Raw genomic sequence first — 288,358 nt, forward strand, 5'->3', positions numbered from 1 at the left:
GTGCGATATAGTACTGGAGGGGGGGCGGTATAGGACTGCAATAATGGCTGGGAGGGGATGGTAGAGGCGGATAACATGGGCCTCAAAGGAGGTAAAGTAAAGAGAAGGGGGAGGGGTAAGGACACGGAAGGTGCAGGATGGGGAGAGGAGAAGGCCCACCCCTCCCCCAGGCCTGTTATCTGGTCTTGGGGTATGGCTGAGGTGTAGACCCCCGTAGGATAGGGCTGCAGCTGCAGGCAGGTCAGAGGGGGTGAGCCAGGTCTCAGTAAGGGCAAGAAAGGTGAGGGTTTTTGAGATAAAGAGGTCATGGATAGTTGTAAGCTTGTTGCGGATAGATCTGGCATTCCAGAGAGCGCCAGATAGAGGGAGAAATTGTCTGAGTATGGGGCGGATGGGAATGAGATTGGGGCGAGAATGTTCGTGGGTATGGGGAGGGTGGGAGGTGCGGCGGGGAGAGGGGCTAGGTGGGTAAATTTGGTTGTGGTGGGTGAGGTGGGAAGTATGAGGAGGGGAACGGGGGGGTTGGGAGACCGGAGTGGGCCTGGGGTTAGGATGTGTGGTGAGCAGTGGACAAGGGACCAGGGGGAGGAGCAGATGGAGCCAGAACATGAGGCACCAATAGGGCGGGTGATTAAGGGAAAGAGGAGGAGGTATGAGGGGGGTACGCATAATGATGTGTTGGGGATACATACTGTTGCACTGGGAGTGGTGGTGAAAATAGGTAGGGAAAATGGTGTAGCAGAGGTTGGAGGATACTTGGTGGTGGGCTTACCTAGGGCAATGGAGCAACGTTTAGTCGTTTATCAGTGCAGTTTGTTTTTATTTGGTGGGGTGGCGTGTAGGCTGTGCAGTTCAGAATTAAGGGCAGAGATGATCTAGTTAGACAGCAATAGTGAGCAGCAGTACAGGTAAGTTACAACAAAGTTAATGTTACCTTGATGTGGTGCTTATTTCTGTTGAATTACTGTTGAATTCTGGTAAATTCGTTTGTGCCCTTTGAAAACTGCCCTTAGAAAGCGAACCGACTTGTCGAACCGACAAGGTGCTGTTTGCTGCGTTATGTGCAAAATCTAAATTGTGATGTAACTAAATACTGCTTTTTATATATCACTAGCTGATTGCCCGGCGTTGCCCGGGTATGTATTTGGCTGGTGTTGGCTCCGCCTAATTTTTCTAACCCTAACACACAATTACTCACTGACCAAGTTTGTGAGCTTTGCAGTCTTTGGTATCAATAATCTGCATTGAAATGAAACAAATCTGATTGGGTGTGAGTGGCTCCACCCCCTTTTCTGAATTTGAACCCCAGTCACCCAATAACCAACTGTACCAGGTTTGAGGCCTGTGCCATTAACAGTTCAAGAATGGTACCAATTAAATATTCCCCTTGAAAAGCAACAGGTGAAGTTTGATTCACTTTTGTAGGCTCCACCCACTTTTCTGAATATTAATCCCAGTCACCCAGTGACCAACTGTGCAAAGTTTAAAGACCCTGCCATTAACAGAATGGCTGCAGTTTACATTTTCCCAGTGAAATTTGTATTTGTCTCCACCCACTGATGACCCGGCGTTGCCTGGGTATGTATTTGACTGGTGTTGGCTCCGCCCACTTTCTAACCCTAACACACAAACACTCAATGACCAAGTTTGTGAGCTTTGGGGTCCTTGGCATCAATCATTTGTATATTCCCATAGAAATTAAACAAATCAGATAGGTTGTTTGTGGCTTCACCCCTCTATAGCATTTGAACCCCAGTCACCCAATGACCAACTGTAGCAGGTTTGAGGCATCTGCTATTAACAGTGTAAAAATGGCAGCAATTTAAATATTCCACTTGAAAATCAACAGGTGAATTTTGATTGGCTATTATAGGCTCCACCCACTTCCCTAAATATTAATCTCAGTCACTCAGTGACCATCTGGGCAAAGATTGGGAACCCTGAAATAAACAGTGTAAGAAGGGCTGCAGTTTACACTTTCCCAGTGAAATTTGTTTTTGGCTCCACCCACTTTTTGTAACCTGGACACAAAGTCACTACTCAATGCCCAAGTTTGTGAGTTTTTGGGTCCTTGGCATCAATAATTTGTATTTTCCCACGAAATGAAACAAATCTGATTCACTGTTTGTGGCTCTGTCCCCTTTTCTGAATTTGAACCTCAGTGACCCAATGACCAACTGTACCAGGTTTGAGGCTTGTGCCATTAACAGTGCAAGAATGGCAGCAATTGTAATATTCTCCTTGAAAAGTGACGTGATTTTTGATTGGCATTTTTAGGCTCCACCCACTTTTCTGAATATTAATCCCAGTCACCCTGTAACCAGCTATGCTAAGATTGAGAACCCTGCCATTAACAGTGAAGAAGGGCTGCAGTTTACAATTTCCCCGAAAAATCTGTTTTTAACTCCACCCACTTTTTGTAACCTTGACACACAGTCACTACTCAATGACCAAGTTTGTGAGCTTTTGGGTTCCCGGCATCAAAATTGTGCTAATGGAAGCAGTTTATCCAGCAAAGAAATCTGGCTGTTTTTGGCTCCGCCTCTTTACTGAATTTGAACCCCAAACACTTAACGACCGACTGTAGCAGGTTTGAGGCCTCTGCTATTAACAGTGTAAGAATGGCTGCAGTTTCAATATTCCCCTTGAAAATCGATAAGTGAATTTTGATTGGCTCTTGTAGGCTCCACCTACTTTTCCGAATATTAATCCTAGTCTCCCAGTGAGCAACTGTGTGAAGTTTGAGAACCCTGCCATTAACAGTGTAAGAAAAGCTGCAGTTTACATTTCCCCATGTACAAAGTTAGTTGTTTTTGGCTCCGCCCACTATTTCTAATCTTGTCATACAGTCACTTAATGACCAAGTTTATGAGCTTTGGGGTCTTTGGCATCAATAAGTTGCATTTTACCTTTGAAATTAAACAAATCTGATTGGCTGTTTTTGGCCCGCTCCCTTCAGAATTTAAACTCCAGTCTCCCAGTGACTGACTGTAGCAGATGTTAGGCCTCTGCCATTAAGAGTGCATGAATGGCAGCAATGTAAATATTCCCCTTGAAAATCAAAAGGTGAATTTTGATTGGCTGCTGTAGGCTCCACCCACTTTTCTGAATATTAGTCCCAGTCACCCAGTGGCCAACTGTGTCACGTTTGAGAACCCTGCCAATAACAGAATGGCTGAAATCAATCTAACAAATCTGATTGTCTGTTTGTGGCTCCACCCCTTTAGTGAATTTGGACCCCAGTCACCCAATGACTGACTGTATCAGGTTTGAGGCCTCTGCCACTAACAGTGTAAGAATGGTAGCAATGTGAATATTCCCCTTTGAAAATCAATAGGTACATTTTGATTGGCTGTTGTAGGCTCCACCCACATTTCTGAATATTCATCCTAGTCACCCAGTGGCCAATTGTGTAAAGTTTGGGAACCCTGCAATGTAAAAAAATGAAGTTGTTGGCACCGCCCACTTTTTCTAACCTTGACATACAGTCACTCAATTATCAAGTTTATCAGTTTTGGAATCCTTGGTATCAATACTTTGTATATTCCCATTGAAAAATAAACTAATCTGGCTGTTTGTGGCTCCGCCCCCTTCCTGAATTTTGACCCTAGTCACCCAGTGACCAACTCTACCAGGTTTGAGGCATCTGCTTTTACCAGTATAAGAGAATGGTAGCAGATGAGATATTCCCTTTGAAAATCAAAAGGTGAATTTTTATTGGCTGTTGTAGGCTCCACCCACCTTCCAAAATCTTAATCTGTCACCCAATGACCAACTGTGCAAAGTTTGAGAACCCTGCCATTAACGGTGTAAGAATGGCTGCAGTTTATATTTTCCCAGTAAAAGTTTTTTTGGCTCCACCCACTTTTTGTAACCTTGACACACAGTCACTCAATGACCAAGTTTGTGAGCTTTCAGGTTCCTGGAATCAAAAATGTGTGAATGGAAGCAGTTTATCCACCAAGGAAATCTGATTGGCTGTATGTGGCCACGTCCGTTTAGTGAATTTTAACCCCAGTCACCCAATGACCCACTGTAGCAAGTTTGAAGCCTCTGCCATTAACAGAGTGAGAATAGCAGCAGTTTAAATATTCCCCTTGAAAATCAATAGGTGAATTTTGATTGGCTGTTCTAGGCTCCACCCATTTTCTTGAATCTTAATCACATTCACCCAGTGACCAAGTGTGGCAAGTTTGAGAACCCTGCGATTAACAGTGTAAGAATGGCTGCAGTTTACATTTTCCCATTTAAAATGAACGGCTGAAATTTGATTGGCTGTTTTATGCTCCGCCCACTTTTCCTGGATTTGTAACCTCGGTCACCAAGTGACCAACTGTGCCAAGTGTGGGGGCTCTGGCTTGATTACTGTGAGAATGGCAGGCTTTTACATTTTTTCCATTGACTTGAATGGGTGGAATCTGATTTGCTGTTTGTAGCTCCGCCCAGGTGTGCAGGGGGGCCGCGAGACCCCCAGAACATATCATCCCAGGTAGTAAGGGATCTGTGTACCAAGTTTCGTTCAAATCGGTCAAGCCGTTTTCGCGTGATCGCGGCACATACACACACACACACACATACACACACACACACACACACACACACACATACATCCGATTTTATATATATAGATTAAAGCGGACCCAAACCAAACATTTTTTTTTATTAAAAATATTTAGTTGCACCACTCTAACACATACAAAGATAAATAAACACTCCTTCAAACCTATGAGCATTTCAGTGCATGCTTTTCACCCATCTCTTTGCATAACTAAGGTTATCCTGGGGGCAGCCATTAGCATTTCCTCCTTTGCCGGACACCATCTACTCCATCAGTTTGCCGGATTTTGTCCCGGCAATTTGAAAGGAAGGGAGGGGTTCCTGCAATAAATGTAAAATATTTTATATTTGTCATCATGCAGCTGAAAAAAGGCTGCTATTTATTATTATAATTTAGAAAATAGATTTTATTTCTGAAATCTTGTATTTTTAATTTGGGTCCACTTTAAGCAGCTTCCACTACTCTTTATTGATGTGTCATCCTTTAATTTACATTGCATCTTATATTATTTTAGGTACCACAAGGCCGCTGTTCTGAACCTTGTCCAATAGGGACCAGAAAAACACTGAGGGAAGGATACCACATGTGTTGCTATGACTGTGTGCAATGTTCAGATGGAGAAATATCAGTCATTTTGGGTATATGTCTGCATTTATATCTAACTAATATTATAAATGTGAAAGTTTGAATGTTTGGATGTCTGTTACGCAATCACTCAACAATGGCTGAACTGATTTAAATGAAATTTGTCGCACACATAGTACATTGCCTGGAATGACATATAGGATAATTTTTATCCCCATAACCACAAAGTGTTGTTTCATTTCAATGCAAATTATTGATGCTAAAGACCACGAAGCTCACAAACTAGGTCATTGAGTAATTGTGTGTTAGGTTTAGAAAAAGTGGGTGCAGTCAACACCAGCCAAATGCATACCCGGGCAATGCTGGGCCATCATCTAGTGTATCATAAGCTGACAGACAAACCATCACACCTCACACCTCATGTATACCAGTTTCAGTCCATCCAAAGCATTTACATAATTCCATAATTTACAGCCAAGCAATAAGATATAATTAGATTTGTTCTGACAGGGGTGACAGGGATACAATCCTTTAAGTCTCAAATCAAGAAGGATAACATCATCTCTAGGACCCAACTCCTGAAATACAAGCAAAAAAAGAAAGAGAGCCGTATCCCACTGATGGCCACCTCCAACCCACACCTGGAATCTTAATAAAGATTGAAAAAAAACGTAATCCTTTTTTTTTACACAAGGACCAGAGAATGAGAAAGATATTCCCTGACCCTCTATTCCTGTCTTATTGACAGCCACCCAGTCCTAAACAGGTAAATGACAGGCGTTCTTTGAATAGGCCAGGACAGAATGGAACATTCCACTGTGGACAGAAAAGGCATTTGACCTGTAAACACATCCATTCCTCTGACAGGATACCAATACCAGGTACACTACAAGGATACAAAGAACAAGGGCCCTTTTCCTGTGATTCTTCTAATCTGGTATACTCCACAAGTTGGGCAAGCACCATCAACGACAACACCTTAATAGGATAGATATAAGAGTGTGCAGAAAGGAACTAAACCAAGATCATGTAAAAGTCAAAAGAACAGACGTTCCCTCCAAGGACCACACCACTCCAAAAGTATTGTTGCAAAATCATCTTTATTCAAAAGGAAATAAAAACACTTAAAAACAAGTAACACGGATGGCCATGTTAAGGAACTTGTACAAAAATATGTTAATCAATGACAATAAATAGCCAAATGGTTAAGTTCCAAACACCAGAGACTCACAATTCATGTATAAATAAAGGAATAAATGGCTACAGGGAATCAAAAAATGAAGACAATTCCCTGTAGACAATTCCCTGTACACCAACAACTGCAGATCCACAGCAGACTCAGTCAAGGTTGTCAAATTCGCTGATGACACCACCATCATTGGTCTTGTGACCAAAAATGATGAGCATGACTATCGACAACAAGTCAATAGCATTTGTTGATGGTGCAAGGAAAACAAGCTAGTCCTCAACACAACCAAAACCGTTGAGATGGTTATTGACTTCAGGAAGCAGGCCCCCACCCCACCCCCAATCTTCATTGACGGCACGGAGGTTGGAAAGGTATCTAGTGTCCGCCTCCTGGGAACTCAGATCTCCAGCGACCTGGGCTGGAACACTCACACGAGCACCACACAGAGGAAGGCCCAACAAAGACTCTTCTTCCTTCGTCAACTGAGGAAGTTCGGGATGGAACAGGAGCTTATGACAAACTTCTACTCTGCCACTAAAGAATCTGTCATCTGCACCTCCATTCTGGTGTGGTATGCTGGTTCCTCAAACAGAGACAAATACAAGCTTCAGAGGGTCATCAGGTCGGCGGAGAGAATCATTGGGAAACCACTCCCTTCGTTTGACCTCCTCTACAACTCCAGACTGCGCTCCAGAGCACAAAGGATCGCAAATGACCGCTCACACCCAGGCCACCGCTACTTTAACGTGCTCCCATCTGGCAGAAGGCTACGGTCCATTTCCTTCAAGACAGCTAGGCACATGAACACCTTCTTCCCTGCTGCCATTAAACTCTTGAATTCCATTCACTGGCTCCCCCCCCCCCCCGCAGGCCGGTAGTCAGTCCATATCTGTCCGACGTGTCCTGCTTTCTGGCCACCTTTCCCCCAATTCAGTGCCTCCCTTGCTTAAGCTACACCTACCACTGTACTATTGCTTCTCACTGTAACTGGCTGTTGCTGCTGTTGTTGTTAGAATGTGGCGGTCAGTTGTCATGATTAGATATGTAACTGTTGCCTTCTCATTGTTGTTGTTTTGTTTTTGTGTTTTTTTCTGCTGAGTTCTCTGTCTGAGCCAAACCCAATTCCGGGCATGACCCAGTCATGCTTGGCGAAATAAACTTGATTCTGATTCTGATTAATAATGAACAACCTGGACAAGATACAGTACTCTGTACAATAAAGTGCATATATTATATTGTGCAAAAAAGGGCAAACATAGATAAACAATTCATGTGTACAAAGGGTCCATAACGGAGTAAATAAAGTGACGTGCAAAATCGCATGAAGAAAAGGTGCAAAGTAGTGCAAGGAAAGTGTAAAGGGAGAACAGAATGCTTACCAGCAGGAAAAATCAGTCAAGGAGTACTGTGGGACATGGTTACCAACCGAAGGTCCGTCGCGATTCGCCGCTCAACGCTATGGCGGCTTCCTCTGGGCATACATAAACGCAAGTGTTCTCGGCTATTTAAACTAAAGGACAAGGAGGATGGGAATAAGGGGGAAGTATATATCATCAGTGTGCGCGGCCACGCACAATAGGGGAAGAGTACTGCAGCACTGTATAGCGCTACGTCACTTCCCCTTCCAAGGCACTAAAGGATGTTGGGAAATGTAGTTGCTGCCTGGTATGAAACGGAAATAAAACAAGGAGTAAGAATAAAAGAAGAAATGCACGGCTAAAGAAGCCAGAGTAAAGATATATCATTATGCCATACATCCTACTAATATTATAAACTAGCTGATTGCCCGGCGTTGCCCGGGTATGTATTTGGCTGGTGTTGGCTCCGCCTAATTTTTCTAACCCTAACACACAATTACTCACTGACCAAGTTTGTGAGCTTTGCAGTCTTTGGTATCAATAATCTGCATTGAAATGAAACAAATCTGATTGGGTGTGAGTGGCTCCACCCCCTTTTCTGAATTTGAACCCCAGTCACCCAATAACCAACTGTACCAGGTTTGAGGCCTGTGCCATTAACAGTTCAAGAATGGTACCAATTAAATATTCCCCTTGAAAAGCAACAGGTGAAGTTTGATTCACTTTTGTAGGCTCCACCCACTTTTCTGAATATTAATCCCAGTCACCCAGTGACCAACTGTGCAAAGTTTAAAGACCCTGCCATTAACAGAATGGCTGCAGTTTACATTTTCCCAGTGAAATTTGTATTTGTCTCCACCCACTGATGACCCGGCGTTGCCTGGGTATGTATTTGACTGGTGTTGGCTCCGCCCACTTTCTAACCCTAACACACAAACACTCAATGACCAAGTTTGTGAGCTTTGGGGTCCTTGGCATCAATCATTTGTATATTCCCATAGAAATTAAACAAATCAGATAGGTTGTTTGTGGCTTCACCCCTCTATAGCATTTGAACCCCAGTCACCCAATGACCAACTGTAGCAGGTTTGAGGCATCTGCTATTAACAGTGTAAAAATGGCAGCAATTTAAATATTCCACTTGAAAATCAACAGGTGAATTTTGATTGGCTATTATAGGCTCCACCCACTTCCCTAAATATTAATCTCAGTCACTCAGTGACCATCTGGGCAAAGATTGGGAACCCTGAAATAAACAGTGTAAGAAGGGCTGCAGTTTACACTTTCCCAGTGAAATTTGTTTTTGGCTCCACCCACTTTTTGTAACCTGGACACAAAGTCACTACTCAATGCCCAAGTTTGTGAGTTTTTGGGTCCTTGGCATCAATAATTTGTATTTTCCCACGAAATGAAACAAATCTGATTCACTGTTTGTGGCTCTGTCCCCTTTTCTGAATTTGAACCTCAGTGACCCAATGACCAACTGTACCAGGTTTGAGGCTTGTGCCATTAACAGTGCAAGAATGGCAGCAATTGTAATATTCTCCTTGAAAAGTGACGTGATTTTTGATTGGCATTTTTAGGCTCCACCCACTTTTCTGAATATTAATCCCAGTCACCCTGTAACCAGCTATGCTAAGATTGAGAACCCTGCCATTAACAGTGAAGAAGGGCTGCAGTTTACAATTTCCCCGAAAAATCTGTTTTTAACTCCACCCACTTTTTGTAACCTTGACACACAGTCACTACTCAATGACCAAGTTTGTGAGCTTTTGGGTTCCCGGCATCAAAATTGTGCTAATGGAAGCAGTTTATCCAGCAAAGAAATCTGGCTGTTTTTGGCTCCGCCTCTTTACTGAATTTGAACCCCAAACACTTAACGACCGACTGTAGCAGGTTTGAGGCCTCTGCTATTAACAGTGTAAGAATGGCTGCAGTTTCAATATTCCCCTTGAAAATCGATAAGTGAATTTTGATTGGCTCTTGTAGGCTCCACCTACTTTTCCGAATATTAATCCTAGTCTCCCAGTGAGCAACTGTGTGAAGTTTGAGAACCCTGCCATTAACAGTGTAAGAAAAGCTGCAGTTTACATTTCCCCATGTACAAAGTTAGTTGTTTTTGGCTCCGCCCACTATTTCTAATCTTGTCATACAGTCACTTAATGACCAAGTTTATGAGCTTTGGGGTCTTTGGCATCAATAAGTTGCATTTTACCTTTGAAATTAAACAAATCTGATTGGCTGTTTTTGGCCCGCTCCCTTCAGAATTTAAACTCCAGTCTCCCAGTGACTGACTGTAGCAGATGTTAGGCCTCTGCCATTAAGAGTGCATGAATGGCAGCAATGTAAATATTCCCCTTGAAAATCAAAAGGTGAATTTTGATTGGCTGCTGTAGGCTCCACCCACTTTTCTGAATATTAGTCCCAGTCACCCAGTGGCCAACTGTGTCACGTTTGAGAACCCTGCCAATAACAGAATGGCTGAAATCAATCTAACAAATCTGATTGTCTGTTTGTGGCTCCACCCCTTTAGTGAATTTGGACCCCAGTCACCCAATGACTGACTGTATCAGGTTTGAGGCCTCTGCCACTAACAGTGTAAGAATGGTAGCAATGTGAATATTCCCCTTTGAAAATCAATAGGTACATTTTGATTGGCTGTTGTAGGCTCCACCCACATTTCTGAATATTCATCCTAGTCACCCAGTGGCCAATTGTGTAAAGTTTGGGAACCCTGCAATGTAAAAAAATGAAGTTGTTGGCACCGCCCACTTTTTCTAACCTTGACATACAGTCACTCAATTATCAAGTTTATCAGTTTTGGAATCCTTGGTATCAATACTTTGTATATTCCCATTGAAAAATAAACTAATCTGGCTGTTTGTGGCTCCGCCCCCTTCCTGAATTTTGACCCTAGTCACCCAGTGACCAACTCTACCAGGTTTGAGGCATCTGCTTTTACCAGTATAAGAGAATGGTAGCAGATGAGATATTCCCTTTGAAAATCAAAAGGTGAATTTTTATTGGCTGTTGTAGGCTCCACCCACCTTCCAAAATCTTAATCTGTCACCCAATGACCAACTGTGCAAAGTTTGAGAACCCTGCCATTAACGGTGTAAGAATGGCTGCAGTTTATATTTTCCCAGTAAAAGTTTTTTTGGCTCCACCCACTTTTTGTAACCTTGACACACAGTCACTCAATGACCAAGTTTGTGAGCTTTCAGGTTCCTGGAATCAAAAATGTGTGAATGGAAGCAGTTTATCCACCAAGGAAATCTGATTGGCTGTATGTGGCCACGTCCGTTTAGTGAATTTTAACCCCAGTCACCCAATGACCCACTGTAGCAAGTTTGAAGCCTCTGCCATTAACAGAGTGAGAATAGCAGCAGTTTAAATATTCCCCTTGAAAATCAATAGGTGAATTTTGATTGGCTGTTCTAGGCTCCACCCATTTTCTTGAATCTTAATCACATTCACCCAGTGACCAAGTGTGGCAAGTTTGAGAACCCTGCGATTAACAGTGTAAGAATGGCTGCAGTTTACATTTTCCCATTTAAAATGAACGGCTGAAATTTGATTGGCTGTTTTATGCTCCGCCCACTTTTCCTGGATTTGTAACCTCGGTCACCAAGTGACCAACTGTGCCAAGTGTGGGGGCTCTGGCTTGATTACTGTGAGAATGGCAGGCTTTTACATTTTTTCCATTGACTTGAATGGGTGGAATCTGATTTGCTGTTTGTAGCTCCGCCCAGGTGTGCAGGGGGGCCGCGAGACCCCCAGAACATATCATCCCAGGTAGTAAGGGATCTGTGTACCAAGTTTCGTTCAAATCGGTCAAGCCGTTTTCGCGTGATCGCGGCACATACACACACACACACACACACACACACACACACACATACATCCGATTTTATACATATAGATTGGAAAGTTCGGATGTTTGGATGTTTGTTACTCGATCAGGCAAAAATGGCTGAACGGATTTGAATGAAATTTGGCACACATATAGTACACTACCTGGAATATAGTATAGGACACTTTTTATTCCCATAACCAAAAAGTGGGCGGAGACAAACACAACTTTCACTGGGAAATTGTAAACTGCAGCCATTCTTACACTATTAATGGTGTCTCAAACTTTGCACAGTTGGTTACTGGGTGACTGGAATTAATATTCAGAGCAGTATGTGGAGCCTATAAAAGCCAATCAAAATTCACCTATTGATTTTCAAGGGGAATATTTGCATTGCTGCCATTCTTGCACTGTTAATGGCACAAGCCTCAAACTAGGTACAGTTCATCATTGGGTGACTGGGGTTCAAATTAAGAAAAGAGGTGGAGCCACAAACAGCCAATCAGATTTGTTTAATTTCAATGTAAATTATTAATTTCTCCAAGCTCACAAACTTGGTCATTGAGTAATTTATTAATTGTGTGTTAGGGTTAGAAAAAGTGGGAGGAGCCAACACCAGCCAGATACATAATAGGGCAACGCGGGGTCATAAGTGGGCGGAGACAAATACAAATTTCACTGGAAAACTGTATACTGCAGCCATTCTTACACTATTAATGGTAGGGTTCTCAAACTTTGCACAGTTGGTCGCTGGGTGACTAGAATTAATAATCAGAAAAGTAGGTGGAGCCTTCCAAATCCAATCAAAATTCACCTATTGATTTTCAAGGGAAATATTTAATTGTTGTCATTCTTGCACTGTTAATGGCACAAGCCTCAAACCTGGTACAGTTGGTATTTGGGTGACTGGGGTTCAAATTAAGAAAAGGGGGTGGAACCACAAAAATCCAATCAGATTTGTTTCATTTCAATTAAAATAATTGATGACAAAGTCTGCAAAGTTTACAAACTTGGTCATTAAATAATTGTGTGTTAGGGTTAGAAAAAGGGGTCGTAGTGAACACCAGACAAATACATAACCGGGCAACGCTGGGTCGTCAGTGGGTGGAGACAAATATACATTTCACTGGGAAAATGTAAACTGCAGCTATTCTTACACTGTTAATGATAGGGTTCTCCAACTTCTCCAACTGGTCATTGGGTGACTAGTGTTAAAAATTCAGAAAACGGGTGGAGCCACAAACAGCCAATCAGATTTGTTTAATTTCAATGCAAATTATTCAATATTATTAATAATTCCATTCCAATCTGTACACAGATAATCAAACTGATTGGGCATTCTATCGACAGCCAACTGCAATTTATGAGGACACATACAATTAGTAAACAAGTATTACAGCAAGAGATCTGAGCAGATTAACCACAAAATTATATGTAGTAGAACATAAAAAAACCCAGTAAAGTGCTCCAAAAAAGGAAATTCACAGTAATAATGTGCGGTAGTAAGTACCCCACATAACCAAGGGATGGTACACACAGAGAACTACTCACTCAATCCTCTGTATAGATAAGTATAGGAGTAACAGAATATAATAAGAGAATAAGAACAAAAAAATGGGCTACTCACCCGACCAACTGTGTAAAGAGGGCCACAAAACATTATAGTGATAAAACACACATCACCAACCAGCAATAAATAAGACATAAGTACCCACAGGAAACCTCTCACCAAAGGTCCCATAGGTACCACACCAACGTGACTAATGTAGGAAGCCTACAAAAGAGAAGTCCTCATTCAGACCCACCGGAGATCTTGAACCGAGATCATAGATGCACCCTGTTTCATGTCTCAAGAGTGATGCTACTACGTTCTTCTAATCTGGTATATCCAATCATATGCACTAAATGCCCAGAACGGATTTATGTGGGAGAAACAGGACAAACTCTATATGAGTTTATGAACCAACACAGGTTCACTATTACCAGGAAAAAAAAAATCCTACCAATATTATAAATGGGAAAGTTCGGATGTTTGGATTTTTGTTACTCGATCACGCAAACATGGCTGAACGTACAGTATTTGAGTGAAGTTTGGCACACACATAGTACATTACCTGCAATAAAGTATAGGATACTTTTTATTCCCATAACCAAAAAGTGGGCAGAGACAAATACAAATTTCACTAGGAAATGTAAACTGCAGCCATTCTTACACTATTAATTGTAGGGTTCTCAAACTTTGCACAATTGGTCACTCGGTGACTGGGATTAATATTCTGAAAAGTGGGTGGAGCCTACAAAATCCAATCACAATTCACCTATTGATTTTTTAAGGGGAATATGTAATTGCTGTCATCTTGCACTGTTATTGGCACAAGCCTCAAACCTGGTACGGTTAGTCATTGGGTGACTGGGGTTTAAATTCAGAAAAGTGAGTGAAGCCACATACAGCCAATCAGATTTGTTTCATTTCAATGCAAATTGTTCATGCCAAAGACCACAAATCTCACAAACTTGGTCATTGAGTAATTGTGTGTTACGGTTAGAAAAACTGGGCACAGCCAACACCAGCCAAGTACATTCCCAGTAAACCTCAGGTCATCAGTGGGCAGAGGCAAATACACATTTCACTGGAAAAAATGTAAACTGCATCCATACTTACACTGTTAATGGTAGGGTTCTCAAACTTTGCACAGTTGGTTACTGGGTGACTGGGATTAATATTCAGAAAAGTGGGTGGAGGCTACACAAGCAAATCAAAACTCAGCTATTGATTTTCAAGGGGAATATTTTATTGCTGCGATTCTTGCACTGTTAATGGCACAAGCTTCAGATCTGGTACAGTTGGTCATTGGGTGACTGGGGTTCAAATTCAGAAAAGGGGGTGGAGCCACAAACAGCCAATCCGATTTGTTTAATTTCAATGCAAATTATTCGTGCCAAAGACCAGCAATCTGACAAACGTAGTCATTGAGTAATTGTGTGTTAGGATTAGAAAAAGTGTCCACTGCCAACACCAGCCAAATACATACCCAGGAAACGTCAGGACCTCAGTGGGTGGAGAAAAATACAAATTCACTGGCAGAATGTAAATTGCAGCCATTCTTACACTGTCAATGGTAGAGTTCTCAATCTTTGCACAATTGGTCACTGGGTGGCTGGGATTAATATTCAGAAAAGTGGGTGGAGCCTACAAAAGACAATCAAAATTCACCTATTGATTTTCAAGGGCAAATATTGCATTACTGCCATTCTTGCACTGTTAATGGCACAAGCCTCAAACCTGGAGCAATTGGCCTTTTGGTGACTGGGCTTCACATTCAGAAAAGGAGGTGGAGCCACAAACAGCCAATTAGATTTATTTAATTTCAACGCAAATCATTGATGCCGAAGACCATAATGCTCACAAACTAGGTCATGGAGTAATTGTGTGTTAGGATTATAAAAAGTGGGAGGAGACAACACTAGCCAAATACATACCCAGGCAATGCCGGGCGATCAGCTAGTAATAATAATAAATAATAATAACACTATACAGATATCTCAGTGCCTACTCAATTCTGCTTAAATGGACACAGTTTAAGCAATCTTCTTGTCACTGTATTAATGGGTGGCTTCAAATCACATAAAGAATGGCTAACAAAATGTATACATTGGTTCAAAACAGTAGATGAAGGTTTAAACAAGGATTGTAATTTCTTGTGCTGGTATAATGAGTGCTGCAATTCTTTTTATTTCTTATGCTAGTAAGATGGGTATTTAATACCACAACTCTTTTTTTCTTGTGCTGGTAAGATCAGTTTTGAATGCCATAATTATTTCTAGCTTATAACAAATATTGTATGTACTCTGCCTAAGTTGACTTTTGAACTGACTGGTTTTACAATGTCTCCTCATCATCTCCTCATTCCCAAAACATACAAAATATACAGATAAGTTAATTGGCTTCCCCCTAAATTGGCCCTAGACTACGATACATACATGACTACACAATACATACATAGACATATGACTATGGTCAGGATAAGATTGTGAACTCCTCTGAGGAACTGTTGTTAAACGGACTCCAAGCTTTGAATAAAAACGAAATTGGTACTCACCTGGGGCTTTCTGCAGCCCACCGTAGGTCGGGAGGTCCCACGGCGTCCATCCGGCTCTTCTCCCGGGGCCTGGTCAGAAATGGCTGCCCGGCGGCTCCCGGCGACACTGGGCCCGAGTGTCGGGTTCCTTCTTCCTCATACGTCATGTCTGACATCGCCACACTGGCCGCCTCACCTCGATTAAACCACACGCATGCGCAGTCAGTGTTGCCAACCTTTCACGTTATTTTTTACTGACAAATACCTAAAAATTTACTGACAAAAGATTTTTTTTACTGAGAGAATCTCCTGCGCCGAAAAATGGGCGTGGTCATGCAACAGAATGTGGGCGTGGTCATGGGTGGGGCCAAATATACATGATTTTAGTATTGCTGTAAAAGGTCTGCCAGGGAAGTTTGAGCTCTGCCATAGTGTTCCCCCCCCCCCCCCTTCCCCTAAAATACATGTAATCTTACAGCATTTCACCAAAAATCCACGTAATCTGGCAGAGGTTCTTCCAAAATACAGACAATATGGCAGTGGTTCCCAAAAAATAGATGTAATCTGGCAGCAGCGATTCCCCCAACATAACATAATCTGGCAGCAGTTCCCCAAAATACATTTAATCTGACAGCAGTGGTTCCCCAAAAATAGGTAGCCCCAGGTCTATAGATATCTCCAGAATAGGTGGCCAGGGGTATAGATGTCTCCAGAACAGGTAGCCAGGGGTATATGTGCCCAGTATATGTAGGCAGGGGTACAGGGCCGGTTCTAGACTGGCACATATGAGGGGGCAGTCAAATGGGTAGGGGGCAACATGTTCGAGGAAATTTGCCGTGGCGACGAAAGTGGCAAGTAAATGCACATAAAGTAAATGCCCATAATGAGAGACAGCGTTTCACCAGTAATTGCACATTAGAGACAGCCTTTCACCAGTAAATGCACGTAATGACAGACAGCTTTTCACTAGTAAATGCACGTAATGAGAGACACTTTTTCACCAGTAAATGCACATAATGAGAGACAACTTTTCACCAGTAAATGCACGTAAAGAGAGACAGCTTTTCACCAGTAAATGCACGTAATGAGAGACAGCTTTTCACCAGAAAATGCACATAATAAGAGACAGCTTTTCACCAGTAAATGCACATAATAAGAGACAGCTTTTCACCAGAAAATGCACATAATAAGAGACAGCTTTTCACCAGTACATGCACATAATAAGAGACAGCTTTTCACCAGTATATGCACATAATAAGAGACAGTGTTTCACCAGTAAATGTACATAATAAGAGACAGCTTTTCACCAGTAAATGCACATAATAAGAGACAGCTTTTCACCAGTAAATGCACATAATAAGAGACAGCTTTTTACCAGTAAATGCACATAATGACAAACAGCCAGCGTCCTCAGTATATGTAGCCAGGGATGTATGTGCGCAGTATATGTAGCCAGAGGTATATGTCCCCAGTATATGTAGGCAGGGGTATATGTGCCCAGTATATGTAGCCAGAGGTATATGTCCCCAGAATATGTTGGCAGGGTATATGTGCCCAGTATATGTAGCCACAGGTATATGTCCCAGTATATGTAGTCAGGGTTATATGTGCCCAGTATATGTAGCCAGGGGTATATGTGCCCAGTATATGTAGGCAGGGTATATGTGCCCAGTATATGTAGGCAGGGTATATGTGCCCAGTATATGTAGCCACAGGTATATGTAGCCAGGATTATATGTGCTCAGTATATGTAGCCAGGGGTATATGTGCCCAGTATATGTAGCCACAGGTATATGTCCTAGTATATGTAGTCAGGGTTATATGTGCCCAGTATATGTAGCCAGAGGTATATGTGCCCACAATAGGTAGCCAGGGGTATATGTGCCCAGTATATGTAGCCAGGGTTATATGTCCCCAGTATATGTAGGCAGGGTATATGTGCCCAGTATATGTAGCCACAGGTATATGTCCCAGTATATGTAGTCAGGGTTATATGTGCCCAGTATATGTAGCCAGGGGTATATGTGCCCAGTATATGTAGGCAGGGTATATGTCCCAGTATATGTAGTCAGGGTAATATGTGCCCAGTAATGTAGCCAGATGTATATGTGCCCACAATAGGTAGCCAGGGGGTATATGTGCCCAGTATATATAGCCAGGGTTATATGTCCCCAGTATATGTAGGCAGGATATATGTGCCCAGTATATGTAGCCACAGGTCTCATTAGAGTACCTAAAAAGGAAGCATATGTAGCCACAGGTATATGTCCCAGTATATGTAGCCAGGGTTATATGTCCCCAGTATATGTAGGCAGGGTATATGTCCCAGTATATGTAGTCAGGGTAATATGTGCCCAGTATATGTAGCCAGAGGTATATGTGCCCACAATAGGCAGCCAGGTGACCCCCCCCCCCCCCCAGCAGGAGGACAGCAGCGCAGTGGAGGGAGAGCTGTGGCATCAGCGGTGGAGAAGGGGGGCAATATACCCCCCTTCTCTCACCTTAGTGCTCTCCCTCCCTTGCTGACTGTTCCCTCCTGATCTAAGTGCTGAGTGGCTGGCAGGCGGCAGCGAGCGGAACTTACCTGCGTCTCGTCGCCGGCGCGGGATGATTTGCCGCTACTCTGGTCTGGTCCAGACCAGAGCAGCAGAACTTTCAGCTCAGGAGCGAGACGGAAGGTAAGTCCCACTCGCTGCCAGCCACTCAGTCAGCATTAGATCAGGAGGGGACAGTCAGCGAGGGAGGGGGAGCACTAAGGTGAGAGAAAGGGGAGGGTGGATTGCCCCCCTTCTCCATTGCTGCCCACAGCTCTTCCTCCACTGCGCTGCTGTCCTCCTGCAACAGGGCGGGCTAACTGGCCGCCCTTACGGACGCTGCTGAATTCCTTACGGAATTCACGGGCAGCTCACTTTGTATCAAAATTTACGGGCTGCCCGTAAATTTACGGGTGGTTGGCAACACTGTGCGCAGTAATGTCACGCCGGCCACCCTGATGACGCGAGGCAGCCGGTGTGGTGACGTCAGATATGATGTATGAGGGAGAAGGAGCCTGACACTTGGGCCCAGTGTCGCCGGGAGCCGCCGGGCAGCCATTTCTGAGCAGTGGATCTGACCATAATCCACTAGTCACCCGGATTATGTGGTATGTGATGTTTAAGAATACAAGTGTTCTTATCTAGTTGTCATAAATTACCAAGCATCCCTTGAAGACCCTCCTGATGTTGCAATTAAGGCATCTAATGACATTTATTTATGCCTGCTAAACAATGTATCTCTTTTTTATGTCCAGTGTGTATAAGCTGCCTGTTCTATCTTGTCAGCAGCATAAAGGAATTGAGTCGGATGAAAACTTACTAGCCGAAAACTTGCTTCTTTTCTTCTAAGTTAGCCAATAAATGATATGATTCTGATTCAAAAATTCTTGCTTTTACTGATGGCTAATGTTGTACAATACTCTACTGCTTGCATACTACAAGTGACTCTGTTTGTGATGTGAGTGCAGATAGGGCTTGCCCACTCCCCCAGCCAAATATAGGTAGCTTGATAGCCAGATTCCTGTCCAGTATAGTTGTTTTAGTCCCCTTCCCGCCCCACAGAGTTGCAAGTGGATCCAAGAGATGCCTCACTCACATATCCAGGATCAAGTCTCCCATATCACAGTTTCATCTCCTCTGTCATTTAGTGTCTGGTCTACTTGAATCCAGCTGGTGCCTCTCGTAATATCATAAGATGCACCAGCAGGAACCATGGAGACTGGACACTAGATGGTAGAGGAAAGGAAACTGTGAGATGTGGCACTGGATCCTGAATACGTGAGTGAAGCATCTCTTCATTCTACTTGCAATCCTGCAGAGCAGGAGGGGGGAAGCCGTGGACCTATACTTAAGCTGAAACACCCAAACTGGGGGGGTGAAGGGCCAGGGCACATATACTGGGTGAGTGGGAAGGATGGCATAGCACATATAGTGGGCACTGGGCAGGTAGGCGGAGGGCTGAAGCACTTACACTGAGCAGTAGGAAGCCAGAACACCTAATCCATGTGGAAGGGAGGGGCTTAGAACCTATTCTGGAAAAGAGGGGGGCCAGAGCACCTATACTGAGTGGGAGGGGTTTGGAGCACTTATACTGGGTGTGAAGGAGGGGCTATGCTAATAATATGCAATTATGTTCATGGAATTAACTAACATTTTAAACACAATTTCACATAGATAAGTTATGTGTTGTCAGTCACCAAATGCACTGAAGACCATAATTGTGAGAACACACTAATATAATAATAATAATAATAATAATAATAATAATAATAATGAGGAGGAGGAGGAGATTTTGTCAAATTATAAGTCATAACAAAATTATTCCAATTACCATTACAAGCAAATTATTTACAGTGTGTGTGCGTGCGTGCGCGTGTGTGTGTGTGTGTGTGAGTGCGTGTGTGTGTGTGTCATGTTTGTGTGTATGTGATTAAATCATCGTTTTTTTTGTGTTTGTTTTTTTAGACAGTGAGAGTTGCCAGACTTGTCCTGATGATGATTGGCCAAATGAAGCAAAAAATGTTTGTGTTCCGAAACCTCAGGAATTTCTATCCTTTCAAGACAACGTGGCCTTATTGTTTATTGTAATTTCCCCAGTATTTTCTGTGATATCTGTCTTCATAACTGGACTATTTTTTGTTTTCCGGAACACACCCATAGTCACTGCTAACAATCGTAGCCTCAGTTTTGTTATTCTCCTGTGCCTTGTGCTGAGTATGTCAAGCATATTTATTTTTCTTAGTCGTCCAGTGGATATAACCTGCTTGCTACGCCAAGTGTTTTTTGGGATCTCCTTCACTATTGTTCTATCATCAGTCTTGGCCAAAACTATCATGGTTTGCATTGCTTTTAAAGCCACCAAACCCGGATCCGTCTGGAGGAAGTGTTTGGGAGTCAAACTGCCTATTACAGTGGTGTTAGTCTGCTCATCTGCTCAGGTGATCACTGGCATTACTTGGTTGTCAGTTTCTCCTCCATTTCTAGAGTATGATTTTCACTCTTTTCCTGGGAAGATCATCATTCAGTGTAATGAAGGCTCGGTTCTGGCTTTTTATATTATGTTGGGTTACATGGGACTTCTGGCTGCAGTGAGCTTTGTTCTGGCCTTCATGGTGAGGACATTACCTGACATATTTAATGAGGCCAAATACATCACCTTCAGCATGCTGGTGTTCTGCAGCGTGTGGATTGCTGCCATCCCGGCCTACCTGAGCAGTAAGGGGAAACAAATGGTCATTGTGGAGATATTTGCTATACTGGCCTCAAGTATTGGAATACTGGGCTGCATATTCTTCCCTAAATGCTACAATATTTTGCTGAGGCATGAAATGAATGACAGAAGGCATTTATTATATAAGCACTCTTTGTAGGTTAAGAAATTGCTCTTTACTATGTTCTTTAAAAATAAAAATAAAAAGAGAGAGAGAGAGAGAATGCATTTGAAGTGTATCTGAGCTGACTTGTAAGGTTATGAGAATCTGCCCCCCAAAAAACAGATTCATGAAATTTTCACAATTCTCAGGTTCATGAAACCACATGTTCTCAATGCTTCACAAATCCACAGGCAAATGCATGACTAACTTTGATTTCAGGAAAAAAAAAGGTGCATTTGACAGAGAATTAGGTAATGTGTACAATATCAACCTTTATGATAATAGTCATTCACAGTTATGTTCAAATGTACGTAATATTAACCTTTCTGATAACGGTAGTAAAGCAGAATTAGATGCAAATGTGCCCAATATCAACCTTTAGAGCAGTAATGCTGGATTAAGTGTAAATGGGCACAATATTAATCATTACAGTGACACTAGTCATGGAGAATTATACATAACTATGTACATTGCAATGTTGCGTGCAAATTTTTGCCTAAGACATTTTTGCTTCGATAATGCCATTTTTTTATTTTGAGAACATTTTTTGTGAAAAATCATTATCTTTACCACAAAACCGCAAAAAATCTTTAGTATTGGCATGTAAACGCCCCCCAAAAAGTTAATTTTTTAGAGCAAAAAAATTGAAAAATTACAAAATAATTTTTGGTGGCATTTTCGCTCAAAAGTCAAATGTAACATTATTTTTGCCAAAGTTATTGCGAAAAGCATTTTTACTCATCACTGGTACATGTTTAACCTTCTATCTATAATAACAATAGAAGAGAAAACAAAAAGATAGAAAGCACTGGCAGTAACTGAATGTCTGTGTACAGCCAACGATACATTCACTATTATTGTCCCTGTACACTTTGTCCCTGTACACTCAGGGCTCATTCACATTATAAGCGTTTCGCTTATTTTTAAGTACTGGCGCTTTTAAAAATGGCCTTAAAAGTGCTTGTGCAAGGTTAGCTTATGTGAGTGTTCTCACCTAAGCAATGAGCTTTCTATCCAATCGCAAACGTGGCTCCTGCACCATTTCCAGAGCGTTTGCGATTCAATAGAAAAAATAGCAAGACCGCTGAGGGCCCATTTCCACTATCGCGAATTCGCATGCGTTTGCCGCATGCAAATTCGCATAGCCAATACAAGTGGATGGGACTGTTTCCACTTGTCAGGATTTCTGAGCGTTTTCGTCCGCGTCAAAAATTTGCATGGCAGAGCCATCAGAATTTGCATACCGCATATCGCTATGCCAGTATATGCGAATTTTCACGGGAATTCGCATGGAATTAATTGAAAAGCACACAGGCACTGCCATGGTTAAATTTGTGCGGCGATTCGCACCGCACAAGTGGAAATGGGCCCTAAGCGCTTGAAAAAGCACTCTGAGAAGCAATTTTCTGAGCGCTTTAATGGATACATACATTGTGTTTATTCATTTCCAGGTCAAAGAGTTCACTTCCTGATTGAAGTCAGAAAGTGAACAAAACATCACTACACAAAAGTGCTTAGAAAAGTGTTTTTCTACGCGAAAATCACCCTGAAAGCACTGTTGATTTATAATGTGAACAAGGCCTCACTGTAACTCCAGTACAACTCTCTCCTTGTAACCCTCTCTCCCTAAGCCTGAGGGAAAGGTGGAAGTAGAATGAGAAAACAATCCACTCTGTCCATTAGAATGAGATGAGGATGCCATGATTTCTATTGGTTAAAAGCAGCATGCTCTGTATAGCCTGATTCATTTGCAAAGATACCTGGGAACACTTTATTGGATGTAGATAAGGAAACAGGCAACTCCACTCAAAAAAAAAAAGCCTCATGGCAACATTTTCACACAGAATTTGTCACGCAATGATAATAATGCACACAACGGCTATATTGTGGTTGAACACGTGTTAATTGTGCATAGTGGTGCAAACACACCTTATAAGTTAGTAATGAATGTTAATTAGTTGCATGTGGTAATGTTTTTGTAAGTACAGTGCCTAACATGCATGCTGCAAAACATATTACAAGTGATGGACGAACTTCACAAAAATCAGTGAGCGAACGTCCTGCAAACAATTCTGCAACTGTTCGTGGACCAGCAAACATAGACTTCAATGGGCAGGCAAAATCTAACACCTAAAGGAGCTATTTCTGGCCACAAAACTGATTAAGCTTTTAGCACCTAAAAACAAGAAGAAAAACATACCTCAGAGAGGTCTGCAGCAGCTCCTGCATGAAATTCACTCAGGCACGGGATTACCACCCTGTTCTGGGGCCTTCCATTCCAAGCTGGACTCGGGATTGCCTCTAAGGAGGTTAAAGGGTCCTAATTAGTGATGAGAAGAAATTATGCCTACTCAGGGGATGCGCACACACACAAGCGGGGGGTGGGGGGCGTAACGAGCACATAAGAGCGGGGAGAGGGTGCGACAGGAGGCGGATCACAGGGGGAGACAGGGCACATACGGGCGGCAAAATGTTATATAGTACTAGCTGGTGGCCCGGTGTTGCCCGGGTATGTATTTGGCCAGTGTTGGCTCCGTCCACTTTTCCTAACCATAACCCACTTTTCCTAATTACTCAATGACCAAGTTTGTGAGCTTTGCGGTCTTTGGCATCAATAATTTGCATTGAGATTAAACAAATCTGATTAGCTGTTTGTGACTCCACCCCTTTGTGTGAATTTGAACCCCAGTCACCCAATGACCAACTGTACGAGGTTTAAGGCTTGTGCCATTAACAGTGCAAGAATGGTAGCAATTACATATTCCCCTTGAAAATCTGTAGGTGAATTTTGATTGGCTTTTGTAAGCCCCACCCACTTTTCTGAATATTCATACGAGTCACCCAGTGACCAATTGTGAAAAGTTTGAGAACCCTACCATTACCAGTGTAAGAATTGCTACAGTTTACATTTTCTCAGTGAAATTTGTGTTTGTCTCCGCCTGCTGATGACCCGGCATTGCCCGAATATGTATTTCGCTGGTTTTGGGATGGCTGTGCCCACTTTTCCTAACCCTAACACACAATTAATCAATTACTCAATGACCAAGTTTGTGAGCTCTGCAGTCTTTGGCATCAATAACCTGCATTAAAATGAAACAAATTAGATTGGCTGTTTGTGGCTCCACCCTCTTTTATAAATTGAAACCCCAGTCACCCAATGATCAACTATAGCAGGTTTGAGGCTTGTGCCATTAACAGTGCAAGAATGGCAGCAATGAAATATTCCCCTGACAAATCAATAGGTAATTTTTGATTGGCTTTTGTAGGCTCCACCCACTTTTCTGAATATTAATCCCAGTCGCCCAGTAACCAACTGTGCAAAGTTTGAGAACCCTACAATTAAACAAACACAGACAAACACAGAACACTTATATTGCGCTTTTCTCCTGGCGGACTGGGCAAATGTAAACTGCAGCCATTCTTACACTGTTAATGGTAGGGTTCTCAAACTTTGCACAATTGGTCACTGGGTGACTGGGATTAATATTTAGAAAAGTGCTTGGAGCCTACAAAAGCCAATCAAAATTCACCTATTTATTTTGAAAGGGATTATTTCATTGCTGCCATTCTTGCACTGTTAAAGGCACAAGCCTCAGACCAGGTACAGTTGGTCCTTGGGTGACGGGGGTTCAAATTAAGAAAAGGGGGTGGAGCCACAAACAGCCAATCAGATTTGTTTCATTTCAATGCAAACTATTGATGCCAAACACCACAAAGCTCACAAACTTGGTCATTGAGTAATTGAGTAATTGTGTGTTAGGGTTAGGAAAAGGGAGCGGAGCCAGCACCAGCCAAATATATAACCGGGTCATCAGTGGGTGGAAACAAATACAAATTTCATTGAGAAAATGTAAACTGCAGCCATTCTAACACTGTTAATGGTAGGGTTCTCAAACTTTGCACAGTTGGTCACTGGGTGGCTGGGATTAATATTCTGAAAAGTGAGTGAAGTCTACAAAAACCAATCAAAATTCACTTATAGATTTTCAAGGGGAATATTTAATTGCTGCCATTCTTGCACTGTTAATGGCACAAACCTTAAAGAGAAACTCCAACCAAGAATTGAACTTTATCCCAATCAGTAGCTGATACCCCCTTTTACATGAGAAATAGAATGCTTTTCACAAAAAGACCATCAGGGGGCGCTGTGTGACTGATTTTGTGCTGAAACCCCTCCCACAAGAAGCTCTGAGTACCGCGGTACTCTGGGCAAACTGCCACAATGTAACAATGTTCACAGACAGGAAATGGCTGTTTACAGCTGTCTGTAACAGCCAGAACAGCTAGAAACAGCTACATAACCTGCCCACAGTAACAATGTCACCATGTAATACATGTCAGAATGTGAATCTGGGAGAGGAAAGATTTTACAATAAGCAAACACTGACTAAATCATTTATACATAATAATTGTAAAAATGAAGCACTTTTTTATTACATTATTTTCACTGGAGTTCCTCTTTAAACCTGGTACAGTTGTTAATTGGGTGACTGGGGTTCAAACTCAGAAAAGGGGTAGAGCCACAAGCAGCCAATCAGATTTGTTTCATTTCAATGCAAATTATTGATGCCAAAGACCGCAGAGCTCACAAACTTGGTCATTGAGAAATTGATTAATTGTGTGTTAGGGTTAGAAAAAGTGGGCGCAGCCAACACCAGCCAAATACATAACCAGGCAAAACTGGGTTATCAGTGGGCGGAGACAAAATACAAATTTCACTTGAAAAATGTAAACTGCAGCCATTCCTACACTGTTAATGTTAGGGTTCTTCAACTTTGCACAGTTGGCCACTGGGTGACTAGGAGTAATATTGAGAAAAGTGGGTGGAGCCCAAACAAAACCAATCAAAATTAACCTATTGATTTTCAAAGGGAATATGTAACTGCTGCCATCCTTGAACTGTTAACCACCCTGGCGTTCTATTAAGATCGCCAGGGCGGCTGCGGGAGGGTTTTTTTTAAATAAAAAAAAAACTATTTCATGCAGCCAACTAAAAGTTGGCTGCATGAAAGCCCACTAGATGGCGCTCCGGAGGCGTTCTTCCGATCGCCTCCGGCAGCCAGAAGTAACACGGAAGGCCGCAATGAGCAGCCTTCCGTGTTTGGCTTCTCCTGTCGCCATGGCGACGAGCGGAGTGACGTCATGGACGTCAGCCGCACTGGCGAACTCAGGGGGCTATTCCGGGTGTCTGGAACCTCCCCCCTGCACTGAGCTGTGTATTCAGCCAGGGAAGCCCGCATAATATAAACAGCCTCATTCTCCCTCCCTTCTTACTTCTGGTGCCTCCCTCCAGCTAATAGAATGAGAGAGGCAGCCAAGCTTCCCTCACAACCCTCACAAGAAGATGCAGCCTGCAGTGAGAGAATGTTGATTATGGAGTCCTGGACTCTCCACAGCACAGAAGTGTCAGACATGATGAAATTAGAGTGCAGGCAAGCTGGTAAATATGCACAGCATGATGCAGAGCTTGCCTGGACTCAGGGTCTGTGGGCAAACATCTGTCTGGTCTCTCCCCATTGTTATAATGACTGCATGTGTGGGTAAGGTGTGGATAACAAGCTGAAAAGTTTTTGACAGTCCCTAGACTCCAGGAGGGCTTCTTTCTGACTTGTGTGAGAGACTGACAGGTACAGGAGTCAGATTACAGGCAAGTAGCCTGTGTGATGTGGGACTTCAATACAGATAAGTTCTCTGCTCCATCTCAGGCTATTCTCAATTTCTCCACTCCTCTCTCTGGGCTAGTGCAACGCCAAAATGACAATAGCAATCGCTAGCAATTTGTGAGTGTGATTTTGTGAAGTGATTTTCAGAGCAATTTTTGAATGAATTGCTCAAAAACATGCTACATGCAGTATACCTGCGATTTTGAAAAAATCACAACGCTGCTGTGGGAACACCCACATAGGTTAACATTAGCCAAGCGCTTTTCAAATCACTGTTGATTTGAAAAACGCTTAGAAGCACTCTTGGAGTGCACCAGCCTCCTTCATTCACCTTTGTTTCCCTCTTCCCCTAGAGCTGACTGTGTGTTCTTGTCTTACAGGAAAGCTAAATAAAAGTGCAATCCTGGTGAGGCAAAATATTATTATTTAGTATTTATGTAGCGCCGACATCTTCCGCAGATGCATATATCCCTGCATCATATGGGTATCGCTTGCGCTATGTGAAACTATGTAGCATATTCCACTGAATTGTCCAAACTAAGTCTATCTCCCGTTCCTCTCTTGGGGAGTTGTTCCAGCGCTGTACCCCGTTCACATTTGCTGCTACCAGAAGCCCTCAGAAACACTAGTGTCCTTGAGTACTTCCAAAGATAGGCAGCTCCGTAATACGCCAGCGCACTTTTGTGCATGGGCAGTATGGAGCCACCTGTATTCGGAAGCACTCAGGACATACGTGCTTCTGGACCTTTCAGGAACCCCCCCCTTAAAAATCCTGCGTTTGCCCCTGAGCCGACGTCCTGACGTCAGCCGCCTCCGATCCAGCCCTTAGCGCTGGCCGGAACTATTTGTTCCGGCTGCGCAGGGCTCAGGCGGCTGGGGGGACCCTCTTTCGCCGCTGCTCGTGGCGGATTGCCGCAGAGCGGCGGCGATCGGGCAGCACACGCGGCTGGCAAAGTGCCGGCTGCGTGTGCTGCTCTTTATTTGAGCAAAATCGGCCCAGCAGGGCCTGAGCGGCAGCCATCGGCGGTGATGGACGAGCTGAGCTCGTCCATACCGCTAAGATGGTTAATGGCATAAGCCTCAAACCTGGTACAGTTGGACATTGGGTGACTTGGGGTTCAAACTAAGAAAGGGGGGTGGAGCCACAAACAGCCAATAAGATTGGCTACATTCCAATGCAAATTATTGATGCCAAACACTATAAAGCTCATAAACTTGGTCTTTGAGTAATTGAGTAATTGTTTGTTAGGGTTAGGAAAAGGGGGCAGAGCCAACACCAGCCAAATACATAACCGGGCAATGTTGAATCATCAGTGGGCTTAGACAAATAAAAAAATTCACTGAGAAAATGTAAACTGCAGCCATGCTTACACTGTTAATGGTAGGGTTCTTAAACTTTGAACAGTTAGTCACTGGGTGACCGGGATTAATATTCAGAAAAGTGGGTGGAGCCTACAAAATCCAAACAAAATTCACCTATTGATTTTCAAAGGGAATATTTCATTGCTGACATTCTTGCACTGCTAATGGCTCAAACCTCAAACCTAGTACAGTTGGCCATTGGGTGGCTGGGGTTCAAACTCAGAGAAGGGGGTGGAGCCACAAACAGCCAATCAGATTTGTTTCATTTCACTGCAAAATATTGATGTCAAAGACTGCAAAGCTCACAAACTTGATCATTGAGGAATTGAGTAATTGTGTGTTAGGGTTAGAAAAAGTGGGGGAAGCCAACACCAGCCAAATACATAACCGGGCAACACCAGGTCATCAGTGGGAGGAGACAATTACAAATGAGAACCCTAGCATTAACAGTGTAATTGCCTTTTTGCAATACTACACTTTATTTAATGATTCATATTACTGCATTTTATACTTTATTATTGCACCAGTCACCCTGGCATACTTTGCAACGTACCATACCATACACTGCATAATATTGCCTCCTTTGAGGTCCTCAATTCTATACACTGCACACAAGGCCTATGCAATTTATTTGTTACCATTTGCACTTTACACAGTGTACGAGACATGTTTTCTTAGAAGATTGTGTATACAAGAAAATTCTTCCTTGCATATTATGTGGCTCACTACAGTACTGTATTCTGTGCCTTTGTCTACAGTTTGTCCCCTATCTACTGCCTGATGAAGCGGGCCTTGTCCTGTGAAACGCATTGCATCTATTGGGGTACCAATAACGTATTTATTTATTTATGTCAGGCAGTTGTCTAGTCTGCTTTTGGAGGTAAGGCCACCGCTGCCTCCCAGCATATTTTTAAACATTTAGTGTTTGCTTTTATCCTGCTGGTGCCTCTGTTTACATACAAGTTTATAGTGTCCACCCTTGGTGGAAGGGGGATCCAACCCTATCTGTCTTCCTTTCTACAGAGAGCAACATTTTAACCCTGAGTGAGGACAGGTCTATTCTCCTCACCTGCATTTACAGTGGTTACCTTAGCGGGGACCCTTGTTTGTGAGTAAAAACTTCTTACATTACATTGCTTCTAACTTAGCCATCTCTGCACCTGCTCCCAGAGGCTCCCAGAGGGTGATCAGGACATTGTTGCCCATCAGCCTCTCAATACCCTGAGTCACCAATTCCAGCAGCGCTTGCCAGTGGCAGTGCTTCATGCTGCTGCTGCTGCTGAGGCAGGTATGCCCTCCCTTGCAGAGGAAACAGGATCAGAGGAGGTTTCTGGTTTCCCCTGACCCCACAGGGTAGCACCACCAACTGTGCCGCTGCTGCTGCGCCGGCTGCTGCTACTGAGGCCACACCCTCTTCCGCTATGGTGACCTAGTTGCAGGTGAAGGACAGGTAGCTGTCCTGTCCCCATCGGCTGCTCCAATAGTACATAGTCACATGGACCCAGTTGCCCGTGGAGAAAGCGAAGTGCACAGGTCACATTCTGCACTACAAACTGGTGCAGTGCTGGGATCACTGTCCTGGAGAAGTAGTGCCGGTTGGGGATACGCCACTCTGATATCCCATAATGCAAGAGTGCGCGCATGCCACTCCCCTCCTCCACAAGCGAGTATGGAAGGAGCTGGGAGCACATGGCACAGGCCAGCATCCTGTTCAGCTTTCAGATAAGCTTGCTACTGGGAAGCAGAGCTTTTATCACACCAGAAAATATGTCTTGGGTGAACATCTGCTGCTGGGCTGAATGAAAAGCTATGAATGATGTTAAGGAGGCCAATAAGGAGGCAATGGAGGTCTGGCTGCCATCACCAGCAACAATTTCTGGGGGAGGGGGGCTGTGGAGGGAGCATTGGGGGGTTGGATTTGTTTCCTCACTCCTGCTGCTGGGTGAACTGGAGGAAGGGTTAATAAAATGAATTCCTATATTTGTATAGTGCTTTTCTCCTGTCAGACTCAACGTGCTTGTGCAGGAGGCTGCACCAGGGGCGTAACAATAGGGGATGCAACCCCTGCACATGCGGGGGGGGGGGGCGACCTTCTGGGGCCCTCTCAGAGCTGTTTTAGGGGCAGGAGGGGGTCACAGCATGAGGGGAGAGTTTAGCCACACATCGGCGGGGAGGGGGGACAGTCCCTCCATTCCTCGTCACCACTGGCTCTCCCCTCAGCACTCCCCTCCAGCATCAATCACAGTGGCAGCAGAGCGGGCAGGAACACATACCTTCCTGCGTTCCACCGTCGAAGCTTCATCTCTGTAAGTGTATGATGCTACTTCCTGTTTAAACAGGAAGTAGCGTGAGGCACTTAGTGATCGGACCTCTGTGGTGGAACACAGAGGTATGTGTTCCTGCCCGCTCTGCTGCCACTGTGATTGATGCTGGAGGGGAGTGCTGAGTCCGAGGTGAGGGAGGGGGGTCTGTCCCCCCTCCCCGCCAATGTGTGGCTAAGCTCTCCCTTACTGCCCCCAAAATGGCCCTGAGTGGAAGGGGGCATCCAAATTTCTGCAGGGGGGCCTGTGGATCTTTAGTTACGCCCCTGGACAGTGCTGGAGGGGGGTCCATGGCAAAATTCCCCCCAAAAATGACGTATTTTATGCAGAGTTGTGTTTTAATTTCTAAATGGCAGAAATCACAGTACATTCCTTAGTTTGTAGAATGAAGTGCTTTAGTATGTCCAGTGTGCTCACACGGTTATAAGGTAGTGTAACGGTCGTGCCTGGTTCACACTGACAGATGAAACACCACATTTAATACACCGCTAAAAAAGCGCAAAGAGTTTTAGTGATAACGCCAGGTGAGCAAGTCATTGTTTTTAGTAGTTGACACCTGCAGGATATCAATGTTAGTCCTCTCAGTGGCAATCTTTGTGTAGTGCTGTGTAGTGGCCTCCGTGTTTGTGCGCATGTTTGCAGGAGTGCAGGCGATAGTAGTAGTGGATACTAGATGCCAGTAGTAGTGGTTGAATGGTTATTGGGTTATGGTCGGTGCACTACAAGGACAAGCACACCTATCTGCAACATCCAACATGTACACTGGACACACAGAACTACAATATAACAATAGCAAGAAAAATAAAAACAGCCTTTAGAAGGGCGATTGGGTTATGGTCAGTGCACTACTAGGACCAGCAGACCTGTCTCCAACAGCTAATGTGTGCACTGGACAAACAGAACTGCAATATGACAATAGCAGGAAAAAGAAAAAAAAACACCCTTTGGATGAACTGCTGTAGCACTAAGCACTGACTGCACCTGTCTGCAGCAGCTAAAGTGCTCTGCGTCAACAGACTGAACAGCAATATCACAATAACAAAACACAGCTCTTAGAAGGGCTCTTGGGGTTATGTTGATGGTGAATTGGTTCTGTAGCAGCAAGAAACTGCACCGGGGACACAGAATACAGGCCTAACTACCACTTTCCCTAGCAGCAGCACAGCTTTGTCCCTAAAATGCTTCACACAGCACACAGACAGAATGTTAAATGACTGCTATGCTGGCATTTTTTTAGGGGGAGGGGGGTCCAGGAAGGAGGGATAGCTGATTGGCTGCTATGTGCCTGCTCACTTTGGGTTTAGGGGTCACATTTTGGCTCCATGATGATGTATAGGGGGTGGGTCCAACACGCCATGTGTTCACCTGCCGACGTGTGTGTAAACACTGTTGTTTGCTGGGAACTGTCCACCGGTGGACAGTTCAGGACATTTCTACCCTCTGGCTGGTGGTTGGGTGGTGATGGCTTCAGAAGAAGGCTGTGGCTACTGGGTTCAACACCCACTGCTGGCTGTGGCCCTGTCCCCAGATGCCATGGTATTGTGCCCCACCCTCTGGCATCTTGCCTCTTCTGCCTCCGCCTCCTCCAAGATGTCATTGGAATTGTGCGGAACATAAGCAGATTTGCCCACTCATCCTCCAACTCCTCCTCCTCCTCTCACCCACCTCCCTTTTCACTGCAACATTGTCTACATGCCCCTTCCCTTCCTTAAAAAAAGTGAAGAATCTTCAGTGCATCCTGCACATCCCCAAACTGCCCACCAGGCCCCAGGAACACCTGTGCTTACTCCAAAGCCTCTCGCACCAAGCTCGCTGAAGCTGGGCTGAAGTCCAGGAGACTTTCATCCAGGGAGATGGGGACTGTTGGGATAGACGTCACTTGGGGTTGTTGGCTGCTGATGCTGGTAGGAGGAAGAGTAGTCATGGTGGAGGACTGTGTGGAACTGCTTCCCTGATGCAGCTGTGACATCAACTCCATAACTGCCTCCACCTGCCTCACCTCAATGGCCCGATGACCCTTGTATTGTATTGCCTGTATATTTCTGAACTAAATCATCCAGATGTAAACAAAATAAACACATTCTGTAACACTCCCCTCAAAACATGACAAAAAGCATTACCATATTTTTTGGACTAAAAGACGCTCCGGACCATAAGATGCACCTAGGTTTAGAGGACAAAAACCAGGGGGAAAAATATATATATTTAAAACCTGGTGCATCCAAGGTGAAGGGGCATCTTGTGGATTATGCCCCCTTTATACCTCATGCCCCTTGTACCTCTTTTGTCACCCTGTGTCCTCCTTTGTCCCCATGTGTCCACCTCTGTCCTCCTTATGTCCTCCTCCATGCTCCTTTGTGTCCTCCTCTATGCCCCTTTGTGTCTCCCTAGTGTCCTCCTCTATGCCCCCTTGTGTCCCCCTGTGTCTTCCTCTATGCCCCTCTGTGTCCTCTCTTTGTCCCCCTGTGTCCTCAGTTTGGGCACAGTACAGGGAATCCCTGACATTGTGGTAGTTTGGAGGATTGTATTGGCAGGTGTTTACAAGTCAGGAACTCCCTGCATTTGGTGTGACGATACTACCTGGTCCGCACGCCCGTGATGTCTCTGCTTCTTCCGGCTTGCATTCCATGCTCTCCTCTTCTGCCGGGCACATGCGTTCCAAGCAGCGCATAGGTCCATCCTATGCGATCAGGCCGCGCGCGTCCTGGAAGTGACATCATGTTGGGTTCTTAAGGGAGTCAAGGACGCCGCGCCGTGCCTGTTATAGCGATTGCTGGGCTTGTTAGGCGTCTGTCTGACTCTGCATTATTGTTATTATATTATCTTGTGTTTTCTGTGTATGATCTGATCTGTATTTTGACTACCCGATTGCCAACCCCTTGTAGCCTGTATTGGTATCCTGTGTACCGACCTGGTCTGCCTACTGACAATGTGACTGCCTAATCCTCATAACCTGTATTGATATCTGTTTACCGACCCGATCTGCCTACTGACAATCCGACTGCCTAATCCTCATAGCCTGTATTGATATCCTGTGTACCGACCCGGTCTGCCAGCTGACTATCCGATTGTCTAGTCTCTGTGTGTGTGTGTGTGTTCTAGTAAGCACTCTCCTCCTTTGCCATCTGCCCGTCTCGCTACATTGTTACTGTGATCAAGCATTGTACAGTTTAAACAATTGATACCAATAAAGTTGCACACTATCAGGGGGGTTCCTTCAGGGGTTATCTGTTACTTTGTATCGTTACGGCCTACCAGCCGTTACATTATAACAGGCCATAAACAGTTTTATATCACATCATGGAGGAGCTGCAGTGTCAGATCGATAATCTGACAGAGGCAGTGAAGGGTTTAGCAGACATGGTTACTCCTTTGACTCAAGCTCAGGCTGTAGCCAATGCAACCAATTCTGAACCAGTGGATTACGCTCCGCCAGCACCTCCAGTTGTACCCGCAGAATCCCTTTTTCCTGTGGCAGAGCCTAAACTTCCTCTCCCAGAGAAGTTTTCAGGGGATCGTAGTTCTTTCAGTATTTCATGAACTCATGTATGATGTACTTTTTTGTCAGATCTAGAGCGTCTGGAACTGAAACACAAAGGATGGCTTTAGTGATCTCCTTGTTGCATGGTGATTCACAGGCGTGGGCCTTTAGTCTCCCTCAGGGACATCCAGCTCTATCCTCGGTTGAGGGATTCTTTAAAGCCATGAGTATTTTTTATTCAGATCCTGATGTCACCTCTACTGCCTCACATAAGACCAGGGGTCTGAAATAGGGTAATAACACAGCTGAAGTCTATGCCTCAAAATTTAGAAGGTGGTCAGTGGCCTCCCGTTGGAATGATCCTGCTTTATTAGATCAATTTATTTTTGGGTTGAATAAGACAGACAAGGATCATTTGATCAATTACCCACCACCTCTATCACTTGATGAAGCTATTACCCTTGCTATCAGGGTAGACCGACGTCTTCGGCAAAGGTGCTCAGAACGTCCCGGGTCGGGGAATCTTAGTTGTAAGGTCACTCATACTGTTTGCTCCCCAGGGACAACAGAAGAGCCCATGCAAATCGGGTCCTCCAAATTATCTCCCGATGAGAAAACTCGTAGAAAAACTCAGGGTTTGTGTCTATATTGCGGAGCATCAGGTCATTTGGTTCACACTTGTCCCGAGAAGAAATCGGGAAAACTCCAGTGCCTAGGTGGATTTGAGGAAGTCCACCTGGGTGGGCAAGCAACTTCTCTGAAGGGGCAAAGTTTTCTTTTGCCCTTTTGTCTGGATTGGAAGGATAAGGGAATAACGGGTCAGGCATTCATTGATAGCGGAGCAGCAGAGAATTTCTTAGATATCTCCCTGGCTAAACAGTTAAATATTCTCACTCTCCCTTTAGCTAATCCTATCAGAATCACTGCCATTGACGACTCTTTTCTTAAGTAAGCCCATCCTATGTCAGTACCTCCTTAGTTACATCTCAAGATCAAAGCTTTACACTCAGAAAAAAATTACATTTTTTTTATTACAAATGCCTTCTGCTCCATTAGTATTAGGCTTGCCGTGGTTAAGACAACACAATCCAGTCTTAGATTGACAGTCAGGACAACTAGTCAGCTGGTCTGGGTTCTGTCAAAAGAATTGCTTAACTACTTTGCCCCTCCTCAGTGTACAGGTATCGGCCCAGCAAATACCGGGAGCACATCAGTCTTTTTCCGATATCTTTTCACCTCATGCAGCAGATGAACTGCCCCCGCATCAACCATACTATTGTCCAGTTGAATTATTGCCAGGGACGATGCCCCCGCAAGGCCGCTTGTACAATCTGTCAGCACCAGAAAGAGCAGCTATGAAAGATTACATTAAGGAGAATTTAAAAAAAGGGTTCAAATCCGTCCATCTAATTCTCCTGCTGGGGCCGGATTCTTTTTTGTGGAGAAGAAGGATGGCAGTTTTAGGCCCTGTATTGACTATAGGGGTCTAAATAAAATAACCATAAAAAATCAATATCCTCTTCCCTTAATTGATGATCTGTTTGGGCAGATTACTGGTGCTCGGGTGTTTACCAAATTGGATCTTAGAGGGGCTTACAGCCTTATCCGAATCCGCCAAGGAGACGAATGGAAAACTTAGTTTAATACGCATGACGGGAATTACGAATATTTGGTGATGCCCTTTGGGCTCTGCAATGCCCCTGCAGTTTTCCAGGAATTTGTCAATTACATTTTTAGAGATTTTTGGGGGAAATTTGTCATCGTCTATTTAGATGATATTTTAATCTATTCTCCTTCTCTCTCTGAACACCACACTTATGTTCGGGCAGTGCTGCAGAAATTAAGGGAGCATCATCTTTTTGCCAAGCTAGAGAAATGCACATTTGAAACCCATCAGGTACCATTTCTGGGATGTGTGATTTCCGATTCAGGCTTAATGATGGATCCAGCTAAAGTGTCTGCAGTTCTGAATTGGCCTCAACCCACGGACCTTAAGGCCCTGCAAAGGTTCCTAGGGTTTGCCAATTGTTATAGAAAATGTATTGAGGGATTCTCTATCAAAGGGGCACCGTTAACTGATATGACCAAGAACGGAGCTGATCCCACTCAATGGTCCAGCCAGCCCCTCTTGGCCTTCAAAGAGTTGTTACTTTGTATCGTTACGTCCTACCAGCCGTTACATTTGGACTATAAGATGCAGTGACTTTTTTTACCCACTTTTGGGGGAGAAAAGGTGAGTCTTATAGTCCAAAAAAATACAGTATTTCTCTAATTACCACAGTCATCGTTATTATTATTTATTTATATAGTGTCATTATCCATTATGACAATGGCACAATGGATGGGACCTAGAGGACATTGAAGGGCCTCAAACATTTGGGGGGTGGGGGAGATGCTTTAGATAACAACTTAAGTACCAGCAGTCTCTGCCTCCTTAAGTACCAGAAACAACTGGTAGCAGAAACTGCCGGATACCGACGAATCACCGCACATCCCCGTCACAACCACCGTCCATGCCACACTACAGGAACCTCAGGCCACCCTCTCTGCCATCTCTTATGATGGCAAAGCTCTGTATGTAAAATTGGCTGCCATGCTGGTGTTTCTATTGGGGAGGGTGTGGTCCAGGAGGGAGGGATAGCTGATTGGCTGCCATGTTCCTGCTCAGCTTGGGGTGAGGGGTCACTTTTTGGCTCCATGATGATGTAACATTGGGAGATGATTAAACATTTGGGGGGTGGGGGAGATGCTTTAGATAACCACTTAAGTACCAGCAGTCTCTGCCTCCTTAAGGACCAGAAATCACTGGTAGCAGAAACTGCTGGATACCGACGAATCGCCGCACATACCCATCACAACCACCGTCCATGCCACACTACAGGAACCTCAGGCCACCCACTCTGCCATCTCTTATGATGGCAAAGCTCTGTGAGCCGGTATGGAGCCGCTTTCATTGGCTCCTGACCGTGTGATCAATGTAAGCCAATGGGAGTTGCTTAAATTAAGGACAAGGTCAGGAGCCAATGAAATCGGCTCCTGAGCAGCTCACAGGGCTCTGCCGTCATAGAGCTGCGGTAGGCAGACAGCGGCAAGATCATCGGGAGTGGTGGAAACGGTGAGAACGCAGGGCGGCGGTGAGGTGAAATCTATGCTCTGGCAGGTATTAGGGTATCAAAACAGGGTGTGGATTTCAATCACCGCTGTCCGTAAGCGGTTAAGTAACAATTTACTATTTCCCCCGGTTTAGGTGTGCTTTAATAATTATCTCCTGTATAAAATGAAATGACAACTATATTTAAAAATTAACATATATATATAATAGAGTAAGTGCCTCAACCTTCAAGCAAGAAGAAGAAGTAGCGCCCTGCCCCCAGGGCCGGTCCAAGCAAGAAGAAGGGGCTGGTCCAAGCAAGAAGAAGTAGTGCCATATCAAACCAAGGGCGAAGAGGGCTCATTTGCATATTCAGTAGCAGTGCATTGTGGGTAAACACAAATGTTCACTTATAGCTGAATTCTTGCAGATTTGTTTCTGTTTTAAGAAGGCAAATTACACCAAGCTTTGTTTTTTTTTAGTAGGAGGGCTGTTTGGTCCCTTTTATCCCCCTATACATTCTTAGTAGTTTGGGTCACCCCGAGCTGCTGGGTTACTCTGTTGTACTGGTCCAAGCCCTATCTCATAAAGCCATATCAATCCATGCTATGTACTGATGAGGACCAAAAGTCTGAAATAGGCTGTCACATGTGGGTTTGATATGACTGTGTAAAATTTAAAGATATATTCTATATGCTAAAGCCACTCATGGCAAACCGTTACACATTGTTGCAAATGGCAGTGTTCTCACTGCCGCATTTGTGGTTAGCGATAATCGCAAACACGTTTCATGCAGCAGTTTGCTGGTGATTTGTGTTTAGCGATTGTGATTAGCGTGAAAACCACGCTAAACGTGAATGCTCCAAAACCGCCGCAGTGTCCAGTGATTTTTCCGCGTTAATTGCGGGAAAATCACTCCCGCAAAGGTTTGCGATTATAGGTGTGGACGGGCCCGTAACAATATGAGTAATCTGCTACCCGAAAACGCTCCTAAAACCGCTAGGCATGTTTAGAAAACGTCTCTAAACATGCCTAGAATTGCTCTGAAAATCTGCTTCAAAAAACGCTAGCATTTTGCAGATCTGCTAGCGTTTTTGGTGTGCACTGGGCCTGATAGTCGGTGTGTGAGTAGTAGTACACATTCCCAGCAATGATATTTGGTGTGTGAGTAGTAGTACACATTGCCAGCAGTGATATTTGGTGTGTGAGTAGTAGTACACATTGCCAGCAGTGATATTTGGTGTGTGAGTGGTAGTACACATTGCCAGCAGTGATATTTGGCGTGTGAGACAAGGAGTTAACTTTGTAACCAAGAGCTGCTGCCTGTGGTGCCTGTAACCTGATCCCTCAGTGAGCTCAGCTGGGAGGAGTTGCCTCTCTCACTCCATCCCTAACTCTTCGCTGCGCTTCCTGTTTCTTCCACTGTGATCCGAATCGTTCACTGTGATGATCCGGACGACACTAATACACCAGCGGTTCTAGATGCTTGCTTGACTTACCAAGAGTGAAGAGGGATAATTTGCATATTTAGTAGCAGTGCATTGTGGGTAACCAGATTTGCTTCTGTTTTAAGAAGGCAAATTACACCAAGCTTTGTTTTTTTTTTTTTTTTTTTTAGTAGGAGGTCTTTTTGGTCCCTTTTATACCCTATACATTCCGAGAGGTTTGGGTGACCCTGAGCTGCTTGGTTACTCTGTTGTACTGGTCCAAGCCCTATTCCATACAGCGACATCAATCTCTGCCAAGTACTGATGAGAACTGAAAGTGTACATGTGGCTGTCTATATGTGGGGTTGATATGACTGTTTAAAATGTAAAGCTATATGCTTGCTATGCACCTGCGGTTCTGGATGCTTGCTTGGCTTACCAAGGGTGAAAAGGGATAATTTGCATATTTGGTAGCAGTGCATTGTGGGTAACCACAAATGTTCACTTACAGCTGAATTATTGCAGATTTCCTTCTGTTTTAAGAAGGCAAATTACTCCAATACAGTGGGTAGCATTGCAGGAAGTGACGACAGTGGAACGCACGCTGGAACGTGGAAAAGGCGAGTCATCCCTGCCCGCTGCCTCTTACTAATAGTGGCGGCTGCTGCTGAGCTTAAGCACGAGGAGGAGCGCACATGGGGGACCCAGTTGAGGGAGGGGGGTCCTGCTGAGCTTAAGCTGCAGGGAGAATGCACATGGGGACCCAGATGAGGGGGGTCCTGCTGAGCTTAAGCTGCAGGGGGAGCGCACATGGGGACCCAGGTGAGGGGGGGGTCCGACCCCCCTGCCCGCCGCTGCGCCCAATACCCCCTTCCTGCCCTCTACCCCCTTATGCGGTGTATGCTACGCCGCGGGTCGGCTAGTTTTATTTAAAATCCATCTTTAAAAATTGTACCTTAACAGAAGTAAGTAAAATGTACAGTGATTTTGTTCAACATCCTATAAGGGTTGTTTTTATTTTTTTTATTTATTTATTTCATTTTAGTTTTTCACTGTAAATTTATCTCCTTTGTCTTCATGCTATGAGTGTCCCATTCTACATGATATAATCCCCTCTGCAGACAGGCAGAGGCTGTCACTGGCACTCCTATCAGCAGACTGCAGCACACATTGCTCATGGTCTGTGCAGTGGTATCAGAAAAGCATCGGGACAAAGATACTGATATCTGATATGACCTGAGATGATTCAAGAATTTCAAGACTTCTCCAGCAATTTGCTTTCTGCATTATTGCGGATGCTGATCCTGTGTGTCTCTCCGGCCACATCTAAGCTGCAGAGCTCTGCTGAGCAGTGTCATCTCACCATGAAGGATTACACATTTGAGTATAAATATTCCCAGGATGGAGATATCATTATTGGGGGGATTTTCACTGTAAACACTGGTGTGTCAGAGTGGTACAGGGGCAAACCTATTGATTCTACATTCTTTAATCTGATGTGTTCTGCGTAAGTCATACTTGTTTCAGATGTGTTTTATATTTCTAGGAAGCAAAATCAGTAAAAGTTCTTGTGATAAATGAATCAAGATTGCACACGATCATTACAGAAAACAAATATTCTTCTTTACAACTCAGAGTCCTTTAACCACTTAACGACCTCCTAACGCCGATGGGCATCGGCAGGTCATTAGTGGTTTTGCATGAAAACGGCCTTTCCATGTCAGTTCACGGAGGGTGTCTCCGTGAACAGTCTGCGAGCCGCGATCCACAGGAGAAATGTAAACACGCAGGGAAGAAATCCCCGCTGTTTATATCATACGGTGCAGCTCAGTGATCAGCGATCCCCGGCCTCTGATTGGCCAGGGATCGCCGGCATCTGATAGGCTAAAGCCTATCAGAGGCGGCGCAGGACGGATCGCCATCCTGCACCGCCCAGGGGACGGAGGGGAGGGAGAGAGACAGAGTGAGGGCAAAAAACGCTGCAGAGGGGGGCTTTGAGGACCCCCCCCCCCCGCTAGGCCAAAGCAGCTGGGGGCGATCAGACCCCCCCAGCAGGACATTTGCCTAGTGGGGGAAAAAAGGAGGGAAGTCTGGTCGCCCTGGCTGTCTGCTGATCTGTGCTGTGGGCTGCAGAGCCCACGCTGCACAGATCAGCACATAATAGGCTGATCCTTAAAGCGGTCTAACACCCAGCATTACAACTTTGCTTTAAAAGTTTGCTTACAGCTTAGAAACTGTTATGCCAGATTTTTTTTGAGCAGAAATTCACTGAATGGGTTAAACATGACATTTTAGTGCTGTATTCAGCTAGGATTCCGCATCTGTGCTTAGGTTTAGTTACAAATGTATCTTTGTTTGGAATGCAAATAGATCTCTGAAAAGCCTGTCTGGGAAGCCCTCTTTGTTCTCTCAGAGAGGTGTTTGTTTATTACATTGTAAATAGATACATTTGTAACTAAAGGCTCGTACACACGCCGTACTAAAGGCAATGACGGGTCCGTCGTCACCCCCCGCTGGGCGGGTTTTCAGCAGACAGTACAGTGTGTGTACAGTCTGTCGGCGGACTGATAAGGCTGTTTCTGAACGATCCGCCGGGCGGATCGTTCAGAAACAGCCATATCAGCCCGACGACAGACTGTACACACGCTGTACTGTCTGCTGAAAACCCGCCCAGTGGGAGGTGACGACGGACCCGTCGTTGCCTTTAGTATGGCGTGTGTACGAGCCTTAAACCTCAGCACGAAGAAGGATTTCTAGCTAAATGCAACACTAAAATGTCATGTATAATCCATTCAGTGAATTTCTGCTAAAAAAAAAAATCTGGCATAATAGTTTCTAAGCTGTAAGCAATCTTTTAAACCAAAGTTGAAATGCTGGGTGTTAGACCACTTTAAGTGGTTGAAGAAGTTGATAAGTTGGTAAAAAAAAATGCTAGGCTTCCTCCACCTCCTTGCAGCCATCCTGTGCCCTTGCCGCAGCTCTGCTCCCAGTCGTGGCTGGGGGGTCCCTCCCTCCAATGCAGATGCCGGCCTTGCCAGGTCTGCATCTAATGTGCCTGCGCAAGAGCTGCTTGTGGATGCGCTAATGTCATCTGGAGGGTTGCCCCGTGCAGTACACTCCAGATGTCGTCAGTGTGACTGCGAGCGGCTCTCGTGCAGGCGCAGTAGACCTAGCAAGGTCGGCATTTGCACCTTAGGGCAGGGCTTCTCAACCCTGTCCTCAAGTACCACCAACAGTGCATATTTTGCAGAAAACCACAAACATGCACAGGTGAGGTAATTAGTGTCTCAGCATAGCTGATTAACTACATCTGTGGATTTGCACAAAACATGCACTGTTGGTGGTACTTGAGGGCAGGGTTGAAAAGCCCTGCTGTAGGGGACCCGTGGGCCACTGGCTGGGAGTGGAGCTGCGGCAAGGGGACAGAATGGCTGCAAGGGGCTGGAGGAAGCCCCAAGTAAGTACATTTTTTTTACCACCTTGGACATTCCCTTTAAAGGACAACTATCCATTAGAGTAACTTTTTAAATGCTGTATGTTAGGGTGCACATTACCACAAGTACTAGGAGCAGTTTGCTCCTCACATAGCTCTGCTTCTGTGCTATAAAATCATCCCAATGCCTCCAGATACAAAAAAGGTGTCCGCTCTGCAGGACAGGACCATTTTCCTGCATAGGTGGGTTAATATCAACTCCTCATGGTATGGTCTAGTAATCACCTAGTCCTAGCTGAAAGAGTCTGATTTAGGTGGTGGTAAGGGGTTAAGTTATTTAGCAATGTGTGTTTATTATCTTTATTTACCTGACTGCTCACAAAGCCATTATCAGTATGTATTATATGTACCAATGTTTTCCTCTCTCCCAGCATGGATAGCACAGAGTAGACAGACCTTTGGAAGATACATACTGCGGAGACAGAAGTGTAACATCACAAGCAGCAGTGTGCAGTGGTGTATACAGTCCCTGACTGCTAGTTATATTACAGAAATATTACAGCACTTCTAGCTACTAGTTACCTCCTCTGATCAGCTTGGTTTCCTCCTCAGACTCTCCAGCACGCTGTGAGGAGAACTCAGTGCACATATTTTTGAGCTGTGTTAGGCGTGAAGGATGATTTTGAGACCGGTTTCACATGCATATCGGCACTAGCGTTGTGGTGTGGCGTACCCCTTGCACCACACTGCCAAAAGCAGGCCTTCAGAGAATACCATGTTAGTACACTGTATTCCCTTTCTGGCATTTGGCCAAGCAGGAAGTGATGCCCACTTCCTGCTTCGTGTATGTGGAAGTGCACGGAATCTTATTGTAAAAATACGCGTCCGCGCATCGTAACATTTTCACACCGCAGGCAGCAACATCTTTAAAATCCCTGCATCGCCATAGACTAACAGGACTTCCGGTCCAACGCAGGGCAATGCAGGTAACCATGGTAACATAGTTATGGACCCGCATCAGATAGAGAACTTCTGTTGCACCGCATTGCTATGCAGGTAATGTGAGCTTCCCCATAGACGTTCATTACCCATCTTTAGCAGTGCGGTAAATCGCCACAACGCAACACCCCAGTGTGAAAGGCCCCTAGAGCAGAGAGAGATAGAGAACTGTGGGAAAAAAATGCCAGTGGTAATTAATACAATAGAATAAGCTTTATTCACCCCCACTTGGAATTTTTTGTGGTACAATCGCAATTGGCATAGTGCAGTTAGAGATGCAAACTGTTCTGCCGGCAAATAGTTCACAGTGAACAAGGGATGTTCAAAATTAGCGTCCAACCCTATTTTTTTTTTTTAGTTTTTATTTGCATTTGTAGTTTTCCTATAGACTTTAATGAAAGGCAAGCGGCCGCCAACTTTAGCGGTTAATAGCAAACCCCCTTATGTGCTAGTAAGTAACAGCAAATGTTCAGGGTATGTGAAGGGGGACAGTGGGTACAACAGGAAAAAGAAAAAAACTTTGCCACCCTGTGGAAATGGGTAAGGGGTACTTTGTACCACTATACTCATCTCTCTGGGAGGAGGGTGGGCATCTAGGGGTCCCCGTCTTAAAGGGGACTCCTAGATGCCACCATGAAGCCCCCCCCCCCAGAAGCTGGTGGCTCCCCCCTCCTCCTGGGGCACCGGAGGTGGGGAAGAGTTCCTTGTCCATGAATTGGACAAGGGCTTGGCCGCCCCCCCCCCCCCATACCATGGACCATGCGGGCTAGTATAGCTTAGGGCGTGAACCCCCACTCGGCCGGGGCTCCGCATACCAAATAATGCATTAAGTAGGGCTGGCATTAGGTCTCTCCCTAATCCTTCTCCCTCCCCCCCCCAAGCTAATAGTGATCCTCTGGGGCCTCTGTAGAGTATTGGCAATAGAGAGCATTCACCTGTCTTCATCTTTGCTGGTGGCCATTCTGTGTGGTATAACTATACACATGCTGCTGGGTCATGGAGAGGGGGCACCAGCAAGGATGAAGATCACACAGCTTGATGGAGTAGTGCACCAGCCAGAGAGAGCAGTGTGCCCTGCTGTGACTACTCTGCATGGGTCCCATTGATTACTATTAGCTTTGGGTGAGACAGCTTGGGGAGAAACTCCAGAAGATGCTCCTGTACTCTGGAGATGACCCTGTTTTAGAATATAGTTTTTCAGGATTTCCTCCTCTAAACCTGGTTGTGTCTTTTGGTCAAGCGTGTCTAATGGAGCTAAAAATACAGTAGTATCCCTTCCCCAGATTTAAAGTGGATCCGAGATTAACTTTTACTCATTGCATAATTGTGTTCCTTTCATATAGTTTATAGGGCATTCCTCAAGCCAAATACTTTTTTGTTTTGTTTAATTACTCTAATTCCCTATAAACAGCTTCTCCAGTTCCTTGGCACTCTCAGACCCATGAAGCAAGGGCTTATGGGATCATCTCAGTCTGGGCAGGAGGAGGTGTTACCAACAAGATATTTCAGAGGCAGAGGGGAGGAGAGAGGAGGAGAGGGAGTGAAGTTTTCACAGGCTGAGGGCTGGCATGCAGATCAGCTTACCTGTTTACAATAATCACATGGCTGCCCTCATTGTATCACAGGAAGAAATAAATGTGTAAACTATCTAAACTTTAGCTAAGATATATAGACAAGTTACTTGTAATAGTTAGTTTTTCATCTCGGATCTGCTTTAATATAATAGTCATTTGGTCTCTACATGTCCTTGGAATTGGAATCCTTGGAAGAGTATGATGTTGCATTTTATCTGTGCCTATGTTGTATTACTTGTATTGACATCTATTGTGTATTCTGTTCCTAAAATCCAACCTATGGCTGTACAATATTTGATCCCTTTGGGTCCTTTTTAAGTGTCTTTCATTAAAATATGTCGTTTATTGTGTCCACTTTTTGGTTCAACCTTAAAATCCCAAGGACCTATATTTTTGTCACTTTTCCTATACATGGAATGAACATATTTTTACAGATGTTTACAACTCATTGTAGGACTTATAGTAGTCTTCATAAAATATGCCAGTGATTTGTATTTTCTTTACATCCTGTAGAATCATACAACTAATATGACAGTATGATATTTTTTAGTGTCAGCAGGAAAGAATACAGATATCTCCTTGCATTTATATTTGCCATTGATGAGATAAACAGGAACCCGGATATGCTGCCCAACATTACTCTGGGGTATCATGTGTATGATTCCTGTGGAAATGTGAATAAAGCTATAAAAGATGTTCTGCAGATCCTGTCTGGACACAAGATGACAGCTCCTAATTACTCCTGTATGGAACATGGAACAGTGGCTGGATTTATTGGTGATCTTCAATCTGCTACAACTCTACGCATAGCACAGTTACTGAGTGTATATAAATATACACTGGTAGGTGCGTGCAATCTGGCATCTATAGCAAGTGTTAGACTCTCCGACACAGGGGTTCCTCCAGAGCTGAATAACTGAGTCTTATAGCTGCACTGAACAAAGTGACACAATGTAACTCATTTACATAGGATTGCAAAATGAATATCTCTAATTATAAAATACAAGTGTGCCTGCGTCCTGTCCCTCTGTCAGTGCTTTTACACTACTGTGCCTGCTCTGCACCGACACAGCCGTTGGGACAGGATGCAGGACGGGGCAGGAGGCCACCAGCTGAGCAAGCGGGCGGGTAGATGCGCATGTGCGCACGGTGGGCAGGTGCGCGCGATGGGCAGGCGGCAGTTAAAGACCTACAGCTCATTTTAAAAAAGGATTAAGTCAGCTAGTACAGTATAATATGGGCCAGTTAGGAAACAGTAATGCTAAAATTGCACACCAGAACCTTTGCCCATGGCCTTAAGTCACTGCGCTTTGGGAACACTCATTCATGTTTGCTAAAACTATTCAGTTGGTGGCATGTAGTAATGGATATCGAACGTTTGCAGCAGATCCCTTTCACTTTAATGGCAGGCAAAATTTGAAAACCTTCAGGGCATATTTTCAGCCACAATCCTTTTTAAAAAGGCACCAAAATTGTATAAAAAGTCATTTAAAAAGTTGTCCAAAAACTTGGACAGTGGCATGACAGAGGGGCATCAATGGCAACATTTCCCCCTACAAAAAAATATATATAGTTTATGCAGAGGCTTCTTTTGAAAATGTAAACATAAAAAAACATAAAAGTTTCTGATTGTGCAGTTTGAACCTAACACTACACTACAAACTCAACAGTGATGTAAAAACCTTTGGGCTTGATTCACTAAACCGTAATAACTCATATCACGTCCGTTTTCACTTTTTAGCGTTTGCGTGCAATCACGAATTTTCATGCGCAATTGTGATTTTTCAAGCAAAAACACACATTTTTGAGCAAAACCAATACCGGGCAAATTCAGGCGCGCTCGATTGAATTTGTCTACCAGTGTCGTCTGGATGGTATGTGTAGGATGGCAGCTAATGGCCTGCAGGGTAGGGTTACCCTCACATGTTTTTCTGTAGGTCTTGGTGGGGATGGTTTTAGTGTCCACATCGCCCATAAGCGTAAGGTCTGGATAATCAATGGAATGTCACTGCCAAATATGTGTAAATTGTTAGTTGCATGCGTTGTCATTCAGGCATGTCATAAAAGTGTCCACCAAAGTGGGATCCCCCCTCCGGATGACCAAAATGTCATCTATAAATCTCCCGTACCACACAACACAATTCTGAAAGCGTCCCCCACCCCAAAGATGTGGAACTCCTCCCACCAACCCATATAGAGATTTGCCAAGGATGGGAAAAATGTGGCTCCCATGGAAGCTCCACACCTCTTGAGTTAGAAGACGCCATTGAATATTAAATAGTTGTGGGTCAGGAGATATTATACCACAGCACAGATAAATACATGGAGATCAGAGGAATAATCTGAGTACCTCTCAAGATGACATTGAAGAGCAGTCAATGCTAGATGGTGTGGTATGCAAGAATATAGGGCCTTCACATCAATAGTGGGCCAACTATATTCAGTCTCCCACCTCACACCCTCTAAACTAGCTAGTAAGTGTTTGGAGTCTTTTAGGCAACCAGGCAATCTTCTGACTAAAGGTTGTTACATAGAGTCAACCCAGTCGCTCAAGCACTCCCCCAAAGATCCAACACCCGCAACAATGGGCCTTCCCTCTGGGGGAGCACCCGGCTTGTGGATTTTGGGGAGATGATGGAACACAGGGACGGTAGGGTGTAAAACCCCTAAATAGCCTGCAAGTCTGTGCTCCAGCACCCCAAGACTCTCACCATAGCTAAGAAGGCCAAGAAGTTGTTTCTGATACTCTTGTGTGGGATTCTCAGGTAATCTGATATAGGTGATGGAGTCCTCAACCTGTCCTAGGGCCTCTGCCCTGTAATCAGATCTATTTAAAATGACCACCACCCACCCTTATCTGCGTTACATATAATGATGTCTTTGTTATTTTGTAAACTCTTTATGGCCAAACTTTCAGCTCTGGTTAAATTAGACTTCTGTTGTGTTGACTGTGCACCAGCTAATTTTAACAGTTCCTGCTCAATTAGATCCTGAAAGATCTCGACTGGAGATGTCCTGGCAGACAATGGATAGAAATCAGGATTTCTAACCTTTACAGTCTGTACATCATCTACCGAGACAAGACCTGCGCAATCGGACGCCAAGAAATCGAGGGTCCACTTAGCACATGTGTCCTGAAACTTCTCAATATCAGGTATCTCAGCCCAAGAACAATTGCCTGTCTGACAAATTTCCTTGTCTGATCTGAAGTGTTTTTTGTTTTAAAATATGGATCTAATTAATTTGTTGACCTCTAATAGGGTGTCAAAAACATTAAGATGGTATGTGGGAGAAAAAGACAAGCCCTTGGACAGCAAGGCTAACTCAATCTCTGTAAAAGTGTAATCAGACAAATTAACAACATTGACCGACGTATTATGAGAATGGGACTTAGTATTACCTCTGCAACAATGTTTCACTCCCGCCCCTTCTCATTTTTCATCTCTTTTGCCTCTCTTTGGGTTCCTCTTGTGTCTTTTGAAGTAAGTAGCCCTGCTCTGCACATTGTTTTGGAGGTGAAGATATTGCATTCTTGGCCTGTTGGACATTAGGAGGTATGTTAGGTGATGTAGGATTTGGACCAGCAACAAGGGCTCTATCTAAACTACTGGAGGTTTGTTTATGAGGACTCCTATCCTGCAAAAAGCTGACCTTCCTCCTATTCCTAGATCGTGATCGACGTGGGGTCATGCCTGGTGACCTGGGAGCGGCCTCCCATCTAGTCCACTCATATACTACATTAAGTTTGTAGTCATTGGTGTCCCATAGATACTTCACCCTCTTGGTTTCAGTAATCAATGCTTCCAATTTAGATATATTATCACTTTTTTTTTTGTGTGTGTAATTTATCATACTGTTGTAATGCATTTGTAACGATCGGTATAACACCGAGAGGATCTGATTACCGGTGATCTGCAGTATCACCGAGAATACAGATATATACCTGATTATTGATGATCTGCAGTATCACCGATAATCAGATATATCTCTAACCTCTGGACACCCAAGTAGTATGAGTGTTTGGTGCAACAGTAATAATTTGAGGAGAGCACCCGTATAGAAGGTGCTAGGCAGTACGAGATACTGCTTAGAGATCTGGTTCCTTCCAAAGGTCTGATGCTCCCCAAGGGGCGGAGCCAGGCTGAGAGTGGGAAGGACCAGAGAGTGAGTGACACCAAAGGTGAAGTGTCACTGACAGGTCTGTGAACTGTGAAGATAGTTCTCGAGGTCGGGCAAGCCAGGTCGACAACACACAGACAGATAAGGTACATAGACAGGAGACTGATTCGGTAGTCCTAAAACGAGCAGGGTTTGGCAACAGAGTATCAGATATAGCGAAGTACCGAATCAGTGAACAGAAGAGTGGTCAGGAAAGCAGAAGGTCATAACAAATAATCGACAATGCCTAAACTTGGGTGTGAGCTCCTAGATCATCAACCCCCCTGGAACTGGTCTAGAATATAACACAGATGTTAACAGGATTCCTAGGCTAAGGTTTGAGCTCCTTGGTCATCAACACCTTGGAAACTGGTATAACAAATAACTTAGATAGTAACAGTTAATAACAGGATTCCTAGACTAAGGTGTGAGCTCCTTGGTCATCAACACCTTGGAAACTGGTCTAGCAAATAACACAGGTACTGACAAAAGGTCTGAGTGCTACCACGTAGTGATCGCAACGGCAGACAACCAGCAAATGCCCAGCCACCAGTATATATAGTTCAGCGCTCTCCAGCGCCTCCCCGAAGCACTGTACCAATGGCAACCGTTTCTGGCGTCAGCTGACCAGCCTGGTCAGCTGATGCCCCACTGACTGACATTAAGCTCTTTCTCCCAGCGCGCGCGCGCTTCCACCTAAACCTATGTGGACTACAGCTCCCAGCCATACCAGAACTCTGTTGTGAAATGCCCGCTGCCATGCCACCAGCGCATGCGGCGGTTCCTTCGCGTTCAGGCAGACACAAAGACGAGTGAGCAGCTGCATCAGCCGCCGCACTGGACGCGGAACCCGCCGCCCTGCTAGAGGTGCATGCAGCGGTGCTTCCGCGTTTTCTTACAGCATTGTGCTTAGATAAATTATAGCTTAATTCCGTTATTTTCAGCTTAATATCCACAAGCTTATTCTCCTAATCGTACTAATATTATAAACTAGCTGGACGCCCGGCGTTGCCCGGGTATGTATTTGGTTTGGTCAGTGTTGGCCCCGCCCCCTTTTATTAACCCTAACACACAATTACTTAATTTCTTAATGACCAAGTTTGTAAGCTTTGCGGTCTTTTTCATCAATAATTTGCATTGAAATAAAATAAATCTGATTGGCTGTGGCTCCACCCCTTTTCTGAATTTGAACCCAAATCACCCAATGGCCAAGCGTACCAGGTACAGGTGATTAACAGTGCAAGAGGCTTTTGCCATTAACAGTGCAAGAATGGCAGCAATTAAATATTCCCATTAAAAATCCATAGGTGGATTTTGATTGGCTTTTGTGTGCTCCACCCACCTTTCTGAATATTAATCCCAGTCACCCAGTGACCAACTGTGCAGAGTTTGAGAACCCTACCATTAACAGTGTTAGAATGGCTGCAGTTTACATTTTCCCAATGAAATTTGTATTTTTCTCCAAGCACTGATTTCCTGACATTGTTCGGGTATGTATTTGGCTGGTGTTGGCCTACTTTTTCTAACCCTAACACACAATTACTCAATGACCAAGTATGTGCGCTTTGCGGTCTTTGGCATCAATAATTTGCATTGAGATTAAACAAATCTGATTGGCTGTTTGTGGCCCTACCCCTTTGTCTAAATTTGAACCACAGTCACCCAATGACCAACTGTACCAGGTTTAAGGCTTGTGCCATTTAAGCCCCATCTACATGATATGATCCTTTGTGCGATTCGATTACGATTCGATTAAATCCAACATGTCCGATCGGGATTTGATTCGAATCAATTCGATTTGCCATTGTTCTGCAATAACAAATCGAATTGAAATGAATCGAATCCCTATCAGACATGTCGGATTTAATTGAAACGTAAATAGAATCGCAATCGAATCGCACAAAGAATCCTATCGTGTAGATTGGGCTTAACAGTGCAAGAATGGCAGCAATAAAATATTCCCCTGAAAAATCAAAAGGTAATTTTTGATTGGCTTTTGTAGGCTCCACCCACTTTTCTGAATATTAATCCCAGTCACCCAGTAATTAACTGTGCAAAGTATAAGAACCCCGAAAATTAATAGGGTAATAATGGCTGCTGTTTACATTTTCGCAGTAAAATTTGTATTTGTCTCCGCCCACTTATGACTCTGTGTTGCCCGCTTATGTATTTGGCTGGTGTTGGCTGTGCCCACTTTTCTAACCCTCACACACAATTAATCAATTACTCAATGACCAAGTTTGTGAGCTTTGCGCTGTTTGGCATCAATAATTTGCATTGGAATGAAACAAATCTAATTGGCTATTTGTGGCTCCACCCCCTTTCTGAAATTGTACCCCAGTCACCCAATGATCAACTGTACCAGGTTTGAGGCTTGTGCCATTAACAGTGCAAGAATGGCAGCAATGTAAATATTCCCATTGAAAATCAATAGGTGAATAATGATTGGCTTTTGTAGGTTCCTCCCACCTTTCTGAATATTAATCCCAGTCACCCAATGACCAACTGTGCAAAGTTTGAGAACACTACCATTAACAGTGTAAGCATGGCTGCAGTTTACATTTCCCAGTGAAATTTGTATTTGTCTCCGCCCCCTTTTTGGTTATGGGAATAAAAAGAATCCTATACTTTATTCCAGGTAATGTACTATGTGTGTGCCAAATTTCATTCAAATCCGTTCAGCCATTTTTGCGTGATCGAGTAACAAACCTCCAAACATCCGAACTTTCCCATTTATTATATTAGTAGGATTTATTTATTTTTTTTGCAGCAGGAGTTGTTGCGTAAGCCATGGTGTCCCACCGTGGTCATTACAAGTGTGACTTGGAACAGCAGGAGTTGTCGCATAAGCCATGGGGTTCCACCGCGGTCATTACAAGTGTGACTTTGAGCAGCAGGAGTTGTCGTAGGCCATGGGACCTAGAGGTGATTTCACAGCAGTCATCATTATAATTTCTTGGGGAGCAGCAGGAGAAGTTGTAGAGGCCATGGGACCTAGAGGTGGTTTCACAGCAGTCATTATAATTTTTTGGGAGCAGCAGGAGAAGTTGTAGCGGCCATGGGACCTAGAGGTGGTTTCACAGCAGTCAGTCATTATAATTTTTTGGGAGCAGCAGGAGAAGTTGAAGGCCATGGGACCTAGAGGTGGTTTCACAGCAGTCATAATTGTTTTTGGAGCAGCAGGAGAAGTTGTAGACCATGGGATCTAGAGGTGGTTTCACAGCAGTCATCATTATAATTTTTTTGGGAGCAGCAGGAGAAGTTGTAGGCCATGGAACTTAGAGGTAGAGATGTAGCGAACGGTTCGCCGGCGAACGGTTCCAGGCGAACTTTTGTGGTTCGCGTTCACCTGGACCAGGCAAACTTTTGCTGAAGTTCGATTCACCCCATAATGCACTATGAGGGTCAACTTTGACCCCCTGCATCACAGTCAGCAGGCACATTGTAGCCATTCAGGCTACACTAAGCCCTGGAGCCTCACCCCCCCCCCCCTAATATAAGGCAGCCTCCGGCGGCCATTACAGTCACTCGTCTGCCTGCTATTAGACAGACTAGGGCGAGCTGCTGCAGATTGTTCTCCTAGGGACAGATTAGTTAGGTTCTTGGCTGCTTAGCTTGCTCCTGGCTGATTATTATTGCTTTTAAAGCACCCCTCAACAGCTCTTTTCAGAGCTAATCCTGTACTTTTTTTTTCTGTGTGTCAAACTGACACTTTTTTTGCATGCACAGCCTTGCTAATTCATAGTGTGTGTGTCACTGCCAGCAGTCCAGCACATTCAGTGACTACCTGTGTGTGTGACAGGGAGCTGCACATTGTACTCCCAGTAATGCATATACCCAGTACCTGTTGTGTTTACTTAACCCACCTCATCACTGCATATACCTAGCTTTGTGATGAATGAACCCACCTCACTGCATCTAACTACCTGTAGTGTTGAGTGAACCCAGCTCACTGCATCTAACTACCTTTACTGTTCAGTGAACCCAACTCACAGCATATAACTAACTACCTGTTGTGTACTGTGAACCCACCTCACTGCATATAACTACCTGTTGTGTTGAGTGAACCCACCTCACTGCATATAACTACCTTTATTGCTCAGTGAACCCACCTCACTGCATATAACTACCTTTATTGTTCAGTGAACCCACCTCACTGCATACAACTACCTTTATTTTTCAGTGAACCTACCTTACTGCATCTAACTACCTGTTGTATTGAGTGAACCCACCTCACTGCATATAACTACCTGTTGTGTTGAGTGAACCCACCTCACTGCATATAACTACCTTTATTGCTCAGTGAACCCACCTCACTGCATATAACTACCTGTTGTGTTGAGTGAACCCACCTCACTGCATCTAACTACCTTTATTGTTCAGTGAACCCACCTCACTGCATACAACTACCTTTATTGTTCAGTGAACCCACCTTACTGCATCTAACTACCTGTTGTATTGAGTGAACCCACCTCACTGCATATAACTACCTGTTGTGTTCAGTGAACCCAGCTCGCTGCATCTAACTACCTTTACTGTTCAGTGAACCTACCTCACTGCATATAACTAACTACCTGTTGTGTTCTTTGTACCCACCTCACTGCATATAGGTAGTTACCTGTTGTGTTGAGTGAACCCACCTCACTGCATATAACTACCTGTTGTGTTGAGTGAACCCAGCTCACTGCATCTAATTACCTTTATTGTTCAGTGAACCCCCCTCACTGCATATAACTACCTGTTGTGTTGAGTGCATATAACTACCTGTTGTGTTCAGTGAACCCAGCTCACTGCATATAACTACCTTTATTGTTCAGTGAACCCCCCTCACTGCATATAACTATCTGTTGTGTTCAGTGAACCCAGCTCACTGCATCTAACTACCTTTACTGTTCAGTGAACCCACCTCACTGCATATAACTAACTACCTGTTGTGTTCTGTGAACCCACCTCACTACAACATGTAGTTACCTGTTGTGTTGAGTGAACCCACCCCACTGCATATAACTACCTGTTGTGTTGAGTGAACCCAGCTCACTGCATCTAACTACCTTTATTGTTCAGTGAACCTACCTCACTGCATATAACTACCTGTTGTGTTGAGTGAACCCACCTCACTGCATATAACTACCTTTATTATTTAGTGAACCCACGTCACTGCATCTAACTACCTTTATTGTTCAGTGAACCTACCTCACTGCATCTAACTACCTGTTGTGTTGAGTGAACCCACCTCACTGCATATAACTATCTGTTGTGTTCAGTGAACCCAGCTCACTGCATCTAACTACCTTTACTGTTCAGTGAACCCACCTCACTGCATATAACTAACTACCTGTTGTGTTCTGTGAACCCACCTCACTGCATATAGGTAGTTACCTGTTGTGTTGAGTGAACCCACCTCACTGCATCTAACTACCTTTATTGTTCAGTGAACCCACCTCACTGCATCTAACTACCTGTTGTGTTGATTGAACCCACCTCACTGCATATAACTACCTGTTGTGTTGAGTGAACCCAGCTCACTGCATCTAACTACCTTTATTGTTCAGTGAACCTACCTCACTGCATATCTACCTGTTGTGTTGAGTGAACCCACCTCACTGCATATAACTACCTTTATTGTTTAGTGAACCCACCTTACTGCATATAACTACCTTTATTGTTGTAACGATCGGTGAAGCACAGAGAGGATCTGATTACCGGTGATCTGCAGTATCACTGGGAATACAGATGTATACCAGATTATAAGTGATCTGCAGTATCACCGATAATCCGATATACCAGCTAACCTCTGTTCACCTGAGTAGAGTGTAGTGTTTTGGTGTAACAGTAACAATTTGAGGACAAAGCCTCAGCGCAGTCAGGAGTACTGCACGTATTCCTTCCGCAGGCCTGGACTCTCCAAGACGGGAGGAGTCAGGCTGACAGTAGGAAGGATTGTCTGAAAGTAACCCTCTGGAGGAGGAGTCACTAACAGAACAGGGAACCGCCTCTAACAGTAAGGTCGGTTCTCGAGGTCGGGCAAGCCAGGTCGTATACACACGGACAGATAAAGTACAAGATCAGGAGGCATAGGCGGAGTCTAAGTACAGGCAGGGGTCGGCAACAGGGTATCAGATATATCGAGGCACAAGATCAGAAGACAGAAGCAGGGTCTTAGGATGAGCCGGGGTTCGGCAACAGAGTATCAGAAATATCGAGGTACAAGATCAGAGTTCAGGAGGATAGTCAGGCAGGCAAAAGGTCAAAACAGATAATCACAATCAAAGTAGTACTTTAAGCTATCAACAGAATCTAGCTAAGTGTAGGATTACAGCTCCAGCTGATCCCGGCACACTTGCGGATCTGACTAAGAATCTGGGTGCTCCCACGTATGTGATCGCAATGCCAGACAACCAGCAACTGAACAGCTTGCAGTATATATACACAGGTATCCTCTCCAGCACCTCCCTAAGTGCTGGACCAATGGGGAGCGGAGCCAGAGTCAGCTGACCAGCCTGGTCAGCTGACTCACTTCTGCCTGTCATATATGCTCTGCCTCAGCGCGCGCGCTCGCGCGGGCGTCACTCTTTAGGCTGGTGGACTATGAGTCCCAGCCACACCAACACTCTCCCTGGCGTCCGCCATGGGAGCCGCCGTACTGCATGCGGCGGCCTTTCCGCCTTCACCGCCACTCACGCGGCGTGCGGCGGCTCCTCCATGCGGCGCCGCCATGCCTGATGCGGAAGCAGCCGCCCCGCTCTGAGAGCGAGCGCGCATTATTACAGTACCCCCCCCCCTCCGAGGAGTGGACTCCGGACAACTCCTACCAGGCTTCTCGGGATGAAAGGCGTGAAACTCCTTCCTTAATTTGTTTGCATGCATGCAGTTCTCAGGTACCCATTGCCTCTCCTCAATGCCATACCCTTCCCAATGCACTAAATATTGTACCGAGTTCTGTACAAAGCGTGAGTCTAAAATTTTCTCCACCTCGTACTCAGGTTGGTCCTCCACCATCACTGGGGGAGGAGGAGTAAGACCCACATGAACCGCAGGTTTGAGTAAGGACACGTGAAACGACCTTACGCCCCGCATGCTGGCAGGAAGATCAATGGCGTAAGTGACGTTGTTGATTCTTTTAGTCACGGAAAATGGACCCACAAATCTGGGGCCCAGTTTGGCAGATGGCTGCTTCAAGGTCAAGTGACGTGTGGACACCCAGACTAAATCCCCTGGCTGAAACTTCCATTCCACGGACCGTCTCTTGTCCGCTTGACCCTTCTGACTCTGGAATGCCTTCTGCAAGTTCCCCTTAACAATTCCCCAATTGTCCCTGAGTGACCTCTGCCAATCCTTCAGTGCTGGAAATGGAGAAGAGACAACTGGAAAAGGGGAGAATTTGGGCGACCTCCCTGTCACAATCTGGAACGGAGAGAAACCAGAAGAAGAACTCTTCAAATTATTTTGTGCAAATTCCGCGAAAGGCAGAAACTTTACCCAGTCACTCTGTGCCTCCGCAACGTAACATCTTAGGAATTGCTCCAAAGACTGATTAATTCGCTCAGTCTGCCCATTAGTCTGTGGGTGGTAGCCTGACGAGAAGGACAATTTCATGCCCATTTGGTGGCAAAATGCCCTCCAGAATCCAGACACGAATTGGACTCCCCTATCTGACACAATGTCTTCCGGAATGCCACGCAGCCGGAAGACGTGAATGATGAACAATTCGGCCAGTTCTTGAGCCGAGGGGAGTCCTTTCAGGGGCACAAAATGGGCCATTTTGCTAAAACGGTCGACTACCACCCAAATGACCGACATACCTTTAGACCTGGGCAATTCCCCCACAAAATCCATGGACAGGTGGGTCCATGGCTCACTCGGGGTGGGCAAAGGCTGCAACCTTCCTACGGGTGCCACCCGGGAGGGTTTACTCCTGGCACACACCGCACACTCCCTGACATACTCCTTGCAATCCGTTGCCAAAGAAGGCCACCAAGCACACCTGGCAATCAGATCCTGCGTTCTGGCAGCTCCAGGATGACCAGCATTCTTATGGGTGTGAAACAGTTGCAGAACTTGTAAACGAAATGGTAGTGGGATAAACATGACCCCCTCAGGTTTTCCCTCAGGAACATCCTGCTGAAAGGGACCCAAAACCTCTGTCCAATCCTCCCAGGTCTCCGTGGCTGCTAACACTAGTCTCTGCGGGATGATGGACTCAGGAGCGGGGGGGCCTGTGCTGTCTCTGGTTCGAAACATCTGGAGAGGGCATCTGCCTTGATGTTTTTGCTGCCTGGAGTGTACGTGATTATAAACCTGAACCTCGTAAAAAATAAAGACCAACGGGCTTGACGGGGACTTAGTCTCTTAGCCCCCTCGATGTATTCCAAGTTCTTGTGGTCAGTGTAAACTGTGATCGTGTGTTCTGCCCCCTCTAACCAATGGCGCCATTCCTCGAACGCCAATTTAATGGCCAGAAGTTCCCGGTTGCCTATATTGTAATCTCTTTCTGCGGGTGAAAACCTACGGGAAAAGTAAGCGCACAGATGTAATCTGCCCTGCAACCCTGACCGTTGAGACAGCACCGCCCCCACCCCAACCTCCGAGGCATCAACCTCCACAATAAAGGGAAAGGACGTGTCCACATGCCTCAAAATAGGCGCTGAGCAAAATAATTTCTTCAAGTGAGAAAAGGCTGCCACGGCCTCAGGGGACCAGTGGTTAGTATCTACCCCCTTTTTCGTGAGACTGGTAATGGGGGCAACTATCGTGGAGTACCCCTTAATGAACCTCTTGTAGTAGTTCGCAAAACCTAAAAATCTCTGTAGGGCCTTCAACCCCACTGGCTGTGGCCATTCCAACACGGCTGTGACCTTGGCAGGATCCATTGACAGGCCCGAGGTGGAAATTACATACCCTAGGAACGTGACAGTGGTCACCTCGAAAATACATTTTCCACTTTAGCATAAAGCATATTTTGTCTTAATTTGTTCAACACAAACTTAACATGGACCCTGTGCTCGGAGAGGTTATTGGAATAGATAAGTATATCATCAAGGTATACCAGCACGAATCTACCCAATACCTCCCTGAATACCTCATTGATCAATTCCTGGAAGACGGCTGGCGCATTGCACAACCCGAAGGGCATCACTAAGTACTCGTAATGCCTGTCGGGTGTGTTGAAGGCCGTCTTCCATTCATCGCCCTTTCTAATGCGGATCAGGTTGTATGCACCCCTCAGATCCAATTTAGAGAAGATCTTTGCGTTGGTGACCTGCATGAATAAGTCATCTATCAATGGTAACGGATAGCGATTTTTCACTGTGATTTTATTGAGACCACGGTAATCGATACAAGGTCGAAGACCTCCGTCTTTTTTCTTAACAAAAAGAAACCGGCCCCAGCAGGTGACTGGGAGGGCCGAATGAAGCCCTTGGCCAAGTTGTCACGAATGTACTCCTGCATAGCCATCTTCTCTGGTCCGGACAAGTTATACAGGTGACCCCTAGGGGGCATACAACCAGCACGGAGATCAATGGGGCAATCGAAAGGGCGATGAGGAGGTAACTGATCAGCAGCCTTGGGACAAAATACATCTGAAAATTCAGAATATTCCTCGGGGACACCCTCCACGTGAATCTTGGTCTGACCTAATGTCACTTTCCCTAGACACTGCTGGGAACAAAAGTCCAACCAACTGGTTAATTGTCCTGCAGCCCAATTAATCTGAGGCGAATGGAGCTGCAGTCAGGGCATACCTAGGACAATTGTGGAGGTAGACATGTGTAACACAAAAAAACTTAAACCCTCCTTGTGCAAGACCCCAATAATGACCTCCACCTCTGGTGTCTGAGACAGTGGACAGTCCCTTTGTAGTGGGGAGTCGTCCACAGCAGTAACCTGGATAGGTGGTTTCACTGGGGCAAGTGGAATGCCCAACTTCTCTGCAAACTCTAAACTCATAAAGTTAGCCGTGGAGCCTGAGTCAACAAAGGCCTCCGTGGCTTCAGATTTGTCCCCCATTTAATCGTACACGGAAGGAGCAAACGTTTTTCTCTTAGGGGTGTGAGTTGGGCGCCCAGGGTGTCACCCCTTACAACTCCTAGGCGGTAGCGTTTCCCGGTTTATTCTTATCCGGCTTAATGGGGCAGTCTCGTACCCTATGCCCCCTTTCATCACAGTACAAACATAACTGTTCCATCATTCTTCTTCTTCTTTCCACTTGGGTTAGTTTAGACCGACCGATCTGCATCGGTTCAGGTGGAGGCATGACGGGAGATGATGAGACCGAAGGCGACGGTGATACCAGGGGTGCTGCGGGAGGTGCTGCGTAAGATGTTACCCTGACCCGATGACTGCCCCTAGTCTGTCTTTGATGACGTAGCCTACGGTCGATTCGAATGGCCGATGAGATGGCCTCATCGACTGTTTTGGGCTCGGGTTGGCTTAACATTAGATCGGAGACCTCATCCGACAGCCCAAACAGGAAATAATCCAACAAAGCATAGGTATCAAACCTGGCCGTAACTGACCACCGACGAAAATTCTGCCGCGTAATCTTCGACCGAGCCTTTGCCTTGCTGCAAAAGTTTGAGCTTCCGCTCAGAGGTTGCAGCAAAGTCTGGGTCGTCGTATATTACTGCCATGGCTTGAAAGAATTACTCTACCGAGGTCAGAGCTGTATCTGTGGGGGGCAGATTGTATGCCCAGGACTGGGAGTCACCAGTCAACAAAGTTTTAATAAATATGACCCGTTGGATCTCAGTTCCCGAGCATCGGGGTCTCAACTCGAAATATGATAACACTCTACTCTTAAAATTCCAAAAGTCAGACTTGTGGCCGGAAAATTTATCAGGTATGGGCATACGAATGTCATCACTAGGAGGGGATCGCACTGAATCAACTGACGTCTGGAGGGTTCACACAGAGCCTGATAGAGCATCAATTAAAGCTTTGTGCTGGCCCAGTGCTTGATGAATGCTATCCACCGAAGTGGCAAGCACAGTCAGAGGGTCAGTGCGTGCGTCCATCTGTTTTTTGGTCTGGCGTTCTGTAACGATCGGTGAAGCACAGAGAGGATCTGATTACCGGTGATCTGCAGTATCACTGGGAATACAGATGTATACCAGATTATAAGTGATCTGCAGTATCACCGATAATCCGATATACCAGCTAACCTCTGTTCACCTGAGTAGAGTGTAGTGTTTTGGTGTAACAGTAACAATTTGAGGACAAAGCCTTAGCGCAGTCAGGAGTACTGCACGTATTCCTTCCGCAGGCCTGGACTCTCCAAGATGGGAGGAGTCAGGCTGACAGTAGGAAGGATTGTCTGAAAGCCTGGTCAGCTGACTCACTTCTGCCTGTCATATATGCTCTGCCTCAGCGCGCGCGCGCGTGCGTCACTCTTAAGGCTGGTGGAATATGACTCCCAGCCACACCAGCACTCTCCTTGGCGTCCGCCGCGGGAGCCGCCGCACTGCATGCGGCGGCCTTTCCGCCTTCACCGCCACTCACGCGGCGCGCGGCGGCTCCTCCATGCGGCGCCGCCATGCCTGATGCGGAAGCAGCCGCCCCGCTCTAAGAGCGAGCGGCTGCACTTCCGCGCATTATTACAATTGTTCAGTGAACCCACCTGTCACGGAACAGCCGTGAGAAATGAGAACGCCATTGGTTTATTGCACCGATTGCCCTTGATTGTAGTCGGGCCAGCAATTAGAGACTGACATTCCTGTTTTTTTTAAATAGGCAGTTTTTTTCCCCCTGTTAGCAGCTGGCAGGAAGACTGGCCCTGTGACTTGCTGATTAAGCCAGAGGGGTAACATCTAGATGTTAATTAGCCAGCAAAGAGCTCACTTTGCCCTTTTGGGAGAAGACAGGATGAGCTCACAGCAGGGGGCTATTCAAAAATCTGCTCTGCCCAGACCGGCCGGAGCCATATAAGACCCAATAAGAAAGCATGGAGTTTAGGATTTTGAGCATGTTTAACGAGACACTGAAGCAAAAAAAAAAATGATGATATTATGATTTGTATGTGTAGTACAGCTAAGAAAAAAAACATTAAGATCAGATACATCAGTCTAATTGTTTCCAGTGCAGAGAGAGTTGAGAAACTCCAGTTGTTATCTCTATGCAAAAAAGCTATTAAGCTCTCCGACTAACTTAGTCGTGGAGAGGGCTGTTATCTGACTTTTATTATCTCAACTGTAATTGAACTGTTTACTTTTCCTCTGCTAGAGGAGAGTTGATTACTTTACAGACTGCTCTGAAAGACTCATTTTGAATGCAGAGTGTTGTGTAATCGGCACATATTATAGAGTGATGCAATGTTAGAAAAAACACTATATACCTGAAAATAAAAATATGAGAATATTTTCTTTGCTGCTAATCTTCTAGTAATTATTCATAGTACACAACCAATTCATTATATCATATATTTTTTTTTTGCTTCAGTGTCTCTTTAAGCAATACCGTTCAGGTGAGAAATGTGAAAGTTACATCATTCTGCTGGTCCGGATCTTGTGAGTATTTTGATATTAAATTTGGGCCACTGGCATAACCAGAACTCTGGGAATCCCACCACTGCCACCACTGTCACAGGAGCCCTGGTGGTCAGACCGCAAAAATGCGCAGGAACCGTTGGGAATTAGCCGCAAACAAACCAGAAGAGAGCCTGTGAGATACGGGTAATTACAACTCACACACGATTCAGGGTATAACTGCCACCACCACGGTTAGGGGCCCGTGGACCCGACTCCCTTTTTGATCCTGCGAATAAAAACGGTTAAAACACGCTGTATTCTGTCTAGCCAGAAACGACCAATAGTAGCGTCTCTCCAGAGACTTGGGATCAGTTCCTGTGTACGGCTGAAAAGCAGGGTAGCGGAACAGTGAATGACTTGGAGGAAGTCTTTTATTCACAGCAATATAAATAATTAATATATACAGACAATTATTAAAATCAACAATTATTAAAACAGTAATAGCCAGTATGAAATAAAAAGGGAGAAAATACTTAGGGTTTGTGGAAATATGTCCTTTTGTGGGAAAATCATCAAGTCCAAGCAAACGGTTTCAAGAAAACCAGGAATGTCAGTCTCTAATTGCTGGCCCGACTACAATCAAGGGCAATCGGCGCAATAAACCGATGGCGTTCTCGTTTCTCACGGCTGTTCCGTGACACCACCTCACTGCATCTAACTACCTGTTGTGTTGAGTGAACCCACCTCACTGCATATAACTATCTGTTGTGTTCAGCGAACCCAGCTCACTGCATCTAACTACCTTTACTGTTCAGTGAACCCACCTCACTGCATATAACTAACTACCTGTTATGTTCTGTGAACCCACCTCACTGCATATAACTTCCTGTTGTGTTGAGTGAACCCACCTCGCTGCATATAACTACCTTTTGTGTTGAATGAACTCAGCTCACTGCATCTAACTACCTTTATTGTTCAGTGAATCCACCTCACTGCATATAACTACATTTACTGTTCAGTGAACCCACCTCACTGCATCTAACTACCTGTTGTGTTCAGTGAACCCAGCTCACTGCATCTAACTACCTTTATTGTTCACTGAACCCAGCTCACTGCATCTAACTAACTTCCTGTTGTGTTGAGTTAACCCACCTCACTGCATCTAACTACCTGTTGTGTTCAGTGAACCCAGCTCACTGCATCTAACTACCTTTATTGTTCACTGAACCCAGCTCACTGCATCTAACTAACTACCTGTTGTGTTGAGTTAACCCACCTCACTGCATATAACTACCTGTTGTGTTCAGTGAACCCAGCTCACTGCATCAAACTAACTTTACTGTTCAGTGAACCGACCTCACTGCATATAACTAGCTACCTGTTGTGTTCTGTGAACCCACCTCACTGCATATAGGTAGTTACCTGTTGTGTTGAGTGAACCCACCTCACTGCATCAAACTACCTTTATTGTTCAGTGAACCCACCTCACTGCATATAACTACCTGTTGTGTTGAGTGAACCCACCTCACTGCATATAACTACCTTTATTGTTCAGTGAACCCACCTCACTGCATCTAACTACCTGTTGTGTTGAGTGAACCCACCTTACTGCATATAACTACCTGTTGTGTTCAGTGAACCCAGCTAACTGCATCTAACTACCTTTACTGTTCAGTGAACCCACCTCACTGCATATAACTAACTACCTGTTGTGTTCTGTGAACCCACCTCACTGCATATAACTACCTGTTGTGTTGAGTAAACCCACCTCACTGCATATAACTACCTGTTGTGTTGAGTGAACCCAGCTCACTGCATCAAACTACCTTTATTGTTCAGTGAACCCACCTCACTGCATATAACTACCTTTATTGTTCAGTGAACCCACCTCACTGCATATAACTACCCGTTGTGTTGAGTGAACCCAGCTCACTGCATCTAACTACCTTTATTGTTCAGTGAACCCACCTCACTGCATATAACTAACTTTACTGTTAAGTGAACCCACCTCACTGCATCTAACTACCTGTTGTGTTCAGTGAACCCAGCTCACTGCATCTAACTACCTTTATTGTTCAGTGAACCCAGCTCACTGCATCTAACTACCTTTACTGTTCAGTGAACCCACCTCACTGCATATAACTAACTACCTGCTGTGTTCTGTTAACCCACCTCACTGCATATAACTACCTGTTGTGTTGAGTGAACCCAGCTCACTGCATCTAACTACCTTTATTGTTCAGTGAACCGACCTCACTGCATATAACTAACTACCTGTTGTGTTCTGTGAACCCACCTCACTGCATATAACTACCTGTTGTGTTGAGTGAACCCACCTCACTGCATATAACTACCTGTTGTGTTGAGTGAACCCACCTCACTGCATATAACTACCTGTTGTGTTCAGTGAACCCAGCTCACTGCATCAAACTACCTTTGTTGTTCAGTTAACCCACCTCACTGCATATAACTACCTGTTGTGTTGAGTGCACCCACCTCACTGCATATAACTACCTTTATTGTTCAGTAAACCCACCTCACTGCATATAACTACCTGTTGTGTTGAGTGAAACCAGCTCACTGCATCTAACTACCTTTATTGCTCAGTGAACCCACCTCACTGCATATAACTAACTTTACTGTTAAGTGAACCCACCTCACTGCATATAACTAACTACCTGTTGTGTTGAGTGAGTGAACCCACCTCACTGCATATAACTACCTGTTGTGTTCAGTGAACCCAGCTCACTGCATCAAACTACCTTTACTGTTCAGTGAACCGACCTCACTGCATATAACTAACTACCTGTTGTGTTCTTTGTACCCACCTCACTGCATATAGGTAGTTACCTGTTGTGTTGAGTGAACCCACCTCACTGCATCAAACTACCTTTATTGTTCAGTGAACCCACCTCACTGCATATAACTACCTGTTGTGTTGAGTGAACCCACCTCACTGCATATAACTACCTTTATTGTTCAGTGAACCCACCTCACTGCATATAACTACCTTTATTGTTCAGTGAACTCACCTCACTGCATCTAACTACCTGTTGTGTTGAGTGAACCCACCTCACTGCATATAACTACCTGTTGTGTTCAGTGAACCCAGCTCACTGCATCCAACTACCTTTACTGTTCAGTGAACCCACCTCACTGCATATAACTAACTACCTGTTGTGTTCTGTGAACCCACCTCACTGCATATAACTACCTGTTGTGTTGAGTGAACCCACCTCACTGCATATAACTACCTGTTGTGTTGAGTGAACCCAGCTCACTGCATCAAACTACCTTTATTGTTCAGTGAACCCACCTCACTGCATATAACTACCTTTATTGTTCAGTGAACCCACCTCACTGCATATAACTACCCGTTGTGTTGAGTGAACCCAGCTCACTGCATCTAACTACCTTTATTGTTCAGTGAACCCACCTCACTGCATATAACTAACTTTACTGTTAAGTGAACCCACCTCACTGCATCTAACTATCTGTTGTGTTCAGTGAACCCAGCTCACTGCATCTAACTACCTTTATTGTTCAGTGAACCCAGCTCACTGCATCTAACTACCTTTACTGTTCAGTGAACCCACCTCACTGCATATAACTACCTTTATTGTTCAGTGAACCCACCTCACTGCATATAACTTCCTTTACTGCTCAGTGAACACACCTCACTGCATAAAACTACCTTTACTGTTTAGTGAACCCACCTCACTGCATCTAACTACCTGTTGTGTTCAGTGATCCCAGCTCACTGCATCTAACTACCTTTATTGTTCAGTGAACCCAGCTCACTGCATCTAACTACCTTTACTATTCAGTGAACCCACCTCACTGCATATAACTAACTACCTGTTGTGTTCTGTGAACCCACCTCACTGCATATAACTACCTGTTGTGTTGAGTGAACCCACTTCACTGCATCTAACTACCTTTATTGTTCAGTGAACCCACCTCACTGCATATAACTACCTTTACTGTTCAGTGAACCCACCTCACTGCAACTAACTACCTGTTGTGTTCAGTGAACCCAGCCCACTGCATCTAACTACCTTTATTGTTCAGTGAACCCAGCTCACTGCATCTAACTACCTGTTGTGTTGAGTGAACCCACCTCACTGCATATAACTACCTGTTGTGTTGAGTGAACCCAGCTCACTGCATATACCTAGCATCCCCCCGAGATGGACAAATTGGACAAACCAGGTAGAGGAAGAGGTAGAGGCAGACCCAGAGAAAGGCCACCAGGCACCGACAGGTCTGTGCGAGGTGGTGTTGCTGTGATTTCGTGCGGACCTGGCCCAAAATACAATGCTCAGAAGAAGGCACGTGTCAGCACTTCCCAAAATTGTGAGGACGCACTTGAGTATTTAACACAGAACACTTCATCTCCCGCAGCCACCAGCGCTACAACAAGCACCACATCCGCTGCATTTGACACTTCGCAGGAGTTATTTGGTGGTGGTGAAATCACTGATTCACAGCCACTACTGCAACAACAAGAAGAAGGTGCAGGTACACCACCTCATACGTCTGAGTTAGGTGGCGATAGTATGGACGTAACGTGTGAGGAGGGGATGATGAACCACCTGAAGGTGGTGCAGTCAGGAGGTGTCTGAGGAAAGTGAAGCTGGGCAGGAGGATTATGATTACGGTTATACAGATGCCACGTATGTTCCCAGTAGAAGAGATGACCAGGGGGACAGTTAAGAGGGGGAGTCAGAGAGGAGTAGGAGGAGACGACTCCATGATAGAAGCAGTGGGAGCTCGTCCTCAGAAACAGCTGGGGGCAGTGTCAGGCACCATGTATCGCCAGCTATGGACAGCCAGTCAACATGCCCTTCAACGTCAGCTGCTGATGCCACCGTGGCGTTATCACCCCAGGGGGGCCCAGCAGTTTGGAAATTTTTTAACATGTGTGTATCAGATCGGAGCAAAGCCATCTGTTCTCTCTGCCAGCAAAAATTGAGCTGTGGAAAGGCCAACTCTCACGTAGGGACAAGTGCCTTACGAAGGCACCTAGAGAAAAGCCACAAACAGCCAAAAGACAAGCCACCCTCCTTCTCCTCTTGCTCCTTCAGGTGCATCGTCTTTATCCGCTTTCTCCCTTGAACCTTCACAGCCACCCTCCTGAACACCGCCTCTTTCCTTGAGCGGTTCCTTCTCCTCTGCCCACAGCAGTACCCAGCTGTCCGTAAAGGAAGTATTTGAGCGTAAGAAGCAAATGTCTGCCAGTCACCCTCTTGCCCGGCGTCTGACAGCTGGCGTGGCGGAACTATTAGCTCGCCAGCTATTACCATACAAGCTGATGGAGTCAGAGGCTTTCTGCAAGTTTGTGGCCATTGGTACACCGCAGTGGAAGATACCAGGCCGCAATTATTTTTCACGAAAGGCCATACCCAAACTGTACCATGCAGTTGAGAGGCAAGTGGTGTCATCTATTGCGAAGAGCGTTGGGTCAAGGGTCCACCTGACCACGGATGCCTGGTCTGCCAAGCACGGGCAGGGTCGCTACATTACGTACACAGCCCATTGGGTCAACCTGGTGACCGATGACAGCAAGTAGAGATGTCGCGAACCTCCGATTTTCGGTTTGCGATTCCTGTTCGCGAACCTTCGCAAAAAGTTTGGTTCGCAAAAAAGTTTGCGAACCGCAATTCACTTCAATGGGGAGGCGAACTTTAAAATTTAGAACATTTTCTACTGGCTGAAATATTGATAAAAAGCATGTTTCAAGCCTTCTGAATCCCTCCTCCCTCCACCCTTTCTACTCTTCTACCCTTCTACCTATTCCCTCCTACCAGAGGGAGGAGGATCTCATCTGCCAGATTATTCCAGTATTTCAAAAAACAGCTTACATACCGTGACTGGGATATGAACCCAGGTCTCAGTGTATGGTAGGTAACTAACATATCCATTATACCACCAACACTACTAGCTGAAAGTAGCTAAAAGTAGCTGAAAGTAGCTGAAAGTAGCTGAAAGTAGCTGACAGTAGCTGAAATTAGCGTAGCATGTACCATTTATGCTCAATGCAAGAGAAAAATTAGACAAGACAAATAACATTTATATCACACTTTTCTCCGGGCAGACTCAAAGCACCAGAGCTGCAGCCACTAGGGCACACTCTATAGGCAGTAGCAGTGTTAGGAAGACTTGTCTAAGGTCTCCTACTGAATAGGTGCTGGCTTACTGAACAGACAGAGACAAGATTCAAATCCTGGTCTCCTGTGTCAGAGGCAGAGCCCTTAACCATTACACCATGCAGTCACTGCTTACAGATATGTAGCCAGACATGGCCTTGTCTTTTGTGTTCAACAGTTGTCAAGAGAAAAATTAGACAAGATAGCAGTGCTAGGAAGACTTACCTAAAGTCTCCTACTGAATGGGTGCTGGCTTACTGAACAGACAGAGACGAGATTCAAACCCTGGTCTCCTGTGTCAGAGGCAGAGCCCTAAACCATTACACCGTGTAGCCACTGCTTAAGGCTATGTAGCCAGACATGGCCTTGTCTTTTGTGTTCAACAGTTGTCAAGAGACAAATTAGACAAGATAGCACTGTTAGGAAGACTTGCCTAAGGTCTCCTACTGAATAGGTGCTGGCTTACTGAACAGACAGAGACAAGATTAAAACCCTGGTCTCCTGTGTCAGCGGCAGAGCCCTTAACCATTAGACCATGCAGCCACTGCTTACGAATATGTAGCAAGACATAGCCTTGTCTTTTGTGTTCAACAGTTGTCAAGTGAAAAATTAGACAAGATAACAGTGTTAGGAAGATTTGCCTAAGGTCTCCTACTGAATAGGTTCTGGCTTACTGAACAGACAGAGATGAGACTCAAACCCTGGTCTCCTGTGTCAGAGGCAGAGCCCTTAAACATTACACTATGCAGCCACTGCTTATGGATATGTAGCCAGGCATGGCCTTGTCTTTTGTGTTCAACAGTTGTCAAGAGAAAAATTAGACAAGATAGCAGTGTTAGGAAAACTTGCCTAAGGTCTCCTACTGAATAGGTGCTGGCTTACTGAACAGACAGAGACGAGATTTGAACTCTGGTCTCCTGTGTCAGAGGCAGAGCCCTTAACCATTACACCATTACACCATGCAGCCACTGCTTACAGATATGTAGCCAGGCATGGCCTTGTCTTTTGTGTTCAACAGTTGTCCAAAGAGAACCCCAGATAGCCAGGTAGATTCATCTCTCTCTCTCTCTCTCTCTCTCTCTCTCTCTCTCTCTCTCTCTCTCTCTCTCTCTCTCTCTCTCTCTCTCTCTCTCTCTCTCTCTCTCTCTCTCTCTCTCTCTCTCTCTCTCTCTTTCTCTCTCTCTCTCACTCTCTGTAAAGATGGTCACCCCTTTCCGCGGAATTGTATTTTGAGCATAAATGGATTGAGCATGCTAGGATGGCTTCAGCATGTAGTGTTGGTGAGAGAGAGAGAGAGAGAGAGATGAATCTACCTGGCTATCTGGGGTTCTCTTTGGACAACTGTTGAACACAAAAGACAAGGCCATGCCTGGCTACATATCCGTAAGCAGTGGCTGCATGGTGTAATGGTTAAGGGCTCTGCCTCTGACACAGGAGACCAGGGTTTGAATCTTGTCTCTATCTGTTCAGTAAGCCAGCACCTATTCAGTAGGAGACCTTAGGCAAGTCTTTCTAACACTGCTACTGCCTATAGAGTGTGCCCTAGTGGCTGCAACTCTGGTGCTTTGAGTCTGCCAGGAGAAAAGTGTGATATGAATGTTATTTGTCTTGTCTAATTTTTCTCTTGCATTGAGCATAAATGTACATGCTGGGCTAGTTTCAGGTAGTTTCAGCTAGTTTCAGCTAGTTTCAGCTGCTCTTAGCTAGTAGTGTTGGTGGTATAATGGATACTAGCCGACCCGTGGCGTAGCATACGCCGCATAAGAGGGTAGAGGGCAGGAAGGCGGTATTGGGCACAGCGGCGGGGAGGGGGGTTTGACCCCCCCTCAACTGGGTCCCCCATGTGTGCTCTACCTCCAGCTTAAGCTCAGCAGGAACCCCCCCACCTGGGTCCCCCATGTGCGCTCTCCCTCCAGCTTAAGCTCAGTAGCAGCCGCCACTATTAGTAAGAGGCAGCGGGCGGGGATGACTCACCTCTTCCGTGTTCCATCGTGCGTTCCACTGTCGTCACTTTCTGCAATGCCGCACACTGTATTGGTGTAATTTGCCTTTTTAAAACAGAAGGAAATCTGCAATAATTCAGCTATAAGTGAACATTTGTGATTCCCCACAATGCACTGCTACTAAATATGCAATTTACCCCTTTTCCTCCTTGGTAAGCCAAGCAAGCATCCAGAGCTGCTGGTGTATAACAAACATATAGCTTTAAATTTTACACCGTCATATCAAACCCACATGTGACAGCCTGTTTCAGACTTTTGGTCCTCATCAGTACATAGCAGGGATTGATAAGGCTGTATGAGATAGGGCTTGGACCAGTACAACAGAGTAACCAAGCAGCTCAGGGTGACCCAAACCACTCGGAATGTATAGGGGGATAAAAGGGACCAAAAAGCCCTCCTACTAAAAAAAGCAAAGCTTGGTGTAATTTGCCTTTCTAAAACAGAAGGAAATATGCAATAATTCAGCTATAAGTGAACATTTGTGGTTACCCACAATGCACCACTACTAATTATGTAAATAATTCCTTTTCACCCTTAGTAAGCCAAGCAAGCATCCAGAACTACTGGTGTACAGCAAGTCTATAGCTTTAAATTTTACACAGCCATATCAAACCCACATGTGACAGTCTGTTTCAGACACATGGGCCTCGATTCATCAACACTTAGCAAATTTGTTAACAACAGTTTGGTAAAATACCGAATTTGTTAACTTCATTTCAGGATTCATCAAAGTTATCTACAGCTGTTAGCGAACATTCGGTAACGATTCGCTAAAACGGAATAAAGTGCAATTCATGAAAAAGAAAGTGGGCGTGGTTTAGCGTTACATTTAGGATTAGTTATCTCCTTCACTGCTCTGTCGTTATTCCTGTCAGATCATTGCTGACAGAGAAGATGGAGCCATTTGAAGTGGTTATGTATCAGCTGAGAGTGATTCAAAGGCGCAGAAGGGCAAGAATAAGGTCTGCAACCATATAAATTTGTAAGAGAATAGATTTATTTGCTATAACACGACATCTGCATTTCTCTTTAATCATCTTGTAAGAGAACACAGGCAGTGTCAGGGTTAACTAATTTGCTAGCTGCACTATATTTTTTTTTAGAAAAGGCTCCAATCAAATTGTGGGATTGTCCCAAGCCACTCCCAGAATCCTGGTCCAGGTGTTAAGCCCTATTCAGAATGTTGCTACGTAGTGTTCAAAGGACTGCCTTTTACCCACAATTCCATGGGAATCTTATGGCCTTGTGTTAAATTACCGCTGTAAAATGGAAATATCGACACATTACCGAATGGTTACCGAATTGTTATCGAATTCACACCGAATGAGGAAAAACCTTGATGAATACAACTAGAAATCGCTAAACTTCGAATTCAGTAATTTAACAAACTGGAAAAAGTTATCTCAAAGACAATGATGAATCGAGGCCTTGGTCCTCATCTGTACATGGCAGGGATTGATAAGGCTGTATGAGATAGGGCTTGGACCAGTACAACAGAGTAACCAAGCAGCTCAGGGTGACCCAAACCACTACTAAAAAAAGCAAAGCTTGGTGTAATTTGCCTTCCTAAAACAGAAAAAAATCTGCAATAATTCAGCTATAAGTGAACATTGCAAGGAAATGAACAGCGCTACTTAAAAACAGATGAGTGCCTAGCTGCAAAAGAGTGCAAGCCCCACTTATAATTAAGTAGCGCTGTTCATTTCCTTGCTATGTACTAATTTAATTCATTTTTGGTGAGCCGCTCCCACTTAACAGCTTTGCTTTTGGTGTATATGCAGAGCCTCTGTTTGGGTTCAAGGTGCACTTGCAGTCTCTGGGGGGCTCAGCGCATCTCTGATCAGAGGCCATTCGGCGGCAGCCTGGTGATGCATTGATCCCTCTTTTTGCGCTATAAGTGAACATTTGTGATTACCCACAATGCACCGCTACTAAATATGCAATTTATTCCGTTTTACCCTTGGAAATTCAAGCAAGCCTATAGCATTAAATTTTACTCAGTCATATCAAACTCACATGTGACAGCCTATTTCAGACTTTTGGCCCTCATCAGTACATAGCAGGGATTGATACGGCTGTATGAGATAGGGCTTGGACCAGTACAACAGAGTAACCAAGCAGCTCAGGGTGACCCTAACTACTAAAAATGTATAGGAGATTAAAAGAGACCAAAAAGCCCTCCTACTAAAAAAAGCAATGCTTGGTGTAATTTTCCTTCTTAAAACAGAAGCAAATCTGCAATAATTCAGCTATAAGTGAACATTAAATTATTGCTTATGGAGTGCGCTACCCTTTCCCAAAAATTCAATGTCTGCAAACAGTTCTCTTTGAGTGCATCCTCCAATGTCCACCATTTAAATCCAGAAGCTCCAAGCGAATCCTCCAGTTATTGGCACAGTTCACATGCAAAAAAAGGAAAGAAAGACACACGATCATAGTACGATCCGTTAATTCAACCGTATGGGGGCCAGCACCCTATGTGGTCCAATGGTGCAGCTTCTACTATGGAGTCACCCCTACTTCCGTGATAAATGACCAACAAATGGCACGCTCACCTTGCTGCAAGGCTGCCCAGCCCTACATACAGCAACCACACTTTAGAGAGTTGACCAAGTTCTTTTCATCGATTTATGATGCATCCAATCTCAAACAAAACAGTGAGATACTATCATAGTGCAATCCTGCTTATACAACGGCTGGATACATAAAGCACCAACACCTATAAATGTCCTGCTCACCCTTTTAGCACACTGCCCACACTCACAGACAGCTGTATTCGTTTCAATGGGTGTGCAGTCTCAGCCTCAGTACTCTGGGTTATGGTCCACCTCCACAACTTGATAGCAGGGTAGGGGCATATATCTATAAACTGAAAGGCTTCCAATAGTGTAAAATCCAAGATTTATTGTATAAAAGTTAAGAGTTATACTCACAAACATCAAAGTAAAAAGCGCATGTATGATTAAAACACTCAGAGGACGTCTCCTCCTGCTGCTGGTCGCTTCCCTTCCAGACTCCGCCCACAAGCAATAATTTAACTGATGAGATGTTCATGTGGCGTCTAATTTGAGTTGCAGCAAGCCTTTGCATAGAGGGGAGGGTGAGAGGAGGGGAGCGCAATTGATAAAAAATACATATAAGTGAACATTGGTGGTTACCCACAATGCACTGCTACTGAATATGCAAATTATCCCTCTTTGCCCTTGGTTTGATATGACACTACTTCTTCTTCTTGCTTGGACCAGCCCCTTCTTCTTACTTGGACCGGCCCTGGGGGCAGGGCGCTATTTCTTCTTGCTTGAAGGTTGAGGCACTTACTCTATTATATATATATAGATGTTAGTTACCTACCATACACTGAGACCTGGGTTCAAATCCCAGTCACGGTATGTAAGCTGGTTTTTGAAATACTGGAATTTCCTGGCGGATGAGACCCTTCTCCCTCCGGTAGGAGGGAATACACAAAAGAATAGGAGGGGCCCACAAGAGGCTAATTAAAATCTCCCTAGCAGAGTGTGTAGCAGCTGTCCCTTAACCAATTAGTATAGGCAGACAAGTGAGTCAAATGGCTCAAGGACCTTGCCTTGTATAAGGGGGGGTGGGGCTCCACCAGTGAGTGCAGTCTGATTGGCAACAATGTGCCTGCTGACTGTGATGTAGAGGGTCAAAGTTTTGCTCAATAGAGCATTATGGGGTGAATCGAACTTCCGGGAAAGATCGCCTTTGGTAGGCGAACGCGAAGCACCAAAGTTCGCCTGGAACCGTTCGCTGGTGAACCGTTCGGGACATCTCTAGCAGCAAGCAGGGAGTACGTGGCTGCGCAGTGGACCGACTTGTCACACCTCCGCGGCTTGCAGGCAGGCCTCCAGCCACCTCCTCTCTGCCTGCTACATTCTCTTTCCTCCTCCTCCTCCTCCTCCTCCTCCTCCTCCTCCTCCTCCTCCTCCTCCTCCTCCTCCTCCTCCTCCTCCTCCTCCTCCTCCTCCTCCTCCTCCTCCTCCTCCTCCTCCTCCTCCTCCTCCTCCTCCTCCTCCTCCTCCTCCTCCTCCTCCTCCTCCTCCTCCTCCAGCTACACAGCCCCCACACCCCAGGGCCTATGCTGCATGCCAGGTACGACGGTGTCACGCAGTGTTAGACATGTCTTGCCTCAAAGCGGAGAGTCACACAGGAGCAGCTCTCCTGGCTGCTCTTAACAAACAGGTGGAGCAATGGCTGACCCCGCACAAGCTTGAGATCGGCAACGTGGTATGTGACAACAGCAGCAATCTCATTTCCGCATTGAATTTGGGAAAGCTGAACCATGTACCCTGCATGGCACATGTGCTAAATTTGGTCGTGCAAAGGTTTGTGTCCAAGTACCCAGGCTTAGAGGACATCCTGAAGCAGGCCAGGAAGTTGTGTGGGCATTTCAGGCGGTCTTACACGGCCATGGCACGCTTTGCAGACGTTCAGCGTAGAAACAACTTGCCGGTGAGACGCCTGATTTGTGATAGCCCGACTCGCTGGAATTCCACCCTGCTGATGTTCTCTCGCCTGCTAGACCAGGAGAAAGCCGTCACCCAGTACCTGTATCATTACAGTACAAGGACACAATCTGGTAAGATGGGGATGTTGTGGCCCAACAACTGGACACTGATGCGAAATGCATGCAGGGTCATGGAGCCCTTTGAGGAGGTGACCAAACTGGTGAGTCGCGCTGAGGGCACCATCAGTGACTTGATCCCCTACGCTTACTTCCTGGAGTGTGCCGTGCATAGAGTGGTGGATACAGCTGTGGAGGAGCGTGAACGAGAACAGTTACGGCAGCAGGAGTCGTGGGAGTGATTTACATCCTAATCAGATGTTTCCACAACACCTGCGGCAGCACAGAGGGGCGAGGAGGAGGAGGAAGAAGAGGAGTAAGACTCTGATGATGATGATGAGGACGGTATTTCTGTGAAGGAGGAAGAGGCGGCGGAAGAAGAACAACCGCGGCAGCCGTCACAGGAGGCTTCTGCTGCTCCACGTTCCTGTGGTATTGTTCGTGGCGGGGGAGGAAGTGGAGTTGCGTCCCATCACTGAGGAAGAGCAAGAGGAGATGGAGAGTACGTCTGCATCCAGCTTTGTGCAGATGGCCTCTTTCATGTTGTCCAGCCTGTTGAGGGACCCCCGTATCAAAAAACTCAAGGCGAATGACCTGTACTGGGTGGCCATGCTACTAGACCCTCGGTATAGGCACAAAGTGGCGGACCTGTTACCAACTCAACACAAGGCGGAAAGGATGCAGCACTTGCAAAACAAGCTGTCGAGGATGCTTTACAATGCGTTTAAGGGTGATGTGGCTGCACAACGCAATCAAGGTACCACTGGCAGTAACCCTCCTCCTCCCAAGTCCACGCAGGCAAAGACAGGATGCTCCAGCGATCTCAGGGTGATGTCGGACATGCGGACATTCTTTAGTCCAACTCCTCGCCATAGTCCTTCAGGATCCACCCTCCACCAACTCCTGGACCGGCAGGTAACCGACTACCTGGCCTTGAGTGTTGATGTAGACACTGCTAACAGCGACGATGAACCCTTGGACTACTGGTTGCGCAGGCTTGACCTGTGGCCAGAGCTGTCCCAATTTGCCATACAACTTCTCTCTTGCCCTGCCGCAAGCGTCCTGTCAGAAAGGACCTTCAGTGCAGCTGGAGGCATTGTCACTGAGAAGAGAAGTCGCCTTAGTCACGACAGTGTTCAGTACCTGACCTTTATCAAAATGAATGAGGCATGGATCACGGAGGGCTACTGCATGACCGAAGACTAAGTCAGTCCCCACAAACAGCATCTCTGCCTGCAGGCCACTTGCCTTCTCCGCCACCACCCACAGGGTTCTGGACTCTAGGCGGATTCCTGAATTTTTAAGGCTGCTGCTAGCAGCGGCCGCTACACTAATTTTTCTGGTGCGTGTACATGCCTGCCTAACTGCGGGCGGCTGCAACAACAAAAAACAAAAGGCATGTACATGTGTCCATCCCCCTTCGTGATCATTACCTTGCCGCGGTGAAGGGGCTTGCATATCACAATGAAGCAATGACCGCCGGCTATTTGAGTGTCTCGGGTGGGGGTGGGACGCAAAAGATAATAAGGTCGTTGCTTCATTGTGGTCAGACCAAATTTGATCAGCTGGACAGTCACTGTTGTTCTATCATTGAGCTACCACAGCCCGGCGACCATATGGGCTTGAAAACCGCCACGGCCTATACTCTCGCCACGGTGTGCACCAGTCCAGCACGGCCGTCACTACACAAACAGCTGTTTGCAGTGCGTTACACAGTGAGTTTAGTGTGTCAGTGTGAAGCAGAACTCTAGTTACACTCCCTGATTGATGTATACACATGCAAGATGTTTTAAAGTACTTTAGGCCTGCAATTTAGCATTCAATGTGATTTCTGCCCTTAAACCGCTGCTTTGCGTCACATCCAGATTTTTCCCCGGGACTTTGGGCATGTATCCCACTCCGCCATGCCCCCCCTCCAGGTGTTAGACCCCTTGAAACATCTTTTCCATCACTTTTGTGGCCAGCATAGTTTTTTCTATTTTTCAAAGTTCGCATCCCCATTGAAGTCTATTGCGGTTCGCGAACTTTTCCGCGAACCGAACCTTCCGTGAAGGTTCGCGAACCGAAAATTGGAGGTTTGCGACATCACTACTTAGAGGTGGTTTCACAGCAGTCACTATAATTTTTTGGGGAGCAGCAGGAGAAGTTGTAGGCCATGGGACCTAGATGTGGTTTCACAGCAGTCATTATAATTTTTTTTGGAGCAGCAGGAGAAGTTGTAGTCAGGCATGCTCAGATGTACCAAAATTAGATTCGGGTACATTCAAATTCAGGCCCGAAGGACATTCGGATTCACCCACAAAATTCAGTTTGGATTTGGTTCGGGTGTCGGTAACAAAATTCAGTAAAAATTTATGTTCGGGAATTCGGATGCATTTTTTTAAAAGGGAAATCACATTTAAATCGGTGTAATTAAAAAACAAAACAAAAAAAGTGACGTATGGCAGCAGTCAATGTATTCTGTGGAACCTGGCGGTGGGAAAACAGACAGCAGGAGGATAAATACAGCAGCAGGAGGAGTGATGTGTGGCAGCAGGCAATGTATTGTGTGGACCCTGACGGTGGGACCACAGGCAGCAGGAGGATAAATACAGCAGTAGCAGGAGGAGGAGTGACATGTGGCAGCAGGCAATTTATTATGTGGACCCTGGTAGTGGGACCACAGACAGCAGAAGAATAAATACAGCAGGAGGAGGAGTGACGTGTGGCAGCAGGCAATGTATTGTGTGGACCCTGGCAGTGGGACCACAGACGGCAGGAGGATGAAAATCAGCGCGGCGTAATATGTTGGCGCTTTATAAATACAATAAATCCTACTGATATAATAAATGGGAAAGTTCGGATGTTTGGATGTTTGGATGTTCGTTAGTCGAACACGCTAAAATGGCTGAACGGATTTGAATGAAATTTGGCACACACATAGTACATTACCTGGAATAAAGTATAGGATCTATATATATAATAGAGTAAGTGCCTCAACCTTCAAGCAAGAAGAAGAAGTAGCGCCCTGCCCCCAGGGCCGGTCCAAGCAAGAAGAAGGGGCTGGTGCAAGCAAGAAGAAGAAGTAGTGTCATATCAAACCAAGGGCAAAGAGGGATACTTTGCATATTTAGTAGCAGTGCATTGTGGGTAACCACAAATGTTCACTTATAGCTGAATTATTGCAGATTTGCTTCTGTTTTAAGAAGGAAAATTACTCTAAGCTTTGCTTTTTTTTTAGTAGGAGGGATTTTTGGTCTCTTTTATCCTCCTATTCATGCTTAGTAGTTTGGGTCACCCTGAGCTGCTTGGTTACTCTGTTGTACTGGTCCAAGCCCTAGCTCATACAGCCTTATCAATCTCTGCCATGTACAGATGAGGACTAAGTGACTGAAATATGCTGTCTCATGTGGGTTTGATAGGACTGTGTAAAATTTAAAGCTATAGGCTTGCTTGACTTATCAAATCAAAAGAATAATTTGCATATTTAATAGCAGTGCATTGTGGGTACTCACAAATGTTCACTTATAGCTGATTTATTGCAGATTTTCTTCTGTTTTAAGTAGGCAAATTACACCAAGCTTTGATTTTTTTTTAGTAGAAGGTCTTTTTGGTCCTTTTTATCCCCCTATACATTCCGAGTGGTTTGGGTCACCCTGAGCTGCTTGGTTACTCTGTTGTACTGGTCCAAGCCCTATCTCATACAGCCACATCAATCCCTGCCATGTAGAGATGAGGACCTAAAGTCTGAAACAGGCTGTCACATGTGGGTTTGATATGGCTGTGTAAAATTTAAAGCTATAGGCTTGCTATACACCAGTGGTTCTGGATGCTTGCTTGGCTTACTAAGGGTGAAAAGGAATTATTTGCATATTTAGTAGCAGTGCATTGAGGGTAACCACAAATGTTCACTTATAGCTGAATTATTGCATATTTCCTTTTGTTTTAGGAAGGCAAATTACACCACGTTTTGCTTTTTTTTAGTAGGAGGTCTTTTTGGTCCCTTTTATCCCCCTATACATTCCGAGTGGTTTGGGTCACCCTGAGCTGCTTGGTTACTCTGTTGTACTGGTCCAAGCCCTATCTCATACAGCTGTATCAAACCCTGCTATGTACTGTTGAGGACCAAAAGTCTGAAACAGACTGTCTACATGTGGGTTTGATATGACTGTGTAAAATTTAAAGCTATATGTTTGCTATACACCAGCGGCTTTGGATGCTTGCTTGGCTTACCAAGGGGGAAAAGGAGTAATTTGCATATTTAGTAGCAGTGCATTGCGGGGAACCACAAATGTTCAATTATAGCTGAATTATTGCAGATTTCCTTCTGTTTTAAAAAGGCAAATTACACCAATACAGTGTGCGGCATTGCAGGAAGTGACGACAGTGGAACGCATGCTGGAACGTGGAAGTGGTGAGTCATCCCCGCTCTCTGCCTCTTACTCATAGTGTCGGCTGCTACTGTGCTTAAGCAGGAGGGGGAGCGCACATGGGGGACCCAGGTGAGGGGGGGGTTCCTGCTGAGCTTAAGCTGGAGGTAGAGGACACATGGGGGACCCAGGTGAGGTGGGGTCCAATCCCCTCTCCCCGCCGCTGTGCCCAATACCCCCTTCCTGCCCTCTACCCTCTTATGTGGCGTATGCTACGCCACAGGTCGGCTAGTACTTTTTATTCCCATACCCAAAAAGTGGGCAGAGACAAATACAAATTTCACTGGGAAAATGTAATCTGCAGCCATTCTTACACTGTTAATGGTGGGGTTCTCAAACGTTGCACAGTTGGTTACTGGGTGACTGGGATTAATGTTCAGAAAAGTGGGTGGAGCCTACAAACGCCAATCAAAATTCACCCATTGATTTTTAAGTTGGATATTTAATTGCTGCCATTCTTGCACTGTTAATAGCACAAGCCTCAAACCTGGTACAGTTGATCATTGGGTGACTAGGGTTCAATTTCAGAAAGGGGGTGGAACCACAAACAGACAATTAGATTTGTTTCATTTCAATGCAAATTATTGATGCCAAACACCGCAAAGCTCACAAACTTGGTTATTGAGTAATTGTGTTTTAGGGTTAGAAATAGTAGGCGGAGCCAACACCAGCCAAAAACATACCTGAACAATGTTAGGAAATAAGTGGGTGGAGAAAAATACAAATTGCATTGTGCAAATGTAAACTGCAGCCATTCTTACACTGTTAACCACTTCCCGACCGCCCCATGCACAGAGGCGGCCGGGAAGTGGACCCCGCAAGGACCGCCGCATGCACAGAGGCGGCGGTCCTTTTACGGGCATGGGCGGCGCGATCGCGTCATTCGTGACGCGATCGGACACCGGGGACTGGCTCCGCCCCCCTTGCGCTGTAACCCGCCGGCCATTCGGAAGCGCCGGCGGGTTACTAGCACCCGGATCGCCGCATACAAAGTGTATAATACACCTTGTAATGTTTACAAAGTGTATTATACAGGCTGCCTCCTGCCCTGGTGGTCCCAGTGCCTGAGGGACCACCAGGGCAGGCTGCAGCCACCCTATGTCGCACCCAAGCACACTGATTCCCCCCCCTGCCCCCTGATCGCCCACAGCACCCCTCAGACCCCCCCTTCCCACCCCCCAGACCCCTGTTTGCACCCAATCACCCCCGTAATTACCCATCAATCACTCCCTGTCACGATCTGTCAAAGCTATTTTTTTATTAGGTCCCTAACTGCACCCTGGGGACTCCTGATCACCCCCCCACCCCTCAGATTCTCCCCAGACCCCCCCCCCTGTGTACTGTATGCATCTATCCCCCCTGATCACCTGTCAATCACCTGTCAATCACCTGTCAATCACCCATCAATCACCCAACAATCACCCCCTGTCACTGCCGCCCATTAATCAGCCCCTAGCCTGCCCCTTGTGGGCAATCTGATCACCCACCCACACCAATAGATCGCCCGCAGATCCGACGTCAGTTCACCTCCCAAGTGCAGTGTTTACATCTGTTCTCTACCCTAAACACCCACTAATTACCCATCAATCACCCATCAATCACCCCCTATCACCACCTGTCACTGTTACCCATCAGATCAGACCCTAATCTGCCCCTTGCGGGCACCCAATCACCCGCCTACACGCTCAGATTGCCCTCAGACCCCCCCTTATCTATTCACCAGTGCAATATTTACATCTGTGCTTCCCTGTAATAACCCACTGATCGCCTGTCAATCACCTGTCAATCACCCATCAATCACCCCCTGTCACTGCCACCCATCAATCTGCCCCTGTCACTGCCACCCATTAATCAGCCCCTAACCTGCCCCTTTCGGGCAATATGAGCACCCACCCACACCAATAGATCGCCCGCAGATCCGACGTCAGACCATCTCCCAAGTGCAGTGTTTACATCTGTTCTCTACCCTAAACACCCACTAATTACCGATCAATCACCCATCAATCACCCCCTATCACCAGTAGTGTTGGGCGAACAGTGTTCGCCACTGTTCGGGTTCTGCAGAACATCACCCTGTTCGGGTGATGTTCGAGTTCGGCCGAACACCTAATGGTGTTCGGCCAAACCGTTCGGCCACATGGCCAAACTAAGAGCGCATGGCCGAACGTTCCCCGAACGTTCGGCTAGCGCTGTGATTGGCTGAACGGGTCACGTGGTTCGGACCCGAACGCGCTCTGATTGGCCGAACTGTCACATGGTTCGGGTAAATAAATACCCGAACCACGTCATATCTCCGCCATTTGTCTGTGGGTTTAGTTTTGGGTAGGCAGGCAGGGTAGTTCGCGCTCCAGCCACGCTAGCCAGGGTCCCCCCAGTCATTGTGTCGCTGCTGGGAACAGTAGTACACCGCTCACCCACACTATATAGCATTGTGTTTACTGCCACTCTGTGTGTCTGCTGGGAACAGTAGTACACCGCTCGCTCAGCCACACTATATAGCATTCGGTTTACTGCCACTCTGTGTACCTCGCTCAGCCACACTATATAGCATTGTGTTTACTGCCACTCTGTGTCTGCTGGGAATAGTAGTACACCGCTCGCTCAGCCACACTATATAGCATTCTGTTTACTGACACTCTGTGTACCTCGCTCAGCCACACTATATAGCATTCTGTTTACTGCCACTCTGTGTCTGCTGGGAATAGTAGTACACTGCTCGCTCAGCCACACTATATAGCATTCTGTTTACTGCCACTCTGTGTACCTCGCTCAGCCACACTATATAGCATTGTGTTTACTGCCACTTTGTGTCTGCTGGGAATAGTACACCGCTCGCTCAGCCACACTATATAGCATTGTGTTTACTGCCACTCTGTGTACCTCGCTCAGCCACACTATATAGCATTCTGTTTACTGCCACTCTGTGTCTGCTGGGAATAGTAGTACACCGCTCGCTCAGCCACACTATATAGCATTCTGTTTACTGCCACTCTGTGTACCTCGCTCAGCCACATTATATAGCATTGCGTTTACTGCCACTCTGTGTCTGCTGGGAATAGTAGTACACCGCTCGCTCAGCCACACTATATAGCATTCTGTTTACTGCCACTCTGTGTACCTCGCTCAGCCACACTATATAGCATTCTGTTTACTGCCACTTTGTGTCTGCTGGGAATAGTAGTACACCGCTCGCTCAGCCACACTATATAGCATTGTGTTTACTGCCACTCTGTGTACCTCGCTCAGGCACACTATATAGCATTGTGTTTACTGCCACTCTGTGTCTGCTGGGAACAGTACTACACCGCTCGCTCAGCCACACTATATAGCATTCTGTTTACTGCCACTCTGTGTCTGCTGGGAATAGTAGTACACCGCTCGCTCAGCCACACTTTATAGCATTCTGTTTACTGCCACTCTGTGTACCTCGCTCAGCCACACTATATAGCATTGTGTTTACTGCCACTCTGTGTCTGCTGGGAACAGTACTACACCGCTCCCTCAGCCACACTATATAGCATTGTGTTTACTGCCACTTTGTGTCTGATGGGAATAGTAGTACACCGCTCGCTCAGCCACACTATATTGCATTGTGTTTACTGCCACTCTGTTTACCTCGCTCAGCCACACTATATAGCATTGTGTTTACTGCCACTCTGTGTCTGCTGGGAACAGTAGTACACTGCTCGCTCAGCCACACTATATAGCATTGTGTTTACTGCCACTCTGTGTACACCGCTCACCCAGCACACTATATAGCATTGTGTTTACTACTACTCTGTGTCTGCTGGGAACAGTAGTACACCGCTCGCTCAGCCACACTATATAACATTGTGTTTACTGCCACTCTGTGTACCTTGCTCAGCCACACTATATAGCATAGTGTTTACTGCCACTCTGTGTCTGCTGGGAACAGTAGTACACCGCTCACCCGCCACTGTATAGCATTGTGCTCTGTGTCGCTGCTGGGAATAGTGGTACACCGCTCACCCACCACTGTATAGCATTGTGCTCTGTGTCGCTGCTGGGAATAGTGGTACACCACTCACCCACCACTGTATAGCATTTCTGTACTGCCACTGTACTGCTGCCAGTCAGCGTGTACTTTAAGGATAAGTGAAATGAGGAAGAAATCCGGTGAAAGAGGGAGGGGCAAGGGAAGAGGTGTTTCCCCTGACGGTTCACGTACAGGCCACAGGGGAGCACCCAAGAAAACCCACTCAATACCGCCCATGTTGTCCAGGACAACAACCCTCACAAATCCAAAAGAACAGGACCAGATAATTACTTGGATGACCTCTCAAGCGTCCAGCAGTGGGTTAAGCAGCACCAGCACATCACGCACGAGGTCCGAGTCCTCAGCCAGTTACAAGGAGCCAGTGGGCACAAAGCTGACACAACCGGCAGCGACACCACGCACACAACTGCCAGATAACCAGTCCGATGAATTACCTCAGGACTCAATGGGGTATTCGCAGGAGCTATTCCCAGCCCAACAAACTTCCACCTTTCAAAGGTCAATGGAGGAACAGCCAGAAATGTTGTGCCCGGATTCACAACCATTAACTGTGGGAAATGCACCGCGCACTGAAATACAAGGCGAGTCCGAGGAGGACTCGGAAACCCAAATCCCTGAGCAAGTTGGGCAGGAGGGGTTGCAATTGCAGGAGGTCGGCCGACAAGATCTGGAAGACGACGTTGGAGTGAGCTGCGCAGAGGTTGTTCTGGGGAGCTCTACTCCACGGCGGCGGCCCCCCACAATGACATATGATGAGTTTGAGGAGATGGAAGAGGAGGGTATGGACAATGTGGACATAGACCCAGATTTTGTTTGTGAACGAGAACATCGCCGTCGTAGCAGCAGCACAGATGAGTCTGTTGAAGAACCCACTGCTGCACGAGTTCGCCTTGTGCCACAAGGTAGGCGGCGTGCAATTTCAGGCACCACAAGCGTGGAAGTTCAAGTGAGAGGCAAAAGAGGCGCAAACAGAAATCGCCAGCAAGGCAGGTGCTCCAAAGTCTGGGCTTTCTTTGAAGACTGCACTGAGGATGGTACTATGGCGATTTGCAAGGTGTGCAAGACCCGCCTGAGCAGGGGGAAAAGTATTAACAACCTCTCCACCACCAGCATGAGCCGCCACATGCTATCCAAACATCCCACTCTGTGGGCAAACACGGCAGGACAGGGTACCAGCAACACTGCCTCCCTTGGGGTCACCAGACTCACCACCAGACCCGCCTCAGCAGCAGCAGTAGCCCAGCCATTGCGTGGTTCACAACATTCACAAACATCAGACGCTGACACTGTCACTTTCCGGAGTAGTGCTCTTGAGGTCTCCCAGTGTTCATCAAACACAACAACCAACAGCCCTTCAGTGTGCAGCCCTACGATTCAGTTGTCTGTCTCGGAGATGTTTGATCGCAAGAGGAAATTGCCAGCAAATGACCCCCGGGCCGTGGCAGTAACAGCCAGCATAGCCAAGCTTCTGGCCTGCGAAATGCTGCCATATCGAGTGGTGGAGACAAACAGCTTCAAGGGCATGATGTCAGTGGCCATCCCACGTTACGTGGTTCCCAGCCGCTACCACTTTGCGCGCTCTGCAGTGCCTGAGTTGCATGAGTACGTGGTCAGCAAAATAACCCAAAGCTTGAAGAATGCCGTTGCCTGCAAGGTTCACCTCACCACTGACACCTGGACGAGTGCGTTCGGCCAGGGTCGATACATCTCCCTTACCGCGCACTGGGTGGACCTTGTGGAGCCTGGCAGAGATTCCTCACCTGCTACGGCGCGGGTGTTGCCCACACCGCAAACAGCTGCACCGCCGTCCCTCCCACTGCACCTACCTACCTCTCTGACTCCTTCTCCTCCAACACATCTCAAAGCTGTACCTCATCCGGAAACGCTAACCCAGCACTAGCAGCAGTAGGATCGTGGAAGCAGTGCAGCACAGCTGTTGGCATGCGTCAGCAAGCGTTGCTGAAGCTGATCTGCCTTGGGGATAAGCAGCACACAGGGGAGGAAATTTGGAGGGGAATAAAGGAACAGACGGATTTGTGGCTTGCACCGCTGGACCTGAAACCGGGCATGGTTGTGTGTGATAATGGGAGTAATCTTATTCGCTCTTTAAGGTTGGCTAAGCTGACACACATCCCTTGCCTGGCGCACGTGATGAACCTAGTAGTTCAGCGGTTCCTGAGGACATACCCAGGCGTGGCCGATCTTCTGTTGAAGGTGCGACGAGTGGCCAAACATTGTAGAAATTCCAGTACTGCTTCGGGGGCACTCGCCAAGATGCAGAAGCGCTTCAATCTCCCCCACCATCGCTTGCTGTGTAATGTCCCTACGCGCTGGAATTCTACGCTGCACATGCTGGCCCGCTTTTGCGAGCAGAAGAGTGCAGTGGTCCAGTACATGATGGCGCAGTACCGAGGCGCATCCGGACAGCTGCCAAGCTTCTGTGGATCCGATTGGGCCAACATGTTGGACCTCTGCCAAGTCCTTCAAAATTTTGAGCAATCCATGTTGCTTGTTAGCAGTGAAAACTCTTCAGTCAGCATTACCATACCACTGCTGTGTTTACTGAAGAGGTCAGTGTTGAAAATCAAGGAAACAGCTGTCATGATGCAACTGGGGGAATCTGAAGGAGAAAACGATCAGCGTGATGGTACCAACATCAGGCCATCCGCCTCAGGAAACGCTGGCCCCAGCAGCTATGATGAAGAAGAGGAGGAGGAACAGCTGGAGTTGGAGCAGGAATTTCATGCCACCACTGACGAGGGCCAGAGCGGTGCATGTTGGACTTCCACAATTTAGCGCGAATGGTCAGCAGAAGCAGACCAGGAAGAAGGTGACGACTATGATGCATCACAACAACTATCACAATGCTCACAAGAGGATGATGAGGATTCTGGCAGGACTCTGGCACACATGGCTCAATTCATGCTAGACTGCATTGAACGCGACCCACGCATTGTGCGCATTCTGGACAACACCAATTACTGGGTTTATACACTTCTGGATCCACGGTACAAACACAATGTTCCAAAACTGCTTGAAGAAAGAGTCAGACAGGTCAAAATGGAAGAATACCAGCAGGCCCTTGTGTAGACTTTAGAGAGGAGATTGACATCCTCCCCCTCCTCTGGCCAGTTGTACGCCGACAGACTGACTTCCGCAAACCCAGGACGACCAGGAGGGCAGCAAACAACACAAGCCGCAGCTAGTGCCCAAAAGGGAATGGTATCGGCAGTGTCCTTGGAGTGGGAAAATTTTCTGACACCCATGCAGCAGCAGCCCACAGAACAGCAAGCGTGCAGATCCACCTCCAACACCGATCGCCTGGAGAAGATGGTCAAGGACTACATGTCAGATGGCGTAGCTGTGTTGAACAATCCATCTGCACCCTTCAACTATTGGGTATCGAAGCTAGACACCTGGCACGAACTGGCAATGTACGCAATAGAGGTGCTGGCTTGCCCGGCAGCCAGCGTTATGTCGGTACGCTGTTTCAGTGCTGCCGGAGGCATCGTCACAGATCGGCGTATCCGCCTCTCCACAGAAAATGCAGACCGTCTGACTCAAATTAAAATGAATCAATCCTGGATTGGAAACGACTATGCAACACTCCCGGACCCCAACCAAGTAACATGAACAATGACCATCTGTGATGGGTTAGCGTTGCCGGTCCCTGTTTATGGAACCTCTCATCTTTATTACATTTATGACTGCATGGCGGTAAAAAGCATGCTATCCGCACGCTTCTTGTCCTCCTGCAAGGCCTGGGTTGTTGTGTCTCAAAGCGTGGCCTTCTCCTCCTGCGCCTCCTCCTGTTCCATCACGTCTGCTGCTGCTGGGTTAGCGTTGCCGGTCCCTGTTTATGGAACCTCTCATCTTTATTACATTTATGACTGCATGGCGGTAAAAAGCATGCTATCCGCACGCTTCTTGTCCTCATGCAAGGCCTGGGTTGTTGTGTCTCAAAGCGTGGCCTTCTCCTCCTGCGCCTCCTCCTGTTCCATCACGTGTGCTGCTGCTGCTGCTGGGTTAGCGTTGCCGGTCCCTGTTTATGGAACCTCTCATCTTTATTACATTTATGACTGCATGGCGGTAAAAAGCATGCTATCCGCACGCTTCTTGTCCTCCTGCAAGGCCTGGGTTGTTGTGTCTCAAAGCGTGGCCTTCTCCTTCTGCGCCTCCTCCTGTTCCATCACGTCTGCTGCTGCTGGGTTAGCGTTGCCGGTCCCTGTTTATGGAACCTCTCATCTTTATTACATTTATGACTGCATGGCGGTAAAAAGCATGCTATCCGCACGCTTCTTGTCCTCATGCAAGGCCTGGGTTGTTGTGTCTCAAAGCGTGGCCTTGTCCTCCTGCGCCTCCTCCTGTTACATCATGTGTGCTGCTGCTGGGTTAGCGTTTCCGGTCCCTGTTTATGGAACCTCTTATCTTTATTACATTTATGACTGCATGGCGGTACAAAGCATGCTATCCGCACGCTTCTTGTCCTCATTCAAGGCCTGGGTTGTTGTGTCTCAAAGCGTGGCCTTCTCCTCCTGCGCCTCCTCCTGTTCCATCACGTGTGCTGCTGCTGCTGCTGCTGGGTTAGCGTTGCCGCTCCCTGTTTATGGAACCTCTCATCTTTATTACATTTATGACTGCATGGCGGTAAAAAGCATGCTATCCGCACGCTTCTTGTCCTCCTGCAAGGCCTGGGTTGTTGTGTCTCAAAGCGTGACCTTCTCCTCCTGCGCCTCCTCCTGTTCCATCACGTCTGCTGCTGCTGGGTTAGCGTTGCCGGTCCCTGTTTATGGAACCTCTCATCTTTATTACATTTATGACTGCATGGCGGTAAAAAGCATGCTATCCGCACGCTTCTTGTCCTCATGCAAGGCCTGGGTTGTTGTGTCTCAAAGCGTGGCCTTCTCCTCCTGCGCCTCCTCCTGTTACATCACGTGTGCTGCTGCTGCTGCTGGGTTCGCGTTGCCGGTCCCTGTTTATGGAACCTCTCATCTTTATTACATTTATGACTGCATGGCGGTAAAAAGCATGCTATCCGCACGCTTCTTGTCCTCCTGCAAGGCCTGGGTTGTTGTGTCTCAAAGCGTGGCCTTCTCCTTCTGCGCCTCCTCCTGTTCCATCACGTCTGCTGCTGCTGGGTTAGCGTTGCCGGTCCCTGTTTATGGAACCTCTCATCTTTATTACATTTATGACTGCATGGCGGTAAAAAGCATGCTATCCGCACGCTTCTTGTCCTCATGCAAGGCCTGGGTTGTTGTGTCTCAAAGCGTGGCCTTCTCCTCCTGCGCCTCCTCCTGTTACATCACGTGTGCTGCTGCTGGGTTAGCGTTTCCGGTCCCTGTTTATGGAACCTCTTATCTTTATTACATTTATGACTGCATGGCGGTACAAAGCATGCTATCCGCACGCTTCTTGTCCTCATGCAAGGCCTGGGTTGTTGTGTCTCAAAGCGTGGCCTTCTCCTCCTGCGCCTCCTCCTGTTCCATCACGTGTGCTGCTGCTGCTGCTGGGTTAGCGTTGCCGGTCCCTGTTTATGGAACCTCTCATCTTTATTACATTTATGACTGCATGGCGGTAAAAAGCATGCTATCCGCACGCTTCTTGTCCTCATGCAAGGCCTGGGTTGTTGTGTCTCAAAGCGTGGCCTTCTCCTCCTGCGCCTCCTCCTGTTCCATCACGTCTGCTGCTGCTGGGTTAGCGTTGCCGGTCCCTGTTTATGGAACCTCTCATCTTTATTACATTTATGACTGCATGGCGGTAAAAAGCATGCTATCCGCACGATTCTTGTCCTCATGCAAGGCCTGGGTTGTTGTGTCTCAAAGCGTGGCCTTCTCCACCTGCGCCTCCTCCTGTTACATCACGTGTGCTGCTGCTGGGTTAGCGTTTCCGGTCCCTGTTTATGGAACCTCTTATCTTTATTACATTTATGACTGCATGGCGGTACAAAGCATGCTATCCGCACGCTTCTTGTCCTTATGCAAGGCCTGGGTTGTTGTGTCTCAAAAAGCGTGGCCTTATCCTTCTGCGCCTCCTCCTGTTCCATCACGTGTGCTGCTGCTGGTGCTGGGTTAGCGTTACCGGTCCCTTTTCCTGAAACCTCTTCTCTGTATTACATTTATGACTGCATGGCGACAAAAAGCATGTTACCTGTGCAAAGAAACATGACATTTTCCACATTTAAAAGACGGTTTTTCCTTTGAAACTTTACAATCAATTTTCTCAAAAACTATAAGCTCTTTTTCAAATATTTTTTTCCTCTTGTACCCACTCCCAAGGTGCACATACCCTGCAAATTTGGGGTATGTAGCATGTAAGGAAGCTTTACAAAGCACGAAAGTTCGGGTCCCCATTGACTTCCATTATGTTCGGAGTTCGGCGCGAACACCCGAACATCGCGGCGATGTTCGGCGAACGTTTGCGAACCCGAACATCTAGGTGTTCGCCCAACACTAATCACCACCTGTCACTGTTACCCATCAGATAAGACCCTAATCTGCCCCTTGCGGGCACCCAATCACCCGCCTACACGCTCAGAATGCCCTCAGACCCCCCCTTATCAATTCACCAGTGCAATATTTACATCTGTGCTTCCCTGTAATAACCCACTGATCACCTGTCAATCACCTTTCAATCACCCATCAATCACCCCCTGTCACTGCCACCCATCAATCACCCCCTGTCACTGCCACCCATCAATCAGCCCCTAACCTGCCCCTTGCGGGCAATCTGGTCACCCACCCACACCAATAGATCGCCCGCAGACCCGACGTCAGATCACCTTCCAAGTGCAGTGTTTACATTTGTTCTCTACCCTAAACACCCACTAATTACCCATCAATCACCCCCTGTCACTGCTACCCATCAGATTTGACCCCTATCTGCCCCTAGGGCACTCAATCACCCGCCCACACCCTCAGACCCCAGCCCTGATCACCTCGCCAGTGCATTGATTGCATCTATTCCCCACCTCTAATCACACCTTGAGACACCCATCAATCACCTCCAGTCACCCCCTAGCACACCTACCCATCAGATCAGGCCCTAATTTGCCCAGTGTGGGCTCCTGATCACTCAGCCAAACCCTCAGATCCCCCTCAAAACCCCCTTCTGATCACCTCCCCAGTGCATTGATTCAGAGCCGGGACAAGGTCCTCTAGCACCCGAGGCTGAGACACCAAAGTGCGCCCCTCCATCCCAGCCACCCCAGCCATCACACACTAATTGCTATTAGACTAAGAGGCGCCACAGGGCCCACAACCCCCCCAACACCTTAATATCTAGTTATCTGGCTTGCAGTCACTGCCATGTATCCCCTTTTCTTATTTCTTTCTGCTTCAAACACAATTAGGACTGACAGTTGAATGAATTCTGCGCCCCCTCCTACACTGCGCCCTGAGGCTGGAGCCTCTCCAGCCTATGCCTCGGCCCGGCCCTGCATTGATTGCATCTATTTTCCCCTCTAACCACCCCCTGAGACACCCATCAATCACCTCCTGTCACCCCCCTAGCACTCCTATCCATCAGATCAGGCCCAATACAACCTGTCATCTAAAAGGCCACCCTGCTTATGACCGGTTCCACAAAATTCTCCCCCTCATATACAGATGCTTATACCCCTGAACAGTCATTTTGAGACATTTGGTTTCCAGATTACTCACGGTTTTGGGCCCGTAAAATGCCAGGGCGGTATAGGAACGCCACAAGTGACCCAATTTTAGAAAAAAGACACCCCAAGGTATTCTGTTAGGTGTATAATGAGTTCATAGAAGATTTTATTTTTTGTCAAAAGTTAGCGGAAATTGATTTTTATTGTTTTTTTTTTTCACAAAGTGTAATTTTTCACTAACTTGTGACAAAAAATAAAATCTTCTATGAACTCACCATACACCTAACGGAATACCTTGGGGTGTCTTCTTTCTAAAATTGGGTCACTTGTGGGGTTCCTATACTGCCCTGGCGTTTTAGGGGCCCTAAACTGTGAGGAGTAGTCTAGAAAACAAATGCCTCAAAATGACCTGTGAATAGGACGTTGGGCCCCTTAGCGCACCTAGGCTGCAAAAAAGTGTCACACATGTGGTACCGCCGTACTCAGGAAAAGTAGTATAATGTGTTTTGGGGTGTATTTTTACACATACCCATGCTGGGTGGGAGAAATCTCTCTGTAAATAGACAATTGTGTGTAAAAAAAATCAAACAATTGTCATTTACAGAGATATTTCTCCCACCCAGCATGGGTATGTGTAAAAATACAACCCAAAACACATTATACTACTTTTCCTGAGTACGGCAGTACCACATGTGTGGCACTTTTTTACACCCTAAGTACGCTAAGGGGCCCAAAGTCCAATAAGTACCTTTAGGATTTCACAGGTCATTTTGCGACATTTTGTTTCAAGACTACTCCTCGCGGTTTAGGGCCCCTAAAATGCCAGGGCAGTATAGGAACCCCCACAAATGACCCCATTCTAGAAAAAAGACACCCCAAGGTATTCCATTAGGAGTATGGTGAGTTCATAGAAGATTTTATTTTTTGTCACAAGTTAGCGGAAAATGACACTTTGTGAAAAAAAAACAATTAAAATCAATTTCCGCTAACTTGTGACAAAAAAATAAAAACTTCTATGAACTCGCCATACTCCTAACAGAATACCTTGGGGTGTCTTCTTTCTAAAATGGGGTCATTAGTGGGGTTCCTATACTGCCCTGGCATTTTAGGGGCCCTAAACCGTGAGGAGTAGTCTTGAAACAAAAATGACCTGTGAAATCCTAAAGGTACTCATTGGACTTTGGGCCCCTTAGCGCAGTTAGGGTGCAAAAAAGTGCCACACATAAGGTATTGCTGTACTCAGGAGAAGTAGTATAATGTGTTTTGGGGTATATTTTTACACATACCCATGCTGAGTGGGAGAAATCTCTCTGTAAATGGACAATTGTGTGTAAAAAAAATCAAACAATTGTCATTTACAGAGATATTTCTCCCACCCAGCATGGGTATGTGTAAAAATACACCCCAAAACACATTATACTACTTCTCTTGAGTACGGCGGTACCACATGTGTGGCACTTTTTCCCACCCCAAGTGCACTAAGGGGCCCAAAGTCCAATGAGTACCTATTGGATTTCACAGGTCATTTTGCGACATTTGGTTCAAAGACTACTCCTCACGGTTTAGGGCCCCTAAAATGCCAGGGCAGTATAGGAACCCCACAAATGACCCCATTCTAGAAAGAAGACACCCAAAGGTATTCCGTTAGGCGTATGGTGAGTTCATAGAAGATTTTATTTTTTGTCACAAGTTAGCGGAAAATGACACTTTGTGAAAAAGAACAATTAAAATCAATTTCCGCTAACTTGTGACAAAAAAAAACTTCTATGAACTCGCTATACTCCTAACGGAATACCTTGGGGTGTCTTCTTTCTAAAATGGGGTCATTAGTAGGGTTCCTATACTGCCCTGGCATTTTAGGGGCCCTAAATCGTGAGGAGTAGTCTTGAAACAAAAATGACCTGTGGAATCCTAAAGGTACTCATTGGACTTTGGGCCCCTTAGCGCAGTTAGGGTGCAAAAAAGTGCCACACATGTGGTATTGCTGTACTCAGGAGAAGTAGTATAATGTGTTTTGGAAAAAAGTTAAGGATAAACCTCTAATTCCTCCAATTATCAATTCTAGTTAGGAATTGACCAAGCTGAGGCCCTTAGTTCAAGGGGCAGTGCAACCGTACTGAGACATAATTATAAAAAAAGGGAAATAAGTGGTTTAAGGCACTGTAGATAATCAATTGCTTTATTAATAGGAAAAATTCGATGAGAAAAGGTAGTTTCTTAGCATGCAAAAAGTACAAAATTACAGTAAAATTATTAAAAAGCCTCAGCCTATCAGAGCTGTCACTAGAATAATGGCTGCTATTCAGAGTACAGTGGCCACTGTATACACTCAGACCATACTGTTCTCACACAACTCACACACATGCTACCTAAGCCGGCCAGTTTCACTAAAGGGGATATGAAGCCTCCAAGAAGTGTTCTCATACAGTCCTTGATATTTCCCACGGATTTATGGAGTATAATCTGCGTGAGCAAATGGAAGGAAACACTAACTCCTGAGAGCACAGGTAAAGCACATGTCCACGTACAGAGCTATGGGCAGATTACAGCAGCACACTTGTTGCTAAGCTCACAGTTCAAGATGCATTGTCACAAAGACAGCGTATAGCAATAGCCAAGCAGCACATGGGGCACATCTGAGGAGCGGGGGAGGCCAGCTGTAACAGACAGTGTACACCGATATGTAGCATATGCAGGAATAAAACAGGAAGGCTCTCACCCAAACCGCTCTCAAACCGAGATGTCCCCGAGTAGCAATGTCCATATATCTCCGTTATCTGTGGACCTCAAGGCAAACCCATATGGATCCAGGATGTGTGCAAGCGGATTCCAGCCAGTTCAGTCGGCGATTCAAATAACGCCAAGCACGGCATTCCATGTGTGTTGCAGTTTAGTCAGCCGCCATGACAGCACGTAGGCCACGCCCCCCTACGCGTTTCACGTCAAGGGCAGACGTTTCTTCAGGGTGTGGCTTGTTTGACAGCGTTGAAGCCCTGTATTTAAATCGTCACTGGGGGCGGCTCTCAGCAACCTCACCAGCCCACAGTGAATCATTACGCCCTCTCAGAAATCCGAGCATCAAAGCAACAGAGTTCATAAAAAGCAGCAGGCCAAATTAGCCCCTGAATGCCTCATTCCACGGAACAGTCAGTGTTAGAGAAAAAGGGTACCTCCTACATCATTCACAGCACATGAAATCAAATGGCAACTTATATCAGACACACAACATGTCAAGTTTGCTAACAGATATTACAAATAGCAGCCATTACTAACAACAAAAGTAAATATAAACTGGGTACTAACACAATTGAATGTTCCAAATCTCAAAACACAGATTAAAGCCACTGGTCAAAAATTATTATCAGTAGGCATGAGAGGGTAAAGCACCAACACCTATTCATGTACCATAGACCTGGCATCTCAGGAACGGAGACAAGTCAAGTTCAGCATTCAAACCGCAGGGAGTTACTGTGTCAAGCTTATAAATCCACATTGCCTCTTTACAATACAGAATATCATCAAAATCTCCCCTGCGTGCCGAGATGCCAAGTCTATAGATACCCTTAACAAGGGTCCCTCTTAGTTTGTTATCATGGGCCTCCCTGTAATGGTTAGCTACAGATGTATTGGCCTCTCCTCCCTCAATATCTCTAAAATGTCTCAAGATTCTTTCTTTTAGGGGTCTAATAGTCTTTCCAATATACTTAAGCCCACATGGACATTGAAGCATATAGACCACTCGTTCTGTAGTGCAGTTTATAAAAGAGTTAATTGTAAATTTGTTTACACCCGAGCTATCATGAAACACTTTTGTCTTGTCCACATAGGGACACATCTTACAACCCGGGCACCTGTACATCCCAGATGGCGTAAATTTGTTCAACCATGTAGCTCGTGATCGAACAAACTCTCCATGCACCAACTGATCCTTTAAATTTGTTGCTCGTCTTGCCGTGAGTAGGGGGCGAGGGCCGACTATCTCACCAATTTCACTGGAGGACGTTAGGATGGGCCAGAAACGGGTCAGCAGACCCCGTAAATCATCCCAATGGTCACCATATTTGGTAACCAATCGCAGGTACTGATTAGGGGTACCATCAACTCTATTGGCAATAATTTCTTTTGAGTTTCCATTGTCAACATTGTTTCCCAACAGGCCAGTTCTATCCCGTGCCCATGCCCTCCTCAAAGCACTTCGCAATAATCTATGAGAATATCCCCTTGCCCGGAACCGCCTGTACATCTCCAAGGATTCACGCCTAAAATCTTCATCACACGAACAATTCCGGCGCAGGCGAATAAATTGACCGTACGGGATACCTCGAATTAAGGATCCAGGATGATGGCTGGTGGCGTGGAGCAGGGTATTACCCGCAGTGGGTTTCCTATAAGAGGAGGTGGTCAATCCATCACCCCTTATTCTTATAAGTAAATCAAGGAATGGAAGACTCTCATCACTTACAGAATAAGTGAGCCTGATATTCCTCTGATTAATATTCAGCTCCATAATAAAAGAATCAAGTTCTTCTCGTGACCCCGTCCACACCACCAGCACATCATCAATAAAACGGATCCATAGGGCGACGTGCGCCCGGAACCGCACATTCAGGGACACCACCTCGTGTTCCCAGAGCCCCAAATGAAGGCACGCATATGCTGGGGCACACGCCGCCCCCATCGAGGTACCCCGCACTTGTTGATAAAAGCGCCCATCAAAGGTAAAACAATTAAATTCCAAAATTAACCTCATTGCTTGAGCAATGAAGTCATTGTGCTCATGTGCATGAGGAAAGTGTTTCATGAGATAGTAGGAGATCGCTCGGAGTCCCTCTCCATGTGGGATAGACGTATACAAAGCCTCTACGTCGATGGCCACTAAGAGGGACCCCTGTGGGACTGATAGATCACTTACAATCCGTAGAACGTCACGCGAATCCTGGACAAACGATGGGAGATCACGCATGAGAGGCTGGAGTTTTCTATCAATGAATCTACCAAGTCTCTCTGTAGGCCCAGCGATACTGGAGACAATGGGCCTCCCAGGTGGTTCTGTTGCAGACTTGTGAAGTTTCGGTAGCGTATACAAAAAAGGAATGTTATAGGTGACAACCCGAAGGTACTCCCATTCTTCTTTGGTGATGACCCGTAAATGGAGTCCATCATCAAGAAGTGAGTTCACCCTTTCAACAATTTCAGGGAAAGGATTCCCTGAAAGCTTACGGTAAGTAGAAACATCACCTAATTGTCTCGCCACTTCCTTCACATAGTCTTTTTCATCCTGGAGAACCACATTGCCCCCCTTATCACTGGGCCTAATAATTGTACCTGGTGCCTCCCTCAGCTCACCCAGTGCTTTTCGCTCTTCAGGGGTCAAATTTGAAGATCGGCCCCTGGGATTGAAGTTGAATCTCCTCAATTCCCTCTCAATAGTCTCCATAAAAACAAAAACTGACCTGTTGGTTGACAATGGAGGCATATAGACAGACTTTTTTTTGAGGGTAGTGGTACTCATTGGACTTTGGGCCCCTTAGCGCAGTTAGGGTGCAAAAAAGTGCCACACATGTGGTATTGCTGTACTCAGGAGAAGTAGTATAATGTGTTTTGGGGTATATTTTTACACATACCCATGCTGAGTGGGAGAAATCTCTCTGTAAATGGACAATTGTGTGTAAAAGAAAATCAAACAATTGTCATTTACAGAGATATTTCTCCCACCCAGCATGGGTATGTGTAAAAATACACCCCAAAACACATTATACTACTTCTCCTGAGTACGGCAATACCACGTGTGGCACTTTTTTGCAGCCTAACTGCGCTAAGGGGCCCAAAGTCCAATGAGCACCACTACCCTCAAAAAAAAGTCTGTCTATATGCCTCCATTGTCAACCAACAGGTCAGTTTTTGTTTTTATGGAGACTATTGAGAGGGAATTGAGGAGTCCAATGAGCACCTTTAGGCTTTACAGGGGTGCTTACAATTTAGCACCCCAAAATGTCAGGACAGTAAACACACCCCACAAATGACCCCATTTTGGAAAGTAGACACTTCAAGGTATTCAAAGAGGGGCATGGTGAGTCCGTGGCAGATTTCATTTTTTTTTTTGTCGCAAGTTAGAAGAAATGGAAACTTTTTTTTTTTTTTGGTTTTGTCACAAAGTGTCATTTTCCGCCTACTTGTGACAAAAAATAATATATTCTATGAACTCACTATGCCTCTCAGTGAATACTTTGGGATGTCTTCATTCCAAAATGGGGTCATTTGGGGGGTATTTATACTATCCTGGAATTCTAGCCCCTTATGAAACATGACAGGGGGTCAGAAAAGTCAGAGATGCTGGAAAATGGAAAAATTCACTTTTTGCACCATAGTTTGTAAACGCTATAACTTTTACCCAAACCAATAAATATAAGCTGAATGGGTTTTTTTTTATCAAAAACATATTGTCCACATTTTTCGCGCTGCATGTATACAGAAATTTTACTTTATTTGAAAAATGTCAGCACAGAAAGTTAAAAAAATCATTTTTTTGACAAAATTCATGTCTTTTTTGATGAATATAATAAAAAGTTAAAATCGCAGCAGCAATCAAATAGCACCAAAAGAAAGCTTTATTAGTGACAAGAAAAGGAGCCAAAATTCATTTAGGTGGTAGGTTGTATGAGCGAGCAATAAACCGTGAAAGCTGCAGTGGTCTGAATGGAGAAAAAGGCTCTGGTCCTTAAGGGGGGGGTAAAGCCCGCGGTCCTCAAGTGGTTAATGGTAGGGTTCTCAAACTTTGCACAGTTGGTCACTGGGTGACTGGGATTACTATTGAGAAAAGTGGGTGGAGCCTATAAAAGCCAATCAAAATCCACCTATTGATTTTTAAGGGGAATATTTATTTGCTGCCATTCTTGCACTGTTAATCACCTGTACCTGGTACAGTTGGCCATTGGGTGATTGGGGTTCGAATTCAGAAAAGGGGTGGAGCCACATCCAATCAGATTAATTTTATTTCATTGCAAATTATTGATGCCAAAGACCACAAAGCTCACAAACTTGGTCATTAAGTAATTGTGTGTTAGGGTTAGGAAAAGTGGGCAGAGCCAACACTAGCCAAATATATACCCGGGCAATGCCGGACGTCTAGCTAGTACATAAATAAATCCTACTAATATATTAAATGGGAAAGTTTGGATGTTTGGATGTTTGTTACTCGATCACGCAAAAATGGCTGAACGGATTTCAATGAAATTTGGCACACACGTAGTACATTACCTGGAATAAAGTATAGGATACTTTTTATTCCCATAACCAAAAAGGGGGAGGAGACAAATACAAATTTCACTGGAAAATGTAAACTGCAGCCATTCTTACACTGTTAATGGTAGGGTAATCCAACTTTGCACAGTTGGTCGCTGGGTGACTGGGATTAATATTCAGAAAGGTGGGTGGAGTCTATAAAAGCCAATCAAAATTAACCTATTGATTTTCAAGGGGAATATTTACATTGCTGCCATTCTTGCACGGTTAATGGCACAAGCCTCAAACCTGGTACAGTTGATCATTGGGTGACTAGGGTTCAATTTCAGAAAGGGGGTGGAGCCACAAACAGCCAATTAGATTTGTTTCATTTCAATGCAAATTGTTGATGCTAAACACTGCAAAGATCACAAACTTGGTAATTGATTAATTGTGTGTTAGGGTTACAAAAGTAGACACAGCCAACACCAGCCAAATACATAAAAGGGCAACGCCGGGTCATAAGTGGGTGGAGACAAATACAAATTTTACTGGGTAAATGTAAACAGCAGCCATTCTTACACTGTTAATGGTAGAGTTCTCAAACTTTGCACAGTTGGTTACTGGGTGACTGGGATTAATATTCAGAAAAGTGGGTGGAGTCTATAAAAGCCAATCAAAATTAACCTATTGATTTTTAAGGGGAATATTTCATTGCTGCCATTCTTGGACTGTTAATGGCACAAGCTTCAAACCTGGTACAGTTGATCATTGGGTGACTGGGCTTTAAATTTATAAAAGGAGGTGGAGCCACAAACAGCCAATATGATTTGTTTCATTTTAATGCAGGTTATTGATGCCAAAGACCGCAAAGCTCACAAACTTGGTCATTGAGTAATTGATTAATTGTGTGTTAGGGTTAGGAAAAGTGGGCGCAGCCAGCACCTGCAAAATACATAATCGGGCAATGCCGGGTCATCAGTAGGCGGAGACAAATGCAAATTTCACTGAGAAAATGTAAACTGCAGCAATTCTTACACTTTTAATGGTAGGGTTCTCAAACTTTGCACAATTGGTCACTGGGTGACTGGGATTAATATTCAGAGAAGTGGTGGAGCCTACAAAAGCCAATCAAAATTCACCTATTGATTTTCAAGGGGAATATGTAATTGCTGCCATTCTTGCACTGTTAATGGCACAAGCCTTAAACCTGGTACAGTTGGTCATTGGGTGACTGGGGTTCAAATTCAGACAAAGGGGTGGAGCCACAAACAGCCAATCAGATTTGTTTAGTCTAAATGCAAATTATTGATGCCAAAGACTGAAAAGCGTACAAACTTGGTTATTGAGTAACTGTGTTAGGGTTAGAAATAGTAGGCGGAGCCAACACCAGCCAAAGACATACCTGAACAATGTTAGGAAATAAGTGGGTGGAGAAAAATACAAATTTCACTGCGCAAATGTAAACTGCAGCCATTCGTACACTGTTAATGGTAGGGTTCTCAAACTTTGCACAGTTGGTCACTGGGTGACTGGGATTAATATTCAGAAAAGTGGGTGGAGCCTACAACAGCCAATCAAAATCCACCTATTAATTTTAAGGGGAATATTTAATTTCTGCCAGTCTTGCACTGTTAATCACCTGTACCTGGTACAGTTGGCCATTGGGTGATTGGGGTTCAAATTCAGAAAAGGGGTGGAGCCACATCTAAACAGCTTAATTTTATTTTCATTGCAAATTATTGATGCCAAAGACCGCAAAGCTCACATACTTGGTCATTAAGTAATTGTGTGTTAGGATTAGGAAAAGTGGGCAGAGCCAACAGTAGCCAAATACAACCCGGGCAACGCCGGGCGTCCAGCTAGTTCATAAATAAATAAATACAGCAGCAGCAGTAGGAGGAGGGGGAGGAGTGATGTGTGGCACTGGCAGCAGGCAATGTATTGTTTTGTGGACCCTGGCGTTGGGACCACAGACAGCAGAAGGATGAAGTCAGCGCGGCATAATATGTTGGCACTTTATAAATACAATAAATGCATAAATAAATTCATAAATAAATAAATACAGCAGCAGGAGGAGGAGTGACATATGGCAGCAGGCAATGTATTGTGTTGTGGACCCTGGCGTTGGGACCACAGACATCAGGAGGATGAAAATCAGCGGCGTAATATGTTGGCGCTTTATAAATACAATGAATACATAAATAAATTCATAAATAAATAAATACAGCAGCAGCAGGAGGAGGAGGAGTGACGTATGGCAGCAGGCAATGTATTGTGTTGTGTTGTGGACCCTGGGGTTGGGACCACAGACAGCAGGAGGATGAAAATCAGCATGGCGTAATATGTTGGCGTTTTATAAATACAATAAATACATAAATAAATTCATAAATTCATAAATAAATAAAGCAGCAGCAGCAGGAGGGGGAGGAGTGACGTATGGCAGCAGGCAATGTCTTGTAATTCCCAGGCACCTCATGTCCTCCTCTTGCCGACAACAGGTGCCAGGAACGTGCCTTCAAACCAGGCCTGGTTAATCTTCAAAAATGTCAGTCTGTCCACACCCTCTGGGGACAGACAAGAGCGCTTCTCGGTGACCACACCACCGGCCGCACTGAAGCACATCTCGGACAGCACGCTGGAAGGGGGCAAGACAATACTTCCAGGGCGTACTGCGCCAGCTCCCTCCAGATGTGCAACCGCACCACCCAGTACTCCATGGGGTCCCCAGACTCTGCACTGCCTATGTCAAGCCCACTGAAGGACCCCATGTAGTCGGCCACCATCTGGGTCATGCACTGGCTGTGACTTTCAGAGAAGGTGGCTGCTGCTGAGGTGCTCCACTCTCGGCTGCTCTACCGTCATGTACAACACCTGCGTCAATGACAGCAGGTCTCCTGGGCGCCTGACGCTGCTGCTGGCTGCAGGCACCGGCTGCTGTGCTTGCTGCTGGACAGGGACAGAGGGGGTGGAAGGCAGGGGGAAGGCTTCCTCCAGTCGCCGAACAAGGATCTCCTGCAACTCCCTTGTTCGTTGCTCACGGTCTCTAGCAGGCAGAAACTGATCCCACCTCCCCCTCAGCCATGGGTCCAGGATCATGCTGATGCAGGCGTCCTCCCTCGCTTCCATTTGCTTGACCCTGGGGTCTGTGCGCAGGCAGCGCAGCATGTGCGCTGCCATGGGGAACAGGGTGGACCGTCCAAGAGAGACATCAGGGTCAGCATTCTCCTCCTCCTCTGGCCCCTGAGCCTCTTCCTCCTCTCGCCACCCTCGCACCACTGCTGCTGCGCTCCGATGTTCCCCCCAGCAGCAATGTTCAGCACCTCCAACTCCTCCTCATCCTCCTCCAGGGACTCAAATACCTGCGCAGCAGTGGACTGCACAGGCAGCTACTGTTCCAGCTGCTTCAAGGCCTCCTCTCCCAAATCCACCAAATCGCCAAGTGCCCTGTCCAGCAGACAAACAAAGGGCACCCACTGGCAGAGGGATGCTCGTTGTTCGCTCACCAGGTTGGTTCCCTGCAGGAAGGAAGCCAACACCAAGCAGACCTGCTGCATCTGTTCCCACTGTGCCTTGGTGAGTAGCTGGAGTTTGGTGGTGCTGCCGGTGCCAGTGACAGTGGCATCATAGATGTAGCATTGGACAGCCCTACTCTGCTCAACCAGCCACTCCAACATCGCCAGGGTGGAGTTCCAGCGAGTTGGCACATCTATGATGAGGCGGTGTCGTGGCAGGCCCTCGAGCTGCTGGATTCCTGCCAGTTTTGCTGCGGCAGCAGATAAGCGGCGGAAAGTGTGCACAATTTTCCGAGTCGCTTCTAACAGCTCCCCCATCCCCTGGTAGGTGCGCATGCACTTTTGCACCACCAGGTTCAGGACGTGGGCCAAGCAAGGGACGTGGACCAAGTCTCCTCTGCTGATGGCATCCAGCAGGTTGGCGGCATTGTCGGACACCACCAATCCGACAGTGAGGCCTCTGGGGGTCAGCCACATCTTCTCCTGCTCCCTGAGGTACCGGAGCATGTTGGCTGCCGTCAAGCTGTTTTTGCCCAGGCTTTTCATCTCCAGCAGCGCTTGACAGTGGCGGGCCTTCACGCTGCTGTTCAGACGGGATCGCTTGGCGGCGGGAGCTGCTGCTTCTCCCCTGACCCCGTGTGGTGGCACCAAATACTGGGTGACTGGTGCCCCTGCTGCCGCTGATATGCCCGAGGGTGGACCTGCTGCTTCCTCGCTCGGGCTTTCCATCAGGCTGACCCAGTGGGCCGTAAAGGAATCCATGGTGACTTGGATCCGCGCACTCACAGCGTGATCGAGTGCGCGGCCCACGTTCGCCATGGCAAAGCAGTGCAGTGCTGGGATCGCCCTGCAGGAGAAGTAGTGGCAGCTGGGGACTTGCCACTCCAGGATCCCAAGCTGCAGCAGCGCTCTCATGTCACTCCCCTCCTGCACAAAGGAATATGGCAGGGGCTGGGAGCACATGGCCCGGGCAAGCAACCCGTTCAGCACCCGGATGCGCCTGTGGGCGGGAGGCAGCACCTTGGTCACACTGGGGAATGACTTGCTGAGCAGGATCTGGCGGAGTTTGCCTGCACGGGAGGATGAGGAGGCCACTGTGGAGGGAGCTGATGAGGCCACTGAGGACTGGCTGCCCGGGGGGGGGGGGGGGGGGGATAGTGAGTTGTTGTTGCTGCTGCTGCTGCTGCTGCTGCTGTGCTCCTGCTGCTGCTGCTGCTGCTGGATGGGCAGGATGGTTGGATGCTGCTGCTGAAATCTGTGCAGTGGCTGTCTGGGTTTGACCACTGCCTGCGCCACTCACCGTCAGCTTCTCCAACTCCCTAAACTCCTTCAAATCTTTGCTCTGTAAGTGGGTCTGCAGGCACGAGGTACTCAACTTGAGTAGATCGCGACCTCTGCTGAGACTGACACCGCAACTGTTGCAAATTGCACGGGTCACGTCCACTGGGCACTTGGTGAAGTACCGCCAGAGTGGGGACTTCAACCTGCTGTTTGAGCTTGAGGGCTGGGGGGTTTTGGTGCCCTTGGAGGATTGTGCCTTTTTTGGTTTGGTTGGAGGTTTGCTGCGGGTGATGGTAGCGGCTGAAGCAGCAGGCTGTGGCTTCTGCCTTCCACGCCCCCTGTGCTGGCCGCCTTGCTGCTGCCACATCTCTGCGCCAGAGACGCCTCCTCCTCCGATGACGAGCTGCCTTCAACCAACTGTGCTGGTGGTACTGGTGGCACATATGAAGGATCCAGCAAGTCATTATCATCATCATCCCCAAACATCTCCTGTGAGCCCACCTCAACCAACTCCTCTATCCCAACATCCCCTGCATAACGCCTCTCCTCCTCAGCGCCAACAACAAACTGCTCCACCTCTAACTCCTCCTCCTCCTTGCATGTCCCCGTCATGTCCACCTCAAACTGCTCCAAAACATCCCTGTAAATGCTCACAGTCTCTGGGGAGAAGAGCAAGCTCAGTGAGGGCAGGCTGGTCGATGGGGTCACCGTTACCATGGCCTCAAGTGGTGGTGGAGGCCTACTGCGGACCGGAGTGCTGGTGGTGGTGGCACTGGTCTCGTTGGGGCTGGAGGCCTGGCTGGAAACGGTGGCTTGCTGCTCCGCCATCATTTCCACCACAGCCTGTGCCTGACTCTCCAGAATGGGCCGGGGGCGACGACCCGTCTCAAAGTTGGGCGCAACGCGCTGCTGCTGTGCCTCTGCTCCCTCCTCCACAGCTCTGCGGTCAGTGGCTGGCGGCGGACCAGTCCCAGACCTGCTGCTGCTGCTGGCAGAGGCTCCTGCAACGGCGCTGCCTCTCCTGCTGGTGCCTCGTCCTCTACCTCTGCCAGTCATTGTGCAATATACAAGTACGGTACAAAAAAATGTAGAAGAGGGCGGGAAAGGGTGTAAACTTTAATAAAGTCTGTGTTGGTGGTGACTTGGTGGTGACTGCTGGTGGTGGTGACTGGTGTTGAGTGACAACAAAAAATGAAAGTTTTTTTTTAATTTTTATTTAAATAGTAGTATTAAACAGTGATGCTCAAATACCCCTTTTCAAAATTCGAGTTAGGTCGAATTCGAATAGTAAATTATTCGAGATCAGTCGAATATTCGAGTCGAATAATTTTTACTATTCGATTCTACCTCGGAATTCGAGCTCACTATTCGAGTCGGTATTCGAGCTCATTATTCGAGCTGACTATTCGAAATGGCCTTAAATAGCTTCCAACACTTGTTTTGAGGGTGAATGATGCAAGAAACCTCTTTTTTTCCAAGTAACAACAGCAAGTGATTATGTGGGGATGTTCCTTTAAAAAAAAAAAGTTGAAAAGAGAAGTTGTGTCCAGAAATGTGTTCAGTACTGTATATATTTCTTCTTCTTCTTCTTTATCTTCTATATCTTCTTCTTCTTCTTCTTCTATATCTTCTTCTTCTATATCTTCTTCTTCTATATCTTCTTCTATATCTTCTTCTTTTATATTGTCTTCTTCTTCTTCTTCTTCATCTTCTTCATCATCATCTTCTTCTTCTTCATCTTCTTTTTCTTCATCTTCTTCATCTTCTTCTTCATCTTCTTCTTCATCTTCTTCATCTTCTTCTTCATCTTCTTCATCTTCTTCTTCTTCATCTTCTTCATCTTCTTCATCTTCTTCATCTTCATCTTCGTCATCTTCTTCTTCTTCTTCATCTTCTTCATCATCTTCTTCTTCATCTTCTTCATCTTCTTCATCTTCTTCTTCATCTTCTTCATCTTCTTCATCTTCATCTTCTTCTTCTTCATCTTCTTCTTCTTCTTCATCATCTTCTTCTTCTTCATCTTCTTCATCTTCTTCATCTTCTTCTTCTTCTTCATCTTATTCTTCTTCATCTTCTTCATCTTCTTCTTCATCTTCTTCATCTTCTTCATCTTCTTCTTCATCTTCTTCATCTTCTTCATCTTCATCTTCTTCTTCTTCATCTTCTTCTTCTTCATCATCTTCTTCTTCTTCATCTTCTTCATCTTCTTCATCTTCATCTTCTTCATCTTCTTCATCTTCTTCTTCTTCATCATCTTCATCTTCTTCTTCTTCATCTTCTTCTTCTTCATCTTCTTCATCTTCTTCATCTTCATCATCTTCTTCATCTTCTTCTTCTTCATCATCTTCATCTTTTTCTTCTTCATCTTCTTCTTCTTCATCTTCTTCTTCTTCATCTTCTTCATCTTCTTCATCTTCATCTTCTTCATCTTCTTCATCTTCTTCATCTTCTTCTTCTTCATCTTCTTCTTCTTCATCTTCATCTTCTCAAATTTTTTTTTTTAAAGAAATGCAGCTATTTTTGAGCGTAACAAATAGCTGGTGGCGCACGCATGTTGGAAGCGCCATTGTATGTGCTCCCTGAGTCCCTGGCAGTGGAAACACACAGACAGCAGGAGGTAAATTCAGCAGCAGGAGGAGGAGGATGAGTGTGTGGCAGCAGGCAGTCAATGAGGCAGGCAGCGTGACATAATAGCCCTGGTACCTAGCGGTGATACCAGGGCTGTAAATAAACACAGCAGGCAGGAGGTCCCAGACAGCGGTCGTGCAGCCCACATTGTGTCCAATACACAACTGGGACAACACAGTTTTCAATCCGGGCACCTCAGAAAAATTAAACCTTTTTTTTTTTTTTATGGTTTTGTAGTTTTGGTTTTACAACCAATTACACAGATATAGCTATTTTGTGACGTAATAGCTGGTGGCAGAGTGGCAGCAGAAGGTAAATCTGTGTACCCTGGCGTTGGGAAACACAGACAGACAGACAGCAGCAGCAGGAGGAATGGAGGAGTATTGTGAGCAGCTATTGTTTGACGTAATAGCTGGTGGCAGAGTGGCAGCAGAAGCTAATTCTGTGTACCCTGGCAGTGGGAAACACAGACAGACAGCAGCATCAGCAGGAGGAATGGAGGAGTAGTGTGAGTGTGGCAGCAGGCAGGCAGCGTGACCTAATAGCCCTGGTACCTAGCGGTGATACCAGGGCTGTAAATAAACACAGCAGGCAGGAGGTCCCAGACAGCGGTCGTGCAGCCCACATTGTGTCCAATACACAACTGGGACAACACAGTTTTCAACCCGGGCACCTCAGAAAAATTAAACCTTTTTTTTTTTTTTTTTATGGTTTTGTAGTTTTGGTTTTACAACCAATTACACAGATATAGCTATTTTTTGACGTAATAGCTGGTGGCAGAGTGGCAGCAGAAGGTAAATCTGTGTACCCTGGCGTTGGGAAACACACACAGACAGACAGACAGCAGCAGCAGCAGCAGGAGGAATGGAGGAGTAATGTGAGCAGCTATTGTTTGACGTAATAGCTGGTGGCAGAGTGGCAGCAGAAGCTAATTCTGTGTACCCTGGCAGTGGGAAACACAGACAGACAGCAGCATCAGCAGGAGGAATGGAGGAGTAGTGTGAGTGTGGCAGCAGACAGGCAGCGTGACCTAATAGCCCTGGTACCTAGCGGTGATACCAGGGCTTTAAATAAACACAGCAGGCAGGAGGTCCCAGACAGCGGTCGTGCAGCCCACATTGTGTCCAATACACAACTGGGACAACACAGTTTTCAACCCGGGCACCTCAGAAAAATTAAACCTTTTTTTTTTTTTATGGTTTTGTAGTTTTGGTTTTACAACCAATTACACAGATATAGCTATTTTTTGACGTAATAGCTGGTGGCAGAGTGGCAGCAGAAGGTAAATCTGTGTACCCTGGCGTTGGGAAACACAGACAGACAGACAGCAGCAGCAGCAGCAGGAGGAATGGAGGAGTAATGTGAGCAGCTATTGTTTGACATAATAGCTGGTGGCAGAGTGGCAGCAGAAGCTAATTCTGTGTACCCTGGCAGTGGGAAACACAGACAGACAGCAGCATCAGCAGGAGGAATGGAGGAGTAGTGTGAGTGTGGCAGCAGGCAGGCAGCGTGACATAATAGCCCTGGTACCTAGCGGTGATACCAGGCCGTAAATGAACACAACAGGAGGTCCCAGACAGCGGTCGTGCAGCCCACATCGTGTCCAATACACAACTGGGACAACACAGTTTTCAACCCGGGCACCTCAGAAAAATTAAACCTTTTTTTTTTTTTTTTTTATGGTTTTTTGGTTTTGTTTGTAAAACAAATTACACAGATATAGCTATTTTTTGACGTAATAGCTGGTGGCAGAGTGGCAGCAGAAGCTAATTCTGTGTACCCTGGCAGTGGGAAACACAGACAGACAGCAGCATCAGCAGGAGGAATGGAGGAGTAGTGTGAGTGTGGCAGCAGGCAGGCAGCGTAACATAATAGCCCTGGTACCTAGTGGTGATACCAGGCCGTAAATGAACACAACAGGAGGTCCCAGACAGCGGTCGTGCAGCCCACATCGTGTCCAATACACAACTGGGACAACACAGTTTTCAACCCGGGCACCTCAGAAAAATTAAACCTTTTTTTTTTTTTATGGTTTTTTGGTTTTGTTTGTAAAACAAATTACACAGATATATAGCTATTGTTTGACGTAATAGCTGGTGGCAGAGTGGCAGCAGAAGGTAAATCTGTGTACCCTGGCAGTGGGAAACACAGACAGACAGCAGAAGGGCAGTACACAGCAGCCCACTGTAGGTGTAAAATGTGTGGCTGCAGGCGACGTAATAGTCAAAGTGAACCAGGCTGGCTTAGTGAGCAGGAGCCAGGAGGTGGTAAAGGGTGGTAAGGCACATTAACAATGGTTCTTAGCCAGTTCATGTCCCCCTCTCGCCGACAACAGGGGCCAGGAACTCGCCTTCCACCCACGCCTGGTTCATCTTGAGAAACGTCAGTCTGTCCACAGACTTGTGAGACAGACGTGAGCGTTTCTCGGTGACCACACCACCAGCTGCACTGAAGCAGCGCTCGGACAGCACGCTGGAAGGGGGGCAGGACAGCACTTCCAGGGCGTACTGCGCCAGCTCGCTCCAGATCTCCAGGCGCTTGACCCAATACTCCATGGGATCAACAGGGGCATCGCTGTCAAGCCCGCTGTAGGACCCCATGTAGTCAGCCACCATGCGGGTCAGGCGCTGGCTGTGACCGGTGGAGGATTCTGCTGCATGCACCTCCTCTCTAGTCACTGCTGCCGGAGCCTCTACAGTCCTGTAGAGCTCGTGGCTGAGAGACAGCAGGTCTGTGGGGCGCTTGCTGCTGGATGCAGGCACCTGCTGCTGCCTCTGTGCTGGCTGCTGGACAGTGGGGGTGGAAGGCTGGGGGAAGGCTTCCTCCAAGCGCTCAACAAGGGCCTGCTGCAAGCTCCTTATTTGTTGCGCTGGGTCTCCTCCTGCAGGCGGCAGGAACTGGCTCAACTTTCCCTTGAGGCGTGGGTCCAACATCATGCTGATCCAGATGTCCTCCCTCTGCTTCATCTGGATCACCCTGGGGTCTCTGCGCAGGCACGTCAGCATGTGCGCTGCCATTGGGAAGAGGCGGGCCACGTCTGCTGGCACATCGACGGCAGTGCTGCTGTCCTCATCCTCCTCCTCTGCCTCGTCAGCCTCATCCTCTCTCCACCCCCGCACCAACTCAGCTGCACTGTGCTGCTCCCCCTCATCAGCAGCAAGGTCAGGGACCTCCACCAAGTCCTCCTCCTCCTCCCCCTCAGAGGTGGACTGTGCAGCTGCTTGCCGCTCCTGCTGGTCCAAGGCTGCCGCTCCCTGTTCCAGCAAAGCATCAAGGGCCCTGTTCAGCAGACAAACCAGGGGCACCCACTCGCAGACCATAGCATGGTCCCTGCTCACCATGTTAGTGGCCTGCAGAAAGGGAGCCAGCACTAAGCACACCTGCTGCATGTGCCTCCAGTCATCATCGGGGACGATGGACGGGATGTTGCTGGTCTTGTCCCTTCTCTGAGCGGCGGAAACAGTGGCCAGGGCAAGGTACTGGTTGACAGCGTGCTTCTGTTCAACCAGACGCTCCAACATCGCCAGGGTGGAGTTTCAGCGAGTCGGAACGTCAAGGATCAGCCGATGGCGTGGCAGATCCAGCTCCTTTTGCACGTCTTCCAGGCTCGCACAGGCTGCAGCCGAGCGCCGGAAGTGACGCACAACGTTCCTTGCCGTTTCCAGCAGTTCGCCCATCCCCTGGTAGGTGCGCAAGAACTTCTGCACTACCAGGTTCAGCACGTGGGCAAGACAGGGGATGTGGGTCAGGTTTCCCCTGTCTATTGCGGCAACAAGATTGGCCCCATTGTCGGCCACCACCTCTCCGACTCTGAGGCCTCTGGGGGTCAGCCAAATCCTCTCCTGCTCCTGGAGTTTGGCCAACACATGGGTTGCCGTCAGCTTGGTCTTCCCAAGGCTGACCAAGTGCAGCAGCGCTTGGCAGTGGCGGGCCTTCACGCTGCTGCTGAGGCGGGGGGGTTGGCCAGGTGTGCCGGAGGATGGCAGAGGATCGGAGGAACCTGCTGCAGTTCCCCTGACCCTGCGGGGTGGCACCACCCACTGTGTTGCTGCTGCTGCTGTGCCCGCTGCTGCTCTCCCATCCTCACCCCCTTCCACCAAGCTGACCCAGTGGACAGTGAAGGACAGGTAGCGGCCTGTCCCGAAGCGGCTGCTCCAGGAGTCCATGGTGATGTGGACCCTTTCACCAACCGCGTGCTCCAGCCCTCGCTCCACATTGGCCATCACAAAGTGGTGCAGTGCAGGAATGGCCTTGCGGGAGAAAAAGTGTCTGCTGGGGAGCTGCCAGTCTGGGGCTGCGCAAGCAAGCAGCGCACGAATGTCGCTCCCCTCCTGCACGAGCGTGTACGGCAGGAGTTGGGAGCACATGGCCCGTGCCAGCAAGCCGTTCAGCTGCCGCACGCGACGGCTGCTGGGAGGCAGAGCCCTAACCACCCCCTGGAAGGACTCGCTCAAAAGGCTCTGGCGTGGCCTTTTGCTGGCACGGGAATCAGCAGACACAGCGGAGGAGGCCACTGAGGACTGGCTGCCAGAACAGGCCTCAGTGTCGGCGGCAGGAGTTGCAGAGGGGGGAGGAGCAGTGCGTTTCCGCACTCCTGCTGGTGCTGCTGGAGGAGCAGGAGGGCGGGTGGCTGCTGTTGCTGCTGCTGCTGAAGGCTGTGCAGTGATGGGTGTGGTGCCACTGCCAGCACCAGATGCCTTCAGCCTCTGGAACTCCTCATGCTGGTGGAAATGTTTCGCAGCAAGGTGGTTGATGAGCGAGCTGGTGCTGAAATTTAAGGGGTCTGCAACTCTGCTCAACTTCCGCTGACAGTGGTTGCAAGTGGCGTACTTGCTGTACACAGTGGGCATGGTGAAATATCGCCAGATTGGTGACAGAAACATCCCCCTACGGCATGGAAGCGCTGCTGCCTGTCTCCCTGTGGTGGTTGGGGGGGGGGGGGCTTGGGTGCGGCTGGTGGTGGTACTGGCAGATGCTGCTGCTGCTGAGCCTGAGACACCAGCAGGCTGTGGGACCTGCCTACTGCTGCTGCCAATGCTTGCAATGATGCGCCTCCTTGCAAGGCCCACAAGAGCATCCTCCTCCTCCTCCTCAGAGCTGCTGAGGATGACATCCCCTGGAGGTGGTGGCACCCAGTCTCTGTCTGTCACCGGGTCATCATCATCCTCCCCCTCCTGAAACATGTCCTGCTGGGATGAGGACCCCCCAAACTCCTCTCCTGATGCATGGATGGGCTGCTTGACTGTCGCCACAGTCTTGCTGTCCAATCCCTCATCCCCCAAAGTGCCCATCAGCATCTCCTCCTCAAAATCGCCAACAACAGCAGACAATTGACTCATGATGCCTGGGGTCAAAAGACTGCTGAATGACAGGTCGCCAACTGACGGTGAACTGGCCTCCTCCCCAGGCCCTGCTGGGCGGCTGCTGCGAACAGGGGTGGTGGTGAGGGTGGAGGCCTCGGATGCAGAGCTGATGGCGGGCTACTCATCCTCCGTCATGAGTTGCACCACAGTGTCTGCATGCTTTTCCTCAATGGGACGTTTCCGACCCGGCTGGAGGAAAATCGGAGCAGGTGCTACACGCTGCTGCTGCTGTGTCTCTGCAGCGTGAGTTGCAGATGCTCCTGCTGGGCGGCGCCCAAGGCGTCCACGGCCAGTGGCTATGGGAGGAATGTTAGCCACTGACGCTGCTGCTGCTGCTGCTGCGGAACTGTGCATGGTGGCGCGGCCGCGGCCTGCCACAATGCTGCTCCCTCTCCTCCTGATTCCCTTGCTGCCCTTCCCCTTGCCCAAACCGCGCTGGCTGCCACTTCCAGACATCTTCGATGTTTTGGGCGTATAGACAAAAGTTTTTTAAAAGGGCGGGTGAAAAGTGGGGTACTTTAATGGAGTGGGTTGGTGGGTGAGGTGACTGAGTGAGTGTCCCTAGTACAGTAAGTAAGTAGTAACAGTCAGGAAGTACAACTAGCAGTTACAATAATCAGTAGTAATCACAAGTAAATTTAGTGTGTGTACACTACAGACAGTGAGTGCACGCACGCGCAAACACGCGCAGGAGCTAGCCTATGAACAGTGACTGAGTGAGTGTCCCTAGTACAGTAAGTAAGTAAGTAGTAACAGTCAGTAAGTACAACTAACTAATTACAATAATCAATCAGTTATCAGAAGGAAATAGAGTGTGTGTAGTGTGTGTACACAGACAGTGAGTGCACACACGCAGGAGCTAGTAGCCTATGAACAGTGACTGAGTGTCCTAGACTCCTAGTACAGTAAGAGTAAGTAGTAACAGTAAGTACAACTAACTAATTACAATAAGCAATCAGTTATCAGAAGGAAATAGAGTGTGTGTAGTGTGTGTACACAGACAGTGAGTTCACACACGCAGGAGCTAGTAGCCTATGAACAGTGACTGAGTGTCCTAGACTCCTAGTACAGTAAGAGTAAGTAGTAACAGTAAGTACAACTAACTAATTACAATAAGCAATCAGTTATCAGAAGGAAATAGAGTGTGTGTAGTGTGTGTACACAGACAGTGAGTGCACACACGCAGGAGCTAGTAGCCTATGAACAGTGACTGAGTGTCCTAGACTCCTAGTACAGTAAGAGTAAGTAGTAACAGTAAGTACAACTAACTAATTACAATAAGCAATCAGTTATCAGAAGGAAATAGAGTGTGTGTAGTGTGTGTACACAGACAGTGAGTGCACACACGCAGGAGCTAGTAGACTATGAACAGTGACTGAGTGTCCTAGACTCCTAGTACAGTAAGAGTAAGTAGTAACAGTAAGTACAACGAACTAACTAATTACAATAAGCAATCAGTTATCAGAAGGAAATAGAGTGTGTGTAGTGTGTGTACACAGACAGTGAGTGCACACACGCAGGAGCTAGTAGACTATGAACAGTGACTGAGTGTCCTAGACTCCTAGTACAGTAAGAGTAAGTAGTAACAGTAAGTACAACTAACTAATTACAATAAGCAATCAGTTATCAGAAGGAAATAGAGTGTGTGTAGTGTGTGTACACAGACAGTGAGTGCACACACGCAGGAGCTAGTAGACTATGAACAGTGACTGAGTGTCCTAGACTCCTAGTACAGTAAGAGTAAGTAGTAACAGTAAGTACAACTAACTAATTACAATAAGCAATCAGTTATCAGAAGGAAATAGAGTGTGTGTAGTGTGTGTACACAGACAGTGAGTGCACACACGCAGGAGCTAGTAGCCTATGAACAGTGACTGAGTGTCCTAGACTCCTAGTACAGTAAGAGTAAGTAGTAACAGTAAGTACAAACAACTAACTAATTACAATAATCAATCAGTTATCAGAAGGAAATAGAGTGTGTGTAGTGTGTGTACACAGACAGTGAGTGCACACACACAGGAGCTAGTAGCCTATGAACAGTGACTGAGTGTCCTAGACTCCTAGTACAGTAAGTAGTAACAGTAAGTACAACTAACTAATTACAATAATCAATCAGTTATCAGAAGGAAATAGAGTGTGTGTAGTGTGTACACAGACAGTGAGTGCACACACGCAGGAGCTAGTAGCCTATGAACAGTGACTGAGTGTCCTAGACTCCTAGTACAGTAAGTAGTAACAGTAAGTACAACTAACTAATTACAATAATCAATCAGTTATCAGAAGGAAATAGAGTGTGTGTAGTGTGTACACAGACAGTGAGTGCACACACGCAGGAGCTAGTAGCCTATGAACAGTGACTGAGTGTCCTAGACTCCTAGTACAGTAAGTAGTAACAGTAAGTACAACTAACTAATTACAATTTTCAATTACAATAATCAATCAGTTATCAGAAGGAAATAGAGTGTGTGTAGTGTGTACACAGAAAGTGAGTGCACACACGCAGGAGCAGCTAGTAGCCTATGAACAGTGACAGTGAGTGTCCTAGTACAGTTACAGTATATAACTACAATACTAATACAATCAGTAGTAAAGGACAGCAGAAATACTGGTATAGATGAGAGAAATAAACAGAGGACAGGAGAGAACAGCTGCCCACACAGGCAGGCCCTGAGGCCTAAAGCTGTAAGCCTGCAGCAGCTGGCCTGTCTCTATGTAACACAAAAGCTACTAACTAAAATACAATGTCTAACTAACTAACAACAATATAGGTGTGTATAGGAGGTGTATGTGAGCAAAAACGCTAGGTAAATGACCACAATAAAGCTCTTGCTAAGCCAAAGCACAAAGGAGCAACTCTCTCTCTATGCAAGTCTCAGGCAAGGACGGAGAAACGTAACATGGCGGCCGCTATTTATAGGGTAGGGGCTGGCCAGGGTCCCCCTCTGTGATTGGCTGCCGTCAGAGGGCCTGGGAGCCCTCTGATTGGCTCTAAGGACATCAATCTGGGCTATGACGCTATTCGAGCTCGGTACCGAGCTCGAATAGCGCCGTTTGCTCGAATAGCTCGAATAGTGAATGGGCTATTCGAGTGTACTCGAATAGCCCATTCGAATAGCTACAGCTATTCAGAGCTTGAATACCGAGCTCGAATAGCTGAAAAAGAGCTCGAATATTCGAGCTACTCGAATATTCGAGCTCTGCTGAGCACCACTGGTATTAAATAGTAGTAGTAGTACTACTAACAGCAGTAGCGTAATCTACTACAGTACTAACTAACTCATGTGATGGACAGTGACAATTACAGCCAGTCACACACGGTCAGACGCAATCAATAGGGTCGGGGAGATGACAGTCACAGGTCACTCACAACGGATGCTGGCCTGTGATGGAACTATTATTTATTAAACAGTACAGAAGCTACTAAAATCACACACTAACGGTAGAAAAAATTAACTGAACGGGTAGTAGTAGTAGTAGTAGTAGTAGTAGTAGTAGTAGTAGTAGTAGTAGTAGTAGTAGTAGTAGTAGTAGTAGTAGTAGTAGTAGTAGTAGTAGTAGTAGTCATACATGATTCCAAACATTTTTTACAAATAAATAACTGCAAAGTAGGGTGTGCATAATTATTCAGCCCCCCTGAGTCAATACTTTGTAGAACCACCTTTTGCTGGAATTGCAGCTGCCAGTCTTTTAGGTTATGTCTCTACCAGCTTTGCACATCTAGAGACTGAAATCCTTGCCCATTCTTCTTTGCAAAACAGCTCCAGCTCAGTCAGATTAGATGGACAGCGTTTGTGAACAGCAGTTTTCAGATCTTTCCACAGATTCTCCTTTGGATTTAGATCTGGACCTTGGCTGGGCCATTCTAACACTTGGATATGTTTTGTTTTAAACCATTCCATTGTTGCCCTGGCTTTATGTTTAGGGTTGTTGTCCTTCTGGAAGGTGAACCTCCACCCCAGTCTTTTGCAGACTCCAAGAGGTTTTCTTTCAAGATTGCCCTGTATTTAGCTCCATCCATCTTCCCATCAACTCTGACCAGCTTCCCTGTCCCTGCTGAAGAGAAGCACCCCCCGAGCATGATGCTGCCACCACCATATTTGACAGTGGGGATGGTGTGTTCAGAGTGATGTGCAGTGTTAGTTGTCCTCCGCCCATAGCGTTTTGCATTTTGGCCAAAAAGTTCCATTTTGGTCTCATCTGACCAGAGATCCTTCTTCCACATGTTTGCTGTGTCCCCCACATGGCTTGTGGCAAACTGCAAATGGGACTTCTTATGCTTTTCTGTTAACAATGGCTTTCTTCTTGCCACTCTTCCATAAAGGCCAACTTTGTGCAGTGCATGACTAATAGTTGTCCTATGGACAGATTCCCCCACCTGAGCTGTAGATCTCTGCAGCTCGTCCAGAGTCCCCATGGGCCTCTTGATTGCATTTCTGATCAGCGCTCTCCTTGTTTGGCCTGTGAGTTTAGGTGGACGGCCTTGTCTTGGTAGGTTTACGATTGTGCCATACTCCTTCCATTTCTGAATGATCGCTTGAACAGTGCTCCATGGGATGTTCAAGGCTTTAGAAATCTTTTTGTAGCCTAAGCCTGCTTTACATTTCTCAGTAACTTTATCCCTGACCTGTCTGGTGTGTTCCTTGGACTTCATGGTGTTGTTGCTCCCAATATTGTCTTAGACAACCTCTGAGGCCATCACAGAGCAGCTGTATTTGTACTGACATTAGATTACACACAGGTGCACTCTATTTAGTCATTAGCACTCATCAGGCAATGTCTATAGGCAACTGACTGCACTCAGAACAAAGGGGTCTGAATACTTACGCACACTCCACTTTTCAGTTATTTATTTGTAAAAAAATGTTTGGAATCATGTATGATTTTCATTACACTTCTCACGTGTACACCACTTTGTATTGGTCTTTAATTGGAAATTCCAATCAACTTGATTCATATTTGTGGCAGTAATGTGACAAAATGTGGAAAACTTCAAAGGGGCCGAACACTTTTGCAAGCCACTGTAACTATTTTTTATTACACACAGTACAGAAGCTAATAAAATCACACACTAACAGTGGAAAAAATTAACTGAACGGGTAGTAGTAGTAGTAGTAGTAGTAGTAGTAGTAGTAGTAGTAGAAGTAGTAGTAGTAGTAGTAGTACGCAGATAACTAATAAATCCCTAGCATACTACAATAACTAAGTCGTGCGGCAGACAGTTAGTGACAATGAAAGTTGGTCACACACGGTCAGACGCAATCAATCAATAGGGTCGGGAAGGTGACAGTCACAGGTCACTCACAACGGATGCTGGCCTGTGATGTAACTAACTTTTATTCATTACACACAGTACAGAAGCTAATAAAATCACACACTAACATTGGAAAACATTTACTGAACGGGTATGTCAGTGGTAGCGGTCTCACCTCCGCTGCGGGCGCCGCTTCCGCATCTGACGTCATGGATTCCGCCACCACGCCATCGCAGGCATCTTTGCTGGGCTCAGGGCAGACAGGTCTCTCCCCTGCACATGTCATAAAGTCTGCACGCTCGCGCACGGGGCGGCAGGACCTTTATAACTTAAGGAGACGAGTCAGCTGATCTTGCAGTCAGCTGACACCAGCCTGCCAATCACACACTGCTGATCGGTCCAGCCCTTGGGCGGCTACTTTGAATTTGCTTTCTGTATTTAAGTTCGGAGATGTAATTTGCTCCTGGTCTGTTGTTTCGAATACTTCGGTGCTAGCGCTCAAACCTTAGTCAGATCCTACTGTGTTTGCCCTGGCAGGACCCCGGGGATTCACACCTAGCTTAGGATTACATTAATATTGTTATACTATTATATTGATTATTATTGTGCATGACCTCTTGCCTGAACCTCTGACTATTCTCTTGCCTCACGATTCTGTACCATTGCCAATCTGATCTGCTGCCACCTCTGCTTGTCTATAGACCCTGACTCTTGCCTCACGATTCTGTACCTTCGCTTATCTGATCTGCTGCCGACCTCTGCCTGACTATAGACTCTGATATTTGCCTCATGATTCTGTATTACTGTTTGACTGATCTGTTGCCGACCTTGCCTGTACGACCACTCTCTATTTAGTGATAGCCTCTGCCACTAAGGGCTATCACTTTGGAGTACTCCTGTGAAAATAAAGTGTGCACCAATCACCTGTTTCTCACATTTGAATAAAGTACTGACTACTTTATTTCCTGAGCTATCACTGATCGTTACATAACAACAGACCTAATATATTATGGAGGGTTTATGCCAGCAGGTGCGGGCGTTAAACACGACAGTTACTGAATTGACTAGCCTGGTCAATTTGCAACAGACACAATTAAATCAACTGTCTGAAGCTGTGCATTCCTTGCAGACGCCTGCAGCGCCTATACCTCCCGGGTCATCTCATACAAAATTGCCCTAGGAAGGCAGAAAACTCCTCCGCCTAGGTGTAGTTGGAGGTACTACCCTAGGGGAACCTGTCTTACCTCCTAAAAATAGTAAATTGTTGTTACCTGGGTCCATTTTTTGGGAAAATCAAGTCATTGGTACCCAGGTATTTATTGATTCAGGGGCAGCAGCCAATTTTATCGATTTCGATTTTGCTGTAAAATGGAAAATACCCATTCTTGCCATGGATAGGCGCATTTATGTTACTGTAGTGGACAATTCTCCAATACAAAACAAGCAACCTCTTTCTCAAACACCACTCCTTAAGTTTAGTGTGGGGGCATTGCATAACGAGCAAATTCAGTTCTATGTTTTGGAGATGTCCGCTTCCACAATCATTCTTGGATTGCCTTGGTTGCGTAGACATTCTCGCTAATTGATTGGAACACTGGTCACTTATTAGCCTGGTCCTCTGCTTGTCAAGTTCACTGTATGGAAAAGCTCACTTTATGAGCTACGGAAATTCAGATTGAAGGTGTTCCTCCTCAATATGCCATGTACTCTGATGTATTTTGCCCTCGCTCGGCAGATAAACTCCCTCCTCATAGGGTCTTTGATTGTCCGATTGATTTAAGACCCGGTACTATGCCCCCCCAGAAGTCATTTGTACGCCCTCTCAGGTCCAGAACAGACAGCCATGAAGGACTATATCAAGGAAAACCTTGAGAAAGGTTTCATTCATCCTTCTAAATCACCAGCATGGGCAGGATTATTTTTCGTAAAAAAAAAAAGACGGTGGACTTCGTCCATGTATTGATTTCAGGCCCTTGAATAAAATTACTATTCCCAATCGGTATCCTCTGCCCTTAATTGATGGTCTGTTCTCTCAAGTGTCAGGAGCCCAAGTTTTTTCTAAACTGGACCTGAGAGGGGCTTACAACTTGATACGCATTAGACCAGGGGATGAGTGGAAGACGGCCTTTAATACATCCAATGGCCATTATGAATACCTGGTCATGCCCTTTGGGTTATGCAATGCCCCTGCCGTTTTCCAGGAGTTGGTGAGTGAGGTGTTCAGAGAGGTACTAGGTCACTTCGCAGTCATTTATCTAGATGACATTTTGATTTTTTTCCAAAACCCTCCAGGAGCACAGAGGTCATGTTAAGTTTGTTTTGAATAAATTGAGGCAAAATAGCTTATATGCAAAACTTGAAAAATGTTTATTTGAAGTTTCTGAAATACCTTTTCTGGGATACATTATCTCTGTTAATGGTTTATCCATGGATCCTAAAAAAAGTCTTGGCTGTGTTGGAGTGGCCTCAGCCCTCTGGTTTAAAGGCACTCCACAGATTCCTTGGTTTTTGTAAGGCTTGGTGGTGTATTCTCCACAGTCAGCATGCAACGCATGAGCTGGCGTGGAGGAGGTACACACACTAGCACCAGGAAACAGGCTATCCCTAGTATAGTGGAGGGGAGGACTGACTCCAATAGGAGATTGTGGCGCACAGAGCCGGTGCAGATCTGACAGCCACAAACAATGCTTTCGTTATAACGTCTCAGCGCAAAGTAGCGCTGAGCGCATAAACCAGAACTGAGGAGATCAGGACAGGTAGACAGAATGAACGCTTGCTAGCTAGCGGCTACTTAGCGACAGCAAGCGTCCAAAACCAGACAGACTGGAATGAGGCAGCCAATGCGTTGCGGCGATGGCGTGCCTCACAAAGACAGGACAGGATGGTCAGGAAATAGCAGGATTGAGATAGAAGAACGTAACACAGATAAATATACAATAAGTATGTTTTCCTAGCGTATTACAATTACAGCTATCAATGAAACTATTTTTAAGGTCTGACTAACATATGTATATATCGGCAATGAACCGATATATGACATAAGCAGGAACGCTGACTAGGACTGGAGTAATACAGGGAACAGGACTCAGAAGGATTCGCTATCTCTTCGCAGAGATGAACGCAATCCACAAACGGTAACAGAACAGGATTCAGAAGGATTCGTTATCTCTTCGCAGAGATGAACGCAATCCACAAACAGTAACCAGAAGCAGGGTAACTACCTCAGCACGGGTGGTCACGGTACGCGCAACCTACCAAAACGTGCTGGAAAGCTGACTAACTGCACACAGGATATAAACAGTTCGTGTACGTATACATCAGCGACACTGATGTATTAACGTAACACAAATACAAGGAAAATAATAAACGTGCTGGTATGCATATATATTGGCAATGAACCAATATATGATGCAAAGACCAGCAAAGTATCTTTATAACAAGAAACACGATCGGGGGCTAAAGCGACAGCAAGACAGGCTTAAGCTGAAGCTATGAAAACCCAAGGAAACCCTGCAGGAAGCAGATCTTTATACTGAGGTCATCCAATGGGAGCAGACATGCAGATTCCCACACAGGTGAATGATAATCAGTCACAAGCTGACAGCAGGGAAAAACAGACAAAGCTATACAGCTTGCATGGAAATAGATCAGAACTGCCTGAGCTGCAGCACTACTACTTCCAGTAATAGCTGCTGCAGCAGCGATCATTACAGTACCCCCGCCTTTAAAAGCGGATTCCAGACGCTTTTCAAAACTGAAATTCCCAACAAAACAGTCTGACTGATAATTCATGATGACCGGGACAGCCCGGCAAGACCGAATTCCAGAATCAGCACCCACAAGACTGGACCCATCAGAACCAGAACCTACAGAACCATGCCCATCAGTACTACAAGCCCCAGTGTGACACCCATCAGAACCATGATTTCCAGAAGAAAGCCCTCCGAAACTCCCTGAGCGATACCCACCGCCTTCCAGGAACCGTTCAGAAACGCCAAAGCCTTTGCAATGCCCACCGGTACTGTCTTTACCAACACAAAACCCACTGTTGAACCAGTCCAAGGCACCAGGACAAGTTTTCTCAGAGACCTCCCAGAACACCTTGAAGCTCCAAAGAGATCCCCATAGGTCAGAATGCCCCTTAGGCTCACATGGAGAACCATCAAGAACCCCTATGGAACCTAGGGCAATTCCCTAATCAGGGCCACAAGGACAAACATCAATATCAGGGCTTTCAGGGACCAGAACCATCTCTGGGCATGCAGGCAGACTGGCAATATCAGAACGTGTTCCCACTAAGGAAGCATCAGAGCACGCTAACACCTTAGACACACTTGGGCATTCTGGCACACAAAGAACATCTGGGCACACCGGCACAAGAGAAACCTCTGGGCATGTCAAGGAACTGTGAGCCTCAGGGTCAGCCAAGACAGGACCAAAACCAGGACTGGCCAAAAAAAAATCATCATGACTAAACTTCGCAACTACTGGACTTTTACACGAGAATGCTGGATCAGACTTAGATGTCGCTGATTCCAGCAAAGTCAGTAACAAATCAGATTCAGGGGCACTAACAAGACAGGACAAATCTTCTGATGTATGCACTGAACCAGACAGGGACTCCACAACTACCTCTGGACTGGACAGAGACTCATTTAATACACTGGATTGGAGCTCATGAGGCGCTGCAGAACAAGTCAGTATTGCAGCAGCCCCCACTGGACTAGGCAAAACTGAGGAATTCCCTGGACAGGAAGGGGACTCTGGAACCTCTGCCACAGCGGCCAGAGAACCAGAATCTTTCAGGATACAGGGCTGGGTTTCAGGAACACTCATCAGACCGGACTGAAATTCTGAGATTTCCATTATTTTGACCAGAGAATCAGAATTATCCATGTTACAGGGCAAGACTTCTGAAACATTCAGAGGACAGGGCTGGAGTTCCTCGGCTGTTACAACACTGGAGAGGGACTCAACAACATTGGTTAAATCAGACTGTGTACAGGACAAGGTATCTGACACACTTGCTGACGAGGACAATATTTCAATGGCTTCTGCTTTGCTGGGCAGAAATTCATCAAGTTTTATTAGAGCAGACTGTAATTCCAAAACAGCTGCTAGACAAGTGAATATTACTGCAACACCAACTGAGGTAAGCAGTGCTTCAGCCTCCTCTGCTAGAGGGTTTAAAGTATCCAAAGTACTGGGTGAAGCATAAGACTCTGCGACCACAGCTTCACTGGACAGGATCACTGAACAGTCCATATTGCAGGGCAAAACCATGGAAGCACCTGCTGGACAGCATAATGATTCTGTGACCTGAGTTTCATTGGAGAGATCTACTGCACAATTCATGGTACAGGGCAAATTTATTGGAAAATTTTCTGAACAAGGTAATAATTCTGCGATTTCAGGTTCACATAGCAGATGCTCTGAGCTATTCACGAAACTAGAGCGAGGTGTAGAAACAGGAAGATCAAGACACAATGTTTGCGCATCTGAATCACCATTCATTTGTAAAATTGGAAAATTCAGATGCTGGAGTTCTGAGTTTACTAGACAGGATTGCTGGGACTCGGAAACTGATGTAGTGCATCTATTGGCATCTGCTGGATCAGACAGGAGTTGAACTTTATTAACACAGGTAATTTCTGCAGAAGTGTTTGCAGTGACAGGCAAGATTTTTCTGGTGTCTGTTTCACTAAACAAAGAGTCATGAGTACTGGCTAGGCTAGACTCAGAAGTCAGCAGGACCTCTGGATTCTCTGCTGAGAAATTTGCGCAGGGCAAGGTTAAGAATGTATCAGTGGCTTCTGTTTTACTGGGAAGTAACACTGAGTTATCCATGGTACAGGGTGGAATTGCAGGAACTTCAATTTCACACAAAAAGAGCTCCGAATCACCTGCTGAATCAGCCAAAGGTGCTGAAGCAGGCGGGTCAGAACGCCAAATTTGCGAATTCGGAGTCACATAAAAATCATCCAAAATCAGTTCCCACACATCAATCAAGGGAGCCACACAGTCATACCTACACACACCAGCCTCTATTAGGTTATAGGCTGACTTAATGCATGCGTTCAATACCATTTCACTTTTTGCACTGTAAAATTGACAAAATGAACTTGAATCATTCTTCCATTCACAGACCAGGGCTTCCATCTCTCCCCTCTCGAATGGAGGATCCCATGCATACTTAACAGTGAAACATTTAGGCTGATCACAGTCTGCAGATATGATTGTGGCAGGCACATGTATAGGGTTAATTAGCAGGTGATTGGCAGATTCCTTATTCTTAAGAATCTCCAATACCTGTAGCAAGTGTTGAACTGTAGTGTATGCAAACTTCCCTTGGTTCACAAATAAGTTGATTTGTTCAATACTCTGTAATATCTCATCATAATCATACTCAGATAATTCTTTTAAACAAAAATCTTTATTTTCCCTAGCCAGGGAGGAAAGTTCATTAGTAGTTTCATAAGTCCATTTAACTCCCCTGAAAGACAATTGCATTTCATTATCTGTTAATGGCAGAATCTCATTATAGGTCTCAGTCGCTAAGGATAACGATTCTGCAGATTGGATACGTTTCTTAGAACGTTTGCGTTTTGCCTTTGACCTTGCGGTTTTTGGTGATTTATTCAAAGCTGCAGGAAAATTATCAGTAACACTTTCTGCTTGCTGCTCATTCTTGCAAGCAATTGAAGGAGCAGCTGATTGGCCTGCTGCCAGGAGTTCATTAAGAGGAAAAGGCAATGGATCTATGCGCAACCAGTTATGGATCACAAACGCTAGAAATTCCAGCGGTCTATCTTTCAAATCGGAATGATTGAGAACATCAAATGCCCACTGGAATAATTCCCCTTTAAACAAAATATAACTTAGTTGGAGTGCCCAGGTTGAAACAGGAGTCGCTTGGAGATCAGGATTGGTCAGGAACCTGGCACATTCAGAGAAAAACTCATTTTCTGTTTCAGAGCTAAGTTCTTCAAATTTCTTAAAGGAACAGGAACCATAATTAACAGTGTCATACTTTCTGGGAATCCCCCCCACAATGGGGATTGGTAATGGGGTTTTCATAATGTAAGGCTTGGTGGTGTATTCTCCACAGTCAGCATGCAACGCATGAGCTGGCATGGAGGAGGTACACACACTAGCACCAGGAAACAGGCTATCCCTAGTATAGTGGAGGGGAGGACTGACTCCAATAGGAGATTGTGGCGCACAGAGCCGGTGCAGATCTGACAGCCACAAACAATGCTTTCGTTATAACGTCTCAGCGCAAAGTAGCGCTGAGCGCATAAACCAGAACTGAGGAGATCAGGACAGGTAGACAGAATGAACGCTTGCTAGCTAGCGGCTACTTAGCGACAGCAAGCGTCCAAAACCAGACAGACTGGAATGAGGCAGCCAATGCGTTGCGGCGATGGCGTGCCTCACAAAGACAGGACAGGATGGTCAGGAAATAGCAGGATTGAGATAGAAGAACGTAACACAGATAAATATACAATAAGTATGTTTTCCTAGCGTATTACAATTACAGCTATCAATGAAACTATTTTTAAGGTCTGACTAACATATGTATATATCGGCAATGAACCGATATATGACATAAGCAGGAACGCTGACTAGGACTGGAGTAATACAGGGAACAGGACTCAGAAGGATTCGCTATCTCTTCGCAGAGATGAACGCAATCCACAAACGGTAACAGAACAGGATTCAGAAGGATTCGTTATCTCTTCGCAGAGATGAACGCAATCCACAAACAGTAACCAGAAGCAGGGTAACTACCTCAGCACGGGTGGTCACGGTACGCGCAACCTACCAAAACGTGCTGGAAAGCTGACTAACTGCACACAGGATATAAACAGTTCGTGTACGTATACATCAGCGACACTGATGTATTAACGTAACACAAATACAAGGAAAATAATAAACGTGCTGGTATGCATATATATTGGCAATGAACCAATATATGATGCAAAGACCAGCAAAGTATCTTTATAACAAGAAACACGATCGGGGGCTAAAGCGACAGCAAGACAGGCTTAAGCTGAAGCTATGAAAACCCAAGGAAACCCTGCAGGAAGCAGATCTTTATACTGAGGTCATCCAATGGGAGCAGACATGCAGATTCCCACACAGGTGAATGATAATCAGTCACAAGCTGACAGCAGGGAAAAACAGACAAAGCTATACAGCTTGCATGGAAATAGATCAGAACTGCCTGAGCTGCAGCACTACTACTTCCAGTAATAGCTGCTGCAGCAGCGATCATTACAGTTTTGCAAATTATTACAGGAAATTTATAAAGGGATTCTCCTCGGTGGTTGCTCCCCTCACCAATCTGACAACAAAAGTGTAACAATTGGTGTCAGCACACAGAGAGTATCTGATTATTGATGATCTGCAGAATCATCAATAATACAGATGTATACTTGATTATGGATGATCTGCAGAATCACCAATAATACAAGTATGACTAACCTCTGGACACCTAATGAAGTGTGTTTGGTGTAACTGTAGGCTATCTCCCGTGAGGCGGGAGACACAGGCAGCTTGGCCAGGAACCACCTGAGGGGCAGGTGGCCCTCGGCTGTGCAGGGACTATCTCCTTGAGAGAGGGAATAGAGAGAACCTGGCAACCAGTGATACTTGTTGATCAGATAATAGACTGTACTGCAGCCAGGGGACTCCAGAGGAGTAGAGGCCACTGGCTGCTAGCAGACCGGACTCTCTAAAGAGCAGGTGTCCTAACAGCTAACTGGCACTTGGTGGAATAGTGTCACAGCTAGTACAGATAGACTGAGCACTCAAGGGATGAGTGGCAGCCTGGAGGGTTGGGCAGGCCAGGTCGGCAACACACGAGCAGATAAGGTACAGAGACAGAAGGCTGATTCGGTAACCGGGTACAGGCAGGGTTTGGCAACAGGTAGGCAGATATGCAGAGGTACCGAATCAGAAAGCAAGAGAGAGGTCGACAGAGCAAATAGTCATAACAGATATAAAGCACAGTCCTAGTCTAAGGTGTGAGGTCCTTGGTCTCGACACCCAGGAACTGGTCTAAAGTATAACACAGCAATGGCACAGTGATCCTAAGCTTGGGTGTGAGGTCCTTGGTCTTAACACCCCGGAACTGGTCTAAAATATAACACAGCAGTAATCTGCCAGGTCCACCTGGTTCTAACACACTGTGGGATCTGACTGAGGTCTGAGTGCTCACACATAAGTATTCGCAACGGCAGACAACCAGAGACTGACCAGCAAGGTCTATATATACTGCATCGCTCCTCCGTGCCGCCCTGCGCCACTCAGCCAATCAGTAACTGCGCTGGGATCAGCTGATCAACCATGATCAGCTGATCGCTCTCCTACTGGCATAAAGGGCTTGCCTTCTAGCGCGCGCAGCTCTCCATCTGTGTGCACTAGAAGGCCCAGGCAAACCAGACGCATGCTGCTGTGCGGAAACCGCCGGTCTGAACGCGGAGACAGCCGCCTCGCTGCCAGACCGCGCGGTGGCATCTCCGCAATCCATTACAAAGAGGAGCTGATACTTGCAGTTGGTCGGAGGAGGCCTGTTTGGCATTTACACAGCTGAAAAAACTCTTCTGTTCCGCCCCCATCCTTCGACATGTGGATGTGACATGTCCCTTTATTGTGAAGGTGGATGCCTCACAGGTGGGAGTGGGGGCTGTTCTATCTCAGTACTCAGGACATCAGGGGCGTTTGCATCCATGTGGCGTTTGCATCCATGTGCTTTTTTTTTCCTGCAAGTTCTCTCAGGCGGAGAGGAATTATGACATCGGGAATAGGGAGTTGTTGGCCATCAAATTAGCATTTGAGGAATGGCGCCATTGGCTGGAGGGAGCAGAACATGTGATCACTGTGTACACAGATCACAAGAATTTGGAATATCTTGAGGGAGCTAAGAGACTCAATCCAAGGCAGGCCCGATGGGCCCTTTTTTTCTCTCGATTTAAATTTATAATTAGCTACAAGCCTGGTAACAAAAACGTCAAGGCCGATGCCTGACGGTCTCCTGTTTGTCCCCTTGCATCTGCGTTTTCAAGTAATGCAGTTGTTCCACTGCCATTAGAATGCGGGACATTCTGGCATAACCAGGACCCAGGAATTACTGTCTCGCTGTGTGTGGAGGCCTTCATTGGGGACGGATTGTAGAGAATTTGTATTGTCTTGTACAGTATGTGCCCTTAACAAACCCTCTAGGCAAGCCTCTGCTGGGACTCTGCAATCTCTGCCTATGCCCGAAGAACCATGGACTCATGTTTCCATGGATTTTGTGGGTGAACTCCCTATCTCTGAGGGGAAGACTGTCATATGGGTGGTAGTTGACCGCTTTAGTAACATGTGTCTAGATTCTGGCGAGCGTTCTGCCAAAACATGGGATTGACCTTGTCCTTCTCTTCGGGATATCATCCGCTGACTAATGGGCAAACAGAGAGGGTAAACCAGTCCCTTGAGCAATTCCTCCATTGCTATGTGGCAGATGCTCAACATGACTGGGCAAAATTCCTTCCATTCGCAGAATTTTCTCATAATAATCTCAAGAATGCTTCCTCAGGCTTTTTGCCTTTTCAGGTAGTCACTGGAAGGTCGCCTAAATTCTCTCCTTTGCCAGTGAGTGCTTCTCGTTTTCCTGCCTTGGAGGGATGGCAGAAGTCTTTAAAAAGGAATTGGGCCCTGGTAGAAGTCAATTTAAAGAAAGCTTTTGAGAGCCAAAAAAGGCAAGCTGACAAGAAGCGTTCTCCTGAGTGGAATTTTGCACCTGGAGATATGGTGTGGGTCTCCACTCGTCATATTGCCTTGAGACAGCCCTCAGCGAAACTAGGCCCGAGATATATTGGTCCATACCCTATTTCAGAAAAAATTAACGAAGCCACAGAGTGGCCCTTCCATCTAGTATGAGAGGTGTAAAATCTTTTCACTTTTCATTAATGAAGCCAGCCGTGCATGTGGACTCCACTCCCCCCCCCCCCCCCCCCCGTTATGATTGATGGAGAGCCTGAATATGAGATTGAGGAGATTCTGGATTCTCGCAGGGTGCGGAACTCTGTGCAGTATCTGGTTCACTGGAGAGGGTATGGTCCTGAGGAGAGATCGTGGGTGCCCGCCCATCATCTTCATGCTGAGGCGTTAAAACAAGATTTTCACTCTTTACATCTTGAGAAACCATCTGGGGCGTGTCCGGAGGCCACACCTCAAGGGGAGTAATGTCAGTGGTAGCGGTCTCACCTCCACTGCGGACTGCAGCGCGGGCGCCGCTTCCGCATCTGACGTCACGGATCGTCGTCGCAGGCATCCTTGCTGGGCTCAGGGCAGACAGGTCTCTCCCCTGCACATGTCATAAGGTCTGCATGTTCGTACACGAGGTGGCAGGACCTTTTAAACTTAAGGAGACGGGTCATCGGATCTTGCGGTCAGCTGACACCAGCCTGCCAATCACACACTGCTGATCGGTCCAGCCCTCTGGGCGGCTACTTTGAATTTGCTTTCTGTATTTAAGCTTGGAGATGTAATTTGCTCCTGGTCTGTTGTTGCGAATACTTCGGTGCTAGCGCTCAGACCTTAGTCAGATCCTTGTGTGTTTGATCCGGCAGGACCCTAGGGATTCATACCTAGCTTAGGATTATATTATTATTGTTATACTATTATATTGATTATTATTGTGCATGACCTCTTGCCTGAACCTCTGACTATTATCTTGCCTCACGAATCTGCTGCCGACCTCTGCTTGTCTATAGACCCTGACTCTTGCCTCACGATTCTGTACCTTCGCTTATCTGATCTGCTGCCGACCTCTGCCTGACTATAGACTCTGATATTTGCCTCACGTTTCTGTATTACTTTTTGACTGATCTTTCCCTGCCCATGCCTGCTGCTCTAGCCATCCATCATAAAGTGCACCTTTCCACCGACATTGTTATCCGTAGACTGGCCGACACAATCCACAATGTGCTGGTGAAGGGCAGGGACAGCATTCCTGGCATAATAATTGTGTCTGTTAATTAGTCTGCGGAAGGGGGCACAGTCCCCAAATTGGTAGGGCAGCAGCTGTTGGCCCAACAGCCTTGCTAGGAGCGCATTATTTCTTACCACTTGCAGGGAGCTTCCGCTTCCTCTGCAACATTTCTGGCACAGAGGCCTGACGCTGTAACACTGCTGATTCAGAGAAAACCAAGGTCGATGACGAGGTGCTTGCCGAGGTCTGGAGTCCTCTACCAGCCTGGCATGCAGAGGGATTTGAACGTGAATGGGACTGAGGAGCAGGTTGGATAGGGACCGGAGGACGACTAGAAAAAAAAGAGGAGGGGCCTGTTGCTGCTGCTTTTCATCCACCCATCTTATTGTAATTTTTTACACATTCAAACTCCCGTTTGTGGTGGTGGTGCAGATGGCTTATCATCCCTGAAGTGCCGAACCCGGTGCACGATTTGCCTTTGCACACTGATTTACAGCACACACAACAGACTGCCCTGGATTTATCCTCTTCCACATCAATAAAATAATTCCATGCAGGGGACGTGCGTGCATGTCCAGCAGTGGTGCGACCTGTTTTAGCACCTTGATACTCAGCATTGGACTGGTGGCGGGTACTGACAGACAGGAAAGCACTTGCAGGCTGCTGGCCAACCGTCTACTCTGTTTGTACAGGTTGCTCACGCCTGCTAGTGCCTAAACGAACAGGTGGCAAATACGTTTGATCACCCACCTCATCATCATCATCATCAAAAATATCATCCAGTTCAATAAGTGACTCTTCTGGACCCTCCACCTGGCCACCAAACACCTCTGTAGTTGAGTGGTGTTGGTGATGATGATGTTGACTGGTGACACTGGATGGAGAAAACACAGTGGACATTTCTGTCACCACAGAACCCACCACTTCTTGGGAGCTTGGTCCCATGGTCTCCTCCAATGCCTCATCCCAAACCTTCTGCACATCTCTCTCAGTCTCAGCGATGGTGTGCTGTACTTCTGGAGTGGAGTACTGGGAGGAAACAAGCTCGTCAAGAGAAGCAGCTGCGGTCGGGTTCTGGTCATGAGGAACCTGGCGGCCACTACTGGCGCTGCTGCAACTAGCTTCAAGTTCCTCAGACTGGGTAGAGGGTTCTGAATCCTGATCTAAATAATCCACAACTGTCTTTGCCTCCTGCTCTGACATATTTTCCTGCGTGCTGAGCCTGCTACGAACACAGGGAAGACATTTCTGATCAGGGGGGAACACTTCCTGCTGCTGCTGCCACCCTCACCCTGATCACATACTTGAAGTGATCTACCACGTCCATGACTCCATTTCCTTGTAGGAGTGGCAGGAATTTTCTACTGCCCTTGCTCTATTGTTCTGGGGCCACAAACTTTATTGGGGAAGGGGTATGAGCAACAGAACAGATCACAAAATAAGGGGGTGAAATAAAGAAAATAAATCCAAAACACAAAATAAAGAAAACAAAAAAATAAATAAATTATAAGACAACAAAAATATGTTGCACTACACTCACTCAACTAATCAATCACTTATCAAACAAATCACTAATCAAACAGCTAAACTCACTCTCACTCTGTTAAACATTAAGCCTGAGGCCTGGCTGGCTCTGCAGCAAGCAACTACTAGCATACTACACTACAATCTCTCACAAATACACCTAGCTTACTACTACTATAATATAGCTCACACTCTAACTCTATCTCACAGTCACAGAGTCTTTAAAAAGACTTTTGGTTTATATACAGTCTTGAAAAAGACTTTTGTTTTATGTTAAAACAACTAGTATGCATGGGTCTGTCTCTTCTCTCTCTGTCTCTCCACACCAGAGCAGACTGAAACCCACAAGCTTCCTGACTGTACACCTCTCTCTTATATACAAAATGGGTGGGATAGCTGCTGATAGGTAGCTAGGGAGCTGGTTGCTAACATAGGATTGGTTGGTTATTATTAAAGGATACCCGAACTTAAATGTGACATAATGAGCTAGACATGTGTATGTACAGTGCCTAGCACACAAATAACTATGCTGTGCTCCTTTTTTTCTTTCTCTGTCTGAAAGAGTTAAATATAAGGTATAAAAGTAGCTGACTCAGTCCTGACTCAGACAGGAAGTGACTACAGTGTGACCCTCACTGATGAGAAATTCCAACTATAAAACACTTTTTCTAGCAGAAAATGGTTTCTGAGAGCAAGAAAGAGGAAAAAAATGGGAATTTCTTATCAGTGAGGGTCACACTGTAGTCACTTCCTGTCTGAGTCAGGACTGAGTCAGCCACTTACATACCTGATATTTAACTCTTTCAGGCAGAGAAAAAAAAAGGAACACAGCATAGTAATTTGTGTGCTAGGCACTGTACATACACATGTCTATCTCATTATGTCACATTTCAGTTCGGGTATCCTTTAGGACTCTAATTGGTGCAGAAATTCAGTTTTTCATACATCCTAGTTGTTAGCACTTAGAAGCGTCTTCCTTCTGATTGGCTGACAAAAATTAGCATTCCGGCGGAATTCTGCATAGCAATGCGGAAATTCCGCCATATCGCTATAGCAATTCCGTTCCACCGCGACGGATCACCAAATTCCGTTCAGAGTGGCGGAAAACTTAATTCCACGGAATGTGGGGAGCACCCCTACACCTGACAGCTGCGACACAGGAACATTCCCGTCTTCCGACCAACGCTCCGAGGACCTAACCGGCTGAGAAGGCTGTTGATTGGAAGCCTTGCTACTTAGGTCCATCTTGCTCTGAGTGACTTATTTGTTCATGCCATTTCCTACAGGAGGAAGACTGTTAGTGTTGCTTCTTAAGTTGCGCTGTTCCTTAGAAGCCATGAAACAAAAGTACTGTACTGCAATGCATGGTGATAAATAGTCCAGAAAAACCATGCAGAAGCTGGTGTTAGCAGATTCAATGTAAAGAGGAAGGGGGGAGTCACCGCTTCACTGCAGGGTGAGAGACAGTGCTAGACCCTAGGCAGCCAAGCCCAATAAAAATGAGACAAACAAAAAGTGATGGTCTGCAACAATGTCTTCCAAAATGCAGTTATTTTTATTCAGGACATGTCCTCAAAGCAGTATAAAGCACAAAGCTGACATGTTTCGGGCCCTTCAGCCCTGAATTTGTCTAATTTTCGTTGGGCTTGGCTGCCTAGGGTCCAGCACTGTTTTCCACCTTGCAGTGAAGAGGTGACTCCCCCCTTCCTCTTTACACTCTATTCTACCAGTGCATACCTTCTCACTGTATTTGTGTGACAGCACACTCTATTATACCAGTGCATACCTTCTCACTGTATTTGTGTGACAGCACACTCTATTATACCAGTGCATACCTTTCCACTCTATCTGTGTGACAGCACACTCTATTATACCAGTCCATACCTTCCCACTGCATACAGCCCACAGAGAGACAGAGGGCCTGATTCACAAAGCGGTGCTAACAGTTAGCACCCTGGTAAAAAGCCCTTTATCATGCCTAAACTCAGTTTAGGCATGATAAGTTTAGGTGTGATAAGTTTAGGTGTGATAAGTTTAGGCATGATAAGTTTAGGTGTGATAAGTTTAGGCATGATAAGTTTAAGCACCAACTGCGTTAGCACCGCAGTGCACAGCTGATCAAAAGTTTTGCGCTAGCAAAGACTGGTGCACTTTGCATAGAGTTTAATGGCGCTGCTTTGCGTGCGGGACTTTGCACGCTATCTACACTTATCTAAACTTAGCATGCCTAAACTTATCACACCTAAACTTATCACACCTAAACTTATCACGCCTAAACTGGCTTTTCACCAATGTGGTGCAAAGGTTATCATGCCTAAAGTCTTTTAGGCGTGATAACTGAGTTATCACCGCTTTGTGAATCAGGCCCAGGGACAGTTAGCTAGGCTGCTCTTTATTGCTGAAACTACCCCAAAACAAAAGCCCTTTTGAGGGCTCATATTATATGTGTGTGTGTGTGTGTGTGTGTGCGTGCGTGCGTGCGTGTGTGTGTGTGTGTGTGTGTGTGTGAGAGAGAGAGAGAGAGAGAGAGAGAGAGAGAGAGAGAGAGTGAGACTGCATACAGGCCAGGCCACAGTCATTGCTGGGCCTTGCAGTTCTACTATCCTCTACTATCTATTACAAGCCAGCACACTGTCTATCATCATGAGCTGTGCTTAGCTTCCAACTGTATCTGTTATCAGTGATGGGCATTGGGCAGATACCACAATTCACGGATTCTACTTATTTGGCCGTGGTTGATGAAAGCAATTCTGGAAATTTTGTGATTAATTTCCGGATATGAAATGGATTCACAAATTCCACCCAGATTTTTGCCGTGAATGAGGCTATCATGGCTAATCACGGCCGTATTTTCATTTAACGTTAATAGCAAAGCCCCCATACATGCTACAATCCCCAAAATTGCACGGATTATAAAGGTGATAAGGGGCTACAGCTTATAAAAAAATCAAAAAGAACTTTTAGTTTTTGAGAAAATGGACTTTAAAGTTAAATCAACTCTTTAAATGTGGCTATTATAATTGGTTTTAAACGGGAAAAAAAAACACTTTAAGCAATCGCAGAGGTGAAGGTGAGTCCCAATGGCACCTGGCGGTGGTGGTATCACTGGAGGGAGGAGGATGAGACAAGTGGGCGACGCCACAAAAAAACCCAGAGAGGTTTTTTTTCTTGCATCAAAAGCAATTACATGGCAGCAGAGTTGTCCGTGGACCCAGGCAGTGGGAACGCAGTAGTGAAATAGCGGCAGCAGGAAGTGAACTGAAGAGGTCAGTGTGGCAGCACAGAATGACCATGGCACCTTACTGGTGGTACCACAGCATGACAATGCTGCCCAAAAAAATTACATGCATCCGTGGACCCTGGCAGTGGAAATGTAGACTTTAGTAGGGAAATGCCGCAGCAGGAGGAGCAGCGTGTGTCAGCAGCAGCAGCCTATGAGGCCATGGGACAGGACGGGTGTCACCCCTGCAAAAAATGAAATGAACCGGGAGTATTAGGTTCTAACTTGCGTTGGAAAGGCAGGCATTGTAAAAAAATGGCAGCAGCCACTTCATGTCCCCCTGTGGCCGAAAGTAGAGGCTAGGAACTTACCTTCCACCCAAGCCTGGTTAGTTTTCAGGAAGGTGAGTTTGTCCACAGAGGCATGGCACACAAGCGTTTCTCGGTGACCACGCCACTTGCAGCACTGAAGCATCTCTCAGAGAGGACACTGGAAGGGGTGCATGCAGGACAGGACTTCCAAGGCGTACTGGGACCCAGTACTCCATGGGGTCCACGGGGCTGTCTGTGTCAAGCCCGCTGAATGACCCCATGTAGTCAGACACCATGCTGGTCAGTCGCTGCTGGTGCTGGTTGGAGGAGTATGCTGTGGCTGGCACCTCAGCTCTGGGCAGCTGCACTGCATACAGGCTCTTGCTTAGGCTCAGCAGGTCTCCGGGGCATTGGCTGCTGCTGCTGTTGCTGCTGCTGGTGACAACTGCAGGTACCTGTTGCTGGTTTGGCAGAACAGCAACAGTGGGGACGGAAGGCTGGGCAAAAACTTCCAAGAGTCTGTGCACAAGGGCCTCCTTCAACTCCCTTGTGTGTTGCTTGGTGGTGGATGGCGACATAAACTCTCCCATCTTCCCCTTCAGATGCGAGTCCAGCATCAAGATGATCCAGATGTCCTCCCTTTCATGAATCTGGATCATCTGGGATCCCTGCGAAGGCAGCACAACATGTGCGCAGCCATGGGGAAGAGGCTGGCATTGGCAGCCACCTCTTCGTCGTCGGCTGATAGGACATGCCTGTTCTCTTCCTGCGCCGTGTCCTGCTCCTCAGACCGCCACCCCATACAATGGCAGCAGTGCTCTGCTCCTCCTCCTCAGCATTCAGGTTAGGGACCTCCAACTCCACCTCCTCCACTATCTGTAAGTCCTCCTCCTGTAAGCTGGACTGTGCTGCCAACTGCTCCTGATCCAGCTGGCTCAGGGCTGCTTCCCCCCTCTTTCATCAGATCACACATTGCCCTGTCCAGCAGGCAAACCAGGGGCACCCACTCAAAAATGGATGCCCGCAATCAGCTCACCATCTTGGTTCCCTGCACGAAGGGAGTCAACACCAGGCACACTTGCTTCATATGTGCCCACTGTTCTGCAGCAATGATGCAAACTTTCTGGTGGCTGGGGACGCATTGGTCAAAGATGTACACCCTGAGAGCTGTCGAGTGCTGCCACAGCTGCTCCAACATCACCAGAGTTGAATTCCAGGTATCAATAATTAGGCGGTGTGATGGCAGGCCCTTTTTATACTGCAGGTGGGCCAGGATTGCAGAGGCAGTGGCTGAGTGGCAGAAATAGTGCACCACCTTCTGGGCATCTTCCAGCAGGTCTTTCATCCCTGGGTAGGTGAGCAGGAAGCGCTGCACCACTAAATTGAGAACGAGGGCCAAGCAGGGAATGTGCTGGATGTTTCCCTGCTGCACTGCGGCCACTAGGTTGGCCCTATTATCGGATGCCACATAACCCACTTCCAGGCCTCTGGGGGTCAGCCACCTCTGCTCCTGCACCCTGAGGGTGGCTAGGATGTGGGCAGTTGTCAGTTTTTCCTTCCCCAGGCTGACCAATTTCAGGAGCGCTTGGCAGTGGCGAGGCTTTGTGCTGCTTCTGCTGAGGCGGGCTTGCTTGTGGGATGTGGAGGGAATGGGATCAGAAGAGCCTGCTTCATGCCCTTTGATCCCGCGTGGTGCGCCTGGTGACACATTTAGGTGGTCTGCTGCTGCTGCACTCTTGTCATCCCCCCTCCCACCTATGTCACCCTTTGCACTGCAAAGGACAGATAGCAGCCTGCCCCAAATCGCTGCTCCACAAGTCCATGGTGATGTGGACCCGCTTGCCCACAGCGTAGTCGAGAGAATGGACCACATTTGCCACCACAAACTTCTGCAGTGCTGGGATGGCAGTCCTCAAATAGTAGTGGAGGCTGGGGATTTGCCACTCTGGGATCCCAAACTGGAGCAGCGTGCTCATATCGCTCTTCTCCTGCACCAGGGAGTATGGAGGCAGCTGGGAACACATGGCCCGGGCATGCAAGCTGTTAAGTTTGCGGATGCAGGAGGCAGAGGCTTGGTCAAACCCTGAAAGCTGTCGCTCAGCAGGGTCTGCTGCTCATGTGCTGCAGGGGAAGTAGAGGAGGCCAATGAGGAGGACTGGCTGGCCTCACCATCCTCAATGTCTGTGTGTTGAGTAGCCGAGGGTGCACTGTAGGTCGAAGTTCGCTTGTGTGCTGCTGCTGCGGTGGGGGCTTCACGACCCTGAGGGAGGGATGATGCTGCTGCTGCGGTGGTGGGTCTCCTGCTCTGACCACCCCTTGCTGGTCTTCATCCTCTTGAACTCTTCATATTCATTTCAGTGGGAGCTTTTCAGGTGGGCCTAGAGGGTTGAGGTACCCATCTTCAACAGGTTGCACCCACGGCTCAAAGATGTACGGGATATAAAGGGTTTTACCCACAGCATATTCAGTCCCTAGAGGAGCCCCAATATCTGGGGTAAGTTATATAGTGATTAGCATAATCTAAATAAATCATACCTTATACCAAAAGCATAAAGCATAGCCACCCTATCTATCATTAAAACCACAAGAAAGGGCAACAATCCTCCCCTGAGGCACCACTTAAACAGGAATAAGACCTATAATCTCCATAGGGCAATAAATCAGGGGAGGAAAGAGAGCCTCCCAAGGGGCTGCAACCACAAAACACTTAGCAAGTAAGGCCAAGATATTTTCAGCCATTATTTGGTCTCCACTACAGACATCACCATATATTAACCACTAGCTGATTGCCCGGCGTTGCCCGGTTACCTATTTGGCTGCTGTTGGCTCCACCCACTTTTTCTAACCCTAACATACAACCACTTAATTACTCAATGACCAAGTTTGTGAGCTTTGCAGTCGTTGGCATCTATAATTTGCATTGATATGAAACAAATCTGATTGGCTGTTTGTGGCTCCGCCGCCTTTTATGAATTTAAACCCCATTCACCCAATGACAAACTGTACAAGGTTTTGGGCTTGTGCCATTAACAGTGCAATGATAGCAGCAATGACATATTCCCCCTTGAAAATCAATAGGTGAATTTTGATTGGCTTTTGTAAACTTGACCCACTTTTCTGAATATTAATCCCAGTCACCCAGTGACCAACTGTGCAAAGCTTGAGAACTCTACCATTAACAGTGTACGAAGTTTAAGATTTTCCAAGTGAAATTTGTATTTGTCTTCACCTACTTTTTGATTATGGGGAAAAAAATTATCCTATATGCTATTTCAGGCAATGTATGATGTGTGTGCCAAATTTCATTCAAATTTCATTCAAATCCCGAGTAGCAAACATCAAAACAACCTAACTTTCCCATTTATATTATTAGTAGAATGCAAAGTTTGAGAACCCTATCATTAACATTGTAAGAATGGCTGTAGTGTACATTTTCCCAGCGATGGTCCCATAACGGTGGTTTTGGCGCCACAGGAGGTGTCGTGTAAGCCATGGGACCTAGTGGTGGTCCCATGGCAGTTGTTTTGGTGCCGCAGGAGGTGTCACTTAAGCTAAGGAACCTAGTGTTGGTCCCATGGCGGTGGTTTTGGCCCCACAAAAGGTGTCACGTAAGCCATGGGATCTAGCAGTGGTCCCATGGCGGTCGTTTTGGCGCCACAGGAGGTGTCGCTTTCTTCATGGGTCCTAGCAGTGGTCCCATGGTGGTGGTTTTGGTGCCGCAGGTGGTGTCGCGTAAGCTTTGGGACCTGGCGGTTGTTTTAGTGCCGCAGGAGGTGTCGTGTAAGCTTTGGGACTGGGCGGTGGTTCCATGGCGGTCGTTTTGGTGCTGCAGGAGGTGTCGCGTAAGCTATGGGACCTGGCAGTGGTTCCATGGTGGTGGTTTTTGCACCACAGGAGGTGTCATGTAAGCTATGGGACCTATACAAAATGGTTGGGATAGCTGAGATAGCTAGGGAGCTGGTTGCTAACATAGGATTGATTGGTTTTTGTTATTATTATTATTATTTATTGTATTTATAAAGCGCCAACATATTACGCAGTGCTGCACAATAGATAAATGGGTTAACATACAAGGTAGAACATACAGGAAACTCACAACAAAACAAGATCATGCAAATGATTTGATAACAATACAGTGTCATTGATCAAAATAGAGACTGTTGTAGTCCACAAGAGGGGTGATTGTCAGTAAGATTGCATAATCAAGCTGGAAACACTAGGAAGGAGGGCCCTGCCAGAGGCTTACAATCTAAAGGGTGGGGGTGGAGACAATAGGTGCATCTTTTGAGAGGGTGTCTAACAGAACATATTATGGTGCTGTAGGGGGGTATGCGAGCATGAAGAGGTGAGTCTTGAGAGCTTGTTTGAAGGTATTAAAGGTGGGGGCGAGTCTGACGGCTGGTGGGAGCGAGTTCCAGAGAGTAGGGGCAGCCCTGGTGAAGTCCTGCAATCGTGCATGTGACTGAGTTATGTGTGGTGCGACTAGGCACAGGTCATTGGAGGATCAGAGGGGGCGGGCTGGTATGTGCCTGTGTACCAGATCAGAGATGTAGGTCGGGCAGGTCTTGTGCACTGATTTGTAGGCCAAGCACAGGATTTTGAAATTGATCCTAAAGCTGATGGGGAGCCAGTATAGGGCTTTACAGAGCGGAGTTGTAGAGGCGCTGTGGTGAGAAGAATGTATCAGTCTGGCTGCCGCATTCATTACCAATTGAAGTGGGGCAGTATGGTTAGAGGGGAGGCCAGACAAAAGAGAATTGCAGTAGTCTAGACGAGAGATTACAAGAGCGTGGATAAGCTTTTTAGTGGTGTCAGGGGACAGGTAGGAGCGGATCTTGGAGATGTTGCGGAGATGGAAGTTGCAGGATCTGGCAATACTTTGGATGTGGAGTTTAAAGGAAAGTTCAGAGTCCAGAGTAACGCCTAGACAGCGGGCTTGGGAGGTAGGGCAGATGGTAGTATTGTTGATAGTGACGAGCAGATCATGGAGGGGTGCAGCTGTGCGGGGTGGGAATATTAGAAGCTCAGTCTTGTCCAAATGAAGCTTCAGGTACCTGGCAGCCATCCAGGAGGAAATAGATGTGAGGCAGGCAGAGACTTTGTCCATGGTGGAGGAGGAGAGATCTGGGGTGTGGAGATATATCTGGGTGTCATCGGCATACAGGTGGTAATTGAAACCCATGGAGGAGATGATTTTGCCAATTGAGGCAGTATAGAGAGAGAACAGTAGTGGTCCTAGGACGGAACCTTGAGGAACACCAACTGAAAGGGGTGTAGGAGTGGATGAGGAGCCATTGAAAAATGTTGTGAAGAAGCGGTTGGAGAGGTAGGAGGAGATCCAGGCTAAGGCTAGGTCCTGAATGCCCATTAGCTTCAGGGAGTGGAGGAGGAGGGAGTGGTCGACAGTGTCAAATGCCGAGGAAATGTCCAGGAGGAGCAGGATGGAGTATTTACCTTCGTCTTTGGCAAGGGCAAGGTCATTGACCACTTTGGTGAGGGCTGTTTCTGTAGAATGGGATGTGCGAAAGCCAGATTGCAGAGGATCGAGAAGGGAGTTGGAATTAAAGAAGTTGGTCAGGCGTTGGTGGGTCAGGCGTTCAATAATTTTTGAGGCAAAAGGGAGGAGAGAGATTGGGTGGTAGTTGGATGGCAGTTGTTAAGACTGTAATTGGTGCTGAAATAATTTTCATGCAGAAATCCGTTTGGTTGGTTTTTGTAAGCCTCTAATTGGTGCAGAAATTCCTATTTTCATGCAGAAATCTGGTTGTTTTCACTTTAACCTCCTTAGCGGTATGGACGAGTTATTACGTCCATTACCCCACTGGGCCGATTTTCATATTTTTTTTTTTAAAACACGCAGCAAGCACTTTGCTTGCTGCGTGTTGTAGACGATCGCCACTGCTCACCGCCGATGCGCAGCTACCCGCCGCATAAGGGCCTCCCCCCCTCCCGAGACCCCTGCGCAGCCTGGCCAATTAGTGCCAGGCAGCGCTGAGGGGTGGATCGGGACTCCGGATGATGTCACGGCGTCGATGACGTCATCACGATCGTCACCATGGCGACGAGGGAAGCCCTAAAGGAAATCCCGTTCAGAACGGATTTCCTTATGGCTAACAGCACCGCCGGCGATCAGAGGGGTGGGAGGGGGGCATCATGTAGCTAGCGCTGGGCTAGCTACATGATTGAAAAAAAAAATATTTAAAAAATAGCGCTGCGCTGCCCCCTGGTGATCTTAACAGAACGCCAGAGAGGTTAAGGGGCTTCCTTGTGATTGGCGTACAAAATTCCGCATTCCGCCGGAATTACGCATAGCAATTCTGGAATTCCATCGGAACGGTATAGCAATTCCGTTCCGATGCGACGGAACCACCAAATTCCATCCGGAATTGCGGAATACGGAATTCCGCGGAATGCGGTGAGCATCCCTACTCTTGAGGCATCTTAACCTATGACCACCCCAATATAAGTATAAGACAAGCCCATGTTCTTGTATGGTTCCCCACACACACCTACACTGTTAATAGTAAACATAATGATCATACATAAAGACAAAAAAAAGTATACAAGTTAAGCATATACTCATAGAATAACAGCCAATGGGCAATGCAGTATCAGTTCATATGCAGGTAAAAAGTGCAAAAGTTGCTGTTTCCACAAGTTTATATGCAGTTCCCTCAACTGTTTATGTCTGTTTCTTCTTTTGAAATTACCAATAAAAAACAGTGTTACAAAAAAAAAAGTGCAAAAGTTGAATTATCACAGTTTAGGTGGATAACAAAACAACATAACCACTCATTGTCTGGAAGCATATAAAGCTGTAAAATTATTAAGGAAATAGTTATGATAATGGATGACGGAGGGATTGGGGGAGGTTGTAGTTCAATCAGAGTTCAGGTAACATATGGGGCAGACTAAAAAAGCTGAAAAACAAAATGCCTACGAGGATATGACCTGAGATAATAATCAATCTTCTTCACTTGGATCTGGAATGTTCTGAGAAGGTATTAGAGCCCGCTTAGCCTGGATCATCCTTTCTTGATGGTGACCAGTCACAATCACTGGAATCACAGTGTGATTGGGATTTATCTTCTCTTAAAGTGGTAGGATTGGTGACTGTAGGTTCACAGTCCCAGTCTGGGATGTCAGTCAGAGGAAGGTCCAGATCATGGCAAAAATCAGGAACACCCACGGCAGTGCGAAGAGTATATAGCTTGCCACTCCAGTTCACAGAAAGTGCGAAGGGGAACGCCATCTCTAAGCCAAGCCCTTCTCCTTTAAGAGATCTTCTCGAGATCTTCTATGAGGTGGGTATGCTCTGCCAGTCGTGCACCATGTTAGTTTGCCGTTTGTTTTAACGTTGTGATCTGAGAATCATGTTTAGGGCCTTCTGCTTCTAAGGTGAGAAGTCTGTTGCCTAGTGCAGCTACGTCCATGCGGACCTCCGCAATCGCAGTGTGCAGGGATGACTTTATGTCCTCTGCCATAGCTTTGATTTCTGCCAGTGTAGGAGGGTTGTGGTGTCTATCACTAACCTGCGGAGTTGCGGTAGATGAGGAGTCCAGGGATGACTGGGGAGCCAGTGCTTCTTTAGGCGGCACCATCTTGGAGGCCTGGGTGTTTGTCCGCTGTGAGCGGATTTTTCTAGACCGTCTTCTGGGACAGGGTTGGAGTGGAACCGGGTTCAGCTGTGGTGTTTTGCAGTCTGCGGGAGCGCCTCATATCGGGGGAAACCGGTTAGAGAGTGCTGGAACAGAAGCTTTTAGCGGTTCAAGAGCTGGAGCTTGAGTTCAGGCAGCCATCTCCATGAAGCGCCAAGCCACACCCCTGTCGTAGATTTCTTAATTTGTTTGCTGCAGCAGTTGTTATATCAGGGTCAGAGTAGAGAACTGCCATTGCCTTGAATAATTCCTCAACAGAAGAAAGGGCCAGGTGATGCTGAGGTAAACCAAAGGCCCAAGACTGTCGGACACCTTGTAGTAATGAAATAATCCCGGCAACTCTCTAAGTCTCTGATCCAGAAGCCAATGGATGGACCTTAAAATACATCAATTATTCATGATGTTACTTAATTGACTTCTTTTACCAGAAAATGTCTCAGGCAATGGCAGTTTTAGGTTCCATAAAATAACCAGGAGGAAGAGAATGTACCAGTGGAGTGGCAGCACTGGCGTCTGCTGGAGTAGCTGCTTGATTAGCGCCATCAGATGGCCCTTGTTAAGATGTACCAAGCTGTGTCAATTGGTTAACTGCTCCAGTCAGTATAAAGACTTGATGTCGGAGGTCCTCCATATCTTATCTTTATGGCCCGTGAAAATGTACAGCTTGGTGGTCTATTCACTCACAGTTCAGCTCCTATGCCGCAATCTAACTCCACCTGCTTAACCCATGTGGCACATCCCCACTTGTACCAGAGGTGAGGAAACAACATCTACCTGACTTTGGATACACCCAGGCCTTAAAGGTGCAAGGTATAGAAGTTGTATGTAGAGTAAGTAAATAACCCACCTGAGCCAAACAGGAAAAAACAGCAATCCTGTAACAGTCCAGGTCATACACAGGCATTCCAAGACATTGAGGTACAAAAGGGCAAGGCAAACTTAGGTCACAGGTAATCGAAAGGTCGGTCCAGGCAGCAAACAAGAGAGTCCAAATATCAGGCAGTACAGGTGGCAATCAAAAGAATGGTCGGTACCAAGCAGAGTCAAATCCAGGATTCACAAATAACAAAAAGCAAAGAGCACCCAGCACCAGCAAAGCTATCTCTATCGCAGACAATGTGTGAATGAGACAGCAGACTTTAAGTACACACATTTAGAGTTGAGCTGAAATTTTCTTAATTTCGCATTACTAAAATTACGCATGCGAAATTTGCGATTACGATGCGAAATTACAGTAGCGTAATTGCCATTAAAATCGTAATTAAAAATACTGTAAGCGTAATTTTCAACGCGTAATTATTGCGTTTCTTTCATGCCGTAATTTCGCATTAAACGCTACCGTAATTTCGCGTTAAACCGTAACGCTCCGTATAATATAAAAAAGCTGCCGACTTTAAGGGTTAATAGCAAAGCCCTCTTAAATGCTAAGAGCCTCAAATTTGGAGAATATATTAAGGAGATCAGGAGGAATAAGAGGAAAATTTTTTTTTTCAAAAAGACCTTATAGTTTTTGAGAAAATCGATGTTAAAGTTTCAAAGGAAAAATGTAAACATTTAAAAACCCGCCGACTTTAACGGTTAATAGCAAAGCCTGCTTAAAGTTTAGGAACACCAAATTCCCAGGGTATATTAAGGGGATCAGTGGGAATAAGAGGAAATTTTTTTTTTCAAAAAGACCTTATAGTTTTTGAGAAAATCGATTTTTAAGTTTCAAGGGCGAAAATGTCTTTTAAATGCAGAAAATGTCAGTTTTTTTTGCACAGGTAACAATAGTGTATTATTTTCATAGATTCCCCCAAGTGGGAAGAGTTTTACTTACTTCGTTCTGAGTGTGGGAAATATTAAAAAAAAACGACGTGGGGTCCCCCCTCCCAGACCTCTTTAACCCCTTGTCCCCCATGCAGGCTGGGATAGCCAGAATGCGGAGCACCGGCCGCGTGGGGCTCCGCACCCTGACTATACCAGCCCGCATGGTCCATGGATTGGGGGGTCTCGGAAGGGGAGGGGCAGCCAAGCTTTCCCCTCCCCCTCCGAGCCCTTGTCCAATCCAAGGACAAGGGGCTCTTCTCCACCTCCGATGGGCGGTGGAGGTGGAGGCCGTGATTTCCTGGGGGGGAGGTTCATGGTGGAATCTGGGAGTCCCCTTTAAAAAGGGGTCCCCCAGATGCCCACCCCCCCTCCCAGGAGAAATGAGTATAGAGGTACTTGTACCCCTTACCCATTTCCTTTAAGAGTTAAAAGTAAATAAACACACAAACACTTAGAAAAAGTATTTTAATTGAACAAAAAACATAACCACGAAAAAAGTCCTTTAATATTCTTAATTAACCATTAATACTTACCTGTCCCTTTAAATAAATGATCCCTCGAAATAGCCTCGGAAATGTTCTATCAGTTACAATGTAACAAAGTTATTACAATGTAACAACTTTGTTACATTGTAACTACGCCGCACCCGACGTCACTCGCCGCCGCCGCATACGCGTCTGCGCTGCACACATTCCCGACAGAGCTCTGAGCTATATAGCTCAGAGCTCTGAGAAGCATCTTTGTATTTTGGCTCCAAGGAGTCCCATTGGTCCTTAGCAGACCAATTGGGTTCCTTCAAATCAAAAGGAACTCCATTGGTCTGCTAAGGACCAATGGGGCTCCTTGGAGCCAAAATACAAAGATGCTTCTCAGAGCTCTGAGCTATATAGCTCAGAGCTCTGTCGGGTCCGTGCAGGACGCTAAGTCCCCGCAGCTCCCGCTGTCCACCCCGCCCACATCTGTCACCCACATGTCACCCACACGTGGGTGACATGTGGGTGACATGTGGGAGAGGCGGGGAGGGCAGCGGGAGCTGCGGGGACTTAGCGTCCTGCTGGAAATGGGTAAGGGGTACAAGTACCTCTATACTCATTTCTCCTGGGAGGGGGGGTGGGCATCTGGGGGACCCCTTTTTAAAGGGGACTCCCAGATTCCACCATGAACCTCCCCCCCCAGGAAATCGCGGCCTCCACCTCCACCGCCCATCGGAGGTGGAGAAGAGCCCCTTGTCCTTGGATTGGACAAGGGCTCGGAGGGGGAGGGGAAAGCTTGGCTGCCCCTCCCCTTTCGAGACCCCCCAATCCATGGACCATGCGGGCTGGTATAGTCAGGGTGCGGAGCCCCACGCGGCCGGTGCTCCGCATTCTGGCTATCCCAGCCTGCATGGGGGACAAGGGGTTAAAGAGGTCTGGGAGGGGGGACTGAACGAAGTAAGTAAAACTCTTCCCACTTGGGGGAATCTATGAAAATAATACACTATTGTTACCTGTGCAAAAAAAACTGACATTTTCTGCATTTAAAAGACATTTTCGCCCTTGAAACTAAAAAATCGATTTTCTCAAAAACTATAAGGTCTTTTTGAAAAAAAATGTTTTCCTCTTATTCCCACTGATCCCCTTAATATACCCTGGGAATTTGGTGTTCCTAAACTTTAAGCAGGCTTTGCTATTAACCGTTAAAGTTGGCGGGTTTTTAAATGTTTACATTTTTCCTTTGAAACTTTAATATCGATTTTCTCAAAAACTATAAGGTCTTTTTGAAAAAAATGTTTTTCCTCTTATTCCACCTGATCTCCTTAATATATTCTCCAAATTTGAGGCTCTTAGCATTTAAGGGGGCTTTGCTATTAACCCTTAAAGTCGGCGGCTACCTAACATTGATACATGCGTCAACTTTTCCGCTTCGGGAGCATGACCATACGCATTAATTTCGTAATACCCGTTGCAATGCGAAAATTACGCGAAAATTACGCTTACGCGAAATTTCGCGAAATCCTTCTTCATTACGATTATGTACTTACGGCCATAAACGTAATTACACTAATTACGCGAAATTTCGCGAAATCGTAATTACTCCATTACGCTCATCTCTACACACATTGCACCAATCAGTGGCTGGCCACTCACACAGCAACCAATCATACAGAGCATCCTTGCCTATGTGTCAACCGATAGCATGTCAGCTGACACAATACCATGCCTGCCTATGTGTCAGCTGATAGTGAGTCAGCTGGCACAATACTGGAGCAGCCTTTGCATCAGCTGACTTCTGTGTCAGCTGACACTAATGTTTACTCTGCCTGAGAGAGTATTGAGACCAGGAGGAGGGAAGGACCCGCCCACCGCTATGCGCACGGTGGTGCTCAGCATGCATGTCATGATCACAGAACTGCTGCCGACACCGGAAGTGGAAGAAGCAGCTTGGCTTTCGGCTGAGCTAGCCGCATTGTGGTATCCCCCAGGTAATTTCTTAACTCTTTGTATAATGAATGTAACTTTGCTCTTCCAGGTTAGTTATGGAGCCCGGGACATCTTGCTAAGTGACAGAAAGCTTTATCCCAACTTTTTCCGAACAGTTCCAGATAATAGCATTCAATATAAGGCAATTGTAAAGCTGCTGGAGGCATTTAAGTGGAATTGGGTCGGGATTGTGACATCAGATGATGATTATGGAGAGAGGGAACTCCAGCAACTGAGCAAGCATTTGGCCAATCACGGGATTTGTATAGAATTCAAGATTCTTGTGTCCCAAAAAAATTATAACCGGATACCTCCTGAATATCAAACGTCAACCACCGAAGTCATAATTATTTGTGGAACCTTTAGCAGAACTTTTTATACATTTCTGTATAATGCTGTCAGCCATTATGTAAGAAAAACATTTATCTTTCCCAATTCTTGGTCAGTGGATGATGACTATTTTTATTTCTGTAACTGCAGTTTGGCATTTTCATTCCACATATTCTCTGTCCCTGGAATGGAAGAATTTATCAGCAGCTATGTGTCAAATACTAGCAAGGATAATGTCCTGCTGGAAGATATATTGATGATTTATTATGGGTGTCTATCAGGAAATACACTGAAGAACAAACTGATCTCTCTGACAACTGGACAGCCACTTCATCACTGCCCCACAGGGGAGAAGATACAATTGGATTTTCCTGCTGAAATGACCTCATCTAAAGTGTACATTGCAGTGGTCATGATGGCTCAAGCTTTGGAAAATATGTACATTTCACTAGTTATAAATGAAGTAATAGATACTTTGAGCGTGTATAAACAACCACACAAGGTAAAATATATTAAGTACATACAGTATGCTGTGTAATATTAGGGGGAGGTTACTTATGAAGTGTTAGACCCTCTGTTGGTTCTTTATTGCCATTTTTGTCCCTCAGATGACATCCAGAGCATTGTTATGCACTAAAGAAAAATCCTAATTTCCCTTCTGAAATAACTATAACAGTGCGCTTTAACTGGCCTGAGTCAGCTTCTTGTCTTATAGTATCCAAACATGTGCCACAACCTGTCCTGCAGCACTAAGGATATGTCAAACTATGAATGCAGTGCATTAAGATGTACACCATTTCTATGTAGAGATGGCTGGAACCTGACACTTCCCAGCAAATAATGGCTGTTCACCAGTTTGCCCGTTGGGGAACACATGGTGAGATTCAGCAGACACATGGCAGCCAATCAGGTATCCCTTCCTCCTTGACCACACCCCCCATATAAAAACACCAGCACGGCAGTCATTTTACAGTCTGCCTGTGTGTGCTGTGTTAAGCAGTTTTGGGAGAGAGGTGTGTTGTTCTGACAGGGATAGCGTTAGTTAGCCCAGTGTTCTCTGTTCTGTGTTCTTTCAGTTGATGTGCAAGCATTATTGCCAGAAGATGATCTAGACAAGGATAGTCAGTATTTTATTCAAAGTGAGATCACATGTGATTGGGTGCACAGTAATATTCAGGAACACAAGAGAGTGATAGCCCTTAGTGGCAGGGGCTATCACTAGTAAGAGAGTAGTCGTACAGGCAGAGTTGGTAACAGATCGGTCAGGGAGAGGTACAGAATCGTTAGGCAGAGAGTAGTTGGAGGTACAGGCAAAAGGTCAAACACAATAATAATCAATAACAGTAAGAATATAATTCCTAAGCTAGTGTGAATCCCCGGGGTCCTGCCGGTTCAAGCACACACGGATCTGACTAAGGTCTGAGAGCTTTCACTGCTAAGTTTCAGCAACAATAGACAATGAGCCACTGACATCCCCAAGCTTAAATACAGACAGGCAATTCCAAACAACCCGCCCAGAACAGCCTGACCAATCAGCAACGAGACCCAGCAGCCTGATGTCAGCTGATCAGCAGATCAGCTGATCCGTCTCCTAAGCCCATAAAGGTCCTGCCGCTCCGTGCGCGAGCGTGCCGACCTAAGCTGATGTGCTTCTGAGAGACCTGTCCTGCCAGAGGCTACGCGAGATGTCTGGGAGAACGCAGCAGCCACCGCGGTGACGTCAGACGCGGAAGCGGTGGCCGCCGACCACTCTCCGCCGCTGAGGTAATACTGCTATACCTGACACTACTATTCATGCATTGTTAATGGCACAAGCCTTAAACCTGGTACAGTTGATCATTGGGTAACTGGAGTTCAAATTCAGAAAAGGGGGTGGAGCCACAGTGAATCAGATTTGCTTCATTTCAATGCAAATTATTGATGCTAAAGACTGCAAAGCTCACCAACTATGTAATTGAGTAATTGTGTTAGGGTTAGAAAAAGTGGGCACAGCCAACACCAGCCAGATACATACCCGGGCAACACGAGTCATCGGTGGGTGGAGACACATACTAATTTCACTGGGAAAATGTAATCTGCAGCCATTCTTACACTGTTAATGATAGGGTTCTCGAACTTTGCACAGTTGGTCACTGGGAGATTAATATTTAGAAAAGTGGGTGGAGCCTACAAAAGCCAATCCAAATGTACCTATTGATTTTCCAGGGGAATATTTAATTGCTGCCATTCTTGCACTGTTAATGCCACAAGCCTCAAACCTGGTACTGTTGGTTATTGGGTGACTGGATTGTTGGGTGACTGAATCACAAATCTGATTGGAGGAGCCACATCCAATCAGATTTGTTTCATTTCAGTTGCAAATTATTGAAGCCAAAGACTGCAGAGCTCAAAAACTAGGCCATTGAGTAATTGAGTAATTGTGTGTTAGGGTTAGAAAAAGTGGTTGAAGCCAACACCAGCCAAATACATTCCCGGGCAACGCCGGGTCATCAGCTAGTTTATAATATTATTTAAAAAAACACACGATTGGTTCACACGATGGCCAGGGGCCCTGGACCTCTCTCACTGGCCAGGGCCCCAAGGCCAACATGCGATACCTGCAGGGGAGTGCAGGTGGGCCCGGACCTCTCACACCCAGGCTCTGGACCTCTCACATCCAAAAAGCCCACCAACACTGCCTCCATACTGAATGCTAAATTCGACACACACAAGCAGTAGAACACAGCAGTACATGCATCCAGCTACATAAAGCTGGATGCATGTACTGCTGTGTTCTTTTGCTAGTTTATAATACTAGTAAGATAAGATGTCTTATTTATCCAAATTATATAATATATAACATATGTAAGTTTGAGAAGATCTCAGGGAGAAGCATGTGATAAGTTTGACCATCTGACATACTTGCAAGTTTCTGATTTGCTGTGATCACATCCTGCATTAGCATGTGATTGTAACCAGCAAATCAGAACCTTACAACTGTATTACCTGATCAGTCTGATCACATGACTTTTCATATACACGGGCAGCACGGTGGCGTAGTGGTTAGCGCTCTTGCCTTGCAGTGCTGGGTCCCTGGTTCGAATCCCAACCAGGGCACTATCTGCAAAGAGTTTGTATGTTCTCTCCGTGTCTGCGTGGGTTTTCTCCGGTCACTCTGGTTTCCTCCCACATTCCAAAAACATACGGATAAGTTAATTGGTTCCCCCTAAAAAGCTCAGTTGAGGGACAGTTAGTGACAAGATACATATATATATATATATATATACACTGTACAGCGCTGCGTAATATGTTGGCGCTATATAAATACTAAATAATAATATGCATGAGATAAATATGCTTATATCCTCTTGCACTTCTTTTCCTAAGCTCTCTGGGTACATGAAAAGTGTTTACTATATAGACCCCAGCAACAAGGAATTATTTTTTAATGAGAAGGGTGAATTACCTAGTCCATTTTATATTGTAAACTGGATAACGCATGCTTACCCACAGAATAGTACAATTGTTATTGATGTGGGTAAATTTGATGGAGCTGCACCTGATAATGCTCAAATTAATATTTCCCTGCAGTTTATTTTATGGAAAAACAACCAGGTGAGTTACTATCTTGAAAGCTGGGGAAGTGTGTCTTTCTATTGGGGGCTGCCTACCTGCCCAACCAGCAGGCATAGAAATACCCAGTCCAAGGAAAGTTAGGGGAAATAAGATTAATGCAAAAGCACCATAGGCTCTAAACATAAAGAGACACTGAAGTCTCTTTTTATGCCTTTTTCCCTTATGCAGCCAGCTTCAGCATTAAATCTAAGCTGATACGCTGCATCCCCGTGGCAGAACGAGTTATTCATGGCCCATAAATAGCCCAGCAAAGTTCCAGGGCTCGCATATTTTTGCTGCCTGGTAGAGGCAGAGATGTGTGCAGTAGCTCCGCCTCTTCTCCAGTCAATCTCCTCCAATCTCTTAAAACAGGGGTGGAGGCGCCCAATGCATAAAGATAGGCTAATAAGCTATTAATCGTATAAACAGAGAGGGAATCTTACCTCTCTGTCCAGAGAGGCGCTCATGCTTGCTACACAGTCATAGCAGTTAAGGCACCTGTTGTTTTCACTGACCTGAGGAAGCGGGCAAGTACCCGCGAAACGCTTTGTCAATTTTATGTGCTTGAATAAAATACCTTTTTTCAATAAACTGGTTCAAATTCTTCAAGCGAGGTAAGATTCCTTCTCTGTTTATAAAAAAGTAGCAGTAGGGTATTGTACCATGTTAGCCATCAGTAAAAGCAAGAAGTTTTAAATCAGGATGATACCATTTATTGGCTGACTAAAAATGAATAAAAATAAGTAAGCTTTCGGCCTTGCAGCCTTCATCAGGCTATATAAGGATATAAGTCCGACGAAGGCTGCAAGGCCGAAAGCTTGCTTATTTTTATTCATTTTTAGTTAGCCAATAACTGGTATCATCCTGATTTAAAACTTCTTGCGTTTATAAAAAAAATAGCTTAATAATGTAAGGATCGGTGTAGCAACCAGAGAGAATCCGATTATTGGTGATCTGCAGTATCGCCAATAATACAGATGTCACCCGATTATTGATGATCTGCAGAATCACCAATAATACAAGTGCAACTAACCTCTGGCCGCCCAATACAACAATTGACAATGAGACAATAATAATTCACAAGTACGTGGAAATATCCACCACACGGTAAATCCTCAGAGGTGTGGTTACCTCTGAATGGGAACCCCGTGTGTGACATCCTCAAACCAGGCAGAGAGAGGAATCTCGGCCCCTGGCAGTAATCGTCTGCTAGGGCAGGTGTCTCGGAGAGGCAAGCCTCAGAGATAGCCCACCAGTGGGAGACGTTCCACTGGAGGGAGAAAGGTCAGACAAGCAGAGAGTCGGCAACAGAGAGACGGCAACAGTACAGCAGGGTCGGCAACTTTGAATCAGATAGGCAGAGGTCCAAGATCGGCAAGAGAAGAGAGTAGTCAGGGATAGCCAGAGTCAAAACACAGATAAATATACAATATAATCCTAACTGAGGTGTGACGTCCTTAGTAACAACACCTAGGAACTGAGCTAAGGTCTGAGCGTTTACACCTAAGTATTCACGACAGCAGGCAACTTGCTACTGACCAGCAAGTCCCTATATGTAGCCAGAGAGCTACTCAGCGCCGCCCCAGAGCCCCAGCCAATCCAAACTACTGCTGGAGTCAGCTGACCGGCCTGGTCAGCTGACTCCTCTTCTGAAGTGATAAAGTTTCTGTCTCCTCGCGCGTGCGCGCGTAATGTGGAGACTCTGAGCCAGCGAGAGAGCGGGCGCAGAGGCGTAGCTAGGGCTTTCAGCGCCCGGGGACAAAGACTAGTGCGTCCTATAAGGAGGAACCTGCGGCGCACGCAGCGCCCCGTGCCAAAAAAGGGGCGTGGCCATGCAACAAAATGTGCGCGTGGTAATGGGTGGGGCCAAATATTCATGACCTTAGCAGTGGTGTAAAAAGGTCTGCCAGGGAAGTTTGAGCTCTGCCATAGTGGTTCCCCCAAAATACATGTAATCTGACAGCCAAGTGTATATGTGTCCCCAGTATAAGTAGCCAGGTGTATATGTCCCCAATATAAGTAGCAAGGTGTATATGTCCCCAGTATAAGTAGTCAGGTGTATATGTCCCCAGTATATGTAGCCAGGGGTATATGTGCCCAGTATAAGTAGCTAGGTGTATATGTCCCCAGTATAAGTAGTCAGGTGTATATATGTCCCCAGTATAAGTAGTCAGGTGTATATGTGCCCAGTATATGTAGCCAGGGGTATATGTGCCCAGTAGATGTAGCCAGATGTATATGTGCCCAGTAGATGTATCCAGGGGGTATATGTGCCCAGTAGATGTAGCCAGAGGTATATGTCCCCAGTATATGTAGCCAGGGTTATATGTGTCCAGTAGATGTAGCCAGAGGTATATGTGCCTGGTATATGTAGCCAGAGGTATATGTCCCCACTATATGTAGCCAGGGGTATATGTGCCTAGTATATGTAGCCAGGTGTATATGTCCTCAGTATATGTAGCCAGGTGTATATGTCCTCAGTATATGTAGGCAGGGGTATATGTCCCCAGTATATGTAGGCAGGGGTATATGTGCCCAGTATATGTAGCCAGGTGTATATGTGCCCAGGATATGTAGCCAGGGGTATATGTGCCCAGGATATGTAGCCAGGGGTATACGTGCCCAGGATATGTAGCCAGGTGTATACGTGCCCAGTATATGTAGCCAGGGGTAAATGTGCCCAGTATATGTAGCCAGGGGTATATGTGCCCAGGATATGTAGCCAGGGGTATATGTGCCCAGGATATGTAGCCAGGGGTATATGTGCCCAGGATATGTAGCCAGGGGTATATGTGCCCAGGATATGTAGCCAGGGGTATATGTGCCCAGTATATGTAGCCAGGGGTATATGCGCCCAGTATATGTAGCAAGGGGTACATGTGTCCTCAGTATATGTAGCAAGGGGTACATGTGTCCTCAGTATATGTAGCAAGGGGTATATGTGTCCTCAGTATATGTAGCAAGGGGTACATGTGTCCTCAGTATATGTAGCAAGGGGTATATGTGTCCTCAGTATATGTAGCAAGGGGTACATGTGTCCTCAGTATATGTAGCAAGGGGTATATGTGTCCTCAGTATATGTAGCAAGGGGTATATGTGTCCTCAGTATATGTAGCAAGGGGTATATGTGTCCTCAGTATATGTAGCAAGGGGTACATGTGTCCTCAGTATATGTAGCAAGGGGTATATGTGTCCTCAGTATATGTAGCAAGGGGTACATGTGTCCTCAGTATATGTAGCAAGGGGTATATGTGTCCTCAGTATATGTAGCAAGGGGTATATGTGTCCTCAGTATATGTAGCAAGGGGTACATGTGTCCTCAGTATATGTAGCAAGGGGTATATGTGTCCTCAGTATATGTAGCAAGGGGTATATGTGTCCTCAGTATATGTAGCAAGGGGTATATGTGTCCTCAGTATATGTAGCAAGGGGTATATGTGTCCTCAGTATATGTAGCAAGGGGTACATGTGTCCTCAGTATATGTAGCAAGGGGTACATGTGTCCTCAGTATATGTAGCAAGGGGTACATGTGTCCTCAGTATATGTAGCAAGGGGTATATGTGTCCTCAGTATATGTAGCAAGGGGTATATGTGTCCTTAGTATATGTAGCAAGGGGTACATGTGTCCTCAGTATATGTAGCAAGGGGTATATGTGTCCTCAGTATATGTAGCAAGGGGTATATGTGTCCTCAGTATATGTAGCAAGGGGTACATGTGTCCTCAGTATATGTAGCAAGGGGTATATGTGTCCTCAGTATATGTAGCAAGGGGTACATGTGTCCTCAGTATATGTAGCAAGGGGTACATGTGTCCTCAGTATATGTAGCAAGGGGTACATGTGTCCTCAGTATATGTAGCAAGGGGTATATGTGTCCTCAGTATATGTAGCAAGGGGTACATGTGTCCTCAGTATATGTAGCAAGGGGTACATGTGTCCTCAGTATATGTAGCAAGGGGTACATGTGTCCTCAGTATATGTAGCAAGGGGTATATGTGTCCTCAGTATATGTAGCAAGGGGTATATGTGTCCTCAGTATATGTAGCAAGGGGTACATGTGTCCTCAGTATATGTAGCAAGGGGTACATGTGTCCTCAGTATATGTAGCAAGGGGTATATGTATCCTCAGTATATGTAGCAAGGGGTATATGTGTCCTCAGTATATGTAGCAAGGGGTATATGTGTCCTCAGTATATGTAGCAAGGGGTATATGTGTCCTCAGTATATGTAGCCAGGGGTATATGTGTCCTCAGTATATGTAGCAAGGGGTATATGTCCCCAGTATATGTAGCAAGGGGTATATGTGTCCTCAGTATATGTAGCAAGGGGTATATGTGTCCTCAGTATATGTAGCAAGGGGTATATGTGTCCTCAGTATATGTAGCAAGGGGTACATGTGTCCTCAGTATATGTAGCAAGGGGTATATGTGTCCTCAGTATATGTAGCAAGGGGTACATGTGTCCTCAGTATATGTAGCAAGGGGTATATGTGTCCTCAGTATATGTAGCAAGGGGTACATGTGTCCTCAGTATATGTAGCAAGGGGTACATGTGTCCTCAGTATATGTAGCAAGGGGTATATGTGTCCTCAGTATATGTAGCAAGGGGTATATGTGTCCTCAGTATATGTAGCAAGGGGTACATGTGTCCTCAGTATATGTAGCAAGGGGTATATGTGTCCTCAGTATATGTAGCAAGGGGTATATGTGTCCTCAGTATATGTAGCAAGGGGTACATGTGTCCTCAGTATATGTAGCAAGGGGTATATGTGTCCTCAGTATATGTAGCAAGGGGTATATGTGTCCATCCACCCTCCCTCTGCCAGGCTTCCTCTCACTGAGGCTTACCGTCAATATACCTAATAGTGCGCACAGCACTATTAGGCTCCGGTCCTCTCCGCCTGACAGCCCTGTGCTGGCTCGTCCGTCCGCCTCCACGCTGTCTCCGGCTCCACTTATCACCTGACTTCCCGTTCTTCCTTCCCTGCCTGCCTCGTGACTTGTCGGCGGCGAATGGGAGGATGGGTCTGGCGGCGCTGTCTCTCTGCCGCTCTGCGCAGCGTCCCACTGCTAAGGACGCTGCGCGGCGGTGCAGCGGTGACGTCACTGGTGACGTCACTGACGGGGGAGACCCGGCACCGAGAAATAATTATATTAAAAAAAGGACACTGCAGCTGGGCGCCCTTGGGGACCCAGCGCCTGGGGGCACCTGTCCTACCCCGACCCCCCCAAGCTACGCGCCTGAGCGGGCGACCCCCCAGGCAGCAACTGTGCGGCGGAGTCCGCCGAGCTCACGGACTCCACCGCCTGCCCTACTCCACCCGCCGGCAGGACTGCGGAGGCCCCTGTCTGAGATGCGGAGTCCGCCACCACGTGCGTTCTGGCGGCGGCTCCGCTATCTCTCACAATTAGTCTATTTTTTATGCATTGGGCGCCTCCACCCCTGTATTAAGTGTCTCTTCATACCTCTTTTAGAGGTGAATTGATTCAGATCCGGATACCCAGATATCCGGATCCAGATCGGATATCCTAATCCGAACGTTCTGATATCCCCATTGATGTGGCTATCCGAATGCATTATCCGCGGAAATCCAACCTATTCGGATATCCGCATAGAAAACCGGAAGTGACCTCTAAATTGTTTTTTAGGGTAAATGATGCATGTATCATCATGCTTTATTAAAGAGAAACACTAACTGATTATGTGGGGAGTTAAAATACACAGGAAAAAAAAAGAAAAAAAGGCTGTCAATTAACATCAGGACTAGGTTCCAGACAGCGGTCGTGCAGCCCATATTGTGTTCAAAGTCCAACCGCACAACTGGGACATCACAGTTTTCAGCCCAGACACCTCCAAAAAATGACACTGCAATTGTGTTTTGGGTTGAATATAGGTGGTGGTATCAGCAGCAGTGGCCAGTGGCACCGTGGCGGTGGGAGCCAGCGCCAGCTTGCTTCAGCCTCATGAACTCCTCATGCTCAACAACATGTTTTCTGGCCAGATGGGTGATAAAGCTGGAGGTGCCATACTTGGAGGGGTCACAACCTCTGCTCATCTGTAGTTTGCACACATTGCATATGGCAAACTTGCTGTCCAATGAGGGCAGAGTGAAAAACCACCAGATTGGGGAGGTGAAGATCCCACTGTGGCCTGAATGGGATGTTGCTGCTTTTCTCCCTGTGGTGGTTGGGGATTGAGTGGTGTGGCTGGTGGTAGCGGCAGAAGGCTGTGGGTAGGGCCGGTCAGCCCATGAGGCAGGGTGAAACAATTGCCTCAGGTGGCACTTCTGGAGGGCAGCACCCGCCTGTCCGTGGGTGCGGGAGGGGGGTGGCCGCTGAGCTGGAGGGGGTAGCGGGCAGGAAGGGGGTATTGGGCCTAGCGGCCGGGAGGGGGATCAGACCCCCGCTCCCTCACCTGGGTCCCCCGATCTGCGCTCCCCCTCCAGCTTTAACAAGATAAGTAGCAGCCGCTACTAGTAAGAGGCACAGGCGGGGATGACTCACCTCTTCCGCGTTCCAACGTGCGTTCCACTGCCGTCACTTCCTGCAATGCCGCCCACTGTATTGTAAGTGGATGGCATTGCAGGAAGTGACCACAGTGGAACGCACACTGGAATGCGGAAGAGGTGAGTCAACCCCGCCTGTGCCTCTTACTAGTAGCGGCTGCTACTTAACTTTTTAAACCTAGAGGGGGAGGGCAGATCGGGGGACCCAGGCGAGGGAGGGGGGTCTGACCCCCCTCCCAGCCGCTAGGCCCAATACCCCCTTCCTGCCCGCTACCCCCTCCAGCTTGGCAGCTCCCCACCAACGGCTTGGGGGGGCAGCATCGATTTCTTTCAAGTTTGCCTCAAGCGGCAAAAAGTCTAGGGCCGGTCCTGGCTGTGGGTCCCGCATTCCATGACCACTGTCTGCAATGCTGATCCTCCGTGCCAAACCCACTGACGCATCCTCCTCCTCAGAGTAAGAGCTGACATCCCCATCCTGTGGATGGTAGTCACGGTCCTTCATCTCACCATCAACATCATACCCCTCCTCCTCAAAACCCAGAATATCCTCCTCAAACTCCTTGCGGCTAACAGCCCTGAATTCGATCGTGGAGCCTGGAGCGAAAAGCTCGCTGACTGAGGGTAGGCTGCCCGGTGGTTTCGACACTGATGTGGCAAACCTTCTGAGGGTGGCAGCAATTTTACTCCCTGTCCTCCTGCCCTTGCTGCCCCTCCTCCGGCCATCAGACATAGTACAACTTATATGTGATGATGTCACCAGATGATGTGGGGTACTTGTACTCTAATAAAATCGGGGTTGGACTTTAAAGCAAATCAGCACGGAGTGACAGACCGCAGAGTAGAGGATAGTGCACACTATGGGAACGGGAAAAAAGGGCGCAGGCAGCTAGTGGACAATAAGGGCGCCGCCATTCACTCCCATAATAAATAACGTTTAATGGGCGCCGAGCATGAAAAAAGGGCGCCGGAGATAAATCATATTTTACAAACGCCGCCCGGAGCTTTTTAATGTTTTATAACTGTGCTTGTGATGATTTACGTTTAGAAAATGCACCCGTGACAAATAACGTTTAGAACAATACTAAACATATTCATCCTATTTAACTAAAACATTATTTAAAGTTTTATCCCTTACTGTTTGTAAAACATTATTATTCACAAAATAAAGCAATCAGTACGTAACGTAAATTGCAATATATTTTTTACAGTCACTATTTGTAAAACATTATTATCCACATAATAAAGCGATCACTAAGGGGGATGGTTAGGGTTATGAACACCAAGGGGGTCTTAGGTTTAGGCACCACCAGGGGGGTCTTAGGTTTAGGCACCACCAGGGGGTCTTAGGTTCAGACACCACCAGGGGGGTCTTAGGTTTAGGCACCACCAGGGGGTCTTAGGTTTAGGCACCACCTGGGGGGTCTTAGGTTTAGGCACCACCAGGGGGGTATTAGGTTTAGGCACCACCAGGGGAGTCTTAGGTTTAGGCACCACCAGGGGGGTCTAGGGGTTAGGGATAGGTACAGGGAGGGTTCTGTGTGAGAGTAGGGTTAGGTAGAGTTTTAGTATAATTTTATATAAATATAACTATGAATGTAGTTATATTTATATCATCGTTATAAACAATATTTTCAGATTTTATTATAAGAAGAAACCATAAATGAAGGTTAATCACTATAATATACAATTATAACGATTAAACCAGCCTCTCTCAACCTTTTTACCCTGGAGGAACCCTGCAAATTAGTTTTGGATCTCAAGGAACCCCTGCAAACAATTTTTTGGTCTCGGGGAACCCCTGCATTTATTTTTCTGGAGGCGTGGTCTTTAAAAGTAGGTTAGGCAGTTAATTTCACTACCTCCTATTACACTGCCACTCATTAAAGAAAACCTGTACTGAGTAAAAATATTTAAAATAAACACATGAGGTAACTTCAAATGAACATTACATAGTTACCTTGCCATCAGCTCCTCTCAGAAGCTCACCATTTTCTTCTGACAATGATCCCTTCCAGTTCTGACAACATTTTGTCAGAACTGAAATATATCAGTTGCTGTCAGTTACAGCTGAGAGGAGAACTGATGTGTCCATGTTTCCCTATGGCTCAAGTGGGCAATGTTACAGTTTAACTGTGTGCTGACCAGGAAGCTGTTATGGTGTAATGGCCATTTTCAAAATGGAGGATGGAGAATTCCATTGATCACGGTGGACAAACAGGACGCAGGAGAGGAAAAAGAGATTGAGGAGTAGACTACGCAGCAGGTAAGTATGACTTGTGTATGTTTATTTTGACTTTTAATCTTCACTTCAGGTTTTCTTTAAGCGGTGCTCATTATTATTCTGACCCCCAATTTAGTGCTTCTTTTTACAGTACCCCCTATTATAATGTTCTCCATTATACTTCCCTCATGATTGGGTAAAATGCCAAGGAACCCCTGCAGAGTCCTCATGGAACCCTGGTTGAGAAAGCCTGGATTAAACATATATTATTGTTTTTTTAATAAATGTTATTTTAAGTTTCACTTTTGAAACAGAGAAGATTAACGTTTTCACTATTGCCGATTTCATACACATTATTTAATGATTTATAGATTTGTAAAACATTATTTGTACACTAAATACAAAACAATATTATCGTTTACACCCCGCGCCCTTTTTTCCCGGCGCCCTTTTTGTACGTACGTGCACACTATCTGTCTAACTGTCACACTGACACTGCTCAGCACAGTGACAGCAGCACTGCAGTAATCTGTAGTAAGCTAACACAGTACTAATCTAACAACTAACTGCAGTACTAACTATACAACAACACAGTAATCCTGTTCCCTAACTTATACTGTCCTGCTGGCCTGCACAGCACACACAGACAGACACAGGACCTAACAAGCAGGCTGCTGCAGCACAGGAATCTGACTGTCACCGAGTGAATGAAATCAAACAATTACAAGCTAGCTAGCTAAAAAAGCAATAGAATAATAGTGTAGTGAAGGTGTTTAGCACTGAAAAGCTTTAGGTTTATCATTGTATACAGGCCAGCACTTGCTAGGCCAGCAGCACTGGAGCATGTCTCTCAGTAAGCAGCCAGTCACACAAGCAAGGACGAGATTTCTCATCATGGCCCCCCTCCTTATATACAGGGGGGACTGGCCAGGGTTCCCTTCTGTGATTGGGTGCTAGGGCTTAGTCTGGGAGCCCTCTGATTGGCTCAATGAGGTCAGGGGGGCTGGCCAGAGTTCACCTCTGTGATTGGTTGCTAGGGCTTCTGCTGGGAGCCCTCTGATTGGCTGCAGGACGTCATCACCCTAGTTACAGTATTTCGGATCCGGATATCCGCAATATCCACGGATATCCGCGTTATGCGGCCAAATATCCGCAGATAGCTATCCGAATTTCTAAAGAGGAACTCCATCCTAAACAAACATACTGTCATTAAGTTACATTAGTTATGTTAATTAAAATAGATAGGTAATATAATCTCTTACCCACACTGTTTTAAAAGAACAAATGTTTGATTTCATGATGGCAGCCATCTTTTTGGTTGAAAGGAGGTGACAGGGAGCATGAGGCACAGTTACAACTGTCCTGTGTCCTGAGCACCTCTCCCAGTTGCTAGGCAACGTGAATAACAACATAGGAAATCCCATCATGCTCTGCACAGCATCAGGGGAAAAAAGCCCGGGCTTTTTTTCTTTGATGGGTGAAGCTTAGCTAAAAATGCAGCTAAAAATGATGCTTTGGTAAGAAAAACAAAGTTCTGATGCTGTGAAACTGTTAAAGAAACACCAAACACCAAGCTTTTTCCGTTCTGTTGAGTAGATTTTTAGTCCGGAGGTTCACTTCAAGTGTCACTTTAAGCCAGTACTGCCAACTTTTAGAATAGTGTTTGCATTTGATTTGTATTCATGGTGCGTATTTGGGATCAGTGAATAATGGCGCACAGCGCCTATGCATAAAAATGGTGCCGCATTAAAAAGATACGCTTATCGCTATTTATCGTTAGTACTGCATAATAATGGCGCACAAGGAAAAAAAGAAGAAAAACGGCACACACTAACGTTATTTATCAATAGTGGCACACACTAACGTTATTTATCAATAGTGGCACACACTAACGTTATTTATCAATAGCGCCCTACATAAGCCAAACTGCAGACGTTATTTAACTGCAAAACGGTGAATGGATTTAATGTAACACTGTCAAGGTTAGGGTTAGGCACCACTGGGGGGGTCTTAGGGTTAGGCACCACCAGGGGGGGTCTTAGGGTTAGGGATAGGTAAAGGGAGGGTTCTGTGTGAGAGTAGGGTTAGGTATAGTTACAGTACAACATACACCACCAGGGGGTGGTTAGGGTTAAGCACCACCAGGGGGGTGGTTAGGGTTAGGCACCACCAGGGGGGTGGTTAGGGTTAGGCACCATCAGGGGAGGTCTTAGGGTTAGGCACCACCAGGGGGGTGGTTAGGGTTAGGCACCACCAGGGGGGTTTATGGGTTAGGGATAGGTACAGAGAGGGTTCTGTGTGTTAACGCTAAATAACGATAAGGCTTTAACGCTAAATAACAATAAGGCTTTAACGTTAAATAGCGATAAGCGGCAAACGGATTAGCGGCAACACTGTGCGCCATTATTCTCAGGCGCCATTTTCAGATGGAAGCGTGTATTTAGCCTCAGGGGGTGCTGTGCACATTTCTGGAGATTTCACTGCTTGCTGTCTTTTTGAAGGAATGCGTACACCATTCATGGCTAGCTGCACCAGGTAAGGATTATGTTTTTTAATTTTAGATTAGCTATGGTTCACTGTTTGAAAATGCTTTACTGTTAGACTAGCTATTAGGTTTTTAACCTTTAATTAATTATGATTCCCTGTTTGAACATGCTTCACTATTGGATATGCTTCACTATTAGATAGGGCCGGATTTACCATAAGGCACTGTAGGCATGTGCCTACAGGCGCCTAATGGTGGAAAGGCGGCTCACTCCCGTCTCTGAGCGCTTCCCTCTCTCCTTGCCTATGCAGAGTCTTGCTGAGAGTATAAATGAGAGGTTACTCACCCTGCTGTCTCCACTGACAAGATCTCCCCTCAGTCAGGGGCACCTCTAGCTACTTAACACTGAGGTTCCTCTAGCTACCTAATGCTAAGGGACACCTGTACCTACCCATGATGGACAAGGGAAGAAAGGGAGTAGTGACAGCTGAGCCAGCTAGCACACTTACAGTGCAGTGTGGCCGGGGTTTGTAGGTTCATGGAGGGCGGAGTGTAAGGTGCCAGGACATCTGTGCCTATAGGCTCCTGTGAGGTAAATCCGGGCCTGCTGTTAGACTAGTGGTTAGGTCTCTTCCGTGGGGGCCCATCATCGTCGTGGGAGAGTCTATTAGGGATAATTTGTGCACAACTTATGCTGGAGCTAACACCCTCCTTTTACTGTACCCGTTTTGAATGCAAGGTGTGTAATCTGCCCGTTATTCGAGCTCTGGATACTTGTGCAGGTAGTCAATTCAGGTGCAGCGTCTGTTTGGAAGTGCTGCCTTTCCCTTCTGCTTTACTAGAGAGGTAAATAGGAACAATATTATGCTAGCATCCCAATTTTTTTTTTTTTTACTGTATTATTTCTGCAACAGACTCAGTCAAAAAAGAGCTTGTTTTATACAATACAATACAATAACATTTCTATAGCGCTTTTCTCCCATAGGACTCAAAGCGCTTAGGCTCTCTCAGATTCAGTAATTAGTAGGATGAAGTATTCACACAACAAAAGTTATATTTCTGCAAATGCCAGACTGAACAGGTGGGTTTTCAGTCTGGATTTAAACACGTCCAGGGATGGGGCTGTCCTGATCTGTTGAGGTAAGGAGTTCCAAAACGTAGGGGCAGCATGACAGAAGGCTCTGGGACCAAAAGTTTCCAAGTGGACTCTGGGTATGACTAGATTATTAGAACCTGTGGATCTGAGAATGCGGGGATTGCTACGCAGCTGTAACATATCTTTCATGTATCCAGGGCCTAGATTATTCAGGGATTTAAATGTCAGTAGGCCGATCTTGAATAGGACCCTCCATTCTATAGGTAGCCAGTGAAGGGAATGCAGGACTGGCATTATGTGGCAGTGACGGGGTTGGTTGGTTAGCAGTCTGGCAGCAGTATTCTGTATCAGCTGTAGGCGGTACAAGACCTTTTTTGGAAGGCCAGTGTAGAGAGCATTGCAGTAGTCCAGTCGGGATGTGATGAAGGCGTGGACTAAGGTTGGCAGATCTTCTGGGGGTATGAGGTGCTTGATTTTTGCAATGTTCTTCAGGTGAAAATAGGATGATTTCACCACAGCAGAGATTTGAGTTCTGAAGTTTAAATCCCCATCAATTAGAACTCCAAGGCTACGCACATGATCAGAGCTGCGTAGATCCGTGCCTCCTATTCCCAGTGGTGAAGACTGCAAGTTAAGTTGTTTTGTTATCATGCTCTGCCCTCCAATCAGAAGGACTTCAGTTTTGTCTGCATTTAGTTTCAGCCAGTTGTCATTCATCCATTGCAGTAGTTCACGTAAGCAGGCGTTTATAGTTAGAGTTGGGTCTGTCACACCAGGCTTGAAGGAAAGATATAGTTGGGTGTCGTCTGCATAGCAGTGGTATATCAGGCCATGTTTTTGGATTAGTTTTCCCAACGGTAGCATGTAAATCGTGAAAAGCAGGGGAGAGAGGATTGAGCCCTGGGGCACCCCATACTTAAGTGTTACAGGGGTGGACAGGAAGGGCCCCATAGACACTTTGTGGGTTCTGCCACTCAAGAAGGATTGGAACCACTGAAGTACTATGCCATCAATGCCGCAGTATTCCTGTAGCCTGTTTATCAAGATGTCATGGTCAACTGTGTCAAAGGCTGCAGAAAGGTCTAGCAGTATGAGAATGGAGCACTCTCCTCTGTCTCTTGCCATGAGCAGGTGGTTGCATATTTGGATGAGGGCAGTTTCAGTGCTGTGGCGTTTTCTGAAGCCAGACTGGAATGGGTCATAGCTGTTATTTTGTAGGATTCTGACTTCTAGCTGGAGGTATACAGCTTTTTCAATTAGCTTGCCCAGAAAGGGGAGGTTAGAGACCAGTCTGTAGCTGGTCATTGCATCTGGGTCCAGGGAGGGTTTTTTGAGGAGAGGCCTGATGATTGCTTCCTTCAGTAAAGCAGGAAATATCCCTGATTGTAAGGAACAGTTAACAATTTTGAGGAATACCGGTACGAACAGGTCGGGGCAGTTCAACATGAACTGTGTTGGGCCAGGATCCAGGTCACAGGTAGTTAGGCGGGGAAACAGTAAATTCGGGCGCCTGAGGCTAGTGGACAAATCGGGCGCCGCCATTCACTCCTATAATAAATATCGTTTAATGGGCGCCCGATAGGAAAAAAGGGCGCCGGAGAAAAATAACGTTTTAAAAGCGGCGCCCGGACACTTAATGTTTTATTACTGTTTCTCATGATTACACATTATTTAATGATTTATACATTTTTAAATTTTATTTTTAAACGAAAAACAGTACAATATTTTTTTTCAAACATTACTTTTAAACGAAAAACAGTACATTTTTTTTTTTTACATTATTTTTAAACGAAAAAAACAACAGGGGGGTCTTAGGTTTAGGCACCAACAGGGGGGTCTTAGGTTTAGGCACCAACAGGGGGTCTTAGGTTTAGGCACCAAAAGGGGGGTCTTAGGTTTAGGCACCAACAGGGGGGTCTTAGGTTTAGGCACCAACAGGGGGTCTTAGGTTTAGGCACCAACAGGGGGGTCTTAGGTTTAGGCACCAACAGGGGGGTCTTAGGTTTAGGCACTAACAGGGGGGTCTTAGGTTTAGGCACTAACAGGGGGGTCTAGGGGTTAGGGGTAGGTACAGGGAGGGTTACTTAGGCACCAACAGGGGGGGTCTTAGGTTTAGGCATCAACAGGGGGGTCTAGGGGTTAGGGGTAGGTACAGGGAGGGTTACTTAGTAATTTTTTTTTTTAACGTTATTATACGTTTCACTATTTAAACGAAAGATTAACGTTTTTACAATTGCCGATTTAATGCACATTATTTAATGATTTATAACTTTAAAAAACATTAATTTTAAACGAAAAACAGTACAATATTTTTTTAAACGTTATCCATGCTTATCGTTAAAAACCCGGCGCCCTTTTTTCCCAGCGCCCCTTTTTAACGTACGCGTTAGGCGGACGTGAAGGAGGATGCTTGATGTGACTTCTTCATCAATTTCTTTGAAGTTTGACCAAGGTGTTACGTTGTCTCTGCTAATGGTCTTCGGCGCTATATTAGGCTCAGATGCTGTATCCATGGTAAATAAGAACCAGGTCACTTACCAACAGTAAAATAATTCAGAATGCTAATCTCCCTCCTAAGAACCATGTTTTCCCCAAAAAAGTATTGTATTGAAGATTTTTGAATAGAGTAATTAGTCAATATATCATTGTACAATATTAACTTAAGAACAAACAAATAACATGATATGAACAGAGTGTCTGGCTTATATTACATAGGTTTTTAACACTAGAGAGGGCCCGAACCTCTGATTTTAGGTACGCGAACCTCAAGCAACCGTTCGCAAACTTGCGAACGGCAATATACTTCAATGGGGAGGTGAACTTTGAAAACTAGAAACATTTATGCTGGCCACAAAAGTGATGGAAAAGATGTTTCAAGGGGTCTAATGCTGAATACACACGGTGCGTTCGCGCACTCGATTTCCCGCTCGATTACCGTCGATTCGTTTATTTCCAACATGTCCAATTTGGATTTCGATGGATCGTTAGGTCGATTCGGCATACTTTGCATGCGAATCGACCTAACGATCCATCAAAATCCAAATCGGACATGCTGGAAATAAACAAATCGACGGGAACCGAGCGGGAAATCGAGTGCGCTAACGCACCGTGTGGATCCAGCATAACATCTGAGTTTTTGCATGGAGGAGTGGATAGACGCCAAAAGTCCCCGTGAAAAATCTGGATTTGACGCAAAGCAGCGTTTTAAAGGCAGAAATCACATTGCATGCTAAATCGGAGGCCTAAAGTGCTTTAAAACATCTTGCATGTGTATACATCAATCAGGGAGTGTAATTAGAGTACTGCTTCACACTGACACACCTTTGTAATCATGTGCCTTCATAAGGTAGTAGTCCCTACGTGGGTCTTAGTCTTTCCACAGCTCAATTTTCGGTGGCAGAGAGTACAGATGGCATCGCTCTCATCTGAGGCAGACACACACAAAAAATTCCACACCGCTGAGCCCTGGGGTGATGGCACTTTGGTGGTGGCGGCCAACTGAGTGTTAAGTGGGGTGCCAGAATCAGAGCAGGAGGAGGAAGATATGTCACGCTTCCGTGCGGAAGCTGAGAAAGATGAGGAGTTCTGTTTTAAATAGTCAACTACGTCCTGACAATATTGGGGGTTGATGGCACGTGCCTTCTTCTGAACACTGTACTTTGGGCCAGGGCCGCACGAAATCACGACAGCGCAACCTTAAACAGACCTGCCAGGTGGACTGCCTCTAACTTTTGTTTTGTCCATATTGGGGGGATGAAGTGAACGGTATGCACTGACTTGACTAATACAATGTGCAGTCACACAGGTGCAGTTAACAGGTATGCATGGAGTGGTATATCCCACTGCATGCTCTCAGCTCACATAGATAGGTGGGTGCACTAAAGTGAACAGCAGGTAGGTATATGCAGTAATGGGTATTACAATTTGCACCTGTCAGTCACACACAGACAGGTAGCGGCCAGGCACAGTGACACTGCGTGCGCTCAGCTCACATAGGTAGGTGGGTGCACTGAAGTGAACAGCAGGTAGGTATATGCAGTAATGGGTATTACAATGTGCACCTGTCACACACACAGGTAGTCACTGGATGTGCTGGGCCTGGCAGTGGCACACACAGTATGAATTATCAAGGCTGTCTATGCAACACAAGTGTCAGTGGGACACACACAAAAAAAAATCACAAGAACAAGATTAGCTCTCAAAAGAGCTGCTGCGGGGTGCTTTTTTAGCAATAAGAATCAGCAAGGAGCAAGCTAAGAAGCCTACAAGAGCCTAACTAAGCTTTCCCTATGAGAGAGTCTGCTGCAGCTGTCCCTTCTCTAATTAATGCAGACACACGAGTGAGTGAAATCCCTGACTCAGTTTGCCTTTTATAAGGGGGGGAGTGGCTCCAAGAGGGAGTGTAGCCTGATTGGCTACAATGTGCCTGCTGAGTATGATGTAGAGGGTCAAAGTTGACCCTAATGATGCACTATGGGGGCGAACCGAACTTCCAGAAAGGTTCCCGCGAACGTGAACCACGGAAGTTTGCCGGGAACCGTTCGCCAGCCAACCGTTCGGGCCACCTCTAGTAACACTAGAGCAGGACCCAATTAGAGCACTAGAGCAAGACCCAATTTTTAAATTGTATAGTTCTGTGTAGTAAACTACCAGTGTTAGGACCTGAGAAGGGTTAGCATCCATTACCTTACCCATTGTAGTGCTTATATCACAGTGCTTCCACCAAACTTTCATTATGATCCATGTTATTTCTGCATGTAGAGAATTTCATGATCAATGGGTTGATTTTTCACAGGTGGGAAAAATGGAGGCCATTTTTTTTTTTTTTGGGCTGTATATTAGTTTATGTTCTTGTTGCCATTTGATAGAATCACCAATTTCCTATTGTGTCAACTGTAACAGCAGACAAAAAATATTTGGCAGTTGTACAGTTCACGATCCCAAGAAAAAATAATGTCTGAAATTGTTCCGTTTTGCAGGGGTTACATATTAAAGAAAGCCTGGAGGCTGCCTACATGGAACTATGCTGTACCTATAACATTATGATTTAAATAGTACAGGTCATTCTTGCAATCTCAGGCCTGTATACACTGTATTTTCCACTAAAAAACAAGGTAAGTCCAGGCCTTCGGTAGTCCTTTCCATGGTGCCTCAGTGGCCCATATGCAATTCACCTTTTCTCCTGAGTTTTCTCCTAGGTGATATTTTTAATCTTGTAAATAAAATGCACACATTTGATAGTATTTGCTCACCCACTTTTGAGTACGTTTCAATTGCCTAGTGCTGAATAGAGTTGGGCCGAACGGTTCGCCGGTGAACGTGGTTCGCGCGAACGTTTTGCGGAAGAAGTTCGGTTCGCCCCATAATGCACCTGAGGGTCAACTTTGACCCTCTACATCACAGTCAGCAGGCCCAGTGTAGCCAATTAGGCTACACTAGCCCCTGGAGCCCCACCCCCCCTTATATAAGGCAGGCAGTGGCGGCCATTACGGCCACTCGTGTGCCTGCATTAGTGAGAGTAGGGCGAGCTGCTGCAGTCTCTCATATAGGGAAATATTAGTTAGGCTTAACTTCTTCCTGGCTGCATACCTGTTCTGTTCAGTGAGCCCTCAGCCCACTGCATACCTGTACTGTGATCCTGCCACTGCATACCTGTTCAGTGATCCTGCCACTGCATACCTGTTCTGTTCAGTGAGCCCTCAGCCCACTGCATACCTGTACTGTGATCCTGCCACTCCATACCTGTTCAGTGATCCTGCCACTGCATACCTGTTCTGTTCAGTGAGCCCTCAGCCCACTGCATACCTGTACTGTGATCCTGCCACTGCATACCTGTTCAGTGATCCTGCCACTGCATACCTGTTCAGTGATCCTGCCACTGCATACCTGTTCAGTGATCCTGCCACTGCATACCTGTTCAGTGATCCTGCCACTGCATACCTGTTCAGTGATCCTGCCACTGCATACCTGTTCTGTGAACCCGCCACTGTATACCTGTTCTGTTCAGTGGACCCGCCACTGTATACCTGTTCTGTGAACCCGCCACTGTATACCTGTTCTGTTCAGTGGACCCGCCACTGTATACCTGTTTAGTGAACACGCCACTGCATACCTGTTGTGTTCAGTGAACCTGCCACTGCATACCTGTTCTGTGAACCCGCCACTGTATACCTGTTCTGTTCAGTGGACCCGCCAGCCCTTCCGGATCCACCCTCCACCAACGCCTCGACCGGCAGGTAGCCGACTACCTGGCCTTAAGTGTGGATGTAGACACTGCTGTGAACAGCGATGAGGAACCCTTGAACTACTGGGTGCGCAGGCTTGACCTGTGGCCAGAGCTGTCCCAATTTGCCATCCAACTTCTCTCCTGCCCTGCCGCAAGCGTCCTCTCAGAAAGGACCTTCAGCGCAGCTGGAGGCATTGTCACAGAGAAGAGAAGTCGCCTAAGTCACAAAAGTGTTAAGTACCTCACCTTTATCAAAATGAATGAGGCATGGATCCCGGAGGGCTGCTGCCCGCCCCAAGACTAAGTCAGTCCCCGCACACACAGCATCTCTGCCTGCACGCCGTGTGACTGGCTGCCTGGCCTGCCCCAAAAAGACTAAGTCGCTCCCAGTCCCTCCACACAGCATGTCTGCCTGCAGGCCGCTTCACTACCTTCTCCGCCACCACCAACAGGGTCCGGGACTCCAGGCGGATTGCTGAATTTTTTAGGCCGCTGCTAGCAGCGGCCGCTGTAATAATTTTTATGGTGCGTGTACATGACTGCCTAATTTTTCTGGCTGCACTGCGGGCAGCTGCAACAACAAAAGAAAAGGCATGTACATGCGCCCATTCCCCTTCGTGATCATTACCTTGCCGTGGTGAAGGGGCTTGCGTATCACAATGAAGCAATGACCGGCGCCTAGATGAGTGTCTCGGGGGGCACACAAAAGATAATAAGGTCGTTGCTTCATTGTGGTCAGACCAAATTTGATCAGCTGGACAGTCACTGTTCTGTCATTCAGCTACATCAGCCAGGCCGACCATATGGGCTGTAAAGCCACCAAAACCTGCAATCTCGCCATGGTGCGCACCAGTCCAGCACGGCCGTCACTACACAAACAGCTGTTTGCGGTGCGTTACACGGTGAGTTTGGTGTGTCAGTGTGAAGCAGTACCTTAATTACACTACCTGATTGATGTATACACATGCAAGATGTTTTAAAGCACTTTAGGCCTGTCATTTAGCATTCAATGTGATTTCTGCCCTTAAAACGCTGCTTTGCGTCAAATCCAGATTTTTCCCGGGGACTTTTGGCGTGTATCCCACTCCGCCATGCCCCCCTCCAGGTGTTAGACCCCTTGAAACATCTTTTCCTTTACTTTTGTGGCCAGCATAATTATTTTTTTTTTTCAAAGTTCGCATCCCCATTGAAGTCTATTGCGGTTCGCGAACTTTAACGCGAACTGAACCTTCCGCGGAAGTTCACGAACCCGGTTCGCGAACCGAAAATCGGAGGTTCGGCCCAACTCTAGTGCTGAAAAGTTACCCTAAAGAGAAGTTGAAAAATGATCTCCTAGGAGAAAACTCAGGAGACTGTTACCTATGTGGGCCTATGTGCTGGATCCAATTCTCTTTTTCTCCTAAGTTTTCTCCTAGGAGACCATTTCTAGCTTCTGTTTAAATGAACGTTTCAGCAGCACGCAGAAACTAATAAAGTACCAAAATGTAGGTGAAAAAGTACCGGCAAAATAATTCTAAAGATGCTCTTACTTGCTGGTGGCTTTGAAGACATTTTAATGACAAAATGTGAAAATATCACCTGGGAGAAAACTTAAAGGGAAAAGTGATTGGACTCGGCCCTGTGTTATTTATCTAGGTGCATCCTATCTCTCACGCTGACATTACATAGGCCCATATGAAATTCACTTATTCTCCTGAGTTTTCTCCTAAGAGATCATTTCCATATTCTCTTTCAATTCACTTTTTTTTTTCTTTTTCTTTTTTTTTATCTTCAACATTTTACAACTGGAAAAAAAAAACCAAAATTGGGAAAAAAAAGTGCTATCAATATTATTTTGAGCATTTTCTTGCTTTTCAGTGGTTTGAAAATAATTTTATAACAATATGTGAAAATATCACCAAGGAGCAAACACAGATGGAATAAATGTATTGCATATGGCCCCTTGTCATATAAGATTATTTAACCCCTTAAGGACCATGGTATTACACCCCCCTAGTGACCAGGCCATTTTTTTTTACAAATTAGGCCACTAATGCTTTAAGGCCTTGCTGCAGGGTCGCACAACTCACCGCACAAGTGATCCCCCTCCCCCTTTTCTGCCCACCAACAGAGCTTTCTTTTGGTGGGCTATGATCACTCCCAGGATGTTTAGATTTTTTTATAAATATTTATTATATTATCTTTACAAAAAATAAACCTATTTTACTTTAATTTTTGTAACCCGCCATCCCTCCCTCCCTGTGCCAGCCAATGACAGTGGATCGCTCCTGTCTCCCCCAGGGGGACAGCCGTGTCACATGGCTGTCCCCAGTATAGAGCTGCCTTAGATCACAGCACTGTACAGTGTTATTTCACCATCTAACAATCTCCTAGTGGCAATCTCTGCTGGGAGACTAATGGCCGAGCTCCGTCATTCATGTGGAGTTGCACACGCATTGGCGGGCATGTCTCCTGCAAAACCCCACCCCCAGGACTTCACACCAATGGGCGTGGAGTGGTCCTGGGGCTGCCGCTCCACTCTGCTAATCGTCATGGAATGGACATTAAAGGGTTAAACCCCCAGCAAACAAAATACTCAAAATACAAATAAAGTACTTTTTCACCCACTTTTCAGTTGTAAAATGCTTAAAAATCATTTTGAAGAGAAAATGAAAATTATATCCTAGGAGAATTATCAGGCGAAAAAGGTAATTGCATACGGGCCAACATGTAGATTTACCATCATCTAGTGTGACATTTTTTTCCCTCTCCTATCAAATGGCTAACCCAAACCAATCCACCATAAGGGAAACCCACTTCTTAAAAGCCAGCTCTGTACTCTCCCAATAAATGTTTATTTTTCCTGTTAGAATAAGTGCCCCAGTGAAAGATTAATCCCACCTAGAATTCCTGTTTCTGTGGTCTGCTGCGTTATGTGCAAAATCTAAATTGTGATGTAACTAAATATTGCTTTTTATATATCATTACGCAGCTTCCATAGTTACATAGTTACATAGTTATTTTGGCTGAAAAAAGACATACGTCCATCGAGTTCAATCAGTACATAGTACAACTCCAGCCCGTCCCCCACATACCCCTGTTGATCTAGAGGAAGGCGAAAAAAACCCCACCAGGCATGGTCCAATTAGCCCCAAATGGGAAAAATTCCTTCCTAAATCCAGATGGCAATCAGATAAAATCCCTGGATCAACATCATTAGGCATAACCTAGTAATTGTAGCCATGGATGTCTTTCAACGCAAGGAAAGCATCTAAGCCCCCTTTAAATGCAGGTATAGAGTTTGCCATAACAACTTCCTGTGGCAATGCATTCCACATCTTAACCACTCTTACTGTAAAGAACCCTTTCCTAAATAAATGGCTAAAACGTTTTTCCTCCATGCGCAGCTCATGTCCTCTAGTCCTTTGAAAAGGCCTAGGGACAAAAAGCTCATCCGCCAAGCTATTATATTGCCCTCTAATGTATTTATACATGTTAATTAGATCTCCTCTAAGGCGTCTTTTCTCTAGACTAAATAAACCCAGTTTATCTAACCTTTCTTGGTAAGCGAGACCTTCCATCCCACGTATCAATTTTGTAGCTCGTCTCTGCACCTGCTCTAAAACTGCAATATCTTTTTTGTAATGTGGTGCCCAGAACTGAATTCCATATTCCAGATGTGACCTTACTAGAGAGTTAAACAGGGGCAATATTATGCTAGCATCTCGAGTTTTTATTTCCCTTTTAATGCATCCCAAAATTTTGTTCGCTTTAGCTGCAGCGGCTTGGCATTGAGTACGATTATTTAACTTGTTGTCGATGAGTACTCCTAAGTCCTTCTCCAAGTTTGATGTTCCCAACTGTATCCCATTTATTTTGTATGGTGCTAGACCATTGGTACGACCAAAATGCATGACTTTACATTTGTCAACATTGAATTTCATCTGCCATGTATGTGCCCATATAGCCATCCTATCCAGATTAGTGTTGGGCGAACATCTAGATGTTCGGGTTCGGGCCGAACAGGCCGAACATGGCCGCGATGTTCGGGTGTTCGACCCGAACTCCGAACATAATGGAAGTCAATGGGGACCCGAACTTTTGTGCTTTGTAAAGCCTCCTTACATGCTACATACCCCAAATTTACAGGGTATGTGCACCTTGGGAGTGGGTACAAGAGGGAAAAAAATTTAGCAAAAAGAGCTTATAGTTTTTGAGAAAATTGATTGTAAAGTTTCAAAGGAAAAATTGTCTTTTAAATGCTGAAAATGTCATGTTTCTTTGCACAGGTAACATGGTTTTTACCGCCAGGCAGTCATAAATGTAATAAAGAGAAGAGGTTCCATAAACAGGGACCGGTAACGCTAACCCAGCAGCAGCAGCAGCACACGTGATGGAACAGGAGGAGGCGCAGGAGGAGAAGGCCACGCTTTTTGAGACACAACAACCCAGGCCTTGCATGAGGACAAGAAGCGTGCGGATAGCATGCTTTTTACCGCCATGCAGTCATAAATGTAATAAAGATAAGAGGTTCAATAAACAGGGACCGGTAACGCTAACCCAGCAGCAGCAGCAGCACACGTGATGGAACAGGAGGAGGCGCAGGAGGAGAAGGCCACGCTTTTTGAGACACAACAACCCAGGCCTTGCATGAGGACAAGAAGCGTGCGGATATAGCAGCAATGCTTTTTGCCGCCATGCAGTCATAAATGTAATAAAGAGAAGAGGCTCAATAAACAGGGACCGGTAACGCTAACCCAGCAGCAGCAGCAGCACAGAGCACACGTGACGGAACAGGAGGAGGCGCAGGAGGAGAAGGCCACGCTTTGAGACACAACAACCCAGGCCTTGCATGAGGACAAGAAGCGTGCAGATAGCATGCTTTTTACCGCCATGCAGTCATAAATGTAATAAAGATAAGAGGTTCAATAAACAGGGACCGGTAACGCTAACCCAGCAGCAGCAGCAGCAGCACAGAGCACACATGATGGAACAGGAGGAGGCGCAGGAGGAGAAGGCTACGCTTTGAGACACAACAACCCAGGCCTTGCATGAGGACAAGAAGCGTGCGGATATAGCAATGCTTTTTGCCGCCATGCAGTCATAAATGTAATACAGATGAGAGGTTCAATAAACAGGGACCGGTAACGCTAACCCAGCAGCAGCAGCAGCACAGAGCACACGTGATGGAACAGGAGGAGGCGCAGGAGGAGAAGGCCACGCTTTTTGAGACGCAACCCAGGCCTTGCATGAGGACAAAAAGCGTGCGGATATAGCAATGCTTTTTGCCGCCATGCAGTCATAAATGTAATACAGATGAGAGGTTCAATAAACAGGGACCGGTAACGCTAACCCAGCAGCAGCAGCAGCACAGAGCACACGTGATGGAACAGGAGGAGGCGCAGGAGGAGAAGGCCACGCTTTTTGAGACGCAACCCAGGCCTTGCATGAGGACAAAAAGCGTGCGGATATAGCAATGCTTTTTGCCGCCATGCAGTCATAAATGTAATACAGATGAGAGGTTCCATAAACAGGGACCGGAAACGCTAACCCAGCAGCAGCAGCACACGTGATGGAACAGGAGCAGGCGCAGGAGGAGAAGGCCATGCTTTTTGAGACACAACAACCCAGGCCTTGCATGAGGACAAAAAGCGTGCGGATATAGCAGCAATGCTTTTTGCCGCCATGCAGTCATAAATGTAATACAGATGAGAGGTTCAATAAACAGGGACCGGAAACGCTAAACCATCCCAGATGTTCATTGGTCATGTTACTTGGTTGGGGTCCTGGAGTGTTGCGTAGTCATTTCCAATCCAGGATTGATTCATTTTAATTTGAGTCAGACGGTCTGCATTTTCTGTGGAGAGGCGGATACGTGAACCTTGCAGGCAACGGCATTCTTCAAGCTTCGGGTTATTTTGCTGACCACGTGCTCATGCAACTCAGGCACTGCAGAGCGCGCAAAGTGGTAGCGGCTGGGAACCACGTAACGTGGGATGGCCACTGACATCATGCCCTTGAAGCTGTTTGTCTCCACCACTCGATATGGCAGCATTTCGCAGGCCAGAAGCTTGGCTATGCTGGCTCTTACTGCCACGGCCCGGGGGTCATTTGCTGGCAATTTCCTCTTGCGCTCAAACATCTCCGAGACAGACAACTGAACCGTAGGGCTGCACAACGAAGGGCTGTTGGTTGTTGTGTTTGATGAACACTGGGAGACCTCAAGAGCACTACTCCGGAAAGTGACAGTGTCAGCGTCATCTGATTTTTTGGAATGTTTTGAACCACGCAATGGCTGGGCTACTGCTGCTGCTGAGGCGGGTCTGGTGGTGAGTCTGGTGAACCCAAGGGAGGCAGTGTTGCTGGTGGTACCCTGTCCTGCCGCGTTTGCCCACAGAGTGGGATGTTTGGATAGCATGTGGCGGCTCATGCTGGTGGTGGAGAGGTTGTTAATACTTTTCCCCCTGCTCAGGCGGGTCTTGCACACCTTGCAAATCGCCATGGTAACATCCTCAGTGCAGTCTTCAAAGAAAGCCCAGAATTTGGAGCACCTGCCTTGCTGGCGATTTCTGTTTGCGCCTCTTTTGCCTCTCACTTGAACTTCCACGCTTGTGGTGCCTGAAATTGCGCGCCGCCTACCTTGTGGCACAAGGCGAACTCGTGCAGCAGTGGGTTCTTCAACAGACTCATCTGTGCTGCTGCTACGACGGCGATGTTCTCGTTCACAAACAAAATCTGGGTCTATGTCCACATTGTCCATACCCTCCTCTTCCATCTCCTCAAACTCGTCATATGTCATTGTGGGGGGCCGCCGCCGTGGAGTACAGCTCCCCAGCACAACCGTCAGGGGAAACACCTCTTCCCTTGCCCCTCCCTCTTTCACCGGATTTCTTCCTCATTTCACTTATCCTTACAGTACACGCTGACTGGCAGCAGTACAGTGGCAGTACAGAAATGCTATACAGTGGTGGGTGAGCGGTGTACCACTATTGCCAGCAGCGACACAGAGCACAATGCTATACAGTGGCGGGTGAGCGGTGTACTACTGTTCCCAGCAGACAAAGAGTGGCAGTAAACACAATGCTATATAGTGTGGCTGAGCCGTGTACACAGAGTGGCAGTAAACACAATGCTATATAGTCTGCTATATAGTCACCCCGAACGGGGTGATGTTCTGCAGCACCCGAACAGTGGCGAACACTGTTCGCCCAACACTACTGGGAACGCAGATTTTAGTACCTAAACACACGATACAACATGTTTTCCGGGGTCGGACTCTGAGGCACATACAGATGGTCCCGATCATCATCCTCATCATACAACTCTTCTCCTGAGTCTGACCCACCCACCACCTCTGCCACCCCAACATCCCCAGACACAGTCACAGACCCCTCATCGTCCTCAACATTAACTTGGGATGCTGGCCTGAGCCCGACCTCCTCCTCCACATCAGGCCCCATCATCCCCTCAATGGCAGCCCTCATTAATCGCTCTGGCGCCGGACCGATGGACACAACGTTCTCCTCCGGGGAGGGCTGCTGCTGACCACTGGCTGCTGGGGTGGATGTTATAGCTTGCGTGGGGCGTTGGCTGTTGCTGTTGTTGGGAGTGCTGCTCACAGCGGAGGTCTCTGAGGAACTCATGGTGAGCTCATATAGTGGTTGACGGTGAGTGGAGTATTACTGATCCCAGCAATATACACACTGACTGGCAGAGTACGCAATGCTATATAGTCTGGCTGAGCCGTGTACACAGAGTGGCAGTGAACAATGCTATATAGTCTGGCTGAGCGGTGTACACAGAGTGGCAGTACACACAATGCTATATAGTCTGGCTGAGCCATGTACACAGAGTGGCAGTAAACAATGGTATATAGTCTGGCTGAGCGGTGTACACAGAGTGTCAGTAAACAATGGTATATAGTCTGGCTGAGCGGTGTACACAGAGTGTCAGTAAACAATGGTATATAGTCTGGCTGAGCGGTGTACACAGAGTGTCAGTAAACAATGGTATATAGTCTGGCTGAGCGGTGTACACCGAGTGTCAGTAAACAATGGTATATAGTCTGGCTGAGCGGTGTACACAGAGTGTCAGTAAACAATGGTATATAGTCTGGCTGAGCGGTGTACACAGAGTGTCAGTAAACAATGGTATATAGTCTGGCTGAGCGGTGTACACAGAGTGTCAGTAAACAATGGTATATAGTCTGGCTGAGCGGTGTACACAGAGTGTCAGTAAACAATGGTATATAGTCTGGCTGAGCGGTGTACACAGAGTGTCAGTAAACAATGGTATATAGTCTGGCTGAGCGGTGTACACCGAGTGTCAGTAAACAATGGTATATAGTCTGGCTGAGCGGTGTACACAGAGTGTCAGTAAACAATGGTATATAGTCTGGCTGAGCGGTGTACACAGAGTGTCAGTAAACAATGGTATATAGTCTGGCTGAGCGGTGTACACAGAGTGTCAGTAAACAATGGTATATAGTCTGGCTGAGCGGTGTACACAGAGTGTCAGTAAACAATGGTATATAGTCTGGCTGAGCGGTGTACACAGAGTGTCAGTAAACAATGGTATATAGTCTGGCTGAGCGGTGTACACAGAGTGGCAGTACACACAATGCTATATAGTCTGGCTGAGCGGTGTACACAGAGTGGCAGTACACACAATGCTATAGAGTCTGGCTGAGCGGTGTACACAGAGTGGCAGTACACACAATGCTATGTAGTCTGGCTGAGCGGTGTACACAGAGTGGCAGTAAACACAATGCTATATATAGCGTGGCTGAGCGAGGTGCACAGTGGCAGTACACACAATGCTATATAGTCAGGCTGAGCCGTGTACACAGAGTGGCAGTACACACAATGCTATATAGTGTGGCTGAGCGAGCGGTGTACTACTATTCCCAGCAGACACAGAACAGTAAACACAATGCTATATAGTGTGGGTGAGCGAGCGGTGTACCACTATTCCCAGCAGACACAGAACAGTAAACAGAATGCTATATAGTGTGGCTGAACGAGCGGTGTACCACTATTCCCAGCAGACACAGAACAGTAAACAGAATGCTATATAGTGTGGCTGAGCGAGCGGTGTACCACTATTCCCAGCAGACACAGAACAGTGAACAGAATGCTATATAGTGTGGCTGAGCGAGCGGTGTACTACTATTCCCAGCAGACACAGAACAGTAAACAGAATGCTATATAGTGTGGCTGAGCGAGGTACACAGAGTGGCAGTAAACAGAATGCTATATAGTGTGGCTGAGCGAGCGGTGTACTACTGTTCCCAGCAGCGACACACAATGACTGGGGGGGACCCTGGCTAGCGTGGCTGGAGAGCGAACTACCCTGCCTGCCTACCCAAAGCTAAACCCACAGAGAAATGGCGGAGATATGACGTGGTTCGGGTATTTATTTACCCGAACCACGTGACCGTTCGGCCAATCAGAGCGCGTTCGGGCCCGAACCACGTGACCCGTTCGGCCAATCACAGCGCTAGCCGAACGTTCGGGGAACGTTCGGCCATGCGCTCTTAGTTCGGCCATGTGGCCGAACGGTTTGGCCGAGCACCGTCAGGTGTTCGGCCGAACTCGAACATCACCCGAACAGGGTGATGTTCTGCAGAACCCGAACAGTGGCGAACACTGTTCGCCCATCACTAATCCAGATCCTGTTGCAATATGACACTATCTTCCTGAGAGTTGATGATTCTGCACAATTTTGTATCATCTGCAAAAATAGCAACATTGCTCACTACTGCATCTACTAGGTCATTAATAAATAAATTGAAGAGCACTGGACCCAGTACAGACCCCTGTGGGACCCCACTGCTAACAGTCTCCCATTTTGAGTACGATCCATTGACCACAACTCTTTGTTTTCTGTCCATTAGCCAGTTCCCTATCCATGCACACAAACTCTTCCCCAGTCCTTGCATCCTCAACTTTTGCACCAGACTTCTGTGGGGAACAGTGTCGAAGGCCTTTGCAAAGTCCAAGTATATCACATCTACAGCATTCCCAATATCCATATTAGCATTCACTACCTCATAAAAGCTGAGCATGTTAGTCAAACAGGACCTGTCTTTAGTAAACCCATGTTGATGCTGAGAAATAAGATTATTTTCTACTACGAAGTCATGTATAGTATCTCTTAGTAACCCCTCAAATAGTTTGCATACAACTGATGTTAAGCTTACAGGTCTATAATTTCCTGGATCAGATTTTTTGCCCTTCTTAAATAATGGGAAAACGTGGGCTGTACGCCAATCCACTGGGACTCTGCTAGTTGCAAGAGAGTCACAAAAGATAAGATAAAGGGGCTTAGCTATAACTGAACTTAATTCTCTTAGGACCCGAGGATGCATGCCATCCGGGCCAGGTGCCTTGTCTATTTTTAATTTATTTAGTCTTGCCTTTACTTCTTCCTGCGTTAAGTATTTAATATTACAGTTAGAAGATTGAGACTCTTCTGCCTCTGTAATTTGCAACAGTGCTGTTTCCTTTGTGAAGACAGAAGCAAAGAAAGCATTTAATAACTCTGCCTTACCTTGGTCATCCACCATTGAGTTCCCACCCTCATCCTTTAGGATTCCTATACAGTCAACCTTTCTTTTTTTAGAGTTGATGTACTTGTAAAACTTTTTTGGGTTAGATTTGATATCCCTAGCGATTTGATTTTCAGCTTCGATCTTTGCCAGCCTAATTTATTTTTTACAATTTTTATTGCACTCCTTATAATTGCTTAGTGCAGCCTCGGTCCCCTCCTGTTTTAGGACCTTATAGGCATTCTTTTTCCTCTTTATTTTATCCCTAACCTTTCTATTCATCCATAGAGGCCTTTTTTTATTCCTAGACATTGTGTTTCCATATGGGATATACATACTACAATATTGATTGAGAATACGTTTAAAAGCTTGCCATTTCCCTTCAGTGTCGTCCCCTTGTAGTACATTATCCCAGTTCACCAAACTTAGTGCCTGCCTAATTTGATTGAACTTTGCTTTTCTAAAATTCATAGTTTTAGTGGTCCCGCTGCCCCGTGGCCTATCAGTCACCAGATCAAACGTTATCATGTTGTGATCACTATTTCCCAAATGTTCTTGAACCTGCACATTTGATACATTATCTGGTCTATTAGAAATGATCAGATCCAGTAACGCATTCCCCCTAGTTGGTTCAGTTACCATTTGAGTCAAGTAATTGTCCTGTAGTGCTGCCAGAAATCTGCTGCTTTTACCAGAATGGGTAGCCTCAATACTCCAGTCAATGTCTGGAAAGTTAAAGTCGCCCATAATTATGACCTCATTTTTACCTGCAGCTTTTTCAATCTGCTGTAGTAATCGCAGTTCTGCAGCTTCATTAATAAGAGGTGGCCTGTAGCATACCCCAATAATTCCACTACTCTTTATTGATGTGTCATCCTTTAACTTACATTGCATCATATATTTTTTTAGGTACCACAAGGCCGCTGTTCTGAACCTTGTCCCATAGGGACCAGGAAAGCACTGAGGGAAGGATACCACATTTGTTGCTATGACTGTGTGCCATGTTCAGATGGAGAAATATCAGTCATTTTGGGTATATGTCTGCATTTATATCTAACTAATATTATAAATGTGAAAGTTTGGATGTTTGGATGTCTGTTACGCAATCACTCAACAATGGCTGAAGTGATTTAAATGAAATTTGGCACACACATAGGACTCGATTCACAAAGCGGTGCTAACCCAGTTAGCATGCCTAAAAGACTTTAGGCTTGATAACCATTGCACCACGCTGGTGAAAAGCCAGTTTAGGTGTGATAAGTTTAGGCGTGATAAGTTTAGATAAGTTTAGATCGCGCGCAAAGTCCCGCACGCAAAGCAGCACCATTAAACTCTATGCGAAGTACAACAGACTTTGCTAGCGCAAAACTTTTGATCAGCTGTGCACTGCGGTGCTAGCCCAGTTGGTGCTATAGTTATCACGCCTAAACTTATCACGCCTAAACTTATCACACCTAAACTGAGTTTAGGCGTGATAAAGGGCTTTTCACCAGCGTGCTAACTGTTAGCACCGCTTTGTGAATCAAGCCCATAGTACATTGCCTGGAATTACATAAAGGGCTTGATTCACAAAGCGGTGCTAACAGTTAGCACGCTGGTGAAAAGCCCTTTATCATGCCTATACTTAGTTTAGGCGTGATAAGTTTAGGTGTTATAGGTTTAGGTGTGACTGAACTTGCTGGTTGTATATAATATGGTGTGAATACTCTATTAGAGCAAAGTAGAAATGCTGGGTTTCATTCTACTTTAAGAAAACAAGTGTTCTTATCTAGTTGTCATAAATTACCAAGCATCCCTTGAAGACCCTCCTGATGTTGCAATTAAGGCATCTAATGACATTTATTTATGCCTGCTAAACAATGTATCTCCTTTTTATGTCCAGTGTGGATAAGCTGCCTGTTCTATCTTGTCAGCAGCATAAAGGAATTGAGTCGGATGAAAACTTACTAGCCGAAAACGTACTTCTTTTCTTCTAAGTTAGCCAATAAATGATATCATTCTGATTAAAAAATTCTTGCTTTTACTGGTGGCTAATGTTGTACAATACTCTACTGCTTGCATACTACAAGTGACTCTGTTTGTGATGTGACTGCAGATAGGGCTTGCCCACTCCCCCAGCCAAATATAGGTAGCTTGATAGCCAGATTCCTGTCCAGTATAGTTGTTTTAGTCCCCTTCCTGCCCCACAGAGTTGCAAGTGGATCCAAGAGATGCCTCACTCACATATCCAGGATCAAGTCTCCCATATCACAATTTCATCTCCTCTGTCATTTAGTGTCTGGTCTACTTGAATCCAGCTGGTGCCTCTCGTAATATCATAAGATGCACCAGCAGGAACCATGGAGACTGGACACTAGATGGTAGAGGAAAGGAAACTGTGAGATGTGGCACTGGATCCTGAATACGTGAGTGAAGCATCTCTTCATTCTACTTGCAATTCTGCAGAGCAGGAGGGGGGAAGCCGTGGACCTATACTTGGGCTGAACCACCCACACTGGGCGGGTGAAGGGCCAGGGCACATATACTGGGTGAGTGGGAAGGATGGCATGGCACATATAGTGGGCACTGGGCAGGTAGGAGGAGGGCTGAAGCACTTACACTGAGCAGGAGGAAGCCAGAACACCTGATCCATCTGGAAGGGAGGGGCTTAGAACCTATTCTGAAAAAGAGGGGGGCCAGAGCACCTATACTGAGTGGGAGGGGTTTGGAGCACTTATACTGGGTGGGAAGGAGGGGCTATGCTAATAATATGCAATTATGTTCATGGAATTAACTAACATTTTAAACACAGTTTCACAAAGATAAGTTTATGTGTGAAAATTTGTGGGCATGCATGTGAGAATACATTGTCACCAAATGCACTGAAGACCATAATTGTGAGAACACACTAATAATAATAATAATAATAATAATAATAATAACAATAATAATAATGAGGAGGAGGAGGAGAGTTTGTAAAATTATAAGTCATAACAAAATTATTCCAATTACCATTACAAGCAAATTATTTACAGCGTGTGTGTGCGTGTGTGCGTGTGTGTGTGTGTGTGTGTGTGTGTGTGTGTGTATGCGTGTGCGTGTGCGTGTGTGTGTGTGTGTGTGTGTGTGTGTGTGTGTGTGTGTGTGTGTGTGTGTAGTCAGGGCCGGCCCGCTCATGAGGCAGGGTGAAACTTTTGCCTCAGGCGGCAAATTTCTAGGGGCGGCATCCACCCGTCCGTAGGTGCGGGGGGCCGGCCGCCGAGCTGGAGGGGTAGCGGGCAGGACGGGGGTATTGAGGCTAGCGGTCGCCCCCCCCCCCCCCCTCCCTCGCCTGGATCCCCCGATCTGCGCTCCCCTCCAGCTTTAAATGGCGAATAAGCAGCGGACAGTAAGAAGCACGGGCGGGGGATCACTCATCTTCCTCGTTCCAACGTGCGCTCCACTGACGTCACTTCCTGCAACGCCGGGCACGTACAATACAGTGGGCGGCGTTGCAGGAAGTGACGTCAGTGGAGCGCATGCTGGAACGAGGAAGAGGTGAGTGATCCCCCGCCCGTGCCTCTTACTGTCCGCTGCTTATTCGCCATTTAAAGCTGGAGGGGAGCGCAGATCGGGGGATCCAGGCGAGGGAGGGGGGAGGTCCGACCCCCCTCCCCACCGCTAGCCCCAATACTCCCGTCCTGCCCGCTACCCCTCCAGCTCGGCGGCCCCCCACGGTGGGGGTGGCGGGATGGGTTGGTGCAGGGCAATTTTTTCAAAATTTGCCTCAGGCGGCAAAAAGTCTAGGGCCGGCCCTGTGTGTAGTGTGTGTGGTGTGTGTGTGAGGTGTGTGTGGTGTGGTGTGTGTGATGTGGTGTGTGATGTGGTGTGATGAGTGTGTGTGTGTGTGTGTGTGTGTGTGTGTGTGTGTGTGTGTGTGTGTGTGTGTGTGTGTGTGTGTGTGTGTGTGTGTGTGTGTGTGTGTGTGTGTGTGTGTGTGTGTGTGTGTGTGTGTGTGTGTGTGTGTGTGTGTGTGTGTGTGTGTGTGTGTGTGTGTGCGTGTGTGTGTCATGTGCGTGCGTGTGTGTGTGTGTGTGTGTGTGTGTGTGTGTGCGTGTGTGTGTCATGTGCGTGCGTGTGTGTGTGTGTGTCATGTTTGTGTGTATGTGATTAAATCATCGTTTTTTGTTGTTTTTTTTAGACAGTGAGAGTTGCCAGACTTGTCCTGATGATGATTGGCCAAATGAAGCAAAAAATGTTTGTGTTCCGAAACCTCAGGAATTTCTATCCTTTCAAGACAACGTGGCCTTATTGTTTATTGTAATTTCCCCAGTATTTTCTGTGATATCTGTCTTCATAACTGGACTATTTGTTGTTTTCCGGAACACTCCCATTGTCACTGCTAACAATCGTAGCCTCAGTTTTGTTATTCTCCTGTGCCTTGTGCTGAGTATATCAAGCATATTTCTTTTTCTTAGTCGTCCAGCGGATACAACCTGCTTGCTACGCCAAGTGTTTTTTGGGATCTCCTTCACTATTGTTCTGTCATCAGTCTTGGCCAAAACTATCATGGTTTGCATTGCTTTCAAAGCCACCAAACCTGGATCCGTCTGGAGGAAGTGTTTGGGAGTCAAACTGCCTATTACAGTGGTGTTAGTCTGCTCATCTGTTCAGGTGATCACTGGAATTACTTGGCTGTCAGTTTCTCCACCATTTCTAGAGTATGATTTTCACTCTTTTCCCAGGAAGACCATTATTCAGTGTAATGAAGGCTCTGTTCTGGCTTTCTATATTATGTTGGGTTACATGGGACTTCTGGCCGCTGTGAGCTTTGCTCTGGCCTTCATGGTGAGGACATTACCTGACATATTTAATGAGGCCAAATACATCACCTTCAGCATGCTGGTGTTCTGCAGTGTCTGGATTGGTGCCATCCCGGCCTACCTGAGCAGTAAGGGGAAACAAATGGTCATTGTGGAGATATTCGCTATACTGGCCTCAAGTATTGGAATACTGAGCTGTATATTCTTCCCTAAATGCTATTATATTTTGCTGAGGCCAGAAATGAATAGCAAAAGACATTTATTATATAAGCACTCTTTGTAGGTTAAGAAATTGCTCTTTACTATGTTCTTTAAAAATAAAAGAGAGAGAGAGAGAGAATGCATTTGAAGTGTATCTGAGCTGACTTGTAAGGTTATGAGAATCTGCCCCCCAAAAAACAGATTCATGAAATTTTCACAATTCTCAGGTTCATGAAACCACATGTGCTCAATGCTTCACAAATCCACAGGCAAATGCATGACTAACTTTGATTTCAGGAAAAAAAAGGTGCATGTGACAGAGAATTAGGTAATGTGTACAATATCAACCTTTACGATAACAGTAATTCACAGTTATGTTCAAATGTTCATAATATTAACCTTTCTGATAACGGTAGTAAAGCAGAATTAGATGCAAATGTGCCCAATATCAACCTTTAGAGCAGTAATGCTGGATTAAGTGTAAATGGGCACAATATTAATCATTACAGTGACACTAGTCATGGAGAATTATACATAACTATGTACATTGCGATGTTACGTGCAATTTTTTGCCAAAGTCATTTTTGCTTCGAAAATGCCATTTTTTTATTTTGAGAACATTTTTTGTGAAATATCATTATCTTTACCACAAAACCGCAAACAAATCTTCAGTATTGGCATGTAAACGCCCCAAAAAGTTAATTTTTAGAGCAAAAAATTTGAAAACGTACAAAATATTTTTTTATGGCATTTTCGCTCAAAAGTAAAATTTAACATTATTTTTGCCAAAGTTAATGCGAAAAACATTTTTACTCATCGCTGGTACATGTGAGAAAAAAAAAAAAAAAACAAGATAGAAAGCACTGGCAGTAACTGAATGTCTGTGTAGGATGTGTACAGCCAAAGATACATTTACTATTATTGTCCCTGCACACTTTGTCCCTGTACACTCAGGGCTCATTCACATTATAAGCATTTTGTTTATTTTTAAGTACTGGCGCTTTTAAAAATTGCCTTAAAAGCGTTTGTGCGAGGTTAGCTTATGTGAGTGTTCTCACCTAAGCAATGAGCTTTCTATCCAATCGCAAACCTGGCTCCTGCACCATTTCCAGAGCGTTTGCGATTCAATAGAAAAAAAATAGCAAGACCGCTAAGCGCTTGAAAAAGCACTTTGAGAAGCAATTTTCTGAGCGCTTTAATGGATAAATACATTGTGTTTTTTTCTACGCGAAAATCACCCTGAAAGCACTTAAAAAAAGCGTGCACAAAATCGCTTGCAAATATTGCTCAGCACTTGTGAAAGCACTGTTGATTTATAATGTGAACAAGGCCTCACTGTCACTCCAGTACAACTCTCCTTGTAACCCTCTCTCTCTAAGCCAGAGTGGAAGGAGGAAATAGAATGAGAAAACAATCCACTCTGTCCATTAGAATGGGATGAGGATGCCATGATTTCTATTGGTTAAAAACAGCATGCTCTATTGCTCTGTATAGCCTGATTCATTTGCAAAGATACCTGGGAACGCTTTATTGGATGGAGATAAGGAAACAGGCAACTCCACCCAAAAAAAAGCCTCATGGCAACATTTTCACATAGAATTTGTCACGCAATGATAATAATGCACGCAATGACTATGCCACGGTGCCAAGTCTGGGAACTCTGGCTTTAATACTGTGAGAATTACAGCGGTTTACATTTTGCCATCGAATTTAATAGGGAAAATCTGATTGGTTGTTTGTAGCTCTGCCCACTTTTTGGGGTCCCCAAAATGTGACAGAATGTCTCAGCTTCACCCCATGACTAAGTGACCCAAGTTTGGTGAGTCTAACTCCAAAGCTGTATGAGTGGCAGAAGTTTCAAATTTTCCAATGAAAGTCTATGGGAAAAATGAGGTCTTTGGGGGTCCGCCACAGGGGCACGGAGGGTGCGATTGCTTAACAAAGCACAAGCAACCTATTTGGGTATGAGCCAAACAAGTGTGCAAAGTTTCAGAATTCTACTCCTTACACCCTGGGAGGAGTAGCGTATAGATACGCTATCCCCTGATGACGGCGGAAGGCCGAAACTAGCCGGGACGAGAGCAGGCAACGCTGCACACATTACAAGTATTTTTGGAATAGTACCACGCAGAGTGGGAAGTATACTAGCCTGGAGGGTCTCTACTGGAGTGAGACCCTCTGAATGTCAGTGTACTTTGCTGTACTTGTGACCAGGCATGGTCAGAAGAGCCCATTTCCGTTTCCGGGACAATTCCGCATACCGTCATACCGAAATTCCGCATACCGGCACATTCCGCGGTATTTCGCATGTATTTTCCGTAATTTTTATCCGGACTTCCGTAATTTTCGAATGATTGTGTCTATGCTATTGTCAATAAAGTTGTTGTATACTACGGAAACGTGATTGAAAGGTGTACTTTCTTAAATTTCAGCCTTTTTTTACGGAAATGCTGTTTTTTTATATGCGCACTGTTTGGGGGGTGGCGCCCAGGCGGAATTTCGCATCCATGAGCTTGTTGTCATGATTGGTCAACTCATTTTGCATCTCCTGATTGGTCAATTCATTCCGCTTCCGATTTTGCCGGAATTCCGCATTATTCCGCATTCCGGTTTGACGTTTCCGGATTCCACGGAACCATGCGGAAACCCCAAAACCGGCGGAATTTCGGTATTTTAGCTTCCGCGGAATTCGGAAGCTCATGCCTGCTTGTGACCAAAAATATTTTTATCCGAATACATTTTGACTATGGAATATTCCACTCAGAGATTCCCTCTTTTTGCTTCTGTTGTGCACTGAGTTGCACTTTAGGTATACAAAGACTGTGTATGGGGATCTCTGGAGGTGGAAGAATTATATTGCCAGTATCCTGAGGTGCATCACACAAGCGCTGCTGTTGTACTGACAAGATTTTTGCTTTGGATGAAAAGGATACATCCTTGGAGTAGCTGCAGTGTGTCACCTGAAGGAACCTTACAACTGGTATTGTGGGGCGCCTCTTGAAACATTACTATTCAGAACTGTTAGTTTGCCAGCTGTTACCTTACCAGCTGGTGGACTCTGAGGTCTTTTGTAAATTTGTGCCGATTGGGACACCGCAGTGGAAGGTACCAGGCCGCAATTATTTCTCTAAGAAGATGATACCCAAACTGTACCGTGACATAGAGAGGCAAGTGGTGTCATCTCTGGCGAACAGCATTGGGTCAAGGGTCCATCTGACCATGGATGCCTGGTCTGCCAAGCATGGTCAGGGCAGGTACATAACTTACACAGCCCATTGGGTCAACCTGGTGACCGCTGACAAGCAGGGAGTATGTGGCTGTGCAGCGGACCAACTTGTGACACCTGACTTGCAGGCAGGCCTCCTGCCACCTCCTCTCTGTCTCCTCCTGCTACATCCTCTTCGCTATCGTCCTCCTTCTCCTCGGCTGAATGGCAGTTCAACTCTATTGGTGCTGCGATTTCCTTTCCAGCTACACAGCCCCATCTCCCCAGGGCCTATGCTGCATGCCAGGTACGACAGTGTCATGCCATCTTAGACATGTCTTGCCTTAAAGCGGAGAGTCACACTGGACCAGCTCTTCTGGGTGCTCTTAACAAACAGGTGGATCAGTGGCTGACCCCGCACCAGCTGGAGATCGGCAACATGGTGTGTGACAACGGCAGCAATCTCCTTTCCGCTTTGAATTTGGGAAAGCTGACACATGTACCCTGCATGGCACATGTGCTGGATCTAGTCTTTCAAAGATTTGTGTCAAAATACCCAGGCTTAGAGGACGTCCTGAAGCAGGCCAGGAAGATGTGTGGGCATTTCAGGCGGTCTTACACGGCCATAGCACACTTTGCGGACATTCAGCAGAGAAACAACTTGCCGGTGAGACGCTTGATATGCGATAGCCTGACTCGCTGGAATTCAACCCTGGTCATGTTCTCTTGCCTGCTAGAACAGGAGAAAGCTGTCACCCAGTACCTGTACAATTACAGTAAAAGGACACAATCTGGGGAGATGGGGATGTTGTGGCCCAACAACTGGACACTGATGCGAAATGCATGCAGGCTCATGCGGCTGTTTGAGGAGGTGACCAACCTGGTGAGTAGCAGTGAAGGCACCATCAGCGACTTGATCCCGTACTCTAACTTCCTGGAGTCAGACTCTGATGATGAGGAAGGTGTTTCTTTGGAGGAGGAGGTGGCGGCTGCAGAAGAACAACCGCAGCAGGCGTCGCAGGGGGCTGGTGCTGCTCGACGTTCCCGTGGTATTGTTCGTGGCTGGGGGGAGGAGGAAGACTTACTTGATGTCACTGAGGAAGAGCAAGAGGAGATGGATAGTACGTCTGGATCCAACTTTGTGCAGATGGCATCTTTCATGCTGTTCAGCCTGTTGAGGGACCCCCGTATCAAAAAACTCAAGGGGAATGACCTGTACTGGGCGGCCACACTACTAGACCCTCGGTATAGGCACAAAGTGGCGGACATGTTACCAACTCACCTGAAGGCAGAAAGGATGCAGCACATGCAGAACAAGCTGGCAACTATGCTTTACAATGCGATTAAGGGTGATGCCACAGCACAACACAATAAAGGTACCACTGCCAGTAATCCTTCTCCCATGTCCACGCAGGCAAGGACAGGACTAGTGTTGGGCGAACAGTGTTCGCCACTGTTCGGGTTCTGCAGAACATCACCCTGTTCGGGTGATGTTCGAGTTCGGCCGAACACCTGACGGTGCTCGGCCAAACCGTTCGGCCATATGGCCGAACTAAGAGCGCATGGCCGAACGTTCCCCGAACGTTCGGCTAGCGCTGTGATTGGCCGAACGGGTCACGTGGTTCGGACCCGAACGCGCTCTGATTGGCCGAACTGTCACGTGGTTCGGGTAAATAAATACCCGAACCACGTCATATCTCCGCCATTTGTCTGTGGGTTTAGCTTTGGGTAGGCAGGCAGGGTAGTTCGCGCTCCAGCCACGCTAGCCAGGGTCCCCCCCAGTCATTGTGTGTCGCTGCTGGGAACAGTAGTACACCGCTCGTTCAGCCACACTATATAGCATTCTGTGTACTGTTCTGTGTCTGCTGGGAACAGTAGTACACCGCTCGTTCAGCCACACTATATAGCATTCTGTGTACTGTTCTGTGTCTGCTGGGAACAGTAGTACACCGCTCGTTCAGCCACACTATATAGCATTCTGTGTACTGTTCTGTGTCTGCTGGGAACAGTAGTACACCGCTCGTTCAGCCACACTATATAGCATTCTGTGTACTGTTCTGTGTCTGCTGGGAACAGTAGTACACCGCTCGTTCAGCCACACTATATAGCATTCTGTGTACTGTTCTGTGTCTGCTGGGAACAGTAGTACACCGCTCGTTCAGCCACACTATATAGCATTCTGTGTACTGTTCTGTGTCTGCTGGGAACAGTAGTACACCGCTCGTTCAGCCACACTATATAGCATTCTGTGTACTGTTCTGTGTCTGCTGGGAACAGTAGTACACCGCTCGTTCAGCCACACTATATAGCATTCTGTGTACTGTTCTGTGTCTGCTGGGAACAGTAGTACACCGCTCGTTCAGCCACACTATATAGCATTCTGTGTACTGTTCTGTGTCTGCTGGGAACAGTAGTACACCGCTCGTTCAGCCACACTATATAGCATTCTGTGTACTGTTCTGTGTCTGCTGGGAACAGTAGTACACCGCTCGTTCAGCCACACTATATAGCATTCTGTGTACTGTTCTGTGTCTGCTGGGAACAGTAGTACACCGCTCGTTCAGCCACACTATATAGCATTCTGTGTACTGTTCTGTGTCTGCTGGGAACAGTAGTACACCGCTCGTTCAGCCACACTATATAGCATTCTGTGTACTGTTCTGTGTCTGCTGGGAACAGTAGTACACCGCTCGTTCAGCCACACTATATAGCATTCTGTGTACTGTTCTGTGTCTGCTGGGAACAGTAGTACACCGCTCGTTCAGCCACACTATATAGCATTCTGTGTACTGTTCTGTGTCTGCTGGGAACAGTAGTACACCGCTCGTTCAGCCACACTATATAGCATTCTGTGTACTGTTCTGTGTCTGCTGGGAACAGTAGTACACCGCTCGTTCAGCCACACTATATAGCATTCTGTGTACTGTTCTGTGTCTGCTGGGAACAGTAGTACACCGCTCGTTCAGCCACACTATATAGCATTCTGTGTACTGTTCTGTGTCTGCTGGGAACAGTAGTACACCGCTCGTTCAGCCACACTATATAGCATTCTGTGTACTGTTCTGTGTCTGCTGGGAACAGTAGTACACCGCTCGTTCAGCCACACTATATAGCATTCTGTGTACTGTTCTGTGTCTGCTGGGAACAGTAGTACACCGCTCGTTCAGCCACACTATATAGCATTCTGTGTACTGTTCTGTGTCTGCTGGGAACAGTGGTACACCGCTCGTTCAGCCACACTATATAGCATTCTGTGTACTGTTCTGTGTCTGCTGGGAATAGTGGTACACCGCTCACCCGTCACTGTATAGCATTGTGCTCTGTGTCGCTGCTGGGAATAGTGGTACTGTATAGCATTTCTGTACTGCCACTGTACTGCTGCCAGTCAGCGTGTACTGTAAGGATAAGTGAAATGAGGAAGAAATCCGGTGAAAGAGGGAGGGGCAAGGGAAGAGGTGTTTCCCCTGACGGTTCACGTACAGGCCACAGGGGAGCACCCAAGAAAACCCACTCAATACCGCCCATGTTGTCCAGGACAACAACCCTCACAAATCCAAAAGAACAGGACCAGATAATTACTTGGATGACCTCTCAAGCGTCCAGCAGTGGGTTAAGCAGCACCAGCACATCACGCACGAGGTCCGAGTCCTCAGCCAGTTACAAGGAGCCAGTGGGCACAAAGCTGACACAACCGGCAGCGACACCACGCACACAACTGCCAGATAACCAGTCCGATGAATTACCTCAGGACACAATGGGGTATTCGCAGGAGCTATTCCCAGCCCAACAAACTTCCACCTTTCAAAGGTCAATGGAGGAACAGCCAGAAATGTTGTGCCTGGATTCACAACCGTTAACTGTGGGAAATGCACCGCGCACTGAAATACGAGGCGAGTCCGAAGAGGACTCGGAAACCCAAATCCCAGAGCAATTTGGGCAGGAGGGGTTGCAATTGCAGGAGGTCGGCCGACAAGATCTGGAAGACGACGTTGGAGTGTGCTGCGCAGAGGTTGTTGTGGGGAGCTCTACTCCACGGCGGTGGCCCACAATGACATATGACGAGTTTGAGGAGATGGAAGAGGAGGGTATGGACAATGTGGACAGAGACCCAGATTTTGTTTGTGAACGAGAACATCGCCGTCGTAGCAGCAGCACAGATGAGTCTGTTGAAGAACACACTGCTGCACGAGTTCGCCTTGTGCCACAAGGTAGGCGGCGCGCAATTTCAGGCACCACAAGCGTGGAAGTTCAAGTGAGAGGCAAAAGAGGAGCAAACAGAAATCGCCAGCAAGGAGGCAGGTGCTCCAAAGTCTGGGCTTTCTTTGAAGACTGCACTGAGGATGTTACCATGGCGATTTGCAAGGTGTGCAAGACCCGCCTGAGCAGGGGGAAAAATATTAACAACCTCTCCACCACCAGCATGAGCCGTCACATGCTATCCAAACATCCCACTCTTTGGGCAAACGCGTCAGGACAGGGTACCAGAAACAACACTGCCTCCCTTGGGTTCACCAGACCCGCCTCAGCAGCAGCAGTAGCCCAGCCATTGCGTGGTTCACAACATTCACAAACATCAGACGACGCTGACACTGTCACTTTCCGGAGTAGTGCTCTTGAGGTCTCCCAGTGTTCATCAAACACAACAACCAACAGCCCTTCCGTGTGCAGCGCTACGGTTCAGTTGTCTGTGTCGGAGATGTTTGAGCGCAAGAGGAAATTGCCAGCAAATGACCCCCGGGCCGTGGCAGTAACAGCCAGCATAGCCAAGCTTCTGGCCTGCGAAATGCTGCCATATCGATTGGTGGAGACAAACAGCTTCAAGGGCATGATGTCAGTGGCCATCCCACGTTACGTGGTTCCCAGCCGCTACCACTTTGCACGCTCTGCAGTGCCTGAGTTGCATGAGCACGTGGTCAGCAAAATAACCCGAAGCTTGAAGAATGCCGTTGCCTGCAAGGTTCACCTCACCACTGACACCTGGACGAGTGCGTTCGGCCAGGGTCGATACATCTCCCTTACCGCGCACTGGGTGAACCTTGTGGAGCCTGGCAGCGATTCCTCACCTGCTACGGCACGGGTGTTGCCCACGCCACAAACAGCTGCACCGCCGTCCCTCCCACTGGATAACAGCAGCACCTACCTCTCTGACTCCTTCTCCTCCAACGCATCTCAAAGCTGTACCTCATCCGGAAACGCTAACCCAGCAGCAGTAGGATCGTGGAAGCAGTGCAGCACAGCTGTTGGCATGCGTCAGCAAGCGTTGCTGAAGCTAATCTGCCTTGGGGATAAGCAGCACACAGGGGAGGAAATTTGGAGGGGAATAAAGGAACAGACGGATTTGTGGCTGGCACCGCTGGACCTGAAACCGGGCATGGTTGTGTGTGATAATGGGAGTAATCTCATTCGCGCTTTAAGGTTGGCTAAGCTGACACACATCCCTTGCCTGGCGCACGTGATGAACCTAGTAGTTCAGCGGTTCCTGAGGACATACCCAGGCGTGCCCGATCTGCTGTTGAAGGTGCGTCGAGTGTCCAAACATTGTAGAAATTCCAGTACTGCTTCGGGGGCACTCGCCAAGATGCAGGAGCGCTTCAATCTCCCCCACCATCGCTTGCTGTGTGATGTCCCTACGCGCTGGAATTCTACGCTGCACATGCTAGCCCGCTTTTGCGAGCAGAAGAGTGCAGTGGTCCAGTACATGACGGCGCAGTACCGAGGCGCATCCGGCCAGCTGCCAAGCTTCTGTGGATCCGATTGGGCCAACATGTTGGACCTCTGCCAAGTCCTCCAAAATTTTGAGCAATCCACGTTGCTTGTGAGCAGTGACAACTCTTCAGTCAGCATTACCATACCACTGCTGTGTTTACTGAAGAGGTCGATGTTAAAAATCAAGGAAACAGCTGTCATGATGCAACTGGGGGAATCTGAAGGAGAAAACGATCAGCGTGATGGTACCAACATCAGGCCATCCGCCTCAGGGAACGCTGGCCCCAGCAGCTATGACGAAGAAGAGGAGGAGGAACAGCTGGAGTTGGAGCAGGAATTTCATGCCACCACTGACGAGGGCCAGAGCGGTGCACGTTGGACTTCCACAATTCAACGCGAATGGTCAGCAGAAGCAGACCAGGAGGAAGGTGACGACTATGATGCATCACAACAACTATCACAACGCTCACAAGAGGATGATGAGGATTCTGGTAGGACTCTGGCACACATGGCTCAATTCATGCTAGACTGCATTGAACGTGACCCACGCATTGTGCGCATTCTGGACAACACCAATTACTGGGTTTATACCCTTCTGGATCCACGGTACAAACACAATGTTCCAAAACTGCTTGAAGAAAGAGTCAGACAGGTCAAAATGGAAGAATACCAGCAGGCCCTTGTGGAGACTTTAGAGAGGAGATTGACATCCTCCCCCTCCTCTAGCCAGTTGTACGCAGACAGACTGACTTCCGCAAACCCAGGACGACCAGGAGGGCAGCAAACAACGCAAGCCGCAGCTAGTACCCAAAAGGGAATGGTATCGGCAGTGTCCTTGGAGTGGGAAAATTTTCTGACACCCATGCAGCCGCAGCCCACTGAACAGCAAGCGTGCAGATCCACCTCCAACACCGATCGCCTGGAGAAGATGGTCAAGGACTACATGTCAGATGGCGTAGCTGTGTCGAACCATCCATCTGCACCCTTCAACTATTGGGTATCGAAGCTAGACACCTGGCACGAACTGGCAATGTACGCAATAGAGGTGCTGGCTTGCCCGGCAGCCAGCGTTATGTCGGAACGCTGTTTCAGTGCTGCCGGAGGCATCGTCACAGATCGGCGTATCCGCCTCTCTACAGAAAATGCAGACCGTCTGACTCAAATTAAAATGAATCAATCCTGGATTGGAAATGACTACGCAACACTCCAGGACCCCAACCAAGTAACATGACCAATGAACATCTGGGATGGTGTTGCGTTTCCGGGCCCTGTTTATTGAACCTCTCATCTGTATTACATTTATGACTGCATGGCGGCAAAAAGCATTGCTGCTATATCCGCACGCTTTTTGTCCACATGCAAGGCCTGGGTTGTTGTGTCTCACAAAGCGTGGCCTTCTCCTCCTGCGCCTGCTCCTGTTCCATCACGTCTGCTGCTGCTGGGTTAGCGTTGCCGCGTGGTCCCTGTTTATTGAACCACTTATCTTTATTACATTTATGACTGCATGGCGGTACAAAGCATGCTATCCGCACGCTTCTTGCCCTCATGCAAGGCCTGGGTTGTTGTGTCTCACAAAGCGTGGCCTTCTCCTCCTGCGCCTGCTCCTGTTCCATCACGTCTGCTGCTGCTGGGTTAGCGTTGCCGCGTGGTCCCTGTTTATTGAACCACTTATCTTTATTACATTTATGACTGCATGGCGGTACAAAGCCTGCTATCCGCACGCTTCTTGCCCTCATGCAAGGCCTGGGTTGTTGTGTCTCACAAAGCGTGGCCTTCTCCTCCTGCGCCTGCTCCTGTTCCATCACGTCTGCTGCTGCTGGGTTAGCGTTGCCGCGTGGTCCCTGTTTATTGAACCACTTATCTTTATTACATTTATGACTGCATGGCGGTACAAAGCCTGCTATCCGCACGCTTCTTGCCCTCATGCAAGGCCTGGGTTGTTGTGTCTCACAAAGCGTGGCCTTCTCCTCCTGCGCCTGCTCCTGTTCCATCACGTCTGCTGCTGCTGGGTTAGCGTTGCCGCGTGGTCCCTGTTTATTGAACCACTTATCTTTATTACATTTATGACTGCATGGCGGTACAAAGCATGCTATCCGCACGCTTCTTGCCCTCATGCAAGGCCTGGGTTGTTGTGTCTCACAAAGCGTGGCCTTCTCCTCCTGCGCCTCCTCCTGTTCCATCACGTCTGCTGCTGCTGGGTTAGCGTTGCCGCGTGGTCCCTGTTTATTGAACCACTTATCTTTATTACATTTATGACTGCATGGCGGTACAAAGCCTGCTATCCGCACGCTTCTTGCCCTCATGCAAGGCCGGGGTTGTTGTGTCTCACAAAGCGTGGCCTTCTTCTCCTCCTGCGCCACCCTCCTCCTGTTCCATCACGTGTGCTGCTGCTGGGTTAGCGTTACCGGTCCCTTTTCCTGGAACCTCTTATATGTATTACATTTATGACTGCATGCCGACAAAAAACATGTTACCTGTGCAAAGAAAACAGACATTTCCCGCATTTAAAAGACAGTTTTCCCTTTGAAACTTTAAAATCGATTTTCTCAAAAACTATAAGCTCTTTTTGCAAATTTTTTTTTCCTCTTGTACCCACTCCCAAGGTGCACATACCCTGCAAATTTGGGGTATGTAGCATGTAAGGAGGCTTTACAAACCACAAAAGTTCGGGTCCCCATTGACTTCCATTATGTTCGGAGTTCGGGTCGAACACCCGAACATCGCGGCCATGTTCGGCCTGTTCGGCCCGAACCCGAACATCTAGATGTTCGCCCAACACTAGACAGGACACTACAGCAATCTCATGGTGATGTCGGACATGCAGACATTCTTTAGTCCAACGCCTCGCCTTAGCACTTCCGGATCCACCCTCCACCAACTCCTGGACCGGCAGGTAGCCGACTACCTGGCCTTAAAGAGACTCTGAAGCGAGAATAAATCTCGCTTCAGAGCTCATAAATAGCAGGGGCACGTGTGCCCCTGCTAAAACGCCGCTATCCCGCGGCTAAACGGGGGTCCCTTCACCCCCAACCCACCCCCCGCAAAAGTGTGTCGTGAAAAAGTCGCTGGCTGTCTCTTCCTGGAGGCAGGGCTAACGGCTGCAGCCCTGCCTCCAGTCGCGTCTGTCAGCGGCGCATCGCCGCCTCTCCCCCGCCCCTCTCAGTGAAGGAAGACTGAGAGGAGCGGGGGAGAGGCGGAGATACGCGCTGACAGACGCGCGTGGGGCAGGGCTGCGGCGGTTAGCCCTGCCCCAACCAGGAAGCGTTCCCCGGCTGTATTGAGGGGGATTTGGGGGTGAAGGGACCCCCGTTAAGCCGCGCTATAGCGGCGTTTTAGCAGGGGCACACATGCCCCTGCTATTTATGAGGTCTGAAGCGAGATTTATTCTCGCTTCAGACTCTCTTTAAGTGTGGATGTAGACACTGTGAGCAGCGATGATGAACCCTTGGACTACTGGGTGCGCAGGCTTGACCTGTGGCCAGAGCTGTCCCCATTTGCCTTCCAACTGATGTCTTGCCCTGCCTCAAGCGTCTTGTCAGAAAGGACCTTCAGTGCAGCTGGAGGCATTGTCACTGAGAAGAGAAGTCACTTAAGTCACAAAGGTGTTCAGTACCTCACCTTTGTCAAAAGGAATGAGGCATTGATCCTGGAGGGCTACTGCCTGCCCCAAGACTAAGTCGGTCCCCACACAGCATCTCTGCCTGCACGCCATATGACTGCCTGCCCCAAGACTAAGTTGGTCCCCACACAGAATCCCTGCCTCCACGCCATGTGACTGCCTTCCCCAAGACTAAGTCGGTCCCCACACAGCATCTCTTCCTGCAGGCCGCTTGACTGCCTTCTCCACCACCACCAACAGGGTCCAGGACTCTAGGTGGATTCCTGAATTTTTAAGGCAGCTGCTAGCAGCGGCCGCCATAATAATGTTTCTGGTGCGTGTACATGCCTAATTTTTCTGGCTGCACTGTGGCTGCATGTGTCAATTCCCCTTCGTGATCGTTACCTTGCCGCGGTGAAGGGGCTTGCGTATCTCAGTAAAGCAATGACTGTCGACTATATGAGTGTCTCGTGGGGAAGCACACCCAAGATAATAAGGTTGTTGCTTCATTGTGGAAAGACCAAATTTGATCAGCTGGACAGTCACTGTTGTTCTGTCATTGAGCTACCTCAGCCCGACCATATGGGCTGGAAAGCCGCCATCACCTGCACTCTCAGATCTTGCCACAGATTCTCGATTGGATTTAGATCTGGACTTTGACTGGGACATTCTAACACATGGATATGTTTTGTTTTAAACCATTCCATTGTTGCCCTGGCTTTATGTTTAGGGTCGTTGTCCTGCTGGAAGGTGAACCTCCGCCCCAGTCTCAAGTCTTTTGCAGACTCCAAGAGGTTTTCTTCCAAGATTGCCCTGTATTTGGCTCAATCCATCTTCCCATAAACTCTGACCAGCTTCCCTGTCCCTGCTGAAGAGAAGCACCCCCACAGCATGATGTTGCCACCACCATATTTGACAGGGAGGATGGTGTGTTCAGAGTGATGTGCAGTGTTTTCCACCACACATAGCATTTTGCATTTTGGCCAAGAAGTTCCATTTTGGTCTCATCTGACCAAAGCACCTTCTTCCACATGTTTGCTGTGTCTCCCACATGGCTTGTGGCTAACTGCAAATGGGACTTCTTATGCTTTTCTGTTAACAATGGCTTTCTTCTTGCCATTCTTCCATAAAGGCCAGCTTTGCACAGTGCACGACTAATAGTTGTCCTATGGACAGATTCCCCCACCTAATCTGTAGATCTCTGCAGCTCATCCTATACAGCAGGTCCTCAAAAAAGTCTCTTGTGCTGTTATTTCTTGTGCTCTCACAGTTGGGACTTGCGTGCCGTGCCTGCTACCTTCCTTGGATGTGTGGTGGTAGCCGTTCCTGCTCCTTTGCCCACAGTGTGCCTGCTGCCTTCTTTAGATATGTGGTGGTGGTAACGGTTTCTTAGGCTCCCACTCCGGACCGGAATCAAACCGGGATTCACCACCCGGCCATTACCCGTAGTCACCATGGTACTCAGATAGTACCAAAGATAGTTTATCACACAGTTGAATGGGACCTGGACTCCATAGAACTCAGAAAGTACCAAAGAAAGTTTATCACACAGTTGAATGGGCCGTGGACTCCATGGTACTCAGAAAGTACCAAAGAAAGTTTATCACACAGTTGAATGGGTCGTGGACTTCATGGTACTCAGAAAGTACCAAAGAAAGTTTATCACACAGTTGAATGGGACGTGGACTCCATGGAACTCAGAAAGTACCAAAGAAAGTTTATCACACAGTTGAATGGGCCATAGACTCCATGGTACTCAGAAAGTACCAAAGAAAGTTTATCACACAGTTGAATGGGCTGTGGACTCCATGGTACTCAGAAAGTACCAAAGAAAGTTTATCACACAGTTGAATGGGCTGTGGACTCCATGGTACTCAGAAAGTACCAAAGAAAGTTTATCGCACAGTTGAATGGATGCCAGACTTGCCCTCCATAGATTCTTGTTGAAGGTACTGAACAGCAAGCAGAACACGTATTTAAAAAAATAGATGTAAGCTTTAACAATGCTAGAGAAAGAACCATCGAAAGTTGATAAGGCAGTCAGACATTTTGTGACATCACTGAGGTGAGGAAGAGCAATCTTGCCATGGTGCGCACCAGTCCAGCACGGCCGTCACTACACAATACAGCTGTTTGCGGTGTGTTACACGGTGAGTTTGGTGTGTCAGTGTGAAGCAGTACCTTAATTACACTCCCTGATTGATGTATACACATGCAAGATGTTTTAAAGCACTTTAGGCCTGCAATTTAGCATTCAATGCGATTTCTGCCCGGAAAACGCTGCTTTGCGTCAAATCCATATTTTTCCCAGGGACTTTTGCCATGTATCCCACTCCGCCATGCCCCCCTCCAGGTGTTAGACCCCTTGAAACATCTTTTCCATCACTTTTGTGGCCAGCATAAATGTTTCTAGCTTTCAAAGTTTGCCACCCCATTGAAGTCAATTGCGTTTCAGAAAGGTTTGCGCGAAACAAATGTTTGACGAAAGTTCACGAACCCGGTTAGCGAACCTAAAATCAGAGGTTAGGGCCATCTCTAATTGTCACAGTAAGTTTATCTCCTTTGTCTTCATGCTATGAATGTCCCATTCTACATGATATAATCCCATCTGCAGACAGGCAGAGGCTGTCACTGGCACTCCTGCCAGCAGACTGCAGCACACATTGCTCATCCTCTGTGCAGTGATATCAGAAAAGCATTGAGAAAAAGATACTGATATCTGATATGACCCAATATGATTCAAGAATGTCAAGACTTCTCCAGCAATTTGCTCTCCACATTATTCTGGCTGCTGATCCTGTGTGTCTCTCCGGCCTCATCTAAGCTGCAGAGCTCTGCTGAGCAGTGTCATCTCACCATGAAGGAATACACATTTGAGTACAAATATTCCCAGGATGGAGATATCATTATTCGGGGGATTTTCACTGTAAACACTGGTGTGTCACGGTGGTACAGTGGCAAACCTATTGATCTTACATTCTATAAACGGATGTGTTCTGCGTAAGTCATTCTTGTTGTAGATGTGTTTTATATTTCTAGGAAGCAAAATAAGCAAAACATCTAGTGATCAATGAATAAAGATTGCACAGAATTATTTCAAAATCAAATCTTCCGGTATGAGCTTTATAATCTATAGCAAATCTTTCAACTGTCCGAGCGAGATTATACATGTTTTTCATCCGTACATAAGAAGCATTCTTAGAATCAACATGTTTTTTTATTGATAAACTACTTTTGCAGAAAGTTTTGGAAACATCTATAGATGTTAAGACATGGTCAGACTGTGCCCCAGTACATATAGTGATTGATGAGATGACAAATTATCCTGCGAGAAACCTGTGATGTGGAGGCTCAACACATACTTACTCCTCAACGATTCTTTTTTGGATAAATTATCTCACGATATTCAGGAATTCATACAAATGAACTAAACCCCAGACATGAAACCAGCTACAGTATGGGCTGCTTTGAAAGCCTCCTCTAGAGGAATTTTAATCAGACAGGTCTCCTATATTAAAAAAAGAGAGGAAAGCTAAACTTGACAATTTACTAGATCAGATACGGAGACAGGAGAAACTGCATAAACAATCCCCTACCTTAGAAATAGAGAGAAAACTCTTCTATCTACGACAAGACCTATGTGTCCTTCTGCAAACTCAATATGACTTTATACTACAAAAATCGATATTACATTTTCATTCCCAAAACAATAAAGCCAGTTCATATCTAGCCAAATTATTGAAACACAAAAGGGAAAAAAAAATACACTTGTTAACTCACCCTACCACAAAATATAGTCTCTAGTCCAAAACAGATTGCAGTTCTTTTTGTAACGACTACGAGAGCTTAGACAACTTAAAAGAAGATCATTAACCCCTCTCTTAGTTAATTTGTTCAACGATTTCGCAATATTAGGGTCTATTCCAGCGGGATATTTGGAGGCTGTCATAATGGTCCTACCCAAACCAGGCAAAGACTTAAGTTCCACAGTAATCTATAGACCTATTTCACTACTCAATTCAGATGTGAAATTATACGCAAAATTATTAGCCAACAGTATCATGAAATTTACCCCGAACGTACTAGCCCAAGATCAGGTAGGCTTTACTAGTGGACGTCAAGCCTTGGATGCTACAAGACGTATGCTCGTGGCATTGAGATGCATTGAACTGTTGAATTCCTTAAAGGACCACTATCGCGAAAAAAGTAGGCAGTTAAAAAATGTGACAGATGACAGGTTTTGGGCAAGTCCATCTTTTTAAGGGGGATTCTCAGGACTTTCTTTGTTTTCATCAGCATTTCCTGAACAGCAGTTTAACTGCCAAAATAGTAAGATACCAGCCGGCCTCCCTAATCACTTGCACACTATTATGTCAGTTAGATTTTGCAACTGTTGTTCAGGAGGAAATGCTGTTGAAAACAAAGAAAGCCCTGAGAATCCCCCTTAAAAAGATGGACTGGCCCAAAACCTGTCACATTTTTTAACTGCCTACTTTTTTCGCGATAGTGGTCCTTTAACTGCTACTTATTTCAGATGCAGAGAAGGCATTCGACAGAGTTCACTGGGACTTTCTCCGAGCCACACTAACAAAATTTGGTTTCTCAGGGACGATAATGTCAGCAATAATGGCCTTGTGTATTGCTCATTCTGCCCGAGTCAACGCCACAGGTTTTATTTCCAAATGTTTCACCATATCTAATGGCACATGCCAGGGGTGCCCTTTACCCCCAATTATGTTTGTATTAATAATGGAGACTATTGTGCAAAAAATCCGTTTGAACCCTGTGATATCTGGTGTTAATATTAAAGGTACGGAACATGTTATTAGCATGTTCGCGGACGATGTAGCCATACGTCTCTCTAATCCAGAGACCTCCCTTCCACACCTTCTAAAAGGCCTACAAAGTTTATCAAAGCCCTCATTATATAAATTGAACCAACATAAATTCTATCTCTTAAGGTTAAATATTCCTTCCGCTATGAAAGAAAATCTGACATCACAATATAAATTTCCCTGGGCAGAAGAGGCGGAGTCATATTTGGGCATCCGGCTGACAAGGTTGTCCTCTGACCTATTTAAATACAATTTTGTCCCATTATTGACTGACAATAGGAAAGAATGCACATCCATGTTTAAGTTCTGGCTTTCTTGTTCGGGATGGATAGCATCCTTCAAATTATTCCTGCTCCCCAAAATATTGTACATTCTACGTACCTTACACATTAAGATACCTAAATCCTGGTTTGCTGATATTAAGAAATGCATTCATTCCTTTGTATGGAACAATAAGAAAATATGAACATCCTTTCGGGTAATGGTCCTACATAAATCACTTGGTGGCATGGGCCTTCCACATATCGAAAATTATTACCATGACACAAACCTAGAGATGATCAGACATTGGTGGAATAATTATTCAGAAAAACCTTGGGCAAAGATGGAAGCCCAAATTATGGGTGTCATATTTTTTTCTCAGCATCAATATGGGTTTACTAAAGACAGGTCCTGTTTGACTAACATGCTCAGCTTTTATGAGGTAGTGAACGCTAATGTGGATATTGGGAATGCTGTAGATGTGATATACTTGGACTTTGCATAGGCCTTCGACACTGTCCCCCACAAAAGTCTGGTGAAAAAGTTATGGATGCAAGGACTGGGGAAGAGTCGGTGTACATGGATAGGGAACTGGCTAATGGACAGAAAACAAAGAGTTGTGGTCAATGGATCGTACTCAAAATGGGAGACTGTTAGCAGTGGGGTCACACAGGGGTCTGTACTGGGTCCAGTACTCTTCAATGTATTTATTAATGACCTAGTAGATTCAGTAGTGAGCACTGTTGCTATTTTTGCAGATGATACAAAATTGTGCAGAATCATCAACTCTTAGGAAGATAGGGACATATTGCAACAGGATCTGGATAGGATGGCTATATGGGCACATAAATGGCAGATGAAATTCAATGTTGAAAAATGTAAAGTCATGCATTTTGGTCATACCAAAGGTCTAGCACCATACAAAATAAATGGGATACAGTTGGGGACATCAAACTTGGAGAAGGACTTAGGAGTACTCATTGACAACAAGTTAAATAATCACACTCAATGCCAAGCTACTGCAGCTAAAGCTAACAGAATTTTGGGATGTATTAAAAGGGAAATAAAAACTTACAGGAAAGATATTGCAGTTTTAGAGCAGGTGCAGAGATGAGCAACAAAATTTATACTTGGGATGGAAGGTCTCACTTACCAAGAAAGGTTAGATAAACTGGGTTTATTTAGTCTAGAGAAAAAACGCCTTAGAGGGGATCTAATTAACAAGTATAAATACCTCAGAGGGGAATATAAAAGCTTGGCTGATGAGCTTTTTGTCCCTAGGCCTTCTCAACGGACTAGAGGACATGATCTGCGCATGGAGGAAAAACGTTTTGCCATTTATTTAGGAAAGGGTTCTTTACAGTAAGAGTGATTAAGATGTGGAATTCATTGCCACAGGAAGTTGTTATGGCAAACTCTATACCTGCATTTAAAGGGGGCTTAGATGCTTTCCTTGCGTTGAAAGACATACATGGCTACAATTACTAGGTAATGCCTAATGATGTTGGTCCAGAGATTTTATCTGATTGCCATCTGGAGTCGGGAAGAAATTTTTTTTCCCTTTTGAAGCTAATTGGACCATGCCTTGTAAGCGTTTTTTGCCTTCCTCTGGATCAAAAGAGTTATGTGAGTGAGCAGGCTGGTGTTGTACTTTGTTCTTTGGTTGAACTCGATGGACATATGTCTTTTTTCAACCCAAATAACTATGTAACTATGTAACCAGCATTATGATGGGTGCAAAAAAAAAACAACAATCTCCCTATCCAACTATACAAACATCCCTTAAATCATGGGAATACTTTATAAAGCACACACCCCCCCCCCCTCCAAGCCAAACCTCTATAATCAAAACCTCAATTTCGGCCTTCAAGCTTTTCTCAACTGACATGGGTACATGGAGAGAATTAGGCATGACTTCCTTGCAAGATATCTTGGAAAATGACCACATCAAATCCTTTGCAACTCATAAAAACAATCACATGTCTCATCCAGTACTACAATCATCCATTGCCACAATGCTGAATTATAAGGGGTTCTACAATGGAGGTATATTGATTTGGTACAGAGCCCTGTATTATAATCAGATATCTCTGATTCAAAAATGTGTGTCAATTTGGTTCACAGACTTAGACACTACAATATCAGTCAACAAACTAATAACTGCCAACAAAATAATCTTAAAATTATCTAAATGCAACACACACTGGGAATTCCTATGGAAAATGCTACTATTTAGATAGTACAGAACACCCAGACAAATTGCCTCCTTTGCAACCAATGCAACTCCAATCTGCTGGAAATGCAATAACGATATTGGAACTTATCTCCATATGTTCTGGAGCTGCCCTATAGTAAATCGACTCTGGTCCAAAGTCGAGAATCACATTTGCAGATCTCTTACACCCAACTTTGTATTACCCACAAAATTAGCATTGTTACAAATTGGACTCACAGATCTACCAAGGAATATTCACCCTTTAGTATGCCATGTCATACTCAGTGCTTTACATATGATCATATTGAACTAGAAATCCACAGAAGAACTATCATGGGGACAGCTAATGACCTCCTTTCAATATAATATACAAATGCAATTTAAAACCAGATTTAAATTAGGACTTCCCAGTCAGGATTATAAACTCCCAAAACCATAAGGTCAAAGATGTGATTCGTTCTATGTACTTAAAAAACGAGCTTTGAGATCATCATCAGTATTAAAAACCAGTCCAATCATGCAAGTATGTTTCATGCTTTCAAGACACCGGTACCATTTTAGTTACAAATGTATTAATAGCTATGTTTACACTTTAGGCAATCTGTTTTAAGTTCCAAGTTGATAGGGTTCAACCCTGTTTTTTTTTTAAGTTGGTTATTTCTGAATTCAATATTTCTATGATACTATGCAGTGGCGTAGCTAAGGAGCTGTGGGCCCGGATGCAAGTTTTACAGTGGGGCCCCCCCAAGCACTCTATCTATAATTGATACGGTGCACCAAAACCTGCCAATGGCAACTACAGTGTCCAAGGTGCAAGAAGGGGATGGGGAACAGTTTGTTAATGATTACCACTATTCAAAGTATCTATAGAAGTGATTATTATGAGCACAGGACCAATAGAGAGCCAATACTGTAGTTGAGAGAGGGCCCTTCGGGGGCCCCTCTGGCCCAAGGGCCCCGATGCAGCCGCTACCTCTGCACCCCCTATTGCTACGCCTCTGATACTATGTCTATAAGCCTACCACATCATTTGATGGTCTAACAAGGGTCCGTGATGGCCCACTGAAGTGTTGGACTATTCTCGACATAAGCTGGTTACCTAAAAGGGTTTTGTAAATACCAGTATGGAGTATTCCAAATTTATTTGTGATATAGTGTTGTGTCTTTTTGCTTGAAAAGTCTGTATACTTAGTTTACATCTATCATTTTTCATTCATGCCTGTACTGTTCATCCATGAGTATACAACAATAAAAAGGGATTATGATGAAAAACAAATCAAAAACAAATCTTCTTCTATACATAAGGCCCAATTTGCATTTGAGTTCCCAAAACGGGAGGGACCAAATAGGAATGGATGGGAATGGATGTAGTGTTAACCTATGGGTCCGTTCACATCCATCGTTCCATGCAATCTGCTGAATGGAACACGAGTTTTCTCCCTGCACCAATCTTTTGGAGACCACCAGAATGGAAATGGAAGCTGAAACAATGAATTGGAGGCAATGAGAGAATGGAATGGTTCTTCACACTAGTGAAGAAACAGACCATTCTACATATAAAAATCCACTTTGGTGGGGGGTCTGGGTGGGATGTGAGGTAACGAAGCAGAAGCGGCGGAACGGAAATGGAGTGGCAATGGAGTGAAAATGGATCCAATCGATCGGTGATCAGATCCGTTTTCACATATCCATTTTTCACTTTAACGCAAGTGTGAACCTGGTCTTATCCTTTTGCCCCACTTGAGTAAAGTTGAAAAAAAAAACCTATGTACCAAATAAAATAAAATTGATGCTCAGCAGCAGACCTCTTTGTATCTTCAAAAAAGGTTTGGAATATAAAATACAGAGCGCCTCTCACAAAGGCACTTGGCATTTCTATGACCGTGTCTAGTTGCTCCTTTATAGCTTGATGAAGCAGGACGGCATCTGCAAAACTTATTGCATTGTGGAGTAGTCAAATAAAGTGTTCCATTATTATATTGAAACCGACTTAACCAAGTCTTCCACTGGAGAGGTAAGTCCACCACTAACTCCCATTTTATATAATTTTTAGCAAAAGTTGTTTATATGTTTTCTTGCTCCTCTGTACTAATACTCAATGTTTCCACCCTTGGCTCCCCTTATTGTCTACAGAGAGCAACTTCCTAACCTGAGTGGGGTCGGGTATAATCTTCCCACCCATCTTACCATCGGTTAGCCTTGCTTGTGAGTTTAATCTATCAATTTAACCATTTCTGCCGCCCGGACATGAAGTTCATGTCCGGGCGGCTGCTCTGCTGCGGTGCCGCGCTTTGGCGCGCTCCAGCTCACAATTGCAGGCGCGCCCCATGCCCCCGTGCTGTCCCCCGGTAACCCTGGGATCAGTGAACGGGAGCATGGTTCTCGATCACCGAAGCAGAAAAACCGAAGCGCTCTTACAAGAGGCCTCAGTCTTTCTGCACGTAAAATTTTCTGCGTCCCCTTTGTGCTTCCAGTTAGCGAGAAGCACAAGGAGGAAAAAAAAAACTCAAAATGGCCATCTTGTGGCCAAATAGTAAAACTAGCTCTACATATTTTTTACATAACAATTTACACATATAATAATATTAAAAATGAACTGTTTATTTCCCACACCAAAATATTACCCAAATAAAAATTTTCATGGGAAAAAAAATTACAATAAAAAAAAAGACGTAAATAGTTACCTAAGGGTCTAAACCTAAATATGCATTTCAAGGGGGTATACTACGAACATTTTTTAAATTATAAGTGTAAAGAGCGGTGGGGATACGGCGGTCACCGAGAGCAGTGTGGGCGCCGCCACCATCCCCGCTGCTCAGCTTTGCACGCCGCGCATGGGGCTCTCGCCTGCGCACAGCATCAGAGCTATGCGCGCGCGGCCAGCGGCGAGACCTTTACGCGTCTCGGAGACACGTCAGCTGACCTGCGGGTCGGCTGATGTCACAGGGAGCGCTCCTCGCCCCTGATTGGCCGGGCTGGCGGGGGCGTGCCTAGGAGTCCCCTGCCAGCATAAAGACAGCGAGCTGCCAGTAGCTCGCTGTCTGTTGTTGCAAATACATCGTGTTAGCCCTCAGACCTTAGATAGATCTGGTGTGCTTTGATCCGGGAGGAAACCGGGGATTTCACACAGTGATAGGATTTGTGCATTATACTGTTTATTATCTGTTTATGACTCTGGCTCGTTTCTGACTATTCTTACTCTCAAGTGATTCTGTACCTTTGCCCATCTGATCTTAAACACTTGCCGACCGCGCACTCATACCGCGCGTGGGCAAAGTGGCAGCTGCAGGACCAGCGACGCACATCTGCGTCGCCGGCTGCAGGCTAATTAATCAGGAAGCAGCCGCTCGCGCGAGCGGCTGCTTCCTGCCAATTCACGGCGGGGGGCTCCGGGAATAGCCTGCGGACCGCCGATCGCGACTCGCAGGCTAAATGTAAACACAAGCTGAAATAATCCGCTTTGTTTACATTGTACGGCGCTGCTGCCAATCAGCGGCCGGGGATTGCCGCCATGTGACAGGGGACAGCCTGTCACTGGCTGCACAGGACGGATAGCGTCCTGTGCAGCCCCGATTGCTAGAGGGGAAAGGTATGAGAGGGAAGGGGAATTTTGCCACGGAGGGGGGCTTTGAGGTGCCCCCCCCGCAACACCCAGGCAAGGCAGGAGCGATCAGACCCTCCCCAGCACATCATCCCCCTAGTGGGGAAAAAAGTGGGGCGATCTGGTCGCTCTGCCTGCACCCTGATCTGTGCTGGGGGCTGTACAGCCCACCCAGCACAGATCAGCTAAAACAGCGCTGGTACTTAAGGGGGGGTAAAGGGTGGGTCCTCAAGTGGTTAATGCCGACTCTGCCTGATTATCGTTACCTCTCTCTGCTCAGTGATTCTGTACTTTAGCCCATCTGATATTGCTACCGACTCCTGCCTGTTAACCGTTACTTCTCTGCCTTCCGATTTTGTACTGTATCTGCCTGTCTGTTACCGACTCGATTAGTCTGTGTAACGATTGTGGGATTCTCTCCGTGATCAGCGCACAAGACGTGCGCTGACACTGTGGAAATCCTCCACAAGCGTGTCATTTGAGAAAACCCAGCAGAAAGTGCAGTGCACCTGTAGAGGGAAATTCCTGTCGGCAGGTGGAGCTGTGGACTGCAGAGGAACAGCTCCTCTGCCCTACCACACACGCCAGACAGGAATTGTACGAAGGGAAGAAACGCAATCGCAAGAGAGGCAATTGAGAATGAGCACAGAGACAGATTGTAAGTGTGTGCACCAAACTAGTCGCCAAGCCGCAACGGTGCACACACAACAGCAGATATGAAGCAGGAACGCGATCGTGAGAGGTGCGATCGCCAGACGTGACACAAGGCTACAGCAAGGCGGAGCATGAGAGTAGCAAAGGCACAGCAAATCATACAATGAGGAGATATGGAAAATAACAACGCTAGCTAAACGCGAACACCGCACCCATTCGCAACAGTGCACGCGTTTATGCGCGGTCTCCACGTGATAAGCACAATAGAGACAAAGACTAACTAACCACCGACAGACAAACATAAAACAGAGGACGCGAGCGCATGCTTAATGGTTACCTCACTGAGCCTCCAGCAAGCGTTCTTAGCAGACAAGACAGACACACGAAAACAGGAACAGGCGAGAGATAGGATCCACAGCACTAGCGAAAAGAGGCCAGTGCGATCCAGGGAGACAGAGAGATGGAGATCAGACGGATCCACAGCACTAGCGAAAAGAGGCCAGTGCGATCCAGGGAGACAGAGAGATGGAGATCAGACGGATCCACAGCACTAGCGAAAAGAGGCCAGTGCGATCCAGGGAGACAGAGAGATGGAGATCAGATGGATCCACAGCACTAGCGCTAGGCGAGTGCGATCCAGGCAAGAAAGATAGAGGAGATAGCTGGTAGCAACCGCTGCTCCAGCTATACTCCAAGAACAAAGATCAGAACGACTTCCTGTCGACCACCGCAGGGACAGGACAATCGCAACAGACAGACAAAACAGATATGCAATCCTAACTGCACTAGGGAAACCTGCCGAGTGCAGTCCCAGGAATTACTCTAAACTAATATTCAAACAATGAGCAAGGCTGACACTCTCCAGAGTGTTTCACAGGAAGAATCCTTATGACCAGCGAAGGTCTGTGATATCACATGGTATATATAGAGCAGGCCTACAAGGGATGTGGATAGGCAACTTGCATGACAAACGTATGCAAATTCCTCAGCAGCAGCAAGCTGAAAAACTGACAAAAGGTCTCTCTTCCAGAGACCTGCAGAATGCAGACCTGAACAATGGTCAAAAAATTGCCTGCCTGCACAGGCAGCTGAGCAGATCATTACAGTACCCCCCCCCCCCCTCTAGGGTCGAATTCCAGACGACCCTCAAAACTGCTATGAGCAAAAGACTCCAAACGAAGACTCATGAAGGTCGGGACAGCCCGACAAGGTCCAATTCCAGAGTCAGTCCACCCGAAACTGACCTCATCGGAAGCAGAAGCCACTGAAACATGCCCATCAGTACTACAAGTCTCAGTGTAACACCCATCAGGACTGTGAATGCCAGAGAAGAAGCCATCGACACCCTCCAGACCATACCCACCACCTTCCAAGGAGCGTCCTAAGACACCATACCTGCCACAATACCTGTTCGAAGTGTATCTTTCAAAACAAAAGCCACTGTTGATCCTATCCAGGGTATCAAGCAAAATCTCTCCCGGAATCTCCCAAAACCCTTTGGAGCCCTGCAGAGATCCCAAGAGGCCAGAACGCTCACCAGGCTCACATGGAGAACCGCCAAGAACCCCTATGGAACCAATGATTATTCTGGATTCAGAATTACCCAGACACCCATCAAGATCAGGACTTTCCGGGACCACTTCTGGGCATGCGACCAGGCAGGCCATATCAGAGCATGTCTCCACTGAGGAAGCATCTGAGTATGCTGGTAACCGAGGCACACTTGGGCTTTCTGGGTCACAGAGCACACTGGGGTACACCAGCACAGGAGAAACCTCAGGACATGTTGGGGAACTGCCAACCTCAGAGTCCGAAACGAGAAAACCAAAACCAGGACCGGGCATAAATTCATCACGAGTAGGGGCCACAGGCACTGGTCTTTCAAAAGAAGACTCGGACTCAAATTCAGAAATTTCTGTGACTGCAATATCATCATTGATTACACATGCGTGAAGCTCCATCAGAGCTGCAAAAGTAGTCAGCACAACAGCAATGCCTACTGAAATGGGCAACACCTCAGAAGGACTTGGGGGGCAGGAGACATCTCCTACAAGTTCTGCACCCTTTGGGAGGAACTCGGAGGTCTCCAGGACATCAAACAAGACCTCAGGAACATCATTTTTCAAGTTTTCTGAGAAGGATTCTGAACTATCCATGTTACAGGGCAAAACTGGAACTTTATTTTGTGAACAGGGCAAATGTCCCAGGGAAGGTTCCACCATAAACTGAGACTGAATTTCATCATCATGAGCGGAACGTACAGGAATATTTACTGGAACACACACTGACTCCCTAACTTTAATTTCGCTGCTCCCAGAATTCTGCGTAGCAGTCAAACTAGCTTGCAACTCCAAAACTGCAGAAAAACAGGTGAGTATAGTGGCAATACCTAGACGAGCCTCTAGGGACACTGCAGGAGACTCTAAACATGGCCATCTTAACTCATCCTGAGTACAGGGTGCAGAATCAACATTTTCCTCAGAACAAGAAAGGGACTCACAAATGTCAGTGTGATTGGACATCATATTGTTATTCATGGTACAGGGCAGGCTCAGAGAAACTTTCTCTGGACCCATGCACAATAAGGGAAAGAGGCGCCCTGATTTGAATAAAAGCTTTTAAAACCAGTTTAAAAATGAAAAAGAATAATGAGGTATCTTACCTCAATGACGAAATCTCTGTAAACTTACAAAAGATTTTTATTTGAGCACAGGCAACGCGTTTCGCGGGTCTGAGCCTGCTTCCTCAGGCCAATACAGTGCCAAATGACAGAAATCATGTAGCATAGGGAGCCTCTCTAGAGATAGTTATACCCCCGTACATGTTCGTCCGAGGGGTGGTGGCAGAACACCGTTGTTTCACCATGGTTAATGTTTTGTCCATCCTTTTTCATCTAAGAGAGCGACCGCAACCAGGTCCGTCCAGGACCACCCCCAGTGGAGTCGGGTTTATGGTCTCCACCTGCTTCCTGTGGTCGGTTGCCCCTTGCACCCTCCTTTGTGAGTAGCCCTTTCAATCAATTGATTTCTCCACACACCTACTATTGACATACTGCACTATCGGGCTCCCTTTTTTGTCTCCTGTATTTTTTTCCATAGGGTGCTAAGACACCCCAACCACGATTTCTCTGGACCCAGCAAAGATGTTTCAGAGTCAGATTCGCAAAACCGAAGCGCTGTCTCACTCTTAGATTCGGCTAACAATGTCAAATCCGAGGAGCCAGAACGCAAAACCTGCGAATCAAAAATCGCTTTAGGTTGTAAAACCTCCGCGATCTGCGGGGCAGACTGTAAGGTGTTCAGGACAGAAACACTGAAGCAACTGTCACCAGGCAACGGGCCCTTACAGGTGTGAACAGGGTGAGACAAAGACGCATCTGCAGTAGAAATAGCGACAACATCAGGAAAAACTTTATTAGACATATTAATTTTACTTTTGATGCTGCAAAATTTAGGAATTTTCCCCATGGCAGAATCACAGATGGAAGATCTTAAAGATCTGTTTCTAAATGATAAGGGGTCCCACACATCCTTGAGAAAACTGGCACATTCATGCTGATCACAATCTGCAGGAACATCAGAGAAACAGGCATCAGATCGCACAGATTTAAACTGCACGCAGTCAGGAGAGAATCCTCCAGGGTTCGCACAGAAATCAACCACAATGGCACACCCACTCATTTCAGATCGGCCAATGTCACGACTCACATGCTTTACCCCAGAAATGCAGGAACAATCATCCGACAACGATGTCTCTTTATTGGAATCAATTGGTTGGTGTGTGTGCAACTCATCCAAAATCGTCTGCCATACATAAATCATCAGATCCACATCACCCTCGTCACATTCATCGGAATCAATCAATAGGTACATAGAATCGAGACAATCATTCAAGACATCTTCGCTTTTTGCGATGTAAAAATCGCAAAAGGCTTTCCAATCAAAATCAAATTTCTCCATCAAGGCCCCAATGTCCCATGAGGCAAATAGAGGTTCAAACAGGCCAGTATCCAGATAATCTCCATATGGGTGGAGTTCAGGAACAAGAACAGATTTTTTAACTGCTTTAATATAGTGGGCGATCCTACCTATAGTAGGATCCACACAAGCTTTGGATTGAGGCAAAAAACCCGGAGACAGATCAACATCATGGTAAACATCATTATCATACTGAATGGTTTTGCACATTTCAGAGTTGACAGAAATAACCTCTTTATTTGTGGTTGCTAGGGGTAACAAATCTTTTGGCTGACAAGCCAAATCAGCAGATTGGCCTGCAAGCACCAACTCATTAACATCAAAAGGGAGTGTTTTATTCAGATGCTTGCGTCTTTTAGTTTTTCCCTTTTTTGCAACTTTGCATGTCTGCTGTTTAAAACCTGAAGTGGCAACCGACACATTGAACTGATTGTCATACTGAAAGGTTTTGCATGGAAGGGAAAGATCAGCTGACTTATCAGCAGCTACACATTCAATCAGAGCAGGTGGTAAGCCAGGCAGTTTAAACCAGTGAGAGAATATCACTGCAAGAAACTGATACAGATTATCATTCCAAGAATTGTTTTTTAGCACATCATACGCCCAGGTGAACAAATCGCCTTTTAAGAGCACGTAGGCAAACTGAAGAGCCGACGTGGATGGATCAGTAATCTGAAAGGTGGGATTCAGGCAAAACCTCACACATTCAGAGAGAAATTCCGCTTTGGTCTCTAAGTTCAGCCTTTAAAGCTCTTAAAGACACAGGACCCATTCTCGACAAAATCGTACAAATCAGAAATTCCCTCTACACAGGGAATTTTGGTTTGGCTGGTCATACTGTAACGATTGTGGGATTCTCTCAGTGATCAGCGAACAAGACATGCGCTGACACTGCGGAAATCCTCCACAAGCGTGTAATTTGAGAAAACCCAGCAGAAGGTGCAATGCACCTGTAGAGGGAAATTCCTGTCGGCAGGTGGAGCTGTGGAGTGCAGAGGAACATCTCCTCTGCCCTACCACACACGCCAGACAGGAATTGTACGAAGGGAAGAAACGCAATTGCAAGAGAGGCGATTGAGAATGAGCACAGAGACAGATTGTAAGTGTATGCACCAAACTAGTCGCCAAGCCGCGACGGTGCACACACCACAGCAGATATGAAGCAGGAACGCGATCGCGAGAGGTGCGATCGCCAGACGTGACACAAGGCTACAGCAAGACAGAGCACGAGAGTAGCAAAGGCACAGCAAATCATGCAATAAGGAGATACGGAAAATAACAAACGCTAGCTAAACGCAAACACCGCACTCATTCGCAACAGTGCACGCGTTTATGCGTGGTCTCCACGTGATAAGCACAATAGAGACAAACACGCCTAACTAACCACCGACAGACAAACATAAAACAGAGGACGCGAGCGCTTGCTTAACGGTTACCTCACCGAGCCTCCAGCAAGCGTTCGTAGCAGACAAGACAGACACAAACGAAAACAGGAACAGGCGAGAGATAGGTTCCACAGCACTAGCGAAAAGAGGCCAGTGCTATCCAGGGAGACAGAGAGATGGAGATCAGACGGATCCACAGCACTAGCGAAAAGAGGCCAGTGCGATCCAGGGAGACAGAGAGATGGAGATCAGACGGATGCACAGCACTAGCGCTAGGCGAGTGCGATCCAGGCAAGACAGATAGAGGAGATAGCTGCTCCAGCTATACTCCAAGAACAAAGATCAGAACGACTTCCTGTCGACCACCGCAGGGACAGGACAATCGCAACAGACAGACAAAACAGATATGCAATCCTAACTGCACTAGGGAAACCTGCCGAGTGCAGTCCCAGGAATTACTCTAAACTAGAGATGTCGCGAACCTCCGATTTTCGGTTCGCGAACCGGGTTCACGAACTTCCGCGGAAGGTTCGGTTCGTGGAAAAGTTTGCGAACCGCAATAGACTTCAATGGGGAGGCGAACTTTGAAAAATAGAAAAAATTATGCTGGCCACAAAAGTGATGGAAAATATGTTTCAAGGGGTCTAACACCTGGAGGGGGGCATGGCGGAGTGGGATACATGCCAAAAGTCCCGGGGAAAAATCTGGATGTGACGCAAAGCAGCGTTTTAAGGGCAGAAATCACATTGAATGCTAAATTGCAGGCCTAAAGTGCTTTAAAACATCTTGCATGTGTATACATCAATCAGGGAGTGTAATTAGAGTACTGCTTCACACTGACACACCAAACTCACTGTGTAACGCACCGCAAACAGCTGTTTGTGTAGTGACGGCCATGCTGGACTACTGCGTAACATGGCGAGATTGCTCTTCCTCATTTAGGGATGTCAGGTAATGTGTGACTTCCTTCTCAACTTTCCATGGCATTGTTAAAAAGCTTACGTTTTGTTTTTAAATTACATTTTCTACTTGATGTGTACTTGTTCAGTACCGCTACAATGAGAATCCTGTGGAGGCGGGCAAGTCTGCCATTGTTACCCCGGGTAATGGCCGCGGAATGAGGGGTTTGAATCCGGTGTGGAGCTTGAGCAACGGCTACCACTACACATCCAAGGAGGGCAGCGGGCAGGCATACACGCCCGCCCGCCCCGAGGTAGTGACCAAAAATAACAATACAGGAGGAGGACTTTCGAGGCCCTGCTGTGTATTTGAAATGAATGTACTTTAAATCCTTTAACGAGAACCAGTTATGGCGGGCAAAGATGACACCACAATCCTTTCACGAGAATCATATGGAGGCGGGCAAGTCTGCCATTTGTGACCCCGGGTAATGGCCGGGGAATGAGGGATGGAATCCGGTGTGGAGCCTGAGAAACGGCTACCACTACACATCCAAGGAGGGCAGCAGGCAGGCATGCACGCCCGCCCCGAGGTAGTGACCAAAAATAACAATACAGGAGGCAGACTTTCGAGGCCCTGCTGTGTATTTGAAATGAATTAACTTTAAATCCTTTAACGGGAATCCGTTATGGAGGGCAAGTCTGCCATTGTCACCGCGGGGAATGAAGGTTGGATTCCGGCCCGAAGTGGGAGCATGCTGAGACCCATGCTGTAGCTGCCCTGACCGTGCTTTGCAGACCAGGCATCAGTGGTCAGATGGACCCTTGAGCCAGCGGAAGACAAACCAAGTCGAAAGCATTTGCCAAGAATGTTGTACGGAGGGCAAGTTTTTTTGCCCTTTTTTTAAATTTTTTGAAAATGATAGATGGTTGTATTTTTAAATTGTTTGAAAGTTTGTTTGAAAGTTTAGATGGTTGTATTTTTAAATTGTTTAAAAGTTTAGATGGTTGTATTTTTAAATTGTTTAAAAGTGTATCCATTCTTCCTCCCCCCAACCACGAACAATACCATGGGAACGTGGAGCAGCAGAAGCCCCCTGTGACGGCTGCCGCGGTTGTTCTCCGCGGCTTGTCTTTTGAGGGGTGCTGCTTTTCCTCAGGTGTTCTTGCCATAGCTGTTTGTGCCTTCTCTCCAGGTGCCTTCGTAAAGCACCTGTCCCTACGTGACAGTTGGCCTTTCCACGGCTCAATTTATGCTGGCAGAGACAACAGATGGCTTTGCTCCAATCTGAGACACACACGTTAAAAAATTTCCAAACCACTGAGCCCCTCTGGGGTGATGGCGCTACAGTGGCATCAGCAGCTGAGGTTGAAGGGCATGTTGGCTGTCTGGCCATAGCGGGCGATACATGGCGCCGGACACTGCCCCCAGCTGTTTCTGAGGATGAGCTCCCTCTTGTATTGCGTTCCGGAGTTGGAGCCTGATCAACGTCTACCACCACACATCCAAGCAAGGAGGGAGGCAGGCAGGCATGCACGCCCGCCCCGAGGTATAACAATGCAGGACTCAGGAGGACCTTTTGCGGCCCTAATTGAAATGAATTAACTTTAAATCCTTTAACGGGAATCCGTTATGGAGGGCAAGTCTGCCATTGTCACCGCGAGTAATGAAGGTTGGATTCCGGCCCGAAGTGGGAGCCTGCTGAGACCCATGCTGTAGCTGCCCTGACCGTGCTTTGCAGACCAGGCATCTGTGGTCAGATGGACCCTTGAGCCAGCGGAAGACAAACCAAGTCGAAAGCATTTGCCAAGAATGTTTTACGGAGGGCAAGTTTTTTTTGCCCTTTTTTAAAAAATTTTGAAAATGATAGATGGTTGTATTTTTAAATTGTTTGAAAGTTTAGATGGTTGTATTTTTAAATTGTTTAAAAGTGTATCCATTCAAGTGCAAGTTATGCACTGACTGCCAGGTATAATGTGCAGTCACAGATGCAGTGAAAGGTATGCAGTGACTGCAAACAGCCATTTGTGTAGTGACGGCCGTGTTGGACTGGTGCGCACCATGACGAGAGTGCAGGTGATGGTGGCTTTTCAGCCCATATGCTCGCCCGGCTGATGTAGCTGAATGATAGAACAGTGACTGTCCAGCTGATCAAATTTGGTCTGACCACAATGAAGCAACGACCTTATTATCTTTTGTGTGCCACCCCCACCCGAGACACTCAAATAGCCGGCGGTCATTGCTTCATTGTGATGCGCAAGCCCCTTCACCGCGGCAAGGTAATGATCACGAAGGGGGATAGGCACATGTACACGCACCAGAAAAATTAGTGTAGGGGCCGCTGCTAGTGTAGGGGCCGCTGCTAGCAGCGGCCTTAAAAATTCAGGAATCCGCCTAGAGTCCTGGACCCTGTTGGTAGTGGCGGAGAAGGCAGTCAAGCGGCCTGCAGGCAGAGATGCTGTGTGTGGGGACTGACTTAGTCTTCGGTCGTGCAGTAGCCCTCCGTGATCCATTCCTCATTCATTTTGATAAAGGTCAGGTACTGAACACTGTCGTGACTTAGGCGACTTCTCTTCTCAGTAACTATGCCTCCAGCTGCACTGAAGGTCCTTTCTGACAGGACGCTTGCGGAAGGGCAAGAGAGAAGTTGTATGGCAAATTGGACAGCTCTGGCCACAGGTCAAGCCTGCGCAACCAGTAGTCCAAGGGTTCATCGTCGCTTTTCGCAGAGTCTACATCCACACTCAAGGCCAGGTAGTCGGCTACCTGCTGGTCCAGGCATTGGTGGAGGGTGGATCCGGAAGGGCTATGGTGAGGAGTTGGACTAAAGAACGTCCGCATGTCCGACATCACCCTGAGATCGCTGGAGCGTCCTGTCCTTGCCTGCGTGGACTTGGGAGGAGAAGGGTTACTGCCAGTGGTACCTTCATTGCGTTGTGCAGCCACATCACCCTTAAATGCATTGTAAAGCATCATCAACAGCTTGTTCTGCAAGTGCTGCATCCTTTCCACCTTTTGTTGAGTTGCTAAGAGGTCCGCCACTGTGTGCCTGTACCGAGGGTCTAGTAGCGTGGCCACCCAGTACAGGTCATTCGTCTTGAGTTTTTTGATACGGGGGTCCCTCAACAGGCTGGACAACATGAAAGAGGACATCTGCACAAAGCTGGATGCAGACGTACTCTCCATCTCCTCTTGCTCTTCCTCAGTGACGGGACGCAACTCCTCTTCCTCCCCCCAGCCACGAACAATACCATGGGAACGTGGAGCAGCAGAAGCCCCCTGTGATGGCTGCCGCGGTTGTTCTCCTTCTGCCGCCTCTTCCTGCTCCACAGAAACACCTTCCTCATCATCACCATCATCAGACTCTGACTCCTCTCCTTCCCCACACGACTCCTCTTCTTCCTCCTCCTCCCCCCTCTGTGCTGCCGCCGGTGTTGTGGAAACATCGGGTTCATGTGTAAATGGCTCCCACGACTCCTGCTGCCCTAACTCTTCTTGTTCACGCTCCTCCACAGCTGTATCCACCACTGTACGCACGGTACGCTCCAGGATTAAGTCGCTGATGGTGCCCTCATCGCGACTCACCAGTTTGGTCACCTCCTCAAAGGGCTCCATGACCCTGCATGCATTTCGCATCAGTGTCCAGTTGTTGGGTCACAACATCCCCATCCTCCCAGATTGTGTCCTTGTACTGTAATGATACAGGTACTGGGTGACGGCTTTCTCCTGGTCTAGCAGGCGAGAGAACATCAGCAGGGTGGAATTCCAGCGAGTCGGGCTATCGCAAATCAGGCGTCTCACCGGCAAGTTGTTTCTACGCTGAATCTCCGCAAAGCGTGCCATGGCCTTGTAAGAGCGCCTGAAATGCCCACACAACTTCCTGGCCTGCTTCAGGACGTCCTCTAAGCCTGGGTACTTGGACACAAATCTTTGCACGACCAGATTAAGCACATGTGCCATGCAGGATATGTGTGTCAGCTTTTCCAAATTCAACGCAGCAATGCGATTGCTGCCGTTGTCACACACCACGTTGCCGATCTCAAGCTTGTGCGGAGTCAGGCATTGCTCCACCTGTTTGTTAAGAGCAGCCAGGAGAGCTGCTCCAGTGTGACTCTCCGCTTTCAGGCAAGACATGTCTAACACTGCATGACACCGTCACACCTGGCATGCAGCATAGGCCCTGGGGTGCTGGGCTGTGTAGCTGGAGAGGAGATGGCGGCACCAGCCAAGGAGGAGGAGGAGGAGGATGACAACAGCGAAGCAGTAATAGCAGGTGGAGAGGAGGTGGCTGGAGGCCTGCCTGCAAGCCGTGGAGGTGTGACAAGTGGGTCCTCTGCGCAGCCACGTACTCCCTGCTTGCTGCCATCGGTCACCAGGTTGACCCAATGGGCTGTGTATGTAATGTAGTGGCCCTGCCCGTGCTTGGCAGAGTATGTAATGTAGTGGCCCTGCCCGTGCTTGGCAGACCAGGCATCCGTGGTCAGGTGTAGTGTTGGGCGAACAGTGTTCGCCACTGTTCGGGTTCTGCAGAACATCACCCTGTTCGGGTGATGTTCGAGTTCGGCCATCAGGTGTTCGGCCAAACCGTTCGGCCACATGGCCGAACTAAGAGCGCATGGCCGAACGTTCCCCGAACGTTCGGCTAGCGCTGTGATTGGCCAAACGGGTCACGTGGTTCGGACCCGAACGCGCTCTGATTGGCCGAACTGTCACGTGGTTCGGGTACATAAATACCCGAACCACGTCATATCTCCGCCATTTGTCTGTGGGTTTAGCTTTGGGTAGGCAGGCAGGGTAGTTCGCGCTCCAGCCACGCTAGCCAGGGTCCCCCCAGTCATTGTGTCGCTGCTGGGAATAGTAGTACACCGCTCGCTCAGCCACACTATATAGCATTCTGTTTACTGCCACTCTGTGTACCTCGCTCAGCCACACTATATAGCATTCTGTTTACTGCCACTCTGTGTCTGCTGGGAATAGTAGTACATCGCTCACCCACAACTGTATAGCATTGTGCTCTGTGTCGCTGCTGGGAATAGTGGTACACCACTCACCCGCCACTATATAGCATTGTGCTCTGTGTCGCTGCTGGGAATAGTGGTACACCGCTCAGCCACACTATATAGCATTCTGTTTACTGTTCTGTGTCTGCTGGGAATAGTAGTACACCGCTCGCTTAGCCACACTATATAGCATTCTGTTTACTGCCCCTCTGTGTATCTCGCTCAGCCACACTATTTAGCATTCTGTTTACTGCCACTCTGTGTCTGCTGGGAATAGTAGTAAACCGCTCGCTCAGCCACACAATATAGCATTGTGTTTACTGCCACTCTGTGTACCTCGCTCAGCCACACTATATAGCATTCTGTTTACTGCCACTCTGTGTCTGCTGGGAACAATAGTACACCGCTCGCTCAGCCACACTATATAGCATTGTGTTTACTGCCACTCTGTGTACCTCGCTCAGCCACACTATATAGCATTCTGTTTACTGCCACTCTGTGTACCTCGCTCAGCCACACTATATAGCATTCTGTTTACTGCCACTCTGTGTCTGCTGGGAACAGTAGTACACCGCTCGCTCAGCCACACTATATGGCATTCTGTTTACTGCCACTCTGTGTACCTCGCTCAGCCACAGTATATAGCATTATGTTTACTGCCACTTTGTGTCTGCTGGGAATAGTAGTACACCGCTCGCTCAGCCACACTATATAGCATTGTGTTTACTGCCACTCTGTGTACCTCGCTCAGCCACACTATATAGCATTGTGTTTACTGCCACTCTGTGTCTGCTGGGAATAGTAGTACACCGCTCGCTCAGCCACACTATATAGCATTGTGTTTACTGCCACTCTGTGTACCTTGCTCAGCCACACTATATAGCATTGTGTTTACTGCCACTCTGTGTCTGCTGGGAACAGTAGTACACCGCTCACCCGCCACTGTATAGCATTGTGCTCTGTGTCTCTGCTGGGAATAGTGGTACACCGCTCACCCGCCACTGTATAGCATTGTGCTCTGTGTCGCTGCTGGGAATAGTGGTACACCGCTCACCCACCACTGTATAGCATTTCTGTACTGCCACTGTACTGCTGCCAGTCAGCGTGTACTTTAAGGATAAGTGAAATGAGGAAGAAATCCGGTGAAAGAGGGAGGGGCAAGGGAAGAGGTGTTTCCCCTGACGGTTCACGTACAGGCCACAGGGGAGCACCCAAGAAAACCCACTCAATACCGCCCATGTTGTCCAGGACAACAACCCTCACAAATCCAAAAGAACAGGACCAGATAATTACTTGGATGACCTCTCAAGCGTCCAGCAGTGGGTTAAGCAGCACCAGCACATCACGCACGAGGTCCGAGTCCTCATCCAGTTACAAGGAGCCAGTGGGCACAAAGCTGACACAACCAGCAGCGACACCACGCACACAACTGCCAGATAACCAGTCCGATGAATTACCTCAGGACACAATGGGGTATTCGCAGGAGCTATTCCCAGCCCAACAAACTTCCACCTTTCAAAGGTCAATGGAGGAACAGCCAGAAATGTTGTGCCCGGATTCACAACCATTAACTGTGGGAAATGCACGGCGCACTGAAATACAAGGCGAGTCCGAGGAGGACTCGGAAACCCAAATCCCTGAGCAAGTTGGGCAGGAGGGGTTGCAATTGCAGGAGGTCGGCCGACAAGATCTGGAAGACGACGTTGGAGTGAGCTGCGCAGAGGTTGTTCTGGGGAGCTCTACTCCACGGCGGCGGCCCCCCACAATGACATATGACGAGTTTCAGGAGATGGAAGAGGAGGGTATGGACAATGTGGACAGAGACCCAGATTTTGTTTGTGAACGAGAACATCGCCGTCGTAGCAGCAGCACAGATGAGTCTGTTGAAGAACCCACTGCTGCACGAGTTCGCCTTGTGCCACAAGGTAGGCGGCGCGCAATTTCAGGCACCACAAGCGTGGAAGTTCAAGTGAGAGGCAAAAGAGGCGCAAACAGAAATGGCCAGCAAGGCAGGTGCTCCAAAGTCTGGGCTTTCTTTGAAGACTGCACTGAGGATAGTACTATGGCGATTTGCAAGGTGTGCAAGACCCGCCTGAGCAGGGGGAAAAGTATTAACAACCTCTCCACCACCAGCATGAGCCGCCACATGCTATCCAAACATCCCACTCTGTGGGCAAACGCGGCAGGACAGGGTGCCAGCAACACTGCCGCCCTTGGGGTCACCAGACTCACCACCAGACCCACCTCAGCAGCAGCAGTAGCCCAGCCATTGCGTGGTTCACAACATTCACAAACATCAGACGCTGACACTGTCACTTTCCGGAGTAGTGCTCTTGAGGTCTCCCAGTGTTCATCAAACACAACAACCAACAGTCCTTCAGTGTGCAGCCCTACGATTCAGTTGTCTGTCTCGGAGATGTTTGATCGCAAGAGGAAATTGCCAGCAAATGACCCCCAGGCCGTGGCAGTAACAGCCAGCATAGTCAAGCTTCTGGCCTGCGAAATGCTGCCATATCGAGTGGTGGAGACAAACAGCTTCAAGGGCATGATGTCAGTGGCCATCCCACGTTACGTGGTTCCCAGCCGCTACCACTTTGCACGCTCTGCAGTGCCTGAGTTGCATGAGCACGTGGTCAGCAAAATAACCCGAAGCTTGAAGGATGCCGTTGCCTGCAAGGTTCACCTCACCACTGACACCTGGACGAGTGCGTTCGGCCAGGGTCGATACATCTCCCTTACCGCGCACTGGGTGAACCTTGTGGAGCCTGGCAGGGATTCCTCACCTGCTACGGCGCGGGTGTTGCCCACGCCGCAAACAGCTGCACCGCCGTCCCTCCCACTGGATAACAACAGCAGCACCTACCTCTCTGACTCCTTCTCCTCCAACGCATCTCAAAGCTGTACCTCATCCGGAAACGCTAACCCAGCAGCAGTAGGATTGTGGAAGCAGTGCAGCACAGCTGTTGGCATGCGTCAGCAAGCGTTGCTGAAGCTGATCTGCCTTGGGGATAAGCAGCACACAGGGGAGGAAATTTGGAGGGGAATAAAGGAACAGACGGATTTGTGGCTGGCACCGCTGGACCTGAAACCGGGCATGGTTGTGTGTGATAATGGGAGTAATCTCATTCGCGCTTTAAGGTTGGCTAAGCTGACACACATCCCTTGCCTGGCACACGTGATGAACCTAGTAGTTCAGCGGTTCCTGAGGACATACCCAGGCGTGGCCGATCTTCTGTTGAAGGTGCGACGAGTGGCCAAACATTGCAGAAATTCCAGTACTGCTTCGGGGGCACTCGCCAAGATGCAGGAGCGCTTCAATCTCCCCCACCATCGCTTTCTGTGGGATGTCCCTACGCGCTGGAATTCTACGCTGCACATGCTAGCCCGCTTTTGCGAGCAGAAGAGTGCAGTGGTCCAGTACATGACGGCGCAGTACCGAGGCGCATCCGGACAGCTGCCAAGCTTCTGTGGATCCGATTGGGCCAACATGTTGGACCTCTGCCAAGTCCTCCAAAATTTTGAGCAATCCACGTTGCTTGTGAGCAGTGACAACTCTTCAGTCAGCATTACCATACCACTGCTGTGTTTACTGAAGAGGTCAATGTTGAAAATCAAGGAAACAGCTGTCATGATGCAACTGGGGGAATCTGAAGGAGAAAACGATCAGCGTGATGGTACCAACATCAGGCCATCGGCATCAGGAAACGCTGGCCCCAGCAGCTATGACGAAGAAGAGGAGGAGGAACAGCTGGAGTTGGAGCAGGAATTTCCTGCCACCACTGACGAGGGCCAGAGCGGTGCACGTTGGACTTCCACAATTCAGCGCGAATGGTCAGCAGAAGCAGACCAGGAAGAAGGTGACGACTATGATGCATCACAACAACTATCACAACGCTCACAAGAAGATGATGAGGATTCTGGCAGGACTCTGGCACACATGGCTCAATTCATGCTAGACTGCATTGAACGCGACCCACACATTGTGCGCATTCTGGACAACACCAATTACTGGGTTTATACCCTTCTGGATCCACGGTACAAACACAATGTTCCAAAACTGCTTGAAGAAAGAGTCAGACAGGTCAAAATGGAAGAATACCAGCAGGCCCTTGTGGAGACTTTAGAGAGGAGATTGACATCCTCCCCCTCCTCTAGCCAGTTGTACGCCGACAGACTGACTTCCGCAAACCCAGGACGACCAGGAGGGCAGCAAACAACACACGCCGCAGCTAGTGCCCAAAAGGGAATGGTATCGGCAGTGTCCTTGGAGTGGGAAAATTTTATGACACCCATGCAGCAGCAGCCCACAGAACAGCAAGCGTGCAGATCCACCTCCAACACCGATCGCCCAGGGAAGATGGTCAAGGACTACATGTCAGATGGCGTAGCTGTGATGAACAATCCATCTGCACCCTTCAACTATTGGGTATCAAAGCTAGACACCTGGGACGAACTGGCAATGTACGCAATAGAGGTGCTGGCTTGCCCGGCAGCCAGCGTTATGTCGGAACGCTGTTTCAGTGCTGCCGGAGGCATCGTCACAGATCGGCGTATCCGCCTCTCCACAGAAAATGCAGATCGTCTGACTCAAATTAAAATGAATCAATCCTGGATTGGAAACGACTATGCAACACTCCTGGACTCCAACCAAGTAACATGAACAATGACCATCTGTGATGGGTTAGCGTTGCCGGTCCCTGTTTATTGAACCTCTCATCTTTATTACATTTATGACTGCATGGCGGCAAAAAGCATTGCTATATCCGCATGCTTTTTGTCCTCATGCAAGGCCTGGGTTGCGTCTCAAAAAGCGTGGCCTTCTCCTCCTGCGCCTCCTCCTGTTCCATCACGTGTGCTGCTGCTGGGTTAGCGTTTCCAGTCCCTGTCTATTGAACCTCTCATCTTTATTACATTTAAGACTGCATGGCGGCAAAAAGCATTGCTATATCCGCACGCTTTTTGTCCTCATGCAAGGCCTGGGTTGCGTCTCAAAAAGCGTGGCCTTCTCCTCCTGCGCCTCCTCCTGTTCCATCACGTGTGCTGCTGCTGCTGCTGGGTTAGCGTTGCCGGTCCCTGTTTATTGAACCTCTCATCTTTATAACATTTATGACTGCATGGCGGCAAAAAGCATTGCTATATCCGCACGCTATTTGTCCTCATGCAAGGCCTGGGATGTTGTGTCTCAAAAAGCGTGGCCTTCTCCTCCTGCGCCTCCTCCTGTTCCATCACGTGTGCTGCTGCTGGGTTAGCGTTTCCAGTCCCTGTTTATTGAACCTCTCATCTTTATTACATTTATGACTGCATGGCGGCAAAAAGCATTGCTATATCCGCACGCTATTTGTCCTCATGCAAGGCCTGGGATGTTGTGTCTCAAAAAGCGTGGCCTTCTCCTCCTGCGCCTCCTCCTGTTCCATCACGTGTGCTGCTGCTGCTGCTGCTGGGTTAGCGTTGCCGGTCCCTGTTTATTGAACCTCTCATCTTTATTACATTTATGACTGCATGGCGGCAAAAAGCATTGCTATATCCGCACGCTATTTGTCCTCATGCAGGGCCTGGGATGTTGTGTCTCAAAAAGCGTGGCCTTCTCCTCCTGCGCCTCCTCCTGTTCCATCACGTGTGCTGCTGCTGGGTTAGCGTTTCCAGTCCCTGTTTATTGAACCTCTCATCTTTATTACATTTATGACTGCATGGCGGCAAAAAGCATTGCTATATCCGCACGCTATTTGTCCTCATGCAAGGCCTGGGATGTTGTGTCTCAAAAAGCGTGGCCTTCTCCTCCTGCGCCTCCTCCTGTTCCATCACGTGTGCTGCTGCTGCTGCTGCTGCTGGGTTAGCGTTGCCGGTCCCTGTTTATTGAACCTCTCATCTTTATTACATTTATGACTGCATGGCGGCAAAAAGCATTGCTATATCCGCACGCTATTTGTCCTCATGCAAGGCCTGGGATGTTGTGTCTCAAAAAGCGTGGCCTTCTCCTCCTGCGCCTCCTCCTGTTCCATCACGTGTTCTGCTGCTTGTGCTGGGTTAGCGTTACCGGTCCCTTTTCCTGGAACCTCTTCTCTGTATTACATTTATGACTGCATGGTGACAAAATGCATGTTACCTGTGCAAAGAAACATGACATTTTCCACATTTAAAAGACAGTTTTTCCTTTGAAACTTTACAATCAATTTTCTCAAAAACTATAAGCTCTTTTTCAAATATTTTTTTCCTCTTGTACCCACTCCCAAGGTGCACATACCCTGCAAATTTGGGGTATGTAGCATGTAAGGAAGCTTTACAAAGCACGAACGTTTGGGTCCCCATTGACTTCCATTATGTTCGGAGTTCGGCGCGAACACCCGAACATCGCGGCGATGTTCGGCGAACGTTCGCGAACCCGAACATCTAGGTGAACGTTCGCCCAACACTACTTGGCACACAATGAAGCATTGGGAGGTCACCTGGGGGCTGAGAAAACGGAGACGCGGATAACTGACAGGTTTTATTAGCCTGGGTTAAAGGCTGAAGTAAAGAATGATTGTGCTTCTTGCCCCACCTGTCAGTTGACTGCGCCAGTGTCCCATTTTCAAAGCCCTTTGGTGCCCTTGCCAATAATAGAGGTTGCATTTGAGCACATTGCCATGAATATAGTGGGGGCACTGGTAAAATCTGCCAGGGGGACCAATATATCCTGGTAATACTCGACTATGCCACTCCCTACCCAGAAGCCTTTACTTTGAGGAAATCTACATACAAAGCTATCACCCGAGAATTGTTTAATATGTTCACTCGGACGGGTTTTCCCAGGGAACTCCTGATGGACCAAGGGACTCCATTTATGTCTAAAGTTATAGCTGATGTGTGTAAACTGTTCCAGATCAAGCAGATGAAAACCTCTGTCTATCATCCCCAGACAGATGGTTTGGTTGAGCGGTTTAATAAAACCTTAAAAATGATGCTAAAAAGAGTGGTTCAAAGGGAGAGAAAGTATTGTTATTGTTTATTGCCTGCAGTGATGTTTGCTGTTCAGGAGGTACCTCAGGCCTCCACAGGATTTTCACCATTTGAATTGGTGTATAGGCACAGACCTTGAGGGTTGCTTGACTTGGTTAAAGAAACCTTGGAACGTGAGTCTAGTCCCCACAAAAGTGTGGTAGAACATTTTTCCCAGTTGCAAGAATGCATTGCCAAGGTGAAGCCCCTTGTCAGGGAACACTTACTGGTGGCCCAAGAAGCGCAGAGTCGAGTATACAACCGCTCCACATTATTCACGGATATCCAACCTATTCGGATATCTGGATAGAAACAAATGGAAGTGCACTTTAAATAGCTTCCAAAACGTTTTGGAAAGTGAAAAATACCTCCACCCTCCTCCTCCTCATGGATCTTGTCTTCCAGGGATTTGTAGGATGTCAAAAGCAAGTTCACATACATTGGCCAGGAATCTAACCCAGGTCAACTGCTTGGAAGGCAGCTATGCTCACCACTATACCACCAACATAACATGCTGAAGTCAGCCAGTTCACTCATCTCTTCAACTACAAGGAAGGCCCAGGAGTAGTCTTAGCTGCCGTAATATACATGTTACGGCAGGGCCCTTATTACACTTTCTCTTAAAGGGCTGTGGAAACCGTTTTGCCCATGCGATAAAGCGAGGTGCAAAAATGAAATCATGCCTAGCAGAGGATGGTTTAGATCCATCAACCTCTGGGTTATGGGCCCAGTACGCTTCCGCTGCACCACTCTGCTGCCACACAGTGAATGCTTTGTTGTAGTAAAAAGTGATGTTAAACTCTGGTGTTCTCTTTGGACAACTGTTGAACACAAAAGGCAAGACCATCGCTGGGTGGGTTTGACCCACCAATCATTCGGTTAACAGCCGAATGCACTAACCAATTGCTCCACAGAGACTGTGCACTCAGTTGCTGCTAAATGGCTATCTGGGGTTCTCTTTGAAAAACTGTTGAACACAAAAGGCAAGGCCATCCCTGGGTGGGCTTAAACCACCAACCTTTTGGTTAACAGCTGAATGCACTAACAAATTGCGCCACAGAGACTGTGCACTCAGTTTCTGCTAAATGATTTTATGGTTATGTATGTGTGTCTTTTGGAGGGAGGAAGTAAGTCTGCTCCAAGAAGTTTAACACCACTTTTTCCTACAAGCATTCTCTGTGTTTCAGCAGAGTGACGCAGCGGAAGTGTGCTGGGCTCATAATCCAGAGTTTGATGGATCAAAACCATTCTCTGCTAGGCATGATTTCATTTTTGCACCTCGCTTTATCACATGGGCAAAACGGTTTCCATAGCCCTGTAAGAGAAAGTGTAATAAGGGTCCTGCCGTAAAATAGATATTATGGTAGCTAAGACTACTCCTGGGCCTTTCTTGTAGTTGAAGAGATGAGTGAACTGGCTGACTTCAGCCTGTAGTTTTTGTGGTATAGTGGTGAGCATAGCTGCCTTCCAAGCAGTTGACCTGGGTTTGATTCCTGGCCAATGTATGTGAACTTGCTTTTGACATCCTACAAATCCCTGGAAGACAAGATCCAGGAGGAGGAGGAGGATGGAGAGATTTTATCTTTCTAATCGGTTTTGGATCCGGATATCTGCAATATCCGCGGATATCCGGGTTATGCGTCCAAATATCCGCAGATAGCTATCTGGATTTAAAAAAAATCCGGAATCCAAATCGGATAGTTTTAAAAAGTTTGGATATCCGGGTTACCCGGATATCCAGAATCCGGATGAGCACCCCTGGTGGAAAACCTTGCAGCCAAATCAAAAATATGGGCTACAAAGGGGCGCCCTTTTGTAGCCGCATTGAAAACTCAGGTGCCTTTTTCACCAACTTGTAGCCGAGATTTGCAGAAATAACATTTAACTCTATGGAGGCACCCTTTTAATACAAATGGCTCAGGTGCCCTTTTCAACTGATTCCGGAACTTTTGCCATGGATCCCCCTTCAGCATGCCACAGTCCCTGCGTTAGACCCCTTGAAACAACTTTTCCATTAGTGGCCAGAAACAGCCTTTGTAGGTTTTAAAATTCACTTGCCCATTGAAGTCTATGGCGGTTCACCAGGTTCGCATGTTCGCAAACATTTGCGGAAGTTCACATTTGCTGTTCGCGAACGGAAAATTCTATGTTTGCGACATCTCTATTCAGAAGCTTCTGGTATGTGAAAATGTACTTTTTCCCTGAGTTTAGGTGTACTTTAATGAATATATTCTGTATGAAATGCAATTGACAACTATATTTAAAAGGTAAAATATTATTTGAAGTCAATCTTTAAAAACTGCATAAATAGCAAAACAAAGGTAAGCAAAATGTACAGTGACTTTTTTCAGCGTGCTGTTTGGGTTGGTTTTTTATTTATTTTAGTTTTAGTTTTTCTGGTATTGTCACATTAAGTTTATCTCCTTTGTCTTCATGCTATGACTGTCCCATTCTACATTATATAATCCCCTCTGCAGACAGGCAGAGGCTGTCACTGGCACTCCTGTCAGCTGACTGCAGCACACATTGCTCATCCTCTGGGCAGTGTTATTGGAAAAGGATCAGGACAAAGATACTGATATCTGGTATGACCCAATATGATTCAAGAATTTCAAGACTTCACCAGCAATTTGCTCTCCATATTATTCTGGCTGCTGATCCTGTGTGTCTCTCCGGCCTCATCTAAGCTGCAGAGCTCTGCTGAGCAGTGTCATCTCTCCATGAAGAATTACACATTTGAGTATAAATATTCCCAGGATGGAGATATCATTATTGGGGGGATTTTCACTGTAAACACAGGTGTGTCAGAGTGGTACAGTGGCAAAGCTATTGATTCTACATTCAATAATCGGATGTGTTCTGCGTAAGTCATACTTGTTACAGATGTGTTTTATATTTCCAGGAAGCAAAATAAGTCAAAGATCTTGTGAATCTTCTATACAACTCAGAGTTTTTTAAACCACTCTTATCCTTTTTCCCCTCTCCTAGTCGCCTCTTGCTCTGCCCAACTTGAGTAAAGTTGAAAAACAAAAAGTATGTACCAAATAAAATACAATTGATGCTCAGCAGTGGACATTTTTGTATCTAAAAAAATGTCTGAAATATAAAATACCAAGAGCATCTCTCAAAGGCATTTGACATTTCTATGATCGTATCTAGTTGCTCCTTTATTGCTTGAAGAAGCACCTGCGAAACACAATGCATTGTAGAGTAGTCGAAAACCACCTACCATCTCTCAACCTCCCTCACACTGCTAGGTCGAGGAAGAGGACCAACAGGATTTTTGACCCTTCTCACCCTGGCAGCTGCTTCTTTGACCTCCTCCCGTTGGTCGGGGCTATCAAACTATCCCATATAAAACCACCATGAGGTAGGAACTCCTTCTTCCCTCAGGCAGTTCCTCTGTTCAATGCCAGCCCCCCCCCCCCCCCCCCCGACCTTTACCTTCTAGGCTGTACAACATCTACCTGCCTACTGTAGATGTTGCCCCAGGTGTTGCTCTTCTCTTCTGTGTATGTAGCATACACTATAACTCTAAGAGAAGAGACCCAGCACCGTCCTCAAATGTGTTTGAAGCTCTTTATTTTTAAAGCATCAAAGACATAAAAAGGGCAAGTCTCTGCAATGTTTCGAGAGGAGCAATAGGGGGTGCAGAGGTAGCCAGCGCATCGGGGTTCTTGGGCCAGAGGGACCCCAAAGGGTCCACTCTATATCACAGTATTAGCTCTCTATTGGTCCTGTGCTGGTAATAATCACTTATATAGATGCTTTGAATAGTAGTAATCCTTAACACACTGCTCCCCATCCTCTTCTTGCAACTCTGACACTGTGGTTGTCCTTGCCAGGTTTTGGTGTGCCATATCAATTGTTATCTATAGAGTGCTTGGGGGGCCCCATGTAAAACTTGCACTGGGGTTCATAGCTCCTTAGCTACGCCACTGATGATCCTCTCAATGCCACAGAGTCTAGTAAGGACGGAGCTCTGGAAATGGCGGAGGGCAGAGCCTCCCCTCCTATGATTGGTGGCTAGGGCCTGGCTGGGGGCCTCTCTGATTGGTCCAGGGATGTAAATTCTGCCCATTTCTGCCCAATCACAACCTAATCAAGGATTTCCACTGCAATCACGGCCGTAACCGAATTCCAAATGTTTGCAATCATGGAATTTCCGTGGCCGATTTCCATGATCCAAAATCGATCACGGATTCGGATCCAGAAGTCGAATAGTGAAAAAGTGCTCGTGAACCACGGCTTTTCCGTGATCACGGAAATTATCCATGCACCACTTACTTCGGCCAGAGGATTGATATTTTTATGCAGATATAATGAAGTTCCTGGCCGAAGGTCTGTGATTCTTCAAAATGTGATTGATAAATTGCACTGAATTGTCCTCTCCCCCCCCCCCCCCCCTTTCCAACACTACCTGTTTAGAGATGATTGTTCCAGTTCTTAGATAGCCTTTTCCACTTTTTTTGCAGATTAGTTTTGTTCTCTGTCCAAAATAAGCATCCATTTATTCTCATGGGCATGTAGGAAGTTAGCTTTTCCAATAGGTTTAGTTTCTTATGTTTAGCATGTAGGGGTGAACTTTTTTTTTAATATTTAAATTAGTTTTTTTGCCTAACCTGAACCCTTTCTGTTTTCAAAAATAAAATGCATTTTTTTACATAATACACATTTTTGCATATATTAGAACTTTTTTGAAGATGTGTCCTTTCATGCCTGCCAACTAACGCATTTGCTGAAAAAACTTCACATGCTAGTTTTCTTCAAACCCCAAAATACTAAATAAGTACTAGAAAAAAACTAGCAAATCTTCTAGATCCAACCCCTAAACCCAAACAAAACTTTGTGTATGCAAAGGGGGCTTAGATGCTTTCCCTGCGTTGAAAGACATCCATGTCTACAATTACTAGGAATGCCCAATGATTTTGATCCAGGGATTTTATCTGATTGCCATTAGAGTTGGGCCGAACAGTTCGCCTGGCGAACCTCTCTGGGCCTCTTACTACTTCCGGGTCACAATGACCCGGAGTAGTACGCCTGCGCTGCCCGGCGGAGCGCGTCCTAGATCGCGCTCCTGTTGCCGGGCGCTCTCTGCGCATGAGCGTGACGTCACTCATGACGTCACGCACATGCGCAGAGAGTGCCCGGCAACGGGAGCGTGATCTAGGACGCGCTCCGCCGGGCAGCGCAGGCGTACTACTCCGGGTCATTGCGACCCGGAAGTAGTAAGAGGCCCATGAATTTAGAGATGTTCGCCGGCGAACGGTTCGGGAACCGTTCGCCACATCTCTAATTGCCATCTGGAGTCGGGAAGGGATTTTTTCCCTTTTGGGGCTAATTGGACCATGCCTTGCAAGGGTTTTTCACCTTCCTCTGGATCAACAGGGATACGTGAGGGAGCAGGCTGGTGTTGTACTTTGTTCTCTGGTTGAACTCGATGGACGTATGTCTTTTTTTCAACCCAACTAACTATGTAACTATTCTAGCATACTGAGGAGTGTATGTGTCTGTACATTAGTACAATACATTAAAACAAAACAAGTAAGCTGAAATAACGATAGTTATTATACCTTACTATATATGGTTTTTGTTTTCTAGAAGGTCTGTACCTCTTACCTTTGACTATTTGATGTCTTCTTCTTCTTTGTAACAATCGGTGTCAGCACGCAGAGAGAATCTGATTATTGGTGATCTGCAGTATCACCAAGAATGCAGATATATACCTGATTATTGATGATCTGCAGAATCACCGATAATACAGATATATTGCTAACCTCTGGACACCTCTAGGTATGTGAGTGTTTGGTGTAACAGTAGTACTTTGAGTGATGCACCTGCCAAGCAGGTGATCATAGGCAGTAAGGAATACTGCTCTGGGAGCACAGGAACCTCCCAGCAGCCTGAGACTCTCCAAGGGGTGGAGTCTGGCTGGAGATGGGAAGGACCAGTGAGTGACACCTGAAGGTGGATTTCACTATCTGATCTAGAGACTATCTCTAAAGAGGAGAGATAGCTCTCGAGGTCGGGAACGCCAGGTCGGCAACACACGGACAGTGAAAGTACAAAGACAGAAGACTGATTCGGTATCCAAGGCAAGCAGGGTTTGGCAACGGAGAATCAGATATGCGAGGTACCGAATCAGTGGACAGAAGAGTAGTCAGGAAAGCTATAAGTCATAACAGATATCAAACAATGCCTAGTCTGGGTGTGAGGTCCGTGGTCTCTACACCCTGGAACTAGTCTGATGTATAACAAAATGATCGCACAAGTTCCCTAGTTTTGGGTGCGAGGTCCGTGGTCTCAGCACCCTGGAACTAGTCTGGAGTATAACACAGATGACAATACAGTTCCCTAGTCTGGGTGCGAGGTCCGTGGTCTCAGCACCCTGGAACTAGTCTGGAGTATAACACAGATGACAATACAGTTCCCTAATCTGGGTGTGAGGGCCGTGGTCTCTACACCCTGGAACTAGTCTAAGCATAAACAGAATAACAGTACAAATAATCTGGCTCAGGTCCACTTGGTTCAAACACACTGTTGGATCTGACTAAAGGTCTGAGTGCTTCCACGTAGTGTTCGCAACGGCAGACAACTTGCAACTGGCCAGCAGAAACTATATATGGAGTAGTGCTCTCCAGCACCACCCCTAATTGATCAACCAATAGAATCCTGCTCTGGAGTCAGCTGATCGGCATGATCAGCTGACTCTCCCTGCCCAGTATAAGAGTTCTGCCTCTCAGCGCGCACGCGTGTATTCCTAAGCCTGTGTGCACTAACAGACTCAGCCACACCAGACACACGCTGCCGCGTGCAAACCGCCGCGCTGGACGCGGAACCAGCCGCCTTACTGTTGTTACATGCGGCGGCTTTTCCGTGTTCTCTCACATTCTTCTTCTTCTTCTTCATAAAATTGCTGCCATTTTGCTTCTCATTAATTTATGTTCAATGCCATACTCTAAAATTACCTCAAAATACATACCCAACTAGGTTTATGGCGAATTTGCTAACAATTAGCGCTCAACCAACCGTAAAAACAGAATAACAATATATGTACCAAAAATATAATGTAGAGCGCTGCCCTGCTATGTGCAAGCCGTCAGTGATATAAAAACAAATGGGTTAAAAGCGCTGCATACAAATAATCATGGAAGTTCATCAGAGTCCCATATCCATATCCATAAAAGTTCATCACATACTGTATGCATGGATCTGCTAATAATATAGCCACAGGGTTTGGTTCACACAACTGGGACAATAGCTGCTAGGGGTTAAACCCCCCTTTAAGTCCCCACTCAACGGATACAGTGGCCTAGATGGGCCTGTCACAGCATCTGAGGTATTGACACCTCACAGCCTCTCGATCCGGTCTCAGTCTCTCGTGTGTGGATGAACCTCTTTCGCAATATAGTCCAATAATGGATATGGCACTCAAAAATAAAGCAAAACCCTCACATCGCGTAACAATATCTAGATGTATTCATTAAAAATGTCGCATATGACAATAAAAAAGTGCCTATGAGCACAAAAATGTGCAGAAAGTAAAAACGCATGGTCAAAGTATACAGTGGTGCACAGCGGTATAAGTGTGTCTCAGGCTGGGTCTGACAGGGTACTGCGCAAGAAGGATTACGCCCGACAGATGTACCTGTGTCCCCACAATATGATAACAGCCTCACCGCTAACATGCACCCGCCGAAAAAGCTCAAAAGTGTGCGTGTACCGATGTTCCGCATCTGGTGACGTCACACGCACGTCGCTCCGTAGCTCCACCCATCGCGTTTCGTAATGTCGCGTTGTCTGCTCCGTAGCCCCTGATGAGTTGCTTAGCAACGCAATGCGTTGGGCAGAGCTACGGAGCGTCATGCAGTGCGTGTGACGTCACTGGACACGGAACGTCAGTACACGCAAACTTTTGAGCTTTTTCGGCGGGTGCATGTTAGCGGTGAGGCTGTTATCATATTGTGGGGACACAATATGCTATAAACATGTTTATTCACTCTCACTCTTTGTGTATTGGGATACAACAAAAAAAGGGAGGAAAAATACAAACTGGACATAATGTCACACAAAACTCTAAAAATGGGCTGGACAAATATTATTGGGTTGGTTTCAAAATTGTGGAGAAATAAAATTGCTTCAAGCATATTATATTATGCTTCTTTAAACTCACCTTGGAAAAGTAAAAGGTGTGGGCAATTTAAAAATCACACCGGAAATCAGATACAAAGGAGAGAAATTAATTTAGTCTTGGCATTGAGTGTCTGTGTGTGCCACACTAAGCATGGACAACAGAAAGAGGAAAAAAGAACTCTGAGGACTTGGGAGCCAAAATTGTGGAAAATAACAACAATCTCAAGGTTACAAGTCTATCTCCAGAGAATGTTTTCCTTATTATTATTTTTTGTTTGTTTTGTTTCAATACACACAAAGGGAATTAACATGTGCATCGCAAAACATGAGATACTGCCAGGCACGTGCAGAAGGGGGTGCTCTGGGTGCCCAGGCACCCTCCTTCTTTCATTTGAATAAAAAAGGCCGCACACAATAAGCCACGCCCCTGTCGTGGTAAGCTCCACCCACTACTCATGGTAGCCCCACCTCCAACCAGGACACTTGTTGAGAGGCAGCCCCAACAGGAGACCTTCTCTAGCCAATAGTGGGAGCAGGTAAGACCCTGATGGCCTCCCTCCTCGGCACCCACAGTAACCTTTCCCTCCCCCTGATATGCACTGTGACCTCCCCCTCCTCCACCAGAATCCACACTGATCTCTCCCCCGTAGCCCCTGATGAGTTGCTTAGCAACGAAACGCGTTGGGCAGAGCTACAGAGCGACGCGCTGTGCGTGTGACGTCACCGGACACGGAAGACGCAATATTATCCCCTTTACTTTTCACCAAATACATGCTGCCACTTGGAGAAATCATACTAAAACATGGCCTGACATATCATTGCTATGCTGATGACACCCAGCTATACTTGTCATTCAAACCTGGTGTCACAGACCCTACTCCACAAATAAACGCATGTTTAGCTGAGCTTCAGGAGTGCATGAATAATAATTGGCTAAAACTTAAGCCGACAAAACTGAGTTTCTTGTTATCGAGGCTCAGGGCTCAACAGCAAAGCAGCCCCAGTCTCAGCCAGTACCGCTAAGGATAGGGAGCTCAGACCTGAACAACTCAGACTGTGTGCGCAGCCTGGGAGTACTGATTGATGGGAAATTAAGCTTCAGGAATCAAATCTCAGCTGTTGTGAAACATTCCTTCTTTCACCTAAGGAATATTTCAAGGATTAAACACCTAATTCCTTCAGAGGATCTTCCAACCCTAGTTCATGCCTTCGTCACATCAAGGCTGGACTACTGCAATGTCCTCTAGACAGGCCTTCATAAGAAAGACCTGCACTGCCTGCAATTAGTACAGAATGCTGCCGCAAGGCTGTTAACGAGCCAACCCCGCCATTGCCACATAACACCAACCCTGTGCTCACTCCACTGACTACCGATAAAATGGAGAATTTTGTTTAAGATTGGCTTACTGACATTCAAATCCTTGCACAATCTGGGCCCTGGATACCTGAAGGACTTGTTGCAACTGCATCAAACCCCTCACAATCTTAGATCAAAAGGACCTAACACCTTGGTCACCCCCAGAGTCCACCTCAAAACCTTTAGAGACAGAGCCTTTTGTCATGCTGCCCCTACACTTTGGAACTCCCTGCCACACCCAATCAGGACAGCTCCATCCCTGGAAGCATTTAAGTCTAAACTGAAAACCCACCTCTTCAGTCTGGCATTCATGAACATCTGACTATCTCCTCTGTAACACAACCCAGCCTGCAACCCTGTATTAATCTGAGACACAGCTATGTGCTTTGAGTCCTATGGGAGAAAAGTGCTTTACAAATGTTATTGTACTGTACTGTATTGTATACATAATACTCAATGCCCACCCATAACCTGCTACCAGAGCAGGCATGGCCCCAAGTATTCGCACCCAGGTGGCACCCAGTACAAGCACCCAGTACTCATACCCATCCACCATATGGCATGCAGTACTTGCAACCACCACCCACATGGAACCTAGTAGTTTCATCTGTACCCAGCTTTTGCTTGGCACCCAGTACCCACACCTAGCACCCCCATTACATCTAGTCCCTGCACCCAGAACCCACATGGCACTGAGTACCTGCACTTAACACCCGCATAATGACCAATACCCCTTCATAACCAGCACCCACACCTATGGGATTTAGTATTTCCCATACCTAGCAACTAGCTAACATATGGCACTCAGTAGCCAGTACCCACCTCTGCCAGCACCCATATGGCACCAAATAACCTTCAAGGCCCATACCCACTACCCAACCATGGTTTGCCAGTGGCGTAGCTAAGGAGTTGTGGGCCCCAATGCAAGTTTTACATTGGGGCCCCCAAGCACTTTATACATAGCAACTGATACGGTACACCAAAACCTGCCAATGGCAACTACAGTATCTGAGGTGCAAGAAGGGGATGGGGAACAGTTTGTTAATAATTACCACTATTCAAAGTATCTATTGAAGTGATTATTATGAGCACAGGAGCAATAGAGAGCTAACACTGTAGTTGGCCCAAGGGCCCCGATGCGGTGGCTACCTCTGCAACCCCTATTGCTACGTCCCTGTTTGTAACCACATGGTACCCAATACCTAGTCATTATGCACCTAGTACCCTTCCATGGCCTGCACCCACATAGCACCCAGTACCCACCCATGGTCCAAACCTATATGACATCCAGTACTGACCCATGGTGAACATCAAGAACCCACATAACACTCACTACCCACTCATGTCTTATCAACAGCACCTACATGCACCCAATACCCACCTTTGGCCTGCACCCAGCACTCACATGGCACCTATTACTGTTTAGCACCATCTGCTGCTCAGTCAGCACCTACTGCATAATAACACCCAATACTACCCAGCATCCACTACAACTTCTCACAAACTAGACCTTGATAAACATTGCAACTTGACACATACTGTACTTTAGCACCTAAGCACCCACTGCAACTGAGCACAAACTGGACTGTAGCATCTTAGCACCCACTGCAACTTTGCACCTACTGATACATTACACCCATTGTATATTAGCAACCACTTCCTCTTTGCCTGAAATATACGGTAGCCTGGGAGGCTGGAGCTTATCAAGAGGTCCCAGCCATGATAGGTGAGTCCGGCATTCATCAAGCTCCACTGTTGCCGATCTATGGGCTTGATTCACTAAACCGTGATAACTCATATGTTATGCCATGTTCACGCACATTTTTGTGTTTGCGTGCAGTGGAGAATTATTGCTCACAATCGCAAATTATTTGCGATCATGCGCAAATGCGAAAATATGTACGAAAGTGGCCGTAGTATGAGTTATCACAGTTTAGTAAATCAAGCCCAAATAGTGGGCACCTCACTGCTGATTTAGGGTGGTAGAGCAAATAAGCTGCCTAATACTGCTATATACAGTGGTGTGAAAAACTATTTGCCCCCTTCCTGATTTCTTACTCTTTTGCATGTTTGTCACACTTAAATGTTTCTGCTCATCAAAAACCGTTAACCATTAGTTAAAGATAACATAATTGAACACAAAATGCAGTTTTAAATGATGGTTTTTATTATTTAGTGAGAAAAAATACTCAAAACCTACATGGCCCTGTGTGAAAAAGAAATTGCCCCCTGAACCTAATAACTGGTTGGGCCACCCTTAGCAGTAATAACTGCAATCAAGCATTTGCGATAACTTGCAATGAGTCTTTTACAGTGCTCTGGAGGAATTTTGGCCCACTCGTCTTTGCAGAATTGTTGTAATTCAGCTTTATTTGAGGGTTTTCTAGCATGAACCGCCTTTTTAAGGTCATGCCACAACATCTCAATAGGATTCAGGTCAGGACTTTGACTAGGCCACTCCAAAGTCTTCATTTTGTTTTACTTCAGCCATTCAGAGGTGAAATTGCTGGTGTGTTTTGGGTCATTGTCCTGCTGCAGCACCCAAGATCGCTTCAGCTTGAGTTGACGAACAGATGGCCGGACATTGTCCTTCAGGATTTTTTGGTAGACAGTAAAATTCATGGTTCCATCAATCACAGCAAGCCTTCCAGGTCCTGAAGCAGCAAAACAACCCCAGACCATCACACTACCACCACCATATTTTACTGTTGGTATGATGTTCTTTTGCTGAAATGCTGTGTTACTTCTACGCCAGTCGTAATGGGACACGCACCTTCCAAAAAGTTCAACTTTTGTCTTGTCGGTCATTCGGGTATTTTCCAAAAAATCTTGGCAATCATTTAAAAGTTTTTTTAGCAAAATTGAGATGAGTCTTAATGTTCTTTTTGCTTAAAAGTGGTTTGCGCCTTGGATATCTGCCATGCAGGCCGTTTTTGCCCAGTCTCTTTCTTATGGTGGAGTCGTGAACAATGATCTTAATTGAGGCAAGTGAGGCCTGCAGCTCTTTAGATGTTGTCCTGGGGTCTTTTGCGGCCTCTCGGATGAGTTTTCTCCGCGCTCTTGGGGTAATTTTGGTCGGCTGGCCACTCCTGGGAAGGTTCTTCACTGTTCCATGTTTTTGCCATTTGTGGATAATAGCTCTCACTGTGGTTCGCTGGAGTCCCAAAGCTTTAGAAATGGCTTTATAACCTTTACCAGACTGATAGATCTCAATTACAGTACTTTTGTTCTCATTTGTTCCTGAATTTCTTTGGATCTTGGCATGATGTCTAGCTTTTGAGGTGCTTTTGGTCTACTTCTCTGTGTCAGATAGCTCCTATTTAAGTAATTTCTTGATTTAAACAGGTGTGGCAGTAATTAGGCCTGGGGCTGACTACAGAAATTGAACTCAGGTGTGATAAACCACCGTTAAGTTATTTTTTTTAACAAGGGGGGCAATCACTTTTTCACACAGGGCCATGTAGGTTTTGAGTTTTTTTTCTCACTAAATAATAAAAACCATCATTTAAAACTGCATTTTGTGTTCAATTATGTTATCTTTGACTAATAGTTAACGTTTTTTGATGAACAGAAACATTTAAAGAGAATCTGTACTCTAAAATTCTTACAATAAAAAGCATGCCATTCTATTCATTATGTTCTCCTGGGCCCCTCTTTCCTGTTTCTGCCACTCCCTGCTGCAATCCTGGCTTGTAATTGCCAGTTTTAGGCAGTGTTTACAAACGAAAAACATGTCTGCTAACCAGCTTGTGATAGGCTGAGAGAAGGTCAGTCTGTGACTCATACAGAGCCTGGAGGGGGCATGGAGAGGGTGTGTATAACTTCTACCTATCACGGCAGAGCAGCACATTCCTGCCTGAGCCGACAAAGCTGACAAAGGAAACAAGATTAGATAATATAACAGAGATAATACAGTCACTGTGCAACTAGGAGAGGCTGCAGTAAAATAGACCACATTAGAACAGGTATAGGAACTTATAGGATAGAAGAAATAAGGCTGAACATTTTATTACAGAGTCTCTTTAAGTGTGACAAACATGCAAAAGAATAAGAAATTTAGGAAGGGGGCAAATAGTTTTTCACACCACTGTAGGTGAAACTTGAAAAAATTGGAATATTATGCAAAAGTCCATTTGCTTCAGTAATTCAACTTAAAAGATCAAATTCATAAATGAAATAGACTCATTATATGCAAAGCAAGATGTTTGTTGTGATTTGGACACAATCTAATTAAATGTAATTACATTTAATTAGATTGTGTCCCGATCGCAACAAATTTTTCAAAGGCCTTACACTCCACTAGCTTATATGGTAAAAGCTGGCGGGCTAACAGTTCTGACAAGCCAGCTGTCAGACGCCGGACAAGGAGGTAACTCTGAGACATTGGCTTCTTCCGCTCAAAAACTTCTTTGACAGACACCTGAGTGTGGGCAGATGAGCAGGAACTGCTCAAGGTGAGAGGCGGTGGAGTGGAGGGTGGTTGAGAGGGGGCATGGGCAGCAGAGGTTGATGTGGCTGAAGATGCTGGACCAGGAGGAGGAGGGCGGCTTTGAGTTTGTGTGCTGCTTTTTTGTGTGCATTCCATTGGTGTTTTGGGATTACAGTATGTGTCTTCGCAAAGCAGTTGTCCCTACGTCGTGTTGTTCTTTCCACAACTCAGTTTCCTTTGGCAAAGGTTGCAAATTGCAATGCTGTTATCTGCGGCAGACACACACACACACACACACAAATGCCACACTGGTGAGCTTTGGAATAACGGCATTCTGATGGTGGCAGCAGCAGTCGTTGAAGGGCGTATTGGCTGGCTGACCCCAGGTCTCAATACATGCTGTCTGACAGTGCCACTAGCTCCTTTTGATGAGTTCCCCACTAGTTAACACAACTTGACTCCTCCTTCTCTCTGTCTCCCTATCTGAACTGGCGCCTGTTCTTCATCTCTTCTTGCGGGCACCCACATGAAGGGACACACCATTATCATCATCAACTGCTTCACTTGTATTAGACACCTCCAAAAACGCTCCACCAGGCACTATACCATCATCATCATCACCCTCAGACCTTACATCCATGTGTGTACTGATGCCTGACTGAGACACATCTGGTGGTGTAGCATCCTTATCGCCTTCTGCCAATAATTATTGTGCATTACTAAATTCATCACACGGATGTGTGAATATCTCCTTTGACATATCAAGTGGAGCGGCTGTGGTACTAGTGGTGGTTTTGGCTGCTGGGCGAGTGCTACATTGTTGTGCGGTGCCCAAACCAGAGCAGGAGGAGGATGGTGCGTCAAGGTTCTGTGCAGAAGTGGTAGAAGACATGGGGCTTGATTCACAAAGCGGTGGTAACCTAGTTAGCATGCCTAAAGACTTTTGGGTGTGATAAGCATTGCACTAAGTAGGTTAGCACTGCTTTGAGGGAAAAACCTGCGCACAAAGTTTTGCACACGCAAAGTCCGGTGCGTGCGAAACATCGCATAGGATTTAATGATTTAATGGCGTTGCACGCGTAAACTTTGCATGTGTAAAACTTTACTCGCATAAAACTTTACACGCAAAACTTTGCGTGCAAAAGTTTATTTTATCATGCCTAAACTGAGTTTAGGCGTGATAATGGGCTTTTCATCAGCATGCTAACAGTTAGCACGGCTTTGTGAATCAAGCCCCTGGTGTGCTGTGTAAGCCAGTCAACTACATCCTCTAAATTTTGGGGGTTGAGGGTAAGTAACCTGAGAGGGGTCAGCAGAGCTAGGACGAGCAGGGGCATGACTGGGGCGGGCCCTGGGACGGACTGACCAAATACAACCAGTCCCTCAGGTGTGATTTAAAGGTGGAGTGACTGAGGGCAGGACGTTTTTTCCCTCTTTCACCTGAATAGGATACAGCAAACTCTCACTAGAGCCAGAGACTGGTGAGTGTTATTAAACCCCCACCCCCTCCCCTTAGGCAGCTCCAGTCGCCAGCCCGTCACTATTCCCCACCAGGCCCTCCAGCCTCCATGGATCCCTTCCCTCCTCCCAGGCCGGCAGCTTCCTACCCAGGTCCTGCCCTCCCCACTAGGTCCCCGGGCCTCTGGCAGCTCATCCCCCAGGCCCATCCCTTCCCACCAGGCCCCCAAATCTCCCCTTCCCCGGAGGGTAGCCATAGCTCCATCCCCCATGGGCACCCTACTGCAATCCCTGCTGGACGTGCTGAGGGCCCTCCCGGCCGATCAGAGCGAGGACTGGGTCAGAGCACATTTGAGCAGCCTACCTTCATCCTGATCCAGTCTCGCACAGATCCAGGAGGCCCCCAGCACGTTTCAGCCCCGTCCAGGTCCCCACCAGGAAGGAGAGGGGGTATCTCTGATTCCCTCCCGCCCGCTTCTTAAAGGGAGCAGTCCGGATCCCGGCCAATCAGGCACAGCAGGCGCAGAGCATCTCCGTGCAGCGGCTCTAGGTCCCCCCTTCTCGATCCGGGCACCAGCAATGAGCGGGGCGGGGGCAACCACGCTCCAGAGCACTCTAGCCACCCCACGGCCTCCCGCCCCGGTGCTCGGGCGGGCAGTACGCAGCCGCCGCCAAGAGGCTTCCATCCCTCCCTTAGCCAGGCAGCCACGACCGGATCCCGCCCCCTCCTCTCTCCCCATTGCACGGCCTCTGGAAGATGGCTGCGCCTGGCGGCCTCAACAAAATGGCCACCGCACCACACAAAAACCCCCAAAAAATGGCCGCCGCCGCTCGGCATCACAGCCCGTACCTTCCCCGCAGCCTGGGCTCCCATCCGGCCCCCTCTGCGGACCCCCTCGCCACCCCCCTCCAGGAAGGGGCCTGACAGTCCATCTTCTGCTCCAGGGCCTTCTGCCAGCCCTTCATCCGGTCCCGGGCTTCTAGAAAATGGCCGCCCCAGGTCCTCCTCCCAGGACAATGGCAGCCAGCATCATTACACCGAGCTCATCTGATGACTCCATCCCCGGGCCTTCAGAAAATGGCGGCACCAGGCGGCCACAAGAAAATGGCCACCGCAATCCAAAAAAGACCCCGCAAAAATGGCAGCCGCACTACAATCAGCTCGCAATCGTGTTCAGCACCTTCCCCACTGCCCGGGCAACCATCCGACCTCACCCGCAGGTGCGCCAGCCCAGGGCTTCAAGAAAATGGCTGCCGCCGAGGCAATGGCAGCCACCATAGCTGTTTCAGCTACCCCGCTCAGGAAGCTCCTCGGGGGGGAGAGCTCAGACACTGAGGCACCGATCCCATCATCTCCCGCCCGCAGAGCTCCCAAGCATCGCCGGCATGCCGTTTTGCCTATCCCCAGGCAGGTCTGTCCGGCAAGGGGGCCTTGGGAAACAAGGTGGTTCCCCCCACCCCAGCTGGCTCATCCCCTGCAAACCGCATGGGGGGAGAAATACTCAGGCCCGCGGCGCTACAGGTCCAGGTCCCCGGTCAGCGAGGGTGCAACGAGCCACCGTGGTGTGGCGGCACGGGCAAGCAAGGGGCAAATGCAGGGAACCGTAGGTATCGAGAGAACGTAGACGCCGAGGGCCAGCAGCAACAGGAGGTAAGCAGGCGGGCCCATAGGACAAGGCACCGGGACGGTTTTGAAGGAACGGCAGGCCGTTCGCCGGACCGGTTGGACCGATGGCCAGCCAACAGCTGGTCCGAGGGAGTCTCCTCCTTGTTGATCCCCCCACAAGTTCTCACAAGCAGCGGTCCCGCAGCACTAAGGTTGCTCATTCGGATTCCGCTGAAATGCAATTTCCGAAATTCCGAACGGAAATTGCATTTCCGCATCGGAATGTGGAAATCAGTAATGCAAGTGCGATAGGCGGATTTCCGCCGGAAATCGCGGAAATTTCCACTGGAAATCGCGGGAATTTCACCCGATTTTAACATCGATTTCCTCAAAAACTATAAGGTCTTTTTGAAAACTTTATTTTGCATCTTGTAGAAGTTTTCCAGAGGCGCCAATAGAATAAAAATCACTTAAACGAGCTTAAAACCGATGGGGCAGTGATGGGCCTATCCCATCCATGCAGATAAAGCAAACAAAGGAAGGACTGTGGCATCAACAGTCAAACAACAATTTATTTATACTCCACAGTAAAAATAGGCAACGCGTTTCACGGGCTCAATCCCGCTTCATCAGGCCAATCAAAAAGGAGCATACAGCTTATCAGCATCAAAACCACACTGAGCGCCTCTGTCTTAAATTATATTAATTATCATCTATACAATATCACACTATTGGGCTCTTGGTGTGTCCCCCTCCCTATATTTTGCATCTTGTTCACAAGATTCAGTTTAATAAACCCTGAAAATGTGGTGTTTCTAGGACTTAAGGGGGATTTGCTATTAACCGCTAAATTCGGTGGATTTTTACTGTAATGTAAAATGCAGAAAATCTGCATCTGCCTATTTTCTGCATTTTACATTACAGTAAAATTCCGCCGACTTTAGCGGTTAATAGAAAAGTAAGTAAAGTAAGTCCTAGAAACACCAAATTTTCAGGTTTATTAAACAGAATCTTCTGAACAAGATGCAAAAAAAAGTTTTCAAAAAGACCTTATAGTTTTTGAGAAAATCGATGTTAAAGTCGGGCGGAATTTCCGCGATTTTTGGCGGAAATTCCGCTTTGGAATGCGGAAATTGGTAGCGGAAAGTGGAATCGGTAATTGGCAATGGCGGAATGCGGATTTACCGCGGAATCGGAAATTGGCATTTCCGACCATCCCTACGCAGCACCCGCCGAGGAGCAGACGACAGTCGAGGTCAGAGGGAGCCGGATGCAAGCACCACACGCGTCAATGGCGAACACCGGGACAGGTAAGGACGGCTGCCAACTAAGCCACTAGTCTCATGAATGCATTGCAGCTGGGTGGGAAGGTGTCACAAGGTAGCGGGAATGTCAGCATAATGCAGGAGATCTTCAGTTTTATCAGGGAGCATAGCCCATTGCATCAAGCGGGGTCGGGGGGAACAAGCATCGTGGGGACCAGCGGCGCGGGTAGTAGCCCCTCCACCATAGCAGGCACACTAAGCGACCCAGCAGAGAACAGCGACAGTCCCAGCGGTAGTTCCGTGAATTTTTCACGCATATCTCATTCCGCATTAGGTGGGGCACATTACTCTTGCGATGGCCCCCTGGGAATCCACATTTCCCTTGAAGTAAAAGAAAAAATCTGGAAGAGACAATACGTGGACATATTCACGCTGCTGCCGCTGGACAATATGGACATAGAGAGATGGGAAAAAGGGAAAGAGCACCGTAAGCAGGAGGACAAGGACAGGAGACGATATAGGCTAATCCCCAGGACCACACGTTTCTGGACGCAGGCCTTTTACATATTGGCTAGTGTCATCGGGGAGAAATTTCCTGAACAATGCTTGGCCCTGTTTTGCTGCTGCAATGGGATATCCCAGGCTTATCGCAGTTTTGGGGGACTCGCATGGCTGCGCTACGAAGAACAGTTTAGGCAGCGTATGTCGGTGCACCCCTCCCTGAACTGGGACCATAGGGACATAACTCTGTGGACTACCCTAATGACGACCGCGAGGGTGACCACACTATCACCGGGGGCCAGCAGCTCCTTTCGGCCCAGCACCCACGGGTCAAGCCCCCAGTCAACCCAGCAAAAAAAGGGCTCATGTTGGAATTTCAATAACGGCTCCTGCAAGTGGGGTAACACATGCAAATTCAGGCACGAATGCTCTCACTGTGGAGTCGCAGGACACCCAGAGGCCAAGTGTTATAAAAAGAACCGCTCCTCCCACGGAAGTAAACCTGAACCAAGTCTGGAAAAGGGGGACACACCAGTGAACGTCACGGCAATGCTGCCGTGGCTAAATAGCTACCCCCTCAGGGCACAGGCCGACTTAATCGTGCACAGTTTCCGGGATGGTTTCCAAATACCCTGCACGACAGACAACCCCAAAACACTATGCAAGAACCTCAAGTTGACCTACCAATACCCTCAGGTGGTTGTTTAAAAAATTGTGAAAGAACTAGAAGCGGGCAGAATGGCAGGGCCATTCAAAGCCCCCCTGACCCCCAACGCCAGACTTGCGAATATCCTCCCTAGGGGTCGTACCAAAGAAAGAGGCAGGAAAGTTTTGCTTAATTCAGCACCTATCCCACGCTGCGGGGAGCTCAGTGAACAATGGCATTAATGCGGACATCGCCAGAGTGCATTATACTTCCTTTGACAGGGCGGCCGCACTGGTGCGAAGCAGAGGTCGAGGAGCCCTAATGGGCAAAGTAGACATAGAGTCGGCGTTCCGACTGCTACCGGTCCACAAGGACAGCCAGCACCTCCTGGGTTGCAGATTTCAAGGGCTGTACTACATGGACAGATGTCTGCCTATGGGCTGCTCGATCTCCTGCGCATATTTCGAGGCTTTCAGCACTTTCCTTGAGTGGGTAGTCAAAAGGGAGAGCGGATTCAAAGAGGTGGTTCATTACCTCGACGATTTTCTATGCGTGGGGTCGGGGGATATGACAGAATGCACGACGGCTATGCGGACGCTGGTACAAGTCTTTGAAATGTTCGGGGTCCCCCTAGCTAGCGACAAGACAGAGGGCCCCACCACCCGGTTAAAACTCCTAGGAATTAAGTTGGACTCGGAGGTAATGGAATACAGGCTCCCACAGGACAAGCTTACCGACTTCCTGACAACCATTAACAGGGCCCTAGCCGTTAAAAAACTAACATTGAGGGAACTGCAATCCTTACTGGAGAAATAGAATTTTGCTTGCAGGATTATGCCGATGGGTAGGATTTTCTGCAGACGCCTCTCCCTTTCCACAGCCGGGGTACAAAAACATCACCACCACACAGGGCCGGGCCGAGGCATAGGCTGGAGAGGCTCCAGCCTCAGGGCGCAGTGTAGGAGGGGGCGCAGAATTCATTCAGCTGTCATTACTAATTGTGTTTGAAGCAGAAATAAATAAGAAAAGGGGATACATGGCAGTGACAGCAAGCCAGATAATTAGATATTAAGGTGTTGGGGAGGTTGTGGGCCCTGTGGTGCCTCTTAGTCTAATAGCAATCAGTGTGTGATGGCTGGGGGGGCAGGGATGGAGGGGCGCACTTTGGTGTCTCAGCCTTGGGTGCTGGAGGACCTTGTCTCGGCTCTGCCACCACATCAGGCTCTCAAGGGACACTCGGGAGGACCTGCAGGTGTCTAAAACTTTCCTTGCCAACTACAATGGCAGAACCCTATGGCCCCAAGATTGGTGCAGTAATCAGGACATTCAGCTTTTTACGGATGCAGCAGGGGCCTCTGGGTTCGGGGCCTATTTCAAGGGGCATTGGGTTAGCCACAGCTGGCCAGAGAGCTGGCACCAGTCCCCACTCGCGAGAAACCTGGCATTCCTAGAATTTTTCCCGCTGGTGGTAGCGGTGACAGTCTGGGGCGACAAACTGGCGAATAGTTCAGTGATTTTCAGGACCGACAATATGGCGGTAGTATTCGCGGTCAACCAACTGACATCATCCTCCCTGCCAGTGGTTAACCTTATTCGACAGTTTGTCTTACTCTGCCTCCAGCATAACATTGCTTTCAAGGCGGTACATATCCCAGGGGTGGATAACGGGGTCGCTGACGTACTCTCTCGTTTGCAGCTGGAGCGATTCCGGAAACTGGCGCCAGAGGCAGAGGCAACACCAACTATAATGATGCCACCACAGCTATGGAATATTGTCTCGGACGAGTGGCGGGTTGGGTAAGGCACTCCCTAGCACCAGCCACATGGACCGCTTATGCAAGGGTATGGAGACGGTGGGAAGAGCTGGTAGGAGCGCTAGCGCTGCGCGACGGGGGGGACAGGGAGGAGCTCATAGCGTACTTCCTAGTTAACCTATGTGACAGCGCGCCCTCCGGCACCGCGGTCGTTAAAGCGTTAGCAGCCCTAACTTTCCTGTTCAAATTGAGGGGCGAGCCAGACCAAACAAAGGGTTTCATAGTAAGGCAGATGGTCAAGGGATTTAAGCGGAACTCCCCAAAGCCAATGTCAGACAAGCGGAGACCCATCACGCTCCCACTTTTAGTCGAGATATTGGGGACATTAACTCGGATTTACCGCGACGAGTACAAAATCGCCCTCTTCCACCTGGCCTTTACACTGGCCTTCAATGGAGCCTTGTGCATGGGGGAGTTAGTAAGTCCTCGGAGACAGGAAAGGGGGGGCTTGCAGATGCAGGATATATATCTGTCACAAGGGGCTATCTGGGTGCGCATCAATAAATCCAAAACAGATCAGGGAGCGAAGGGAGTCACCATACGGTTAAGGGAGACAGCGGAGCAGGCTGCGAGCATACAGGAACCTGGTGCTCCACAGAGGCAACCAGGCGGGGCCCTTACTAATACACAGGGATGGTTCGGCAATGTCCAGATTTCAATTCACGACATTATTACGGCACACGCTGGTAGGCATAGGCCTTAACCCGGCCGAGTATGGTTCACACGCCTTTCATATCGGCACGGCGACACAGGCCGCACGCTGGGGTTTGACCGACGAAATGGTTAAAAAAAATTGGAAGATGGGAGTCTCGCAGGTTTCTGACGTATGTCCGCCCCCACCTGGCAGAGCGCTAGCTGCAGGGAGTGGGCTAGGGCCACAAAAAAAAAAAAAAAAAAAAAAAAAAAACACACCACCTCTTCACGCCTGGCAGAGCACTAGCTGCAGGTCAAGAGGTTTGGAGCCGCGGCACGCCGCCAACTCTTTACTCTCCCATATGCCCCCGAACCTGGCAGAGCAATAGCTGCAGGGGCGGGTTGCAGAGCGGAGGGCACAGGGGCAAGCATACCACACTTGGCAGAGCTGTAGCTGCAAGTAAAGGGGATGCAGAGGCTCCAAACCCGGCAGAGCACTAGCTGCGGTGGAGCGGGCATAGCCCCTACCGAATGAACAATGCATGTATCGCTTGATGTCATATAAAAAAAAAAATTGTTAATGCATGTCTCTTCCTCCTTTTTCGTCTGTCCCCCTTTCCATATTAGGTCAGCAGAACTGTAGGGTGTGGATCATGGGAAACTCATTTATAAACGGGCGGAACGATAGGCGTGGCTGCGAGCAAGGGGTCGCTCGCTAGGGCAGGTAAGAAGGGATCTGGAGGTGCACTGGTTTGGTTTTCCAGGGGCAACGATAAAGAGGCTGGGAAAAAAGCTCACACAGCTCGCAAAAACAGAGGCCCACCCCGACATCACCATAATACACATAGGGGGAAACGATGTGGGGAATAGTCTATTGCATCTCCTGATGCTGGAGTTAAAGGAACTACTGCGGAGCATCCGAGAGAAATTTCCGGGAACAACCATCATATGGTCCGAAATGATACAGAGATCCAACTGGCGCCCACCCGTCTCGGAAACAGTCTTAAACCGTTCCTGTAATAGATCACGGAAAAGCCGCCCCGTGTACTGGCAGCAAGGCGGCTGATTCCGCGTCCAGCGGTTTGCACGCAGCAGCGTGCGTCTGGTGTGACTGGGTCTGTTAGTTTACACAGGTTGAGGAATACGCGCGCGCGCGCTGAGAGGCAAAACCTTTATGACAATCGAGGAGGGATCAGCTGACCAGGTTGGTCAGCTGACCTCAGAGCAAGTGGCTATTGGTGGATCGGTGGTGGGTGGCGCCGAAGAGCGCCGCTCTATATATAGTCACTGCTGGTCAGTCTCGAGTTGTCTGCCGTTGCGAACACTTACGTGAAAGCACTCAGACCATAGTCAGATCCTACAGTGTGTTAGGACCAGGAGGACCTGGGAATTCACACTGAGTCAGATTACTTCTGTGTTATACTTCAGACTAGTTCCAGGATGTCGAGACCACGGACCTCACACCCAAGACTAGGGATTCTGTGTTTTCATTGTGTTATACTTCAGACTAGTTCCAGGGTGTCGAGACCACGGACCTCACACCCAAGACTAGGGATACTGTGTACCATCATATTATACTTCAGACTAGTTCCAGGGTGTTGAGACCACGGACCTCACACCCAAGACTAGGCATTGTTTGATATCTGTTATGACCTATTGCATTTCTGACTATCCCTCTGCTTTCTGATTCGGTACCTATGCATATCTGAATCTGATTACCTGTTGCTAACCCTGCCTATCCTTGGTTATCGAATCAGCCTTCGGTCTCTGTACCTTATCTGCCCGTGTGTTGCCGATCTGGCTTGCCCGACCTTGAGAGCTATCTCTCTCCATTGAGAGATTAGTCTCCAGACCTGCTGGTGACACCCACCTTCCAGGTGTCACTGAGCCGCAGGTCCTTCCTGCTATCCAGCCTGGGGCTCCACCCCTTTGGTTGTCTCAGGCTGCTGGAAGGTTTTTGCACCTCCCAGAGGGAGGTATTTCCCATACTGCCGAGGACCACCTGCTCCTCGGGTGGTCCCACTCATATTCATTACTGTTGCACCAAACACTCACACTATAAAGGTGTCCAGAGGTTAGTTATGCTTGGATTATTGGTGATTCTGCAGATCATCAATAATCAGGTATATATCTGTATACTTGGTGATACTGCAGATCACCAATAATCAGATTCTCTCTGTGTGCTGACACCGATCATTACAGTTCCAGACAAAGAGTCAACAGAGCCATATCAAAGTTCGTAGTCAAACGGGGGGGCATAGCCATCCGGCACAGACTATTGGATTGCCGGGAGGGACATTTCAACAGGGACGGGGTTCACCTAAGCGGTCTGGGGAATGATATTTTCCTTTTTGGACTGGGAGAAGCCCTTGAAGCCGCGCTCTTGCTGAGGGCGGGCATTCATCCCTGAAGCGGCAGGTACGAATGCCATGGCGGGTCCATGACAATGCAGTCTGGACAACATCGAAACGACAAGTACACACAGAGCTTAGTGAATGAAATAAGGCATTTTATGCTAGGAGTGCATAGTGCTGGTTATGATACATGAGTGCCAAGAAGGAACGTAATGGCAATGGTTTCATGGGTCATTAATCCGGGTGGCTTTAGGGTGGGTCATCGACGGGTTAATGGCACCATTCCCATCGCTGGGGAGGCGCAGTGGCATAAAGTTTAATGGTTGGCACTGGCAGGTTCAGTGGCAAACCAAATGTGGATTGAAAGCCGGTGGTTGGTATTAGTGATGGGCGAACACCTGGATGTTCGGGTTCGGGAAAGTTCGCCGAACATGGCCGAGATGTTCGGCATGTTCGGGCCGAACCCCGAACTTCCCGAACATCCCGCTTTTGGGGGCCCTATGGGGTCGCAGGCATAAGGGGGGAGCATGCCCCGATCGCGGGGGGGGGGGTCGGAAATTCCCCCCACCCCCTCCGCTAGCGCTCCCCCCTCTGCCCGCTTCCCCATACAAAAGTTTCAGGAAAGTACCTGTGGTAGTGGATGGCCTGGCAGTGGCACTTTGGAGTGAGGAGGAGGAGTCCGGAGAGTGACGTGTTGAGGGAGGCCGGGCAGCGGGCGGTTCAGCGGTAGTACCCTTGTGGTACTTCCGCCCTTTCTATGACCTCACGCCCGCTGCCCGGCCTCCCTCAACGCGTCACTCTCCGGACTCCTCCTCCTCACTCCACAGTGCCACTGCCAGGCCATCCACTACCGCAGGTACTTTCCTTAAACTTTTGTATGGGGAAGCGGGCAGAGGGGGGAGCGCTAGCGGAGGGGGTGGGGGGAATTTCCGACCCCCCCCCCCCCCCGCGATCGGGGCATGCTCCCCCCTTATGCCTGCGACCCCATAGGGGGGCCGTATTGCGGCATGTTCAGGCGAACAGGGCCCTGTTCGGCCGAACAGGGGCCCTGTTCGGCCCTGTCGGCGGCCATTCAATAGTTCGGGCCGAACCCGAACTTAAAAGACCGAACACCATCAGGTGTTCGGCCGAACTCGAACATCACCCGAACAGGGTGATGTTCTGCAGAACCCGAACAGTGGCGAACACTGTTCGCCCAACACTAGTTGGTATATATGGACCCTCACGATGGGAGGGCATTGTCATGGGACTTGTCAGAGTGCGGTTATACAAGTTTCTTTAATTGTTAATGCATTTTAATCAAAATGTCTTTTGTTTTTCTCCTAGATTGCATTATGTTAAATCTGTATTAAATCTGTGGCCTTTAAACTCCAATTGGGTGTCACAGCTTTATTTCAGGTTGTTGGGAAAGTTAGCCCATATGGGCCCTGCCCAGTCATGGTCCCTCTGAAGGCTGGGCATTCTTCCAGGGCCTCAGGAAATCACAGCAGAAAGACCTCTAGGACCCCTGTGGGGTAGCCCGCTTCTAGATCTGCATGACATTTTTATTATTTGGGGGTACTGTGCCTCTACCAAGTGAAAAATAATGCACTGGAGTGGTACTGTGCCTGCAACTTAAAGATAATCTGTACTCTAAAATTCTTGCAATAAAAAGCATACCATTCAATTCATTCTGCTCTCCTGGCCCCTCTGTGCTGTTTCTGCCACTCCCTGTTGCAATTCTGGCTTGTAATTGCCAGTTTTAGGCAGTGTTTGTAAACAAACAGAGATATGCAATAGTTCAAACACAATAAAGTGAAAAAGGAGGCACTAGGCACTAGTTTGCTTGTTTCTAATGTGGCACACAATTGTAGCTGTCAGTGGGCACAGCTGTGAGTGGGTGCCAGTGGGCTCTGTGGAGTGTCACACAAAAATATGCAATAGTTCAAACACAATACAGTGAAAAATAAGGCAGTGGAGCAGTAGTGTGCTTGTTTCTAAAGTGGCACACAATAGCAGCAAGCAGTAGTAGTGGGCACAGCTCTGGGTGGGGGCCTGTGGGTTGTGTGGAGTGTCACACACACACACACACGCGCGCGCACACGCATGCGCGCGCACACACACACACCAGAAGGATGTAGTAGCTTTCAGGAGGGCTTTTTGGGGGGCTTTAACAGCAAGTCAGTCAGTGAAGAACAACAAAAACAGGCATGAATCCAAGGACAGCCAATAGTGCTTCTCTGTGACCACGCCACTGGCCGCACTGAAGCATCTCTTTGAGAGGACACTGGAAGGGGAGCAGGACAGAAGTTCCAAGGCATACTGGGCAAGCTCCCTCCAGATGTCCAGTCCCTTGACCCAGTACTCTAAGGGGTTTACGGGGCTGTTGGTGTCATTAAGCCCACTGAATGACCCCATGTAGTCAGACACCATGCTGGTCAGTCGCTGCTGGTGCTGGTTTATAGAAGGATGCTATGGCTGGCACCTCGGCTCTGGGACGCTGCACTGCATACATGCTCTTGGTTAGGCTCAGAAGGTCCCAGGGTGCCGGCTGCTGCTGCTGCTGCTGGTGGGGGTGGCTGGGCTGCTGGAGGCAGCATCAGGCGCTTGTTGCTGGGTTGGCAGAGCAGTTACAGTGGGGGTGGAAGGCTGGGGGAATTCTTCCAGTAGTCTGTGCACAAGGGCCTCCTGCAACTCCCTTGTGCGTTTCTCGGTGGTGGATGACGTCATGAACTCTCCCAGCTACACAGCCACTCCAACATGGCCAGAGTTGAATTCCAGCGAGTTAGCACATCGATTATCAGGTGGTGTGGCTTGCCATATTGCCGCTGTAAGCGGGACAGGAGTACAGAGGCAGTGGCTAAGTGGCGTAAATAGTGCACCACCTCCCAGGCATCTTGCAGCAGGTCGCTCATCCCCTGGTAGGTGCGCAGGAAGCGCTGCACCTTGAGATTTAAAATGTGGGACAAACAGGGGATGACTACAAGGGTCAGCTGAGACTGTGGGCTGTATGCAGTGTGTCACCCACACAGAGAGCTATGCTATAGTAAGTTCAATCACAAATACAGTTGAAAAATATGCACTGGTAATAAAGTGTGCTGGCGGACTACAAGGGCCATCTAGGACTGTGGGCTATGGGCAGTGTGTCACAAAAAACAAACAAACAAACCAACTAAAAAAAAAACATCAGAACAATATTAGCCCTCAAAAGGGCTTTTTCGGGGTGCTTTCTACAATAAATAATACCGAGGAGCAAGCTAACGACAGTCTAACTAACACTTTCCCCATCTCCAGCAATGTCTCTCCCTTCCTCTCACTAAAGCAGCAGACGGAGACTGAGAACATAGCCTGTTGTGTTTTTATAGGGTTGGCGGGGGGTCCATTGGGGAGTGCAGCCTGATTGGCTGCCATGTGTCTGCTGACTGTGATGTAGAGGGTCAAAGTTTAGGCCAATGACGAGGTATAAGGGGAGGGTCGAACTCGCTATGTGTTCGCGTCCCGATAAATTTTGCCGTGAACTGTCCGCCACCAATTCGTTTGAGCCATCTCTACTAGCAATGTTCCTAAAGTCTATCTTTAAAAACTGTGCATAAATAGCAAAGCAAAAGCAATGAAAATGTACAGTGATTTTGTTCAGCGTTCTATTTAGGTTGTTTTTTTTATTTATTTCATTTTAGTTTGTCTGGTATTGTCACTGTAAGTTTATCTCCTTTGTCTTCATGCTATGAATGTCCCATTCTGAATTATATAATCCCCTCTGCAGACAGGCAGAGGCTGTCACTGGCACTCCTGTCAGCAGACTGCAGCACACATTGCTCATCTTCTGTGCAGTGATATCAGAAAAGCATCGGGGCAAAGAAACTGATATCTGATATGACACAATATGATTCAAGAATTTCAACACTTCTCCAGCAATTTGCTTTCTACATTATTGCGGATGCTGATCCTGTGTGTCTCCCCGGCCATATCTAAGCTGCAGAGCTCTGCTGAGCAGTGTCATCTCTCCATGAAGGATTACACATTTGATTACAAATATTCCCAGGATGGAGATATCATTATTGGGGGGATTTTCACTGTAAACACTGGTGTGACACAGTGGTACAGTGGCAAACCTATTGATCTTATATTCTATAATCGGATGTGTTCTGCATAAGTCATACGTGTTACAGATGTGTTTTATATTTCTAGGAAGCAAAATAGGTAAAAAATCTTGTGATCAATGAATAAAGATTGCACACAATTGTTACAAAAACAAATCTTTCTCTATTCAACTCAGTGTTCTTTAACCCCCTTGGCGTTATGATTCTTTCCGGGTCTTAGGGTCTAAAAGCGGTGCAATTTTTCTGCACCCTTTCAGACCCTAAAACCTGGAAAAAATCATGCTGTTCTGCAATCACTCACCTCCAGGGCCGGATTTCTGCAAAGGCCACAAAGGCCATGGCCTAGGGCGGAAAAAAATCAGAAGGATAAAAGGGTGGCAGGACCTGAGAGAGATAAGAGGCTGCATGTCAAAATAAATCATTTCTCCTGCCCTGAAGCCGCCCCGGCTTTGCTGCACACACAGAATTCCAGAGCTCCGTGTATTTTACTTACTTCGTGGTGTGCAATGAGACAGTGCTATCTCCTGAACATACATGCTTCAGTTTATTGCCAATTTCTGATCCAGTAAGGTAAACATTTTAACAGAATTATTTCCACTTTACAACTCAAGCTGGGCTAAACAATGTATTGCTTGTCAGACTCTGTTAATGACTTGAGCCATTCCTTCTCCTCTCCCCCCCTGGATTGTAAATCTTAAACAGAAAGATAAGGTTTTTTTTTTCCTTAGAGAGATTTATGACAGCCCCTTCTAAGCTAAATCTTAACCCCTTGCTGGCTCATTTTAAAGGCAGCAGTAGTCTAGTATGAGATAGACAACTTCACTATAATTATAAGTGCAAATGTACTGTTGTATACTTTTGTATTGTTACATTCTGTTTTGTATACCAAAAGTAATAACATACACTAAAAATTAAAAAAAATATATATTTGTACCGTGTTGGCAAACAGTAAAAAAAACACCTGTAAAAGAATCAGTACAATAAACACTATAAAATAAATGAATGCAACAGATCTGTGATTGCAGAAGAGCAGAGAGGGAGATGAACGCCGCTCTGCTACTTCATGCCTGATTGCCTGGTACACACCATGCAATTTCCCATGAGATAGATGGGTCCGAATTGATTATTTCTGACAGGTCTAATCTGATTTCTGATCATTTTTCTAATCGACTTTGTATAAGTGATCGGAAAATCGATTCAACCCATCTATATGGTGCGTACCAGGCATTAGGGACTCACTGCTCTAACAGGAAAAAAATCATTCATCATTTTTCAGAGAGAAAACATTCATAGGTATACACGAGTCACTAAAACAGGCATTTCCTCCTGCAAACATGTGATCGTTAAGGCTCATACACACATCAGACTATAGTCTTTGGAAAAGGAAAGATCACAGACCAATCTTACCACCCTTCATGTAGTATGAGAGACATACCTTCACAGTCTTTTCTATGGAGCTGAACTCCCTATCAGACAGAAATCTTTGCAAGATGCTGCACACACAGATGCTGTACAGACACAAAAGATCAGTATCTGCAAAAGATCTGTTCCTGCCAACGATCCGTTCCTCCAAATTGCATTCATAGTCTGAGATCTGCAGATCATCATACACACCTTGTTTAACTGACATTCATCTGCAGATCAGACAATCATCTGCAGATCTGAAAATCCATCCTGGTGGATCTGATCTGCAGATGAATGTCTGTTAAACAAGGTGTGTATGATGATCTGCAGATCTCATAGACTATGAATGCATTTTGCAGGAACAGATCTTTTGCAGATACTGATCTTTTGAATGTGTACAGCATCTTTGTGTGCAGCATCTTGCAAAGATTTCTGTCTGATGCGGAGTTCAGCTCCATAGAATAGACTGTGTAGGTATGGCTCCCATACTACATGGAAGTGGGTAAAATTGGTCTGTGATCTTTCATTTTCTTAAAGGCTCATACAGACATCAGACCATAGTTTTTGGAAAATGAAAGATCACAGACCAAATTTCCCCCCTTCCATGTAGTATGAGAGCCATACCTACACAGTCTATACTATTGAGCTGATCTCCCCATCAGATAGAAATCTTTGCAAGATGCTGAACACAAAGATGCTGTACACATTCAAAAGATCAATATCTGCAAAAGATCCGTACCTGCAAAATGCATTCATAGTCTATGAGATCTTCAGATCATCATACACACCTTGTTTAACAGACATTCATCTGCAGATCAGACAACCATCTGCAGATCTGAAGATCCATCCTGGTGGATCTGATCTGCAGATGAATGTTTGTTAAACAAAGTGTGTATGAGATCTGCAGATATCATAGACTATGAATGCATTTTGCAGGAACGGATCTTTTGCAGGAACAGATCTTTTGCAGATACTGATCTGTTGCATGTGTACAGCATCTTTGTGTTCAGCATCTTGCAAAGGTTTCTATCTGATGGGGAGTTCAGCTCAATAGAATAGACTGTGTAGGTATGGCTCTCATACTACATGGAAGGGGGTAAAATTGGTCTGTGTGTGTATGCACCCTGAGTGTGTGTGTGTTTGTGTGTGTGTGGGGGGGGGGGGGGGTGGGGCGGTTGGTGGTACCGGGCCTAGGGCACTGGGAAGTCCAAATCCGGGCCTGCTCACCTCTCTGGCTCCAGCACTGCAGTTATGCCTCCATCCTCCAGGTGGCGCTGCAACTCTAAAGTGAAATTGCCAACTGTCGTCATGACGACAGCCGGTGATCTCACCAGCTGGAAGCAGAGCCCCGGAGGAGAGGAAGAAGAATGCCGGCCGACGTCGGGATCCCCAGGAGGTATGTAGAAATGCTCCTGCTGCGTGCATTGATTGCTCTGCATTCAGCCTCCGGCGGCTACCCCGAGCAGAGGTCGGGATTACTGCTCTTAGCTGCGGGTTTCCGCCCCGACCCGAACTCGGGATAACTGCCAAGGAGGTTGAAACAGTGTTCCCCAACCCTGTCCTCAAGACCCACCAACCCTGCATGTTTTGTATAAATCCACAGAGGTAATCAGCTCTGCTGAATTACTCCACCTGTGAATGTGTGTGGTTTCCTGCAAAACATGTACTTATGGCGGGCCTTGAGGACAGGGTTGAGGAACTCTACTTTAAATCACTCTAGGGTAAAAAATAGGATGGATGCAAATGGATCCACTGTTAACCTATGAATCCATTCACATCTGTCAGTTCAAACGTATGCGTTCCATACGATCCGCTGAATGGACCGCATGTTTCCTCCCTGCACCAATTTTCTGGACCGCTGAGCCCAGCGGACACAGAAGCTGAAGCCCTGCATTTGGGCAATGAGAAAACAGAACGCTTCTTCATTAGTGAAGAAATAGAACACTCTAAATAAAAAAAAACACTTTAGTGATCTGGGGGGATGTAAGGTAACGGAGCGGAAGCAGCGGAACGGAAATGGAGTGACAATAGAGTGAAAACGGATCCGATCGACCGGTGATCAGATCCGTTGTGATGGATCCGTTTGCCATTCTAACGCAAACCCGGCCTTAACCTCTTTCCTCTCTCCTCCCTGCCTCTTGCTCTGCCCCACTTGAGTAAAGTTAGAAAACAAAACCTACGTACCAAATACAATAAAATTGATGCTCGTTTTTGTATCTTAAAAAAAAGATCTGAAATATACGAGCGCCTCTCACAAAGGCACTTGGCATTCCTATGACCGTGTCTAGGTGCTCCTATTGCTTGATGAAGCAGGACGGCACCTGCAAAACACATTGCATTGTGGAGCAGTCAAATGTAGTGTATTATTACTAAACTGAAACCGACTAAACCGAGTCTTCTACTGGGTAGTTGAGTCCACAACTACCTCCTATTTTCTATAATTTTTTATCAAAAGTTGTTTTTATCTTTTTTAGCTCCTCTGTACTAGGGATGGTCAGAAAAGCCCATTTCCATTTCTGCCGAAAATCCACATTCCGCCATTGCCAATTACAGCTACTGCTACCGTTTCTGCTTTCTGCTAACGATTTCCACATTCCGGTGCGGATTTTTGCGGTAATTTCCGCCGACTTTAACATTGATTTTCTCAAAAACTACAAGGTCTTTTTGAATGATTTTGCTTCATGTTGTTCCGACTTATCTGCTTAACATTCCCTGAAAATGTGGTGCTTCTAGCTCCTATGGTGGCCTTGCTATTAACCTCTAAAGTCAGCATAATACCGCATATCGATAATGCAAAGTTTCTGCATTTTACAGTACAGTCTACAGAGGCCAATTTTGGCGGTTAATACCGCCATAGGTTCTACAAACACCAAATGTTCAGGGTATGTTAAGCAAAAAAGTGCAAACAAGAGGAAAAAAATATTTCAAAAAGACCTTGTACTTTTTGAGAAAATCCATGTTAAAATCGGCAGAAATTACCGCGAAAATCCGCATTGGAACCACTATGCGGTATGATGCCAAATTTAGAGGTTAATAGCCAATCCCTCATAAGTGCTAGAAACACCACATTTTCTGGGAATATTAAGCAGAAGAGTGGGAACAAGAAGAAAAAAATCTTTCAAAAAGACCTTGAAGTTTTTGAGAAAATGTATGTTAAAGTCAGCGGAAATTTCCACGATTTCCACAAAAATTTCGGTGAAAATTCACCTACTGCACTTCCATTACCGATAACCAAATTTCGATGCGGAAATGCAATTTCCGATCGGAAATTCAGACATTGCATTTTCACGAAATCTGAACGAGTATGCATACTCTGTACTAGTACTCAATATTACAAGTGTTCACCTTTGGCTCCCCGTTTTGTCTACAGAGAGCAACTTCCTAACCTGAGTGGGGTCAGGTATAATCTTCCAACCCATCTTACCATTGGTTACCTTAGTGGTAAGCCTTGCTTGTGAGTATAATCTCTCAATTGAATACATACTGCAAATGTACTTTGATATAGTACAATATTGGGGCTCTTGCCATGGATAGGCTTCCGAGTAGCTACTCAGATTCAAAATGTTAATGAATGCAGGTGTGACCGCGGGAGACGGGGTAACCTTACCCAGAAGTCCGTGGGGTTCTATGCATATCATTCCCCTCACACGTGATGCATGTGATGCATCCCACAACTCACTGCTGCACTTCCTCTGTACAGCTTGAGGGAGGGAGAGCAGTAGTGAGTCATGGAATGCATCACATATGCTGCGTGTGAGGGAAGGATACACATAGGATCCCACGGACTTCTGGGTAAGATAACCCCCCGTCTCCCGCGGCCACACCTCTATTCATTAACATTTTGAATCCGAGTAGCTACAAACTCATAGCTACTCGGAAGTCCATCCATGGCTCTTGATTTCCCTTTTTCTTTTCTTTATACAGCTAATCTAGTCAGACATCAGTCAGAAACAAATGATTGCCATGCTTGTCCAGGGTCTATGGCCAAATGTATTGGAGGCAGAGGCTCAGTAGGACGGCATGGCAATTCCTAATGTTTAAAACAGGGGTGCTCACACTTTTTCGATTTGTGAGCTACTGTAAAAATTGCCGAGCCCAGGAGATCTACCACCAAACCAAAGAACCCTCCCCGCCCCGCGCGCACACACACACACACACACACACACACACACACACACACACACACACACACACACACACACACACACACACACACACACACACACACCATCACACACACACACACACACACACACGCACGCACGCACGCACGCACGCACGCACGCACGCACACACACACACACACACACACACACACAGTGTCTCAACCCCCATCCCAGCATTTTCATATTCTGTTCTTCAGGACGGGTGACCAGCTTATCAGATCTCAGCACGGAGGCATCATTAGCTGTGCTGCTGTTGCATGCAGCTCCCTCATTGCTGACAGCTGATCAGTCGGCAGTGGCTGGAAGATGCATGCTGTGCATTAGGCTGACATAATACAGCTGAGGCTCCCACCACAGCACATGGCTTTTATAATGACCAAATCCCATTCCCCCTCGCAACTACCACAAACAAGCTTCAGTCATCAGTCAAGGAATCCCCCCTCTCCGACCCACCACTAAAATGTAAAATTGCTGCTATATGCCTACCTTGGCAGCAAATCCTTTGGCCTCCATAGCTCCCAACTGTCCCTCTTTCGGAGGGACAGTCCCTCTTTGGGAGCCCTGTCCCCCTGTCCCTGTTTCACCCTCATGTGTCCCTCTTTCAGGACTTTGTCCCTCTTTCTATGTAAATATATATATTTCTCTACTAAAAATGTGTTTGATTGACTCTAAACTTTATTCCCAACCTTTAATTTGATATATTACTAATATTAAAATCTTACTATGAAGGAAAATAAACCAGGTGAAGATTAAATCTTTATGGTATGTGTGACTAGGGGCGTGGTGAGGGCGTGGTCAGGGGTGTGGCAGGGGCATGGCTTAAGTGTCCCTTTTTCTCATCTCAAAAAGTTGGGAGGTATGGGCCCATAGCCGGCCTTTGACCTGAGCGACTGGAGCGGTCGCTCAGGGCGCCGGCTTCCAAGGGGGCGCCTATTGCTGGTTACCTATACTGGGGGCACCTATGCTTGGCAACCTATATTGAGGGCACCTACACATGAGATCCTATAGTGGGGCACCTATACCTTGCTACCTACCTATACTGAATCTGAGGGCATTTTTTTTTTGGGGGGGGGGGGCACTGCGGCTACAACGCATGGAACAAATTGTCGGTGCTGTGCTATCATTCTAAATTGGGGGGAGGAGGGTGGCTAACTGTCCCACTGATGTGAATTGCATATGGGCCTGTGTGTGTGTGTGCGTGCGGGCACACGAGAACAGGATGAAGGCGGGGGGCACAAAAGTCAGGTTTCGCTCAGGGCGCTGTGAAACCTAAGGCCAGCCCTGTATGGGCCTCTGTGCTCTCTTCTCCTCACAAGATGGAGGAGCGTTATCCTCTGAAGACCCGCGGGACCTGGGGAGGCGATCTACCAAATAGGCGGTTGCGATCTACCTATTGGGCACCCCCGGTTTAAAAAAAAAACTAAATGTCAGCCTCCATATGCCCTCTCAGTTCAGATGTGCTGTAAAGAACAAATATCACAAAAAATGTGTACACTTTAAAATCCATGTGTTTGTTGCACATTTGTTCCAGTCTAAATGTACTATTTATTTTTGCCTATATAGCTATCACTTATAGTAGCTAATAAAAATCTGACAAATCTGACTAGTTTAGGACTAGTCCATCTCTTAATGGGGTATTCTCAGTATTTTCTTAATTCTTTTCAAAAGCACTCTCCTGGTAAAAAAAAATTAAAAAAAAATGTTGCTGGAAAGCCAGTGTCCTCCTGGGCACACTATTCTGGCAGTTGGAGCATACCACTTTAATCCATGGAGTGCTTTTGAAATGCAAGAAATTCCTGACATTCCCTCCCATGAGGAGATAGATTCGTCCAAGAGCTATCAGATGCATTTTACAATGGAAAATAAACTAACATCACTAATACATGTGAGGGAGATTCCTGCAATGCAGGTCATTCTGGCACCCAATACAAGTTGTTCAGCTCCAGATTTGGGAGCTGCCATAGCCGTAATGTTAATTACAACTATAGTGACACAGCTTGCTAAACAGTATAATTAATATATAGTGTGCAGGCAATAGCTGGACCCCAAATCATGCTAAGGTGGAAATTGGGTAATCAGTAGGTGAATATATTTGACATATTCCCTGAGAATACCCAGCGCAGGTAGATCCAGCCCACGGCTTCTCCCTGCGCCCAAATGGCACGTAATAGGATAACATGTATGTGATTCCTAGACATTTTATAAGCACAGCTAATCCATTACTTCAGCCAGCTGATTTATGTATTTATGCAGATATAATCCACTTTATCCACCACTACAGTATATCTACATCCTCTGTGACTTTATCTAAGCCACAAGGACGTAGATATAGGTCTTGTAGCTAAAGTCCAGCTGTGTACAATTGGGATCGCTCCTGTGCAAACCTCTGACACTATCTGCTGCAGCACTAATTAGTTAAAGGGAATATATGTTCACTGAGCCAATAAAATTGATTTTTACCATTAAAAAAAACTTTCATTTTCTCAGATCATAGTGAAAAATACCCACTGTAGCATTATTTCAGAATCAAATAATATCACCATAAATTGTGACATGAATATAATCTAAATTTTGTGAAAAAACGGTTTAAATAGGCAAACAATTTTTTTTCCAACGTTAGTGCTTTTTATTTCTGAACAGGAATTGGTAAAGCTAAGAAATAATGTGTTTTTTTTCTATTCTTTTTCTCTTTTTCCCATCAAAATGCATAGAAAACAAAATTGTTCTATGGAAAAATATAGCATACAATGAAAACCTAGTTCGTCTTGAAAAAAAAAAAAAAATATTTTGGTGTCATATTCATAAGTAGGGTTAAAGGGAACCAGAGATGAACGATTCACACAAAATAAACATATCAGTTGATAGCTTGTAAAGAATAAATGCTCTACCCGATAATTTTGACACTCTGGTGTGCCTTTTTGAGTGCTATCCGACGTTATCCATTATTGCTCCAGGAAATATCCAATATGGCCGCCGGCTCATATTCCTTCTGCTTCCAGGTTATGAGATGTTCTGGATGTGCTGTCTAGGCTATATGAGACTATAGACAAGCAGGGCTGCTGCTGCAGCATTTCATCTGTGTGCTTTCAACTTCATATTCTGGTATGCTTTGTAGCTGCCTGTAGGAAGTGTCTCTCATAGTAATGAAACTGCATACAGTAGATAATAATGACAGGCTGCACAGACAGAGCACACAGATCACACAGCCACACTTGTCTGTTAGACAGAGATTTTTCCTGCAGCAGCAGCCCCTCCCATGTCATCACAGCTCTCAGTATGTAAAGCATGAAATTTGAGCCAGGAGGGGGACGGCTTGGGCTTGAAATAACTCCATAGAAGAGTGACTCGGCTATAATGATTCCAGGTCAAACCTCGACTGAATAGTCGGTGGATTCTTATCACAGTTGATAACAGATAGATTAGACTGAGAAGAATAAAACTAAAAGCAGGGTAGGTGTTTACTGTCATGTTCCCACTGATAAATGTAATAAAATACATGAGGGTGCTTGGTCTCTGGTTCTCTCCAAGGGTTTTTAAAAATAATCAACATGTATTTCATATTTCTATGGGAAGGTGTATAATAAGGTATTTGGATGTGGTTTTACTTTTTGGCCACAAGATGGAGATATAGAGTCAGTGTGTTCTAAAAATAGAAACAGAACCATCTGTTTATATTTGTTTGTATTTGTGTACATACAGGGACGTAGATACTCGTGCTGGGGGAGGTGAAAAGGTTAAAGTTTTCGCTGATTAAATATGGACATTGCTAAAATGTCAAAACTGCTCTTGTCCATAAGGGGAAAACAAGGTCTGGATGCAAAGTGGTCAATGAAGTCCCTGATTTAGATTTAGCTTCCTATGTTTAGCATGTAGGGATGAACTTGATTTTTTTACCAGTCATTTTTTTTACATTTAAAATTGCATTTTTGCCTAACCTGAACCTTTTTTGTTTGTTTGCTTTTTTGCGAAAATAAAATAGATTTTTTTACATAATACAATTTTTTTGAGTAAATGAGCACATTCCTGGCAATGTGTTTTCTCATGCTTTGATGCATTTGCAGAAGATATGTTTTTGATGTTTTTGTGTGCATGTGCATTAGAGATGACCTGAACTGTTTGTCTGGCAAATAGTTCACGGCGAACAATGCGTATTCACATTTGCGTCTATTCCCAAATATATGGCGTATTCAATTCATCCCCTTATACATTATAATGGAGACACACCTATTAGAAATCCAGCACAACAACCATTTTACGATGTGGCTGTGGCTGCTTGCTGCTACAGTACCAATTCACCATCTACATGATGAGTTTTCCTCTTGTGATATTGCTGTTCAGTGTGTCCATACAGTGCACTTTAGCTGTTGCAGACAGGTGCAGTCAGTGCTTAGCATTACAGTAGTTCACCATTCTAAGGGCTGTTTTTCTTTTTTTTTCTGTTGTTTTATTGCAGTTGTGTGTGTCCAGTGCACACATTAGCTGTTGGAGGCAGGTCTGCTGGTCTTAGTAGTGCATCAACCATAACCCAATAATCCTTCACCATCACTACTGGCATCTAGTATCCACTACTGTCCCCTGTATAAGGCTTCAGTGCAGAATCAGTGTTTTTTTGTTTTTGTTTTTCCCTTGGTCACTTAACTGTCATTGAACTACCTCAACCCAACCATAGTGGCTTGGAAACTGTGATCGCCTTCACTCCCGCTTACATTTGCACAAGCATGGTGGCCACTCTACACAACTACACAAAGATTGCCACGAGAGGACTAACAATTACGTCCTGGAGGTGTGAGCTAGCAAAAGCAATGATTTGCTCGCCGGACATTATCACTAAAGCTCTTTGCGGTGCGTGAAACGTGGCATTTCATCTGTCAGTGTGAACCAGGCCTAATCCTTACACTATCTTATCGCCGTGTGCACACGCCAGACGTTTTAAAGCACTTAATTCCACACATTTAGGAATGTATTGGGATTTTTGCCCTTTAGAGGTTAAAACACGACTCTGCGTCAACTAAGTAATTTTTGGTGCGACTTTTGCCTTGGATCCATCTTTGGCATGCCACGGTACAGGTATTAGACCCCTTGAAACAACTTTTCCATCACTTTTGTGGGTCTAAACAGCCCTCTAGATTTTAAAGTGTGCCTGCCCATTCAAGTGTATATATTTGCACACTGGCCCACTACATGAAAACAAAATATGTAAGCTGAAATAACAATAGTCATTATAGCTTGCAATATTGTATACAAATATACAAAAAAAAATTGGTGTTTTTTAAAAAAAAATATTGAATTTAGCATCAATTACATATTTTGTTTTTGTTTTTTTTGTTTTGTTTATTTATATTGCTGCCATTCTGCTTCTAATTTATTTATACTTAATGCCATACTATGAAATTACTCCAAAATACAGGCCCTAAGGAGTAACCAATCACATGATTTATGAAAGTATTGCAAAAACTCCAATAGATGCAACAAAACCTGATTATTCAAGATTAGCAACAAAATATCTCTCTATACTGAATCTAAAACTTAACTTTTATTCAAAGTCTAAAAACTTGAAGCTTTTACTGGCTGGCATACATAAATTACACTTGCAAGTATTTGCTAGGCCAGCTCTGTCGGCATATAGTGGGACAACCTAGATTGTCCAAGGCTCATAGCAATACTGATAAATATAAAATCACACAACCCCCACCATACAACCCGACATGTTTCACTTCTAACTGCAGCTTTTTCAAGGGAAAAGTGCTAAGAACGTGCAAAATAGTGATAAGGTGCAATAGTACATTGTAGAACAAGTATAAGTTTTAGCCTATAGGCTTAAATCATAATGGCAGCCAAACGAGTATGATGGCTGGCTCTGGCTTATATACCCTACAGGGGGTTGTCCCTCCCCTGACACTCCCCCAGGTCACTCCCTCCATACAGGGCCAGCTCTCTATTGGTTTGCAGTAATATCACTCATGGAATCCACCAATGAACACCTAGCAAGTATGGTACAATGTAATATAAAATGACCTTTTCTGGTATGACCATATTCCCCAAACTAAATATAAGTATACCTCTCCCTACGTCCCAAAGGAGGAACGCATAATGAGGGCGCTTCTGGCTCAGCCGCATCCAAACGCGGCATAAGACGCCAGGTCTCGTAAACCGGACCCCCTGATTGGTTGCCCGGATCTCCTAAGCGTCATCCTGCTCTAGCCAATCCATCGCGATGTCATCGGCAGGAACCGACGCCGGAGCACTTCCGCATAGTGCGGCGTGGAGCGCAAATGTCACACTCCTACGCCCATTGGTTTGATACAATCTATGAGGGCTTACGATAGGACGAACGGACGTTGTCATAGCAACCCCTCACAACACAACCTCGCCAGGAGAGTCTATATAACTAATACCCCACTAAAGCGCCACCTTATAAGTTTGAATAGCGCTAGGTGGGGAATATATCCATCATGGCAAAATATGTAAACATTGCCACATGGCCACCCATATATAATAATACATAAGGGGGGGGGGGGGAATTTAATGGAGAAAGAGATCAGTAAACAAACCATAAGAGTTCTCCACAAAATAGAGAACCCAAGTCAAAATGGTAAACTGGTATCCATATGGAGGGTAAATATTACAAGTCATAGAAGTGTATTACATAAAGAGCAAGTTGATATGGTCACAAAGACCCAAGGGGAGATGTACAAAAGGGGAGTACAAAACGGAAACAAAAACAAAAAACAATGGAGGGAGTAGGTAGCCGACAAGAAACCTACTTAGATGTAAATATGAAAATGCAGGGGGGAATCATAGGTTGCCTTTGACAACATGATTCATAGAAAAGGTGAGAAGGTGAAACCCTCATTGAGACCGTCCGGGCTAAGGGTGCCCAGTCTATATATCCATCTGGATTCGAGTTGTCTTAGCTTTTGATCCAGGTTACCCCCCCCCCCCCCCCCCCCCCGGGGTCCCAGATGCCACTGCTGGATCACCCAATATCTGAATGTATCTAAACCACCCCCATGAACTTCATTGAAATGGCGGGCCACAGAAGTATTTCTCTTATGCTTGATGTCCCCCAGATGTTCAAAGATCCTTGTCTTTACTGCCCTAGTAGTTTCTCCAATGTACAGTAAGGGGCATGAGCATTGGATTGCATAGATTACCCCCTCTGAATCGCAGTTATAAAAGTCAAATAGAACAAATTTCCGACCATTCTTTGGTGCAATAAAATTGCTACATTTAAGAACTTGAGGGCAGGTTTGACACTTGCCACATCTATGCATTCCATTGAGTCTATGGTCCAGCCAAGTCTTTTTCTTAAAATTCTCTGCTTGATTTATAGATTTTGCCGGTAAAAACGAATGCACTAGAGCATCACCCAAATTTTTCCCCCTCCTATACGTAATCTGTGGTCTAGGGGGGATATATTTTCTCAGATCTCTATCCAGTTGAAGTATGGGCCAGTGGGTGTCAATAATCTTCTTAATCATTGGTGACTGCTTTGTGTAGGTGCTAATAATCCTCATCACATCTGAATTTGAGTTGGATTTTTCCCTCGGACATAATAGTTCTGTTCTTTCTGTGGACCTCGCTTTCATTTCTGCATCCATAAGAACTCTTTGGGGATATCCCCGATCACTAAATCTTTTATGCAGGTTCTTGCATTCTTTGTCGAATGCTATGGGGTCAGAGCAATTCCTCCGCTCCCGGAGAAACTGCCTCTTCGGGATCCCCCGTTTCAACGGGTCCGGATGGTGACTCTCCCATGCCAGCAGGGAATTCGTTGATGTAGATTTACGAAAAATGCTCGTATCTAAGCCCCCTTCCTTGTTCTTTACAATGTGCACATCCAAAAAGTCAATAGAATATTGTCCCCACCGGGCAGACCTATTGTAGCAGGAAATAACAGCTTAACTGAAAATGCGAGTAGATACATTGATTTTTTCCTTAGACCATTTGTGGAAAGTCTCCCCTCTTACTTGAGAGACACAATGGATCTACTCAATAAGCTACAGGATATCAAAATTACAGCTGAGACCTGGCTGGCATCATTGGATGTAGAATCCCTGTATAATAATATTCAACACAATTTAGGGATTGATGCAGTCGATCACTTCCTGAAATCTCGGAGTATTTACATTAGGGAACATTCATTATTTCTCCTGGACCTTTTGAGATATATACTTACCCATAACTATTTTCTCTTCCAGAACCAATTTTTTCTACAGGAAAGGGGTTGTGCTATGGGGACGGTGTGTGCCCCCTCGTATGCCAACCTCTTTCTAGGCTGGTGGGCGGATGTGACAGTTTTTGGTGAGGAGTTGGCGGTGTATGCATCACACATTTTGTTCTGGGGCCGTTTCATAGATGACGTGTTCATCCTGTGGGACGGCCCCAGGGACATGTTCTTAGAATTTGTGGGTGAATTGAACAGAAACCACATAGGTATGTTCTTCACCCATGAGATTAGCTCCACTTCTATTGACTTTTTGGATGTGCACATTGTAAAGAACAAGGAAGGGGGCTTAGATACGAGCATTTTTCGTAAATCTACATCAACGAATTCCCTGCTGGCATGGGAGAGTCACCATCCGGACCCGTTGAAACGGGGGATCCCGAAGGGGCAGTTTCTCCGGGAGCGGAGGAATTGCTCTGACCCCATAGCATTCGACAAAGAATGCAAGAACCTGCATAAAAGATTTAGTGATCGGGGATATCCCCAAAGAGTTCTTATGGATGCAGAAATGAAAGCGAGGTCCACAGAAAGAACAGAACTATTATGTCCGAGGGAAAAATCCAACTCAAATTCAGATGTGATGAGGATTATTAGCACCTACACAAAGCAGTCACCAATGATTAACCTCCCTGGCGGTAACCCCGTGTGTGACACGGGGTAAGCCGCCGGAGGGTGCCGTTAAGGCCCTGCTGGGCCGATTTTCATAATTTTTTTTTTGCTGGACGCAGCTAGCACTTTGCTAGCTGCGCCAGCACTCTGATCGCCGCCGGCCCCCGCCCGATCGCCGCTATTTGCTGCGGCGCGCGGCCCCCCCCCCCCCCCAGACCCCAGCGCTGCCTGGCCAATCAGTGCCAGGCAGCGCCGAGGGGTGGCCCGGGACTCCCAATGACGTCCCGACGTCAGTGACGTCGGTGACGTCATCCCGCCCCGTCGCCATGGCGACGGGGGAAGCCCTCCAGGGCTTTCCTGATCGGAGATCGCCGAAGGCGATCGAAGCGGGCGGGGGGATGCCGCTCAGCAGCGGCTATCATGTAGCGAGCCCTCGGCTCGCTACATGATTAAAAAAAAATTTTTTTTTTTAAAAACTGCTGCGCTCCCTCCTGGCGGTATTTTTCATACCGCCAAGGAGGTTAAGAAGATTATTGACACCCACTGGCCCATACTTCAACTGGATAGAGATCTGAGAAAATATATCCCCCCTAGACCACAGATTACGTATAGGAGGGGAAAAAATTTGGGTGATGCTCTAGTGCATTCGTTTTTACCGGCAAAATCTATAAATCAAGCAGAGAATTTTAAGAAAAAGACTTGGCTGGACCATAGACTCAATGGAATGCATAGATATGGCAAGTGTAAAACCTGCCCTCAAGTTCTTAAATGTAGCAATTTTATTGCACCAAAGAATGGTCGGAAATTTGTTCTATTTGACTTTTATAACTGCGATTCAGAGGGGGTAATTTATGCAATCCAATGCTCATGCCCCTTACTGTACATTGGAGAAACTACTAGGGCAGTAAAGACAAGGATCTTTGAACATCTGGGGGACATCAAGCATAAGAGAAATACTTCTGTGGCCCGCCATTTCAATGAAGTTCATGGGGGTGATTTAGATACATTCAGATATTGGGTGATCCAGCAGTGGCATCTGGGACCCCCAGGGGGGGGGGGGGGGGTAGCCTGGATCAAAAGCTAAGACAACTCGAATCCAGATGGATATATAGACTGGGCACCCTTAGCCCGGATGGTCTCAATGAGGGTTTCACCTTCTCACCTTTTCTATGAATCATGTTGTCAAAGGCAACCTATGATTCCCCCCTGCATTTTCATATTTACATCTAAGTAGGTTTCTTGTCGACTACCTACTCCCTCCATTGTTTTTTGTTTTTGTTTCCGTTTTGTACTCCCCTTTTGTACATCTCCCCTTGGGTCTTTGTGACCATATCAACTTGCTCTTTATGTAATACACTTCTATGACTTGTAATATTTACCCTCCATATGGATACCAGTTTACCATTTTGACTTGGGTTCTCTATTTTGTGGAGAACTCTTATGGTTTGTTTACTGATCTCTCGCTCCATTAAATTCCCCCCCCCCCCCCTTATGTATTATTATATATGGGTGGCCATGTGGCAATGTTTACATATTTTGCCATGATGGATATATTCCCCACCTAGCGCTATTCAAACTTATAAGGTGGCGCTTTAGTGGGGTATTAGTTATATAGACTCTCCTGGCGAGGTTGTGTTGTGAGGGGTTGCTATGACAACGTCCGTTCGTCCTATCGTAAGCCCTCATAGATTGTATCAAACCAATGGGCGTAGGAGTGTGACGTTTGCGCTCCACGCCGCACTATGCGGAATTGCTCCGGCGTCGGTTCCTGCCGATGACATCGCGATGGATTGGCTAGAGCAGGATGACGCTTAGGAGATCCGGGCAACCAATCAGGGGGCCCGGTTTACGAGACCTGGCGTCTTATGCCGCGTTTGGATGCGGCTGAGCCAGAAGCGCCCTCATTATGCGTTCCTCCTTTGGGACGTAGGGAGAGGTATACTTATATTTAGTTTGGGGAATATGGTCATACCAGAAAAGGTCATTTTATATTACATTGTACCATACTTGCTAGGTGTTCATTGGTGGATTCCATGAGTGATATTACTGCAAACCAATAGAGAGCTGGCCCTGTATGGAGGGAGTGACCTGGGGGAGTGTCAGGGGAGGGACAACCCCCTGTAGGGTATATAAGCCAGAGCCAGCCATCATACTCGTTTGGCTGCCATTATGATTTAAGCCTATAGGCTAAAACTTATACTTGTTCTACAATGTACTATTGCACCTTATCACTATTTTGCACGTTCTTAGCACTTTTCCCTTGAAAAAGCTTCAGTTAGAAGTGAAACATGTCGGGTTGTATGGTGGGGGTTGTGTGATTTTATATTTATCAGTATTGCTATGAGCCTTGGACAATCTAGGTTGTCCCACTATATGCCGACAGAGCTGGCCTAGCAAATACTTGCAAGTGTAATTTATGTATGCCAGCCAGTAAAAGCTTCGAGTTTTTAGACTTTGAATAAAAGTTAAGTTTTAGATTCAGTATAGAGAGATATTTTGTTGCTAAAAACTCCAATAACCTGGATGCTGTAAAAGAACATTTTATTTGAAAATACTTAGATGACAGGTTGTATTGGCACTGAAGTGCAGGAAGCGCAGGATGTTCTCAAATTGTGACCTGGACATGGCAGCAGAGAACATGGGCATGTAATGTATTGGGTGCGTAGACCAATAAGACTGCAATATATTCTTTTTGACCAGACCCATGTTAAGGAGAAGGCCCCAAAAATGTTACGTTCAGAAACTTGGAGTGGTTTCCACCGAAAAGGCTGGGCATGGTAGCTTCTTGGATTGGCGGTTGCGTATTGTGTGGCATAATGGTTGGTCTCAGGCTCAGCCACAATTGAGTCATAGAGACCAGCAGTGATCAGAAAAAAAAAATCTGTCACTGCGGTGGGGCAGGTGAGGGTTTGGCCGGGTGATCAGAAGCCCGCAGGGGGCAGATTAGGGCCTGATCTGATGGACAGGAGTGCTAGGGGGTGACAGGAGGTGATTGATAGGTGTTTCAGGGGGTGATTAGAGGGGAGAATAGATGCAATCAATGCACTGGGGAGGTGATCGGAAGGGGGTCTAAGGGGGATCTGAGGGTTTGGCCGAGTGATCAGGAGCCCACACGGGGAAAATTAGGGCCCACTGGTGTAACAATAGGGGATGTGACCCCTGCCCCCGCGGGGGGGGGGGGGGGGGGCTGGGGCCCCCCTAGGGCCCGCTCATGGACTTTTGGGGGGCAAGCGGGGCCGCAACATAAGAGGAGAGCGTGGCTGCAGATCGGTGGGGAGGGGGGACATTTTCCCCCCTCCCTCACCTTGGGCTCAGCGCTCCCCTCCTGCAATCTTTAGTGACAGCAGACGGGCAGCAGCAGCGGCAGCAGGCAGATCACATACCTCCTTCGCTCCAGAGGTCTCCCATCAGTAAGTGCTTTATGTCACTTCCTGTGCACACAGGAAGTGACATGAAGCTCTTAGGCATTGGAGGCCTCTGGGGCGAAGGAGGTATGTGACCTGCCTGCCACCGCTGCTGCTGCCCGCCCGCTGTCACTAAAGATTGCAGGAGGGGAGCGCTGAGAGTAGAGCCCAAGGTGAGGGAGGGGGGGGGGAATGTCCCCCCTCCCCACTGATTTGCGGCCACTTTCTCCTCCTATGTTGTGACCCCTCCTGCCCCCCAAAAGTCCCTGAGCGGGCCCTAGGGAGAGGGGGAGGGGCCCACATTTTTTTTTGCAGGGGGACCGGGGATTTTTAGTTATGCCCCTGTTAGGGCCTGATCTGATGGGTAGGTGTGCTAGGCGGTGACAGGTGGTGACAGGAGGTGATTGATGGGTGTCTCAAGGTGTGATTAGAGGGGGGAATAGTTGCAAACAATGCACTGGGAAGGTGATGGGGGGGGGGTGTTTGAGGGTGATCAGAGGGTGTGGGCAGGTGATTGGGTGCCCGCAAAGGGGCGGATGCTTGTCTGATCTGATGGGTATGATGGGTAGCAGTGACAGGGGGTGATTGATGGGTGATCAGTGGGTGATTAGAGGGGAGAACAGATGTACATAATGCACTGAAGAGGTGTTCAGGCGGGTCTGAGGGTGATCTGAGGGTGTGGGTGGGTGTTTGGGTGCCCACAGGGGGCAGTTTAGGGTCTGATCTGATGGGTAGCAGTGACAGGAGGTGACAGAGGGTTATGGGGTGATTGATAGGTGATCAGGGTGTGATTAGAGGGAAGAATAGATGTAAGCAATGCACTGACGAGTGGCGAGGTGATCGGGGGGGTGTCTGAGGGCGATCTGCGGGTGTGGGCGGGTGTTTGGGTTGCCGCAGGGGGCAGATTAGGGTCTGATCTAATGGGTAGCAGTGACAGGGGGTGATGGGATGATTGATAGGTGATCAGGGTGTGATTAGAGGGGTGAATAGATGCAAGAAATGCACTGGCGCGGTGATCAGGGCTGGGGTCTGAGGGCGTTCTGAGGGTGTGGGCGGGTGATTGGTTGCCCGCAAGGGGAAGATAAGGGTCTGATCTGATGGATAGCAGTGACAGTTAGTGACAAGGGGTGACGGGGTGATTGATAGGTGATCAGTAGGTGATTACAGGGGAGAATATATGCAATCAATGCACTGGCGAGTTGTTCAAAGGGGGTCTGGGGGGCTATTTGAGGGTGTGGGTGGGTGATTGGGTGCCCAAGGGGCAGATTAGGGTCTGATCTGATGGGTAGCAGTGACAGGTGCTGACAGGGGGTGATTGATGGGTGATTTATGGGTGATCAAAAGGGAGAACAGATGTAAACAATGCACTTGGGAGGTGATTGACAGGTGATCAGTGGGTGTTTACAATGGGAGGTTAGATGTATACAGTACACGGGGGGGGGGGGTCTGGGGAGGATCTGAGGGTGTGGGGGGGTTTAGCAGGAGCCCCCAGGGGGCAGTTTAGGACCTAATCTAAAAAAATGCGTTGATAGATAGTGACAGGGAGTGATTGATGGGTTATTAGGGGGGTGATTGGGTGCAAACAGGGGTCTGGGGGGTGGGCAGGGGGGGTCTGAGGGATGCTGTGGGCGATCAGAGGGCAGGAGGGGCAGATCAGTGTGGTGCTGTGCTTACCAGGGGGACTGTAACCTGCCCTGGTGGTCCCTCGATCACTGGGACCACCAGGGCAGGAGGCAGCCTGTATAATACGTTTTGTATACATTACAAAGCGTATTATACGCTTCACTTGCGGCAGATCGGGGGTTAACAACATCTAGAGCTGCTAATTGGCTGGCGGGTTGACGTCGCAGGCGGGCGGAGCCTATTGCCGGCGGATGCATGCGCATACAGCACGAGATCCCCAACCATCTACTGCAGAACGAGCCGCCGCCGATCGGTGTTAGGCAGTCTTTGCCGCCGCCCATGGGCTGTGGGCAGTCGGCAAGTGGTTAAAACATCTTGCGTGTATACATTGATCAGGTAGTGTAATTAGTGTACAGTTTGGGTATCGCCTTTTTTGAAATAAAAATTGCACCCTGGTATCTTCCACTGCACTGTCCCAATCGCCACAAATTTTCGGAAGGCCTCAGAGTCCACCAGCTTGTATGGTAACAGCTGGTGGGCTAACAGTTCCGACAAGCCAGCTGTCAGATGCCAGGCAAGGGGGTGACTGGCAGACATTGGCTTCTTCCACTCAAATATTTCCTTAACGGACACCTGGTTAAGGAGCAGGAACTGCTCAAGGTGAGAGGCGAAGTGGAGAAGGGTGGCTGTGAAGGTGCAAGGGCAGCAGAGGATAAAGCATCCGAAGATGCTGGACCAGGAGGAGGTGGAGGGTGGCTTTGCATTTGTGTGCTACTTTTCCTCATGTGCTCTTCCCATCGGTGTTCGTGATAGGAGATCGTGTGCCTGCGTAAGGCAGTTGTCCCTAGGTGTGTATTGCACTTTTTCACGACTTTTTGTTGGCAGATATTACAGATGGCATCGCTTTAATCTGATTGGTAGCAGCAGAAGGTGTTGAAGGGCGTGTTGGCTGGCTGACCCTAGCTGGCGATACATGCCGTCGGATACTGCCACTAGCTGTTGACATCCATGCCCACATCATCATCATCATCCATAGCTTCTCTTGTATCAGACACTTCCAAAGCTGCGCCAACAACAGGTAGTTAATCATCATCCTCACGCCTTACGTCCATGCATGTAGTGACGCCTAACTGAGACATATGAGGTGGTGTTGGTGTAAAATCCTTAGTGCCTTCATCTTGTAACAATAATAGTTGTGGATAAGTAAATTAACCACAAACGTGTGAATAACTCCTGTGACATCTGAAGTGGAGCAGCTGTGGTGCTAGTAGTAGTAATGGTGGTGGTGGCTGCCGGCTGAGTAGTAAGTAGTTGTGGGGTGCCCAAATCAGAGCAGGAGGAGGAAGATATGTCACGGTTCCATGCGGAAGATGAGGAGGATGAGGTGTTCTGTGTTAACCAGTCAACTAAGTCCTCAGAATTTTGGGGGTTGAGCGTATGTGCCCTCTGAACACTGTGCATTGGTGGAGGGCCACACAAAATCACTCCAGTATGACCTCGAAAAGACCTGCGGGGTGGCCTGCCTTTGCTTTTTTTCCACATTGGGTATGCAGTAGTACTGACAATGATCAATAGTGGTAGACAGCTTGTGTAATCACAAAGATGCACACGATCAGTGTCAAATACACAGCAGCTGTGTATGTGTATCACTGGGCTGTGTACTTTAACACGCAGAGAGACATATGCAGTTGTGATATTACAATGGCTGTAAAAAGGTTGAAGTGCTGTAAAAGCAGTGTGTGCAATCAAATGGCTGCATGGACTGTGGGCTGTATGCAGTGTGTCACCCACACAGAAAGATATCCTATAGTAAGTTCAATCACAAATACAGTTGGAAGATATGCATTGGTAATAGAGTGTGCTGGCGGAACTGAAAGGGCCGACTGTGGGCTGCATACAGTGTCTCACCCACACAGAGAGATATCCTATAGTAAGTTCAATCACATATACAGTTGAAAGATATGCACTGCTAATAGAGTGTGCTGGCAGACTACAAGGGCCAGCTGAGACTGTGGTCTGTATGCAGTGTGTCACCCACACAGAGAGCTATGCTGTAGTAAGTTCAATCACAAATACAGTTGAAAGATATGCACTGGTAATAAAGTGTGCTGGCGGACTACAAGGGCCAGCTAGGACTGTGGGCTATGGGCAGTGTGTCACAAAAAAAAAATCATCACAACAATATTAGCCCTCAAAAGGGCTTTTTTCGGGGTGCTTTCAGCAATAGATCATAGGAAGGAGCAAGCTAACAACAGCCTAAATAACGCTTTCCCCATCTCCAGAAATGTCTCTCCCTTCCTCTCACTAAAGCAGCACCCGGAGACTGAGAACATAGCCGGCGCTGCTGTGTTTTTATGGGGAGTGCAGCCTGATTGGCTGCCATGTGTCTGCTGACTGTGATGTAGAGGGTCAAAGTTTAGCCCAATGATGAGGTATAAGGGGAGGGTCGAACTCGCTATGTGTTCGCATCCCGATGAATTTTGCTGGGAACTTTCCTCCACCAAATCTTTTGAGCCATCTCTACTAGCAATGTTCCTGAAGTCTATCTTTAACCACTTTACCCCCGCCTGTACGAATTTCTACGTCCCTTTTTCCATCCTTTAACCCCCAGGGATGGAGAAATCCGTACTTTCCGCGCTCCCGCCGTTGCCAGCGCTCCCGCTCGCTGTAGCGCGCACTCCCGCTTGTAAACACGCTCGCCCGGAGATCAATGAACAGGAAAATCCATTCCCGTTCGTTTATCTAAGCCCCTAAATGATCCGCTGCTTTTCCGCTAAGCAGCGCGATCATTGTGAAAAAAAAACAAAAACGTACCCAGCCTCCTAGTACTTCCTCCAAGCGTCCGGAAGGACGCTTGGAGGTTGCATTAAACAAAAGTTACTGTTGCCATCTTGTGGCCAAATAGTAAGACTACATCCTAAATCATTTTTCACATACAAATTCATTACTTATACACAAAAAAAGTAACTCATTACCTCCCACACTCCTCTTTTTTTTTCAATTAAAAAAAAAATAAAAAAATTTACAATAAAAAAATACATAAATAATTACCTTAGGGACTGAACTTTTTAAATTTTTATGTCAGGAGGGTACAACACTGTTACTTTATAAACTATGGGCTTGTAATTAGGGATGGACGCAAAACTGAAAAAAATGCACCTTTATTTCCAAATAAAATGTTGGCACCAAACATTGCGATAGGGACATAATTAAAACGGTTTTATAACCGGGACAAATGGGCAAATACATTTCATGGGTTTTAATTACAGTAGCATGCATTATTTAAAAACTATAATGGCCAAAAACTGAAAAATAATTAATTTTTTCCCACATTTTTCTTATTTTCCCAGTAAAACATATTTAGAATAAAATAATTCTTGGCATAATGTCCCACCTAAAGAAAGCCTAATTGGTGGCGGAAAAAACAAGGTATAGTTAATTTAATTGTGATAAGTAATGATAAATTTATAGACGAATTAATGGAAGGCGCGCTGAAAGGTGAAAATTGCTCTGGTGCTCAAGGGGTAAAACCCCTCAGTGGTGAAGTGGTAGAAAAACTGTGCATAAATAGCAAAACAAAGGCAATCAAAATTTACAGTGATTTTGTTCAGCGTTCAATTTAGGTTGTTTTTTTTTATTTATTTCATTTTAGTTTTTCTGGTATTGTCACAGTAAGTTTATCTCCTTTGTCTTCATGCTATGAATGTCCCATTCTACATGATATAATCCCCTCTGCAGACAGGCAGAGGCTGTCACTGGCACTCCGGTCAGCAGACTGCAGCACACATTGCTCATCCTCTGTGCAGTGGTATCAGAAAAGCATTGAGGAAAAGATACTGATACATGATAAGACCCAATATGATTCAAGAATGTCAAGACTTCTCCAGCAATTTGCTCTCCACATTATTCTGGCTGCTGATGCTGATTGTCTCTCCGGCCTCATCTAAGCTGCAGAGCTCTGCTGAGCAGTGTCATCTCACCATGAAGGATTACACATTTGAGTACAAATATTCCCAGGATGGAGATATCATTATAGGGGGGATTTTCACTGTAAACACTGGTGTGTCACAGTGGACACCCGGGGGTAAACCTATTGATTCTACATTCTATAATCTGATGTGTTCTGCGTAAGTCATACTTGTTACAGATGTGTTTTTTTATTTCTAGGAAGCAAAATAACTCAAAGATCTTGTGATCAATGAATAAAGGTTGCACACAATTATTACAAAAACAAATCTTCCTCTATACAACTTAGTGTTCTTTACCAGTGTTCCCCAACCCTGTCCTCAAGGCCCACCAACCCTGCATGTTTTGTATAAATCCACAGAGGTAATCAGCTGCTCTGCTGAATTACTCCACTTGTGAATGTGTAGTTTCCTGCAAAACATACTTATGGCGGGCCTTGAGGACAGGGTTGGGGAACTCTACTTTAAAACACTCTAAGGCCCGGTTCACAGCTGAGGTAAAAAAACAGTCTGTTCCCGGATTGGAAGGGACCGGATCGGGATGGATGCAAATGGATCCACTGTTAACCTATGAATCCGATCACATCTGTCAGTTCAAACGTATGCGTTCCATACGATCCGCTAAATGGACCGCATGTTTCCTCCCTGCGCCAATTTTCTGGACCGCTGAGCCCAGCGGACACAGAAGCTGAAGCCCTGCATTTGGGCAATGAGAAAACAGAACGCTTCTTCATTAGTGAAGAAATAGAACACTCTAAATAAACAAAAAACACTTTAGTGATCTGGGGGGATGTAAGGTAACGGAGCGGAAGCAGCGGAACGGAAATGGAGTGACAATAGAGTGAAAACGGATCCAATCGACCGGTGATCAGATCCGTTGTGATGGATCCGTTTTCCATTCTAACGCAAACCCGGCCTTAACCTCTTTCCTCTCTCCTCCCTGCCTCTTGCTCTGCCCCACTTGAGTAAAGTTAGAAAACAAAACCTACGTACCAAATACAATAAAATTGATGCTCGTTTTTGTATCTGAAAAAAAAGATCTGAAATATACGAGCGCCTCTCACAAAGGCACTTGGCATTTCTATGACCGTGTCTAGGTGCTCCTATTGCTTGATGAAGCAGGACGGCATCTGCAAAACACTTTGCATTGTGGAGCAGTCGATTGTAGTGTATTATTACTAAACTGAAACTGACTAAACCGAGTCTTCCACGGGGGAGGTAAGTCCACAACTACCTCCTATTTTATATCATTTTTAGCAAAAGTTGTTTTTATCCTTTTTGGCTCCTCTGTACAATACTCAGTGTTACAAGCAGTGGTGCTCGGATATCTCTTTTTGGTATCTGGATTTGAACCGTTCGGAAATCTGAGTCTATCCATACATCTGAACCCATTATCTGGATTGAAATCCGGAAGTGGCCTTTAAATTGCTTCCAAAACGTCTTTTATAATAAATGATGCATAAAGCATCATGTTTTTTTTTTTTTTTTTTTTTAAGAAAAACAGCAATTGTTTATGTAGGAGGTATAATACAAAAAAAATGGCTGTAAATTAACATCAGGAGGTTCCAGACAGCGGTCGTGCAGCCCACATTGTGTCCAATGCACAACTGGGACATCACAGTTTTTAGCCTAGACATCTCTAAAAAATTAAACAGTTTTTTTTTTCAACAAAATACAGCTATTATAGTGGCGTAATAGCTGGTGGCAGACTGGCAGAAAAAGATTTAGTTCTGTGTGGACGGTGGGTAGAGATCTCTGTTGTAGAGCTGGTGGTGGCCTGCTCATCCACCATCAGCTCCATCACAGGCTCGGCATCTTTCTCCTCCAATGTGTGCCGAAGACCCTGCTGGAAAATGGCTGCTACATGCTGCTGCACCTCTGTAGTGTGACTCCCCCTAATAGCTGGTAGCCCAGTATGTCCACGGCCAGTGGCTTGTGGCGTAATGGACACTGACGCGACAGAACTGCCGATGGTGGCGGCAATGCTGCTCCCTCTCCTCTTGCCCTTGCTTTTCATGCTGCCCCTCCCCCGGCTGCCAGTGCCAGTAGACGAAGTTCAACTTTATATGTGTCCAAATGAAGTGGGGTACTTGTACTTTATTCAAATCAGTAGTACTAGTAGATAGTAGCAGTTGTAGAACTTCAACTAACGGAGTGACAGGAGCAGAATAGCACACACTAACACATTAACTGTCTATCTGTCACACTGTAACAGCACTGCAATTAAAGTAAGCTAACTTAATACAAATTAACTATATATAACTGGTAGCAGTAGACTAGTTGTAGTAGTACTAGTAGAACTTCAACTGATGGAGTGACAGGAGCACACACTAACTGTCTATCTGTCACGCACTGACTGACTCCAACAGCAGCACTGCAGAAACTGTAGTAAATGAAGCTAACACAGTAGTAGTACTCTCTCTAACAACTAACTACACAATAAAATACTGGTGTAGTACAGGTGTTTATGAGCAAAAACGCTAAGTTTAGCACAGTAATACAGCACTTGCTTAGCCAACAGCACTGGAGATGTCAGTGAGCGGTCACAAGCAAGGACGAGATTCTCATCATGGCGCCCGCCTTATATACAGGAGGGGCTGGCCAGGGTTCCCCTCTGTGATTGGTTGCTAGGGCTTTGGCTGGGAGCCCTCTGATTGGCTCAATGACATCATCTCCGTGGTTACGCTATCCGGATCCGGGTACCCGAACTAGGTATCTGGACTGATTTCTGGAAGCCTAATATGTATCTGGATTCACTCGGATAGTGCATTCCGGATTTGTCCAGCTATCTGGAATCCGTATCCGAGTTCGGATACCAGAAAAAAAGTTTGGATATCTGGATAGTTCGGGTATCTGGAATCTGGATGAGCATCACTGGTTACAAGTGTCCGCCTTTGGCTCCCCGTTTTGTCTACAGAGAGCAACTACTTAACCTGAGTGGGGTCAGGTATAATCTTCCCACCCATCTTACCATTGGTTACCTTAGTGGTAAGCCTTGCTTGTGAGTATAATCTCTCAATGTAATGCATACTGCAAATGTACTTTGATATAGCACAATATTGGGGCTCTTGCCATGGATAGGCTTCCGAGTAGCTACTCGGATTCAAAATGTTAATGAATGCAGGTGTGACTGCGGGAGACGGGATAACCTTACCCAGAAGTCCGTGGGGTTCTATGCATATCATTCCCCTCACACGTGATGCATGTGATGCATCCCACAACTCACTGCTGCACTTCCTCTGTACAGCTTGAGGGAGGGAGAGCAGTAGTGAGTCATGGAATGCATCACATATGCTGCGTGTGAGGGAAGGATACACATAGGATCCCACGGACTTCTGGGTAAGATAACCCCCCGTCTCCCGCGGCCACACCTCTATTCATTAACATTTTGAATCTGAGTAGCTACAAACTCATAGCTACTCGGAAGTCCATCCATGGCTCTTGATTTCCCTTTTCTTTATGCAGCTAATCTAGTCAGACATCAGTCAGAAACAAATGATTGCCATGCTTGTCCAGGGTCTATGGCCAAATGTATTGGAGGCAGAGGCTCAGCAGGACGGCATGGCAATTCCTATTGTTTAAAAGAAAAACAAAATGTCAGCCTCCATATGCCCCTCAGATGTGCTGTAAAGAACAAATATCACAAAAAACCGTGTACACTTTAAAATCCATGTGTTTGTTGTACATTTGTTACAGTCTTAATGTACTATACATTTATTTTTGCCTATACAGTATAGCTATCGGATTCGCTTATAGTAGCTAATAAAAATCTGACACATCTGACTGGTTTATCTCTTCATGGGGGATTCTTTATTCTTTACAAAAGCACTCTCCTGGTAATAAAAAAAACAAAGAAAAAAACTTTACAATGTTGCTGGGAAGCCAGTGTTCTCCTGGGCACACTATTCTGGCAGTTGGAGCATATCACTTTAATCCATGGAGTGCTTTTGAAATGAAAGGGATTTCTGACATTGCCTCCCATGAGGAGATGGATTAGTCCAAAAGCTATCAGGTGCATTTTACAATGGAAAATAAACTAACACCACTAATACATGTGAGGGAGATTCCTGCAATGCAGGTCATTCTGGCACCCAATATAAGTTGTTCAGCTCCAGATTTGGGAGCTGCCATAGCCGTAATGTTAATTACAACTATAGTGACACAGCTTGCTAAACAGTATAATGTGTGTACAATTGGGCTTGCAAACCCCTGACACTATCTGCTGCAGCACTAATTAGTTATAGGGAATATATGTTCACTGAGCCAATAAGATTGATTTTTACCATTAACAAAACTTTCATTTTCTCAGTTCATAGTAAAAAATACCTACTGCAGCATTATTTCAGAATCAAATATCATCACCATAAATTGTGACATGAATATAATCTACAGTAAGTTTTGTGAAAAAACGGTTTAAATAGGCAAACATTTTTTTTTTTCAACTGTAGCACTTTTTATTTCTGAACAGGAATTGGTAAAACTAAGAAATAATGTGTTTTTTTTTTCATTATTTTTTCTCTTTTTCCCATCAAAATGCATAGAAAACAAAATTGTTCTATGGAAAAAAATATCATACAATGAAAGCCTAGTTTGTCTTGAAAAAAACAATATATATTTCATTTAGGTGACATATTCATAAGTAGGGATAAAGTTTTTGCTGATTAAATATGGACATTGCTAAGATGTCAAAACTGCTCTTGTCCATAAGGGGAAAACAAGGTCTGGATGCAAAGAGGTCAATGATGTCCCTGACTTAAAATCTGTGGGAAGTAAGTTTTCCCATAGATTTAGCTTCCTATGTTTAGCATGTAGGGATGAACTTGATTTTTTTACCAGTCATTTTTTTTTTTACATTTAAAATTGCATTTTTGCCTAATCTGCACCTTGTTTTTTTTTTTTTTTTTTCTGAAAAAATAAAATAGATTTTTTTTTTTTACATAATACAATTTTTTGAGTAAATGAGCACATTCCAGGCAATGTGTCTTCTCAATCATGCTTTGATGCATTTGCTGAAGATAGGTTTTTGTGTGCATGTCCATTAGAGATGACCTGAACTGTTTGTCAGGCGAATAGTGCACGGCGAACAATGCGTATTCACATTTGCGTCTATTCCCAAATATATGGCGTGTTCAATTCATCCCCTTATACATTATAATGGAGCCCCACCTATCAGAAAGCCAGCACAACAACCATTTTACGATGTGGCTGTGGCTGCTTGCTGCTACAGTACCAATTCGCCATCTGCATGATGAGTTTTCCTCTTGTGATATTGCTGTTCAGTGTGTCCATACAGTGCACTTTAGCTGTTGCAGACAGGTGCAGTCAGTGCTTAGCGTTACAGTAGTTCACCCTTCTAAGGGCTGTTTTTCTTTTTCTTTCTGTTGTTTTATTGCAGTTGTGTGTGTCCAGTGCACACATTAGCTGTTGGAGGCAGGTCTGCTGGTCTTAGTAGTGCATCAACCATAACCCAATAATCCTTCACCATCACTACTGGCATCTAGTATCCACTACTGTCCCCTGTATAAGGCTTCAGTGCAGAATCAGTGTTTTTTTTTGTTTTGTTTTTTTTGTCTTGGTCACTAACTCAACCCAACCATAGTGGCTTGGAAACTGTGATTGCCTTCACTCCCGCTAACATTTGCACAAGCATGGTGGCCACTCTACACAACTACACAAAGATTGCCACGAGAGGACTAACAATTATGTCCTGGAGGTGTGAGCTAGCAAAATCAATGATTTGCTCGCCAGACATTATCACTAAATCTCTTTGCAGTGCGTTAAACGTGGCGTTTCATCTGTCAGTGTGAACCAGGCCTAATCCTTACACTACCTTATTGCCGTGTGCACACGCCAGACGTTTTAAAGCACTTAATTCCACACATTTAAGAATGTATTGGGATTTTTGCCCTTTAGAGGTTAAAAGACGACTCTGCGTCAACTAAATAATTTTGGTGGGACTTTTGCCATGGATCTATCTTTGGCATGCCACGGTACAGGTATTAGACCCCTTGAAACAACATCACGTTTGTGGGTCAAAACAGCCCCTCTAGGTTTTTAAGTTCACCTGCCCATTCAAGTGTATATATTTTCACACTGGCCCACTACATAAAAACAAAATATGTAAGCTGAAATAACAATAGTCATTATAGCTTGCAATATTGTATACAAAAAAGTGTAAAAGTGGTGTTTTTAATTTTTTTTAATTGAATTTAGCATCAATTACATATATTTTTATTTATTTTTTAAAATTGCTGTCATTCTGCTTCTAATTTATTTATACTTAATGCCATACTCTAAAATTACTCCAAAATACAGGCCCAACTAGGTTTAACCAACCACGTGCTTTTATGAAAGTATTGCAAAAACTCGAATAACCTAGATGCTGTAAACAAACTTTTTATTTGAAAATTCCTTCCTCAGAGTTTTGGACTTCAGTAATAATTGTCACATAGTCTCTGTATGTCCTTGGAATCAAGCGTGTATGTTGTTGCATTAATTTTGTCTATGTCCAAGGTGTATGACTTGTATTGTCATCTATTGTGTATACTGTTCCCAAAAGCTAACCTATGACTGTACAGTAATGATCCGCTTGGGTCATTTTTTAATTGTTTTTTTAATAAAATGTTGTTTCTTTTATTGCATACAAGTTTTGTGTCACCCTTAAGATCCCCAGGACCCATATTTTTGTCACTACACCGGATGAGAATACTTTTTACTGATGCTTACAGTTTATGGTAGGAATTATAGTAGACTTCATAAAATAAGCCAGTTATTTATATGTTCTTTATATCCAGTAGAATCACACAACTAGTATGACAGTGTCATTTTTTTTTTGTTTTAGTGTCAGCAGGAAAGAATACAGATATCTCCTTGCATTTATATTTGCCATTGATGTGATAAACAGGGACCCAGATATTCTGCCTAATATGACTCTGGGGTATCATGTGTATGATTCCTGTGGAAGTGTGAATAAAGCTACAAAAGATGTTCTGCAGATCCTGTCTGGGCACAGGATGACGGCTCCTAATTACTCCTGTATGGAACATGGAACAGTGGCTGGATTTATTGGTGATCTTCAATCTGCTACAACTCTACGCATAGCACAGCTACTGAATGTATATAGATATACGCTGGTAAGTGCAACCTGGTGTCTATAGCAGAACTGTTAGAATCTCCCACGCAGGGCTTCTTCCAGAGTTGAACAACTGGGTCTACCGTCTCATAGCAGCTCTGAACAAAGTGACACAATTAAATAATTTACATAAGAGTGTAAAATAAATACACAGAATAATTTGGGCTAGTTAGGAAACACTAACACTAACATTGCACACCAGAACCTTTTCCCGCGGCCTTCAGTCAATGGGCTTTGGGCACACGCATGCAACTTTACTAACCCTTTTAGCTGTAACCCCGAGCTGAGCTCGAGTTAAGCCGCCGCAGAGGATATCTCAGCCCCTGGTGGGGCGATTTGCTTAATTTAAAGTGCTGTACGCGCAGCTAGCACTTTGCTAGCCACGCGACCAGCTTGATCGCCGCCGCTCTGCGGCGATCATCCGCACGTAGCGGCGGAAGAGGGCCCCCCTCCTGACAGAGCCCTGCACCGCCTGGACCAATGACTTCCAGGCAGCGCTATGGGCTGGATCGGAGGCGTCCGACGTCAGGACGTCGGCTGACGTCCATGACGTCATTCTGATCATCGCCATGGCGACAGGAGAAGCCAAACAGGGGAACGCATTATATACGCATTCCCCTGTTTGCTATTGATGCCGGCGACGATCGCACTAGAGGGACACATGCGCCCTCTAGTGTTGTTTCATGTAGCTACCACTCTGGTAGCTTTACATGAAACAATTTTTTTTTTTTTTTAAATGTATTTCTGCCTATTTGGCAGAATTAAAGAACCGCCAGGAAGGCTAAACCTATTCCGTTGGTGGTGTGCAGTGATGGAAATTAACATTTGCTAACTGTTTGCAATTGTTTCTGGGAAAGTTTTCAGACCGAAAGTTTGGAGCCGATCCTCTTGACTTTAGTGGCTGGCGAACATTGAAAACCTTCAGGGCATATTTTCTACCACAATTTCTTTTGAAAAGGTGTCAAAACTGTATAAAAAAAGCAATTAAAAGGTGTCACTTAACCTGGGCAGTGCTGTGGCAGAGGGGCCTCGATGGAAATATTTTCCCCTAAAATATGTATTTTACGCAGAGGCTTCTTTTTGAAAGAGTAAACATAAAAAATTGCTGCTTCTGCAGTTTCAGCCTAACACTGCACTATAAACAGAGATGAGCATAATGACCTAATTACGATTATGCAAAAGTTCGCATAATTCTCAAAATTAAAATTATGACTGTAATCAAAAATTCATAATTCTGCGAAAATACGCAAAATTTTGAGTTTAGGCGGAACTTTGCAATTACGATCGTTTTTTGTATTTACGATTGTTTTCGTAACGGAAACAAATTGGAATTTCGTGTTTAACGTGGAATTGCATCTGTTCTCGAAATTGTGTTCCAGTCCAGAGTCTCCTGATACATTTAAAGTGACAACCCATGCAGGAACCTTAGCATTATCAAATATTGCAAGGCCCAAAACCAAGTGTCTCAGCATGCATGACCGCTAAGTGCACCTTTACAAAGAGCACTTGTCTTAGAAGTGGCTGCAGGTAGAGCCTACTGATACATTTAAAGTGACAGCACATGCGGGGGCCTTTTCATTATCAGTAACTAGCTGACTGCCCGGCATTGCCCGGTTATATCTTTGGCTGGTGTTAGCACCACCCACTTTTTCTAACCCTAACACACAATTACTCAATCTCCTAGTTTGTGAGCTTTGCGGTCTTTGGCATCGATAATTTGCATTGAAATGAAACAAATCTGATTGGCTGTTTGTGGCTCCACCCCTTTTCTGAATTTGAACACCAGTCACCCAATGACCAACTGTAGCAGGTTTGAGGCTTGTGCCAGAAGTGCAAGAATGGCAGCAACTAAATATTCCCCTTGAAAATTGATAGGTGAATTTATATTGGCTTTTGTAGGCTCCATCCACTTGTCTGAATATTAATCTCAGTCACCCAGTGACCAACTGTGCAAAGTTTGAGAACCCTACCATTAACAGTGTAAGAATGGCTGCTGTTTACATTCTCGCAGTGAAATTTGTATTTGTCTCCACCCACTGATGACCCGGCATGGCCCAAGGATGTATTTGGCTGGTGTTGGCTGCGCTCACTTTTTATAACCCTAACACACAATTACTCAATGACCAAGATTGTGAGCTTTGCAGTCTTTGGCATCAATCATTTGCATTGAAATGAAACAAATCTGATTTTTTTTAATTTGAACCCCAGTCACCCAGTGACTAACTGTACCAGGTTTGAGGCTTGTGTCATTAACAGTGCAAGAATGGCAGCAAATAAATATTCCCCTTTAATATCAATAGGTGAATTTGATTGGCTTTTTTAGGCGCCACCCACTTTTTCTGATTATTAATCCCAGTCACACAGTGAACAATTTGAGAACACTACCATTAGCAGTGTAAGAAGGGCTGCAGTTTACATTTTCTCAGTGAAATTTGTAATTGTCTCCACCCACTGATGACCCAGCATTGCCCAGCTGGTGTTGGCTGTCCCAACTTTTCCTAACCCTAATGCACAATTAATCAGTTTCTCAATGACCAAGTTTGTCAGCTTTGCGGTCTTTGGTATCAATAATTTGCATTAAAATGAAACAAATCAGATTGGCTGTTTGTAGCTCCACCCCCTTTTTTAAATTTAACCCCAATCACCCTACGACCAACTGTACTAAGTTTGAGGCTTGTGCCATTAACAGTGCAAGAATGGCAGCAATTACATATCCCAATTGAAAATCAATAGGTGAATTTTGATTGGATTTTATAGGGTCCACCCTGTTTTCTGAATATTAATCCCAGTCACCCAGTGACCTACTGTGCAGGTTTGAAAACCTTAACATTAACAGTGTAGAAATGGCTGCAGTTTACATTTTCACAGTGAAATTTGTATTTGTCTCCGCCCACTGATGACCCAGCGTTGCCCGGTTATGTATTTGGCTGGTGTTCGCTATGGCCCCTTTTTCTAACCCTAACACACAATTATTTAATGACCAAGTTTGTAAGCTTTGCAGTCTTTGGCATCAATAATTTGCATTGCAATTAAACAAATCTGATTGGCTGTGGCTCCACCCCTTTTTCTGAAGTTGAGCCCCAGTCACCTATTGACCAACTCTACCAGGTTTGAGGCCTCTGCCATTAACAGTTCAAGAATGGCAGCAATTACATATTCCCCTTCAAAATCAATAGGCAAATTTTAATTGGCTTTTGTGGGCTCCAACCACTGTTCTGGTGTAATGATTGGTGTAGCAACACAGACTTCTGATTATGTGTGATCTGCAGTATCACCGATAATACACATGCTATACCTGATTATGTGGTGATCTGCAGGATCACCAATAATGCACGTATAGCTAGCAGAATAACAACAGTGTAGTGTTTGGTGCAACAGTAACTGAATAGTTTGACTAGACCTCACCAGAGGAGCTGGTGGGTACTGTCAGTGACAGTGAGCAGTGAGATATCAGTGCTATATAAATCTATATATAAAAAAATCGGATGTATGTGTGTGTGTGTGTGTGTGTGTGTGTGTGTGTGTGTGTGTGTGTGTGTGTGTGTGTGTGTGTGTGTGTGTGTGTGTGTGTGTGTGTATGTGTGTGTGTGTATGTGTGTGTGTGTATGTGTGTATGTGTGTATGTGCCGCGATCACGCGAAAACGCCTTGACCGATTTGAACGAAACTTGGTATGCAGATCCCTGACTACCTGGGATGATATGTTCTGGGGGTCTTGCGTCCCCCCTGCACACCTGGGCGGAGCTACAAACAGCCAATCAGATTCCACCCATTTAAGTGAATGGAAAAAATGTGTAAAAGTCTGCCATTCTCACAGTAATCAAGCCAGAGTCCCCACACTTGGCACAGTTGGTCACTTGGTGACCGAGGTTACAAATCCAGGAGAAGTGGGTGGAGCATAAAACAGCCAATCAAATTTCAGCCATTCATTTTAAATGGGAAAATGTAAACTGCAGCCATTCTTACACTGTTAATCGCAGGGTTTTCAAACTTGGCACACTTGATCACTGGGTGAATGAGATTAATATTCAGGAAAGTAGGTGGAGCCTACAACAGCCAATCAAAAGTCACCTATTGATTTTCAAGGGGAATATTAAAACTGCTGCCATTCTTACACTGTTAATGGCAGAGGCTTCAAACTTGCTACAGCCAGTCATTGGGTGACTGGGGTCCAAATTCACTAAAGGGGTGGGGCCACAAACAGCCAATCAGACTTTCTTGGTGGATAAATTGCTTCCATTCACACATTTTTGATGCCAGGAGCCTGAAAACTTACAAACTTGGTCATTGCGTGACTGTGTGTTACAAATGGTTACAAAAAGTGGGCGGAGCCAAAAATAAAGTTCACTAGGAAAATATAAACTGCAGCCATTCTTACACTGTTACTGGCAGGGTTCTCAAACTTTGCACAGTTGGTCACTGGGTAAATGGGATGAATATTCAAGAGAGTGGGTGGAGCCTACAACAGCCAATTAAAATTAACCTGTTGATTTTCAAAGGGAATATTTACATTGCTGCTATTCTTACACTGTTAATAGCAGATGCTTCAAACCTGGTACTGTTAGTCACTGGGTGACTGGGGTTCAAATTCAGAAAGGGGGTGGAGCCACAAACAGCCAATCAGATTTTTTTTTATTTCAATGGGAATATACAAATTATTGATACCAAAAGCCCAAAGCTCATAAACTCAGTCATTGAGTGACTGTATGTCAAGGTTAGAAAAAGTGGGCGGAGCCAACAACTACATTTTTTTCCATGGGAAAATATAAACTGCAGCCATTCTTACACTGTTAATGGCAAGGTTCCCAAACTTGACACAGTGGGCCACTGTGTCACTGGGATTAATATTCAGAAATGCCAATCAAATTTCACCTATTGATTTTCAAGGGGAATATCTACATTGCTTCCATTCTTACACTGTTAATGGCAGAGGTCTCTTACCTGATAGGTGACTGGGGTCCAAATTCACTAAAGGGGGTGGAGTCACAAACAGTTAATCAGATTTGTTACATTGATTTCAGCCATTCTGTTATTGGCAGGGTTCTCATATGGGACACAGTTGGTCAATAGATGACTGGGATTAATATTCAGGAAAGTGGGTGGAACTTACAACAGCCAATCAAAATTCACCTATTGATTTTGAAGGGAAATATTGAAACTGCTGCCACTCTTACACTAATAATTGCAGAGGCCTCAAACCAGCTACAGTCGGTCATGAAGTGGCTGGGGTTCAAATCCACTAAAGGGGTGGAGCCACAAACAACCAATCAGATTACTTTACTGGAT

General features: G+C 46.4%; 1 protein-coding gene across 1 annotated transcript; it reads left to right on the plus strand.

Annotated features, from left to right (window-relative positions):
* The first annotated feature begins 6,631 nt into the window (after positions 1-6,631).
* Positions 6,632-182,038, plus strand: LOC137551129 (vomeronasal type-2 receptor 26-like). Its single transcript, XM_068271324.1, has 6 exons — positions 6,632-6,903; positions 20,399-20,998; positions 44,931-45,222; positions 144,039-144,329; positions 177,884-178,007; positions 181,134-182,038. Exons 1-6 carry the CDS (start codon positions 6,632-6,634, stop codon positions 182,036-182,038), a joined length of 2,484 nt encoding a protein of 827 aa, XP_068127425.1.
* Positions 182,039-288,358: the final 106,320 nt, after the last annotated feature.

Source organism: Hyperolius riggenbachi, chromosome 1 (assembly GCF_040937935.1).
Source record: "Hyperolius riggenbachi isolate aHypRig1 chromosome 1, aHypRig1.pri, whole genome shotgun sequence".
In the NCBI taxonomy this organism is placed as follows: domain Eukaryota; kingdom Metazoa; phylum Chordata; class Amphibia; order Anura; family Hyperoliidae; genus Hyperolius; species Hyperolius riggenbachi.

Excerpts from the sequence above, each read along its gene's own strand:
- LOC137551129 (XM_068271324.1), top strand. The coding sequence starts at position 6,632 with ATGGTTATTGACTTCAGGAAGCAGGCCCCCACCCCACCCCCAATCTTC. Across the intron at positions 20,999-44,930 it reads CATGAAATGAATGACAGAAG|TGTCAGCAGGAAAGAATACA; the intron begins GCATTTATTATA and ends GATATTTTTTAG. Across the intron at positions 45,223-144,038 it reads GTGTATATAAATATACACTG|GTTAGTTATGGAGCCCGGGA; the intron begins GTAGGTGCGTGC and ends TTGCTCTTCCAG.